At 44.0% G+C, this 234405-nt stretch overlaps 3 protein-coding genes and 3 non-coding genes across 14 annotated transcripts; 4 read left to right on the forward strand and 2 right to left on the reverse strand.

Moving 5' to 3' along the window:
- Positions 1-90280: 90280 nt before the first annotated feature.
- On the reverse strand, positions 90281-146521 carry POLR1A (RNA polymerase I subunit A). 4 transcript variants are annotated; one of them, XM_073342850.2, is made up of 34 exons: positions 146269-146518; positions 145171-145375; positions 142991-143140; positions 142807-142914; positions 141201-141286; positions 140969-141078; positions 137269-137355; positions 136397-136499; positions 135797-135959; positions 133810-133983; positions 133440-133562; positions 130669-130896; positions 124109-124363; positions 123139-123330; positions 121722-121871; positions 121001-121184; positions 117006-117088; positions 116735-116893; positions 116171-116269; positions 113424-113576; positions 113096-113178; positions 112077-112242; positions 111289-111510; positions 109267-109481; positions 107799-107966; positions 107095-107230; positions 104511-104668; positions 103314-103443; positions 102391-102507; positions 101176-101433; positions 100044-100244; positions 99132-99249; positions 97738-97902; positions 90281-91970 (listed from the first exon to the last, which is right to left on the reverse strand). In XM_073342850.2, exons 1-34 carry the CDS (start codon positions 146343-146345, stop codon positions 91870-91872), a joined length of 5127 nt encoding a protein of 1708 aa, XP_073198951.1. In that variant the 5' UTR covers positions 146346-146518; the 3' UTR covers positions 90281-91869. The 4 variants fall into 4 exon arrangements, with proteins under 4 accessions (XP_073198951.1, XP_073198952.1, XP_073198953.1 ...); XM_073342851.2 differs by lacking the exon at positions 146269-146518 and adding an exon at positions 145685-145850; XM_073342852.2 differs by lacking the exons at positions 90281-91970; positions 97738-97902; positions 99132-99249; positions 100044-100244; positions 103314-103443 and having other exon boundaries at positions 101263-101433; positions 146269-146519.
- Positions 146517-190009, forward strand: PTCD3 (pentatricopeptide repeat domain 3). 2 transcript variants are annotated; one of them, XM_073342858.1, is made up of 24 exons: positions 146517-146656; positions 148535-148584; positions 148836-148875; positions 150054-150099; positions 151063-151131; positions 152213-152317; positions 153958-154081; positions 155031-155149; positions 156667-156740; positions 165346-165433; positions 165525-165585; positions 165961-166043; positions 166660-166804; positions 168503-168553; positions 169542-169616; positions 173341-173369; positions 174008-174114; positions 179775-179853; positions 179958-180048; positions 180617-180702; positions 181809-181957; positions 182828-182869; positions 185008-185166; positions 186263-190009. In XM_073342858.1, exons 1-24 carry the CDS (start codon positions 146553-146555, stop codon positions 186312-186314), a joined length of 2028 nt encoding a protein of 675 aa, XP_073198959.1. In that variant the 5' UTR covers positions 146517-146552; the 3' UTR covers positions 186315-190009. The 2 variants fall into 2 exon arrangements, with proteins under 2 accessions (XP_073198959.1, XP_073198961.1); XM_073342860.2 differs by lacking the exons at positions 146517-146656; positions 148836-148875 and adding an exon at positions 146725-147134.
- On the forward strand, positions 165722-165868 carry LOC140911020 (small nucleolar RNA SNORD94). Its single transcript, XR_012158813.1, has one exon. It is a non-coding gene; the product is annotated as a small nucleolar RNA SNORD94 (small nucleolar RNA).
- LOC140911021 (small nucleolar RNA SNORD94) lies at positions 171062-171194 on the forward strand. Its single transcript, XR_012158814.1, has one exon. It is a non-coding gene; the product is annotated as a small nucleolar RNA SNORD94 (small nucleolar RNA).
- On the reverse strand, positions 175381-227908 carry IMMT (inner membrane mitochondrial protein). Of its 5 annotated transcripts, none has more exons than XM_073342857.2 (15): positions 227743-227907; positions 219063-219136; positions 218038-218227; positions 215100-215223; positions 214324-214461; positions 213142-213249; positions 210154-210290; positions 206662-206765; positions 204732-204867; positions 201884-202013; positions 198020-198034; positions 192259-192482; positions 190899-191030; positions 190315-190444; positions 175381-175521 (listed from the first exon to the last, which is right to left on the reverse strand). In XM_073342857.2, exons 1-15 carry the CDS (start codon positions 227785-227787, stop codon positions 175460-175462), a joined length of 1749 nt encoding a protein of 582 aa, XP_073198958.1. In that variant the 5' UTR covers positions 227788-227907; the 3' UTR covers positions 175381-175459. The 5 variants fall into 5 exon arrangements, 4 of the variants coding, with proteins under 4 accessions (XP_073198958.1, XP_073198957.1, XP_073198955.1 ...); XM_073342856.2 differs by lacking the exon at positions 175381-175521 and adding an exon at positions 188747-189717 and having other exon boundaries at positions 214381-214461; XM_073342854.2 differs by lacking the exon at positions 175381-175521 and adding an exon at positions 188747-189717.
- Positions 180378-180509, forward strand: LOC140911019 (small nucleolar RNA SNORD94). Its single transcript, XR_012158812.1, has one exon. It is a non-coding gene; the product is annotated as a small nucleolar RNA SNORD94 (small nucleolar RNA).
- Positions 227909-234405: the final 6497 nt, after the last annotated feature.

Consider the following 234405-nt stretch of genomic DNA (forward strand, 5'->3'; position numbering starts at 1 on the left):
CCACAAGCGCGAGCTCTGTGCTCCTATTAGCCGGAAAAAGCACCAATGGGAGCTGCCAGAGCCGCGGAGTGGGGCTTGCAGGTGCCAGCAGCGCATAGAGAGCCCTCTGCCCCCACCCGACCCTAAGAGCCAGAGGAACCTGCCGGGGGCGAGGTGGGGAGTCCCGGCAGTGCTTACCTGGGCAGCTCCCAGGAAGCATCCGGCAGGTCCCTCTGGCTCCTCCTAGGGTCAGGTCGAAGGGCTCTCTGCCCGCTGCCGGCGCCTGCAAGCCCCGCCCCTTCAGTTCTGATTGGGCAAGAGGGAGCCGGTGCAGCACTCGGAGACCCCCCTCCGCCTCTGTGCCTAGGGGCCGCCCACACTGCAGGCTCCTGCCAGCAGGTGGGCGCCAGGAGCTGCCCCAGGAAGTGCCACCAGCCCCGGGACTTTGGTGCGCGCGGTGAGGTGAGCAGTCCCCAATATCAGGACAAAGGGCGTCCCAACCAATGTGGCAAAATCCCAGGGGTTTTAGATATTTTAAAATTCCTCCCAGACGGCAATTTAAGAACTAAAAAGCTGGACATGTCCAGGAAAATACGGACGTATGGTAACCCTAGGGTTATGGATTTAGGACCATATTTTCAAAGGTATTTAGGCGCTTAAAGATGCAAATAGAGGCCTGGTGGGATTTTCAAAAGTGGCTAGACATCTAACTCCACAGCGATCTCAATCTTTAGGTGTCTAAATAGCTTTAAAAATCTGGCCCGTAAAGTCAGTGTTCTCTGCTGTGAGGAGCCAAATGCTAGAAGGGCTTTTGCAATGAATTATAAATTATGTATTATTTATTTGGATCTCTTTTTAGATACATGCATTATTGCTTCTTTCCTCAAGGGAATTGTTCCAGAATTGCTCTCTCGCCACTTCATCATTGTTGTTTGGAGAACAACACTATTTATTAAGAATTGAAGTCTTGTAACCTCAGTAAAGTAGTTCATTTTTGTGTAACTTAATTAGGCCTTTACAGAGGTCTCCAGCTTTTATTGACTTGAAGGAACTATTAGTGAATAGTAACACGGTACTACTACATATCTTTACAGGGAACTCTGGTCTGTGGCATAATTAACATTGCAGGAGAAAAAGCTTCTCAGATATGCTAGATTTTGCATGCTAGAAAAGGAAAACGGTCTGAACCACAGACATAGCTATTTTTCCCATACTGACTGTCTTACTTCAATGGTTGGGGTAAAGCAAGTCATCCTACCGCAGTAGGTCTGCACTTAAATAATGGCTGTTTCTGGTTACTGATCTTTTTAATTATTTCTGCAGCACCGCTCTTACCATTTTATTGAGCTGTGTTGTGCTTTAATGGTTATTTTGACTGACTACTGAAATATAGAACTGTGCATCAAGATTGCTTCAGCACCAGTGAAGAAATGCTTAGAAAGTTACAATGTATTCTCTAGAAAGCACATTTACTCAACAGAGAGCTGCTATAATTAAGAATAGTGTGGGACACTACTAACAGGCGTCGGACTATATTTTACATGGTACAGTAATTTAAAACAATAACATTTTTACTGTGATGAGTTACAAACTGCATACAGAGAGCACTGTACATAACATTGGTCATTTGTATAATTTTTTTGAAATATGCTGCAGAATCCACTCTGTGCTGCACCATTGTTCTCCAGAATCGAAACTCTAATTTTAAAAAACAAATACATTTCTGGTCCCTATAGTTGCCAAGATAAATTTCTAGATGAGAACAGAGGATAAACTCGTGGACTGTTTGTCTTCCCACAGCCTCAAACAAAACTTCAGTAAATGTCATTAAACTCAGTGGGATATTAACTTTGAAACCGAATGGGGAATGAAAACTATCAACATTGCTAGGCAAGGCTGAGAGCTTCTTAACCAGGCTGTAATCCCTAAGCCTTTTAGCACCCATCAACCCTTAACCTGGCGGCGGGGCTACTCAGGGAGACCAGGGGTTTAAAAAGCCCACTCCTAAGCGACCAGAGGAGCTAGTGAACAGGAGTGGCTAACAGGGGAGTTTGGCGAGGGAGTTTAGAGGGAGAGTGTAAGCAGGGGTTAGAATTCAACATTCATTAAACTTAAAAGCCAAAAACACCCCTCTTGATATAAACAAAACAACAGCAAAGGAACCAGCTGCAGGAGTAAAAAGAAAATGCAGGCAAAAGTCCAGCAACAAAGTGGGGGCTACCCAGTTTATTGCACCCAGTGCAGCATGTATGATTACCTGCCCTATGGGCAGGTGGAGTATGTGTGCATTTGGTGCAAGGAGCTCCTGGCCCTCAGAGACCGTGTTCGGGCTTTGGAGACTAGAGTGGCTGAACTGGAGGAGCTGAGGGAGACAGAGAGGTACATAAATGAGACTTTCCGGGACACAGTAGAACAGTCTGACAGCCACTGTGCTGTTGAGAAGAATGAAAGTCGTAGAGAAGGAGAGTATCTAACTGCAGCAGAGGGAAACAATCCCATAGTTGGGACCTTCCTTCCAGATGATGATGTGGTATCCTCTCGCACTGATTAGGAAGAGGCATTAGGAAGAGACAGGTATTAGTAATGGGCGATTCGATCATTAGAAACATAGATAGCTGGGTTTGCGATGACCAGGAGAACCGCATGGTGACTTGCCTCCCTGGTGCAAAGGTTGCGGATCTCTTGAGACATCTATATAGACTTATGTGTAGTGCTGGGGGAGAGCCGGTGGTCGTGGTACATGTAGGTACCATTGACATAGGGAATCACAGGAGAGAGGTCCTGGAGGCCAAATTTAGGGTGTTAGGTAAGAGATTGAAGTCCAGGACCTCCATGGTAGCATTCTCTGAGATGATCCCAGTTTCACGCGCAGGGCCAATTAGACAGGCAGAACTGCAGAGTCTCAATGTGTGGATGAGACAATGGTGTAGGCAGGAGGAGTTTACATTTATTAGGAACTGGGGAAACTTTTGGGAAAGGGGGAGCCTATACAGGAAGGATGGGCTCTACCTAAACTAAAATGGAATCAGATTGCTGGCACTTAACATTAAAAGGGTCGTAGAGCAGTTTTTAAACTAAGGGCTGGGGGAAAGCCGATGGGTGTGGAGGAGCACATGGTTCGGACATCCCTTAGGTGATGATCTATTAATAGAGAATCTCTATGGTACAGGCAGGGTCTGATCAGAAACAATCAAATAAAAAAGAGTCCCATTCAATTACATTGTGTAATGGCAGACAGCTAAAAGGAGACACGTTTTTAAAGTGCTTATATATCATAGAATCATAGAATCATAGAATATCAGCATTGGAAGGGACCTCAGGAGGTCATCTAGTCCAACCCCCTGCTCAAAAGCAGGACCAATCCCCAATTAAATCATCCCAGCCAGGGCTTTGTCAAGCCTCACCTTAAAAACTTCTAAGGAAGGAGATTCCACCACCTCCCTAGCTAACGCATTCCAGTGTTTCACCACCCTCCTAGTGAAAAAGTTTTTCCTAATATCCAACCTAAACCTCCCCCACTGCAACTTGACACCACTACTCCTTGTCCTGTCCTCTTCCACCACTGAGAATAGTCTAGAACCATCCTCTCTGGAACTACCTCTGAGGTAGTTGAAAGCAGCTATCAAATCCCCCCTCATTCTTCTCTTCTGCAGACTAAACAATCCCAGTTCCCTCAGCCTCTCCTCATAACTCATGTGTTCCAGACCCCTAATCATTTTTGTTGCCCTTCGCTGGACTCTCTCCAATTTATCCACATCCTTCTTGTAGTGTGGGGCCCAAAACTGGACACAGTACTCCAGATGAGGCCTCACCAATGTCGAATAGAGGGGGACGATCACGTCCCTCGATCTGCTCGCTATGCCCCTACTTATACATCCCAAAATGCCATTGGCCTTCTTGGCAACAAGGGCACACTGCTGACTCATATCCAGCTTCTCGTCCACTGTCACCCCTAGGTCCTTTTCCGCAGAACTGCTGCCTAGCCATTCGGTCCCTAGTCTGTAGCTGTGCATTGGGTTCTTCCGTCCTAAGTGCAGGACCCTGCACTTATCCTTATTGAACCTCATCAGATTTCTTTTGGCCCAATCCTCCAATTTGTCTAGGTCCCTCTGTATCCTATCCCTGCCCTCCAGCGTATCTACCACTCCTCCCAGTTTAGTATCATCCGCAAATTTGCTGAGAGTGCAATCCACACCATCCTCCAGATCATTTATGAAGATATTGAACAAAACCGGCCCCAGGACCAACCCCTGGGGCACTCCACTTGACACCGGCTGCCAACTAGACATGGAGCCATTGATCACTACCCGTTGAGCCCGACAATCTAGCCAACTTTCTACCCACCTTATAGTGCATTCATCCAGCCCATACTTCTTTAACTTGCTGACAAGAATACTGTGGGAGACCGTGTCAAAAGCTTTGCTAAAGTCAAGATACAATACATCCACTGCTTTCCCTTCATCCACAGAACCAGTAATCTCATCATAAAAGGCGATTAGATTAGTCAGGCATGACCTTCCCTTGGTGAATCCATGCTGACTGTTCCTGATCACTTTCCTCTCATGTAAGTGCTTCAGGATTGATTCTTTGAGGACCTGCTCCATGATATTTCCGGGGACTGAGGTGAAGCTGACTGGCCTGTAGTTTCCAGGATCCTCCTTCTTCCCTTTTTTAAAGATTGGCACTACATTAGCCTTTTTCCAGTCATCTGGGACTTCCCCCGTTCGCCACGAGTTTTCAAAGATAATGGCCAATGGCTCTGCAATCACAGCCGCCAATTCCTTTAGCACTCTAGGATGCAACTCGTCCGGCCCCATGGACTTGTGCACATCCAGCTTTTCTAAATAGTCCCTAACCACCTCTTTCTCCACAGAGGGCTGGCCTTCTATTCCCCATGTTGTGATGCCCAGCGCAGCAGTCTGGGAGCAGACCTTGTTAGTGAAGACAGAGGCAAAAAAAGCATTGAGTACATTAGCTTTTTCCACATCCTCTGTCACTAGGTTGCCTCCCTCATTCACTAAGGGGCCCACACTTTCCTTGGCTTTCTTCTTGTTGCCAACATACCTGAAGAAACCCTTCTTGTTACTCTTAACATCTCTCGCTAGATGAGATCAATGCTAGAAGTCTAAATAATAAAATGGGTGAACTAGAGTGCCTCGTATTAAATGAGGATATTGATATAATAGACTTACAGAAACTTGGTGGAATGAGGATAATCAATGGGATACAGTAATACCAGGGTACAAAATATATCAGAAGGACAGAACAGGTCCTGCTGGTGGGGGAGTGGCACCATATGTGAAAGAAAGCATAGAATCAAATTAAGTAAAAATTGTAAATGAATCAAACTGTACCATAGAATCTCTATGGATAGAAATCCCATGCTCTAATAATAAGAATATAGCGGTAGGGACATCTTACTGACCACTTGACCAGGATGGTGATAGTGACTGTGAAATGCTCAGGGAGATTAGAGAGGCTACTAAAATAAAAAACTCAATAATAATAATGGGGGATTTCAATTATCCCCATATTGACTGGGTACATGTCACCTCAGGATGGGATGCAGAGATAAAGTTTCTTGACACCTTAAATGACTGCTTCTTGGAGCAGCTGGTCCTGGAACCCACCAGAGGAGAGGCAACTCTTGATTTAGTCCTAAGTGGAGCACAGGATCTGGTCCCAGAGGTGAATATAGCTGGACCGCTTAATAATAGTGACCATAATATAATTAAATTTAATATCCCTGTGGCAGGAAAACACCACAGCGGCCCAACACTGTAGCATTTATTTTCAGAAAGGAGAACTACACAAAAATGAGGGGGTTAGTTAAACAGAAATTAAAGGGTACAGTGCCAAAAGTGAAATCTCTGCAAGCTGCGTGGAAACTTTTTAAAGACACCATAATAGAGGCTCAACTTAAATGTATACCCCAAATTAAAAAACATAGTAAGAGAACCAAAAAAGAGCCACTGTGGCTAAACAACAAAGTAAAAGAAGCAGTGAGAGGCAAAAAGGCATCCTTTAAAAAGTGGAAGTTAAATCCTAGTGAGGAAAATAGAAAGGAGCATAAACACTGGCAAATGAAGTGTAAAATTACAATTAGGAAGGCCAAAAAAGAATTTGAGGAACAGTTAGCCAAAGACCCAAAAAGAAATAGCAATTTTTTTTTTTAAGTACATCAGAAGCAGGAAGCCTGCTAAACAGCAGTGGGACTACTGGAGATCAAGGTGCTAAAGGAGCACTCAAGGATGATAAGGCCATTGCGGAGAAACTAAATGAATTCTTTGCAACAGTCTTCATGACTGAGGATGAGAGGGAGATTCCCAAACCCGAGCCATTCTTTTTAGGTGACGGATCTGAGGAACTGTCCCAAATTGAGGTATCATTAGAGGAGGTTTTGGAACAAATTTGTAAATTAAACAGTAATAAGTCACCAGGACCAGATGGCATTCACCCATGAGTTCTGAAGGAACTCAAATGTGAAATTGCAGAACTACTAACTGTAGTTTCTATTCTGCAGTTCCCAATGTCTCAGAAACCAGGGAGCTTTGCTGCAGAATTTAGGTCCACGCAGAACACAGGGCCTTTCAATTCTCATTATGGACAGATGCTAGTCTCTCCAGAGTTAATGTTGTAACCACATGACGATTTGAAGCTTGATTTTGGCTTGTATTCTAAATTCCTCATGAAGGAGGTCTTTTGCCCATGAAATTTGGCAGGTAAAGTTTTGGCAAGAGGACTCTCTTTTGACCAAATTTGAGATGGCTCTGAGAAGACATTTCAGAGGTATGGTACTAACAAAAAAGTGGTGGCAGAATCCATGATGAGATCTTAAGCACACAAGTTGCTGGCAGAGCACAGGGTATTTCATTTTGGAATTAACATAGGAACAACAAGAGGGAGTAAATATGCTTATTAGCCATCCAGGTAGTCAGATGGGTCCTGTGTGACAGGGCACTGTTAGTAGCACATGCAGCAAAGAAGACCTCTTCTGGAGGCAAGAGACGGCCCCAGGTGAAATAAGCAGGGGGAGGTGTGTGACAGGGCACTATTAGTAGGACCCCAGTCACTGATGTTGCTAGAGCATGAAGAAGGCCACAAGCTCAGTTATGAGCAATTACACGCTTTCTGTTGGGGGATTACGAGCATCCGGGTGGTACTCACTGGGTTAACGATCTAATTGGGAGGATATAAGTGTAAGGAACAGGAAGCAAGGGGAGGCTGAGAAGGAAAGCTCAGAGGGTGAGACTGGGCTGAGGAGTGGAGGCTGGGGGGGGAATCTCCTTTTGCTGTAAGCCTGCAGTGCGTTGTGATACTTTGCAAGGAAGGAGTAAATAAATACACATGTGGTGAAAAGGTAACAACCTGGTGTGTGTTTGTGACCTTGAGACCACAGTGCAGGTAACGACCAAGGCGCCATCTGACAGTCCCCAACAGCATGGTATCTAGGCACCTCACAAACATTAATGACTTTTATCCCCACAACAGCTCTGGGAAGTCAGGAAGTGTCATTAGCCCCATTTTATAAACAGAGCTCTGAGGCACGGAGAGATGAGGGCCCTGCTTCAGGAAGGTACTTAATCACATGCCTAACTTTAATCGTATGAGTAGGTCAATTGTCTCCAATTAGACTACTCACATGCTTAAAGTTAGGCATGTGATTAAGTAACTCCTGGAATTGGGGCCTAAGTGAGTTGCCCAAGATCCTACAGGAACCTAGATTTCTTGAGTCCCATTCCAGGGTCTTCACCGAACCATTCCATTTGGGGGTTGGACTAGATGACCTTCTGGGGTCCCTTCCAACCCTGATATTCTATGATTCTATGATTCCTCTCCTGGCTGCATCTTAATGTTTTAAATATATCCTCCTAGAAGATAAGAGACATAAATATTACTACTGATGATAAGCCAGTTATTAAGAGATAAGCCAATGCCTCCCTGTTTACAGACCTAGATTTCTTGAGTCCCATTCCAGGGTCTTCACCGAACCAACCATTTGGGGGTTGGACTAGATGACCTTCTGGGGTCCCTTCCAACCCTGATATTCTATGATTCTATGATTCCTCTCCTGGCTGCATCTTAATGTTTTAAATATATCCTCCTAGAAGATAAGAGACATAAATATTACTACTGATGATAAGCCAGTTATTAAGAGATAAGCCAATGCCTCCCTGTTTACAGAACTTTCTATTGTTCGTTGTTAGACATGAATTACTAAAGTAACACACAAGTATGAGCCTGCCTAGAACTCTCTACAAGAAGCCTGAGAAGAAAAGTATTTTCCTTAATATTAATTGATTATTCCTTTTCCTAACACTGGCTTAGATTAAGCCCACATCTATGCTAGAAAGTTTTACCAGTTGCATTTCTGCCGGCGTGCTGTTGCTGACATTGCTAGTTTGCCAGACTCCATTCACACTTGGCTGCTTTTGCTGGTGTAGTGTGTCCTCACTGCACCAGGTTGTACTGGCAAAAGATGTGTGGCACTGGGGGCAGGCATCCCGATGTCCCTGGCACTGCTGTTGAGTGCACTAACTTGTGGGAAATATTTGTAGAGAATTGTGAGGAACTAGTGCTCCTGAGAGGGAAATGTGGGAGTTCGGGGTCAAGTTCCCTCTGTTCCATCCCATAGTCTGATCTTCCTTGTACTGTACCTGTTTTCAACATCTCTCTCGGTGACAGAAGCAAGGAGGAACAGGTCATCAGAGTTCTCGTGTCTGTTTAGACAATGGCATAGCTGTACTGATGCAGCTGCTCCACTGTAAGATCTCCCATGTTTTAGAGATTGAGCAGGAGGACCCAGAGGTGGATTGAGTAAATGGGCTTCTTTATTGCAGTACTTGTTCCCCACGACCCAATTGTCAAGTAAGCACTGAGGTAATCACATCACACTCTTTTATTTAAGTTAATATGTAAATACCTACATTTACTACAGCACTCCCCAAACCCTTATTTAGTAATATGAATGCCCATATACTGAATATAATTATTCCCGCCCTGTTACTGTTTACAGCATTAAGCATATTCTACAGACATTTTTACCTTGAAGATAAATTTCTTTGCAGTAATTGCAGCCACAAGTTCCCTTAATCAGCAGTTTACAGGGGAGGGGGGAAGGGGCCATGTCCCCGAGCTCATTTATGTAGCTGGGAAAAGAAGGGAGGGGGGGATAACGCTTCTTTACACAAAGGGTATCCTTTAGACAACAACATTCCTTACGCGCCCACAGTGCTTTTCTATCCTTAACAAGCAGAAGGGAAGGGAGAGGGATGGCACTTTATCCACCAAGTGCAGAACCAGTGCCTGCCTGTGCTTCTACTCCCTGATACCATGCCAGCACACCAGTGGTTTCCCAGCTCTTTACTTAACCCTTCCACATCCCAACACTGTGTAGCCGCTGTGTAGCACTGTTCACACCAGTGCTTCTGTCAGTGAAACTTATGTCACTCCAGGGTGTGAAAAAAAGAAACCCCTGAGCAACGTAAGTTATGCTGAAAAAGTGCTAGTTTAGACACAGCCTTAGTTATCTCAGTGGGATAAGAAGCAACCTGTCTCTCGCCACCCCCTGGAGGAATAGGCTGGGCCTGATTCCCTGCCTGTGGGAAGGGATGGAACACTGGTAACTCCAGGGGACTTCCTTCCCCCGATCTACCTAGCAAGGGTACATCAGTAGGCCTTGCTTACTGGATCTCCAGAACACTGTAGGATTGGATTTAAGGCTGCAACCCAATTACTCTCCTTATTGAGGGACATCACAGCTCCGCGTGAGACCCCAGGACTGAGCCTGAACACTGGGGGCTATAGTGAAGTAGCTTTCAAATCACATCGCCTTCTAATTACGGTACCTCCTCCTCAGTTGCACCTCTTACCAGCATTAGCTCCACCTGTGAGGTGAACTGCTCCCACCCAGTTACTAGCTAGATTCCCCATAAGTAACATACCCCTAACTGGGGTAGTAGCTTTTACCTTCCACTAAACTGTTTTTAAAAAAGGCACAAACACAAAACACAAAATCAAGTAAAACTGATTTCTTTCTCAGGAACAGCCTAAAACTAAGACAAAGCTTGTTAGCAGGTTTCAAAATATACTAAACAATTGAGAAGTTTTACATTACACTAAAGCAATCCTTACACTACTTCCTACAGACAGCTAAAAAGACATACTAAACCATTTACGCTATATAGACACACACAAAAAAACTCCACTTTAAACAATGGCTCTGCTGTGGGGTGGTGGAACTTGGCTCTTCAGTTTGATAATTCCAGAAGGGGTGTCATGAGGATAATGCCATGTCCACTAGGTTATGGGTCACTTGGAGTTCCATATGTCAGACAAGAGTTAAAATTTAGCTAACAGCTAAGACAGAAACCGCAGATCAAGCAGGAATGCTTCAGTAGCTCAAAGACACTGACAACTGTAAACATTGATAGACTTATATGATCAAATGTCCGCCCAGTAACTCAGCTCTTAGAACAGAACAAACCCTCCCTTCACAGCCCACCGGATATCTGTAAGCACTCATCCCTACCACCCCCATTCCCCGCCACTTCCCCCTGCAAGGTAGCCACAGATGCTTGATGCAATCAGGATGGCCGCTATACGTACATACTATTCCTATTTTTATCTTTGTTTAGGGTTCTCTCTTGACTTGTAACAATGTCTGTCTCTGTATGTACAGATAAATGCAAATGAATTGATAAGAGAATGTATATAACTGGCCATGGTGGCACCATATTTTTGAAGCTGTTTATCAGTCTTCCCAGTACCGCGAATAAACCCCCTTCAGTATTGTCCGTGCTTGCCTGATTCTTGGGGAAAATAATCTTTTTGCCTAACACACTCAAACTATCACAGCAGTGTCCCGACCCTGCTTTTATGTTTCTTTGTTTGTTTGGTGCAAGCCCCAAATCTTCCCCAACAACAGAGACCCTGTTTTGAAAGGTCACTAAGTGGTCAAAGGCCGGCCTTAGGGAACATGGCACCCTGGGCAAACTTGTATCTTGGCCCCCCTGGTCCCCGTGGGCTCCTCAGGCTCCCCACCCCCTCTTCGTCCCTAACCCCTGCACTCCCCTCCTGCACCCCTAAATCCTGCACCCGCCTCCTGTGCCCATGTGGGGAAACTGACCTGGATGCAGGGAGCACTGCGCATTGCTGCTCACTCCCCCTGAAATGCTGTTCCTCCATGCACCATTAGGGGGCTGTGAGTGGGAAAAGAGGAGTTCGGGGTGCATGGAGGAACAGCATCAGGGCTCCCTGCATCCAGGGCGCTTTGCCCACCTGGGCTACGTAAGCAGAGGGCAGGAGAGCAGCAACTCCTGATGCTCGACTCACAGCACAGCCCAGGTGGAGAAAGTGACCTAGAGGCACAGAGAGCTTGGTGTTGCTCCTTACTCCCCCTCACAGCCCCTTAGGGTGACACAGAGGAATACTGGGAGGGAGGGGTGAGCAGTAACTGTACATCATCACTACTCCCCCTTCCTCTGCTAGGAGGAAGCAGGGAGAAATCTGGGCACCCCACCTGGGGTTGCCAACCCTCCCAAATTGCCTGGGAGTCTCCCAGAATTGGCCTCAGTCTCCTGGTTGCTATTGAAAGCAATCTGGGAGATTTTAACAGACCAAAAGTCCGGTCGGTGGCGCAGCGTGACTACGGCAGGCTCCCTACCTACCCTGGCTCTGCATGGCTCCTGGAAGCAGCGAACATGTTCGGCTCCTAGGTGCAGTGGCGGCCAGGGGTTCCCTGCGCGCTGCCCCCACCCCAAGTGTCGAGTCCGCGGTTCCCACTGGCCAGAAACCACAGCCAGTGAGCTGCGGGCAAGGTGCCTACAGGCAAGGGCAGCTCACAGAGCTTAGGAGCTGCAGGAACATGCTGCTGCTTCCGGGCACCGCCCAAGGTAAGCACCGCCCAGCTGGAGCCTGCACCCCACACCCCCCTCCTACACCCCAACCGCCAGCCCTGAGCCCCTCCCACAACCAAACTCCTTCCCAGAGCCTGCACCCCAAACACCCTCCTATACCCCAATCCCTTTCCCCAGGCTCAGCCCAGAGCCCCCTCCCACACTCCAAACAACTCAGCTCCAACCTAGACCCAGCACCCCATCCCGCATCCCAACCCCCTGCCCCAGCCTGATGAAAGTGAGAGAGGGTGGGGAGAGTGAGTGATGGAGGGAGGGGGAATGGAGTGAGCGAGGGTGGGGCCTCAGAAAAGGGGCAGGGGCATGGCCTTGGGGAAGGGTGTTTGGGTTTGTGCAATTAGTTGGCAACCCTAACCCCACCACGTGGTGCTCCCTTGCCAGCTAGGAGCAGTTTCTGACTCTACACCAGCAGTGCACACCTCTTCACTGCCACACAGCGCCCCCTTGACCATGGCACCCCTGTGCGGTCACCCATATGGCCCACCCCTAAGCCCGGCCCTGCCCAGTAGGCTTTGGGGAATGAAGAAGACCCACCTCCCAAGCGGGTAAACGCACTACCTGAGTACTCCCCAACCCCAACCCCCACCCCCAATCAAGGCTCAACTGAAATGGAGAGTAAAAGAGAAAAATAAAAAATGTCATCCTCTGAGGTTGGGACTGCCCTGTCTGCTGTGAGGTGGGGCAGCCTCTGCCTGGGGCTATGCATAGTTCATGGAGGTCTTGCCTCAGGCCTGGACTGAAAAAGCTTCTGCAGTTTGAAGAACCAGCTGCAGTTTGCCTACAGGACTTGCCATCTTCTCCCTGGATGCAGGGGCTGCTAGAACTCCCCAGGCTGGTGCTAGTGATGGCTCCTTTCCTGGCTGGTCTCAGGGCAGTACAGTGTAGGGGAAGGGATTACTGGGCTTCCACAGTTTGTCCCCTTTCCGGCTGCTCCACTTACTCTTCCTAACAGGGTTCTCTGTGACTGTCTCTTGTTTTCTTAAAGTGCATCTCTGATTCCCCGGTTCTATCTCCAGTGTTGTTCATGCCCCTCCTTGTGGTCCTGCCATGCTGGTTCCTTCACCTTGTTCACGGTGGGTTTTCCACTTTCTGTACTGACCCTCCCCTTCACCCCGCTCATTGGCTCTCTTACACTTGTCACCATGGCTTTATGCAGCTCCCATCCGGCCTCTCACACTGTTTTTCTTCTCCTGGCTTCCAGCCTCAGCTCCCTCAGCCTGCCTTGGATGTGACTGCTCAATTCAAATGAAACAAAGATTTATATATTTGATGGATAATTGGTTCCTCTAGTGACTTTATTCACGTGCTTATATCTGACCATTTATACTATGCTTGAATCGTTTGTGAAGAGCTTCTTTGCTTCTAGTGAAGGTTATGCAGAGTTATGTAGATGGTTATCTTGGAATATATTGTCTTGGACTGGCTTTTTAACCACTGAATGCTACAACTGAATTGCTAGGATTCAGACAGAACTTTGTTTACTTACCACATACTTCTTTAAAGGATACCAGTAAAATCTAGGCTTGGAATGTACCAAGGCATCCTCCTGAAAAGTTTCTTTAAGATGGTATCTAGTTATAATTTAAGTGATCTTTAGCTTCTACTGTACTTTGGAACATCAAGTTCTGACATTTTTTATGTGGAACTGGAAAGGGAAAGTTAAAATATTTTTGCCCAGAAACTTCACATTTGTTCTAGAATCCACAAATAGATCTCTGGATGGATTCTTCAAAATATTTTTGTGTCTGTTTATGTCCCTATAGTTATTCCTAAAAATAAAGTGACCTTCCCCCCATCTGAATTACAGTTTGCCCTTCTCTTTCTGGGCCAAACCTGCAACGTACTGAACACCTTTGTCTTCCAATTGCGGATAGTTTTATGCTGCATATGACTATTAAGAAAGGATGTTAGTTTTTATGGCCACACTTCTCTGTTTTAGTACCCCACAGACTTTGGTCTGAAGAATAACAACACCCCTTAAAAATAATCTGACACACATACGGCCAGATGGTTCCAACCATTATTTTAGTAAACAAACATAATCTCATTTAAACAAATCAGACACTTGTAAAACACTTGTCAAGGTTCCTTCCCCACTCTGAACTCTAGGGTACAGATGTGGGGACCTGCATGAAAACCTCCTAAGCTTTCTTTTACCAGCTTAGGTTAAAACTTCCCCAAGGTACAAACTATTTTACCTTTTGCCCTTGGACTTTATCACTGCCACCACCAAACGTCTAACCGGTATATTACTGGGAGAGAGTCCGTTTGGAAACGTCTTTCCCCCCACAATCCTCCTAACCCTTACACCCCCTTTCCTGGGGAAGGCTTGATAAAATCCTCACCAATTTGCACAGGTGAACACAGACCCAAACCCTTGGATTTTAAGAACAATGAAAAAGCATTCAGATTCTTAAAAGAAGAATTTTAATAGAAGTAAAAAGAATCACCTCTGTAAAATCAGGATGGTAAATACCTTACAGGGTAATCAGATTCAAAACCTAGAGAATCCCTCTAGGCAAAACCTTAAGTTACAAAAAGACACAAAAACAGGAATCTACATTCCATTCAGCACAGCTTATTTTCTCAGCCATTTAAAGGAATCAGAATCTAACACATATCTAGCTAGATTACTTACTAAGTTCTAAGACTCCATTCCTGTTCTGTTCCCAGCAAATGTGTCACACAGACAGAGAGAGAGAGGCTTTGTTTCTCCCTCCCCCCAGCTTTTGAAAGTATCTTGTCTCCTCATTGGTCATTTTGGTCAGGTGCCAGCGAGGTTATCCTAGCTTCTTAACCCTTTACAGGTGAAAGGGTTTTTCCTCTGGCCAGGAGGGATTTTAAAGGTGTTTACCCTTCCCTTTATATTTATGACACCACAAAAGGCTGAGTTTTTTCCCTGGTCTACACTACGAGTTTAGGTCGAATTTAACAGCGTTAGATTGATTTAACCCTGCACCCATCCACACAATGAAGCCATTTGTGTCGACTTAAAGGCCTCTTAAAATCGATTTCTGTACTCCTGCCCGATGAGGGGATTAGCGCTGAAATAGACATCGCCTGGTCGAATTTGGGGTAGTGTGGATGCAATTTGACAGTATTGGCCTCCGGGACCTATCCCAGAGTGCTCCATTGTGACCGCTCTGGACAGCACTTTCAACTCAGATGCACTAGCCAGGTACACAAGGAAAAGCCCCGGGAACTTTTGAATTTCATTTCCTGTTTGGCCAGCATGGCAAGCTTATCAGCAGAGGTGACCATGCAGTTCCAGAATCGCAAAAGAGCTCCAGCATGGACCGAACGGGAGGTACTGGATCTGATCGCTGTATGGGGAGAAGAATCCGTGCTATCAGAATTCCATTCCAAAAGACGAAATGCCAATATATTTGAAAAAAATCTCCAAGGGCACAATGGACAGAGGCTACAACAGGGACCCGCAGCAGTGCCGTGTGAAACTTAAGGAGCTCAAGCAAGCCTACCAAAAAACCAACAGACAAACAGCCGCTCCGGGTCAGAGCCCCAGACATGCCGTGTCTATGATGAGCTGCATGCAATTCTAGGGTGTGCCCCTACCATCTCACCCCTGTCTGTGGACTCCTGCAAGGGGAGAGTCTCACGCAACAGGGATGAGGATTTTGGGGATGAGGAAGATGAGGAGGAGGAGGAAGATAGCGCACAACAGGCAAGCAGAGAAACCGTTCTCCCCGACAGCCAGGAACTGTTTATCACCCTGGAGCCAATACCTTGCCAACCCTCCCAAGGCGGGCTCCTGGACCATGAAGCCGGAGAAGGCACCTCTGGTGAGTGTAATTATAATTTGTTTTTGTAATTAATTAATCTTTGTAATTATAATACTTGTTTAATGATTAATTTGCCCTCAAGACTTGGGATGCATTCGCGGCTAGCACAGCGTCTGGAAAAGTCTGTTAACGTGTCTGGGGATGGAGCGGAAATCCTCCAGGGACATTATTAAGGGGACATTCAGAGGTGGCCGTTCCTGCTGGGCTGTTATGAAGGTTGAAGAAGCCGAAAGACTGTGGCTTACTATGGCTGCCTGCAAGCCAAATTCTGTTGCCCGGCCCTGCGTGTGTGATCTCTCACACCAAACCAGCAGGCCCTCAATATAAGAGGCAAACTGCAACCTTGGACCAAAAGCACATGTGCTATGTAATGTTAACAGCTTGGTTCACCGTGAAAGAGTCTACCCATTGTTCTCTAAAATGTGTCTTTTTAAATACTACTCTCCCTTTTTTTCCTCCTGCAGCTGCAAATGTTTCAACGCTCCCCCTATCATCTCCGTCCCAGAGGCTAACGCAAATAAGATGGCGAAAAAAATGGCACTCACGATTAAATGTTCTCTGAGCTCATGCAGTCCTCCCGCACTGAAAGAGCTCAGCAGAATGCGTGGAGGCAGAGTCCGGGAAAGCAGAAAATGAATGCGAGGATAGGAGGGACGAGCAAGAGGAGAGGTGGCGGGAGCAAGAGGAGAGGAGGCAGGGTGCAATGCTGAGACTAATGGGGGATCAAACTGATATGCAAACAATAGGCATTTCAACATCCCCAACAGTTATTTTCTGGTCTGGGAAGTAAATCCCTTCCTGCAGCTGTTCAAACAGACCAGAATTCCTGAAGATGTCAGCGTCATGCACCTTTCCCAGCCATCACACATTGATGTCGGTGAAACATCCCTTGTGATCCACCAGTGCTTGCAGCACCATTGAAAAGTACCCCTTGTGGTTTACATACTGGCTGCCAAGGTGGTCTGGTCCCAAGATAGGAATATGGGTTCTGTCTATCATCCCACCACACATAGGGAATCCCATTGCAGCAAAGCCATCCACTATGACCTGCACATTTCCCAGAGTCATTACCCTTGATAGCAGCAGCTCAGTGATTGCATTGGCTACTTGGATCACAGAAGCCCCCACAGTAGATTTGCCCACTCCAAATTGATTCCCGACTGACCGGTAGCTGTCTGGCGTTGCAAGCTTCCAGAGGGCTATCGCCACTCACTTGTGAACTGTGAGGGCTGCTCTCATCTTGGTATTCTTGTGCTTCAGGGCAGGGGAAAGCAAGTCACAAAGTTCCATGAAAGAGCCCTTTTGCATGCGAAAGTTTCACAGCCACTGAGAATCATCCCAGACTCTCAACACTATGCGGTCCCACCAGTCTGTGCTTGTTTCCAGGGCCCAGAATCGGCATTCCGTGGCATGAGCCTGCCCCATTGCCACCAGGATGTCCAAATTTCCGGGGCCCGTACTTTGGGAGAAGTCTATGTCCATGTCCTCATCACTCTCATCACTGCACTGCCATCGCCTCCTCGCCTGCTTTTGCAGTTTCTGGTTCTGCACATACTGCAGGATAATGCGTGAGGTGTTTACAATGCTCATAACTGCCGTGGAGATCTGAGCGGGCTCCATGCTTGCCATGGTATGGTGTCTGCAGGAGAGCAGAGTTGCAGCGGAAGTAGTGGCTGACGACAGATGCCACGAGAATAGATATTTATAGAGAACGATGAGAGGACCTGCAAGGCGGATTCAGGAGAGCAGGAGAGCAGAGTTGCAGCATAAGCGGTGGAGGACGACGGCTAGCACCGCACACATCTCCCGAGGAAGAATACATGTACCCAGGAGCCCATGACAGACAACATGGAGAAATTCGCTATTGAGACAGTAGCAACAGAGCAGAGTTGCCGCGGAAGCGGTGGAGGATGACGGCTAGCACCGCACACATTTCCCGAGGAAGAACACACGTACCCGGGAGCCCGTGACAAACAATATGGAGAAATTCGCTATTGAGACAACAGCAGCAGAGCAGAGTTGCAGGGGTCCTACTGCAGCGTCTGCTGAAAGCAGTATGGCGTCCACACGGAAAAAAGGCGAAAAACAATTGTCTGCCGTTGCTTTCACGGAGGGAGGGGCAACTGATGACATGTACCCAAAACCACCTGCGACGATGTTTTTGCCCCATCAGGCATTGGGAGCTTAACCCAGAATTCCAATGGGCAGTGGAGACTGCGGGAACTGTGGGATAGCTACCCACAGTGCACCGCTCTGTAAGTTGATGCTAGCCACGGTAATGAGGATGCACTCTGTCGACTTAATGCACTTAGTGTGGACATACACAACTGACTGTATAAAATCGATTTCTAAAAATCGACTTCTATAATATCAACCTAATTTCGTAGTGTAGACGTACCCTTCATCTGTCTTGGCAGGTTAAGTTGCCACACCATCCTTCCATAAAGCATGACAGGAAACATTGTGCTCTGTGATTTACAAATCATAAGAATGCTGCTGAAAACATCAGGAGCAGAACAGTCATGATTTTCTTATGCTTCTTGCTACCACAAACTCCCAGCACAGCTGTACTAGAGATTCCACCACCCCTAGTGTTGTTAGTACAAAAATAAAACCCTAATTTTGGTCTTGGGCAGTACTCATACGACAAAAACAATCACTTATGTAGCACTGTAAATTTATACAAAGATCAGACCTGCCAAGTTGTACTCATGCGGAGATCCGGCCTACTTATTTACTTTTGGCTTGGTTTTGAGGCCATATTTAAGCATCTCACTATGGCAGCGATGAAGGAATGTGCAAATTGTTCTCAGAGTGCAATTTAAATGAGAAATCTCGCCTTGCCCATTTTATTTATGTAATTGTCACAGCTTGGCTATGCTGCTATGGTACTGTTGCTAGGTTTGTGTCTTCTGCATTAAGCATATAGCTTCCAGCATGAACCCTACAGCTGGTGTTTACGGACCACCAAGGGAGTCTGGCCTCTGTTTCATTAGTTTTCTGGACATGCTTCCTGTCAGCCTGCATACTGTTTTATTTGTCCTGCCTTGGAACAGAAGCGGAGCATAGGTCAGACAGAAAGCATTTACTTTCCCCTCCACTTGATTCTGCTGTAAGTCTAGTGCTTTCAGCAGCTGCTTTGGTACTAATATATCAGGCCAGTTTGCTTCTCAAGTGTCTTGTCCTACCTCCCAACCCTTATATCAAGCAATAACTAGCTAATTACTGTCCACTTCTGTCTTCCATTATGTTCTCAGTTATGCCACTGGCAATATCCCCTTCTTCAAACACCGTTCCTTAGATCTACTTCCCCTCACCAGCTGCCACCCCATCTCCAGTCTTCCTTCTCCCTAGCACAGGGCTGGATTTACACCTTATGCGTCCCTACGCACAGCATCTTCAGCGCCCCCCCACCTACACCTGACCTTCATATTTTCCGTAAAAAATTAAACTTTTAACCCACTGTGATAAATGAAAGGGGGACGGAGGGGTAACTCCCTTTTATAGACAGCCAGCTAGCTATAAAGTCCCTCTTGGTGGCTGTTCTCTGCTTGCTTTACCTGTAAAGCGTTAAAAAAAGTCCCCAGGTAAAGGAAAGGGAGTGGGCACCTGACCAAAAGAGCCAATCGGAAGGCTAGAACTTTTTAAAACGGGGGGGAAACTTCCCCTTTGTGTCTGTTGTTCTCCAGAGAGCGGAGACACAGAGCAGCAATGCTGTAAGCAGTTTTAAAACCAGGTATGAAAAAGCATCAATTCATACCTTGAACCTACTTATCTGAAACCCAGATATGTAAGTAGATCAGAAATGTCTAGAAAGATGCGATTAGGTTTATTTCTTTTATTTTGTAAGGCATGTGGACTCCTCTGTGCTAACCCCAGGTGCTTTTATTTTGCTTGTAACCTTTAAGCTGAACCTCAAGAGTGCTATCTTGATGCTTAATTTTTGTAATATTTTTAAGATCTAGCAAATAGCCTAAGTTCCAGATGTATTTTCTTTCTTTTTGTTTTTAATAACATTTACCTTTTTAAAGAACAGGATTGGGTTTTTTGTGTCCTAAGAGGTTTGTGCATATGTTGTTTAATTAGCTGGGGGCAACAACTAATTTTCTTTTGTTTTCTTTCTCAGCTCTTCCCCGGGGGGGTGGAAGGGCTTCAGGGTACCCCACAGGAAGGAATTCCCAAGTTCGCCTTCCTGGGTTCCAAAAAGGGTGGGGGGGTTGCATTTGGGTGGTGGCAGCAGCTACCCATCCAAGGTCAGAGAGAAGCTTTAATCTTGGGACTTTAATACAAGAGTGGAGTGGCCAGAATTAATGTTTAGAATCTTTGCGGGCCCCCACCTTCTGCACTCAAAGTGCCAGAGTGGGGAATCAGCCTTGATACCCACTTTTAACTTTTAGGTGCCCCTAGAATGCCAGCGCCCCTAGGCATGTACCTACTGTGCCTAAATGGAAATCCGGCTCTGCCCTAGCACCATCTTTCCCAAAACAACCACCTTGGGTGGCTCATGAGTAAGAATACCAACCTCAGGGAAGATTGTTAAGAAGCAGGGCACACTCTATACTTAGATTTCACCAACACATAACAAGTGTAAACACCTCAGGCACTATACACCCTTAACATGGATCCACAGGCAGTCCCCTGGGGCATTGTGATCTATCTTGCCACCCAGGCAAGCTTGACCTGTAATAGATGATCACTTTACACCAAAGAGCACAACAATATTCAAGTGACTCCCAATTCCAAAGGACCAGTCACTTACCCCAAGTCAATCTGCATCTTCAATCTCATTCCAAAGACAATGTTGTAGCCAGTCCTATAGTAAACTAACTGAGGCCTTGTCTACATTACAAAATTAGGTTAAATTTATAAAAGTCGGTTTTGTAGAAAGCGTTTTTATACAATCGATTGTGTGTCCCCCCACACAAATGCTCTAAGTGCATGTAGTAGGCAGAGTGCATCCACAGTACCAAGGCAACCGTCGACTTCCGGAGCAGTGCACTGTGGGTAGTTATCCCACAGTTCCCGCAGTCTCTGCCACCCATTGGAATTCTGGGTAGAAATCCCAATGCCTGATGGGGCTAAAACATTGTCGCGGGTGGTTCTGGGTACATATCGTCAGGCCTCCCCTTCCCTCCCTCCCTCCGTGAAAGCAACGGCAGACAATTGTTTCGTGCCTTTTTTCCTGAGTTACTCGTGCAGACGTCATACCACGGCAAGCATGGAGCACGCTCAGCTAACCATCACCCTATGTCTCCTGGGTGCTGGCAGACGCGGTACTGCATTGCTACACAGCAGCAGCTTATTGCCTTTTAGCCTCAGAAAGTGCAGTATGACTGGTAGCCGTCATCGACGTAGTCCAGGGTGCTCTTTTAACCAACCTCGATGAGGGCAAACATGGGAGTGACTCAGCCAGGTCATTACCCTTTTAAGTTTCGTCTCATGGTGATTCAGTCCTACCAGCAGTCCTACTGCACTGTCTTTCAATGAGCAGCTAGGAGACGATGATGGCCAGCAGTCATACTGCACTGTCTTCTGCCGAGCACCCAGGAGATGACGATGGCTAGCATTCGTACTACACAGTCTGCTGCCACCACGATGTAAAAGACAGGTGAAGTGGATCAAAACAAGAAATAGACCAGATTTGTTTTGTATTCATTTTCTCCTCCCTTCCTCCCTCCCTCCGTGAAATCCATGGTCTGCTAAACCCAGTTTTGAGTTCTATCCTTGAGGTTTTGAGTTCTATCCTTGAGGGGGCCATTCCGTTTCTCACAAAGCCACCCCCTTTGTTGATTTTAATTCCCTGTAAGCCAACCTTGTAAGCCGTGTTGTCGGTCGCCCCTCCCTCCATCAGAGCAATGGAAAACAATAGTTTCGCGCCCTTTTCCCTGGATTGCCCAAGCAGGAGCAGATGCCATAGCACAGCAAGCATGGAGCCCATTCAGCTCACAGCAGCAGTTATCACCATTGTAAACACCTCTCGCATTATCGTGCAGTTTATGCAGAACCAGCACCTGAAAAACGAGTTGAGGAGGTGACAGAAGCGCGGTAATTAGGACATGAACACACTTTTCTCTAAAACCACGTTCCCCCGATATTTGGAGATCATGGTATTACTGGGGCAGGCTCCTGCCATGGAATGCCAATTCTGGGCTCGGGAAACAAGCACAGACTGGTGGGACCGCATAGTGTTGTAGGTTTGGGATGATTGGGAAAATCTACTGTGGGGGTTGCTGTGATGCAAGTAGCCAACGCAATCATTGAGCTGCTGCTATCAAAGTTAGTGACTCTGGGAAATGTGCGGGTCATACTAGATGGCTTTGCTGCAATGGGATTCCCTAGCTGTGGTGGGGCTATAGATGGAATGCATATTCCTACCTTGGGACCGGAGCACCAAGCCGGCGAGTACATAAACCACAAGGGATACTTTTCAATGGTGCTGCAAGCACTGGTGGATCACAAGGGACGTTTCACCAACATCAACGTGGGATGGCAGGGAAAGGAACATGAAGCTCGCATCTTCAGGAACTCTGGTCTGTTTCAAAAGCTGCAGGAAAAGACTTTATTCCCAGACCAGAAAATAACTGTTGGGGATGTTGAAATGCCTATAGTTATCCTTGGGGACCCAGCCTACCCCTTAATGCCATGGCTCAAGAAGCCATACACAGGCAGCCTGGACAGTAGTCAGGAGCTGTTCAACTACAGGGTAAGCAAGTGCAGAATGGTGGTAGAATGTCCATTTGGACGTTTAAAAGCATGCTGGTGCAGTTTACTGACTCAGTTAGACCTCAGCGAAACCAATATTCCCACTGTTATTACTGCTTGCTGTGCACTCCACAATATCTGTGAGAGTAAGGGGGAGACGTTTATGGCAGGGTGGGAGGTTGAGGCAAATTGCCTGGCCACTGGTTACGCGCAGCCAGACACCAGGGAGGTTAGAAGAGCACAGGAGGGCACGGTGCACATCAGAGAAGCTTTGACAACCAGTTTCATGACTGGCCAGGCTATGGTGTGAAAGTTCTGTTTGTTTCTCCTTGATGAAATCCCCCGCCCCTTGGTTCACTCTACTTCCCTGTAAGCTAACCACCCTCCCCTCCTCCCTTCGATCACCGCTTGCAGAGGCAATAAAGTCATTGTTGCTTCACATTCATGCATTCTTTATTAATTCATCACACAAATAGGGGGATAACTGCCAAGGTAGCCTCGGAGGGGTGGTGGAGGAGAGAAGCACAGGGAGGGATGGTGGAGGAGGAAGGACAAGGCCACACAGCACTTTAAAAGTTTAAAACTTTAAAACTTATTAAATGCCAGCCTTCTGTTGCTCGGGCAATCCTCTGGGGTGGAGTGGCTGGGTGGCCGGAGGCCCCCCCACCGCATTCTTGGGTGTCTGGGTGAGGAGGCTATGGAACTTCAGGAGGAGCGTGTTTGTTTACACGGTGGCTGTGGCGGGGGTCTGTGCTCCTGCTGCCTTTCCTGCAGCTCAACCATACGCTGGAGCATATTAGTTTGATCCTCCAGCAGCCTCAGCATTGAATCCTGCCTCCTCTCATCACGCTAGCACCGCCTTTCAGCTTCAGCCCTCTCTTCAGCCCACCACTTACTCTCTTCAGCCCACCACCTATCCTCCTGGTCATTTAGTGCTTTCTTGCACTCTGAGATTGTCTGCCGCCACACGTACGTCTGTGCTCTGTTAGTGTGGGAGGACAGCATGAGCTCAGAGAACATTTCATCGCAAGTGCGTTTTTTTCACCTTCTAATCTTCGCTAGCCTCTGGGAAGGAGAATCATAGAATCATAGAATATCAGGGTTGGAAGGGACCTCAGGAGGTCATCTAGTCCAACCCCCTGCTCAAAAGCAGGACCCATCCCCAATTAAATCATCCCAGCCAGGGCTTTGTCAAGCCTCACCTTAAAAACTTCTAAGGAAGGAGATTCCACCACCTCCCTAGGCAACACATTCCAGTGTTTCACCACCCTCCTAGTGAAAAAGTTTTTCCTAATATCCAACCTAAACCTCCCCCACTGCAACTTGAGACCATTACTCCTTGTCCTGTCCTCTTCCACCACTGAGAATAGTCTAGAACCATCCTCTCTGGAACCACCTCTCAGGTAGTTGAAAGCAGCTATCAAATCCCCCCTCATTCTTCTCTTCTGCAGACTAAACAATCCCAGTTCCCTCAGCCTCTCCTCATAAGTCATGTGTTCCAGACCCCTAATCATTTTTGTTGCCCTTCGCTGGACTCTTTCCAATTTATCCACATCCTTCTTGTAGTGTGGGGCCCAAAACTGGACACAGTACTCCAGATGAGGCCTCACCAATGTCGAATAGAGGGGGACGATCACGTCCCTCGATCTGCTCGCTATGCTCCTACTTATACATCCCAAAATGCCATTGGCCTTCTTGGCAACAAGGGCACACTGCTGACTCATATCCAGCTTCTCGTCCACTGTCACCCCTAGGTCCTTTTCCGCAGAACTGCTGCCTAGCCATTCGGTCCCTAGTCTGTAGCTGTGCATTGGGTTCTTCCGTCCTAAGTGCAGGACCCTGCACTTATCCTTATTGAACCTCATCAGATTTCTTTTGGCCCAATCCTCCAATTTGTCTAGGTCCCTCTGTATCCTATCCCTGCCCTCCAGCGTATCTACCACTCCTCCCAGTTTAGTATCATCCGCAAATTTGCTGAGAGTGCAATCCACACCATCCTCCAGATCATTTATGAAGATATTGAACAAAACCAGCTCCAGGACCGACCCCTGGGGCACTCCACTTGACACCGGCTGCCAAGTAGACATGGAGCCATTGATCAGTAACCGATGAGCCCGACAATCTAGCCAACTTTCTACCCACATTATAGTGCATTCATCCAGCCCATACTTCCTTAACTTGCTGACAAGAATACTGTGGGAGACCGTGTCAAAAGCTTTGCTAAAGTCAAGATACAATACATCCACTGCTTTTCCTTCATCCTCAGAACCAGTAATCTCATCATAGAAGGCGATTAGATTAGTCAGGCATGACCTTCCCTTGGTGAATCCATGCTGACTGTTCCTGATCACTTTCCTCTCATGTAAGTGCTTCAGGATTGATTCTTTGAGGACCTGCTCCATGATTTTTCCGGGGACTGAAGTGAGAAGATCCTGTGATCCTTGAAACACATGCAGGTGGTGGAGAAAAATAAAGGGACAGTGGTATTTAAAAAGACACATTTTATAGAACAATGGGTACACTCTTTCATGGTAAACCTTGCTGTTAAAATTACATACATAGCACATGTGCTTTTGTTCCAAGGTCTCATTTTGCCTCCCCACACCACGTGGCTAGCTTCTCCTCCCTGCCCCATCCCCATGGCTAACAGTGGGAAACATTTCTGTTCAGCCACAGGCAAACATCCCAGCAGGAATGGGCTCCTCTGAATGTCCCCTTAAGAAAATCACCCTATTTCAACGAGGTGACTATGAATGATATCACTCTCCTGAGGATAACACAGAGAGATAAAGAACGGATGTTGTTTGAACACCAGCAAACATACACTGCAATGCTTTGTTCTACAACAATTCCCGAGTACGTGCTACTGGCCTGGACTGGTAAAGAGTCCTACCATGGTGGATGGAATAAGGCTGCCCTCCCCATAAACCTTTTGCAAAGGCTTTGGGAGTACATCCAGAAGAGCTGCAAATGCCAGGGCAAATTAATCATTAAACATGCTTGCTTTTAAACCATGTATACTATTTTAAAAAGTATACTCACCAGAGGTCCCTTCTCGGCTTGGCGGGTCTGGGAGGCAGCCTTGGGTGGGTTTGGGGGATACTGGCTCCAGGTCCAGGGTGAGAAACTGTTCCTGGCTGTTGGGAAAACCAGTTTCTCCGCTTGCTTGCTGTGAGCTATCTACAACTTCATCATCATCTTCCTTGTCCCCAAAACCTGCTTCCATGTTGCCTCCATCTCCATTGAAGGAGTCAAACAACACGGCTGGGGTAGTGGTGGCTGAACCCCCTAAAATGGCATGCAGCTCATCATAGAAGCAGCATGTTTGAGGCTCTGACCCAGAGCGGCCGTTTGCCTCTCTGGTTTTCTGGTAGGCTTGCCTCAGCTCCTTAAGTTTCACGTGGCTCTGCTTGGGGTCCCTGTTATGGCTTCTGTCCTTTATGCCCTGGGAGATTTTGACAAATGTTTTGGCATTTCAAAAGCTGGAACAGAGTTCTGATAGCACAAATTCCTCTCCCAATACAGCGATCAGATCCCGTACTTCCTGTTCGGTCCATGGTGGAGCTCTTTGGCGATTCTGGGACTCCATCATGGTCACCTCTGCTGATGAGCTTGCTGATCAGCTTGCCACGCTGGCCAAACAGGAAATTAAATTCAAAAGTTCACGGGCCTTTTCCTGTCTACCTGGCCAGTGCATCTGAGTTGAGAGTGCTGTCCAGAGCGGTCACAATGGAGCATTCTGGGATAGCTTCCGGAGGCCAATACTGTCTAATTGCATCCACAGTACCCCAAATTCGACCCAGCAAGGCCGATTTCAGCACTAATCCCCTTGTCGGGGGTGGAGTAAGGAAATCGATTTTAAGAGCCCTTTAAGTCGAAAAAAAGGGCTTAGTCGTGTGGATTGGTGCAGGGTTAAATAGATTTAACAGTTCTAAATTCGACCTCAACTCCTAGTGTAGACCAGGGCTTAGAGTCCCAACAGCATAAAAAGACCTTACTTTCTTCTGGTTAGGGATTTTTATCCCCACATCCCTAGAGTCCAGGCTGCACAGTTCCTTCTTCATGGGTGTGCCGAAAGCAATCAACAAAGTACCTTGTTTGATGGTTTACAATGGCCCGTTTAGGGTCACTAGGCCTTCCTGATGAGCTGGAGCTAACCTGTTCTCATGGGTACAAAGCAGTATTTCACATTTGATGATATCTCTTTCATGACTGGATTTACAGTTTCAAAGCAAATATTTTATAGTTACAGAACAAACATAAGGATATCTTTATAGCATGGGTTACAGATATTATAAGTGAAATAATGCATGCAGCAATGTACAAGCATTTCTTAAAGTCTAAAAATATTGTTACAAGTTTTAACCGTGCTTCAGAGGGTCACAACTGAGGATACCAAATTCAGGACGAACTGCTGAGAAATAGGTCAGATATACCCCAAGACTGGTGGCTAATCCCCCATAGGATATATCAAATCAGCAACAAAAGTAAACTTCTGTTTCACCACACTGGCTAACAAGAAGTCACAAAAGCAGTTTCCTTGGACATTTCAGTTCTTATGTCACCACCAAAAACACTGGATTTAAAGATGAGTGGTTCTTTACAACCAGTCTCATCAAATAATAGGTTCTTCTGATCCCAAAGGACCAGCCACACCCACCCACCCAGGTCAATATATAACTTAGATCTTATCCAAAAATCACACTGATGCCAATCCTTTAGTATCTAAAATCTAAAGGTTTATTCATAGAAAGAAAGAAAGAAAGAAAGAAAGAAAGAAAGAAAGAAAGAAAGAAAGAAAGAAAGAAAGAAAGAAAGAAAGAAAGAAAGAAAGAAAGAAAGAAAGAAAGAAAGAAAGAAAGAAAGAAAGAAAGTTAAAATTGGTTAAAAGCTTTTGGTTCAGGCTCATAGCAGTAATGGAATAAACTTCTGTCTTGATAAGTCTCTGGCTGCGTCCAAATCACTGGAAGGTCCTCAGTCCTTTGGTTAGAATGCTCCCATTAATATAAGTTTATAGTCCAGAGGCTTGGGCAGGAAAGAGGCTTGAGCAGGATAGAGGCAAAATGGAGGGGTTTTCAGGGCCATCTATATCCTCTGCCATGTGAGGGAAGCCCATTGTTTCAAACAAAGACCTCAACACAGGTAGTGGAGAATCACAGGTGACCAGATAATGTTTGGAGTCACATGGGCAAGTCACATGTTCATGCCCAATTTCACTCAGTCATTGCAGGAAGCCATTACATGTATTCCAGACAGCACGTTGCAGGACAGTCCACTCAATGTAGATGGGCATCTCTCATGGTCTGTTGCCAGTTAAGTGTCCTTTTGGTGGGCCACTCAATTTGAATAATCCCTCCAAAATGTGCTGGCTAACTACTTCACGGGCGTTACCCCCAGAGCAAACATTTGAAATCGAGGTATAGAGCCAATATTCATAACTTTAAATACAAAAATTATACATGCATACAGAGAGCAGAATCATAACCAGCAAATCATAACCTTTTCATAGACACCTCACTTGACAACCTTTGTGCAAGATTGGCTGCAAATATATACCAGTGGTTGCAACAATGATCTATAATAGTCATATTTTAATCAGATAACGTAACACAAGTCTAACACCTCTTTGAGCAATACTAACAGAGCTGAGTCAGACTGGATTCCAGTATGCCTTTGACAGTGTTCACTTACGGACTAGGGACTTTGACCTGAGCTGGCACCTGATCTGCCAGCATCACAGTGGTTTTGCAGGCTAGTTCAAGGAGGATATTCAGTGCATACTGGACAGCATGGGGGAAAGTGCAAATGTACTGGGAGAAGGAGGAGACTGCTTGATGAAGACTTTTCATTGCTGGTGATTGGAAGTGTTGGTGGCAGGGGAGGTGACATGATAAGACTTCTGTTTTCCTCTGCCTTGAATTGCATCCACTGCGTCCATCAAATTAAACAGATTCTCTGTAACAAATTGGCCACCTGACTCTTCTCAACTTCCATCTCAAGTCTTCTCTCTTCCACCTGGCCTATTACAATTAAGAGTCTCGGTAAAGTAATCAAATCCCTACTCCTCCCAGCTTTCCCACTTTTGAGGCTGCCTATTTTACCAGTCACCCAGTATACTACCTAGATAGTTTATCTATGGCTACCATTGTCCTAACAATTACTAAATGGAGATGCTAAAATTGTTAATAATGATGCAGAAAAGTATAATAAGTACCTTCACAGGCATGGATGGTGGGTATCGCAGGCCGTGGAAGGCTAAACCTCCCCAAACAGCCCTGCGTGGCCCCGCACCCAAGCTCCCTCCTGCTTCTCACCAGCACTCTTCCCCCATGGCCAGGCCTGGGGGACTTGGAGGGGCTGGTTTGCAGCCTGGGACTCCAAGCGGCTGGGGCCGTGCTGCCTGCCCCACCGGTACTCTGGGGCTGGGGGCGCTGGAGGCTGGGCTCCCTGCCCGACCAGCACTTCAGGGCTGGGAGTGCTGGGGGGGCCACACCACCCACCCAGCTGGTGCTCCTGCACTGGGGACCATGCCCCCCAGCCACCCAGCGCTCCAAGGCTGGGGGTGTTTGGGCGGCCGGCAACTGTGGGGGGTCTCTGGGCTCCAGCAGAGGTTTGGGGGAGGGGCCTTGGGCAGAAGGGCCAGGGGCTAGCCTCCCGGAGCCAGCAGTTCACGCGCTGCCCACGTTCACAGGGAGAAAATACCGGTACTAAAAAGTTCTCCATTCTAAGGGAGAAAGGCATAACAAGAACCAATGTCTGGAAGCTGAAATCAGACACATTCAAATTAGAAATAATGCGCACAATTTTAGCAGTGACTGTGACTAACCATTGGAACAAACTACTAAGAGAAGTGGTAGATTCCCCATCTCTTAGTGTCTTCAAAGACTGGATGGCTGGTTGGAAGATATGCTATAGCCAGACACAAAAGTGACTGTGGTCAGTACGGGGGTAACTGGTCATTAAATTTCACCCTTGAAAAACATGGGGTCTGACTAGATGATCTAATGAGCCCTTCTGACCTTAAAATCGATGAGTTTATGAATATATTAATTGTGTTACTGTGTGATCTTGGCTAGGTACTGGTCTACATTAAAAAACTTGCACTAGTTTAATTAAAATCCATCTAGCTACTGTGACGCTGACAGACTAAGTGTCTGCTAATGCCAAGACCGTTAGGCCTCATTGAACACTGACAAATGCATCGTTGGAAACCACTCTGACTCACCTGTGTGTTAGTATTGGTAAGATAGGTATTAGATTTATAAAAATGTGTAGAGACTTTATGACGTGCTTGTGAGTTGCTGCATGCATTGATCTCACAGATGAAATCTGTATCCCATGTTATAAGGTAATATTTAAGTGTTTGCATGGTAACTGTAAACGTATTTACTCTGAAACTGTAAATCCAGTCCTGAGAGAAGCATTACCAGTATGAAATACAAGTTTACCACAAGAGGTGTCATCTCCTCTCCAACACAAGAAGGCCCATAGACACCAGACAAGCCCTTGGGGAACATCCATGGACAAAAGATTGTTGATTGCTCCCACAACACCCATGAAGAGGAGCTGTGCACAAGCACTCGTCCCATCAGCTTGAACTCTGGGGGAAGGGAATAAAAATTCTTGTCAAGAAGAAATTATCTCTATGCGGCTTGAATTCTGATTTCTGAACATAAGCAAGAGATCCCCAGCTGTTTGGCCGCATTAGCCCTAGAGGATTTATACAGCTTACATATTACAGCAGCTCCTATTACCTTTTGGAACCTGACTGTAACTCATGTGTGTGTAAGTTTACCTGCCTTAACCTCTCATTTCTTTTTCTTAGTTAATAAATCTTGAGTTAATTTATCACAGGATTGGCTACAAGTGTTGTCTTTGGTATAGAATCCGAGGTGCAAATGATCTAGTGTACATATTAATTTAGTCAATTTAGTTAAACCAGTGCATGTTTTCTACTGTACACCATTATCTGACCTAAGCCCCATAACCTCCCAGGACTAAATTCATAGGTGAAGTAAGTGGGAGCAGCTCCACTGGAGTCACTGAAATTGCGGTCACTTATTGTGCTGAACTGGGCCTAGTGCGTCAATGGCATACACGGGATTTGAGTTCAGGAGTTCCTAGCGTCCACTCCTACGCTGGCAATTCCAATTCACTGCCCCACATGCTTTTGCATTTTGAGTGTTGTTGTTTAGCACAGGATTTAGGCAGAACAACCTTGCGGCAAGGCTGCCACATGGTTGTAATATTGCTCACAAAGTGTACAGTGCTTCTTTTCTCCAGGCTCCTTTGTGTTCAGCCACATTTTGCAGTCATGAGACATTCTGTCAGAGACGTTTACTTCCTCTGCTCCCTCTTAAACAAGAAAACTCTTGATGAAAGAATAAAGTCTGAATTGTGCTTTGAAAATCTGACCAAAACAGCTGGGAGCCAGGAACTGCTAGACTTTTTACTCTGATTTATTGCTGCAAATGTATAGCAGGGATGGCAAACTCTTGGCCCATTTCCCAAAGTGTTCACAATGCCTCCACTCCTGGCTCCAGAACTAAACACCTAGGGAGTCATGGTGGCCAGTTGCACCTCCAGACCCTTCCTCACCTGTGAAGTTCCTCTAGCCTCTCCCTCTCTTATTCAGCAGCTACCTGAAGCCATGGCAAGTGGAATGAGAGCTATGAGATAGTACATACTGAAAACATGACACTCAGTTCTCCAATTCCTATGACACACCAAAGCTAGGCAGCAGCATCTCCCAGCTTTCCCATTACCATGCTGAAATCAGCACCAGGATGAAGAACCTCTAGCTTAAAGCTGAACTCAGGCAAGATGGACATGATGCTTGTGGGAAAAGGGAAGCACCTAGAGGAAGTTGCCTTCTCTGTAACATCACCCTCAGACTGTTAAATCAATCCACAGCTTTGTGGTCCTTCTGGACTCCTCACTGCCCAAAGAGCTACAGCTGTGAAAAATTCCTTTTTCCATCTGCAGCTGGCCAGCAGTCTGGTCTCCATTCTATTGGGCACAGACCTGGCTATAGTGACTCACATATATGTGGCCTCTGGACTTGATTATTACAACTTATTACACTGAGGAATAAAACCATTTACCTTGGCAGGCTCCAGCTTGCAGAGAATGCAGCAGTAGGGCTCCATTCCAGCACTCCACTCTCTGCACTAGCTCTCCCCCACCGCCCACACATACCTTGATTAGCATAATTTTCAAGGGCTTATTCATGATATCCAATTGGAGGGAGGTTGCCAGGCTACTAAAGAGATCACACCTCCCTCCAGCACCATGACAGCAGCAACAGAGCACTGGAAACATGAAGTTGTTGCCCTCCAGAGGGTAACACATGACAGCAGAAAAAGACAGAACTTCCTTAAAAGCTAGACCAAGACAACAGAATTCTGTGGCTGCTGAGATAAATTGACTGTGGACCACAGGATTTTACACTTCCTCTTGGCATTCCATCAATATAAAAAGAAATGTCTTCTAAGTGAAACAGATCGTTCCTCCCAAGAGGCAGAAGAAGGAATGGAAATTCTGCTGCTTTGTTTCCACCAGTAATTTTAAGACATTCAAATACTGTGATGAGGGTTGCAAGGAGAATGCAGATCAGACCAGAGTGTTCTCAGCTGCAAGGCACTGCTTACGGAACTTTCTTTGCTAGCGTTCAGACTGAACTCAAGCCTTATTTTGTTCCCCTTTTTGAGAGCATTTTTCCTTCGCAGTGAAGCAGAAACAAATAAAAGAAAACCTTATCACTATATTGTGACAGATATTGCAACCACGTGCAGTGTCTTTGGGAGGCTACTGTATTACATTTATGAAGGGTATATGGATGGTTTAAGATAAGGACTATGTTCTACTCAATGGGGGAGGGTTACTGCAGCTCCTCCAGAAACTAAAAACTGTGGGAGTGATTCCTGGAGGCCTTGGGACTGAAAACAGCTCCAGAGAGGTACCATCTCCTGGGGTGATTTGCACGTATTGATGCAGACTGGAGTCAAGAGACCAAGGAAGCAAAGAAAGGGCTTTGGGTATACAAGACTAAGACCTGCTCTACACTACAAAATTAATTTGTTTCAACCTAGCTGTGCATGTGTCTAATGCTAGATTTAACACCCACCAATGTAAGCACCTCGTTAGGGTGACTCAACAACACCACCTCCCTGAACAGCGCAGAGGCATGGTTGACATACTTATGCTGATGCAGTGCATGTGTAGACAGTGCATTATGTGTGTTGACCCTCACAGTCCTCCAGCAGCTGTCCCACAATGCCCCTGCCACCGCGGCAGTGTCCACTCTGGTCACAAGTTTGAATTCCAGTACCCAGGAGTCACAGAGACTGGAAGCGTGCTCCCACACTACCCCCAGCGTGTTTTGGAAATACCTTTTCCTGATTGCCCACCTTGGTGAGCATCCAACCATGACAGCTCCGTTCAGACAGAAAGTGCCTAGGCATACTAGCAGGAAAGGAGACTTGGATCTCCTTGGTCTGTGGGGAGAAACGTCTGTGCAAGCCCAGCTCAGGAGCAGCAAAGAAATAGACACCTATGCTCAAGGTACATAAAAGATGCTGAAACTGGGGCATGCCAGGTAGAGCCCTGCGTGGATACAGATTTATCCCCGTGGATGTGGATGTTTGTGGATATAAATCGGTATCCACTGAACCACAGCGCTCTCCTGGGAACTGCAGCGGCAAAAGGAGCCGAACATGGGGCCGCTGCTCCCAGGAGCCAGCGCCCCGTGCCGGCAGCTCCTCACGTGCGGCTGTACCACCCCTTGCCCCGCCCCCATCCCTTCCATGCAGCTGCCTGCGTGACTGCATCCCCTGTCTGGGGTCTGTACAGCCACGCCGGAGGACAGGGCTGCGGGCAATACAGCCATGCTGGAGGAGCTGCCAGCACAGGGCCCTGGCTCCTGGGAGCAGCGGCCCCATGCTCGGCTCCTTTTGCCGCTGCAGTTCCCGGGAAAGCCCTGCCGTTCAGTGGATGCCGATTTATATCCACAGATATCCGCATCTGCGGGTATACATTTGTATCAGCGCGGGGCTCTAGGGACAGGGATGAGCAGCAGGGCTGCATGAGAGCAAAGGACCGTTGGCAGGTGAAGGAGACCAGCAACAAACCTGGTGCCACACTGCAGGCCCATTGCAGTGCACCATTGCACTGCACCATTGCAGTGAACAGGCTAACGGCATATGGACCCGACGGGTTACGGGAGGTCAGTGGCAGTTGGATCTCTAGGCCTTTGTCACCCTTAGGTGTGAACTGTCTGCCAACATCACTTGCCTGTGAAATTATTGTCCATGCAAGCGTTGGGTCTGGGCTGAGTGGGAAAATGACCGAACCCTCTCAGGCAAAGGTCGGGTCAGCTTCCTCTGCCTACCCGTGGGATCATCACGGCGGAGGCTGCATGCCCTGCTCCCGCCGGCCGCCCTCACCAACTAGGGTTGCCAAATTTGGTTGGACGTATCCCTGGAGGTGTCCTCACATGACATAATCTTTAATTAAATATTAAACTTTAATGCCTGGAGACTCCAGGACAATCCTGGAGGGTGGCAACCCTCCCGCCACCTTGCTGCCGTGTGCGCGCTGTGGGGAGCAAGCGTGCTGAGGAGGGGCAGTGCCTCTTGCTCCACAGTGCACGCCGCAGAGCGGCAGCAGGCATGGGTCACGCAGCTGCCGGCACGCGGAAGCCTGCCCACCCCACCGGCAGGAGGAGGGAAGCTGACTGCACAGGTGGCAGGTGGCCGCAGCACTGACTCAGGTTCGGGAGCAAGGGGGAGAGTCAGGTCTGACAACAGTTTGGGCGGGCGTGGATCCGCTTTGGGCCTAAAACTTAGAGCTGCCGCTACTAAAACTGTGCGCTGTCCTTGGCATTGACCCCACCAGCACCCCGCAGCCGGCTGGGGACACTTCACAGGAGTATGACAGAAAGACCCCTGCGGCCCACGGTGGGGGCGGGAGGGGGTACAAGAGGGAGAGGACACGAAGGGGGATGGTGAGCCGAGAACTGGTTCAAAGTCTGCAGGAGTCAAGCCCGTCCCACCAGCCGAGCACTGACGAGCCCTCTGATGAAGCGGAAGGGAGCGCAGGTAAGTGTGCACATGCATTACTCCTCATAAACATTTTTTACCTTTTTGTTGCCTGAAACCTTTTCTCCCTTCCTCCGTCCCTCCCCGTTCTTTTCTCTCTGAAAAATGGCACCCATCCCATCTGTATGTGTACGGAACAAAGGCAGTGACTTCTGACTGCTTACTTCACTTGTAAGTGTTAGACAATGAAAATAAATTCAAGGAAAGTAGGCTGGCAGTCTGAGTCACATAACCCACCTCAGATCAGTGTCCTGTGCTGCTGAGATCCAATCTAGTCAGTAAACATCAGGCAGCAGTGTCCCTGCAATCTACCAAAAGCACATTCAGCCATCATCCTGCACCTGCTGAGCCAGTAGCTGAATTTCTTTGGTGCTGTCGAGGTGACCAAAGTACGGCTTCATAAGCCAGGTGAGCAAGGGGAAGGCTGGGTCCCCAGAATCACTACTGGCATTTCAACATTGCCAGTGGGAATGTACCAGACGGGGAAGAATGTCCCAGTTTGCAGCTTTTGAAAAAGTCCTGTGTTCCTAAAGATGCAAGTGTCATGCACGTTCCCTGACCGGCCCACACTGATATCAGTGAAGTGTCCCCGGTGATCCATGCAATACCATGGAAAAGTGGCCTTCATGCAAATAACCAGTTACAAGTTTACTTGGTCATTTGCATGTACAGCTGCTATGATTCTGTATGTAAATTAGACGTGTAAATATACATGCACTTTGTCTGAACAACCGCATGTGCACAATTCTGAAAAGTCTGGGAATTGACGTACATGCACACACACACACAACACACACAGAGCAATATGTGCACACACACGCTTTATTTATTATTTACATCCAACTTTACAAACGCATATTTAGACAAGGTCCCTGTTCCGAGGCACTTATACCCTAATTTGGCTGGGTCTAATACCGAGAATGAACGAATGAGTCATAGAGTGTAAGGCCAGAAGGGATCACCAGATCATCCCGTCACTAAGGAGCCATGAGCTGGAGCAGAGAGAGTCAGATGAAGGAGGGCTGGGTGAAAGCCATGGGTTTTAAGGAGAGATTTAAAGGAGGAAAGCCAGGATGTTTGGCACATAGGAAAGGGGAGGCTGACCCAAGGCTAAAGGGAAATGAGACGCTTAGAGGAAGCTGTTTCGTTGCTCCAGCATCACTGGCCTAGTGACCAAAGCTGTACAGCATGTCTTTCTTCCATGGTTTTTCCACAGATAGTAAGTCTTCATTTTAGACTGTCCTAAATGTGCATATATTGTTTCCAGCTCTTTGTGGGTGAGTTGTGCACCTCTTTATGCTCAACTGAGTGTAAAGGGAGGAGGGAAGAACAAAAGTAGGGAGTTCAATCCTTGAGGGGGCCATTTAGGGATCTGGAGCAAAAAAAATTGGGGATTAGTCCTGCTTTGAGCAGGGGGTTGGACTAGATGATCTCCTGAGGTCCCTTCCAACCCTGATATTCTATGATTGGAAAAAGGCACTTTCTCCTAATTGTTCCTTTGACTGACAAACACAGAGTAAATCAAACTGGTCTGCCAAAAAACTGCTCTTTGAGTTAAAATCATGAGAATGGACATAGCTGTATATTTACCCAGATGGAATATTTTGGAGTATGGAAAGGCTGCTGCTGCATCTGTGGTGGGTAAGAGATGAACTAAAACAATGCAATGTGATGTAATGCAGGTTTAGTGTTTGTTCATGCAACAATAGCCTGAATACTGAGTGACTGGTGTGTAGTAGCTCGTGCATGGGTATTTGCTACACTTCACTCAACTACAGTGCTGAGGGGAGCTTTCTAAATACTGTCACAGCGGGGTGTCTGAATGAATGAGGCAAGACCACGTTGTCTGATTTTAAGACAATCCATTTAATGTCTCCCGAGCCCACACACAGTGGCGCTTGTCTCCCCTAGGACTGGCAAAAGGCACTGCCACACCCCAAATGCTTCTTTTCATTTTCTGTTGCCCACAGCCTGTCCCACCACACCTACGTACAACCCAGAAAATGAGCGAACAAAATTCAGTACGTGTTTTTCTCTGTCAATAAGCCAGTGTGTATGTGTAATTATTATGTGTGTCACACTTTGGGGGTAACTGCACCTTTAACCCCTCTCTGTGATCTGCTCCAAAAATGCCCTCTCAGGCCTCTAGCTCTCACCTTTTGCCAGAAGCTGGGAATGGGCAACAGGAGATGGATCACTTGATGATTACCTGTTCTGTTCATTGCCTCTGGGGCACCTGGCATTGGCCACTATCAGAAGACAGGATACTGGGCTAGATGGACCTTTGGTCTGACCCAGTATGGTCGTTCTTATGTTCACCTCTCTATAGACAGTCCTTAGCATCCCGCTCCTTCTGATCAGGAGTTTAGGCAGCAGTTACCTGCAGTTGCGCTGCGATTATCCCCAGCAGGTCTGACTAACATCCAGCCCCTGCACTTAGGTTTCTCTCCAAAGGCTCTGACCAGTGTCTGACCAATAGCCAAGCAGCTCTTTTAAAGCAGAGTGCATTTATTTAAAGACAAAAGGATACAGAGAAAACATGAAACAATACAAGAGCTAAAGGCACTTGAAACATACTAGATGTTGCCTATCTTCCTCATGGGGAAGTCTGGCACGTCGAAGGTCTTCCAGCCCTTCAACAGAGTTGGATCCCCCCTTGAACAAAAGGATCGTGTCTATATGTTGAATCAAAATGAAGGCCCTTCTGCCAGGTTGAACTCAGGCCATGTCTCCGCTACAAAAGTTGGGTTGGCTCAAATTATGTCTGCGTGCAGCCACTAACGTTTGGATATTGCTCGGGCACACGCACTTTTGGATGCTTGTATTGGTGCTGCACGTACTCACCCCAAGCGTCAATGGCGGGCAGCCAATGAAGTGAGCTGTCGCTCACGAAAGCTCATGCTCAAATACATTGGTTAATCTCTAAGGTGCCACAAGTCCTCCTTTTCTTTTTGCGGATACAGACGAACACGGCTGCTACTCTGAAACCTGTCAAATGGAAAATTTGTAAGCACTCTGGAGGATAATAGGGTTATAAGGAATAGACAGTGTGGATTTGTCAAGAACAACTTATGTAAACCAACCTAAATTCCTTCTTGAACCGGGTTACTGGCCTAAGGGATAGGGGGGAGGCAGTGAATGTGATACACCCTGATTTTTAGTAAGGCTTTTGTTACAGTCCTAGATGACATTCTTATAAGCAAACTAAGGAAATGTGGTCTAGATGGAATTGCTATCAGGTGGGTGTATAACTGGTTGAAAGACCAGTAATAGTTATCTATGGCTTGCTGTCAAACTAGGAGGGCATATCTAGTGGGGTGTTGCAGGTGTCAGTCCTGGGTCCAGTACTATTCAATATTTTCATTAAATGATGTGGATAATGTAGTGGAGAGTAAGCTTATAAAATCTGTGGATTACTAAACTGGGAGGGGTTGCAAGCACTTTGGAGGACAGGATTAGAATTCAAAATGACCTTGACCAATTGGAGAATTGGTCTGAAATCAACAAGATGAAATTCAGTAAAGACAAGTGCAAAGTACTTCACTTAGGAAGGAAAACATAAAAGCACTACTACAAATTGGGATATAATTGGCTAGGCAGTAGTACTGCTGAAAAGGAGCTGGGGTTTATAGTAGATCACAAATTGAATATGAGTCAACAATGTGATGCAGCTGTTCAAAAGGCTAATAGCATTCTGGGGTTTATTAACAGGAGTGTCATATGTAAAACACAGGAGGTAATTGTCCCTCTCTACTCGGCTCTGGTGAGGCCCCAGGTGGAGTACTGTGTCCAATTCTGAGCACCGCTCTTTAGGAAAGATGTGGACAAATTGGAGAGTTCAGAGGAGAGCAACAAAATGAGAAAAGGTTTAGAAAACCTGACCTCTGAGGAAAGATTTAAAAAACTGGGCATGTTTAGTCGAGAAAAAAGAAGACGGAGCAGGGAACCTCAAAACAGTCTTCACAGTTATAAAGAGGACAGTGATCAATTGTTCTCCATGTCCACAGAAGGTAGCAGAAGAAGTAATGGGCTTAATCTGCAGCAAGGGAGATTTTGGTTAGATATTAGGAAAAACTTTCTAACTATATGGGCAGTTAAGCTCAGCTTCCAAAGAAGGCTGTGGAATCCCAGTTACTGGAGGTTGTTAAAGACAAGTTAGACAAACATTTGTCAGGGATGGTCTAGGTTTACTTGGTCCTGTCACAGCACATGAGGTTGGAGTTGACAACTTTTTGAGGCATAGGCACCAACTCCATGGGTGCTGCGGGGCTGGAGTACCCACAGGGAAAAATTAGCAGGTGCTCTGCACCCACCAGCAGCCAAGCTCCCCTCACCCCCATCCCCACTCCCTCCTTGCCTCCTCCTCCTCCTGAGCATGCTGCGTCCCCACTCCTCCCCATCCCAGCACTTCCTGCCTGCTGCCTAACAGCTGTTTGGCAGCGCTTAGGACTTTCCTGGAGGGATGGGGATGCAGCGCACTTGGGGGAGGAGGCAGTAAAGAGGTGGGGCAGGGGTGGAGACTTGGGGGAAGGGGGTGGAATTGGGGTGGGGTTAGGGTGGTGCAGGGGCAGGCAGGGGCGGGGCCAGGGGTGGGGGAGGTCGAGAACCGATGGGGCAGAGGGGAAGTTGGCGCCTGTGTTTTGAGGTCCCTTCCAGTTGTACACTTCTATGATTCTGTGAAAATGTGGTGCACCATGGGTAGGTATCCCAGTGTGCCCCATGCTGCTGTCCAGCGCAATGCCTTGTGGGACATTTTCACAGTTTTTTATGGGATACCAGCAATTCACTCAGTGCTTTCTGGGAGCTAGGTGTCAAGTTCCCACAATGCCACTTCCTCCATCCCATAATGCTTGTTCCATTCCATAATTTGTGCATGGTTTTCTAAAATTCCTGCATTCCCATTTACTACTTTTTGGTCTCCTCTCTGGCAGAGGCATAGATCCTGCAGAGCTCAATGTAATTCTAATGACCATTGCTAAGGCAGGATGTGTTATTCTCCGGTATTTGCAGAGCTTCAGTGAGTATAACCACAACCAGGAATGTGATGAGGAAGAAGAGAAGATGTTCAACCATGATGACAGGATATGATCAACATAGTGAATAAAAATACCAATGCGGCGGAAGCTTGCATTGCCAGGTTCCTATCAGCCAGTGGGCAATCAGTTTGGAGTTGGCAAATCCACAGTGGGGGCCCTGTCATCCAAGTCTACAAGGACAATAAGTGTATCCTGCTGCAAAGGACCGTGACTCTCAGCAATCTGCAGGAAATAATGGATGGATTTGCAGCAATGGGGTTTCCTAACTGTGGTGGGGGTGTTAGGCAGTGTGCATATTCCAATTCTGGCACCAACCCACCTGGCCAGTGAGTACATCAACAGAAAACAATTATTGTGGCTGTATGATGACTGCAATAACTGCTTTGCTAAATTAGGCATACAATTGTATATGCAATTTTACACACACACTCAAAGTTAATGAAAATCTGGGCCCTGTTGTCTAAAGTCTGTGTTCTGATTTGCCAGTTAGCTATGACATCTTTGTGTTTGAGTCCTCCATAAATTACTGGTATGACACATCACTCCTTTGCCTTACTTACATAATAGTTATTAAACTGATGGGGGGGGGGAAGAAAACTAATTTAGTAATACTTCCAACCTTATCTGAACATTTGAGAGATTAGCCCTGTTAGATTTTCAGTTACAAAAACCAGCCATGTTGTTTCTAAAATGAATTTAAATTAAGGAAAACAACATCAAAACAAGAACAGAAGTAAGGTCTCCATGAGAAAGTACAGTGTGCGCATCTCTTCTCTAACAGGTGATTGTAGCAGCTCTGAGAACAAATTGGCTCCTGTCTTTGCGGATTTCTTAGGGATTCAAAGGTGCAGTGCAAATAAAACAAATACATAACACACCACAGTCTTCAGCCACAAAACCCTAAGCCATATGTGGATGTGAACTAGCTCCATGATCAGGGATGAATTCAATGTCAGATGGAGGTGCTTAGCATCTTAGATGGTATCATAAGGTATCATCCTCATAATTGTTCCCAATATATATTTGCTATCAGCAAGCCGTGGGCCCCAGTCTGAAAGTGAAGTGAAGTGGAAAAAACGAGGTATGGGAAAAGAAAGAGCAAAATGTAACCTCTGCTGACAATGCAACTGGTGTGGTGTTTCTCTTCAAGGTCACATACGACTGATTAGTCCCACCAAATGATAGCTGCTAATTTTTTATTTCTTTGGGCTTTCTCCAAGCATCTCTATTTATTCTGGCCATGGAGCATTAGGTTAAGTGTCCTATTCCTGGCTTGTGCTGAAGCAGTAAGGTTTTATTTAGAATCACTATTACTTCAAACATGACTGCACAATTTGAGTCAGACAAAGGCTCCATGACGGAGAGTCCAAATTATAGCTGCAGTGCGAGCATGCATAGTCATTACACTGGGTGCACACATGCATGGGCAAAAGCACATCCACTGAACTCTCAAGTTACTCTCTCCATTATTTCTCTCTCCTTTGACTACGTGCCAATTTGCCGAACACGGTCACAATTCTGCTCTGACACGGTCCCCAGGCAACCTCATTGGCAGGAGTTGGTTTAAATGGACTGGAATGTGGTCAGAATTTGGGCCCATCTAATGTGTCATTAACTGAGATTATGATTCAGTTTTCTGTGTACTGCACCTTTAAATGTATGGCATTTCCTGTCTGCCAGCTGGTAAGCAGAGCTGTGAGTCAATTCAAAGTGTCTGTTACAGAATCAGTAACTCATTGCTCTCTCTCCCACCCCCACTCTCATCCCAACCACAGTGTCTGGTGTAGTGGGCATGGCCAGGAGAAAGGGGATGTGACCAGAGCATCTCTACAATTCTACTATTCCCAGGTGCCAGAACAGTACCTTATAGTAACTTAGAGAAGCTCTAGGGCTTCTCTGACTCATGGCAGGGGCTAAATTAATGTTGGCAAAAAACAAACTTTTTACTACGTAACTCTCTTACAAACCTGCACTAAAGCACAGCTAAACCAATCCCAAGAATTGGGACTATTTTTATTTTATTTTTTTATCTCCAGGCAGTTGTGGAACAGCTCATAGTTGAGTGGTGGGATTGTGATAGTTTAGAGATGAATGAACCAATCAGCACACTCTCTAAGCTAATACAGTTGCATACCGTCGCCCTATTAGCCAAGATGCCTTTGAAATTGTTTCGAGTTCTGGTTAAAAAGTGATGATGGTTTTCCATGGCAGAAGGATGAGCTAGTGATTTAAAGTCAGAAAACCTGGTTTCTCATCCCAGCACTAACAAAGATTCACTGCCTCATTTTCAGATCTATAAATTAGAATAATACCTACTTTTCAGGGATGCTGGGAGGGAACATTAATCAGGTTGGAAGGCGATACAGATTTGCAATATATAGTTCTGCTGTTTTAGAAAAAATGCTATTTCTCATGGCAGTTTAGTCACATGGTCCTAATAATCCTTCACTCGCTCTCATGCATCCTCCCATTCCCCTGAGGGATTTTCTTTGCTTTAATCAGTTTCCAGTTCTTAAATGATATTGCACCTCCATCCCATCCCCCCGCCCTCCACCTGACCTATCCACTGGCTTTCTGTCAAACCCTAAATGTTGCAAAGGAATCTGAATCCATGCACAGGGCAGAATTCTGTTAACCAGCAGCATTCTTCTCTGGCGTTCTTTCTGAAGGAACTGCCAGCTATTGATTCCCTGCAAAAGTTAAAACCTTTCCTGGTTATTAATTATTAACTGTTCCATTCCACAGTGGAGTCATCTAGAGCTGTGTTCTCCTCTCCACTTCTATGACCTGAGCAAAACAAAACCTGAAAGAACCTTCTAGGATAGGTGCAGAATGGGGGACTGACAGCCCCGTGGCATGTCCCCCTCTCTACTTAATCCTTCAGTAACCCCCCTGTGAATGACTTCTAGGGTCAGATCTCTGTGTGGTGTTGCTGGAAGAACCAGATGGTGGGAAGAGGGGAAGAAATACGTCAACCCTACAGATTTCCTACAGGAAATCCAACTGGGGGTTAACGCACAGTTCACTGCTGCTACATCCTTCCTCCTGCTGATCTCCTTTCACCTACCCTGTGAAAACCTAACCACTAATTTATCTTTCTTCTGTTCATCTTAAAACACAACTGTGTTGTTTCCTTCCCTTCCCCCCAGCACACTCCCACCACTAAAAAAAAATATAACGGAGGGGGAATAGGTTTTATTGTTGTCAGTATTGCCAATCCCAGGCATTCAATAATCATGAGTCAGTCCCTTCCCCCAACCCCCTGAATCATGAGATTGGCTTAAACACTAAGGCATCTGTGGTGCTTTTATTTGCCTTTGGATCTCTGAGCCTTTAAGACCCATGTTTTCAAGCTCTTCTGGTCAACCACAAGGGCTAGAAACTTCCTCTTTATCAAATGAAAGCTGAGATTTTCACACAACCACTCAACTCCAGGAATTGAGTCTTTAAAAAAAAAAGAAACACCAGCTACCCGGAGACTGCCAATAAGATCATGAGAGTTGGCAACAGTGCAATGTGCCAAAAAAGCCAAGCTCTGTGAAAACAACACCGCAGTTGGGAATTTAGGCCATGTCTCCGCTACAAAATTATGTTGACCTAACTGACATCAGCATAAAGACAGTGCAATAATTAAATCGCTTGTGTGTGTGCACACTTGGCTCCTTGCGTCGGTGATGTGTGTCCTCGTGAGGAGCATTTGTATCAATTGTGTTGTCAGTGTGGGGCACTGTGGGATGGCTCCTCAGAGCCAGTAACAGTCGACATAGGCAACTTTTTCAACACTGTCACTGAGTCGACCAAATTTACATTGAGCATAACTCCACATCGCTCGGGGAGGCGGTGTTACTAAATCAGCAGAGAGAGGCACTTATGTCAGTGGTAGCCAAATTTAAATGAAGACGTTTCCACATCTAGATTGATGCAAGGCAGCTTATGTTTACCAGACATTGTTTTTTAAAACCTTAAGCAACCCAGCTTCAGTCCCCAAATCATCCAAATACATTGAGACATGTCTGAATCTGCATTGTTATTTCATTGCGTTCACATTGAAACTGACCTTTAGCCCTGGTCTACACTAGAAGTTGAGGTCGAACTGAGCAGCATTAAATCGATTTAACCCTGCACCAGTCCACACGACGAAGCCCTTTTTTTCTACTTAAAGGGCTCTTAAAATCGATTTCCTTATTCCACCCCCGACAAGGGGATTAGCGCTGAAATCGGCCTTGCCAGGTTGAATTTGGGGTACTGTGGATGCAATTAGACGGTATTGGCCTCCAGGAGCTATCCCAGAGTGCTCCATTGTGACCACTCTGGACAGCACTCTCAACTCAGATGCACTGGCCAGGTAGACAGGAAAAGGCCCGCGAACTTTTGAATTTAATTTCCTGTTTGGCCAGCGTGGCAAGCTGCAGGTGAGTGCAGAGCTCATCAGCAGAGGTGACCATGCAGAGCTCATCAGCAGAGGTGACCATGATGAAGTCCCAGAATCGCAAAAGAGCTCCAGCATGGACCGAACGGGAGGTACGGGATCTGATCGCTGTATGGGGAGAGGAATCCGTGCTATCAGAACTACATTCCAGATTTCGAAATGCCAAAACATTTGTCAAAATCTTCCAGGGCATGAAGGACAGAGGCCATAACAGGGGCCCGAAGCAGTGCCACGTGAAACTTAAGAAGCTGAGGCAAGCCTACCAGAGAACCAGAGAGGCAAACGGCCGCTCTGGGTCAGAGCCCCAAACATGCCGCTTCTATGATGAGCTGCATGCCATTTTAAGGGGTTCAGCCACCTCTACCCCAACCGTGTTGTTTGACTCCTTCAATGGAGATGGAGGCAACACGGAAGCAGGTTTTGGGGACGAGGAAGATGAGGAGGAGGAGGTTGTAGATAGCTCACAGCAAGCAAGCGGAGAAACCGGTTTTCCCGACAGCCAGGAATTGTTTCTCACCCTGGACCTGGAGCCAGTACCCCCTGAACCCACCCAAGGCTGCCTCCTGGACCCACCAGGCAGAGAAGGGACCTCTGGTGAGTGTACATTTTTAAATAGTATACATGGTTTAAAAGCAAGCGTGTTTAATGATTAATTTGCCCTGGCATTCACGGCCACTACAGCTACTGGAAAAGTCTGTTAATGTGTCTGGGGATGGAGCGGAAATCCTCCAGGGACATCTCCATAAAGCTCTCCTGGATGTACTCCCAAAGCCTTTGCAAAAGGTTTCTGGGGAGGGCAGCCTTATTCCATCCACCATGGTAGGACACTTTACCACGCCATGCTAGTGGCAAGTAATCTGGTGTCATTGCATGACAAAGCCTGGCAGCGTATGGTCCCAGTGTTTGCTGGCATTCAAGCAACATCCATTCTTTATCTCTCTGTGTTATCCTTAGTAGAGTGATATCGTTCATGGTAACCTGGTTGAAATAGGGGAATTTAATTAAGGGGACATTCAGGGTAGCCATTCCTACTGGGTTGTTTGCCTGTGGCTGAAAAGAAATCCTCCCTGCAGTTAGCCATGCGTTGGGAGGGGGAGGGCATTGGTGCTGAGCTGTTCGCATTTGGCTAGCAGGGATCTTCCCTGATACCAGCCACGCGGTGGGGGGAGGGGTAAAGAATTGGATGGGATGGGGGGTTAGTTTGGTTTCTGCTGCTGCACGTTAACAGGAAAACCACAGCACTAAATGGCCAATTCAACGGGCTTTGCTTGGTATGGGAGAGGAGGGCACTGCTGTTATGAAGGTTGCAGAAGCCGAAGGACTATGGCTTACCATGGCCGCCTGCAAGCTGAATTCTGTTGCCCGGCCCTGCGTGTGTGATCTCTAACACCAAAGCCGCAAGCACTCAATAGAAGATGCAAAATGCGACCTTGTACCAAAATCACATGTGCTCTGTAATGTGAATAGTGTTGTTCACCGTGAAAGAGTATAGCCATTGTTCTGTAAAACGTATCTTTTAAAATACTTCACTCCCTTTTTTTCCTCCAGCAGATGTTTCAAGCCTCCCACCTCCATCCCAAAGGCTAATCTCAGATAAGGCTGCGAAAAAACGCATGCACGATGGCATGTTTTCTGAGCTCATGCAGTCATCCGGCACTGACAGAGTTCAGCAGATTGTGTGCTTCTGTCGCCTCCTCGCCCAGTTTTTCAGGTGCTGGTTCTGCATAAACTGCATGATAATGTGCGAGGTGTTTACAATGGTCATAACTGTTGTGGTGAGCTGAACGGTGCTATGGAGTCTGCTCGGGCAGTCCAGGGAAAAGGGCGCAAAATGATTGTCTGCTGTTGCTTTCACAGAGGGAGGGAGGATTGACTGATGACATTTACCCATAACCACCCGTGACATATTTTTGGCCCCATCAGGCATTGGGAGCTCAGCCCAGAATTCCAATGGGCAGCAGAGACTGCGGGAACTGGGATAGCTACCCACAGTGCACCACTTGGAATGTCGACACTTGCCACAGTATTGTGGACGCACGCCGCCGAATTAATGTCCTTAGTGTGGATGCATGCACTCGACTTTATACAATCTGTTCCCAAAAATTGACTTCTGTAAAATTGGAGTACTTTTGTAGTGTAAACATGGCAATAGGATAAAAAGAGGGGGTTAGTGGGTTAAAGGCTGATGTAATGATCGGTCGACGCTACGCACAGTTCATGTGGTGCCTCGTGGTCTCGGACACCATCTGATGGTCCAGGGACATCACATTGAACACATCACTGGCCACCGGCAGTACCAGGAGGCGTGACCCGGTACGACATCGTGCATCAACTGTGAGAAAGGGACCAAGAGACTTTTTCCATTGGAACATATGAACTGGAACCATAAAATCACAGAACATTAAATCTCACCAAATGAAGGTAAATCCATCCTCATCATCGCATCCGCTCATTATACTCCACACCTGAACATAGCCATTATATGAACAACATACCCTCATATCTCAATGTCTGAACTTTGACCCGTTAACCTTTTATCCCCAATTGGGAATATTGCAGATTATGTATTCCTTACGCCATTGGATCCTAAACCAAACTTCATGCCCCTTGATAATCTGTACGTTATTCCTTGATAAGCAGAAACTTCTATGCTTAAACTCTGTACTGTTTTCTTTTTATTTTAACATCATCTTAATTACATTTTTAAGCCATAAATCCAGTGTCTCTGTTCAGTACCTGTCCCAGACCTGAAGAAGAGCTCTGTGTGGCTCGAAAGCTTCTCTCTTTCACCAACAGAAGTTGGTCCCATAAAAGATATTACCTCCCCCACCTTGTCTCTGTAATCTGGCCCTTGGGCAGATGTTACCACAAAAATCAGCATTCTGATGTGGTGAGTCAACCCAGAGGAGTGACTGATTAATTACTCAAGGCTGAAGAAAACACATTGTACAAACACATACCAGTTCTATAAGAGGCATATTCAGTGCCTTTCACAGTCATGGAAGCAGGGAATAATTCACCAATTATTATAACCTTGCAGAACTGCTGCAATACAGAAAGCCTCTCTCTTTCCTGGAAATCAGATCTCTCATCACTTGCTGATGCTGACATGGAAAGACAATCTTTCCAACATCTTTTTGTATTTGTGGGAAAGGAAGGGTGTTATCTGGATGGAAACACACTTTCTAATGTCACTGATCTGTAATGTAGGCATTTTCTTAGTTGTGCGCTGCCCATCCACCTGGGATTTCCTTGTAAACCTTCAAACATAAGGCACAAAATAGGGCCAGTGCCATACAGTTGCCAGTGCCCTGCTATGCTTCTACATCCAGTCGCTGGGCCAGATTCTCAGTCCACTTTATGGCTGCCTGATCCTGTTACGCGGGGCAGTTTAAAGCAGCCTCAAGATTGCTCTAAATTAAACTTGATCTCAAGGCCTTCAATGGCTGTCCCAGCACTGAGCTCTCCAGCCACATCCCTTTCTATCAGCCACATCCCCGACATGGGGCACGGGTCCAGGCAAGGGGATGGTACTGGAGCTATTACAGTGGATCTATGCTTGGGATTTCCCCCAAGGTGGTGCTGGTGCCCTGCCAGCCTGGATGCGCACATACATGATGTTGGTGCAAGATTTTGTCTAACAGGAATTTTACCTAATAGCAGAAGAGCTGCAGGGGTGAAGTCTTCTGAACAAGCCTTGAAAGTGGAAACAAAATATAGGCTGTAGGAGAAAGATGGTCTTAAAATGGCGACTGTACAGGAAAGGTGAAAGTGATTGATTGGGGGAAAGAGGAGTCAGGTGCTCCTCATTTAGAGCTCAGTCCTACAAGAGGCTAATCCTTGTGGCACTGATCTAGCAAAGCACTTAAACACATACCTACTATTAAGCATATGAGTAGTCCCACTGAAGCCCAAATCACTAAAGACAGCCTGAGCAGTCCAGCTCTTACATTATTTGGGCCTGTCAAGGTTCCTTCCCCGCTCTGAACTCTAGGATACAGATGTGGGGACCTGCATGAAAACCTCCTAAGCTTTCTTTTACCAGCTTAGGTTAAAACTTCCCCAAGGTACAAACTATTTTACCTTTTGCCCTTGGACTTTATCGCTGCCACCACCAAACATCTAACCGGTATATTACTGGGAAAGAGTTCGTTTGGAAACATCTTTCCCCCTACAATCCTCCCAAACCTTACATCCCCTTTCCTGGGGAAGGTTTGATAAAAATCCTCACCGATTTGCATAGGTGAACACAGACCCAAACCCTTGGATCTTAAGAACAATGAAAAAGCATTCAGATTCTTAAAAGAAGAATTTTAATAGAAGAAAAAGTAAAAAAAAAAAATCACCTCTGTAAAATCAGGATGGTAAATACCTTACAAGGTAATCAGATTTAAAGCATAGAGAATCCCTCTAGGCAAAACCTTAAGTTACAAAAAGACAGAAAAACAGAAATCTACATTCCATTCAGCACAGCTTATTTTCTCAGCCATTTAAAGGAATCAGAATCTAATGCATATCTAGCTAGATTACTTACTAAGTTCTAAGACTCCATTCCTGTTCTGTCCCCGGCAAAAGCATCACACAGACAGAGAGAGAGAGGCTTTGTTTCTCTCTCCCCACAGCTTTTGAAAGTATCTTGTCTCCTCATTGGTCATTTTGGTCAGGTGCCAGCGAGGTTATCCTAGCTTCTTAACCCTTTACAGGTGAAAGGGTTTTTCCTCTGGCCAGGAGGGATTTTAAAGGTGTTTACCATTCCCTTTATATTTATGACAGGGCCCCTTAAGGCGATGCCTGTGGATAATACACACAAACACTGGGATATTTGGGTTTACTCAAACACCTCTACCTGAGGCTTCGTTCATATTCCTGCAGAACTCCAATGCATTGATCTAACGGCCTGACCCAAAGCCTATTGAAGCTCATTTCTCTTGACTTCAGTGAGCATTGGATGAAGAAGCCCTGATAGAATGGGAAGATGGGGCAGAAAAGAAATGGGGTGGAGGATTTAAGACCCCATCCAACAAGGAATGGAGCACCCTCACTGCCCACTGACTTCAATGAGCAGTGAGGGCTCACTGCACATTGTAGGATCTGGCCCTTTGACAGTGACTGTATAGAACATGAGGAAACAAGGGGCTCCTGTATCTAAACTACATAGGGGAAAATATTAGATAGCTGAATTAACAGCTAGAAGCTTCTGATTTCTCCCTGCTGACTGGAGTCTAAGAAGATAATAGCACTGGGCTCTGTCTTGAGGACCATAAATAGAGCCCATGGAAGTTGTTGGACACATGACATGATTACATTAGACATAAACTATTAATAAATAGCCATGCAGCCAGTGTTTTGTGCAGCGGTAAGCAGATTGCCTGTCTGTCTCTGAGACAGAAATAAATGAGCTTTTCTTTCAGTTAATAAACAGAAGTGAGCTCCTCATTCCAAGGACCACTAAATCCTTCACAAAAGGATAAGTGAAACACCAGTAATGCTCCAACTGTGGAAGCCATTCTGTCTTCACTGCCAATAACTCACACCCATCTTGGGAAATACAAACCTGTTTCAGTGAGAAAGGTATTTGCATTGGCTAGGGCAATCCATAGCTGGATGCAACTCATCTGGTTTTGGCTGCCAGGGGCTGGTGCAAACCTTTCATTAAGTTTCATGTTTCTTGAGTCTTGGTTGGCATTTCAGGCAGAAATGAGCACAAAAACGCGAAGTGTGATTCCTGATAAAGACAGAGTTTCACTCGCTTTCCTGTCCACACAGTGCCACGCTGGGAGTTTCAAATGGGGTATTGAGCATAAGCCCAGGATGACTCAAGAAAGTTGTCACTCTGTCTACAAACATGGTTTGCATTTGTAACTAAATGTGAAAGCAGACAAGTCTATCCTGGGCTTGGGTTTTGTTGTGAGCATTTTACACCATTCTAATTAACCCCTACTCTTTCCTACTCGGCCAACTATAACAGAAGGTCAGAAGAAACCTGGCATCGCCATCTCATCTGAAGGAAGGCTACGCTGCATTCACCTTAGTGGATCGGAAAAGGCTATTGTGAGATGGGAAGTCAGTTGCAGAAGAGGTGAAATTTTCTGTCACGTTTATTGGTGTATGGCTTAGAACTATCTGAGATAGAGCTGTCAAGGGTCGGGGTGGGCATGGGAAATGGCTGAGATAGATCTCCCCAGGCTGCAATTTACAAGTTGGGCAACCTTTGGTATGTAGAAGGTGTTAGGGAAGACATTGGCAGCGCAGCAAAATGCCTAGGCCACTGCCAGCACTGAAATATCGCAAATGTTGCTCATTGCCCAAAGCAGCTAAGCTAGTAGGCCTTTGTAGCAGCCCTTAGGAAAACTAAGGCAAAGCTAGAAGGGGGCAGTGATCACAAGGAGTGAGCCTGACTCTGCGCCCTCCCTAACATGCTGGGATAAGCATCTGTAAACTACAGGAAGTTGGGTTTAAGGAAACCCAGGCAACAGAGGCTGAGAAAGGAGCTTGACTGTCAGGGTCAGCAGTTCCGAGTGATCATCGTACCAAGAAGCAGCAGTGGCTGACACTGTTGCTAGCATTTTTTTGGCTCTTGAGATCGTGGGTTCATTCAAGTCTCACACCAAGACCTGAACTTCTTTGCAAGGCTGACGCTTTAAAGCTTGGGAGAAGTGTTCCTCTATTGGGAGAAGAGGTGTCTTCTTTATTCAAACCCCCCAACCCTGCCCAAACACACACACACAAACACAACCTGGACTCCGGAAATTCAGATAAAAGCCCAGGAAGGAAGATTCTGAATGTTGGAGACAGAAACGAGATGGCAGGACCAGCCTCACAACATGTGGCATCTGGAGCCATTGAATCAGAAGTGCTAGACAGCAATGCAAAAGGTACACTTTGGTGGGAATTCTCCCTTGTGCATAGACACAAAGGAAGGGTAAGGCCGCCTCAAGAATGACCAAGGTCAATGCGCTCTCTACATCATGAGCCCACCTAGGAGTCCAGGCATTTCCTATGTATTTTCAGATGTCACCAGCCTCTACTAGGAGAAACCAGTTTTCAGAGATTGTTGTTGTTTTTGACATATTTAATTTTAGGTGAAAGTCATCATGTCACTCTTAAGCTTTCTTGCTCTGTCGGAAAACTACAGCAGTAATTGCCCTTCATATTCAAAAGAATCAGTAATGAAAATGACACATTAAATATTCATCTTGCAGCATTACAAATTTGCCAGCCAGCTAATGTTTACCTAGACATGGCCTTGTAAATTATGATAAACAACTAAATGTGTGGTATATGAGAGAGCTGCTCTGGACATATAAACAATCTCTGAAATTACAGTGCCATGCAGAATCCTCAGAATAAAGGACCCTGCTTTTAAGCATCTCTGTCATATTTGTGCTACATCACCATTTTCTGCCCTAGTAAATGAAATGTTACTGCGAGCTAAATCCCATTGTCCCCAATCCTGAAATCAATAGGAGTTTTGCCAGTCTTTAATGGGAGCTTCTGGTTGACTGTGAAGACCTGGAATCAGATCTTCAACTGATGTAAATTGGCAAATCAGTGTCAAGGATCTGACCTCTTGTTTTCATTTGGGTTGCACTGGGTTTGTAATTGGGTATGAGGATGGAACATGACTAGCCTAAGGACACATCAGAGTCATTAGCTTCCATTAGGAAAGGAAGGATGGCCATGTGGTTAAGCACACATTACTGGGAGTCATGAGATCTGGGCTCTGTTCCCAGCTCAACTATAGACTTCCCATGTGACCTTGCACAAGTCATCTAAGCTCTCTGTCTCAGATTTCTCATCTGTGAAACAGAGTTAATGCTTTTATAGTACAATAACTTTGTAACATGTTTTGAAATATTCAGCTTGAAGTCACTACTACTATACAAAGCTAGTACTATTATTTATTACTCCTGGGGGAATTCTGTGCCAAAAAATTAAAAATTCTGCATACAATATTTTAAAATTCTGCAAAATTCTGCATATTTTATTTGTCAAAATAACACAATATAATCACACCAGTTTCAATTATTTTTGATAATTTAATAATTTGATAATTTAATAATTTGATAAGGAAATGTTTTTTGTCAAATAGATTCCTTAGTAGGTATATTAATGCAGAACTCTGAGTAATAATTCATTTAAACGACAATATAGAACCGTATTTCCTGCACCCCCTCAGAAGCAGTGCAAAGGTTTGGGGGAGTCAGGGGTAATGGAGGAGCTGAGGGAGAGGGAAATAAATTGATGGGAAGGATCCTGGGTATGAACTTAGAGGGTTGCTGGGTATGGGTGGGAAAAGTATGGAACAGGGTTTTTGCGGGGGCGGGGAGGGATTGTTATTTAACTTCCTCCTATACAAATCCTGGCTGACCCCTAGTCTCTCCCATTCAGTCAGGCACATCTGCCCCTCTCCCCATGTGTCCTTGCACCCCCTGTCCACATGTCCCTCCACCCCCACTCAGACCCTCTTTCCCCCATCCCCATGTGGCCCTGCACCCTCTCCCCTGTCTCCATGTGTTTCTGTGCCCCCATCCAGCCACTCCCCTGTCCCTATGTGGCTCTGTACCCCCTGTCCCTGTCCCCATGTGTCTCTGTGCTCCCACTCAGCAACCCTCTGTCCATATTTAGCTCTGCACTCCCTCCCCCATCACCATGTGGCCCTGTACCTCCCCCCGCCCATGGCCCTGTGCCTCCACTCCCATTCAACTCCTGCCCCAGTCTGTCCTCCCCCACTAGCCCTTATGAGCCCCTGTCTGACCCCTCCAAGTACCCACGCTGTCTGTCTCCCCATAGTCCCTGTCTCCTGACCTGGCCTTACAGGTGCTGCGAAGAAGGCAGGATCTGTCTCTTCCCTAGCTGGCTGGGAGCTGCTGCTGTGTTCTATTGCCACAGTGCCCTCTGGTGCACAAGAGGTGGAACTGCAGCAACATTTTGGCAGCTTTTTTTTGTACAAAAAAATTAAAAGTATGCATGGCTCTTTAATTATGTGCATGAGCAGTAGCACACAATTCCCCCAGGAGTAATTTATTAATACTCTATTATTCCAGTAGGCATGGGAGGACCCAGAAGAGTTCAAATTCTCATTTCGGTCCTCTGTTGAATGCAAACAATAGTACTTGCACAACCTGAACTGCCTGCTGCTGGCACTATGGCTAATGTGCTGGAGACGTATTCAGGGTTCTTACAAAGTCCTAGAACTTGCACATTCCTGACCATAGTAAATGTTTATGTTCAGATTGTTATATGAGATAAGAGATTGATGGATGACTTAACAATGATGATGTCACCAGAAATCCTGCCTTAACCAAAAGTCCCAGCTCTTGCTATCACTGGAAGTTTTACTTTAACCAGAAATGGCAGTGCAGGATAGAATGATGTAACAAGAAATGATATTACGACCTAAACCCATGCCCTTCAGGACTCTGATCTAAACTCTTGTGAACCTTCACCCCAACCAGAAGGCCTGCTTATCTAGAAAGGTAAACCAGTAGGCGCTGATGTTGGCCCAGACTCCTTAAACCAGAGCCTGATAAGTAGCACCACCACTAGACATGATAAAGAAACAGTTTAAAGCATTAAAAATGGTAAAAAAAATGTACACAGAAGGAGTTTTTAAAATGTGCAGAGTTTTCTTAAGAGAAAATAGATACTTACAAAACTAAATTTACTTGTTTTCACTTGTCATTGACAATGTCATGGGGAAAGTAACTGCAGAAGGCAACAGAGGAATTTTATGTACAAATGATAAAGCAGTTGGATGACCTCATTTTTGCTGATGACATTGTCCTGTTCAATTCAACACACCGCTCAATGAAAGAAAAGACCCAGATTTTGGCAGATGCAGCAAACAAGTTGATTTGTTCAGCAAGGGAAAGACAAAATATGTGGTTGTCAATATCCCAAAAGTAACTATTAGACTGGATGAAGAAGCAATAGAAGAGGTAAGTCATTTACCTATCTAGGAAGCAATGATGCTGACACCATGCTAGATGTCAAGCAATGAATATCAAAAGCAGCAAACAACTTTCATAAATGTGAAAGGTTTGGAAAAGTAGCATGATTGTTACTGATGCAAAAATGTGTTTTTTTAATACTGGCATCATGTCTGTCTTCCTTATGGATGGGGGAAAGGAGCACAGCATTAAGTTGGGAAAACAAGAGTAATTCAACCATAAACTATATGAATAGTAATATCCACCTCTCCACTGTATCCTAAGGAGTAATCCTTTGTCTTAGTTTCCCCACCTTCTGCTGTGCACATTCAATGGACAAATGCCGCCCCCCTTGTCCCCTCTGGTGCACCCCACTCACAAATTGTCAGTGGTTGATGAAGTCTCAGAGCCCAGGAATGATTCAGACAGGCCCACCTCCAGCGCCTAAAGGGAGGTACTGTCCAGGTTCTGTGAAGGATGCCTTGCTGCTGCCTCTACCTTCTCTCTCCATGCTATTTCTCACACTGGTGCCTCTAACTATGGTGCCAGACCCAGGTCTTTAGGTTCCTAACCTGGCTAGAGTGATTTCAGCTCTGTTGGTGCTGGGGAGGGGTACCTCACCACCTCTACACTGTCTTTCACCAAAATGCCGGACCCAGGTTCGGAGGCTCCACCACCTTGTCAATATCTTTATCATTTTTATGGATGATGCTACTTATCAGGTGGTGGGTTAGGGAGTCTGAGCCAACATCAGATCATAGTGGTTTACCTCTCTAGGTCAGGTAGGCCTTCATGTTTGGCCTGCTAAACCCAGGGTTGTGAGTTCAATCCTTGAGGGGACCATTTAGGGATCTGGGCCAAAAATGGGGATTGGTCCTGCTTTGAACAGGGGGTTGGACTAGATGTCCTCCTGAGGTCCCTTCCAACCCTGATATTCTATGATTCTAGGTTCAGAGGTTAGAAAAGGTTAGACCAGATCCCCAAAGGGCATGAATTTATGCCCCAACTTCATTTCGGGTGACATCATCAGTTCTTGTAATATCACTTTTGTGTAAGGCAGGACTTCCATTGATGTCAAGGCAGGTGGGACTTCTGGTGACATCATCATCCGTATCTCATCCATCAATCTAAATTAGACATTTACCATGACCAAGTACTACTTTGCAAGACTGTTAGGCATTTTCGTGCCAGATCTCTGTGTAGTTTCAAAACTCTGCAGATTTCAATCATTCAATGCTCTGCCCAGCTTGATGAGAAAAGTATGAAATAGGTTCATTTATCAGAAGACAAACAGTCCATCAAAATGCAGTTTCCATCTGACATATAAGCTCTCCTCTGTGACAGGAGGGCCATCACAGAGATTTAACTTAATTACCGGACCTCAATTACACTTTACTTCATTAGTTTTATAGCTAACTGTCCTTTACACTACTCAGTCCAAAGCATTCCAAAGGGAGAATACTCAGAAGGAAGTAATAGAGGCCATGAGGTTTATAGGACTGGAAGGGACCTCGAGTGGTCATCTAGTCCAATCCCCTGCACTGATGGCAGGACTAAGTATTATCTAGACCATCCCTGACAGGTGTTTGTCTAACCTGCTCTTAAAAATCTCCAGTGACGGAGATTCTGCAACCTCCCTAGGCAATTTATTCCAGTGCTTAACCACGCTGACAGTTAGGAAGTTTTTCCTAATGTCCAACCTAAACCTCCCTTGCTGCAATTTAAGCCCATTGCTTCTTGTCCTATCCTCAGAGGTTGAGAACAGAGGGCCTAATCAAACACCCATTAAAGTCGAGTCCACAATTGAGTGGGATCAGTCCCTATAAAAGAGAAGTAATATTAAAAAAAAAGGATAAAAGAAATAAAAGATTGCAGTATTGTCATGTCCACTTCTTGCCACTATTCACTAAATCATGTCACACATATTTATTTACTTTCTTAATATCACTTAGCTCTTATAGGGTTTCTTCCATTCACCTCTGACAGCCCAGCAAGAGTTTCATATGTCTCAGAGGAAAGAGCTGCTCCTGGATGCAGCGTATGTGGAAACAAGACAGAAGGGAATTACAGAGTGTCTGATCCTTTGGGATCTTTTGCATCCCTCATTGAAAAAAATAAACACATTACATGCAGCTAGAAGCCTGCCTCATTCTGTCCAGGAACTGTTACCTCTGAAAGAAAGATTCTTTAAATAACTCCCATTATAAAACACAAGGCTATGCAAGAAAATCTGCTGTGGTAGCCCAGAGGCACAGTGTGGTAAAATGAGACTCAGAAACATAAACCCTTGTATCAGAGGCCTGGTATAAGGCCTAAGGCCTGAACTAAAGTAATGGTCAAGACTTTGCTAACATAAAGCAAAGTTACACCGTGAGCAAGAGGCAGGCCTTGCTCACAGAAGTTGGCAAGAAGAAGGCTGCTAATTGCACGTATCCACATATCTCAAAGGTATCAAGGATGAACTAACTAATAGGATGAACATGTGCCAGGATGGTACCAGGACATTCTGGTACGAACACTTTCTAAAGAGATAACAAGGAACACGCTGACCCGTCCTAAAGACAGGGTCAAAAGGATAATATGATGAATAGAGTTGTTAGTTTGAACCAACACGTACCAGGAGAGAGGCCATACCCTAACACATAGAGGGGTTGTACCTCAATACATCAGGAGTGATGTGTAACTTGTTTGTACCTGTGTATAAGAATGCATCCCTGGGGCGGTGTCTCTGTCCAGCCTAGGGGCCAGTGGACAGTCCCACCACTGACTGAGCTGTGTCCATTGTCAAGGGGCATATATTGGTAGTATGTCCGGTAGAGTCTGCGGGAAACTATTACTGTGTTTCATTTGACAATAAACCTGGCCGGGTGCCTTCGTAACTTATCGGAGTCTGTGGTCATTGGGGGTTCTCTTGGGGTCTGCTGTGTCAGTGATCTGCAGAGCCAGGGCAGCACACAGAGGGAACACATACGCACGCAGCCGACTGTTATCAACATTGGACAGAGCAGAGCTCCACATTGGTGACCCCGACTGCTGATCTGGTGAGTAAGAGAGCTGTCTGCTGTAGGAATCACAATCTAACATGACAGAAAACCACAAGCTAGGGAAGCCCCTTATCCCCTCCCTTCAAATCCTCACAGAGTTTGACAACTCGTGGACCCGCTGTATTGCCAGTAAAGGGGGTCCATATGAATTTTAAAAAGAATGTGGGGAACCATGGACTGGCATATTTAAAGCAATGGTAGAAACAGAAGCTCTAAAAAATAATAACAAAAGTAAAAAAGCTGGAATTTTGAAATTAAATGTCCATGGCAGTAAGATGGCTTAAACAACACGCCAACATACTGGCCAGGCAAGTAATGGAGAAAACCAGAGAAGTGGAAGAGATAACTAAAGCCTTGGAGGAGGCAACCCAGGCAGTCAAGCACTGGAAAGCCCAAGCTCTTTTAACAGGGCAGCAGACGGTCCAGACTCATGATATGCTCAAACAGATAAAGTAGGAAAACAAAGAATTGGAGACAGCTGTGGAAAACCTGCAAAAGAAAAATGTGCTATCCCTTGTTATAAATATTTGTGGTCAACAGCAGGCTTCAGGTAGCTACCCTGTGCCTGAAGAATGAGGACAGAAATGGAAAAATGTGGCCCTAGCAAAATTAAAAGACGAAACGGTGTCCACTGCATTGCAACCACCACTGCATGATAAAAGCTAGGTTCTGGTAAAACCTAAACCTAGATTGGTGCCTGTCAGAATGGGACAAGTAACTGCACAGGAGGGGAAAGTAGCAAACAATACTGCCACTGAATTAGTAAATCAGATGAAGTTAAAAATGGAATGGTTCACAGAGCACATTAGGAGACAGGAGCTGCGACTCAATGGCAGGGAAGTAAATAAAAAAGAATTTCGAAGTGAAAAACCAAGATTAAGCAGGTTAACACCTACACTTAGTACTTTAACCCATGGAGCTGCCCCAAAACAGTTAGCTGCAGCAAAAAAGGGCACTCCTGCAATCCATTTGGCATGCAGACAAAAGCAACAGACACAAATTCAGGTTTTACAAAAGCAGGTAACTACCCCCACTCTCCTCTCAAAGCCAGGATAAAAACCAGCGGCGCGGTTCCCAACTGCTTTGACCCACAGAACCACACTCATATCTAAAAATATAACCTTCTTTCTCAAATATTTTTACATACCGGTTCAGTTTTTTCCTTTATATGCTTTCTCAGTTTGCTGAACTCGCTGCTAAACTCGCTGCTGCACACAGCAGCAGCAAGTTTAGCAAACTGAGAAAGCATATAAAGGAAAAAACTGAACCGATATGTAAAAATATTTGAGAAAGGTTATATTTTTAGATATGAGCTTACCTTATACTTTCACATTCCTTAATAGAGTTATTCTCTCTTGGCTCAGATCTCGCTACCTTCCTAGCTTGCTCTTCACCCCCTCTTTCCCTCGCCCCTCCTCACTTCAGCTCTCTCTCTTTGTTTTAAAAGTTAAAAGTTATAGTTTTTACAGAAACGTCGAAAAGACAAAGCCATTGAAAACAGAACAAAAACAACAAACAAAGAGAAAACAAGGTAAACACTTTTACTTCAAATAAATCCAGTAGATTATTTTAACCCTTCAGGAATGCAACAGCTGACATTACTCCTAACTTTCTTGAAAATATGGTTGCCAAGCAACAGAAATGGAGACTCTGCTTCTAATCCTAACCACTGACTAAGATTTGAAACATGGGCTTTCCTTATTTCCAGAAAGTAGAGTTATACAATAAAGTTTGATATAAAGTAATAAAAATGCCTTAAATTACTAAATCAATGCAAGAAATTTGGCAAATAACTTAATATCATTTTTTATGAAAAGTTTTAAATAAAAAGGTAATAACTCGCTTATTTATGTTTAATCCTTTCGTTTATTTTTTTATTTTTTATTTTTGTGTGCCTTATTTTGTATAGTTGTAAATAGAATTCTGGTGCCATTTGTTTTTAATTGTCAGTTAGTCCTGTATGTCATGTATGTTTTCCCGTGTTGTGTGTGTCACTTGACTACTTCTTATTTTTATTTTGTTGCAACAAAAGTCAATTTTATACCCTTTTAAAAATATATGTATATGTGGTACCACACTACTATAAGATCATGGTTGGGGTATAATCATAGTATTATTAACACCAATTTTTTTGTACAAAGTTCAAAAAGGTTTCAGTTACAAATACATGTACATATATTTCTGCCTCAACAAATAATGCAATTGCAAACAAAAAGAATTCTCTTTTATTAATCACAGTTTTGTTTTATTTTTCAAAGTTTTTTTATTTGTTATTCAGAGAAAAAAATGTAAGGGGAAACCTCAACATTAAGGTAAAGATAATATTAACAAAATGTCAATTTCTTGTTTGGGTTTTTGTAAACTTGTTTGCACTTTTAAATATAAATATAGTTATAAGAATGTGATAGCAAAAATGGTCATTGAGCTGTGTCCATTGTCAAGGGGCACATATTCGTAGTATGTCTGGTAGTCTGCGGGAAACTATTACTGTGTTTCGTTAGACAATAAACCTGGCCGGGCGCCCTCGTACCTTATCGGAGTCTGTGGTCATTGGGGGTTCTCTCAGGGTCTGCTGTGTCAGCGATCTGCAGAGCCGGGACAGCACACAGAGCGAACACACACACATGCAGCTGACTGTTATCAACATTGGACAGAGCAGAGCACCACACACCGAACTGTACTTTTCCAGTTAGAGAATCACAGGCGCTGACTTTTCAAAGTGCCAGGGGGGTGCTTGACCCCGCAGCTCCACCCCAGGCCCTGCCCCACTCCACCCCTTTCCCCAAGGCCCCACCCACTCCCCGCCTCTTCCCACCTCCACCCGGCCTCTTCCCGGCCAGTTCCACACCCCCTCTCCCCCCGAACCCACCACATCCTCACTCCTTCCCCTCCTTCCCAGCCTCCTGCACACCACGAAACAGCTGATTGTGGCGGATGGGAGCCGCTGATCTGTGGGGCCCACCGGCAGGTGGAAGGCACTGGGCGGGAGCTGGGGGGTCGAGCACCCCCTGTGGCACTTTTGAAGTTTAATTCCATTGGTGTTTGAGATTTTGTTATGGAAAGTGCTGTAGATATCCAAATACTATTATTCATTAATTTCATCCAGAGGACAAAGGTTTCCATTTTCGCTGTGAAACCAGCTTCTAATGATTAAAATGGCAAAATTCTATCCTCTGGACACAATTCAGAGTTTCCAGGTGGGAATTCACCAGTTTTTTGGCAAAGGTTCAATCTGCAAGAAACATCCCCTAAAAATAACGTAGGTGGACTTTTTAAGCAGTAGTCATCTGAGTTTTCCACACAGATCTATTGTGCAAGAATGACTGGATGTAGATTCACAGATTTTTAAGGTCAAAAGAGACCATTATGATCATCTAGTCTGACCTCCAGCATGACAAAGGCCAGAGAACCTCACCCAGTAATTTCTGCATCAGGCCCCTAATGCAGTTCATATGCCCTTTTGAATGACCTCTGTTCCTCTGGACTTGGATCAGTGTTTGATTTCATACTCCAGAGAGAAAGATGTAATATACTAAACAATGGCCAGACACATTCCTGACTCATTTTTTGCTGTTCTGCAGCCAGCTGTGCTGCAGCTGCTCCTTGAACTGTGTCCAATCGATATTTAAAGGTGTTCCGGTGCTGTAACTGTTTCCCAGTCTGAGGGATCCAGCAAGGTTTCCCAGCCAGGCATAGGTCTCCCAAAGAGTATTTCATAGGGACTAAATCCTGTCATGTGGTTTGGACGGCTCCTGATCCTCATCCGAACCCATGGAAGTACTATGTCCCAAATTGTTCCCAGCGCATTACACACTTTAGACAGTTCAATGTTAAGAGATTTATTCGTCCTTTCCACCTGTCCCCCAGCTTGAGGGTGGTCGTAACAGTAGGGGAATACCGGCCCAGGTACCCAGACTTCGCTATACCTGCCCGATAAAGGCAGGACCATTGTCAGAATCAATGCAGTGTGGCAGTCCCCATTTTGGAAAAATTTCAGTTAACATTTTTGCAGCGGCCCCGCTGATTTCTTTCCTAGTAGGGAATGCTTCTACCCATTTGCTAAAACTACTCACAATTACAAACAGAAATCTATTTCCCCTAGGAGTAGTAGGCAAGGGTCCTACAAAATCAACCTGTAAACGTTGGAGGGGTCCTTTTAACGCTTGGTGCATTAACTCTCCACATCTTTTTCTTCTAGCAGGGTCTTCCCTAGCACATGTTAAACAGCTATGAATATGCAGATTTAAATCATTTTTCATTCCAGGCCACCATCCCAGGTTTTTAAGTTTTTCCAATGCCTCTTCCTGTTTTGGGTGACCTCCCACAATTGAACCATGTATCCATCCTAAAAGGAGGTACTGTATCTGCTGAGGTATTACCAAAACCCATTCAGTTTCTGGTTTTGCCAGAATTAGATTTCCCTCCTTTCTCAATGGGACACCCTGCCACTATGAGGGGCATTCTACTATCCATTGCTGTATTAAGTCATCTTTTGCTTTTGCTATAGAGACTGAAGCACTTTCTGGTTGTTTCCCTCACTTTGTTGTTTTTGCTTTGCCTGTGCCCAGGTGGTTACTGCCACAGGTATAGGCTCCCACAGTGTTCCAGTAAGGGCTGCTTCCTTAGCCAATTTATCTGCTAGTTCATTTCCATTTTTCAACGGGCCTGTCCTCTTATGGGCTTTTATTTTAACCATCCGGATCCTCTGATACTGCCCTGCCAATTGCTCTATTTGCTGCCATAAGGTCTTGTGTTTAATTTTGGATCCGTCAGTTCCTATAAAACCTACACTATTCCACCATGGTAGATAGATGGTGGTTCCCTTGTAAACATAATCTGAATCTGTTCCTATTAGCAGTTCTGTTTGCTTGTTCCTCATTCTAGCTAAAACTTCCAAGATCGCTGACACTTCTGCTGACTGTGTTTCCTCTTTGCTTAATTTGTACCGGAAAAAGTCAACTCTTTGCAGGTTTTCAGTTAAACAAATCCCTGCAAAACCAGTGACTCATTTTCCTTCAGTGTAATATAAGCTACCATCCACAAATGAAATGGTTTTTCCAATCACCTGTTCAGTACATGCATCTGACGAAGTGGGTATGCACCCACAAAAGCTTATGCTCCAATACGTCTGTTTGTCTATAAGGTGCCACAGAACTCTTTGCCGCTTTTACAGATCCAGACTAATACAGCTACCCCTCTGATGCCTGTTCAGCTGGGGTTGCTTTAAATATAGGATGTGCTTTGGATTCCCCTAGGGGTTCACAAACATGTTCTCCACTATTTATAGTCAACCCCCATACAGATATTTCAGGTTCTTTTAGTGGGACTAATTTAACATTCTTGGACATGAGAGCAAAGACCCATTGAATGGGCCTTATCTACTTTCACATGTCCTTTAGATAGGTTTTCCTGACTGAGGAATTTTCCCAGTGCATGGTGGCTCTTTACAATCACCTTGCTTGCTACGATAATTGCCTGAGCTTTTTGTAGTGTCCAGTAGGCATCAAGAGTAGTTTGCTCACAAATTCCCCAGTTTACTTTCTGGACCTGTTAACGCTTTGCTATAATAATTTCCCCAGCACCAGGATGCTGTGTAAGCATAGTAACAATACAGAAATTCTTAACACTAGGGTACAACACAAAGGGGAATTAGTTGTTAGGGGTGGCCAAGGTAGGTGCGTCCATTAACCCTTTTTTCAGGCTTTCCCATGCATTAGTTGCTTCCTCCCTGCAGGTCCACTGTGGTCTTTTGGGGACCTGCCTTCTCTTCGTACCCAACTGCCAGGCCGAGTTGATAGCAGCAAGGGCCGGGTTCAGTACACAGGGGTTCCCTCTCATCAAAGCAAATGCAAAACTGGCTCGAGCCCCCACCCAGTGACCTGGGAAAATCTTACAAACATCCCTGGGAGCCTCAAAGAGGCAATACTTCCCCTCTCGCAAGCACAGAGTCTTGGTGTAGCAGAGAATCTTTAATAACATGAGGTAAACGATATCAGCATTAAATTAAGAAAACACCACAACTAGGGTTCATCAACCAAACCATGAGCAAAGACCCACCCCAGCAAATTGGGCTATGTCCTTTCCCTCGGGTTCTTGAGTCCCACAACCCAAACGTCTTCTGAGTCCAGCAATCCAAAAAATCACCCAAAGTCCAAAAAGTCCAGCCCCAGAGTTCAAAAGTTCATCTGCAGAGTGTTACTCCCCAGTCTGGGTGAAAAATGTGGGGGGGGGCGCGGAGAGGTAAGGGGGCACCTTACATGATCTGAAGCTGACTGCCCCGCAGCTCCATAGGGCTTCACTCCGATCCGCTCCACAAGCCGCTCCACCAGCAGGTCCACGAACTGCTCCAATCTAGATCTTCAGGCTCCCTACTACTTAACACAGTGCTCAATTATTTCAGCTCTTAGTAATTTTAGCTCTTTAGTGATTTCAGCTTGTAGTAGTGGGAGCCTTAGTGCTGGTGCACCATAAGGCCAAAGTGAATTCAGCTCAGCATCTGGAGCTAGACTCCTAATAGACCCAAAATTAGCTCTGATATTCCACAGTAGAGAGAGACAGAGGTGCAATTGATGGCCTCATTCTAGGCGGGGTGGGTGTGCCTATGCAAATGAGATCGGCCCCTGAAGTTCTTTTCCACAACTTGCCACACCTCACCACCAGATGTCAGGGTGGAGCTCATCCTGACTCTGCTTACACAACCATGAATTCTCTGCAGAAGTATAGCCCCAAAAAAGATTGCAAAGATTTAGTATCTACTGGCATAGGAAGGTTAACAATACACTTCACCCTTTCCTTATCCCCAGACCTTCCCCCTGTACTGTGTCGAATTCCAAGACATTGCACTTCTCTCTGTTTAATCTGGGACTTAGAGGCATTAAGTTTCAAGCCGTACACTTGGCAGCTAGTCAGCAACTGCCACATTCGTGTTCCTGCTCTGTTTTACTGACTATTAAAATATCATCTACATATTGGACTATTCTTCCCGCTTGTAACAGTCCCTCCAGTATTGCCAACCCCAAATGTTCAAAAATCATGAGATTGTCATAAAAATCATGAATTTATGTAAAAATAATAGATTTGTTGTTCTTTTTATTTGCCTTCTGCTTTTTGAGGGTGCACAGGAGGTCAAATTTTGAACCTTCCCCCACAGCCATGAGGGCTAGAAACTTCATTTTTCTTTAAGAACGAAGGCTGAAATCGTCACACATCCACTTGACTCCAGGAGCTGGGGCTCTGAGGAAAATAATAACTATCATGAGACTCATGACAAAATCATGAGAGTTGGCAACACTGCTTTCTGTTTAAAGGCTAGTGACTTTCCACAAGGTTGTTAAACACAACACTACGGCAACTGAGTTGCAGTTCTCATAGGAGCATATTTAAAATCAAATACCAAAAAAACTCCACATTTGAAAGTTGAGAAAAAAATCGAGTCTTCTGATGTATATCAGGGCCACTGCAGGCAGGAAAGGAAAATAAACAGGCACAGGAGCTCTGGGCAGCTCTTCCCCTTGAAAGAAAGTTGGGGGGTCAAATCTTCCAGTGCTCAGTCAGGTAAAACTTCTACAGCTATCACCACCTCCACTCATAGATATTAACGTATTCAATAACTATACACTTCATACTTAAATGTCTGAGCCATCTTATCCAGGGCTACACATTTTATACACATTGGCCCAGGGACTACATTTTCTGGCATATTCTGAACAGTGCTGAAAACACAGATGGTGCCCAGTGAATAATACAAATCATGACAATAATCGTCGACTTTATGGATTCTGTGGAGACAATTTCTGTTCTTTGTTCTGGAATTGGCCTGACTACAGCAGAAACCCTAAGAATTTGAGGCATAAGGCACATTTGATACTCATGAAACACTTTCTCATTCCTTCCTTTCCTCGAAATCAGAATAAAAAAAATACAAAACAAAATAGTTTTCAGTTAAAAGGTAAAATTGCACAGCAGCCATTGCTCTACAGCCCAGCTGGGGCAACACCTGCCACTCCTTGGGGGTTTAGTGATCTCCTTTCTCTCTTTCTCTCTCTCTGTCCTTCCTGACCTCTGTGCTGCTTTTTATGCTGTCAATCATGATCTCCTTCCCAGCCTCCTCTGACCATTTGCTGGAGCCTCAGAGAACTGGCCTTCTTGGATTTGGTCCCAACTAGCAGAGTCCCCTTTTTGGGAGCATGCAGCAGAGAGAGAGAGGCTGCTGCAGTGGATAGGGAGCTAGCTCTCAGGGCATGGCTACACTTGAGAGTTAGAGTGCATTAAAGCAGCCCTGGGTGCACTAGCTCACTACCCGTCCACACTGGCAAGGTACATAGAGTGCTCCTGTTACTCCACCTCGGCGAGTGGAATAACCTTTTGTGCGCCCCCACTGGAGCACCGCGCTGCCAGTGTGGACGCCCTGGCCTGTCAATGCGCTCTGATCAGCCTCCAGAAGTGTCCCACAATGCCTGTTCTAGCCACTCTGGTCATCACTTTGAACTCTACTGCCCTGTCCTCAGGTGACCAAACATCAGACCCGCCCTTTAAATTCTCTGGGAATTTTGAAAATCCCCTTCCTGTTTGCAAAAGTGCTGTGCTCTCAGCGAATCTTTCCAAGTGACCATGCCTCCACGCGCCAGGTGATCCCCAGTATGGCGCAATGGCGAGGTGCTGGACCTCATCAGTGTTTGGGGGAAGGAAGCTGTCCAGTCCCAGCTGCGCTCCAGCCATCGGAATTACGATACCTTCAGGCAGATATCAAGGGCCATGCTGGAAAGGGGCCATGACCAGGATGCACTGCAGTGTAGGTTTAAAGGGAAGGAGCTGCGGAATGCCTACTGCAAAGCCCACGAGGCAAACAGCCGCTCCGGTACTGCCCCCACGACCTGCTGTTTCTACAAAGAGCTGAACGCGATACTTGGAGCCGACCCCACCTCCACACCGAGGACCACCACAGACACTTCAGAGCACAATCCAACAAGGAGGGAGGAGGAGGAAGAGCAGCAGCAAAGCAGGAGCGAGGGTGCCTAGGCAGAGGAAGACACCCCAGCATCCCTAGATGCATGCAGCCAGGAGCTGTTCTCAAACCAGGAGAAAGATAGCCTGTTGCGGCGGCCAGTGCCTGGGGAAGGACACAAACCAGAGGAGGTTCCCGGTAACCGGCTTTTATTTTGGGAAGGAAGTTATTCGGTGCGGGCTCTTGGGGCGAGGAGGGTTAGGGCTGCATGCATGGCTAGATGCGGAATAGGGCATTGATGTGCTCTCTCACATCGCGGTAATCGGCCTCAGTGATCTCTTCAAAGGTCTCATCCAGAACCTGGGCAATGCGCTTGAGCAGGTTTCTCGAGAGAGCCACTGTGGTCCTTGTCCCAGGCAGACTAACTTGTCCGCGCCACCGTGCCATGAGGGGCGAGGGGACCATTACTGCAAACAGGCAAGCTGCATATGGGCCAGGTCGGAATCCGCATTGCAGTAGAAGACCCTCCCTTGCTTCCCAGGTCACCCTCAGCAGCGAGATATCTTCCAGGACAAACTCCTGTGGAAAATGTGGGGACAGTGTTCAGTTTAGGTGCCCCTTACTCTCCCCAAGGCACAGAAACCCAGAGGACAGTACAGCTGTGAAACAACCAGTCACACTTGACCCTGTGCTTACTCACCATTTTGGGGCTCCAGTGGGTTAAGTGTGCTCGCTTTGGGACAGGCAAATTATGCTGTTGTGTAGACTGTGCTTGCCCTTAAGTACAGGGGAATCATTGCTCTGTCTGGTGTGAACAATGCTGCCTTTGTTAAGTGTTACATTTTGCCTTTACAGATGCAACCTTGAGATCTCAGCCGTCCATGTTATCATCGGCCGAAAGACTCCAAAGAATAAGAAAGAGGCCACGTAGAAGCAAGGAAGACATGTTGCATGAAGTAATGCAGCATTCAAGTAATGAGAATCGAAAAGTGCAGGAATGGTGGGACAGTGAAAGGAGGATCTGCCAGCAGAATGCGGATCGCTGGCACAAAAGTGCGGTGCTCCGGCAGCAAAGCACGGATCCGCTGATAAGCATAATGGAGCGCCAAGCGGACTCGATCCAGGTGCTCGTAGCCATGCAGGTGCCCGACCCCCCCTGCAGCTCTTGTCCCAAAACTCTTTCCCTTGTGCCCTCATATCACCTCCAACCCACTTTCCCCATCCAGGTTCTTGCCTCCAACACGTGTAGCTTCACCACCCAGCCCTGAAAACTACGACCCTGACCCACTGCACTCAACCCCCATCACCATGCAGTACGGCCATCCTGAAGTGCAGCACTCATTGCACAGCACTCCAGACAGGAAGGCTGAGTATGATAACAGGACATACGCAAATCTGTGATTGTACCATTCCGTTCCCCACCCGACCCCCTTGTCCTTTCTGTTTCCCAAGTAATTCTGTTTCTTTTCAATAAATTGATTTTTTGGCTTTGAAAACATTCTTTATTATTGCATAAAGTAAAAGATACCTTAGCCCAGGAAAGAAACAGGCACTGCAAGTCAGCATAGCAAACACAGATTCCTACTAACATTGGAACCACTGCACTTCACTCCTGTGCAGGGCACCAGACATTACTGGTAGTTTTCAGCCTCAAATTGCTCCCTCGAGCCATCCCTAATCCTTGCAGCGCCCCGCTGGGTCCCTCTAATAGCCCTGCTCTCTGGCTCAGATTCAGCCTCCAGGTATTGAACCTCCGAGTTCCATGCCCGAGTGAATCGTACACCCTTCCCTTCACAAATGTTATGGAGGGTACAGCATGCGGATATAACCGCGGGGATGCTGTCATTGGCCAGGTCCGGCTTCCCATACAGAGATTGCCAGCGGCCCTTTAAACGGCCAAAAGCACACTCCACCGTCATTCTGCACCAGCTCAGCCTGTTGTTGAACTGCTCCTTGCTGCTGTCAAGGCTCCCTGTGTAGGGTTTCATGAGCCACGGCATCAAAGGGTAAGCAGGGTCTTCAAGGATCACAATGGGCATTTCGACTTCCCCTATGGTAATCTTCTGGTCTGGGAAAAAAGTCCTGGCTTGCAGCTTCCTGAACAGGCCAGTGTTCCAAAAGATGCGTGTGTCATGCACCTTTCGAGGCTAGCCTGCTTTAGTGTCAATGAAACGCCCGTGGTGATCCACAAGAGCCTGGAGAACCATAGAGAAATACCCCTTCTGATTAACGTACTCGGAGGCTAGGTGGGCTGATGCCAGAATTGGAATATGCGTCCCATCTATCGCCCCTCTGCAGTTAGGGAAAGCCATTTGTGCAAAGCCAGGCACAATGTCATGCACGTTACCCAGAGTCACAGTTCTTCTGAGCAGGATGCGATTAATGGCCCTGCAAACTTGCATCAACACAATTCCAACGGTCGACTTCCCCACTCCAAACTGGTTAGCGACCAATCGGGAGCTGTCTGGAGTTGCCAGCTTCCAGACTGCAATAGCCACCCGCTTCTCCACTGGCAAGGCAACTCTCAATCTCATGTCCTTGTGCCGCAGGGTGGGGACGAGTTCCTCACAGAGTCCGGTGAAAGTGGCTTTTCTCATTCGAAAGTTCTGCAGCCACTGTTCGTCATCCCAGACTTGCATGACAATGTGACCCCCCACTCAGTGCTTGTTTCCCGAGCCCAAAAGCAGCGTTCCACAGTGGTGAGCATGTCCGTGAATGCCACAGGCAAACTTGTGTCATATGCATTACTCGAGTCGATATCATCGTCAGAGCCCTCACTGTCACTTTGGATCATAAGGAATAAAGCGACTGCCAAACATGACGTGCTGGCGAGACTCGTCAGCATACTCCTTAGCAGTTTGGGCTCCATTCCCACAGACCGAAAGGGAAGATAGAGTGCGCAGTACGAAAAACATTGTAAGATGGCGCCAAATGTGGACGGAAGCAGAGGGATTGCTGGGATGCGAAGCGATGCATCACGGGGCATTGGGAGAGGACCCAGAATGCCCCGCCCCGCCCACCCCCTTCCCACAGATTCCCAGAATGGGAAGAGGTGCTCTGTGGGATAGCTGTCCATAATGCACCGCTCCCAATGACGCTACAAGTGCCGCAAATGTGGCCACGCCAGTGCGCTTGTTCCTGTCAGCGTGGACAGACTGCAGTGCTTTCCCTACTGCGCTCTCCGAAGGCTGGTTTAACTCAAAGCGCTCTGCATCTGCAAGTGTAGCCATGCCCTCAGAGACCTGAGTCCTACTCCCTCCACGGACTTCCTGTATGACCTCAGGCCAGTGCCTTAGGGACAGAGTTTCGAAGGTTTTTAGGCACCCAAAGATGCAGCTAGGCATCTAATGGGGTTTACAAAGCACCTAACCTTCTAAGAGCTTTTGAAAAATCTCACTAGGTGCTGAAATACCGTTGAAAATCAAGCCTTTAGTCTGTGTGTGCTTTAGTGCCCCCCATCTGTGCAATGGGGACACAGCACTGCTCTACCTCCCCGAGGGGCTGCGAGGAAAAATAGGTTAGACATTGTAAGGCACTCAGATACCATGGTGATGTGGGGCCACATAAGCAGGGCTTAATTTGTGCCAGGGCTGAGCCCCAGCATCTGTAGGCTTGGCACTTCATAGCCCCAACACCTCTGGGCTTGTCACATCAGTTATGAAAATTTAAAAATTGTTTGAGCCTCGGCACCTAATTGCTTGAGCCCTGGCACCTCTTCTATTACAAATTTAGCACTGCACATAAAGTACCACAGGTAGAGTGGGAATTTCTCTATACCACTGCTATCTCTTCCCTGGGTTTTGGCCCCTTTTTTTCACCTACCCGCCTCACATCTCCCTCTTTTCTGAATGTAAACTTGGCCGAGTCCCCTGCCCCTCTCTTCAAACTCTCCCACACACACACCCCCACACTAGCAGGGGGATTCCTCATTTTCAGGGGATTCCTCGTTTCCAGATCCTTAATTTAATTACCACCCCTTTCTTATCTTAATCACCCTGCCTCTGTTTATCAACAAAATACTGTCTTACTGACAAAAGCTGGGAGCAGCACCTCTCCTCTGCAGAACTCACATTCCACATTTAGGCTGTACTGCAGATAGGATTCCCCTGGGGCTAGGGCATGAAAACACACTGAATGGCCACGGAGACAGAGCTACCTTTTCTCCTCTACTGGTGGTTCCTGAACTTATATCTGATCTGTAACCAGAGTGGAATTATCTGGGTCAAATCCCCATTGCAATAATGCCTCTTTACACTCCTCACCCCCACATCCCTGTAACTCAGGGCTTGTCTACACCACCCGCCAGATCGGCAGGCAGCGATCAATCCAGCGGGGGTCGATCGACCGCTGAGCGCTCTCCCGTTGACTCCGGTCGTCCACCAGAATGAGGAGCACAAGCAGAGTTGACAGGAGAGCATCAGCTGCCAACTTACCACAGTGAAGACACCGTGGTAAGGATACCTAAGTACGTCGACTTCACCTACGCTATTCATGTAGCTGAAGTTGCGTATCTTAGATCGACCCCACGTGGTAGTGTAGACAAGCCCCCAGGGTCAGTCTAACTAAGGCTGTATCCATACTGGCACCTTTCAGTGCTAAAATTTTAGTCGTTCATTTGGGGTGGTTATATTTTTTGATCGCTGGGAGAGCTCTCCCCCGGACATAAAGCATGACTACACTGCTCACATCATAGTGCTGCCGAGGCCGTGTTGTAACAAGGGCAGCGTAGACATACCCTACGAATCTAGCCCTTTGGTCTCTGGGCTTTTCCAGTCAGTACCTCCCACAAGCACCAAATTCCATTCAAAAAACGTGTTTGTTTTGTGTATATGACGTTCACCAAAAGCCTGATCCAAAGATTACTGATAGGAGTGGGAATCTTCCAAGGGACTTCAATAGGCTTTAGGTCAGGTCAATTCCATCATCCGCAGGGATGGACTTGTATCAGATGCCTCTGATAATGCTTCTACTCATTGGGTCAGAGCAAGACCAAAGCATAATATCCTGGGAAGTTTTGCTCGAGTAAGGAGTTCTGATTGAATAGTGGCAGTTTTGTGCATGTTTCTTGCCACACCAACATTGCCGCAGGCATCTCTCCGGTGACTGGATGATACAATACATGTGAAACTATGTAGCTCAGTTTTGTTGGCTTCCTTCCGTTGGTTTTGGGAACTTTCACAGTAAATATCAGCGAGTGCTGATGACAGGATAGAGGGTTTTGAGAGAAGTGAAGGAAGATATACACATATATCAAAATATTCTGAGTATTTGGTGAGCAAGTTATTTCAAACTATGTGCATATATGATTTATAGACTATTAAAACCTATAATATTCATTATATTTGCTTGAATAGGCTAGCTTTTCTTACTTTCTCCATGCCTGTCTAGAGATTACCAGTCTTTTTACTGGTAAATACTTTCTTTCTCTTTCACACATATAGATTATTGTCACATTGTATGTCCGAGTGTTTACTCGAGATTAGTTAGTGGTCCTGGGGAAGACAGAGGATGGCGAACAGAGATGTCTGCCTAGAAAATGCTGCAAGAAAAGCATTCTGTGCATCGAAAGTGACAAACTCCATAGCTTATCATTTGAGGACATCATCAATGGCTTTGCTCTCCAAAAATCACAAAAGAAAATGCTTTAAATGTCAGTGTTAAAATTAATGTGATGTGCATACAGACATATTGCAGGTTGTACTGCTGCCATTAAGTAAGCTGGTCTGTGTAACTGTAACTGATTTTGTGTTGCTGTAGATTTAAAGTTTTCATATCTACTAATTAAGAAATCATAATGAAAATATGTTAATTTGAAACTATTTTATAATGCAAACAGGCATATTGCAAGATGTGTTTCAGTTAGATTATCCTTCTATTTTTACAACTTCGCCTTTGTATATATACAAATATAAAGCTTTCGTGTTTATATATTCAATGTCCTTTCTGTGAAAATAATAAATTATTATTTTTTTAATGGTATGGGCCTCTTACACTTGACATATCTCAGGGCCTCAGAATGTCATAATCTGGCCCTCATTAAAGGCTAGCAAAGAGACAAAGCTTTAACTTGAACACATGCTTAACTGGTCAAGTACACGCTGCATTGTCTGTAACTTGAATCTTAGAATGTGCTAGTTGGCATGTATTGGCGATCACATGCTGGCAACACACGTAGTCTAGTCAAGGTCTGACCTGTCATAGAATCATAGAATATCAGGGTTGGAAGGGACCTCAGGAGGTCATCTAGTCCAACCCCCTGCTCAAAGCAGGACCAATCCCCAACTAAATCATCCCAGCCAGGGCTTTGTCAAGCCTGACCTTAAAAAATCTCTAAGGAAGGAGATTCCACCACCTCCCTAGGTAACACATTCCAGTGTTTCACCACTCTCCTAGTGAAAAAGTTTTTCCTAATATCCAACCTAAACCTCCCCCACTGCAACTTGACACCATTACTCCTCGTTCTGTCATCTGCTACCACTGAGAACAGTCTAGATCCATCCTCTTTGGAACCCCCTTTCAGGTAGTTGAAAGCAGCTATCAAATCCCCCCTCACTCTTCTCTTCCGCAGACTAAACAATCCCAGTTCCCTCAGCCTCTCCTCATAAGTCATGTGTTCCAGTCCCCTAATAATTTTTGTGGCCCTCCGCTGGGTGTTTTCCAATTTTTCCTACATCCTCTTGTAGTGTGGGGCCCAAAACTGGACACAATACTCCAGATGAGGCCTCACCAATGTCGAATAGAGGGGAATGATCACGTCCCTCAATCTGCTGGCAATGCCCCTATTTATACATCCCAAAATGCCATTGGCCTTCTTGGCAACAAGGGCACACTCTTGACTCATATCCAGCTTCTCGTTCACTGTAACCCCTAGGTCCTTTTCTGCAGAACTGCTGCCGAGCCATTCGGTCCCCAGTCTGTAGAGGTGCATGGGATTCTTCTGCCCTAAGTGCAGGACTCTGCACTTGTCCTTGTTGAACCTCATCAGATTTCTTTTGGCCCAATCCTTTAATTTGTCTAGGGCCCTCTGTATCCCATCCCTACCCTCCAGCGTATCTACCTCTCCTCCCAGTTTAGTGTCATCTGCAAACTTGCTGAGGGTGCAATCCACACCATCCTCCAGATAATTTATGAAGATATGGAACAAAACCGGCCCGAGGACCAACCCTTGGGGCACTCCACTTGATACCGGCTGCCAACTAGACATGGAGCCATTGATCACTACCCATTGAGCCCGACAATCTAGCCAACTTTCTATCCACCTTACAGTCCATTCATCCAGCCCATACTTCTTTAACTTACTGGCAAGAATACTGTGGGAGACCGTGTCAAAAGCTTTGCTAAAGTCAAGGAATAACACGTCCACTGCTTTCCCCTCATCCACAGAGCCAGTTATCTCATCATAGAAGGCAATTAGATTAGTCAGGCATGACTTGCCCTTGGTGAATCCATGCTGACTGTTCCTGATCACTTTCCTCTCCTCTAAGTGCTTCAGAATTGATTTTTTCAGGAACTGCTCCATGATTTTTCCAGGGACTGAGGTGAGGCTGACTGACCTGTAGTTCCCCAGATCCTCCTTCTTCCCTTTTTTAAAGATGGGCGCTACATTAGCCTTTTTCCAGTCATCCAGGACCTCCCCCGATCGCCATGAGTTTTCAAAGATAATGGCCAATGGCTCTGCAATCACATCCGCTAACTCCTTTAGCACTCTCGGATGCAACGCATCCAGCCCCATGGACTTGTGCTCGTCTAGTTTTTCTAAATAGTCCCGAACCACTTCTTTCTTCACAGAGGGCTGGTCACCTCCTCCCCATGCTGTGCTGCCCAGTGCAGCAGTCTGGGAGCTGACCTTGTTCATGAAGACAGAGACAAAAAAAGCATTGAGCACATTAGCTTTTTCCACATCCTCTGTCACTAGGTTGCTTCCCTCATTCAGTAAGGGGCCCACACTTTCCTTGACTTCCTTCTTGTTGCTAACAGACCTGAAGAAACCCTTCTTGGTACTCTTAACATCTCTTGCTAGCTGCACCTCCAGGTGTGATTTGGCCTTCCTGATTTCACTCCTGCATACCCGAGCAATATTTTTATACTCTTCCCTGGTCATTTGTCCAATCTTCCACTTCTTGTAAGCTTCTTTTTTGTGTTTAAAATCAGCAAGCAACTGTCACTGTCAGCAGTTCTGACTCTGAATACGAAGGAGAAGCAGCTCTGTAGGATAAGAATGTGCTTTTTTCTGTAGTCAGTTTTCATAGTGGAACTGTATTTTAAGGTTTACTTTAACTTTTTATACTTAGATTTTAAACTCTTTGGGGAAAGGACTCTCGTTTTGTTCCGGGCTTGTACACCATCTCGCACAATGGGGTCCTGGTCCATGACTAGTGCCCCTAGCTGCGGCTGCAATACAAACACCAATAAATAATAAGAAGAATGGCGGATTGCAAGGCTATAGTCAAAAATGCACGTAGCCTGAAGGTTTGGGTTGAATGCCCCTAGAACTGTTTATGACTACATTTTCACTAACTTCTTTAATGTTTATGGGTCACCTACATGAAAATCCACAGGTTCTTTCAGGTTCTCTTGAGACTCTAGGCTAAGTTTTCAGAAGTGGCTAGTGATTTTGGGTGCCCAACTTAGACTCATAGACATTAAGGTCAGAAGGGACCATTATGATCATCTAGTCTGACCTCCTGCACAATGCAGGCCACAGAATCTCACCCACCCACTCCTGCAATAAACCTTTCACCTATGTCTAAGCTATAGAAGTCCTCAAATCATGGTTTTAAGACTTCAAGGTGCAGAGAATCCTCCAGCAAGTGACCCGTGCCCCATGCTACAGAGGAAGGTGAAAAACTCCCAGAGCCTCTTCCAATCTGCCCTGGAGGAAAATTCCTTCCCGACCCCATATATGGCGATCAGCTGAACCCTGAGAATGTGGGCAAAATTCACCAGCCAGATACCCAGGAAAGAATTCTCTACCACCACCAAACAATATGGTTACTGGGGAAGAGCTGTTTGGAAACGTCTTTCCCCCCAAAATACTTCCCAAAACCTTGCACCCCACATCCTGGACAAGGTTTGGTAAAAAGCCTCACCAATTTGCCTAGGTGACTACAGACCCAGACCCTTGGATCTTAAGAACAATGAACAATCCTCCCAACACTTGCAACCCCCCTTTCCTGGGACATGTTGGATAAAAAGCCTTACCAATTTGCATAGGTGACCACAGACCCAAACCCTTGGATCTGAGAACAATGAAAAAGCATTCAGTTTTCTTACAAGAAGACTTTTAATAAAAATAGAAGTAAATAGAAATAAAGAAATCCCCCCTGTAAAATCAGGATGGTAGATAGCTTACAGGGTAATTAGATTCAAAACATAGAGAACCCCTCTAGGCAAAACCTTAAGTTACAAAAAAGATACACAGACAGAAATAGTTATTCTATTCAGCACAGTTCTTTTCTCAGCCATTTAAAGAAATCATAATCTAACACGTACCTAGCTAGATTACTTACTAAAAATTCTAAGACTCCATTCCTGGTCTATCCCCGGCAAAGACAGAATATAGACAGACACACAGACCCTTTGTTTCTCTCCCTCCTCCCAGCTTTTGAAAGTATCTTGTCTCCTCATTGGTCATTTTGGTCAGGTGCCAGCGAGGTTACCTTTAGCTTCTTAACCCTTTACAGGTGAGAGGAGCTTTCCCCTGGCCAGGAGGGATTTCAAAGGGGTTTACCCTTCCCTTTATATTTATGACATGCCCCCACTGCTTCCCTTGGAAGGCTGTTCCAGAACTTCACTCCTCTGATGGTAAGAAACCTTCATCTAATTTCAAGTCTAAACTTCCGGGTGGCCAGTTTATATCCATTTGTTCTTGTGTCCACATTGGTACTGAGCTTAAATAATTCCTCTCCTTCCCTGGTATTTATCCCTCTGATATATTTATAGAGGGCAATCATATCTCCCCTCAGCCTTCTTTTGGTTAGGCTAAACAAGTCAAGCTCCTTGAGTCTCCTTTCATAAGACAGATTTTCCATTCCTCGGATCATCCTAGTAGCCCTTCTCTGTATCTGTTCCAGTTTGAATTCATCCTTCTTAAACATGGGAGACCAGAAAAGCACACAGTATTCAAGATGAGGTCTCACCAGTGCCTTGTATAACGGTACTAACACCTCCTTATCTACTGGAAATAACTCACCTGATGCATCCCAACACTGCATTAGCTTTTTTCACGGCCATGTCACATTGGCAGCTCATAGTCATCCTGTGGTCAACCAATACTCCGAGGTTCTTCTCCTCCTCCGTTACTTCCAACTGATGAGTCCCCAGTTTATAACAAAAATTCTTGTTATTAATCCCTAAATGCATGATCTTGCCCTTTTCACTTAAATGTCATCCTGTTACTATTACTCCAGTTTACAAGGTCATCCAGATCTTCCTGTATGATATCCCGGTCCTTCCTTGAATTGGCAATACCTCCCAGCTTTGTGTCATCCACAAACTTTATTAGCACACTCCCACTTTTTGTACCTAGGTCAATAATAAAAAGATTAAATAAGATTGGTCCCAAAACTGATCCCTGAGGAACTCTACTGGTAACCTCCCTTCAGCCTGACAGTTCACCTTTCAGTATGATGCGCTGTAGTCTCCCCTTTAACTAATTTCTTATTCACCTTTCAATTTTCATATTGATCCTCATCTTTTCCAATTTAACTAATAATTCCCCATGTGGCACTGTATCAAATGCCTTACTGAAATCTAGGTAAATTAGATCCACTGCATTTCCTTTGTTTCAAAACTCTTCAAAACTTTTACTTTCTCAAAGAAGGATATCAGGTTGGTTTGGCACGATCTACCTTTTGTAAAACCATGTTGTGTTTTGTCTCATTTACCATTGACCTCAATGTCCTTAACTACTTTCTCCTTGACACACTGAATGGACCTAATTTTCAAGAATAGGTCCTGAGCACTTTCTGAAAACTAAACTCCTTTCAACATGTGCCAGAGGAAATGTCACCTACAATCTCTGGTCACTTCTGAAAATGAAGGTTTCCATTCACAGAATGCATCATTTTGAGGGCATCACAGATCCTGGAAGAGTCAATAGTTGTACGGAGACCTCTGCTACCTGTGACATCCCAAAGCGACGCATTCTGGAGAGTCTAGCGGAGTCCATAGAAGCAATAGAACTTCACCTGAGGGCCCTGAATTGAGCAGAAGAACATATTTTGTTTTTGTTAACGATAAGAATGTTAGAATTACTAAGGTCCCAGTGGCACTTGTATATGATGCTGACGGGCCAGATAAACTCCTTAGTGGATAGTTTTGTGATCGTATTAAAAGGATAATGTTAAATTATTGTTATCGCAGCATCAGTGACACCATGGGCAACGGGTGGAGCCCCCCTTTAGAGAGGCTAGCCTCCAGCTCCGCCCTTCCATCCACACCCTCCCACTGCTGGAGGCCGAGACCCCCTGCCCACCCAGGTCAGAGCCACAAGCCCCCCACCCCCACCCAGAGAAGCCCTGAGCACCCCCCCTCAGCTGGAGGAGCCCCGGGCTGGCCGCAGCCCCAAGCCTGCCCACCGGAGCACTGAGCTTCCCCCCAGCCGGGGAGCCCCAGGCTGGCTGAAATCCCGAGCACCCCCACATCCACCCGGAGGACCCCCGGGCTGGCTGAAGCCAGGCCCCACCTCCCCTACCCAGACCTAACCAGCCCAGGAGCAAAGCGTCAGTTAGAAGATGCTTTTGATATGTCCCATGCAGGTTCTGGGGCGCTGAGGCGGTGGTGTGTGCCTCCTCAGCCGCCCCGAAACCTGCATGGGGCATAATAAAGCAAAAACTTGGCTGCCAAACTCTGCAACCGGGGGTCTGGTGGCCACAGCAGAGCCAGGGGAGGCAGAGCCGCCCCTGGCCTATTATACCCACTGCCCATGAGTGAGGCCAACCTTGCTTTTACCCAATTCCAAGATAAGTCAAATGATTCACTGACCACCACAAAGCTGCTCGGTTTAAATATAAAAACTCTTGTTCCCATTTCCAGGGCTTTGCTGTAACCACTATGTGACCACACTTATTCAAATGATATACACCCCCAACCCCCACTATTTTTACAGAAACCAAATTTGCTTTAGAGGACTCATTTTTGTGCTTTTGGGTTGTAATGGCGATGGATACGATTTTGTCAAGGTAAAATTAAGCAAAATTCATGGAACAATCATAGGGAAAAAGGACAAAATCAGGGTCTGGTCACAGCGGGGCTGAAGCCGAAGCTGGAGTCCCACCGCCCAGGGCTGACAGCCCAAACCTCACTGCCCGGGGTTGAAACTGAAACCGAAGAAGTGATGGAGATCCGTTAAAGTCACAGAATCCATAATCTCCATGACCAAATTGTATCCTTAGTAATGGCAGATGCTTTCACTGGGATAGGATAGATGGTACAGTCTAAACAGCCTACCAGCACAGGCCACCAACACAGTGTCTTCCTCTTATTTCAATCAAGCACAGTCCAGTAGCTTGGACACCAGACTCAAGGTGTGAATCTCAACTGCCTTGAGCCTAGCAGTCATTTATACTTGGGCAGAATGAGCACAAGTGGGGGTAAAACACCACCATTCTGATTGGGTAGCATTTACATGCACTTTGCATTCATCTTGCAGAGGGGTAAATGACTAGACAAGGTACAAGGCAGTGGAGAACAAAGACCTGGGAGTCTGGATAGCTGGAATCTATTCCCAGCTCTACCACAGATTTTCTGTGAGACCTCCAGCAAATTATTTCACTGTGCCTCCAGATCAGACTGTACGCTTAGGCTTGGTAGAATTTAATCATTTTGACAGATAATATCGTGTTTTTATAAGTATTTTTTCTCAATTTAAATTTTCACAGAAGAGAGAAATTATGGCCAGTCAGACAATTATTTAGTGACAGTAGATGTTGAGATTCAAAAAGTTAAAGCTTGATAACTGTTGAAACACAAATTGTCAACATCACATCAAAATATACAGTAAATACCCTTAAACTCTAATAAGTTCTGAAGCAGCATTTTTCTTACCTTGTCGCTCTGTAAATATCAATTATCATCGATGGAAATATTTTTGCCTTGGTTTGCGTGTATTTGGTGAAATTAACATAAAATATATCCTTTACAAGCATACATATGCTAGTGCTAATGGGCCTGATCTAATCTCCACTGAGGTCAATGGGAGTCTTTCCATTAAAATCTGTCAGTGCTAGATCACATCCTCTGTTAGAAACAATCAATGAGTAAAAAGAAAAGGAGAACTTGTGGCACCTTAGAGATTAACAGATTTATTTGAGCATAAACTTTCGTGAGCTACAGCTCACTTCATCGGATGCAACAGACTCCAACGAAAGCTTATGCTCAAATACATTTGTTAGTCTCTAAGGTGCCACAAGTACACCTTTTCTTTTTGTGAATACAGACTAACACGGCTGCTACTCTGAAACCAGTCAATGAGTAATGACTTTTAAATGGTACTTATCTTGTACTGTCTCATAGACCATCCTTGGACAACTGTATCATCATCCAGAATTTTGGCCTCATCAACAGAAAGGCAATATTGTATTAACCAGTGACTGGATTATCCAATAATGATTTATCAGAATTAACTGATAGGAAGGGTGGTAGGTGTATTTATATTTAATTAGCAGTGGGTCTGAACCACACAGCACAGATCTAGATATTCCCAGTATTCAGACATGAGATGTTGGTTTGACATATTATAGAGATTAAGGGGGAGCATGAGGTCTGGATCTAGCTTCAAACTTCCCCCAAAGTCTGGGAAGTTTGGATCCAGGATTCTGATTCAGTCCCATTTCTGTTTTTGTTAAGAATGAACTGGCTCCAGAGGTTTAACTCTAAGAAAAAGGAAGCAGTTAACTTGTAACTGATTTCCCTGAAAGGCTAAGGCACTGCCTTGTTTTCTAGACCTGGCCAACTAAATAACTCTATCAACACACTAACAGTTTGGTCAGATCAGCCTCGCTGTAAAACTTGATCTTGCAGAATATTTAGGTCACTTCTCAGTGGGAATACAGCCTAATGGAAAGAGCATGTTTTTACAGAGCATTGATTTTCCAAGCTGCTGTACTGGGGAAGTTATGAAGAGCTGTTGTACTGTGTAATTCGTGCTACTTGCCCTTTCAACGTTAATGCTCCATTAATAATACAATAATGTGTATTATTGTGGATTGCATTAATGTTCCACTGTTATTTCTTGATTACTCGCTATTCTCTCTGCACTGCCAGGTGAGGATCCAAAAGCAAACAGCTGCTGCAGTATTAGAACAAGTTGGAGCCCCACCAGAGTCAGCATAGCCCTGCACATGTAGGGAAGGAGAATCTCATCTGCATGCCATGGGCTGGCTTAATGGTCCACTCACGATGTGAGACTGTAGAAGTTTTACATGCTGACTGGGTCAGTAATCCTAGACTCCATCCCACAGAACAATCTGAAGTTCAACTCTTTTGCTGGATCTAAACCACATGCTGGAAACATTATTACTAAAAGCTTGCTAATCACTAAGGGCTCAATCCTGATCCCGAGAGTTGTGACATTTCCTTCAATGGGGGCAGGAACAGGCCTCAGCATTGACCAATCTGTTCAGCTCACCTGGTGTTTGCAATATTGGGAGATGATTCCTGATGTGCTGGTGGAATATGCACTTTATACCTGCACAGGACAACTTACTACTTAAAACCTCCATCTCCTGGTGCTGCCTATACCAGGGATTGGCAACCTTTGGCACGCGGCCCATCAGGGTAATCCGCTGGTGGACCGTGAGACGCTTTGTTTACGTTGACCGTCTGCAACGGTCAACTCCCAGTTGACTCCCAGTGGCTGCGGTTCACCATTCCCAGCCAGTGGGAGCTGCAGGAAGCGGCGGGCTGCGGAGGGGAAGAGAAATTCCTGACCACAGGTTCCTTTCTGAGTAAAGTTCACAGAAGGGATATCTGCAGTCATACCATTTAAGGGAACTTGCAGTTCCACTCAGTTCCCAACCAGGGCACCAAGATTTGACAGTGAAGTAGATTGCTATAACCTTTAATCGGTCACATCTATGCTACACAAAGCATTGATCCAACTGCTCAAGCGTGCTCAGGGCTCAGTGTAAAACCTGGTGTGGATTCAATGGAGCAGGCTCCTCTTTGATTGTTCCAAGGTCCCTAGCCAGGACTCTGAGAGGGTTCCCAGGATATTATGCAGTATGCACCCACTACATGGGATTTTTTGTCTACATAAGGACAGATAGATTCCATTTAGATTATGGGCTTGTGGCCTAGTCAGGATTAAATAATTAATTATGGTGATTCTGACTCACAGGTGGCAGGATTAACTGACAGCCAGCGATCCACTGGGCAGCATGACTAATTCTGAGTTGGGAAAAGAATGTGCCCCCAGCGCATATTGGTACTGGCCCATTCCTTACTGGTGCATTCTCACCCAGAACTTGTTTCCAGGTGGGGGATAAAATGGGCTTCATGACTGATGTTCAAGATTTCTCTTGCTTGATCCAGTCCATTAAAGAGAAAGGATTCCCCTAGGCTTGGTCCACCTGCAGCCAAACAGACCTGGGAGCCTTTTCATGGCAAACTGGCTTATTGTAGAATGCCTCCTGATAGTTACAGCGTCTCATGCTAGCCAAGCTCTTTAGCCGCTACAGTAGCTTCCAGAATTCAGTATTTACTGGTAGCTTGGTAGTTTTGTGCAGACTTTTGAATGATTTTTAAGGCAGGAGACATTAATGTTCCTGGAGCTTGTTTAGTGATTAATTCCTCATGTTGGTTACATTTGTCTGAAAGGTTTGCCAAAACAAACTCATCGTGCTCCCTGTATCTTAATGTTTAGTGTGCTCCACTAAATCTTGAAGACATTCATTTTGATTTGAATCCATTCGCTCTGTCTGCTTTACAGTTTTGAAAGTTCAGTGACATGATTAATCACTTAATCAAGATTTACTAAGCAATTATGTCTCTTATCACTTTAAAAGTGCTGGGCAAACATAAGCTAATTGATCCTCTTACATCACCACTGAAAGCTAAGGGCTTATCTATACAGTACTTAAAATGCTGCAACAGTGCTTCTGTAGCACTTCAGTGAAGACCCTCCATATGCCGAAGGGATGCATTCTGCCGGCGCGGTCAGTAATCCACCTCCCTGAACTCTCCTGTTGACCTAGCACTGTCTACATCACGAATTAGGTCAGTTTAACTGCGTCCCACAGGGAAGTAGATTTTTTCACACCTCCGTGCAACGCCATTATACCGGCCTAATTTCCTAGTGTAGGCCAGGCCTGAGTCATAGGTGTTAAGTTTCTTACCCAAGGTCACAGAGTGAGCTAATGTCAGAAGCAGGACAAAATTCGGGAGTTCTTGGCCCCCCCAGGCTGCTCTCTCAACACTAGACCACATCTGACTTAGCCAGCATACCAAGGAGGTATTCAGAATCCAGAAGACTTTTGACAGTCGATGATAATGATGTTAACTTTAAAAAATGGATAGTTCTATTAAAAATTGAACACCAGCCAGGACTTGACCTCGGTGCATTTCTCCAGATCAACAAAACCAACGAGCAGGTACTGAATCTGCTACCACGTATGCACATCACCCATACAACTGGGTAGCCAGGATTAGAACTCTGATTCTTTACCTCACAGAACCTAGGCCTTTATCACTTCAGCTAAAGAAGAACTTCATTAACTGGTGACAAAAGGAAGGCTCCTTATCCTTGATGTTGGCATACACACATCTAAAACGTAGCTGAAAGGAAAGAGATGGGATCATAGCCAAAATAAGGGGTCGGAGATGAGGACGATCCAGGCATGGGAAATTAATAAGTAAGGACCCCTTTTGCCGACTTGGGGGATACACCAAAAATCCTTTACCACGGATACCAACAAAGCTATATCCCAAGGCACTTTATCACCATGCTAATATCAGTGAAGATTACAAAAAAATCTTTGTTACATTAATTCAACTTTTAAGAATTCCAAAGCAAAGAACATCCATCCAAGGCTGTGGGCAACTCTGTTGGCAGAGGACAAGAAAACAGAAAACAAAATGAGTGAGGCTCCCTCAGGGAAGAAGCAAAGTTGCATCCCAAAGCAACAATGTCATCTGATTTCAAAATACCAAGAAAAAACATGAGTGGTTCAGTGACCATGGCCATTAAACTAAGGTAAGCTCCAGGAAACCATTATAAAATGTTTTATCTGACATTTCCATAAACGGGCATGAGAAACTATAAACATACAACCATCTATATTTAATGATAATGAACAGGATTGCTGTACTAAACACTTTACCGTTTATTCATAATGGGGTCTTCCCTGTGCATACTTCACAGAGAACACAGACCACAGAGAATGCGGCTGCTAACATAGCTGAGGACAGAGAAGGGTTTGGATTCTTTGACCATGGGATGTTGTTCCAAGAAGGAGGAGTGCTAGGCAGAGACGGGCTCCACCTAACAAAGAGAGGGAAGAACATATTCGCAAGCAGGCTGGCTAACCTAGTGAGGAGGGCTTTTAACTAGGTTCACTGGGGGTAGGAGACCAAAGCCCTGAAGTAAGTGGGATACCAGGAGGAAGAACAAGCAGGAGAGCACAAGAGGGGAGGGCTCCTGCCTCATACTGAGAAAGCAGGACATCATCGAGTTATCTTAAGTGCCTATACACAAATGCAAGAAGCCTGGAAAACAAGCAGGGAGACCTGGCACAGTCAAGGAATTATGATGTGATTGGAATAACAGAGACTTGGTGGGATACCTCACATGACTGGAGTACTGTCATGGATGGATATAAACTGTTCAGGAAGGACAGGGAGGCCAGAAAAGGTGGGGGAGTTGCATTGTATGTAAGAGCAGTATGACTACTCAGAGCTCCAGTATGAAGCTGCAGAAAAACCTGAGAGTCTCTAGATTAAGTTTAGAAGCGTGAGCAACATGGGTGATGTCATGGTGGGAGTCTGCTATAGACCACCAGACCAGGGGGATGAGGTGGACGAGGTTTTCTTCAGGCAAATAACAGAAGTTACTAGATCACAGGCCCTAGTTCTCATGGGGGACTTCAATCACCCTGATATCCGCTGGAAGAGCAATACAGCGGTGCCCAGACAATCCAGGAAGTTTTTGGAAAGTGCAGGGGACAATTTCCTGGTGCAAGTGCTGGAGGAACCAACTAGGGGCAGAGCTCTTCTTGACCTGCTGCTCACAGACAGGAAAGAATTAGTAGGGGAAGCAAACGTGGATGGGAACCTGGGAGGCAGTGACCATGAAATGGTTGAGTTCAGGATCCTGACAAAAGGAAGAAAGGAGAGCAGCAGAATATGGATCCTGAACTTCAGAAAAGCAGACTTTGACTCCCTCATGGAGCTGATGGGCAGGATCCCTGGGAGAATAACATGACGGGGAAAGGAGTCCAGGACAGCTGGCTGCATTTTAAAGAAACCTTTTTGAGGTTGCAGGAACAAACCATCCCAATGTGTAGAAAGAATAGTAAATATGGCAGGCAACCAGGTTGGCTTAACAGTGAAATTCTTGCTGATCTTAAACACAAAAAAGAAGCTTACAAGAAGTGGAAGCTTGGAAAAATGACCAGGGAGGAGTATAAAAATATTGCTCAGGCATGCAGGAGTGAAATCAGGAAGGCCAAATCACAATTGGACTTGCAACTAGCAAGGGATGTTAAGAGTTAACAAGAACAGTTTCTATAGGTGTTAGCAACAGGAAGGGGGTCAGGGAAAGTGTTGGCCCATTACTGAATGAGGGAGGCAACCTAGTGACAGAGGATGTGGAAAAAGCTAATATACTCAATGCTTTTTTTGCCTCTGTCTTCACGAACAAGGTCAGCTCCCAGACTACTGCACTGGGCAGCACAGTTTGGGGAGGAGATGACTAGCCCTCTGTGGAGAAAGAAGTGGTTCAGAACTATTTAGAAAAGCTGGACGAGCACAAGTCCATGGGGCTGGATGCGCTGCATCCGAGGATGCTAAAGGAGTTAGCGGTTGTGATTGCAGAGCCATTGGCCATTATCTTTGAAAACTCATGGTGATCGGGGGAGGTCCCGGATGACTGGAAAAAGGCTAATGTAGTGCCCATCTTTAAAAAAGGGAAGGAGGAGGATCCAGGGAACTACAGTCAGCCTCACCTCAGTCCCTGAAAAAATCATGGAGCCGGTCCTCTCTTTTTTGAAGCACTTAGAGGAGAGGAAAGTGATCAGGAACAGTCAGCATGGATTCACCAAGGGCAAGTCATGCCTGACTAACCTAATTGCCTTCTGTGATGAGATAACTGGCTCTGTGGATGAGGAGAAAGCAGTGGATGTGTTATTCCTTGACTTTAGCAAAGCTTTTGATACGGTCTCCCACAGTATTCTTGCCAGCAAGTTAAAGAAGTATGGGCTGGACGAATGGACTATAAGAGGGATAGAAAGCTGGCTAGACCATTGGGCTCAACAGGTAGTGATTAATGGCTCCATGTCTAGTTGGCAGCTGGTATCAAGCGGAGTGCCCCATGGGTCGGTCCGGTTTTGTTCAATATCTTCATTAATGATCTGGAGGATAGCGTGGATTGCACCCTCAGCAAGTTTGCAGATGACACTAAACTGGGAGGGGTGGTAGATACGCTGGAGGGTAGGGATAGGATACAGAGCCAAGGGCCCTAGACAAATTAAAGGATTGGGCCAAAAGAAATCTGATGAGGTTCAACAAGGACAAGGGCAGAGTCCTGCACTTAGGACAGAAGAATCCCATGCACTGCTACCGACTCGGGATTGAGTGGCTAGGCAGCAGTTCTGCAGAAAAGGACCTAGGGGTTTGTCACGGAGTCCCTGGGCGGTGCTCTGGAACTGCTCCCCATGAAACCAGTCAGGACTCTGGGGAAGTCTCCTTTCTGTGAGCAACCTGTTTTCAGGACACAAAGCTCACACAGCTTCCACCTTCCTGGGTCTGACCTCGGAGCATTCAGCATCCTCTGCCCCTCCGTGAGCTTCCCACAGCGAGTCCGCTCAGGCGGGGCTCCTGGGGAAGCCAGAAGGTCCTGCACCCCAACTTCACAGTCAGACGCAACTCTCAGCCAGCCAGTAAAACAGAGGTTTATTAGACGACAGGAACATGGTCTAAAACAGAGCTTGCAGGTGCAGAGAACAGGACCCCTCAGCTGGGTCCATTTTGGGGGTCAGTGAGCCAGACAACCACGTCTGCACTTCACTCCATGTCTCAGCCAGCCCCAAACTGAAACTCCCTCCAGCCCCTCCTCCTCTGGGCTTCCCCCTTTCCCGGGCCAGGAGGTCACCTGATTCCTTTGTTCTCCAACCCTTTAGCTCTCACCTCGCAGGGGGGAAGGGCCCAGGCCATCAGTTGCCAGGAAACAGGGTGTCAGCCATTCTCTGTGTCCAGTCCTCTGCACACACCTGCCCTCTAGGGCTCTGCAATGATCATACACCCTTACCCCACCACCTAGATACTTAAGAACTGCATAGGGGAAACTGAGGCACCCCCACACTATTCAGAGGAAACATTAAGAACAGTCCCACTTCGTCACAGGGTTACAGAGGACGAGAAGCTGGATATGAGTCAACACTGTGCCCTTGTTGCCAAGGCGGCTAATGGCATTTTGGGCTGTGTAAGTAGGAGCATTGCCAGCAGATTGAGGGACGTGATCATTCCCCTCTATTCGGCGTTGGTGAGGCCTAATCTGGAGTACAGTTTTGGGCCCCAAACATACAAGAAGGATGTGGAAAAATTGGAAAGAGTCCAGTGGAGGGCAACAAAAATGATTAGAGGGCTGGAGCACATGACTTATGAGGAGAGGCTGAGGGAACTGGGCTTATTTAGTCTGCAGAAGAGAAGAGTGAGGGGGGATTTGATAGCAGCCTTCAACTATCTGAAGAGGGGGTCCAAAGAGGATGGAGCTAGACTGTTCTCAGTGACAGAACAAGGAGCAATGGTCTCAAGTTTCAGTGGAGGAGGTTAGGGTTAGGTTGGATATTAGGAAAAACTATTTCACTAGGAGGGTGGTGAAGCACTGGAATGGGTTACCTACGGAGGTGGTGGAATCTCCATCCTTAGAGGTTTTTAAGGCCCAGCTTGACAAAGCCCTGGCTGGGACGATTTAGTTGGGGATTGGTCCTGCTTTGAGCAGGGGGTTGGACTAGATGACCTCCTGAGGTCTCTTCCAACTCTAATCTTCTGTGATTCTATAATTTGTTTTACTGCTGGTTTAATTCCCTGATTTTATTTCTGTATTTCAGTTGTCTGAGACCATAGTACACTTATGGTTACACTTAATTTTTTACTGACAGGCAGTTTCCGCTGCTGTTGTGTATATATATAGAGAGAGATTTATTTTTAACTTAGCACACCAATTTATTATTACCTTCTTTTTTGTGCCCAGGTTACATTTTTACTAATACATTTGGAAGCAGTTAATGCCGTATAGAAATCCCTATCTTTTTCCCCCACCAGCTAACTCTCAAATACCACCTTTTTTCAATCAACATTTATCCGTCTAGGTTATTGTAACACTTCCTGAACTTTCAGTCACTTTTCACAGTTGAACTCACTGTTAGGGTAGGTTTGTAGGGCCAAGGATCATGACGGAAGCCTTATGAAAGGAGCATGTCAGGCAAAAGGACTTGGTTTATCTGTTCTAGTTCTGAACAATGCATCAATCCAGGAAGGGACTGATTTTGCTGCTGGTGGGAGCTTTATTTGATGCACTGACAAGTGTGTCAGCCCTAGTGACTTAGGGTCTATCTGCCATCTTATTTGCTTCTCTTGCATCTAGAGGAGCACAAAGGATCACAGTGTAGCTGACCCCACTTAGATTGTCAAGAACCAGATCCAGATGAGAGGATGTCAGGGCACTTGACATATTCCATCCATAGACACCACACTGCTCAGATATAAAAGGGCCTGAGCACCAGTTCATTCATTTTCATCACTGAATCATTAAACAGATGTTAGACTGTGATTCAGAAAGTACCCTTATTACTGCAGAAGGTTATTTTCTAACCAGCGTCAGGCTTTAAAAAGTTACAGATAAGGAGTCTCCTGAATACTGGCCCACGCCCATGAATACAATGGATGACTTACGAATTGCAAAAATGGGAAGCTGACTCACCCCGCCCCAGTAATATCTGAATTTAAAGGGTTCATTTAAAGAAACATCATTAAAGTTATTTCCACCTTCTGAATCACCATCCTTCTGTGCTCAGCTGATCTTCCACAACTGTAGGAAAAACAGCTTCTGCTTGAAAACTGAGCTGATATGAAGTCACAAAGAAAATAAGCATCCATGCTATGCCATTTTTAGACTCAGCTTTCACAAAAGAGCTGCTCTTTGTCAGTGCGGATCAGACCAAACCTTAGACCCCATATTAATGTTTATAGGGATCCTTGTCCAGTATCTACCCTGCATACCTGTTGTGCAGTATGCTAGCTGGCTGCTGCTCTGCTGGGTGTATGGATGTGCCTCTCACCATGAAAAGAGCTATAGAAGTATAATGTATTTACCTACCAAGATGGTGAAAAAAGAGTCTTGGTATCTTTGGACAAAACTGCCAAATTAGTGAGTGAACTAGCACATGGAAGGGTATCCTTGCAATTGCTCTACAGTCTGGACTTTACACATAGCTTCATAGTCCAAACTGATGCGTCAGCAGTCGGACTAGGGGCTATCCTCCTGCAGGACACAGAAGGCGAAGAACACCCTGTACTGTACATGAGCTGAAAGTTGTTCCTGTGGGAATGTAATTATTCGGTGATGTAAAAAGAAGGCCCTGGCCATCAAATGGGCACTAGAAGCCATCTGGTACTCTCTCTCTTGGGAACCCCTTTATCATCATGACCGACCATGCTCCCCTGGAATGGTTGCAGCAAATAAAAGAAACCAAAACCCAGCTGATATGCTGATTCCTCTCTCTCCAACCCTTTGCCTTTACGATTCCAACACCAGCTGGGGGAATAGGACCAGACCAGCTCTGAAGATCGGGAGTTGGGATGAAGGGTGGGGGGGGAGGGGGCGGCACAAGGAGGTGTGGCCTCCCTCAGAGGCAGACACAGAGGGGACACCGCCGCAAGCTGCCAGGCAGATGGAACCAGGAGGGCCACGCCCCGCATGCTGGCAGCAGAGGGGCGGGACAGCAAGCAGAAGTATAGAAGTCTGGCCCAGAAGCTGAGTTTAGAGGGACCTGCTGAAGGAGACCGAAGTTCCTTCCCCGCTGCTGGAGTGGAACACCAGGAACTGCCGCTACTCTGAGGCCCAGCCTGAGCTCCCAGAGAGCCCTGCCGCTCCCAACGCTGAGAAGCTGCTACCGCTGTCCCTGGCAGAGTATCCTGGGGAGACTGAGAATGATCCCTGGATACAGGTACACCCAAGGGGGAGAGGAGGAAGCAGCCCAAGGGAGCCAGACTACCGTTTGGTTGTGGTGCCACCAGAAAGACGGTCAGCATATTGCAGGTGGACTCCACCGCTGACCCAGGGGCAGACCATTCTGCCACTGTTAGGGCTCTAAGCTGGGATGCGACCCCCAGCCACCTCACCCCTGTGGGGTCAGTACTCCCCCTCCTTAAGCCGCGGGGCCTGCGCTCCTCAGTCAGCCCTAGCTGAGCCCCACAGACGGTGATTGGCGCTCACCCCTGCCAGAGCCCTCAGACGGGCTGGAGTTACAGCTCTGCCTCACTAGAAGCCAGAGCCCTGACTGTTTGCTGTCCGGCCTTGCTTAACAGTTGGGCTAAAACTGTTACAGCTCGGCCTGACTACAAGCCAGCTGGAGCCCTTCTGTTTGCTTCCATGCCTCGTTTAACAGCTGGGCTAAAACTGTAGGCCAGAGTCCAGACTGTTTATGGCCCTGCCCCTCTTGAAGACCGGGGCCCACTAAGAACCGCTAATTCCCCCCTTTTTGTTTTTACTTCCTTTGGCAGACCAAACTGCCAGGAGGCATGGCCTCCCTCAGCCGCAGACCCAGAGGGATGGCCACGCCGGCTTACACTGCCGTAGCTGGGATCCCACTGGGGAGCTAGGTGGTCGCAGCCCAGCTCGGAGCCCAGGCAGCAGCCAGACTCGGGGAGCCAGAACCCAAAGGGCAGGCACAGCCCAGCTAGGAGCACGGCTCTAGCTGGAGCCCCCCACCTGCATCGGGGTGACAGCCTGGCTTTCTTGTCAATTTCACAGCTCCATGCTATGACAACAATGACAGCCAACAGCCGATATAAGTGTAACAGCATCTACACGGACACTGCATCACCCTAACTATTCCTGATAAGTGGCTAACATGGCTCTCAGCATCACAGTCTGGCACTCCTGCATTAGCTTGTTGTTAGGAAGTAAAAGATCCTGCATGCTGATGCTCGAGCTTTAAAAGCAAAGAGAAACTACACAAAGGTGTTTTTCCAGCATCTGACGATGTCCTTTATTACAGATCCTCCCTTACACAGAATAATTTTAAACCAAAATACAGTAAAAAGCTGTGTTATCCGGCCTTGTACCAACCAGAAAGCTCTATAAACCGGCATTTCCAATCTTCATAGAAGATCTGGCCGCGCGTGGCTCCCCGGAAGCAGCAACATGTTCCTGCTGTTCCTAGGCGGAGGAACGGCCACGAAGGGTTTGGGGTACCAGAGGTGGCTCAAGGTGCTGGATCCAAGGGGCGCTCACTTCAGGCGGCTCCCTGCAAGCAGTTACCTGTCCCTGCTGTTCCTAGGCAAATGCGCAGCTAGGCAGTTCTGTGCGTTGCCTCTGCCCCTGCAGCTCCCCTTGGCTGCGGTCCCCGGCCAGTGGAAGCTGCGGAGCCGGCGCTTGGGGCAGGGGCACTTCTGCCTAGGAACAGCAGGGACAGGTTGCTGCTTGCAGGGAACTACCCAAGTAGAGTGGCCCCTGGATCTGGCACCCCAAGCCCCCTCCTGTAGCCAAACTCCCTCCCAGAGCCCACGCCCCAACCCAATACCCAAATTCCCTCCCTCTTAGTTAAATGGAATTTTTCCACTTACCGGCACCCTTCATTCCCCCAACATGCTGGATAAAAAAGCTTTTACTGTAGAAGTTTAAACTCTGCTTTACAATAAAGTTACATGTTTGCTTTGTGCAGTCACATTCACAGCAGTTCATTTTGCTCCAGATGCTCTAGAGAGAAATCTTAACAAAGGAGGAGAAACATTTCACTGAGGACAGTTCTGCCTGGGGCAAGCACAGGTATTGGAATGGTCTAAAAGAACTAGCGAATACATGGCATTCAAATCATGGTCTTCCCCAGAGAGCCCATTAATTGTCACAGACACACTCTTTTTAATGACTGGAGCGAAGAGGAAAAGGTGCCCTGTATCTCTTTAAAAATCGTAACAGTATAGTACAAATAAATACAATAAAAGAACAGGACTTGTCTCCAGCACACAAGTTTCATTCCTGTCAACACACTGCTCCTCAAGGCCACTTGTGAGTTTGTCCCAAAAATATTTCAAATAAGATTAGGTACAGTTATCATGTGACTGAGCAATGTGGTACCCAAGGCCTATCCAGATAAACTGGAAATACCACAGACACCTCAGATAAGCGAGCAGACTCTCCCCTTTGAATTGTACATGTTAAAAGCTACACCTGGCTCCTAATCAGACACACACAGCTCTGTTCATCTCTCTCTAGTGTATAACAATAATTTCATTTTGATCAGTACTGCAGGGGGTGGAGGGAGAGAAGGAAGGGTTCTAGACCAGAGGAGAGTTTTTAGGCATGAACATTCCCATCAAATACTTTACAAAGTACATCATTTAGTTAGGTTAACAAACCCAAGAGATCAAGAGAAAAACTGGATACACATTATATAGAATCCCTCCACACCCTGAAGATATCATTAATGGTCTTGTACAAAAACATTCATTGGTTTGGAAATTTCAGCAGAGGCTTTGCAAACAACTGCAGTGTGCGTACATCTCTTGTGATAGCCACACTTAATTTTTTTTTTTAAATAGAGGCAAAACACTACGTAAGGGGTTGCTTGAGGTCAAACAAACCAGTCCCTCCTCGGACAACTTTTCCCACCACCAGGCATGCAGAAGGAGATCTCAGCTCATCATGGGCACCTAAATCAAAGAGTTCAACAAAAATCAGATTAGGGCCATTCCCAAAGGTCTTTTACAGGTTACAAAAATGCTAATGATTCAAGTATTTATTTTGTTGACAAAGAAGTCAGACCTGCCATCTCAGACAGATGCTGCCATCTGCTGTTTGGATTGAATTCACCTCTTTGGAAAATGTGGACCTGATTTTTTTCTCACAGTAGTTCTACACTAGAGTACCTCCTCTGACTTCAATAGGGTCATGGGCTGTGGGTGAACCACAGGCTCAGGGAGGCTAGCCCCTGGCCTGGCCCACCCCTTCCGCCCGAGGCCCTGCCCCTCCACCTCCCTTCCCCCAACCCCAGGTTGCCCAAGCACCTTCAGGCCCAAAGCACCTGGGGGAGTGGCATGCAGCCACCCCACCCACCTCTTCCCCACAGTCCTGAAGAGCTGCATGGCATGGCCCCAACCGGCTAGTAGCAGCAGGAAGGGGCCTCGCTGGGCTGTTTGGGGAGGCACAGCCTTCCCCAGCCAATTATACGCGCCACTCATGAAAAGGATTATTCTATACTGGTGTAAAAGAGAACCAGGTCCTGTTTTCTTAACCAATTTAAGATAGTCCTTTTTATCAACAGACATGAAAATAGAATGCATGCAGAGTTCTAAAGGAGAACACAGCACTTCAGGCCACCTGATAAAACATTTCGTTGATGTGTGTGTTTATTTAAGGAAGTACACCGGATCCTTGCTAGAACGCGCGTCTACATAGTGTGAATTCGCATATAACGTGGTCGCAGCCATGGATCCCAAATTGAATTACTTTAATTGTAATTCATTTTAACATGGTCCCCATGCATGGATCCCAAATCCCGCATTCTAGCGAGGGTCCGATGTATATAGCAAACAAAAATAAAGAACACCCCTTTTTATTACTAGCTTCTTCCTATGAAGACTAGTTTTAGATCCTTTTTGGCTAGATTTGAAGAGAACTAAAATCACTTTCACTGTAGACACATTCTATGAATTCCTTTAATTCTGTGGCTATTTACGGTAGTAATTAATAGTGTTAGATACATTGAAATGTCCCATATACACAAGATTGGATTATTTTTGGCCAGCAACATCCTTGGTGGCATACCTACACTCTAGATGCCCTGCCCACATATGCGCCCCCAGGCTCTCAGCCATACATGGCAAAGTGGGCCCAACCATCCCTCATTTTCTTCTCCAGAAAATCCAGGTGGAGCAGGACTCCACAGAAGAGAAGAAAGGAGACCATGCATCTTGAAGAGCCACAGTTACTGTAAAGCACGTAACAATTTTTTCTCTGAGTGACTGTCCACATGGATTCCACTTCCGGTGATCACAAAGGAGAGACCTCAGTCAGGAGGTGGGTGCTTGGAGGCCTATTTAAACAAGGATTACAGTACAGCTCTTCCAAAGCAGGCATCAGATCTTGGAGCCTGAACTAGGGAATAGTGCTGTGTAAAAGTGTAGATGGATCCCCATGCACCCGCTCTGCACATTTCTGAAATAGTCAGATTTCCTAGAGAAGCCACAGAGGTTGCTTGAGCCCTGGTGAAATGAGCTTCTACCCAGCACAGATGGATCTAATCTAGCTATACCTCATAACAGGATTTAGTACAGTTAGAAATCCCTTGGATAGATATAACCTGACCTGCAATACTGTCTGCAAATGCTACAGCCTGGGGGAGCATCTCCCGGGTCTCATCCTGCCCAGGAAGTATACAAGAGCCCTGACCACATCAAGGTTACGCAGTTAGACTTCCCTGGGGGCTTGAGGAAGAAAGTCAGGAGGTGAATCAACTGATTTAAATGAAAATCGGAAACCTAGGGGGAGGTCCCATCTTTATGGAACATGGAGTAAAGTGGACAGCCACAAGGGCTGGAATTTCCCGTTCTTGGAGCGGATATTGCAGCTGCTAGAAAGGTGGTTTTCATAAGTAGGTGGTATAAAGAGGAGGTTAGAACCCCCTATGGAACAGAACACCTGGCATTTCTTGTTCCAGGTGGTCTATTCTTGGACATCCCCACCTGCGAAGAACGCTTCTTCAGGATCAAGTTTTGACAGCCCATTTGCGGATGTCTGAAAATAGGCATCTGCTAGGCTATTCTGTGAACCTGCTACGTGCAGACCCACTATTGTGAATTGACAACAAATATACTAGTCCTAGATACTAACTGCTTCTTGGGAGAGAGGCGATGACCATGCTCCTCCATCTATAGACATTCAACATTGCTATTGTGTTGTCTATTATTACTTGGATCATGGATCTGCATAGCAGCCATAGAAGTGCTGTGCATGCTAGATGTATGGCTCTAAGCTCCAGGCCATTTATGGCAGCGATGAGTTTCCTAGAGGCATCAGAGGCCTGGAGATAGAAAGGGGTCCAGATTAACTTCCCAGCTGAGCGTGGAGGAATCTGTCACAAATGTCTTGATGGATAGAGGTGACAAGAAAAGGACATCTTGGGGGACAGGATGATGCCAGTCCGTGTGGAGTTTGTTGGGTAGATATAGACACCATTCCATGAAACACACGTGAAGGCTTACATGCTGTGTGACTTCAGTGCACTAGGCCATGTGTCCAAGAAATCTGAGGCATGCTCTTACAGACATCCCTGGGTGAGGGCTACCAGAACATGGACCCTATTTTGTGGTAGATAAACTCTTGATGGTCTCAAATCTAACTCAGCTCCTGTAAGCATACTATCCTTTCATCAGCAACACTTTGGACTTCTCAGTTGATGGTGAGTCCCAGATTGGTCCAGGGTGATCAGGGTCCGAGCCTTCCAGAATAAAAAAAGGTGAGGTGAGGAGGGTAATGGTTTGATCAAGTCTCGATGGTGTCAAAGTTGCTGTTGTGAGCTAGATGTGGAATGTTCAGCAGAGGAGGAGAGGCAGAAGGCCTCCTGCGCTGGAAACTACTTCTCCCCTGGTGGCTCTTCCATTTTCTGCAGGTATTTCTCCTCACCGTCATGTTCTCGCTGGTGCAGGTGGTGGGGCTGTACCGACTGACTGAGTGGACCTACCATGTTTTGCAGTGGAAGGAAATAGAGGAAGGTATTCCAAGGCCAAGACTGTATATTGTAGGGGTAAGGAGCTGCAGGTCTTGTGAGGTGGGGTGGTTGAACGTCCCCCACACAATCCATAGTGTCTGTATTTGTAAGGGTGATTCCTGGATTCCCCAGCAGGCCAGGAAGGCTCATAAGTGAGACTGAGGTGAATGGAGACATCTCTATTATATTCAGAAGAATAGTTCTCCTCTAAAGGAGAAACTACCCTATCTTGTATCCTTTGGTGATCTTGAACCCCAAGCCCACAACATAAGCTGGAGCACTCATCTATACCACTGTAGTGTTAATGATCAGTATTGAAGCAGAAGGACCTCTAATGGCAGAAGAAGAGGGCAAGGATGATTCTGGTTGCACAATCCTCACAAGATGTCTTGAGAAACATCTGCACTGTAGAGATAGGTACTGGAGTCACGGGCACCAGAGTACTCAGCACCAAGTGTGTCAATATTGGTATTGAGAGAGTTTGGTCCTGGGAGAAGCGTGGATGACAGATTCAGGCATTACAATGGGTTTAGCATCGGAGGACCCAATTTGGGCTGTGACTGGCTTTTGGCTGAGTGGCATGAAGCAACACAATAACCTGGTGTGGTTTTTGCCTCATTGGTATCCGAGAGGGTGACCTATGCCTGTGCTCATTCTTCCTTCCTACCCCTTTCTGAAGGTTAGGTGGAAGAGGTTTTGGCTCTATCTGGTCAAAGGATTTGATCTCTTCAATGAAAAGTGAGCCCAGGAGCTTGGAGTACAGCCACAGCACACAGGAGCACTAGCTGAGAAGGCCTGGTTCAGGCTTAGTGCGCCCTTCTGTCTCAAGTTTTGAAGAGGCTCTTATTGAGTGAGGGAAAGGGCAACAGACTCAGAATCTAACAACAGCGTGCTCCTCTCAGAGGCAAAAATGGCACAAGAAAGCCTGTCACTGAGCAGAACAGCTATGTCACAAGAGGGGCAGCTTTAAAGCCCTGGGACGTTGTCTCAGACATAGTAGCTAGATCCTGTGGGGGTGAGGGGGTGTCCCTTAATCTATTAGGAAAAAAGTGGTTTTTTAAATGCCAACAGGAGTATAACAACAAGAGAAACCACCATTACTAGCCTAAGAAAGATCACAAAAGTTCACAGATGTCAGAGGCAGCAAGAAGGAACCGAGGGACAGCTGGACCCTTGGATAGGGGCCCAAAAGGAGACTTAGGGCACTGCAGGACAAAAGAATCTGATTTTGCATGCTTGGGGCACATATACACCAGAAATGAAATCCACGTAGACAAATGTTCAAAGAACAACTATTTGCTTTGTTAACATCACATGGGGAAATAGAACAGTTATGACTGTCTTATGTAATAAGCTAACAAAGAGGCTTTATTTCTGACTGACATCAGAGGCAGCTATTCGCTTGCACAGCTGTAGCAGAGACGGGAACATCAAGCACCACCCACTATGCTATGTACTTTCAGTACTCCTCACTGCAAGGACAAAAGGTTACATGTATTTAATCCCACAGAAATGACAGAAGACCATCCAGTTGACTGCATCTAATTTGTTGTAAATTCAATTGACACCACCATAATCCAGTCCATGACTTCAATTTCCATCTGAATGCTGCCAACAACTTCCAGATCTACCGCTCCACTCCTAAACACCCTACAGCACTTTCCACTGACCCCTTATGCCCTTTTGTTACTTCCATTATTTCATGTGTTTATTTGTGATGTTACCTGTTTAAATAAGATTGATGTTCACTTGGCAGGGATCATATGTTATTTCTAAATCCACCTAGGATGCTAAATATATAAATACAGGAAGAAACAATGTGGCATACCCCTTCTTTATTCAATTTAATCCTGTATTTACACTTTTGCCTTTGCAGATTGCCATGTGCACAGTGCAGTTTAATATTAATCATCTTTCTAAACTTTAAAAAATGATCTTCTGTCTCTTACCAGTATATTCAGTGTTAAGGAGTGATCCTACACCCTTAACTTGTGTCTGTCCACAGACAAAAGGAGGTGAAGGTAATGGTGGAACAGATTTTGTTGGGGAGCTTTTCCCATTTATATAGGTAGCAAGGAAGAAAGCATTAAAGAGTCTGAAAAAGAAGCTGATTGATAGGTGGTGAAAGCTGGGGATGTTGACAAAATGAAGGTCTGGCTAATATGTGACAAGTTAGAGCAGCTAGGTAGAACGGGGATAACCTATTAAAGGAATACAGACAAGCGGCTTATGTTTGAAACAGTGAACAAGGAGAAGCCACTGGTGAAAAGAGGGGAACAAATGCTTTCAGAGCAACAAACTAGGAAGATGATTTTGGCAGAATGTTGAATTGATTTGAATGGAAAAAGTTATAGCAGGCCAGACAGAGGATACAATATAGCCATGAGAGAAGGACTTGGAAGAGAGTTTTAACGGTGTAGACAGAGAAGAAAGGCCAGATCTTCAAGGTATTATAGACAAGCATTATCTGGTTCTTGAAAGAACGTTAGACTCCACAAACCACCCCATGGGAGAGGCTTCTTATTTCAGCTGTCATCACTATATTAAAAAGAGCATCCCAATTTATCTCAAACTTTTTGACATGCAAGGAGCTCTCTGTAGAGAGTTTTAAAATGTAGTTAAATATCTCAATAGAGTGGAGAGTTATAAAGGGAAACCAAGCAGATGTGAAATGCAGCAGCAGTCTTATAATTCCAACTAAAACTATTTACCCATCATTGTTGCTTCCTTCAAAAATTTGTAGCTGGTTTCAAACGTCATCTGTTGCAGAGGGGAGGAGTTGGACTGCATTCCAAAACGATTCAGCGGTTTGTAAACACCTTCAAAACACATGTAATCTGCCACAAGAGAAAGGTGCCGAGGATCTACCACAATACCTGACAATGCAGGAAAAGGGAACATGAGAACATTCAAGAACTAACCAGCACTAAGTTAAATCCCTATAGTCTAATCAATGGAGCTGTGGGAGGGGAAGGGGAGAAAATCTCTTTATTTCCTTCACCACGACACAAGTTAAGTTACTAATGATGCAGTGGTGCTTCTCCTTTCAGTAACTGGCATCAACCATTCGCTGCAACACTATCAGACCTCCTCTTTATTGCATGAAATAATGGATTTGCAGAGGGCCTATAATGATAATTGTGCCTTAGCTACCCGAATGTATCATCATGTATGATAACAGTATGCTGGTCTTTTGGGGCAGTACATTTTTTTTTTTTAAAAAAAAGATAGCAATAACACACACATCATCTTTGTTCAGCCAAAGTTGGATAAGTCATTTCTGGTCCAGCCGCTACAGTACAGACCTCTGCCCCCTGCCTCCCCACATGGTTACCCCTAAATCCTGTGCAGCGGATCATCAGAGCTTTGTTATTGGGGAATTACTACACATGTGCAGGAGGTCGGAGGCTTTACCCCAGCAGGTGTACACCACATAATTACGATGGAGCTTCGGACATTTATACAGTGTGATGGTGAAGTCTGTTAACAGCCTCTACCAACATATATCCCAGGGCTCTTAAATAGCACAAAAAGCTAGGCATTAATAAAAATGGGGATATTAGTGAACAGCTACTACAGAGGCAATTGCGGACCAGCAGTCGTCCAAAACAGCCTTCCCTCTTTTCACGGGCTGTAATTCATAGTAAGACATGGGCCAGTTAGTGCTGAAAGACAAATCTATGCAGGCACTTCAGTTGGCATTAGCCATTTCACCTTAACAGTTTCAATGGACAATGCCATCATAATATTTTACATTAAAATCAATGGAGGATATTGATGAGATATATATATATATATATAAAAAGAGAAAATATAGCGTCAATATCCTCCAGTGATTTTACTGAGGAATAAATGGAAACCAATCAGTTAAACAAGAGAATTATCTCAGAGAAGATGCTCACATATCATGAGGACGAATTCAATATGAGAAATTAGATACATCAATTATAGATTCAAAGAAGAGACTGAAAATACACAAGTGAAGGAGTAGCTAATGCGAAGAGGTCACTTTCCAAACCTATTTCCAGAGGTGAAGTTTTCCCATCTTAATGAAAATCAGATGAATCACAAGACTAACTCAGCTGATCTAACAACAATATCTTACCGTACACAGCAAACACATCTTTAATTTCCCTTTCAATCACCCTCAGGGCAGCCTCGATTCCATAGGTCTTAGCCATTGCATGAATGTCATTGGAATAAAGCCGACTTAGGTCCAAAAGCTGGAGGCAAGGAAGATAGGTGAAAGTTATTACAGCAGTTACTGTACCTCCCCCAGATAAACTGGGATAATTTTTCTCCAATTCTCCACTTGCTCAAATTACCTCAAGGAGGGCCAGTATAGTCAATTACAAAGTGATCAGATGCAGGCACAGCATTAGCCATGGAGAAAACGTACATATAGTTTTATACCCAGGTCAACATCATCATCATTTACATCATCAGATGTAAGGGATGGAAATTCAGCAAAGAAAAAAACATAATTTCAGATGAAATTCCCAACAATGAGATCTATTAGACTATGGAAATGTCTCTTACATAGTGGAGAGCACGATGCTTGGGGCATTTGAAACTCTCAGACAAAGCACTGGAGCTTACACTGCATGCAACAATCCTGAACTTGTAAGGAGATGGGGTAGGCAGCATAACAGATCTATTCATCTCCAACTACTGTGATTCACTTAGATGGGAGAGCTTCCTCAAGTAACACTTTCAGAGACAGCTGCAAGGAGAGTGGAGCCTCTCTGGTCATTATCTTGGCAATAAGATACTCTGTGGCTCTGCACAAAAGTCCATCCGAAGAGATCAAAAAGTGACTTAAGGGTTCGCTTGAGGGAGACATGGCACATACATTTTGAACCTGCTGGGAGGAGATTTCCAGAGGGTCAAAAAGCAATTAGGTGCCCAGCACCCACTGAAAGTCAATGGAGGAGGTAGGTGCCCGCCTCCCAGGTTTTTCCCTAGAACATTACACAACAATTACAGACATCTCAGGGGTTATAAACACATTACATACATCAGCATATCTGAACAGCTCTGGGAGGTTTATTCCCTCGGTGTTTAAAACAAATTCTTTCTCTCCTTTCTTATTGGTGCTTTCATTTAAGAAGCACCGCGTGATCCCTCTTGTCTCATGGACAATTGTGTTCTGCATGAGGGACGTTAGGATGGAGGAGAGGTCAAAGTATGCCTTCATCAGAGGAAGCTTCAGTGAAACCTAGAAGAAGAAGAACAATGCAGCGTTGGGCTGAGTCAGAGGGCAGGGAGGTATAGGCTCAAACACTGGGTTATTTCTTTTTAGGGGAAAAAGATTTACAAAAACACATTTATCCTAGTACTCATTTATTTACAAATGGATAGATCACAGAATCACAGAATATCAGGGTTGGAAGGGACCGCAGGAGATCATCTAGTCCAACCCCCTGCTCAAAGCAGGACCAATCCCATTTTTTGCCCCAGATCCTGATAGGTTTTCCAACAGATGGGTATTAACAGGAAACAATACACTCCAGGCCTATTCACTCTCACACAGCAGCCAAGGCCTTACTGACATGATCTCTAAACAATTTCGCTCTTGTTTCAGCCACACAGAGGATCCCTTTACCTGCTGCTCAGTCCAATTAAGCCCAATCTTCTTACAGCCGCAAAGCTGCATGCTCGCTTCACATACCCCAATTAACATGCGTCTCCTTTGCTGGCCATGCACTTGGAAGATTATGCAGGTTTCCCTGCTCTGAACACACACACAAAGCCTATTGTTGCCTTGCTTTTACACCTTTACAGCACACCCAAATAGTCTCCCATGGTAATGTCAACCATCATCCCTCATATGGAAAGACCTAGGTGTGTATTAAATAAAAAGCCTGAGGCAGAATGAAAACTTGTTAATTGCCACTAGACAAAACACTTCCAGTTCCTGTAATTTAAAATCTACAGCCAGGAAATACCTGCTTACATGCATGAGCTGGATAGACCTAGCCGCAAGTTAATAACAGTAGTGCTGAGAAAGAGCAGCAGCATTCTACTAGAGAGATTTATTTATTCTTTGAATTATAGTAACTGTGCACTGTAGCTTTGAAGACATCAATACACGCACGCGCGCACGCACACACACAGATGCAGAAGTTTTCCAGTCACCACCATCTTACCTCACACCAGAGCTCACTTTCTGTATCGTATGCATAGTTGACTATAGATGGATGACTGCTCAGCACAGCACTAACTCTTAGCTGTGTTGAATGCTCTAGTTTGGCTCCTTTTTCTTTTTTAGTCTGAAAATTAGATTCATTCTGAACCCCTTCTTCAGCATCCTCAGCCCTTTTATCATCATTCAACATGCCTTCGTCCTCTTCTGGATTTTCATCACCATTTTCCTCACTGTTCTCTTCCTCGCTCTCATAATCAACCTGCACAGAGATTATATGCTTAAAATCCAATCTAGACCCCATATATGTGGAGAGCACTGCAGGAAGCAGTTTTGTTCACACAAACCCCTCACTGTGGAAGTGATCTTCCTGATAGACAGGTTGACATGAAGTTCACTTTTAACCCTTCAAAAGGCAGGTTTTGCCTATAAAGACAGTGGTACGTATTCATTTTAGTCTCAATTTCTTTGCAATAGTGACATGATTTCTCAGCATGATAAGTTTTACTAAGCCTTATTAACTTCAGACTGCATCTCATATACACACACACATATATAAATGTACACCACCATCGTGCAAAATATGGCTGTTTCCTCAAGGATTCTGGGAAGAGAGCAATGCTTCTATGAGTGACTCTAAAGGAACTCCACATATTTCAACTGGTTCACCCTTATGCTGAAATGATAGCTATCTGTCTTAAATAATAACTATACAATATAAACACACAAAGAGGGGTTTGTAGAATTCTGTAGAAGGGTTATAAATTGAAGTAATGGGATGAAATTAAGTAAATTTAGATTGAATTACAGCAAGGACAACTTGACTACCAGATGCATCAATCCTGCATCAGCAGGGGATGGACTAGAAAATCCACCAAGTCTTTGTCATCTCTAATTTCTATTTTTTGGTCTATCAGACTAAGGAATACTGGACAGATGGTGTCCAGATTGACAAGGTGGTTTATACCTAATCTCTGATGCTAGGTGAGGTTCCAGGCCAACGATTTCACAGAATAGGCCAAATCCCCAGGGATGCTAAGTACTTTCTACTCCCACCAAAGCACAGAGCTGATCAAAAAACAGGAAAAAGTTTTCACAATTTCTTTCCCATTTTTGTTTGACATTTTGCTTTGATGGAAATTCTCTGAACCAGCTCTAATGAAGTCAATGGCAGTTGCGGTCTTCAGCACCTCCCTAGAATTGGTCCCAAAGTCATTACCTCTTCTTCCTGCTTCTCTCTTCGTTTTGTATCTGTAGCATCAGCATCCCCTTCATCTGCTTCACCATCAATGAGCCTCCCTGCTTCCTCCTCATCAGCTTCATGATCATCCTGTGCCTGGAGAACAGTTACAAGTGAGAAGCACAAGCAGATTCTGTATTTTGATTCTGGTCCCAACGTTGGACAAGAAAAAGCCTGACCACTTGGAAGCTTCCCCTGAAATAAAAGCACTCTGCTAAACCTATGGAATGCAACATTATCCTATCCTTCCACCTGAGACTGTTTTCAATGTAAGTGGACGAATATTCAGTTCATCAAGTCACACTCAGAATCCTCTTATACAGGAGCAACAATGTCCAGTTGGTGATACTTTCAGGCATTAAACAAGAGACAAGTCTGTCGAGGATACATCCACTATCACCCTGTTTAGCGAACACCCAAAGCCTTCAGATGAAACAGAGCTGGCCAGCAGGCTTTGAAAAATGCTGCTCCCTTAGGTCCTCAACCCAAGAGCGAAGTGAGGGCAGCAATCACTGGGGCTAAAGTCAACTGGGCACTTTCATCCAGTAAATCCTAAGGGACATGGGAGTTTAGTAGACCTTAGTTTGCCAAACTATAGTAAGCTATTCATTTCCATGCCACTCTCTGGGAATGTTATTCTGAGCAGCGTGTGTCACCAAATTGGCTTTTCAGATCCTTGTCAATAAGACTGGTTTTTATAAAAATACAGAGGTGGTATATACATAAAGGGCACCGTTAGAGAATTATTAGTGCTTCAAAAATGGAGACAGTATTTGTATAGTCATATAAAGCACTATACGTGACAAGCATTAGCATTCTATGGATAATAGCATTTTAATGATGTGCTGAGCTCACAAAGAAAAATGTGAAGGGATTTTCTAAGAAACTAATTTTCCCCCCACCTGGTTTTCTTGGGATTCTCCACCACTGCCATCTAGATCCCTCTGAGTTGCTTTACGAGTATTGACCACGTTGAAAGACGCCAGCTTTGCACTCTTCCTTTTAATTGTTTCCAGCAAGATTTTAAAGAATCTAAAAGAAAATGCAGTGCAAAATCTCCAAGCTCAGAAGTACCATAATCATCTTCCAGGCATTGCAAGATGCATATGTGCTATTCAGGAAGCTAGTCAATTCAGAAGCAGAGGACAAACTCGTTGATGCATTTAAAAGGACTTTTAAGGTGAGACAAATTATTTTGCTTTTCCTCCCCCACCTTTTTTTTCTTTCCAAGAATGATGATGTGTGTCTTTCAGTTACACATGAAATTACCTATCCAAAGCTTAAACAAACAATTAGCTCACCCATCAAGATCAGTGGGCTATCAAACCGAAAGAGGGGTAGGAGAGCAGTTTTCAGTGCTGCTGGTTTATCATCACATTTTTTTTTTAGCAGTGAGAGCAGTCAAGACTTTTTTTTTTTTTCCAAAGATCTCAGTCTGAGCTAACACTGCCTGAGGGAAGAACAAAGAATGCTGGAATGGTGAAGCCTCCTTTGTCACACAAAACCCAAACAGTTTTCAAAACAACTGCAGCATGGTTCCTCTTGGGTTTTCTTTTACTGTATATGTAAAGTTTGGATTAAGATCTGATGGAAGGGATCAGTCTCCCCAGATAAACCATCTGCTCTCAGCCACACCACATTTGGTAATAAACACTGAAAATCAGCCTCTCCTGAAATGTTATTGATGTAAGAAAGTTCCTATTTGGTCAGAGAGTCGTGGAATCCTTTATAATTCAACAATCCTGCCTGCAATAGATACTACACAAGCGGAAGAGGGGGTTGATTATACAGATTATTCTTTAGGCGTGACAGTAGAGAACAGTTGAAAATTCGCTACCCACCCATACAGACTAGCTATGTAATGCATGTGCAGATCTCTACCGTTTATTATTTTGAAACCTTTGCCATTCTTAATTTAAATCCCTTTGTTAACCGAGCAAACAGCTGTATAGACAGTACTGCACAGATCCCTTCATAAGTGTCCAAAATTGGAAGCCTCAAGCAGCCCTGGCGAGATCCTGCAGCCTAGAATGAATTTAGGACTATGCAGACGGAATGAGTGAAGAGTGAACAGCGGAAGGATTTGAAAGTGAACTGACCGTGTTTCCATGAAGTATAAGATGTCCCTCGGCTTCAGACACTTCTCCTCCCGATAGTATTCATATGGCAGGAAATAAAATTTGATTTGGTAGAGACGGTGTTTGCTTAGCTTCCCTTCTATGCACAGAGACTCCTCAACTTCAACTTTTTGCAAGACCTGAAACAGCAGCGAGTAAAATTCTGCCTCCTCCAAGCAAGGCATTTCATCCACTCCCCAGAACTTCATCCCTTTTTAAAGGAGACGAGTTGCATGTAGCAAGCTGTCAAATGCTCCCTGCATGCTGGTTTTGGGGACATGGGGAAGGAGACTACACCCTGTACTCCTGGGGGCATTCTGCACCAAAAAATTAAAAATTCTGTGCCAAAAAATCTGCATATTTTATTTGTCAAATAAATGTGGAGGCTCCAGCATGGCACTGGGGAGCACAGGCCACTGGCTGCACAGAGGGGGGAGATCACTCTACAGCTCCCCCACCCAAGGACACGGACTCTGTGGTGAGGCTGCACCCAACCCTGACACAGTGCAAGGACCGGGCCTGCCCCAGAAACACCCCAGGGCCCTGCCCCTCCATGCCAGGTGCACCAGGTGTGAGCAGGCAGGCTCAGCAACACAGGATCCAAGTGTGAAGGAGCTTAGTGTGGGGGGATCCCTGAGTGGGTTGAAAGGGTTCTATGTAGGGCAATCTGGGTGCGGGTGGCTCGGATCTGGATGCAGGGGGGTTCTGGGTGCCACAGTAATGGGACTTTGCAGGGGGTCCTTTGCGGGGGGGGAGAAGAGGTTGTGGGGGGGGATTCAGTGGAGGGTCCAGGTGCAGATGGTTGGGGCTCAACAGGGTGGGCATCTGCGTACGGGTGGGTTGTTGGGATGGTCCAGGTGCAGAGGGAGTGGGGCTAGGGGGGCAGAGGAGGGGGGGTTTCTGGATATGAGGGGGTCTGAATGCACAGGGGTTGCGTGGATGAGGGAGAAGCTCCCCATACAGTGATCTCTTCCTCCGCAGCTGAGGAGTGATGGATGCAGAAAGCAGGGGAGAGGTGGATTGTTTGCAGAGCTTCCTGCAGTTTGGGGAGAAATCTGGGGGTGAGTCTGACCCAGCCCCAGATGCTGTACAGGGGAAGAGGAGGTCCCATTCTCCCCAGCCCAGCCAGGACTAGCAGCTGAGACCGGTGCAGGGCAGGAGCCACCAGTCTTCTCCAGTCCTGCCCCCTACCCCACAGCAATTTACCTCTCTGCCGGCTGCCTTAGGCACCCGAAACATAATGCTGGGGAGAGTCGCATGACCTCTCTTGTGGCTTCCCTTTGCTTCCCCGTCAAAGTCATTTTTCTGCGGGGAAGCAAAGAAATCTGCAGGGACATGAATTCTGTGCATGTGCAGTGGCGCAGAATTCCCCCAGGAGTAAGCCTGATTTGGCACTTTCAGCTCAAACTTAACTCGGCAGATTTGTATACACATTGCCTTTTCTCTGACAGAACTGCTTCACCTCCTTTCCCTGTTCCCTCCAAGAAGCCAGAAGAGCTCACACACACCTCAGTGGGTCAGACTCAAGCTAGTGACTCACATTCACTTGCTCATTGAATGTGTCAGGTCCTCAAGCACATAGCAGCAGCTTGTGTTTGCTCCTGCTGTTTTCCAGTTTTAGGAAGGGACAAGATGCCACAGCAGGAGCAGGAAAAGGTAGGGTATTAGAGGAGTGTGGGAAGCAGTCAAAAAGGGGAAATACAGAATAGATTGGACTCTGAGCTCTCCATTTTCCCAAGTGCTTTCCTCCTCCCCAGCACAGCACCCCCAGGTAGCTTAGGGAAAAACCTAGAAAAATAGTTGGTTCCTCTAGTGCAGTGGTGGGCAACCTGCGGCCTATCAGGGTAATCTGCTGGCAGGCTACGAGACAGTTTGTTTATATTGATCGTCTGCAGGCACGGCCACCCGCAGCTCCCAGTGGCTGCGGTTCACCGTTCCTGGCCTATGGGAGCTGGGAGTGGCCATGCCTGCAGACGGTCAATGTAAACAAACTGTCTTGTGGCCCACCCGTGGATTACCTCAACAGGCTGTGTGCAGGCCACAGGTTTCCCACCATTGCTCTAGTGCAAGTCTCTTTAGGATTACCGCATTTCCTAAAGGCTAAAGACAATGAAAATCTCCAATTCGAGAGCTTAACAAAATGAGCGGGTGGCAAGACCAAGACAGGCTGCCTCAGAGATAATGCGTGGACCTTCCCCTCAACATACTGTTATGCACCATTACCCTTTCTTTATTGTCCTTTGGTCAGTTTCTAACCTGTGACAGTGCTCTTATTCAAGTGAATTTGAATTCAAGTACTTCTTACTTTATATAGTCATACTTATCAAAGCCTCTTTCCAACGGATCTAATTATTCAATGAATTCCGTAGGCAAGAATAGTCATAAAAGGACCTCCAAATCCCAAAATCAATTTCTAGGCCTTCCTCCCTCTCACCCTATTCAAACTTGCACCCTCTGGAAAAATCTGGGACAAGCAATGGTTTATTAAGTTGCTGACTGATAGTGTACCCACTTTTGGCTGCAAGGAGTCACAAAACATACACAAAAACATAAAGGAGAGGCTCACCTCGGCTAAGCACACTCTTGTAAACTGTTTCTTAAGCCTTTTCACCTTCTTGTGAGCTTTCTTGGTACTAAACACAGGAACGCTCATCATTGGAGTTTTAATGTTAGCACTAGCTACCATGAGGATCTCCCGCAACCTTTAATAGAAAATACTCTCATAAATTAAGCTATAAGGGCATAATACAATCAAATAAGAATATAGTTCATTTAATGAGGTAGCATGCAATACGCTCTGCAACCTCCCTCAAATCAGTGTGCATCTAAAAGCTATGGCCAGTGCAACACTTGTTCCATTTCAATTTGGTATTCATTTCCCCCATCAAATATATACTAAATAAACAGAATATAGCTCTCAATTGGAATATCATCTGGATTCTAAGAAGCCTGAAATGATGTGAAATAAAATGACGTACTGACTAAAAATACAAAACAAAAAGGATATTCAACCGCACTTCGTCTTAGACTAGATGGCTATTAATAGGTCTGTTCCATCTCCAATTTCTGTGATTTATCTTTATTTGTTTTTCTTTCAATCTACAACATTTTTAAACACCCTTGTTTTCCATACACAGTCACCAGTGATCAGTAACCTCGACGGATTGTTCTGCTCTCAGTTCACACCCACAGTTTCCAGGAAGTATTAATGTGTACTATCTACAAGCTTCAAGAGGGATAACAGACCCAGAGGGAATAAAAATTTCTTACCTTGGAATACCCAATGTGACATTCATTTCACCTCTGCCAGCAAAATGAAAGGTGTTCAGAGTCATCTGCGTGGAAGGCTCCCCAATGCTTTGAGCCGCAAGGAGACCCACAGCCTCTCCTGGGTCACACAGGGACCTTTGCCACTTCAAATGCAACAAGCTGTTTAATCTGAAGACAGACAAGAGATGATCGCACACTGAGGCTTAACTCAACACTGTATAAAGTAGAAACCAGGTGCAGACTGCAGCATTACTCTGGTTATCAGGAGTGTTTTCTGTTTTACACCCAGGGTTGCTTTTGGAAAAGTCAGTGATAGGGATAGGTCTGCAAACACTTAGTCCTCCACAAACAGCACGCCAATTCATCTAACTGTAAGGGTATGTCTACGTGCAGCGGGGAAGTGTGATTTCCAGACTCACGCTAGCTCAGCTCAAGCTAATGTACTAAAAACAGTAGCGTGGGCACTGCAGCACTGGCAGCGGCTTGGGCTAGCTACCCAAGCTCAGACCCAGGGTTCAGGCTTGAACTCTGGCAGCTAGCCTGAGCCACTGTCACAATGTCCCGGTTGCTATTTTTAGCACACTATCTCGAGCTGAGCTAGCATGAGTCTGTCTAGCCCCACTGGGGATCACCCCTCCCCCAGGCAGTGTAGGCATAATCTAAACCTGAGAGGCACAGTCTACTGATCTGAGCATAGAACTAGGAGCCTTCAAACGAATCATAACCTCTTTGTCTTGGTTTCCCCATTTCTAAAATGTGAATACATTTACTACTACTTGCTATTCCTATCTATCTCACTGAGGTATAGTGAGAATTAGTGCGAGTTTTTATATAGTATTACTATAATACTTTACCATTGCATAAATAGAGCAGGAAATGTATAGTGCAACTGACAGAGAGTGCCTTCCAGCAACCCTTATTCACACTAGTAGTCCACTTGAGATCAAGGATGAGTTGTACAAGTAATGGTTGATGTCAAAACACATATTTGTTAATTTAGTGCTTGTGAAAGTTGTTGGATTGTCAGCCCTCTATCCACAGAGCAGATACCCTCTCTCCAGAATAGGCTTGAGGTGCATCTCTAAGGATAATAATATAACACCTAGCTCTTGTATAGTGCTTTTTATCCGATCTCAAAATGCTTTACAAAAAGGAGGTCAGTACCATTATCCACATTTTACACAGAGACAAGTATCCGTGTCTATGGGAAATTCAGTCCTTGGGAGTTCTGTTGAGCATGACCATAAAGGTACCAATTGTGGCCATGGTTTTGTGCTGGACACATTTGTCTTCTAGGAACCAGACTGAGACCCACTAACCCATTTCACAAAGGTCAAGACAGAACCACCAGATAGTAAAGACTTTATCACTACCATCCTGGATCCAAATCAGTGTTCCTTGTGCGGGGGGGAGGAGGAGAGAAAGGGGAGAGAGGAAAGAGGCATTGTCAATATATTAAGGTTATTACCTATCACAAGAAAGCTCTGATTTTACATAGTTGCTATTGTTCTGAGCATTCCATTCATTGATGTAATTCTCTACTTCACTTTCAAATGCTTCTGAAACAGATGCAAAATAAATATCTGGACGCCAGACGGCCAGGCTGGGGTCTGGACACTTAGAGGTCCTCTTTAGATATTTTCTCCGGCTCTTCTCATCCAGTTCATACCACATCTTCAGTAACTGAAAACAGAGGATTGCAAAATGAGCCACAGTTTACCCATGCAGCATTACATCAAGCCACAGAGAAGGGAAAAAGATCACCAGTGTGATAGTGAGATAATATCAGATGTCACATGAGATGTTTATATTCATGATCACAGCTTTGATCCAAAAACACATAACCAACTTAAAGTAGATATACCTGCAATACACAATGGTCATTTCATCCACCACTGAAATGCAGCCACTTCGGAGAGTCAATTGCCCCAATATAGTTTAACAGTATGCAATAACACTATGCACCTGTTTAGGATAAAGTGAAGAATACCTTTTCCAATTATAATTGAAGATGTTTCATAGACAGAAAGGAATGAAATATCTAGGGCACTGAAGTTAACACACCTACTTTAATCAATAGTGACATACACTCTTGAATGATCTCTGTCAGTTGCAAGTGTCATCTGAAAAATGGCACTTTTAGCAGAAAAAGGACTCCTATTATATGGGGCACTGTTCCAATACCACCTCAGAGAAAAGGGTGACACCGCCTGAAATACAAACACCACTTTCCTCAGATCATCAGCTGATGTAAACCTAGCAAATCAGTGGAGCTATTCCTGTTTACACCAGCCAAGGCTCTAGCCCAATAGGTATTAAATGGAGATTTTCCATTTAGCTTGAACCTTATCAGTGCTGACAGGACAAAAAGACGAGATTATATTGTCTCAGGCCATATTTCTGTTCTTCAGTTTAAGGGGGGGGGGGGGGCGGAAATCAACCTTTCATCTTTTGCATTGAATAAAACACAAGCCAACACTAAACAAAAGCATCTGATATATACAATGGGTCAAATTCATTTCTCATGTAACTCCCTTCTCTTCCAGGGCTCAGCTCAGGGATGAATGGGGCCCATGGTAAAAAGAAGTTTCACATTCCATGTAGCTGCATTGCCCTGAAAATTAGTGGAAATGTAATTACATCACAAAATGTGCAAATCAGATCAATGAAAATTTATAATCATTTCAGCTGAGTTACCAGCATTAGAAGCTTCAATTTTTACAGTGAGGATAATTAACCATAGAAACAATTTACCAAGTGCTGAGGTGGATTCTTGATCACTGGTAATTTTTAAATTAAGATTTAATGCTTTTCTAGGAGATGTGTTCTAGTTCAAACAGGAATTATTCTGGGGAAATTCTCTGGCCCGTGTTATACAGCAGGTTAGGCCACATGATCACAGTGGTCTCTTCCGGCTTTAGAATTTATGAAGCTTTAGGAGAATAAAGTACAACTGAGCTTCTGTGCAAAAAAGAAACCACATACAATTAATGGGGAAAATTCAGACTTGTTATAGGAAAAGGAACCCCACTGAAGTCAGTGGAGTTGCACCTGTTTACACCATTTGCCTGCACATTTGCTTTATTAATTAGAGGCTACAGAAGACAGGTTAGTGCTCTGAAGTATAAGATTTGGAACAGTTATACTGCTTGAAATACCAGGCAGAGCTGACTCAGCCTTTCATCCTTCCCAGTTAAATGGACTTTCATCTAGTTTGCTGTGCATCAGTCTGTCAGAGGAGACCTACTCATTGTGGATGTTCAAGATCAGAGGGCCTGCCCCAGAGTTCTTAGCCTCTGCCCACCATTAAGCATTTACCAGGATGGCACATTCCATCTCAAAAGATGGGTCCATTTTAGTAGCTCAGATAGCACTGTGGGATAAAAAGACACAATATACAAGTAAAGTGGCACTGGAGCTGTTTTCCGCCCCCCACTCCAGAATCCTGTACTCAAGCTTTTAAAATCAGTTCATTTGCTCTTTGCATTACCTGTTGGGTTGCAGGGTCTCTGCCATTTATGATCTCTCCTCCTAGGGTCTGTTCCCTCACTCTCGCCATTTTTTTCTGAGAATACAGCAGAAAAGCGCCTTCTCTTGGCAAAGAAGCTTGATGCTTGGTTTGCCACTTTTTGATAGCTCTGAAGTGTTGATTTGCTTGCCGAGGATCTAACTTGGATAAAACTTCATCTATGTGTTTAGACTTCTGTATCACCTAGAAAAAGAGACCCAAAGCATGTGTCTTCTAGTTCTCCTTATGATATAATAAATGTAGGGTGAAAAACTAACTGAAAATACAAAGGCAGAGTTGAAATGGACATATACTGGTCCTCAAAATCTTCAGTTCTCATAACATGTTCTATTATTTTCCAGCAAAGCTGACTTTTAAAACTATTTTTGCTTCATGTGACTATTACCACTCCATAATAATTAAGGCTGACGTGACAGTATAGAAGGGAAAATATTGGCCATGGTGAAGCTGCATAATCTAGGTTGGATTCATATCAATTGCCAAGGTTCGAATAGAGGGGAGAGTACAGGTATGATCATGCCTGAGGCTCCACTGAGAATCAAGCTCAACTCAGTTATTCCTTATTCTGATAAGACACTTTTATAGTCTGAAAGAGTTGGGGAAATAAAATACTATATTAAATAAGAGAGGCACACTCAGACAATGCCATGAAAGCAATTATGCCATTGTATTCAAAACAGATCTACAAGATGCTAAGTGTGTGCACGCCTTTCCCCTCACCATGTGAGTTTAAGATCAGTGTGTTCTACCTCATAGTTATCTGCAATGAAAGGAAACTGCCTGGGTTGCAGGAACTGGGTCCTGGGGATATCTAGTCCGTCTTCACCATACAGGAACTGCACGACGCTGCCATCGCTGTCCCTCACACTCAGGTCATACTGAACTACCAGCCCTTCCAAGTGCTTTATGATACACCTGCAAGAAAACAAGTGTTGTCAGAGGCTATGGAACAACTAGGTTATGACAGATTTTTAAACTGGACTATTACTCTAGTGAGTATTTTTCAAAGAAGTTTTAGGGATGATCAGGAATCCTGGAGGCTGAAATCTTGTGTAACCACAGCGCAGTTATGGCACCCCCCCCACCCCGTCCCTCCCATTTTCCTTGAACATGAATTGAAGGGACCACCTCAGTGAGCAAGAGGGTAGTTCACTTTATGCCCCTTTTGACCTTTGGCCTCTCTGCTAGTGGTGAGTTGAGAGATATGGGGGTTGGACTAGATGACCTTCTGGGGTCCCTTCCAACCCTGATATTCTATGATTCTATGATATGGACACGCATTCAACAGGAGTGGGATTGAGACCAACACATTCGAGATAGGCCACTGAACATGTAAGAGGGTATTTTGCATCATGTCACTTACTGCTGAAAATTCACTACACTGGAAATGGGGGGCCTATTCTGAAGGCCTTAGGAGTTTTGTCTGAGTATGGACTACTAAAACTATTTGGCCAAGAAAACTGACACTGCATGCTAATCTATTTATTTTCATTCCCAGGACTTGCTTTTCCTGGTACAGATAAGAAGCCAGTATCAATACAAGTCAGAGAAGGTAGAGATGAAAAAGACCCATTGGATCTAAGCCCTCAGAAAGGGAATGTTTCTTTTTCTTAGCCCAAAAGCCTACATGGTGAAATCATGCTTTAGGGACCCACCATCCAGCTTCTGGTACAATTGGACTAAATGATGCACATCTATTGCCTAAGTTAAAATATTTCATGAAAAAATACTTTTAAGATGTCGAAAGTTTCCAAGGAGCAACTCCTACCTTTGAAGGTATCCAGATCGGCTGGTTTTGACAGCTGTATCCACCAGACCTTCCCTGCCAGCCATGCAGTGAAAGAAGAATTCCTAAGATACAAGCACAATCTTCATGAGAAAATATAAAACAGCTTCATGTTGCCAGGGAGTATGTTAAGGTAGAGTATGAACTACTGTTCCCAAGAGCAGCACTTAAAAATAGGGTTGGATAAGGCCTACTTGTCTAGATATTTACAAGGACATGTTCCACTTTAGTATCTGAATGTAAATAAGTTATGGTACAAGTAAGGCATGAAAGAGGGAAATAGAAACAGGAGCCTCAGCAGAATACTTACAGCAGGTTTGATGCCTGTGAGAAATCTGCCAGTCACAAATCCCCCTGATCTAGGGGAAAAATCATAAGGCTGGAAACAAGGCAACGATTTACCAGATGCCATCAGAGGGGGCCTTCTACCTTCCAACTCAATCTGACCCAGCAAGCACGAAATCTACATTGGAAAGATGCATGCAGAACAGAAACAGAATGACATGCAAAACCTCTAATGGTAAAAAGCTCATTTTTCTATTTTACTCTCTTGGTTCACATAAGTGTAACACCTTTTCCCTCCTGAAGAAATGTATTTATATATAAAGGAAATAAGCACTGTTAAGAGATAGAGAAGTCCAGTTAGGTCATCTTGTCCAGCCTTTTCCTTATAAAGATTTCCTTTGCTCAGTTTCATCACATTACTACTTATGTCCCCTAAGATCATTCTGAACAATTCACAGAATCACAGAATCATCTAAATGTAGGGCTAGAAAGGACCTTGAGAAGTCATCAAGTCCATGACCCTGTGCTGAGGCAGGACCAAGTAAACCTAGATCATCCCTGAGAAAGCGTTTGTCCAAATTGTTCTTAAAGACCTCTAGTGACAGGGATTCTACAACCTCCCTTGGAAGCTGATTCCAGAGCTTAAATAGCCTTACGGTTAGAAAGTTTATATTACCATCTAACCTAAATCTCCCAGATTAAGCCCATTACTTCTTGTCCTACTTTCAGGAGACACGGAGAACAAGTGATCAGTTTTCTTTATCAGGGCTTTGGAGCAGAGCCACTCCGGAGCAGTGGAGCTGCAGGTTTTTGCCTGGAGCTGGAGCAGAGCCGGAGCACAGCTCCAAAGCCCTGTATATAACAGCCTTTCACATATATGAAGACTTATCAAATCCTCCCTCACTATTTTTCCCCCCAAGACCTATTTTTTCCTAAACTTTCCTCATAGAAGGTTTAGAAACCCTGACCTACCATTTTTGTTACTCTCTTCTGGACACACTCCCATTTGTCCACATTTTCCTAAAGTGTGCTGCCCAGAATTGGACAAGGTACTCCAGCCAAGGCCTCACCAGTGCCAAGCACAGCAAGACAAATACCTCCTGTGTCTTACATGACACTCCTGTTTATACACCCCAGAGTATTAGCCTTTTTCACAACTGCAACACGTTGCTGACTCGTATTCAATTTGTGATCCATTGTAATCTTTAGATCCTTTTCAGCAATACAACACTTAGCCCGTTATTCCTCATTTCACAGCGTGTATTTGAGTTTTCCTTCCTAAATCGAGTATTTTGCATTTATCTTTATTGAATTTCAGACCAAATTCTCCAATTTGTCAAGGTCATTTTGAATTATAATCCTGTCATCCAAAACTGTTGATGTCAATCTGCAAATTTTATGAACTTACTCTCCATTCCATTATCCAAGTCATTTAATGAAAATATTGAATAGTACTGGACCCAGGAATGGCCCAGTAGGACCCCACTAGATACACCCTTTCGGTGTGACAGCAAACTACTAACTACTCCGAGTAGTTTTTCGACCAGTATCTAGACATCATTTCCCACATTTACTTATGGGAATGTCATGTGGGACTGTGTCAAAAGCCCTACTAAAATCAAGATATACCATGTCTACTGTTTCCCCATCTACTAGGCCAGTACACCTGTTCAAGAAGGAAATTAAGTTGATTTGGCATCATTTGTTCCTTATAATTCTATTATCCAGGTGCTTATAAACTGATTGTTCAATAAATTTGTTCTAGTATCTTTCCAGGTATCAAAGTTAGGCAGACTGGTCTATAATTCCCGGGGTACTCTTTGTTCCCCTTTTTAAAGATAGGTACTACATTTGCCCTTCTCCAGACCTATGGGACCTCACTCATCCTCCATGAGATCTTGAAGATAATTGCAAACAGTTCCAAATTTGCTTCAGCTGGTTCCTTAAGTACTCTAGGATGAATTTCATCAGGCTTGAATACATCTAACTTATCACTCTTTTGGCTTGTGTACCATCCCCCTAGTTATTAATATTAATTGTGTTGAGCATGTGGTCACAAATTAATATTTTTAGTAAAGACTACAGCAAAGTAGGCATTCCTCTCTTCTGCTCAGTGTCTATCTTTAAATACATGTAGAAATTTTATTCTATTCGATATAGGTTTTTATACTGTTCTCATAATAGTATCTGAGCGCCTTTCAGTAGTGCATTAAGCAACATGACTGTCATTTGTCACTGTGGTTCATTCTCTTTGCCATCCTCCTCCCAGATGGAGAATGGTTGGAGTGGAAAGTTACTATGGCCCTTAGTTCCTGTGGAAGTTCATTCCCCTGAGAAAGCTCCGTCTCCTACATAGACAAGCTTTACGTTGATGGTACAAAGTTCCATTGTGAAATACAACAAAACAATTACAAGTTAGAACTGGGGTTTGTTTTGGTATTCTTCATTATGTCATCACCTACTAAGGAGTTATTGTTTTTGCTACGAATCTTGCTGTTCTAAGAACTGATGCAAAAGTGAAACGTGGTCAAACTGAAAATACTTGTCCCTCACCGTCCTATGTGCCAATGAGGTCTCTGACTCATTTATAATATATTTCCCTAAAAGTTACTCAAGTCAAAATTGTGCCCTCCCAGCTCCCAAAGCTAAGAATAAATACCCTACTTTGTTACAGAATACACAAGCCATTCCTGAAATAGCCCCTTGATAAGCTATATTTGTAGAACCATGGAAACAAACCAGTGAGTCTTATAAAAGTAATTACTTTAATACCTGCATTGTATTTACAGTGGATCCTTTGGCTCCTGACTGCACCATTAACTGCAAGTTGTTCTCTGGGAAGCTCCTGTAGAGCCCAAGGGGCATGCATGCCTAAAAAAAAAAGTTTTGAAAGAAAGATACCAAAGAGTTAAAGTTCACATTTCTAATTAAATCACAATAATTTCTGTTGGCAGTAAGAAAAAACGTGAAATCCAAGACAAACAGATGTTATTGATAGTTCAGAAAACAAAATTGTTGGTAAGATTTTATGGAAACTCTCCTCTAGAAGTTCCACTGCAGCTGGCAACCTTGTTACTAGACTCTGATGACAAGCCAAAAATTCAAAGGGCCTTAAACAGCACGCCAGCTTCTTATTCTACAGAGGTCATCTCCCTCTAAAAAAAAAAAAAACAAGATGACTGAGGAACACTAGCAGGGCAGTGTGGAAAGGCCCATATTGTGGACAGAGGGATGACTTCAGTCTGCAGGACTGTCAGGTGCTTTTCATCAGCATTAAATTAACATAATAAGAAAAATCTCCAAACATAGTATATATGGATGCTTCTCAATACCAACCTTGTTAACCTCATTGCTGTAATTGTTTACTTCCTCCTTGAATTTCAGATCAACCATATTAAAATCCCTCTGGTCTTTGTGGAGATGGGCATCCTGCCATTTCCCTTGGACCTCTTCACACGATGCAGTTTCTGGCAAGTTAAATGCAGCTCTAACAGCCTGAAAGTAAAAAAAAAGCCTCTTAGGTGCCAAAACAGATGCAACTACACAGAGCAAGGGCTTGAAATGAAAAAGTTACAAGGACTAAAACCCTGCTGCAAGATGTATTTACCCTGGTACCACAATGGGTGGACACTTCAATGATTCGGTGTCTTCTGTGGTCTGCTTGCGGTTTGACCAAAATATCTTCAACTCCTGCAGCAGTGAAATAGAAAAAGATAAACTGTATCGTGGTCTGAATCTGAATCCTAACTCACCAGGGATTTATGTACTGGACTGCTGCTGGCACATATAATAGCTACAACAAGAAAAAATATTGGGGACTTTTTTTGGGTGGGCAGGATGGTCTCAGGAACACATTTTATATATAATATTATATAAACAAAAATCACTCACACAAAAGCTATGTTAAAAGAACAGTAAGATTGCAAAGTCAAGCACTTAAAGTTTGGAAATGCCGGAATGAAGGTTGCCTATGCAACCTTAATTCAGTCCCCTTGTGTGCATGCATTATTAGCATCTTTAAACTACATGATCACATGCTGTTCTTACAGGACCCCTGCCTCACTCAGTGAACAAGATGGATGATGTTTTCTCATAGAGAACATCTACTCAATATTTTGTTGTCTCCTGGCTCAATGCATGCCCCCCATAGTTCGTATACTGCATATTATTCAAACCCTGCTCTGAAGGGATAATTATTCATTTCCTCATAGGCTTTTCTAGGGCACTCGACAGTAAAATATCTCAGCACTTCACGAACAATAGTGAATTTATTTACACAACACTCTGAGAGATGAGGGGCTATTATTATCCCCATTTTACAGATACAGAGGCACAGAGAAATTAAGGTCAGAAGTACCCATACATTTTCTGTGCCTAATTTGAGACAAAGAGGACCTGCTTTTTTAGGGTACTTAGCATTATATAGCACTTCAGTTGCAGTTGTGATCTGCATTTCTGCAAATGAGACCAAGGGTCTCAAGTCAGGAACCCAGGAATCCAGGAGAACAAGATTAGTGACTACCTGTGAAAAATCTGACCTAAGTGACTTCCCCAGCATCACACAGGAACTCTGTGGCAGAGGCAGGGTTAGAGTACAGTTCTCCCGGAAAGCGTAAAACTGCTTGGCCACGAGACCACCCTTTCCCTTCCTGAAATCCCCCTACACACATCCTAACTTCTGCAACAAGGATTCTAGAGACAGTCTCCTTTGCAATACAACCCTGATTCAGGCTCAGGGCAGGTCCAGCCTGTGCACTGTATTAGACAAGGATCTTGTGGGGGAAAAAAGGCAGTTGATTATGTAATAAAAGACTGTCATAATACATATGCACAAGGCGGCCAAATTAAGGTTGCACAGGGAATCTTAGTGTAATTTCCTAGGATCTGATAAGGAGTCTGAAAGAACAAATTCCATCATGTGTCCTCATATTCACACCTACAACAGCCATCAGCAGGTTTGAAAACGTAAGATCCACCACAGAGATCTCTGCCACTTGATCTAATGGAGTAAGTGATTGCAACAGTAAGTTATCCATTATGTGGGTCAGCTGTCGAGGGGGAATGAGACATTTTGCCAGTGGGTTTTACAGACACTTGCTAACAGTAGAGGAAGGAGGAGACTCAGGAATTCTGGTTTCCATTCCAGGCTCTGAAAGGCATTGTAGTCTAGCACAGCAGTTCTCAACCGAGGCTCCGTGGCCCACTGGGGGTGGGGGGCGGCACTCACGGGATCCACCAAGCAGGGGCTGCTCAGAGCCCTGACTATGAGGCAGAAGGCTGGAGCCCCCAAGCATCATGGGGCAGAAAACCCTCCCAAGCCCCGGACCATGGAGATTTTAATAGCATGCTGGCGGGGGGGTGTGGAGAGGGGAAGGGAAGAGCTCCAAAAGAAAAAGTGTTGAGAACCCTGCTCTCGTGGTCATAGGCAGACTCACTGCCCATTTTCCCCAAGCTTGACACCTTCTGCCCCATCCCTGCCAACCTGTTCCTGCTCTAATTTCGTCTCTCTCCTTGTTCCAGGCCCATTCTTCTTACCTACTAGTCAATCCCAGTCCCACTCCTCAGGCATCTCATCCTAGTCCTAATTCCCTTTCCCAAAAAGTCCTAGACTCACCCTTCAGGACTCTCAATATTCTTCTCACCCATTCCAAGTTCTCCCCACAGTCTCCTTGCCCAGCTGGTCCCAGTCTCTACTGCCACAATAACCCCCGGTTTCCCTGCCACAACAAGCATCCTCCAGTCCCAGTCTACTCCCCCTTTCTCTCCCTAGGCCCAGCTCTTGAATCAGGCAGCTTCCTCCTCCATGCTGCCTGGGTCCAGCAGGAAGTCAGTAAGAGCACAGGAGAGAAAGGCTGACCACTCTCAGTTCTGGTGCACAGCTATAACCTGAAGCAGCCCAGAGCTGCAACTGCAGGCAAAGTCCTGCCCAGTCCTGAGCTGAAGCATGCCCAGTACGGACAGAATCTTTGTGAAATTTAGAGACTTACTAGAACTTCACAGCTATTGAGCATGTGCAAACTATGATTTTTTTCCAAAGGCTTATAATTTGGCCAAACTGGAGGATTTTCACAGGAATGGCAAAAAGCACCCTGCTGATACAAAGGTCACTCCTCCGCCTAATTTCAAGTCCTTGCTCCAAAGCAGGCGAGGCTAGAATTTTTCAAAAGAAGAGGTCCCCAGGGTGTTGTTTATTTTAACATGAGCAAAACAACAACTATTTTCCCCTAACCTCATTCTTGGAAACAACTGAAATGCTTTGGTTGTCACTTTCCAAAAAAATTCAGACTGAGGCAGTAACTCAATATGGGAAATTTCAGCACAAACAGTTAAAGTTTGGCAAAAATATAAATGACTGAAAACAGGATCTTCTCATGGGAAGCTTTGGCCAACCTTAATAATAGGTGGTGTTACCTAGACTTGCCTGTAATAAAAGGGAGGTTGGAGTCAGAGCGGTGCACACTCCTGCCCTCTACTGAAAGTAAATATAATTGATCATATGTAGCTACAGCCTACAGAGTATTTAGACCAGGGGTGAGCAAACTACATTGTAAGCTGGCCCGCAAGCCGCACCACGCAGCTCGGCTCTGCTCTGGCACAGGCTCTGGGTTGGGGACTGGACCATGCGGCTCAGCCCTGCTCCAGCTGGGGCACTGGGTCGGCGCCGCACCACTCCGGCATTCCCAAGCCTCTCATCCCCAGCCCCACCACAAAGCCTGCACCCCCAGTCGGAAACTGCATCCCTTTCTACACCTCACCCCCAGCCCTGATCCCGCTCCCCGAACCCCTCATTCCCAGCCCAGAGCACCCTCCTACAATCCAAACTCCTCATCCCCAACCCCACCCCAGAGCCTGCACCCCCACCCCAATTTTGTGAGCATTCATGGCCCGCCATACAATTTCTATTCCCCGTTGTGGCCCTCGGGCCAAAAAGTTTGCCCACCCCTGATTTAGACCATTATAAAGTTACACAAGTATGCATGTTTTATACCAATGAAAGTCCTGTAAAAGTCTACTCAGCCATTTGCCCTGGTGAGGGACATATTTTAATGGGAGAGAGGGAGAGAGAGAGAGCGCACACAGGGGGTAGATTTTATGCCTGGCTGAGTAATTCACATTGTTATTTTGCAAAGTTGATGCAAAATAAGAGTCATATCTACAGGGAGATTAACAGCACAAAGTAAATGCAAGACCTAATTAATAACACCTCTGAATCCTTTAACCTGAACATGTGGGTAAGCTTTGGTTACTATGCTGCTTGTTGTGATTTTTTTTTACTTATGTGAAAAAGAAACGTAAAACTTTATAATGTAATTTTGATCTGAACAAAGATTCATTAAAAGACATTATGACCATGTACATGTAAAACATGAAGGACAGGAGATAACTCAGTGATGGATGTACTTGAGATTGCATCATTTCACTGTAGTGATTGGAAGGAACTGAAATGCATGCTGAATAGAAAGAAAGCCATGTTAGGTGAACTATCAGATTCAGCAATGTGTCATGCACAGAACTGTTTCCATTTCTTACGCACAACTATAGTTTTGTACCTCAGGAGGTACTGCAGTAGTCCAACGGCTAATTTACATTTCCCATACTCACCCATTGTAAATCCCCTGTACAGCTGCAAATAGGCAGTAAAGAGGCGAGCTAGACATGTAAGCACCTTGCCGCCGGTTTCACCACCATAGACTTCGTGGCAACAGTGAACTAGGCCATAGGCAGAGCTGCCATAGTGAGCTTTGTCCAAGACCCCGCAAAGTAACTCCCCCTCTCTAATGATAACCTGGTTGATAGGATGAGATGACAGATTTAAACAGTTAGGAAAGCAGTCATTTTGATCTTTGTGTGGACAAGATCCAACTCTGACCACAGACTATTCTTAGTGACTAGTACATTGAATAAACTATGAGGAATAAAAACATAACATACAAAATGTTTATGGATCAATATCTTCTGGTGAACTATAAACAAGAACAAGTAAATTAAAATAGTATAATTACAAACAGATTTTGCACTTCTATAATACATTGCATCCTGAAAGCACTTTACAAAACAAGTTAAGTGGGTGCATACGAGTTGCCCCCACCTGCAAAATGGGAGAAGGCAGAGAAGATACTCTAAAAAAAGAAAGATGGAGTTTATGTCAGAGCCAGGAACAGAACTCCAGTGATCCTAGCTCCCAGTCCCAAGCTCAGACCACCCCATTCTAGCAATTATAAAAACTTTACAATACATTTTATCCTCTTCAGGATTTTTTTTTTTTTTTTTTTTTAAACAAGTAAGTCCTTGCCTCTGTGGCCAGTTATTTCCACAAACATACCTGGGATTCACACATTGAATCAAGGTTAGATCCAGGAATTCTGTTTTGGGGCCCTTTCACCCAGGCTTTTCCACCAATCTTAGCTTTCCCAGACAAATTCAGTGGGATTTGATTTTCAGGGATTACGTTTATTAGCAACGTAGAAACCACCTGAAAAGAAAAACAAAGGGCAGGATTAACGAACTGTCAGAAGCAGTCAGTTTTTCATATCCCCCACCCCACTACGGCAAACAGGGGGAGAGGATAAACATCCACACACATGCAATAGAAAGCCCTGCCACTCAGCCGTGTTCTGGCAGCTCACCTATCCAACAGCAGAAAACTGCCAGGAGTTTTGGAAGACTGCACTCAAGGAAGGACTACCCTTTGGTTAACTACAGACACTGAAAGTCCCAAAGCTATTCCCCTTAATTATCCAGAACCAGCCGGTGTTCCTTTTTGTTTAAAATTTCCGATATTCAAATGATATAATGTATTATTCTACGAAAAGGAGTTCTAGACGCTTCAGTGCAGTAACCCTATTGTAAACTCTGGGGCAGGTACTGTAGAGTGTAGTATTTTTTTTTAAATATTGTAATCAGATTTATACAGGGCATTAAAAAGTGGTTTCTACCCTCCTTTGCCATATATTAAAATTCAATTTCATTACCACACAAGACATACAGGTAATAAGAGACTAGTGTGTGACATCTGGAGGCATATCTAAGGAAGGTCAGAATGATACAGCATAAAGAGCACTAGAGCATTCCCTTATTGTGCCAAGGATCATACTAACTGGATGTAGAGTACATCCCTCTGAAAAAGCAAGAAATACTCTCTAGTAGGGCCTATCAGATATTTCATGACTAAAATCAACATTGTAGCAAACACACCAAAAACAGATAAGACTTTGCCTGTCAAGATTAAATTTAGGAGATTTAAACTGTGATCCAATTTAAAACACACACACACACACCCCTGACCCAGTGAAAAATTATATTTTCTACAGAAAATGATAGAATCGTTTTGATATCAGCAATGCATGAATGAGAAAAATCTCAGGGACTAGAAAAAAGAACACCTATAAAAAGTGTCTCAAAGATTTTATCTAGATCCCATCCCAAAAAGGAAACTAAATCACTAAGCAGCAATCGCATCATTTCTCTGCTTCTGTTCTGCATGTGCATCTCCTCCTTCAGCTCATACACTGTAAATCATGCCACAATTCTGTTGAAACACTGCCCAGAGTAAGTGATAAAGTGCTATTCCTATAATATTATTTTAAAGGACACAAAACTGTACAACCCCATGAAGATGTGCAGTGTTGCTGACCTACTGGGACTATGCTTCTCAGTCACTATAGCTTATCCTGGTTTTAATTATAACACTTTGCTTAATTCTGAACAGTCTGTTTTAACAGTCTTAACTTTTCAGCTACCTGTTTTCCTGTCCATAACCGCTGTGGTTTCATAATGGCAGGTGCAAGGATTTTCACTCTTCCCTTTTTGTCTGTCAGTCCTCGATAGATCAGCTCCATGTACTGTTCTCTTGTGAAAAAGCAGCCCCGGATCGTCATGCTGGCACCAGAGATCATATGATCCTGGATCAAACCTGCCAGTGGCTTGCCATCCTAAGAGACATATACAAAGAGTACGTGAGGTGGGAATCACATATTAATATCTTCCAAAATTAGCTCCATTATGGCTGTATAAAAGCACAATAGTCCTGGTGTGAGTAGTTCTTTATGGTGACAGCTCCTCTCCCTATACTAACTATCTCCTAAACATTGAGATTTAAGAGACATAGCAGGCCCCAAACTCATTTAAAAAGGACAACCACTTCCCCCAACCACTTCAATTCTGTTCGGAATAATGAGATATTCTACCACCCTCACACCGACTTCTAAGTTCACCTTCTCCCAGTCCCCTTGGGATCAGGAAGAGCAGGTGGCTGAGTGAGAAACATGTTATGGAGGATGAGTGGAGAGTCAGAACTGGAAGGTATGAATGGTATTTCAGGGGCTCAGAAACAGGGGACAATACCAGCAATGAGGCACTAGAAGAGTTAAAAGTAGGAGGAGGATCAATCAAGAGTATTTTAAGCACCCTGTCACCACAGTATGTAGGTGTCAACCCCCAGGATTAGGTGTCCAGGTTTCCCCACAAAATCCCCCTCACATGCACAATTTGAGCCTGTGTTCGTAATTTTCATTCTTAAGGCTATGACCACCAAGATCTAACACAATGGAATATAGTTACTAGCCACCTTTGCCATCCCAGGAACACATTATGAAGCAAAGTTACCACTGAACAAAACAAACAACCCAAAGGAGTACTCTGAGGAAGGAAGAGGTTTATAGAGATGTAAACTATTTATTTATTGTCTTTCACAGAGATGGTTTTATTTACCTTAGGAACAAGATACTGTTCATCGGTGCAGGCTAACATGTAGGCTTCTGCCCGGCCCAGCTCGCTCTGAGGAAAATGTGCGTTCATTTCATCACCATCAAAATCAGCATTGTAGGCTTTGCAGTTGGCATAGTGAAGCCTCAGCACCTTTTCTCCTGGCAGGATTCTGGCCCGGTGGGCTTGGATGGAGGGTCTGTGAAGGGTGGGCTGACGGTTCAGTAAGAGGACATCTCCATTTTTAACATGGCGGCATACCTATGAGAGAGATTTAATACAGTTCATCTGTTTATAAAGCATACCAGTCTCTCATCAGAAAGACAATTTTAAACCCACGTGCACAGTCTAAAGCAGTTTTTCCCTCTAGAATTTTCATTCTGTGGAACCTCCTTTGTAAGGGTATCAGGTCCAGTACACTTACCTCCTCAACCACTCTGTTCCCCACTAGACCACATTCCAAGACTCTACAGAAACCAGAATTAGTTCCCCATGTTATCAAACCAGTTCAGCATTCCAGGTAAGATGCAATCCCTCCTCTCCCTTCACAGTATGGTTTATCGAAGACTTTAGCAGAATACTAAAAAGGAAACCTTTAAAATTCTGCCATGTGAGGGGAGGAAAAAAAAAATCATTTACCTGGTTCCCTCTGAATTGGTTCAATAAGAGGGAGTAGTGTAATTCCAATATCAGACATCCTAGAATAAGACAGCATGGTCAAGTGGATGGAGCACAGGACCAGAGCCCAGGGACTCCTAAATTCTAATTTCAGTTTTGAGACCAGCTTGCCATTTGATCTGGACCACAACACCTCACCTCACTGTACCTCAGTTTCCCTTTCAATAGAACAGGTGCTAGAATACTTAACTACTTTGCAGTGCTATTGTGATTACTTAAATTATTTGTACAAATGCTTTAAGCACATAAAACATTTAGCATTTGTTTAGTATTTTATTCTAAGGCATCCACAGTCTGAGCAGTTGCAGCAAACTTTCCAGGCATCAAACAAATCTCTTTAAGAGGCTGAGCTTGGCATCTTTCTATGCTGAGTGCTCTCCACAGTCTGGTTAGCGGATGCATTCAGCACATATTTTACTAGTGAACTCAATTTTAATGTTTGCTTTGCAGGTCACAATCTAAAAACAAAAAGAATAGGAAATGTTAAGTAACATGACTCCAACAGTCCTTAGAGAGAGGGAATCTATGATTGCTGGAATTCCCCAGCCCTCAGAGATGATTCAATGGCCAGAATAACCAAAAGTTTCCAAGAAGATACTTCAACTCTGACTCAGTGGATCCATGTGAATATTTGGCAAGTGCTCTAAGTACCACTTTATGTCACAGGCCCATTAAGCGTGCTGGGTTGTTTTCTTTATACCCTTCTCTGTGGAACATTAGACTGGATGTTCCGACAGTCACTGATGTTATATAATTTCAGGTTTATAAAAGTGCAGATGTTGCTGTAATGTAAAGTATATTCATTATTGTCCTCCCCTGGAGCACACCGTGGAAATGCCTCAAATGTTCACAACTGTTACCAAACCGCAAACGATTGAGCACTGCCCTTTCTAGCCCAAAATAGGCAGCTCTCCTGCTTCTGTTCACTCAATAAATACCACAGTGAAGGCTTTTTTGTAAGGCTTCTGTAGGATTTGTTTTGGATGAGACAAGAAGTTCACATCAAGGTTAGCCCTCACCTACCTCCAAAAGTGTATGTAACAGGAGAGAAAGTTTATTTATAGATCTGGGGGGAGATGTAAGGGAGCTGTAATTGTCTGCCAGTCTTCCAAGTGGTTCACTATTTAAAGACACTTCTAGAGCATTTTAATTCTCAGAACTGACCATATTCTATGCAATCTATGGTATTTATATGGCCCCCTTTACTGTCATATCTGAGCACCTCACAGTCTTAAAACACATTTTTCCTCACAACACCCCTGTGAGGTAGGGCAGTGCTATTCTCCCCCTTTTACAGGGGGAAGCTTAAGTACAGAAACACTATGTCTAAGGCTACGATTTAGTGATGGGTGTTTTTAGTAAAAGTCACAGACAGGTCACGGGCAATAAACAAAATGTCAGGGCCAGTGACCTGTCTGTGACTTTTACTAAAAATATCCCTAACTAAATCTTAGGTGCTGGGGGAGAGGGGGGGCTCTGAGGAGGGGGGCGTCCCAGCAACCCGCTGCCGCTCCTCTCGGGACCTGCCGCCACTGCTACTGTTGGGGTCGGGGGCGGAGGGGGGCCAGGTATGCTGCTGTTGCTGCTCCTGGACCGCTGCTCCAGGGCAGCACCTGGGACCAGCTGCCTGGGGCCGCCAGAGCAGCAGCTGGCCCCGGTGCCACCCCAGCTGCTCGGGCAGCCCTGGGGTCAGCCGCACCAGCTGCTGCAGCTGTCACGGAGGTCCTGGCAAGTCATGGAATCCGTGAAAGACTTGCAGCCTTAACTATGTCACTTGCCCCAGGTCTCACAGGGAGTCTGCGGCAGCCCAGGAAATTGAACTCGGCTCCCCTGGTACAAGAGCCACCACCCAAGCCTAATGCTATGCACCAGGTTATACTACCATGACACCAGAAGAGAATGTAAGCATCCATCATGAAGGAGGAGATACACGGACAGGTGTACATCTGACCTGAGTGTATTCCCATCTGCTTTTAGGTCAGCCAGACTAGCCAGTGGTAGTAGCAGCATCACTTTGCATCACTGCTTAGGATTCAGCTTGAGATTTCTTGAAGATCTACAACTTGGCCCAAAGGCTGCTTTCTGGAGGTGGATATTACTGTCTATGTGGCAAAGGTACTGCTCTTCGTATTTGCAACAATCTACCTTGCTTCTGTTTTAAAAATACCTCTACGTTCAAGAACATTATACGAACTCTTAGAATCTTAAGGACTTTCATGAATTAAGAGAGCCATTCTATAATACAAGTTCCCAAACAATGGTATTCTGAGATTCCCCAACTCTATTTAGGATAGAAGACTTTCTAATATAAATGTGGTGATCCTGGTTTCAGTCTTTCATAGCTTCAGTCGAATAAGCTATTCAGCTAACGTTGAGAAAAAGCTTAAGTTTCAGGCCCGAATTCACAGGTGTTCTTTTGCCACTTCCAACACAGCAGAAAAGAGCCAATTTCAAAGCATGCCCAAGGTAAAATCTGAGGGAATCAAAGAAAATGCTGGTTTAGATACTCAGGCATGAAAGCCATTTCCTAGAAATATTGGCAGATATGATGTATCCTGTTCAAATATTTGTCTCCCATTTCAATATAGGTGCTAACAGCTGCTCCTTTTGCAAGTTTTCTTCTGAAAAGGGCAGGAACATCAGTTACAGGATTGCATATCAGAGGTGAGATGGACATCAGAGGCAACAGCTCAAACATCACATTTATGTAACAGTAACCTGAAATGTAGAAAGCAGCGCTTTGGGTTGGGAGCTAAGAATTCCTGAGCACTAATTCCTGCTCTGAAAGTGACCCTCCTCTGACGAGGCTTATTATCTCTTTGCACCCCAGCTTTCCTACCTCGAAAACGGGGATAATACTAAGACTTCACAGTAGGGTGGAAAGATTTAAATCAAAAGGTGATTTAAAAATGGTGATTTAATCCAGCAAACAGGATATCCTATTTTGAATTTGTACCTTTCAGTTATTTTCTGAAAGAAAGGTTCATTCTCATGTAACGGTTATACCAACCAAACATGTTGCAACCAAATGTAGCCTCTACACTGAATTTAGTGCTTCTTTGTATCCTCCTAGTTAGCACATTATACCCCCACAAAATGTATTTAAGCAATTATATAGTTTAGCATACATTTATTCAGATTCTTAATTTTAAATTCATTCAAAATTATTTTTATTTAAATAAGCTAACTTAAATGTGCTGGATACATAAGAAAAAAGTTTATCAAAACATATTTAGCATTTAAAACCGATTTAACAAACAATAGTAGTATTAACTGCAGCTAGGAAATTGATGGATTTGTTCCCGGTCACCATGGGCCAGATTTTTCAAATGTACTCAGCTGCCTAATGTTGTAGATGGCGTTATAACAGGTTGGTCTGTCCCCTGAGAACGGTAGTAGGGATCACGGCCAGTCACACTCTGTTCATGACATAGCCCCTGTAAAGAAAAAGGTGATCAAGGAAAAAGAGTAGCAGCTTGGGAATGGGAGCCAGGTGCTAAGGCAGCTACCTCCTGAACATGATAAAACCAGGTTCTCAACTCCCAAGCCGTTTCTCAAATTTGAATGAACTAGAATGAAGGAAATATTCTTTCTGCACTTGGCTCGCTACGCTGAAATCAAAAGTACTGAATATGAAGTCAGCATTTGCTCCACTGTAAAGATTGAAAATAATGCAATATAAGACATTATGATATATTTATAAAGCTTGAGTTGAAGATAAAGATGTTTTCTCTATGGTTTTATATATATTTTAAAAAGCAGTACCGTTTAACCCATTCAAATTTGAGAACTCATGTATGCATCATTTTTAATTTATTTAAATGAAGCAGCATTTAAAAAAATATTTAAATTGATTTTCATAGCTTATAGTAAGCTTAGATTTTTAGGCTGCCAGTTTCAAATTTAATTTTAAACAGGTTTATTTTTAAAAAGAAAAACTATTTGATTTAAATTAAAGAAATCTGATATCTGATTTTTTTTTAAATCAGGTTTTTATTCACCCTACTTCGTAACATGGTGAAGGTTTATTTTAGGTCTATGAAGGTCTTTGAGCTAACTGGACACACTGAAATGCTAAGTATTAAATACTATCTTATCAGCACAGCAACCTCTGTCAAAAACATGTCGGTAGAAGTAAAAGGTATCAAAATAAAAACACTCACCACTTGTATAACATTTTTCATCCAAGTAGGTAACTATCCTTTGTTAACATTAAGCCTCAGCAGTTGTGAGGTAGGGAAATATTATATGAATTTTACACATGGGTTGAACTGTGGCATAGTGAAGCTAAGTGACTTAGATAAGATCGGACAGTGAGCAGCAGAGCTGAGATTCGAAGACAAGAGGCCCAGTTTTGGACTCTAACAGCTAGACAACACTGTCTATATCATACCACTACTGCCTGGCCTGAGCTAGCTCTGCTAAAAATTGCAGTGTAGCAAGGGTAGTGGGTTGAGCTAGCTACCTGAGTGCATACCCAGTGGTCTGGGCGGGTATTTACTTGGGTGCCTAGCCTGAGCCGCCACCTGTGCTACCCTGGTTACACTGCAGGAGCTGGGAATCCCATCTCTCAGCTGAAATGGAGATCTAACCATAGAATAGTCTGTTCTCTGTATGTGTGTGTATATATCTTCTTACTATATGTTCCATTCTACGCATCCAATGAAGTGAGCTGTAGCCCACAAAAGCTTATGCTCAAATAAATTTGTTAGTCTAAGGTGCCACAAGTACTCCTGTTCTTCCAACCATAGAAGCAACTCATTTTCCTGACAAAACAAGATATCCAATCACAGAATATCAGAGTTGGAAGGGACCTCAGGAGATCAACTAGTCCAACCCTCTGCTCAAAGCGGGATAAATCCCCAATTTTTTTTGCTCCAGATCCCTAAATGGCCCCCTCAAGGATTGAACTCCCTACTTTTGTTCTTCCCTCCTCCCTTTACACTCAGCTGAGCATAAAGAGGTGCACAACTCACCCACAAAGAGTTGGAAACAATATATGCACATTTAGGACAGTCTAAAATGAAGACTTACTATCTGTGGAAAAAACCATGGAAAAAAGACATGCTGTACAGCTTTGGTCACTAGGCCAGTGACACTGGAGCAACGAAACAGCTTCCTCTAAACATCTCTCAAACATTAAGTTAATGTATCCTTTCAAACAACCTTGTTAAGTGTTATCCCCATTTTACAGATGGGAAACTAAGGGACAAAGGGGACATGATTCACCCTACCTCAAAGTCTGAAGGAGCTTGCCACTGAAATCAGACTTTCAAATTTGTGTCTTAACAAGGCCATGCTTCCTCTCACTTGCTACTCTGATAGCAGTCTCAGCACAGGACATGGTTTGAATGTGCCAGGAGGCTGAATTCCCCTCTTGCCACTAGAGGTGGTCTTTCGAGGTCACAAGCTGAGTCATATCATCAGAACAAGAGAAGACTACTGCACTATTGCTGCTTGTGCTATATCTATTTTATGGGTATGCAGAACTACAGTTGTCAGGACTGTCAGCATGGTACCTTGACATTTAATATTAAAGTATAACAAAGAAAAGGATGAAAAAAACACAAAGTTTCAGGACTAAAAGAAAATGTATCTCGCTAGCTAAATCCACCCAGACCTCCAAGAGAAGCAGCATTCGTTACCTTTACAGGATTGGGAAGTCATATGCAAACACCAAGAATTCAAGTGAAATGCAGGAAGGAAAAATTCCCTGAACCTAGAAGTTGTTCATTTCTCCTCAGACATCCACATGAGCTTCTCTAGCCACCAGATGAAAAGGTGAGGTACCTGGAACATTGTCCCAGCTTCACTTTGTAACTGGCTTCAACAGCCCCCACCTCCAAAAAACTCTTTACCCTACTGGGTTGGGTTTGCACAGTACTCACAATTTTCATTCCTGGTTTTGGGACTCCAGTGGAAGGAGTGAGGAGCTGCTTAGCTATGGCTTCCCTCTGGGTCTGGCTGGTTGCACTCAACACCGTACGTGACCTGTCTTCATTAACGACCATGGAGGCACCAGGGTGAACATTTGGACCATTTATGACAGCCTGCCTCAGTTCTTTGACATTCCACGGAGTTACTGGCTGAGGGTAAGTCAATTTGGTAGCAAATACCTAACCGGGAAGAAAACCAGACACAATGATCAATGAACAAGGTACTGCTGAACAGCAGCCAGTCGACACACGAGTTTTTATTTCCAAAAGGTGCTGAGCACTTGGAAGAAAGATGAGGAGTGTCCCAGCCATTTCTCCTATCTGCATCCTAACCCACATTATAATCTGCACACCCTCTTCAGGCCCCACAATACTGTTACCATCTCTTTGCAATCTAAGATATACAACCTTTGATTTACCAAAAGGCATGAGGACAGATCCAACATATGACTTTTTATTTAAGTTTTGTTTGAATCTCCTTATACCAGGAAATATTTTTACAAGTATCAGTAGCCTTCTAAATAAACCATTTATTTATAATCTTCTTTTAGCTCTAGTAAATAATCAAACTAAGTCATTTTTTCCTAGCCACATATCAGTCAGTGCAAAACAAAATAATTGGATGCTGGATTTAGGTTTAAAAATGGTACTAGCAACTCAGAATGACAACTCTAGAACCACACATGAATGCAAACTAAGACGAAAAATGAAATCCAGAAATATCACAGTGACAAACTACAACCCATGCAGCATCTTTGGGGACCATTGTATTTAATTTATAAATAGTTTATATAGTGTTGTGTTCTTCTCCATGGGGAAGAGTTATTATAACTCTGTGCTGGAATTAAAACCAGGGGAGACTGATTAATCCTGTGATAGTAAACAAGTTCGGAGAAGCACCACCTCTTGGTTGGTTTGCTTATACTAGTTCAAGCTGGGTTTCCCAGAGACTAGGAAAATAAATACAGGGCTTCTAGTATAAAAGGATGAGCCTGAACTGACTTATGGTCTTCCTTTCAGCAAATGGACAGGACCTTCTGTCCAAGGAAAGGCTCTGCCTCTTGCTGCAGTGCTGGAAGGGACGTGGGCCTACCAGGCCCCGCACGTGAAATATGGGCGATTTCTGGTGAATGTGTGTAGGAAACATTGTAGGCTTTTTTAAATATATATTTATTGTTACACATCTATGTGCTTTCCTCTGTTAAGAATAAATGTACTCTGCTGAGTCACAGTTGTGTGGTAACTTGTATGTGCTGGCAATACACTGTTCATAGCCCAGAGAGAGAAAGCAACATATAGGAGTTGGCCTCTAGGCAGACTGACTTGCTGGGGATATCAGTGTACAGCAGGGCACTGTGCAGCCTTAAAAACACTGTTCAGAAGGCAGTGGGCACACAGTTCCCTGCCCCCAATCAGGTGACAGCTGAAGGTCTGAAGTCCTGACTGGGTGCCCCTAGAGAGGGCCCCAAAAGGTGGTATGCAGGTGCAATTACCCCAAAACTGTGATAATTGCCATATTAAAGAATTTTCACTTCTAACAAATATATTTCTGTTCCTTCTTTGTGGTTTCACTATGATAAATGGGAAAATTTGTTCCTTCTCTGTTTTCCCCCTGAAGACAAGTAGAAAAATCCATTAACTATATATACACATACACACGAACAGAAATCATGATTTTATTTTCCAAAAGCTAACAGCTGATGACAAAAGAAAAAAAATACATCAGTCACAGATCCATGAGTCTTAGACAGCGAAATGGAAAAGATGTTATGAGAACAGCTCAAGTCTCTAAGCTAATTAAACTCCACAAGCCGGAGCAAGGGAAATGTGATTGAAGTAAAAAAAAAATTTTTTTTAACAAATCACAGTAACATCCTTCCCTATAGACCTTGTTGCACAGGCTGAGAATTCCAGCCACAGTAATTAGCAGAACATTCAGGTCTTCAGAAGTGCCAGCAAGAGCTTCCCTTCAGTGTAGTTCTCTCTTTTGGGAGGAAACTGCAAGTCACTAGGGAAGGAATTAAGGCAGCTTTGCACCAGTGACTCATCACACTACCTTTACCCAAAGCTTGGCACAGGCTGCTGCGATGTTACAAAATGCAACATGCAAAGACCAGGGATAGGAAAATGGGAGCCGAGCTCTACTTAAAACGTTCAGTGGTTGTCAAGCTCTGATGACCCAATTCAGACCCTCCTCCTTCCAATCTCTTTCCCAGAGGCAATATTTAGTATAACAACTGGCAAATTTTCTGGTCTTCAACTATCTTTTTATTTTCCAAGGGGTAGCCCTGTTTGCCGCTTTTACAGATCCAGACTAAGAGTCCTGTGGCACCTTATAGACTAACAGACGTACTGAAGCATGAGCTTTCATGGGTGAATACCCACTTTGTCGGATGCATGTCAGTAATTAGCAGACATGCGTCTGACAAAGTGGGTATTCACCCACAAAAACTCATGCGCCAATACGTCTGTTAGTCTATAAAGTGCCACAGGACTCTTTGTATCTTTTTATTAACACAGATGTAACAATCAGATTACATGTAAGGGGAATCTGCTTTGCAGGATAATGGAGATACTGTGAGAATCAGGGGCTGTGGGGTAAGAGACTGGATCAGTAGGTGAATATACAAATTTAAAATTGGTAACTTCATTGTCAAATATGCTACACTGCAATCCCACCTACAGGCTTGTCCTAACATACCTCATACTTTATTTTTCCTTACCATAGGAATACCAATCTCATTGGTAGCAATGTACATGTCAGGGCAGATGACTGACCGAGCAGCGTAATCCACACGTTTTCCCATCATGTGCTTGCGGAACAGTCCTTCCTTTTTCTCCAGTATCTTTGAAAGTGGAAATTAAAAGAATGATGAAACAAAAAAGTGCAGATGTTACAAATATACTGTATCAAAGTATCCAATGAGTCATTCAAACTCACTAGATACTATAGTGATGAGTGCCATGGAAATGCGTACAAATTAAACACAACTACTTCACTTTTCATACTTATTCCCTTCGTGCTTCTCTCTACAGCCGTCTCTTACCACACAAAGTCTAGTGAAGTCTGTTTGAGACTCCCTTGACTCTCACCTGACGGATACCAGGATATTTTTCTGTCATTAGTTTGTCCATGTCACTGTCGAACACAATATTGACATGGCTCTGAAGACGAATCCAAATGTTGTACAGTTTATCTGCAGTGCTCTGCCCTGAGATCATAGCCAGGACTGAACGATCCAGTGATTCTAATGGCTCATCTGTCACCTGTGGAAACGTACGAGAACCAGGATTTAAAAAATTCAATTCCTGTTTTACCAGCCTTGTGTTTATAGCATTAAGCTCTCAAAAGAAATCACAGCTGAAACGTGGCTCATTTTTGTCCATCTGATTAAATCTAAGAAACATAATGAATCATTAACAAGATACATGTTACTTTTAGATTATCTCAACATACTGTGTTAGGCTATTCTGTTATGAAACCTCAAAAATTAAACAGGGTCAGGCCTTGTTAGCCCCTGGACAGGAGACTTCCAAAGAAAACAATATGTAACACACAGCGATAGGGATTAAATAGTTGGTAACTAAATAGGTGACAGTCTCCCATCCGAGTCAGCATTGAGTGAGTGACCCAGCAAGATGCTAGGAGCCACTGTACTGCTGGGAGACACCATCTTTTGGATAAAAATAATCCAAAATCCTAATTTCTCACAACCATTAAAAACTCTACGCCATTTTTTCATAAGAGGTATTACAGTCTGTGCCATGGCCAATTTCCAAACATAGTTAATTGCATGCCTATCTCAAGCAGTTTCAAATAGCTGAAGATAAAGCTCCACCTAGTGGTGAAACTCCAAGTGATTAAAATAATTTACAATGCCTTCCGTGAGGTTATTGTAATGAATGTAAATCAAAAGGAGTATTTAGTTTAGCTGATGCCAAGCATCTGTGTCAAAGAGACACCATAACATACAGCAACCCTGGACTATATACCTGGAGAGAGGCACTCAATTGGATTACAGTTTATTTCTAGTCCTACTTTTTTTTAGGTTTAGCATGTTTTGAACTGGAATTGGGGAATTCCTCTGCTAGCTAAAAGGTGCAAATGTTTCTTATCTGAGGATGAGAAACACAGAACATGTTTGACAGAGACCCAGGACTGTAATTTACCATATGTTTGTACAGCACCTAGCGTAACAGGGACTGACCTAGTTAAGGCCTGTAAGTGCTACCTCAATCTAAACATTAAAAAATATAAATCATAATAATAGAAGTAAAATATTTGGATGCCACTCCACAGTCAGGAGTGCAACCATAAAGGAGAGTACTTAAATCTGGGGGAGAAAGGCCCCTATGCAAGTGTTGGGCATACCCTGATTGCAGCTAAAGTGGCTCATATGTTAAATTCAGAAATCATTGGTACAGGGCTTCCCCAGCATTCCCCTGGCAGCTCTCAATATGATCCAACTGGGAAATGACGTGGGTCTGGATGTTTCAGAGGATTGGTGACTGGATATGGAGTTTTCCACTTCTAGTTCACTCATGTGAAAACAGCTTAGGTCAGCGGTGACTGAACATTGTTACCAACTAACTGCTATTTTGTGGCCCGAGTGAATTAGTTGATGCCAGCCTAGCTACTAATGGGCAGTACTCACCTTAGCCTCAGAAGCTGAATTGCCCCTTACCCACAGTGGTAATCCCACTTCCTGCATCTCAGCAAGGACATATGTTCAGAGTAGAATGGCAGAAACTTCCACTTTGGTGGTCTGTGCCGTACCAACCCAGTGAACAGAGGACTTCACTCTCCAGTGCTAGTTGCCCATTCTCTCTTACACACCAAACATTCACTTTATTAATAAATGCAGAAAAATCAGCAATAGAAGTCTGTGAGCAAACTGCTTTCCCCTTGCAGCAGGTGTCCTTGGGACAATAGCATACAAGCCCGGACAGGTAGAGACCCTCTCCAGTCATAAATGGCCTGCCGACGCACTCTACGATCTTTATTAGAGCAGTTTTAGAATCTTCTTGAATTTTACATTATTTTTTCACTTTGGATACTCAGGTATGCGGCTGCTCTTACCTTCTGGATTTCATTCTCTACAAGCTGTATTGGTTGACTTTGTTCTTGAGCCATGAAAGCCAGAAGCTTCCTTATTAATTGGACATCTTTCATGACAGCCTGCAAGTTCACAGTTTGACCATTTGTAAACATCTGGTCTCCAAGACGATTCACAGGACGATACCTAAGGCAGGCCGTACTCATTATACAGGGATAAAGCCAACAGAAACAAACTCCTGCCCATCCCCCCGCCATCTTCATTACATTAGAAATAGCAATGTGAACTATTAGTTCACATGCAACCTTTACAAGCAACATTGTCATGCTGAAAGATCACTCCTCTTACAAGAAATTCCACTGGTACAAACAAGTACATATTATCACACAGTTACTATAGTAATTTGGAACATTACTTGTAAATAGCATTTCAGTCCTTCAATAGTTTTCCCAGGGAACCTGGTGAAAGACATCTTTGATTATTATTATTGGGATTTTTCCTGAATTACATTACTCTAACATTATAACAGAGCAGAACCTATACCCTAGGAGTCTGTATTTCTGACTTTTGCAAACAGTATGTACCAATAACTAAATTCTACAAAGTTTCACAAGTTTTGTTACCTTGAAGGTGGAACCACAAGGAGATCTAGAAAGAACATATCAGGGCTGAATTCTGAATTCTCACCCACCTCCAGACCAGAGAAAAGGTGATTTAGAAAGAAACCTAAGTAGTACAGAGAAGAGATAAAACTTGAATTAGGTCTGCTGTACTCTAGGCATCCAAACTCACAAATGCATTTGGTGATGGACTAATGGCATTTAACTGGTTTAAAGATCTAGACCAAATGCTAAATACCAATGGCATCCACCACACAGACAAATTAAATTATTTACTAGTCAGTAGTTATTTCTTGTCCTTATGCTATTGTAACCTTCAGGGTTTTGTTTTATATATGCATGTCCTTGGGTTCCTATTACTTGCTATAAAAGGGAAGGAGGTTCTGTATTACCAAACGGCCAACTGAAAACACTTCTAATTAGCCTTTGACTTAGCAATATCCTATCTGGTTTGCCACATCTCTCCAAAGAGCCATATGAGCAAATGTCAGTGCTGTTTCACAGGATATTATGTTCCACTCCCCCACGTCACTTGGTCTCATTGTGTATACAATATATACTAGACCTGTATTCCATACAAAAAAAAAAAAAAACACACACCACAAAACCCTGTAATAAGAGCACATTTAGGTTGTAAAGTAAAGAAATACCAGATTTTAGGTGGTCTATATAAACTTATTTCTGCATACACATTATGATACAGATTTTAATTTAATCCCCAATTTAGATCATTATGCTGGGCACTGTACAAACAAAGAAAAAAAAATCAATATCTGCCCTGATAAGCTAAAGAAACAAAGATGAAAGGTAGGGGATAGGAATACAACATATAAGCATTGAGAAATCTGAAGTAGCTTTGGTCTAACAACAGTTACCTTCATTTTTCCACAGAGCCACAATGTGGTCTTTGGCAGTGATGGGTGTCAAGTAACCTCTTTTCCCCAACTGAGTCTCATCTATAACTGAGGGGTGAAAAAAAGTTATTTTGATATATTTCCTTTTGATAGTAATTGTGAAAAAGTCAAATTCTGTTTCCACTTAGAGAAAGGAATGGAAAGGAGCAAATCAACAGAAAACACAACTGACTGAGCACCATTCGCTGGCATCTGCAAGGGCGCTTTATTGATGCAACCTGTGTTATGGGGAAATCAAGTCAAGTAAACCCACTGCTTTTCAAGTAAAATTAAAATAAAATATGCATGATATGACAGTCATGAAGCTGGTCACAGTCAACAGAATTGAAACAATTAAAGCCAAGTCTGACATATACATTTTAGGAGGTGTGTACAAGTCCAGATTAGTTCAACAGGAAAAATTTACCCTGTGGATTACCATAGGGAAAACATATCCAACTTCACATGAAAAATTTCCCTTTCTTCAAGTAATAAATACACAGATCTGATACAACAGAGCTACAGATTGCTTGCCTACTTTGGGGCAGAACCAGGATCTGTCAGTCACTGGCAAGGGAATGAATGTCCTGGCTCCAAAAGGTCCCTTCAATTGTGACAGCTTCTACAGCCAGAATTCCATCTTACTTCCTAGAGACTGTAAAAACGAGTCTGGTGGCATCTTAAAGGCCAACAGATTTATTTGGGCATAAGCTTTTGGGGGTAAAAAAACCCACTTCTTCAGACGCATAGAGTGAAAATTACAGATGCAGGCATTATTATACTGACACATGAAGAAAAGGGAATCATAGAATATCAGGGTTGGAAGGGACCCCAGAAGGTCATCTAGTCCAACCCCCTGCTCAAAGTGGAGAACCAGTGCTGACAGGGCCAATTCAATCAGGGTGGATTTAGTCCACTCCCAATAACTGATGAGGAGGTGTCAATTCCAGGAGAGGGAAAGTTGCTTTTGTAGTGAGCCAGCCACCCCCAGTCCCTATTCAAGCCCAAATTAATGGTGTTAAATTTGCAAATGAATTTTAGTTCTGCAGTTTTTCTTTGAAGTCTGTTTCTGAAGTTTTTTTTCAAGTATAGTTATTTTTAAATCTGTTATAGAATGTCCAGGAAGATTGAAGTGTTCTCCTACTGGCTTTTGTATGTTACCATTCCTCATGACAGATTTGTGTCCATTTATTCTTTTACGGAGGGAGTGTCTGGTTTGGCCAATGTACATGGCAGAAGAGCACTGCTGGCACATGATGGCATATATCACATTAATAGATGTGCAGGTGAAGGAGTCCCTGATGGTGTGGCTGATGTGGTTGGGTCCTCTGATGGTGTTACTAGAGTAGATATGGGGACAGAGTAGGCAACGAGGTTTGTTACAGGGATTGGTTCCTGTGTTAGTGTTTCTGTGTTGTGGAGTGTAGTTGCTGGTGAGTATTTGCTTCAGGTTGGGGGGTTGTCTGTAAGCGAGGACTGGCCTGCTTCCCAAGGTCTGAGAGAGTGAGGGATCGTTTTCCAGGATAGGTCGTAGATCGCTGATGATGTGCTGGAGAGGTTTTAGCTGGGGGCTGTATGTGATGGCCAGTGGTGTTCTGTTATTTTCCTTGTTGGGCCTGTCCTGTAGTAGGTGACTTCTGGGTACCCTTCTCGCTCTGTCAATCTGTTTCCTCATTTCCCCAGGTGGGTATTGTAGTTTTAAGAATGCTAGAGACTGTTATCTATACAGTGGGGGAAAGAAATCAAACAATATTTTCTCCTACTGTTGAGCATGGGAATAATTTCCCCCAAACAAATTAAACCTGAATCTTAGGATGTCCATTTCTCTATTATGGATGATTGATTCCTTTGTCTCCAGGGTGGGCCAGAGGCATGGACCTTATTACTCAAAAAGAGGAAATTTTCACTAAGCTCACATATTCTTCTTCATACTGGGGCCCACAGATCAGTTTTAATGAGATCCTCACAGTAGTGTGCCTCCTGAGAAGGAAGGTAAGATAAGATTGTTCTTTAAACAATGATATCCAGAAGTAAGACAAGTTAGATGTCCTCTGTCTTCCCCCTACAAAGGCACTAAAGCCTGCAGACGACTTCTGCCAAAAATATCATTGGCTTACGACTGGATGACCAATAGGTAGAATTTGGTGAATTTATGTGGCCACCTAGCCCATCTCATTACAGGACATATAAGACTTCTCTGCCATGGGATTGTCTGGGCTCTTAAAGACTGGCCTTTGACGGCTGATAGAAGGAAACATATTTCTTGAATATGCTTTGAGAACGAATGCTATGAAGAAGGTGAGGACTACTTGTCTGGCCTAGAAGTACAATACTGCATCTCATCAGAGAAAGCGCTCAAATTTGGAAACTCACCTGATTAAAGATAGCAGCTACTTTAATGGTTAGAAAGTACAACAATATCATCCACAGGGTATATTGACCAGAATGAGGTCTCAAAGTGATGCTCTACGACCTTGTAGGAATGAAATCTGAGTAGTCACCCAAAGAAAATGTTTAATGTTGGGAATTGCAAAAAACATCCCACAATAACACACACTCTTGAACATGCAGAGAATAACAATGCAGAGCTTTGACACTCGTCCACCCACATTACCGCCCCTTGGAAGGAAGTCATGCTAGTTTCACTTATTTTATCATGGTAGTTAAACCAGGGTCTTTGCACCAGTCAGTAGAATAAGCTGTCTGTTGACATCCTTTTAGTGGCTAAGAAAGGATTAATCACCATATGCATTTTAAACCTGTCTGGTTCTGGACAGAGGATCAGTCTTTCAAGAATAGACCTGCTCTGTGAGAAAAGTATCAGGACGTCCAGTGCTCGGCAAATCAGGGCTGAGAACCAGTCTCTTCAGCCAAAACAGTACAAAAACAGGATCACTGATATTCTTGTCTTTAGTCCTAAAGAGTAGAGGAAAGACATACAGCAGAGGCCATTGCTAACTCTAGAACACTGTGTCACTTCACATCCCTAGTCCTCACAAGTGGAGACACAAACAAGATGCTTTATTGCAGATGCAAAGAGGTCAATCAGCAGCCCACCAAACTAACTAAAAATGAGTGAAGATACCTCCAGGTGCAGGCTCCACTCTGTTTAATACAGCTTCTGTCTTGTAAACCATTCTGCCTTGATGTTCATCTCTGATGTGCAGTGCATACAGAAATAGGAAACTGCTCTTCCTATGAGAGAAGTTTATTTTGTCTGTGGGATTATCATTTTCTTCCTAGTTTGTTTATGAAAAATCCCAGAGACATGTTGCTTGTTATGACCAGAAAAGACTGTTGTCTATGGAAGGAAGAGAGTTCCAAGACATTGATGAATCACTGAGTTACAGCTGCTAGATGTTTGTGCTTTCTCAGCCTCTCTCTCTCTCCCTGAAATCAGCAGGGGTGCCAGCTGCTACAGCAACTCAAAAAGCAAAGCCAAATTATTGAGCTGACTTATAAATCAGATATTTGAAATAAAAAGCTGGAATTTTCCTCAGAAAAATCTCTGCAGCATGGAGGGCTGGTTAAGTACAGAAAACTGGAGGGAACTTTAGATCTGGCTGTGCCCCCGAGTTGCAAGCATGCTGAAGTGCCCATTGTAGTTGATCTGTGACCCTTAAGTAAGATGACAAATACAAATATTATACTACTATTTGCACAGAACAAAAATGTGTTTTACTTGCTGGCTCCTCCAAGATGGCCTCTTTGCCAGACTTCTGCTGTACCACAGTGGGGTAGGTTACTGTCAGCTTGCTATTGTGCTCTTTCCGTACCTGTGATCTTCTAGATCTTGAAGAAAAGCAGGAAAAACAAAAGTTAGTGTAATGGTTTGCAATGTTCAAATGACTATTTATATTACAAGAAACAAATCCACAAGGCTACTTGCTTTCTCTGCACATAGTCATACTTACTTGCAGTTTGGGCATCTCTTTGAAGTCATATGCAGTTTCCAAAACTGTGCAATCAGTTTACTCCTACACTCACACACGTTTTTTACCTAAAATGGAGAAAAATAAAACAAAACCCAAAGCCTTAAAAATGATAAAAGTGACAATAAAAGCTACAATTTAAGAAGTACACACACAAAATAGATTTTATTTCTAATGCTGAATAATAGCAGTTAATTAAATTTGCCTTTATTGATTAAATACATGCCTTAATCACCTAATGTCCCCTTCAACTGAGATTCTCCCAAATTCTCCAGAGACCCAAAGATTCCCCAGACTTTTTTAAATCCACCCTATATGTGGCTAACAATCTTTCAGACAAGAATAAATTGATGGGATACATTTTGGCCAGAGGGATCACTGACTGATGGAAGACACTGCCTGACACCTAACTGGGACTGTATGTGTCTTGTCTTCACAGTGCTCCTGGTACCTGGTGGCTTAGAGAATGGGACAAGAAATTAAATCTCGGACTTTAGGCAGTGTTGACATTAGACTTTTGAAATGTCTTCCCCTTACTGCCTTAGCCCCAGCATGGTTATGCTGATGGTAGCAACAGCAGAAACACTAGTGTAGGGAGAGTACTGGTGTTTTTACCATGTTATGTAACCTGATCATATAAAGTCCTCTGTGAGAACTCACACTGCTGTCAACGGGAGTCCGACATGCAGCAGGATTGCAGGATAAGGCACCTGTAAGCATCCTGTACTTAGGACTGGTAGGAGAATACATCTCAGTCCTCAGAAATAGACAATGTGTTAGCATTTTAACTGTCACAATAAGGCTTTGCAGGTATCCCCCACCCCCAACTGAGGCCGACAGGCAGTGGGGTGTCAACATTTCCATTACTGCTAGTTTCACTGTCTAATTCTAAACCCAAGACTATGCTAGTGGGTCTTTGAAATCAGAAAGGCTACAAATTTTGAGTCAAAGCTTAAATTGTGTACAAAACAGAAAAAATTTGTGGAGTGGCAGTAAATCTTCAGAATCTGCAGATTTTTCATGCCAAAGGATTTCTGTTGTCCTAAGAATGCATAAGAGCTTCATTATAGCAACATTCCTCTCACAAGGAACAAGTGACAAACTCAAGAAAGATAAACATTGTAGGAAAATTACTTTACCTGATTATAGCTATTCTGTGGCTTGTTCACATAAGATATCCTAAGATATTTAGATACATACAAAATATTCTTGACTTCTTAAAAGGACCTGCTACAGCCTCAAGCACATAATATTTGCAAGACAGCTTTAATGACTGTTAGTTTTATCTCATTTACATAATTATTCTCAAAGCACTATCAAATTATTTCCCTTCACACATGCACACAAAATGACACACACACCACAAACAACACTCTTTTGGGATGGTACTAAGTTCTTATTCTGTTATGGATCCAATGGCAGCTCCACTATAAACACTTGGCCACAAGTCACCTTTTTTCCCCCTCTAAAGCAGCAACATTCACAACTCTGGGATAAAATCTGGAAGATACCTGACTAAACTACTTATTTAAAGAGGTACACACATGGCAAGCCTGAGATTCCAAGAAAGATCACTTATTCTACTCACATGTGAGCACTGATCTCCTAGTTGATGATTTTGTAGTATTTCATTCACATGACGATTTAACTCTTCTTCGATGTCTAAACCAGATGCATCTGTGTTTTCATCCAAAAACTGAAAGACAGAGGAAGAGGAAATTAGCATCATCACACCATTACAATGCTGCAAACTCAAACAAGGGGATACCTACCCTATTCAGGATGGCCTCAAGATCACAGACCACATCAAGCAATCCCCTCTCCAAGACTTTCAGCTGGCTAAGCAATAGGTGAACCACAGCTCGAGTACAGGTCAGCAAGTGACAGTTTAAACAAGAACCTCGGATCAGAAGGTATAATTTCTGAAAAGAAAACAAAAATTAGTCTGGTAGATTTAATGGTGTGGAAAATAGAAGAATTGGAGGGAAGTTGGCATTTTCCTTAAAACGAATCAGTTATCTGGAAGACAGAAGTTACCAGTCTGCAATACAGAAAGTCTCTAGCTTCCAATGCTCTCAAACAGGGAAGGGTTTCCTTGAAGCCCTGAGCCCACCCATAAGAGTCAGCTTCTCCCTCCACATCCCGGACAGCAGCAGAACCGCTTCACTTTATTTCTATTCAGGTTCATATACCATACCCCTCGCCATGGTATCTGAGACTCTATGCCCTGATCAAGGAGAAAGAGGCATCCAGAGGTAGCATCCTGCTTCAAAACAGCTGATGAGGCTCAGAGTGAAGGACCTTTTCATATTTATAAAAGTTAGTTTGGGGATAGTAGTTACCCACTGATTTTGAATTAGCTGCAGCATGTTACAGAGATGTGAGACTTTGCGTATGGACAGCACCTTCCAGGATCAAGTATGCATGGAGTGCCCTTGAGCTCTACTGAAATCAACAGGAGTTCAGCATCTCTCCTCAGCCACTCAGCATACTGCAGGATGTAGCTCTTTGGGCTTTCCTTCACTTGGATATTTACCTAAACAGCTCTTCCAGAATTCTGGACTAGTGAGTTGGTATCAGCTCCTGTGTGACTGCTCTTACTCCACAATACCTATTTAAATAAATTTCCAAGTGTAGACAAGCCCTTAATGTCTGTAAAGCCCTTTGAGATTTTGGATAATAAGCAATATAAATTAAATGCTAAACTAAAGTATTATTACTAATTTGTAATATTACTAATAATTATTTTATTATCAATTTGTGTTTAACCAAGGCACATCTTACAGTAAATGGTACCATTCAAGTATTACATCCTCAATACCTCATAAATAAGGCTGTGACTTTCCAGGACCTCCATGGCTTCTGCAGCCAGCAGGTGCGACTGACCTCAGGGCTGCCCAACCCCCACCCCCAACTGGAGCACCAGTGGGTGCTCCAGAGTCCCATCCTCCCCGCATACTGCCTGGAGCACCAGCATGCACCCCGGAGTCCATCCCCCACCCCCTCCAGTGCACCAACGGATGCCCCCGGAGCCCTCCAGATTTTGTCAGGGGTATATAGTTCAAGTCATGGACATGTCATGGGGCTGTGAATTTTTGTTTATTGACCGTGACTGGTCCATGACTTTTACTAAAAATAACCATGACTAAATCTTAGCCTTACTCAAATAAAATGGCATCTGCTTGCAGTGAATGTTACAGTGAACTGGAGTGAAAGTCTGAAAGGTTTAAGTACATTTCAATGGACTTTCACTCCTCTTATAAAAAGAAAAGAAGTACTTGTGGCACCTTAGAGACTAACCAATTTATTTGAGCATAAGCTTTCGTGAGCTACAGCTCACTTCATCGAATGCATCCAATGAAGCGAGCTGTAGCTCACGAAAGCTTATGCTCAAATAAATTGGTTAGTCTCTAAGGTGCCGCAAGTACTCCGTTTCTTTTTGCAAATACAGACTAACACGGCTGCTACTTTGAAATCTGACTCCTCTTATAGTGAAACTTCACTGTGCTTATGCTGAAATTTCATTCCACCATAAATTAGTTCTGCTATATTAATCTTCTCTATATGTCCTCTGGCTAAGCAAGGAGGAGTGGTGCATACATCACTACTACAAGGTAGGATGTGACCCTTCGCTCCTCATTTTACTACAGTTTCTTCTATTAGGTGAAAATAAGTTTGGCTAGTCTTACTACAGAGGCTTCTCACTGTAAGTGAAGGCATGGCAATAGCAAGTGGGAAAGGGAGGGAGGAATCATTTGACTATTACAGTGAATATATGTTTAAAATTAAGTCCTTTTGATGGAAGACATTTCACCAGAGGAGGATTTCTCTGTACCACTACCTACTGAATCCTTAATAATCTTCAAAGATCACTAGCTCTGAAAAACATTAGACTACTAGCTAGTGAAGACTAGTCTACAACATTAACACATTCTCAGCAGCATATACATACATCAAAAAATAGAGGATTGTAGACAGTCAGTGGCAGATCTATGTGGCCTAGGTGTCCGGGACAGTTGTTGAAGTCCTGCATGCAAGTGGTACACACTTCTTTGGCATCAGGAGGTCCCAAAGACAAGTCATACAGTCCATTTACTGATGGGTTGCCCACGTTATCTAGGTAACGAGGGTTGCTTATAGCTTTTACACTTAGTTTCCTAAAAATGAAAGAAAAACAAGAAGTTACATCTATGACGGCAGATATTGTTAACTTTGTATATGCTTGGGTGTTACGAGTAACAGCAAAAAAGTTAGGGAAAACGATCACGTCTTCCTCCTCCCTTTTTTTTGTGCATTTGCCAGCACTTTGTGTATAGTCAGTTTCACTTGCTTCCTCTGTATACCCAGTCATAGGGCCACATATATAGAAAACTTTTCCTTAAAGGCTCTAACCACCGCACCACCAACAGTGGCAGGAATGCCAGGCAAGCTAGTCACGACACCCAAGGGAATACTCCTATTCTTACCAGAAGTACCATTTTTAATAACCACAGGGTCTGCTCCCCGGCAGCACACAACAGCAGCTCTCCCTCCGCAGTTGGCTAAAGTACCCTCCCTCCTGGGAGCACGCACCAGGTCCTCTTCTCCCTTCCGCAACAGAAGAGGGCCACCTCCTCTGCCCCGCTCCCACCCAGGCTGGGGCTTCTCCTCTCCACTTTAGCTCCCATTCTACAGCATAAGACACCCCTTCCCCTGTCTCCAGCGGCCCCCCCCCCCCCCCCCCGCCTCATAGGCTGCATTTCACCACAGCCCCCCTCCAGCCTGGGCTGCCCCGGACCCTTCTCCAGTCTGCACGCTCCCGGCCCCCCCATGCTGCGCTGGGCTCCAGGAGCGGGGCAGGCACAAGGGCGCCGACCTAGCCCCCTCCAGCCCAAAGGGTGGGGGGGGGCTCTTGGGAAGAGAGCCCAGCACAACGGGCGATCTCCCACCCAGGGACTACACGTCCCAGCCTAGCATGCGCCAAGGGTCCATGGGGTTCTGGCCGCTCGGCGGCGCAAGGCATGCTGGGAGCAGTAGTTCCCGCGGGGGCCCTCCAGGCTCCGGTCCTCACCTGATCTCCTCGGCCGTGTACATCCCGAAGGAAATACCGGCCAGCCGCCGCCACGGCACCTCTCTGGGCGGCCTCATGGCGGGCGCTCAAGCCGCTCCCTCCTCCCGTTCCGGCACCAGAGACTCCCACAACGGGTAGCCACGAGCACCACGCGGCCCCCAACTGCGTGCCCGCACTCAGGGGGAGGGACCGTCTCTGGACGATACCAACTCCGCTTCCCTCCTCCTCACAGCGGCAAATGGTACCGCCCCTGCTTCCCAGCATCCCCCGGGCGGGCCGCTAAGATGGCGGGAAGGTGGGTACAGCCCAGCTCCTGGTGGCGAGCGATGCTGTTGAGCGGACGCTGCAGCTCACGGCTGCCCAGCACGGGGAAGGGAGCGAGCAGCAGGTAGGAGCAGGGGCCGGGCTGGAGAGCGGCTCCGCGTGCCCTGGGCTGAAAGAGCCGGTAACGCGGGCGGGCGGGCGAGGCGATGAGGCCAGCGCCTGCGCCGCGAGAGCGAGTGAGCGCTGCGCCTGCGCAGTGTAGTCACCCTTCCCGGCGCGGCCTCGCCGGGCGCTGGAATTCATGCTGGTGCTCCGGGAACGGCTAAGGAAACCGCGCGTGCGCAGTGGCGGATGGGGTGCCTGGGGTTGACTTTAAGACTCTACCGAAGTTAAATTGTCTGTTGGGGTCTGGCCGGAGGCTGTCAGCGCAGACGATTGTCCACCCTTCCCTGGACTGCAGGGGATCTGCCTCCGTTTGCGTGGGGGTTTCAGCCGCCCGGGGAGGGGTCTGCCCTGGCTGCATTCGCGCTTACGCGATTTTCAGGACCGGCTCTGGGGGAGCTAGCCCGTCGCTGATTTATTTTTAAACGGCCCCTTTTCCGGTGTGTACTGTTGTTAATTACGTTCATGGCAGTAGTGTCTGGGCAGAACTCCGGAGGACCCCATTGAACAAACAGAGTAGTAAACACTCCCTACGCTAGAGACCTTAGTTACAATCTAACAGACGAGAGAGATGAGGAAAGGAAAAAAACTATATCGTGGCGGGGTTTTTTTAATAGCAGTGTTGAGAGACCTGGTTACAAAACGAACACACGTCCCTGATCCTGCAGGGAGATACATGTAGGTTCACTCTTTGCACAGGCTCAGGGCCAGTGTTTAGTCTTGTAGTGTATACCAGCCCCAGAGCGGTAACAAAGTTTGGGGGCACAGTCTAATACAAAGTTTAAGCCTGTTTATTTGATAGGAGCAAATAGATTTCAGTACAAATTACTCTTAAGTTAGATTGACATGAAAACCAAAGCGAACAAAAGAGAGGATTACGTTAAAGGGCATTCTGTGTGCTCTAGAGAACAAATCACATCCAAATTCAGTGCAAAATGGCTTGCTATCTGTCGGCTGCACAGTACATAGAGGTGTGGTACGCTCATTTCTGAATCAATCTACATCCTGTGAGCTCTTTGAAACAGATCTAATCTGTATTGATCTATAGTTGGTGTTGGCCCTGCCTTGAGCAGGGGGTTGTACTAGATGACCTCCTGAGGTCTCTTCCAACCCTAATCTTCTATGATTCTGTATAAGCATTCAGCCTAGTTCCAGCTTCTAGCACAAAGCTTTGTGTTTGTGCAGGTAGTGCAAGTATTCAAAAACATGGAGAAGAGGGACAAAATCCTGAGAATTTATTTTTTAAATTGCCTTCCATTTTTGGAACCTTTAGAGTTCACATTTTCAAGCTTTTCTCTAGAACAGTGGTTCCCAAACTTGTTCCACCGCTTGTGCAGGGAAAGCCCCTGACCGGCCGGCCGGTTTGTTTACCTGCCGCGTCCGCAGGTTCGGCCGATCGCGGCTCCCACTGACTGCAGTTCGCTGCTCCAGGCTAATGGGAGCTGCTGGAAGCGGCAGCCAGTACGTATGTCGGCCCGCACCACTTCCAGCAGCTCCCATTGGTCTGGAGCAGCGAACCCTGGCCAGTGGGAGCCGCGATCGGCTGAACCTGTGGACGCAGCAGGTAAACAAACCAGCTGGCCCGTCAGGGGCTTTCCCTGCACAAGCGGCGGAACAAGTTTGGGAACCACTGCTCTAGAAACTTGGCTAGAGATTCTTGATTCCTGGAGCTGGGGCTTTAAGAAAAACCCAAGGTTGGCAATACTGTGTAGGATTACTGCCTGCATTTGTTAATGGTCTAGTTGCTTGCAGTCCAGAATTCTGCAAATCCATTTTTGCAATACACATTAATATATATGCTGATACTCAAAACCCTCATGGCCATGTTTGGTGTCTGTAGGCATTGTTCAGGAACTGCATCACTTCAGAAGACTGAAGCTGACCCAGGAGGTACAGTATCTTAATTATATAGTTCATTTTTACAGCTCTGCAAAATGTACTCTGTTATGTAGTTAAAATAAACAAGGCACCTAAAGAGGAATTTAAAACTTATTAGGTTCAGAATTGCCCATCTTAAAAATCAGGACTGCTATTTTTGACTTTTAACAGCTTAGAATAATCAACAGTTTGGTTGTAGTTGCAGAAATGCCAGTCTCATGTTTGTGTTCTAACAGTATTATGATCAATATTTCTTATTGAAGTTACTGAAGAAGAAATTGTTGTTCCAAGAAAGAAAACTTGGTGAGTGTTAATATCCCATCTCTTGCTCTTCTCCCTCCGAGTTGGGGCCCCCGGAGTTTTTCTGACATCTGTCCCTCTATACTTTTGTGTATGCGAACAGTAAAGAAATCTCAGTTTTGTGTATTTGTGGTATGAGGGAGAAAGTCAATGGGGAAACTGAATGAAGGGCTCTGTCTCCAGTAAGCCACTTTAAAAAAAACCTCTGTTTCAGTACTTTTGGTTTTTTCTTACATAAAGACCATGTTTACTAGCCAACCAAATCTTACTGATCTTTTGGGAGGTTGAGGCACATTTCAATATAGCTAAAATAAACTTTTGCCTAATTGGAGTAGATAAAATAAAAGCAGGAGGAAGCTTGTATTTCTAAAATCTTGGAGAATGGATTATTGTGGAGGCGATGCTGAAGATACGGTATTGGGTGTACCCCACTCCATTCTTATCATTGCTAGTTGATCCATGGAAGGGAGCTGACTCGAGTGCAGAGTGAATCTTACTAGTTATACTGCAGATCTAGAAGTGAGCTATTAGAGGCAAACCAATATGGATGGGTGTGCTTAGCAATTGAATGTCAGTACAGCATGCTACCTGTGAAGGATTTGAGTTTGGATCCTTGAATTTGCAAGGCCTGGGAGTATTATAGAAAGGAGTAGCTCTTGGCACCGTCAACTACATATCTTTCAATCAGCCCAAGAGTCACGCATAGGTTACTATATCCAGTCCTCAGTCAGTGCAAGAATTGGTTTCTGTGATTTGAGGCTTTCAGAGATAACATTCTCTCCCTTACCCCTCTCCCCCCAGTTCTCTCTCAACTAGTGCACCTGGCATGGAAGGGATGAAAATACATATATAGACACCATTTTTATAAAGTCTTAAGTGTGTTGGCTGCAATGATTTCATAGTAATTAAATAAATATATAATAGGGTATTAAATTAAATGGTTCAACACCACTTCATCAGTCAAGCTTTCATTCCCCTTCTTCTCTCCATGTCCCAAGAGAAAACAATGCATTTTAAATAGGATTAGAATATTTAGAGCATCATTGTACTTGACAGTGCAATTTTTCTTAAAATCCTGATCCCTTGAGACTCTCAATTCATCAGGACAAAAAGTTAATACATGGGATGAATTGATGTTGAAAGCCTGTTGCACGCTATTAATGCAAGTTTCTTAAATTTAGGGATAAACTAGCAGTTCTTCAAACACTTGCATCTACAGTAAACAGGGTAAGTACTTTCTTAGGTTATAATCAATCCTGTGGAACTGTGTAGTGCTGCTTTTTAATACACTAGACTTGCATTTTGATGACCTTTTATATACCTGCCACAATCATAAGTGAAAAATGGGATCCTAGTTGCCATCTGAGCACAAACTTGCTGCATCATTCAGCACCTTGAGTCTTCTATGAATAACCTGTCTGAAGCTGTTGCTCTGTAGTAATATGTTAAGATAATGTGTCAGACCAGTGTTGAACTGTTAAAGAATGGAGGAGAGATTGCACATGTACTGTGGACCATAAGAGCCTAATTCTCGGTTGCCATGCACATTGTGCAGCCATTCTCATCAGTGCAGCATGAGTGCGAAGCATATTTTAAAATGTCAGCGTCTGATTTGGTAGAGTTTTACATTCATTATGCAAGGTGCTTGGTAGCAGAGAATCAGGCCCTTGGTTTTCACTCTGACTGTACCAAATGAGCCTGCTTAAAAAGCATTATAGACTAAAGACCAGAAATCTTCTAAATCAAGATTCTGTTAGTCATGGGAACAGAGAGTCCCAGAGAAGTTAGTGTTTGTTGCTGATTCCTGGAATTAATAGCCCAATCATGCAAGGTGTTAAGAGCCCTTGGGTCCCGTTCATTTCTGTGGCAGTTAAGGCACTTGTTGCTTTGCAGGATGCTCTTCGTACCTTAGTTATTTAGCTTCCCATCTAATGTGATCACTGTATTAATAATGTATGTATACCTATTACGTACTTCTGAAAAACTGGTTAATCATTTATTCCCAAACCAACACATGGCTACATTTCAAACTGGTGAATATTTTGCTAGATAAATATATTCCTCTTTAAAATGGGGTAGAGAGGTGATTGCACTAGATCTGCTGACAGTCCCTTAATTTTAGAGATGAAGTAAGATATATCTACAATACACCTGTCTAAAACTTTAAATTCTGCCTTTTCCTTTCTATAGGATCCTACAGCTGCTCATTATATGTTTCAAGATGACCCCTACCTTATACCTAGAAACTATTTTGAGTCTGTAAGTATTCCATTTTGAAACTGTGATGAACTCTACCCCCAGGTATTAAGTCGGCACCTAGGGTTTTTTTTTTAATTGAAAAAGAAAATAGTTTCTGATCAGTCGTTAAACATGTTCAGAATATTTTTTTCCTTCAGTACTTCTGGTTTCCTATTGATTATAAGGTTCTTCTGGGCAGGCTTGGGGCAACACCACCAAGCAGGCTCAGACCCCTGCTCTAGACACTTAGCTGCCTGCTCCCTTTCCACTTTAAGAACTGCTACTGTTTCTTCAGTTTAATACCTTATCCACTGGCCTGCACTGCCAGACTCTTTGCTGGTATGCAGTTTTCGTTGAAGAATACAAACCTTTGCACAGATGGTGTTTATGTGCAATGATTACTCAGTTTAAATACTGTCTCTAGAGCTGATGCTTGCAACACAGTATACACTTGCAATTTAGTAAAATTTTGAAATAAAAATGTGAGCTAAAACATCTGTATAGAATTGTAAATGTATGTGTTGCTCTATGTACCGTAAGAAACAAATTGTCCCAACTTGTAAGAGCTTACAGTCTTAAACAGAATAGCCATATTATAGTGGAGTGTGTGGAAAGAATAGTGTTGAGAGGAAGAAAGCTTTGAAAGAGAGAGAGGGTACTTGCAGAGCAGCAGCTGGTTTATCTCAAGCATGGAGGGCAGCAGATAGAAGGCATAAAGTCATGAGTGGGGCGGGGGACAGAATTGGAAGGAGTGCAATATAAGAGAAGGCAAGTAGAAGGAACGTAGGTGGGAGCAAGATTAAATGAGACCTTGAAAGTGAAGCGCAGGAACTTGAATTTTATGTGACTGGAATCCCATAAAAATTAGGATAGAGACTGATGTGATTTGAGAATGAAGATTGGAGAGGTGAAGTCAGAGAGGACAAGGCTGCTGTAGTCAATGTGAGATGGGGGTTGGGGGGAGCTTAGCAGCTGAGATAGCGAAGGAGTGTCCTCCTGTCCCTAAGAAGTGTTCATGCTCTGGGGGAGGCATGACATACTTGACCCCCAGAGGACTAGGTATTGTAAAGAAACAAACTTGTCCCCTTTCCTTCCTATACAGCGTTTATTTTCGTTGTCCAGGGAGTCTGGGAAAAATGCTGCAAAGTACATTGTTAACGAATTCCCTCGATTCTTTGAGAAGGACATTGCGGAGCCTCATATACCGGTAAACTCTCTGCTCTTGTGGTCATGGTATCTCTACTTTTGCTGTGTAGCAATATGGGCAGTAGGACTGTTTGCATAAGGATTATAGGACTGGGCCCAAAAATTAGCCTAAAAATGGCAAAACCTTATGACTTACCACTAAATAACTGAGTGTTCTCTTGTTTACATAAGCTACATATCAGTTTAGGTTTACCAAGGGGAACAACTCTTAAGACCTCAGATAACATTTGTGATTAAAGTCAGTCAAGGCTTTTCAGGCAGAAGTAAGGAGTGAATGGATCTAGGTGATTTTTTTTTTTTTTTTGGTCTCGAGTTTGGTTTTAATTCTAACGATTTTAGTAAAAAGAAAAGGAGTACTTGTGGCACCTTAGAGACTAACCAGTTTATTTGAGCATGAGCTTTCGTGAGCTACAGCTCACTTCATCGCATCCGATAGTCTCTAAGGTGCCACAAGTACTCCTTTTCTTTTTGCGAATACAGACTAACACGGCTGTTACTCTGAAACCAATGATTTTAGTGTTGATGGTCCAGTTTGTAAGTGACTGTCCAGTTAGGAAATGCAGTCCCTAATCCCCAGAAAATGATTCGTGCTACAGTCACTTCTATTATTACATTTTGGGGAGGCAGGGAAGATAGGAGCCATAATGGCTTTTAAGATGGGTAGTACATTTCAGTTGGTGTCCTGGCTATTAGATGGTTCGAGCATTATTCTTGGGGGAATTCTGCACCAAAAAATTAAATTCTGCACACAGTATTTTAAAATTATGAATATTTTATTTGTCAAAATAACAATATAATCATCCCAGTTTCAAATATTTTCATAATTTCTTTCAAAATACCTGTCAGCAAGTATATTGGTAACAATACAGATACCAAAAAAGATTCAGGAAATGTTTTTTGACAAAGAGATTCCTTACTAGGCATATTAATACAGAACTTTGAGTAATAATTCATTTAAACTACAATACAGAATCTAATTTCCCGCACCCCTCAGATGAAGTGCAAAGGCGTGAGGAAGCCAGAGGAAATGGAGTAGCTGAGGGAGAAGGGAAGTAATTGCTGGGAAGGAGCCAGAGAGTGAACCTGGAAGTTGTTGGGTGTGGGTGGGGGAGATGTGGAATTAATTTGGTGGTTTTGAGTGGGGAGAGTTGAGGATTCTTCTCCATGCAAACCCTGGCTAACCCCTAGCCTCTCTGTCAAGCACATCTATCCCCATCCCCATGTGGTCCTGCACCCTCACTCAGCGCCCCCCCCTTTCCTCCATCCCCATGTGTCCTTGCACCTCCCTACCCCTGTCCCCATGTGTATTTGTGCCCCCCCATGTGCCCCTCACTGTCCATCCTTCCCCCATATCCCACACCTCCTCATCTGATTCCATGGGACGGGCACTGTGAGGAACGCAGCCTCTTCTCCCCCCACATCCTCCGTTGACTGCTCGTGCCTGGGAGTGGCTGCCCTCTGTTCTGGTGCCACAGCAGCCCCTAGTGGGCAAGAGGCATAACTGCAGCTCCTCTTTGGCAGAATGTATTTTCTGCAGGAAAAAAAAATTCTGTGGGGGGCGTGAATTCTGCACGTACACAGTGGTACAGAATTCCCCCAGGAGCAGAGCATCCATTCAGCCTATGTGCTCTTTAATTTTAGTGCCTGATGCCAGAGAACCTTACACCTCAGATTGAAGAAGTGAGTGAGGCAGCTCTTAAGGAACGTATCCAGCTTAGAAGAGTAAAAGCTTCTGTGGACATGTTTGATCAGCTCCTGCAAGCAGGTACCACCTTGAGCTACAGAACTGAATTTGGCAGCCAGCTTATGTGTATGGAGACCTAGGCGTAGGGTAAAGCTGGTTTAATGTTAATGTACAGAGTTGCAGAACTGATTTGTATTCTTGAGAACTGGTTCTTAAATCTTGGGCTCCCATCTGCTATCACTTGTTCACTGAGACATTCTTAGTAGTCTTACGAATGATACACTTTGCTAGCTCAGCAGCGGGAGATAAGGGTGTCAAGAGGGAGGAGGTTCCAAGATAGGCTCTTCCTTTTACCGCTCTAGTTAATCTGGGCCATATGTCTGTCAAGAAGCAGGAAAGACCCTGGAATGCAAGGCCTTTTGAATAAAGAGCTAAAAAGAAATATGAGGTAATGGGAGCTGAGAAGGCCTTGCCCTAACAAATGGAGAGGAGAGGATTCCATTACATGAATTTAAAGCTTGTTGAGACTAAATGTTTTTGATGGGGAAGGTGGTTTGCTGTCCTAGAACACGTTGTCCCTCACTAGCTTTTTTTGACAGGGCAGAGCACAGGAACCCTTACCGAAAGCTTATGGTGTTTTAGTTGGGTTATACTGGTATTGCAGCACTTTCACTGTTGGCCACTATCTGTCACCCCCACACCAGCCAATACTTGGTCAGCAAAGCTCTACCTCTTGTCCATGCTCTGGATAGCCAGCAGTGGCATCAGTGTTACAGCCAAGAAGACAGACATTTTTTTTATGGGTACTAAAATGCTATTCTGTGGTCACCCCATTCTGAAGTGACTGTAATCTGGATGTGTAATTCTGGGAGTGTTGCTTTTGAACCCATCTTTGTTCATATAAAGTTGCTTTCTGGAAATTCTACATGCTGTGACATGTTTTGGTGTCAATGAAGAGCCCCATTTCATGAGTGTTGAATAAACAATGTATCCTTTATGCTTCATAATTCTGCTTTCTCATTGCTTGCAGGAACCCCTTTATCTCTGGAGACATCAAACCGTCTTCTGGATCTATTATGTTTCTATGGAGACAGAGAGCCTAATGGGGAAGACCAGTCCAAACAAAAGGAGGAGCTGGAAGAATCAGAGGTACAAAAAACTGTAAAGAGGCTGTTTAGTTAACTTTCTGCTCAAATAGTAGGAGAGCACATGTGATAGCAAGAACATCCTCACACCTTGTGTGCCTGGAGAGGCATGAGTGTGCTGAGCAGTTACAAATCTTGTGAACTGACCAAAGTGGCCTACTTTTAAAAGCTGTCCAGACTTAGCTGAAACCTTGCTGGCAAGAACCATGCTTAAACAGTTGTTGTTGATCTGTATGGTGGTGAAGGTGGATAACATTTTTTTTTTTCTGCCCGCCATGTTTTTATATTTAAAAAAAAAAGTGATATCCTTCAAAGAGGGCCTAGCCTGTGGCAAGGGTTGACTTAGTGTACTTCTCAGGTTGGGATCTCTGCCTTCACAGATCAGAGAATTGGGTACCAAGAACCATGATAAAGCACTGACATACTGGTCAGGCTTCAGCTATGGCTGGCATCTAAGGTCCTAATGTGCAGCCAGCATATTGATGGGACTGATGCCAAGGCCTGTTGACCAGGAACAAGCAATTGTTTATCCCACATGAGTGCTGCTGCTCTCTCCTTGGCCCTGTGGTAAAGAAAGGAGAGTGTGTCTTGATACTGTTCCCTCTCACTCCCTACCTTCCTACTTCCCTACTCTCCAATTCCACCACTCTGGTTCCAGTTCACTGCCTGTTTCGCTCGCCCACGTACTCAAAGATTTCTGACTGGCTGAATTCCTGTCCTGTACCCTGGTTAGCATACAGAGCATGGAGACAGGTGTCTTTTGCTTTTAGATGAAGTGGGCAATGGGGACAACATTTCTAATCTATGCCCAGGGTGGGCAACAGGGTGCATGTGGTTCTGCAGGGTGAACAGGAATAATTGAAATACATTCTGATTTAATATGTACTTTTTTGTATTTTGAGGTAGCGATTAATGACAGGAGCAAACACTTTCAGACAGAAATGTCATTTCTGACCTGACTGTCCCATTAATAAATGAAACCCATCTTGATGCATTTAATTTGGGAGACCAGCACACATACTTCTCTTGTAAACACACACACACACGTGTGTGTGTGTGTGTGTGTGTGTGAGAGAGAGAGAGAGAGAGAAAATCTATATTAAAATCCATTTTTTTAAAAAAAATTTTAAGCACCAAACAAGGTGATGCAAACTGGCTTCCTTGTCATCTCAAGGCAGACAAACCAATTGTGATTTATACATGGTGAGAGGAGTCTAATGTTCCTCTTCTTTCTGTGCTCCATACATGAGTTCACTTATAGTTCATATTCACTTGTCTGTTGTAGATTGGGAGGCAGGGTGAAGGAATATGGTTTCACCTGCAAGCAATGTCTACACTGTATGTGACCCCACTGGTGACTAGGGGGAAGACACGGAATCACTAGACTTCTTTTGCAGTGTATAAATCTTGTTTAGTTGGAGCTGTCTTTAGCCTATTTAATTCTAGGTATCACTTACTAGAATTGTAATAAAAGGTTGATATTTTACTCATTGTAAATATTTGTGGCAAAAATCTTTTCAGGAGGAAGTTCCGGATCAGAGGAGACGGAAGGGGCGTTCACGGAAGACCTCAGACTTCATTGGCCCTAAGTGGAGGTATGTATAGAAGGTGTTCCTGCAGTCTCTTGGGGTTTTATTAAATGTAATTTGGATGTGAATCTTGCGGTGTTCTAAGATTTCAGTTTCTTTTTGTTGTGTTTGTAAAGACCTATTAACATATCTGCAGCTGACTCCTCTTTATACCATATGTTGATGTATTTAAAATATACAGTAGAACCTCAGAGTTATGAACACCAGAGTTACGAACTGACTAGTCAACTACACACCTCGTTTGGAACCGGAAGTATGCAATCAGACAGCAGCAGAGACGAAAATAAAAAAGGAAATACAGTACAATACTATGTTAAATGTTAAGTACTAAAAAGTAAAGGTAAAGCCGCATTTTTCTTCTCCATAGTAAAGTTTCAAAACTGTATTAAGTCAATGTTCAGTTGTAAACTTTTGAAAGAACAACCATAAAGTTTTGTTCAGAATTATGAATATTTCATAGTTAGGAACAACCTCCATTCCTGTGGTGTTCGTAACTCTGAGGTTTTATTGTACTTTTTCTAGAGTGGTAATCAAGATCCAGTAAGAGGTTTAAGAATGGCTTGACCTTTTACCTCTGGCTTAACATGGTTGGAGAAGTTTGTAAATCTTATACACAGTCTATATTCTGCAACATTTGAGAGAGGGTGGGCTGACAAGCATACGTGTGACTAGCAAATAGTAACCAACAGAGTGCAACTATGTTACATCTGTCATCCTGAAGACTTCTGAAGCACCAGGAGAAAATTAAAAACAAAAAAACAAAAAAACAGTAAGGGGACAATAAAAATGCCATCATGGCTAAATAGCACATTAAAAAGGCATTTAGAGGCAGAAAGGCATCCTTGAAAAACTGGAAGTCAGATCCTAGTGAGAAAAATAGAAAGGAGCATAAACTCTGGCAAGTCGTGTAAAAGTAGAATAAGGCAAGCTAAGAAAGAACTTGAAGAACAATTAACTAAGGACACAAAATCTGACAGCAAAAAAATTAAGTACATCAGAAGCAGGAAGCCTGCCAAACAATCAGTGTGGTCACTGGATGATCAAGATGCTAAAGGAGTACTCAAGGAAGACCAGGCCATTGCAGAGAAGCTAAATGAGCCATTCTTTTTTAGATGACAAATCTGAGGAACTCTCCCAGAATGAAGAGTCAATAGAGAAGGTTTTGGAACAAATTGATAAATGGTAAGAAGTCACCAGGACCAGATGGTATTCAACCAAAAGTTGTGAAGGAACTTGAGAACTACTAACTGTAGTATGTAATCTATCACTTAAATCAGCCTCTGTACCAGATGACTTGAAGATAGCTCGTGTAATGTCTATTTTTAAAAAAATGTTCCAGAGGCAATCCTGGCAATTGCAGGCCAATACGCCTAACTTCAATACCAGGCAAATTGTTTGAAACTATAGTAAAGAACAGAATTATCAGACACATAGATGAACATGATATGTTGGGAAGAGTCAACATGGCTTTTGTAAAGAGAAATCATGCCTTGCCAATCTATGGGTATGTCTACACTACGAAATTAGGTTGAATTTATAGAAGTCGGTTTTTTAGAAATCATTTTTATATAGTCCATTGTGTGTGTCCCCACACAAAATGCTCTAAGTGCATTAATTCAGCGGAGTGTTTCCACAGTACCGAGGCTAGCGTCGACTTCTGGAGTGTTGCACTGTGGGTAGCTTTCCCACAGTTCCCGCAGTCTCCACTGCCCATTGGAATTCTGGGTTGAGATCTCAATGCCTAATGGGGCAAAAACATTGTCGCAGGTGGTTCTGGGTACATGTCGTCAGGCCCTCCCCCCATCCCTCCTTGAAAGCAATGGCAGACAATTGTTTTGCGCCTTTTTTCCTGAGTTACCTGTGCAGACGCCATACCACGGCAAGCAGGGAGCCCGCTTAGCTCACTGTCACCGTACGTCTCCTGGGTGGTGGCAGACGTGGTACTGCAAGCAGCCCATTGCCTTTCGGCAGCAGACGGTGCAATAGGCCTGATAACCATCGTCGTCATGTCCGAGGTGCTCCTGGCCGCCTCGGTAAGGTCGGTCAGGAACACCTGGGCAGACACGGGCGCAGGGACTAAAATAGGAGTGACTCAACCAGGTCATTCTTTTTAGTCCTGCCGGCAGTCCTACTGCACCATCTTCTGATGAGCAGCCAGGAGATGAGGATGGCTAGCACTCCTGCTGCACCGTCTGCTGCCAGCCAAAGATCTAAAAGACAGATGGAGTGGATCAAAACAAGAAATGCACCAGATTTTTGTATTCATTTGCTTCCCCCTCCCTCCCTCTGTGAAATCAACAGCCGACAATCGTCAGGAGCACTGTGAAAAGTTTAATGGAGATTCAGTCCTGCCTGAAATACCGGGGGGAGGGATAGCTCAGTGGGTTGAGCATTGGCCTGCTAAACCCAGGGTTTTGAGTTCAATCCTTGAGGGGCCCACTCTGTGTGACATTTGTTTTTGTTTCTCCTTGATGTAAAGCCACCCCCTTTGTTGATTTTAATTCCCTGTAAGCCAAGTCGTCAGTCGCCCCTCCCTCCGTCAGAGCAACAGTAGACAATCGTTCCGCACCTTTTTTCTGTGCAGACGCCATACCACGGGAAGCATGGAGCCCGCTCAGATCACTTTGGCAATTAGGAGCACATTAAACACCACGTGCATTATCCAGCAGTATATGCAGCACCAGAATGTGGCAAAACGAAACCGGGCGAGTAGGCGACATCAGCGCGGTGACGAGAGTGATGAAGACATGGACACAGACTTCTCTCAAAGCACAGGCCCTGGCAATGTAGGCATCATGGTGCTAAAGGGGCAGGTTCGTGCAGTAGAACGCCGATTCTGAGCCCAAGAAACAAGCACAGACTGGTGGGACCGCATAGTATCGCAGGTCTGGGATGATTCCCACTGGCTGCAAAACTTTCGCATGCGTAAAGGCACTTTCATGGAATTTTGTGACTTGCTTTCCCCTGCCCTGAGGCACAAGACCAAGATGAGAGCAGCCCTCACAGTTGAGAAGCGACTGGCAATAGCCCAGTGGAAGCTTGCAATGCCAGACAGCTACCGGTCAGTCAGGAATCAATTTGGAGTGCGCAAATCTACTGTGGGGGCTGCTGTGCTGCAAGTAGCCAATGCAGTCAAAGATCTGCTGATATCAAGGGTAGTGACCCTGGGAAATGTGCAGGTCATAGTGGATGGCTTTGCTGCAATGGGATTCCCTAACTGTGGTGGGGCCATAGACAGAACTCATATGCCTATCTTGGCACCAGAGCACCAAGCCGGCGAGAACATAAACCGCAAGGGGTACTTTTCAATAGTGCTGCAAGCACTTGTGGATCACAAGGGACGTTTCACCAACATCAGCGTGGGATAGCCGGGAAAGGTACATGACGCTCGCATCTTCAGGAACTCTGGTCTGTTTCAAAAGCTGCAGGAAAGGAGTTTATTCCCAGACCAGAAAATAACTGTTGGGGATGTTGAAATGCCTATAGATATCCTTGGGGACCCAGCCTACCCCTTAATGCCATGGCTCAAGAAGCCATACATAGGCACCCTGGACAGTAGTCAGGAGCTGTTCAACTACAGGCTGAGCAAGTGCAGAATGGTGGTAGAATGTGCATTTGGATGTTTAAAAGCACGCTGGTGCAGTTTACTGACTCGGTTAGACCTCAGTGAAACCAATATTGCCACTGTTATTACTGCTTGCTGTGCACTCCACAATATCTGTGAGAGTAAGGGGGAGATATTTATGGCGGGGTGGGAGGTTGAGGCAAATCGCCTGGCCCCTGGTTACGCGCAGCCAGACACCAGGGAGGTTAGAAGAGCACAGGAGGGCATGGTGCGCATCAGAGAAGCTTTGAAAACCAGTTTCATGACTGGCCAAGCTATGATGTGAAAGTTCTGTTTGTTTCTCCTTGATGAAACCCCCTACCCCTTGGTTCACTCTACTTCCCGGTAAGCTAACCACCCTCCCCTTCTCCCTTCGATCACCGCTTGCAGAGGCAATAAAGTCATTGTTGCTTCACATTCATGCATTCTTTATTAATTCATCACACAAACAAGGGGATAACTACCAAGGTAGCCGGGGAGGGGTGGTGGAGGAGGGAAGGACAAGGCCACACAGCACTCTAAAAGTTTAAAACTTATTGAATGCCAGCCTTCTGTTGCTTGGGCAATCCTCTGGGGTGGAGTGGCTGGGTGGCCGGAGGGGGGCCCCCCCCACCGCGTACTTGGGCATCTGGGTGAGGAGGCTATGGAACTTGGGGAGGAGGGCGGTTGGTTACACAGGGGCTGTCACGGTGGCGGTCTGTGCTCCTGCTGCCTTTCCTGCAGCTCAACCATACGCTGTAGCATATGAGTTTGGTCCTCCAGCAGCCTCGGCATTGAATCCTGCTATCTCTCTTTACGCTGCTACCCCCTATCGACTTCAGCCCTCTCTTCAGCCCACCATCTCTCTTCCCGGTCATTTTGTGCTTTTTTGCACTCTGACATTGTCTGTCTCCATGCATTCGTCTGTGCTCTGTCAGTGTGGGAGGACAGCATGAGCTCAGAGAACATTTCATTGCGAGTGCGTTTTTTTCGCCTTCTGATCTTCGCTAGCCTCTGAGAAGAAGAAGATCCTGTGATTCTTGAAACACATGCAGCTGGTGGAGAAAAAAAAAGGGACAGTGGTATTTAAAAAGACACATTTTATAGAACAATGGGTACGCTCTTTCTCGGTAAACCTTGCTGGTAACATTACATACATAGCACATGTGCTTTTGTTACAAGGTCGCATTTTGCCTCCCCCGACCACATGGTTAACCCCTTCCCGTGGCTAACAGCGGGGAACATTTATGTTCAGCCACAGGCAAACAGCCCAGCAGGAACTGGCACCTCTGAATGTCCCCTTAAGAAAAGCACCCTATTTCAACGAGGTGACCATGAATGATGTCACTCTCCTGAGGATAACACAGAGAGATAAAGAACGGATGTTGTTTGAACACCAGCAAACATACGCTGCAGTGCTTTGTTCTGCAGTGATTCTCGACTACATACTACTGGTCTGGTGTGGTAAAGTGTCCTACCATGGTGGATGGAATAAGGCTGCCCTCCCCAGAAACCTTTTGGAATATATCCAGGAGAGCTTTATGGAGATGTCCCTGGAGGATTTCTGCTCCATCCCCAGACACGTTAACGGACTTTTCCAGTAATTGTACTGGCTGTGAATGCCAAGGCAAATTAATCATTTAACATGCCTGCTTTTAAACCATGTAAACTATTTAAAAAGGTACACTCACCAGAGGTCCCTTCTCTGCCTGGCGGGTCCGGGAGGCAGCCTTGGGTGGGTTCAGAGGGTACTGGCTCCAGGTCCAGGGTGAGAAACAGTTCCTGGCTGTTGGGAAAATCGGTTTCTCCGCTTGCTTGCTGTGAGCTATCTACAACCTCCTCATCATCATCTTCCTCGTCCCCAAAACCTGCTTCCATGTTGCCTCATCTCCACTGAAGGAGTCAAACAACACAGCTGGGGTAGTGGTGGCTGAACTCCCTAAAATGGCATGCAGCTCATCATAGAAGCAGCATGTTTGGGGCTCTGACCCGGAGCGGCTGTTCGCCTCTCTGGTTTTCTGGTAGGCTTGCCTCAGCTCCTTAAGTTTCACACGGCACTGCTTCGGGTCCCTGTTATGGCCTCTGTCCTTCATGACCTGGGAGATTTTGACAAATGTTTTGGCATTTCAAAAACTGGAATGGAGTTCTGATAGTTCAGATTCCTCTCCCCATACAGCAATCAGATTCCGTACCTCCCGTTCAGTCCATACTGGAGCTCTTTTGCAATTCTGGGACTCCATCATGGTCACCTCTGCTGATGACCTCTGCACTCACGTGCAGCTTGCCACGCTGACCAAAGAGGAAATGAAATTCAAAAGTTTGCGGGCCTTTTCCTGTGTACCTGGCCAGTGCATCTGAGTTGAGAGTGCTGTCCAGAGAGGTCACAATGGAGCACTCTGGGATAGCTCCCGGAGGCCAGTGCTGTCTAATTGCATCCACAGTACCCCAAATTCGACCCAGCCAGGTTGATTTCAGAGCTAATCCCCTTGTCAGGGGTGGAGTAAGGAAATCGATTTTAAGAGCCCTTTAAGTCAAAAAAAAAAAAAAAAGGGGCTTCGTCGTGTGCACGGGTGCAGGGTTAAATCAATTTAATGCTGCTAAATTTGACCTCAACTCCTAGTGTAGACTAGGGCTATTAGAATTCTTTGAGGAGTCAGCAAGCATGGGGACAAGGATGATCCAGTGGATATAGTGTACTTGGACTTTCAGGAAGCTTTTGAAAAGGTCCCACACCAAAGGCTCTTAAGCTAAATAAACATTCATGGGATATGAGGGGAAGTCCTCTCATGGATCAGTATCTGATTCAAGGACAGGAAGCAAAGGTAGGAATAAATAGTCAGTTTTCACAATGGGAAGGGGTAAATAGTGGGATCCACCAAGGATCTGCATTGGGCCCTATGTGGTTCAACATTACCCCTTTTCCAGATCATTTATGAAACAGTGAGATAGCAAAGTTTGCAGATGAGACAAAATTACTCAAGATGGTTACGTCCAAAGCAGACTGCGAAGAGTTACAAATGAATCTCACTAAACTGGGTGACTGGGCAAGAAAATGGCAGATGAAATTCAATACTGATAAATGCAAAGTGATGCTAATTGGAAAACTTAATCCCAACAATACATACAAAATGATGGGGTCTAAACTAGCTGTTACCACTCAAGAAAGATATCTTGGTGTCATTGTGGATAATTCTCTTAAAAACATCTGCTTAATGTGCAGCAGCAGTCAAAGAAACTTATAGAATGTTAGGAACTATTAGGAAAGGGATAGATAATAAGATAGAAAATATATCATAATGCCACTGCATAATGCCATGGTATGCCCTCATCTTGAATACAGCATGCATCTCTGATTGCGTCATCTCAAAAAAAGATATATTAGAATTGGAAAAGGGGCAGAGAAGGGCAACACAAATGCTTGGGGTATGGAACAGCTTCCATACAGGGAGAGATTAAAAAGACTGGGTCTGTTCAACTTAGAAAAGAGATGACTCGTGGCAGGGGGGTATGATAGAGGTCTATACAATTCTGAGTGGTATGGAGAAAGTGAATAGGGAAGTATTATTTACCTTTTCACATAACACAAGAACTTGGGGTCACCCAATTAAATTAATAGGCCGTGGTTTAAAACAGACAAAAGGAAGTAGTTCTTCACACAATCAACCAACAGTATAACTGGGTTCAGAAAAGAATTAGATAAGTTCATGGAGGATAGGTCCATCAATGGCTGTAAGCTAAGATAGTTAGAGTTGCAACTTTGTGCCCTGGGGTGTCCCTAAGCCTCCAACAGCCAGAAGCTGGGACTGGATAACAGAGGATGGATCACTCCAAATTTCCCTGTTCTGTTCATTTCTTTTGAAGTACCTGGAACTGACCACTGTCAGACTGGATATTGGGCTAGAAGGACCCATTGGTCTGACCTAGTATGGCAGGGTGGGCAAACTCTTTGGCCCAAGCGCCACATCTGGGTATGGAAATTGTATGGCAGGCTCTGTATGCTCACAAAATTGAAGGTGCAGGAGGGTGTGAGGGCTCCGGCTGGGGGTGTGGGCTCTGGGGTGGGGCTGGGAATGAGGAGTTGGGGAAGCAGGAGGGTGCTCCGGGCTGGGACTGTGGGGTTCAGAGGGCAGGAGGGGGATCAGGGCTGAGGTAGGGGGTTGGGGCTCTGAAGGGGGTCGGGGGGGGGCAGGCTCCGGGTAGCACTTATCTCAAGCAGCTCCCAGAAACAGCGGCATGCCCGCCCCCCTCCTGCCCCCCGGCTCCTATGCAGAGGCGTGGCCAGGTGGGTCTGCGCACTTCCCTGTGTGCAGACGCTGCTCCTGCAGCTCCCACTGGCTGCAGTTCCCAGCCAATGGGAGCTGCGGGGGTAGCGCTTGAGTTGGGGGCAGTGTGCAGAGCCCTCTGGCTGCCCCTACATGTAGGAGCCGGAGGGGAGACATGCCACCGCTTCTGGGAGCCGTGCGGAGTGGGGTAAGACCCCAACCCCACTCCCTGGCTGGAGCACCAGAGCGGGACAAGCCCCAGACCCCACTTCCTGGAGGGAGCTCGAGGGCCAGATTAAAATGTCTGGAGGGCTGGATGCGGCCCCTGGCCATAGTTTGCTCACCTCTGCAGTATGGCCATTCTTATGTTCTTATGCTCAGTAGCCATGGCATTGGTCACCCTAAAAATATCCCTAGACAAAGTGATTTTAAAGCTTTAGAAGTTGAATTATAAATAGAAATCATGTTTGTCACCTCTGTATGGGACACAATGGATGACAAGAAGTGAAGAATAATACCATCTCCAGTTGATGCTGCCAGAAAAGTTTTGTTAGGTAAAATAGAATTATCCAAATTTAGAATTTTTCCTGGATCCCAGAAGTAACACCCCTACTCTTCTGTAGAATACAGCAAACTATAGATGTAATATGTTCGATTCTTTTCCTGAGGATATTCTTCGTGGAACTCTCTAACTCAAAAATTTCATAAACTACTTATTCTTCCTCCTAGACTTTCTGTCTAATGTTGTACTCTTTATTGAGTTTAGGGAGAACAACAATGCCGAAAGGATATTTAACCTAATGCCAGAGAGAAATGCACACTCCTATTGCACAATCATCAGAGGAATGGTGAAGGTACAGTTATCTCCAGAGGATATCAGTTTTTGTTTTGCTCGTTTCCGATTTACTATGTCAGTATCTCTAAAACATTTTTATCTTCTCTCAGCATGGGGCTTGCGTGAGGGCTCATGATATGTACACAGACTTGCTGAATGACAGGCACACCGGTGAGTGTCTTTCTGTCTCCTGTTTTTCTGTAATAGTTGACAGATTGGTATGTAATGCACCGTCTTCTGTTACTTAAAATCCATTCTTCTGGAAAGTTGTAAAATATTCTAATTTTGTTTGGCTATCTCTTCTTCCATGGCAATGATGATTGGCGCAGGGGTACAGACCTCAGCTAGATCATGGGAGCTGAATGTGAACTCTGCTTTTTTTCCAGTGTGACCAACATGTGGTTGGCTGCCTGGAAACAAGTTCACATGAAAACTTTGCCTAACACTGAGCCATGTTAGCAATAAGCAATAAACTCCCATATAAAGATGTACTTGTTAGTAAAATACAACTCCTCATTGTGAAATTAATTTTCTTAAATCTTCCAGCTGATGTGTACACCTTCAATGCCCTAATTTTAGCAGTCCCAGAAGTGAAAGAAAACTACATTGAAAGATGGGAACTTGTTGAAGTAAGGAGAAAGGGATGAGGGACGGAAGAGGCTGGAGGCTGGTTTTGTTTGGAATAAATGAAAGTGTGTTTTGAATAATACTAGAAATAAAAGCTTTCTAATAAGGTGCTAATATAATTAGTGCTTGCAAAGAAAGTACTCAAGTTTAATACTAATTTTTGTAGAACAGTGGCGCCAAAAAAAAAATCCTTCTATTGTTTTGAGAGGGATTCATGTGTCCTTTAGGAAATAGCCTAAAGAACACATGAATCAGTGGAATGGATGTGGAATTATGATGGAACGTGAGCAAGCATTCTAAACAAAGTTCTGCACTGAATTTTGTCTACAAATATATGAAAGGAATAAAAACCATGGAGGGAGATTAAATTATTTGGGATAACATAAGAGTGGAATAGTCACCCAAGAAAAGTTATTGCAGCCCTATAATTTGGGAAATCTAAACCAAGACTAGATAATGCATTAGTAAATGTACAGTTTTGGGAGCAATCATCCACTGGCAATATAAAGACAGAAGAAACACCTGAAATTCTATAGAAGTGTTGAATTGTCATGAGTAAAATGCAAAGCAGTGTGGTTTTATTTCTTTTCTTTTTTTTTTTTTTTTTTCTTGGTATAGGATTTGCTGAATCACATGGTTCAACAGAAGGTGCAACCAAATCTGTTAACTTTTAATGCTGTTTTGAAGACCGTGAGGAAATGTGGTGGTATGGGAAAGGGTATCTCCCTAAAGATACTGAGGGAAATGAAAGCACTTAACATAGGTAAGAGAGAGCCCTAGACTTTATTGGATATTCCTAATGGTACTTCCAAAATAGCAAACTTTAGGGTGATGGCCAGAGGAGTTTTGAGACAGGGCATAATTTAGTTATACCTGTCTCTTACATAAAGCTTTTCCTCCAGACGTCTCAAAGTGCTTTACAAAGGTGGTCAGTGTAATTATCTTCATTTTACAGATGGGGGGGAAACTGAGGCACAGAGGTGAAGTAACCTGGCAAATCAGTGCCAGAGCCTGGAATTGAACCTGACTCTCATGAGTCCCATTCCAGTCTTAATTCTAAATTGTAAAGTACTATACAAATGATTAATACATCATAGGCTTGACCAAAGAAAGACAAGGTTCTGAGAGTTTAAAACTTTGTGACGTGTGCCAGGAATACTGCTTTGCATGTTTAAAACCATGGGCCCCAATTCTGCAATCTTTGAAGCCCATGAGAGTTTGGGGCTTGTAAAGACTACAGGATCAAGCCTCATGCTGGTTCAGGTAAATGTCATTTGTAAACAAACAAATTAGGGGAAATTTGCATTACATCTATATAATGCAGTTATCCATAATTATTAGTTAGATTCTAAGCTTTTCAAGGCAAGAATTTTCTCTTACTATGTGTTTGTACAGTGCCTGGGCTCTGATCTAAACTGGGGCCGTAAGATGTTACTATAAGTAATATGAAATAAAGCATACAGTTTTCAAATCTTTGGAATAGAAGTTCCTGCAGTTCAGGTTTTAATGCCTCTTGGTTTGCTTATAAACTAACTTGTAAAATAATGCAGGCAAACAAGAACTAATGCTGTAGCAATGTGGTTTGATAGAAAAGTAGGTCTTGTTAAACGAATCTGCTGCTTTTTCTTTTTTTTTAAATGAGATTCCATTAGCACTTCAAAAAGGATGCTGGGAAAAAGCTACAGGACTGATTTGAGGACTGGAAAATCCTGTTTCACAGTGAGACTTAAGCTGAATCTATTTAGTTTATCTAAGAAAAGGTTCAGAGGTGACATGCTCATGGTCTTAAGTGCCTATGTGGAAGAAGATTTTGATAACTGGCATGTGAATCTAGCAGAAAAATGCACAATGATATAGACTTGCTCAAAGCCGAAGCTAGATGCACCTTACTTCTAGTTTGAATGTATGTTCAACAGTGAGGGTAAATAGTCATTAACAGTTTTTCCAGGGATGTGGAGTCTGTATCCCATGAAGTCTTTAAAACAAGACTGGTGTCTTTCTAAAAGAGACACTCTATTTTAACCAGAATTTATGGGCTTGATGCAGGAATTACTGACTGAAAGAGATCAGACTAGATGAGCAGTGGTCCCTTCAGGTCTTAATCTATGGACAATTGTACATCTGTAATGTGTCACATAGGATTCCATGTGTGATAGGAATAGTCAAATAGACTATTAACTACACAAGTTCTAAATGTGGCTTCTTTTACTCCACTGATTTAAGAGGTAAAATAATATAGTTAATGTCATCTCTGGGGCCATGTTAGTATTATTTATTAATTTATTTTTCAGTCTCTGAGAAACCTTTGCTATTAATAAATCTTTTGCAGATACAGAGGTATTAACAGACAAAATATATATAACTTCTTTGTGCGTCTCTTTGCTGTTACTTTAGAGTTCAGTTGTAAAGCTTTGCCTGCCTCCGTTTACCAGGCTGACTTCAGTATCTTTGTACTTTGCAGAACCCAGCCTTGCAACGTTTGAACATCTCCTTGGTATATTTTATAAATCCGGTACGTACAATGTAAACTTGCTCTGTGTCTTAGTTGCAAACTGTTCTGAGTGCCTAAAAGTGGCTTGGATGAAAGCAGCACTCTGATGGTTTGAAAATACTGTCATGCCATGCAACTATCTTGTAAGGATCATGCGCATTGCCTCTCTGATTGCTGCACTGCCCAAATAGCTCATTAGAAAAAGCTAAGGGGGCTCCTATCATGTGTTAAGGAGAGGAGGCTGCTTCTCTCTGGCGAACTTTCTGTGGGGACAGAAGAGATACCCTTTCCACATGGAGATCAGCAAATAGAAGACTGTGTTATGACCATGCATTAGTTGGAAAATCCTACACTCTTGCAAGCCATAAACACAGCACTACACTGGACATGGGAGAGGCCATGCAGAGGGACTCTGCATCCCCTGCTGCTTGGGAACAGTGCTGTATATGGTACTCTGTGTAGCATGGGTGGGAGAAAGGCAGGGGTCTGACCTGTGGAATCCATCACCCCATGGTCCACTAGCCAAAATCCCTGAGGGTGGGGAAGAAAAGAATGCAGTGGTCACTACTATAGTTCATAGGCTGTAATAATGTTTGTGGGACAGCTGCACTGGTATCTGTGGTTGAGTGGGTTGGATTTTGTCTGCTCATCCCATCAACCGCTGTGGCAAATCCCCTGCCTGTTAAGGCCTGTTTGCTTGGCCTTTGGGGAGGGATCTTGAATTGGTCTTTTAGGAAATGTCTACATTTCTGAAGCCATCCTGTTGTGTTATGTAAATCCAATGTCAGGCAATTTTTAATTTAAATAAAACTGTAGTTGATTTGGAGCAGCAAAACCATAGTGAGAGGGAGAAAAAAGAACTGTTACTTGAGCTGCCTTCAGAATCCCACCAACACCTGGTTCCATTTCCATGGTGCTTTTGCTAGACATATCTTGTCAATGAACTGTGTAACACAGTGGAGCTCTGATAGTTGCATATATGTTTGTCATACTATCATATCTGCCCCAGGCTCAATGGAAATGATCTATGAAGTGATGGATGAAATTGAAGGAAAGACTTTTGTTGCTCGGGATCCAGATGATGGTAAGTAATTTGGTATATCTAACAACTTGCTCTCTCTTCTGATATAATAAACACGGGTAAGCTGTCCAGCCAACTGCAGATAAGTCCAGCAGGCATAGGTAAACCAAGTGTATTCTGAGCTAGTAGCTTACTAATTTGTTTACCTCTGACTAAATATAGTACAGTATTTGTTGATGGGGTGGAGCACAAAACACCAGCTGTCTTAAAGGTGCTCCACAGTATTGACACAGCATTTCCTTTCTCGTGGGACAGTATCGAGCAGAGCAAGTGGAGCAGCGCTGCACCGTTCTGGAGAAGAATGTCTGCTAGCATTTCCAGAAAGTCGCTGCATTTCTTGATATTAGTTGGGTTTTGATTGCAGAACTGTGGGATTAGTTCTAGACTCCTAGTCCTGGTCTGAAAATTGTATAAAATGAAGCCTAATGGAAAACAGTACTTCAAACAAATCTACTCTGTGGTAGGTGAGGAGAGGCAAAGATTCAGAATGTCCCACGTGTCTTGTTGCTATTGCTGTACTGGGCAAATTTGATCAGTGAATGGAAATGTCAGATGGGTTGAACAAATTAGTTCTAAAATTAGATTTTGAAGCATGTGCTGTAGAAAAGAAACTAGTACTTTACTGTATTTGCCTCAACAAGTGTATTTCTGACAAATGTGTATTGCTAGATGTTTAGTAGTCCACTAGGCTACTCTGCTAGAAACTTTCTTCACCCTGGAAAACTAATCTTCAGATGATCTGTCTGCCACATAATCTAGTCTTAGGGCTGATCTACCCTAGAAAATTAGATCAGCTCAGCTATGTCACTCAGGGATGTGAAAAATCCACACCCCTGAGCAGCATAGCTAAACTGACCTTAGTCCCCATGTAGACTGTGCTAGGTTGATGGAAGAATTCTCAGGGTGGTGGATTACCTGCACCAGTGGGAGAACACCTCACATCACCATAGGTAGTGTCTACACTGAAGCACGACAGCAATGCAGCTGCAGTGTGTTAAGTGTAGACAAGCCCTTAATGTTTTACATTAAAGTTTTGGCCCTTCTACACTGGCTTTTCACCCCACACTGCTTCTGCTGTCTTTCAGCACCGCTCCTTATGTTAGTTGGAGGGGACTCACAGAGTGACCCAGACAGGTGCTTTTCCTGTGGGGATTGAGACCCTTCCATTCACGGTGTCCCAGGAACTAAGGACCCAGAGTCTCATCTCAAACTGACTACTGTGTGGCAGCCTAATGCGCTGTGGCTTGACCCTAAGGATGGTCTTACTTCGCATTTAGAACTACTCAGTACACTCGTTCATATCAGACATGGTACAGACTGAGTGAAATGCTAGTAATGATCACTGAAGGAAAAGACCATGTAAATGAACAAAAACTAGCCCTTTGCTGACTCTTCCACACTGCTCTTAATGTTCCTTTGGAATCACGAAAGAAATATCACTTTTGAATAAGGCAATGATGATTGGCGCAGGGGTACAGACCTCAGCTGAATCATGGGAGCTGAATGTAAATGTTTCTCTGTCCTGCGTGTAGTGGGGCATCTGAGAATATTTACATGAGACTTGTGCCTAGTCTGAGCTGCTTTAATTAAACTCTTAAAAAAACAACAACAAATCATTCTTACACTTCTCCAGTGCATGATATTTCTCAACTTATTTTTGGAGACTTCCAGTCGTTCCTCTAAACTTAGCACTTTCACTAAAATGGAGTCTTGCCCCTTTGGAGTGCATTGCAGTGTATATATTCACTCTTGCCCTTGTAAACCACACACCAATTTAAAATGTCCTCTGCAAGATCTTGACCTTGTATCCCAAAGGATTTGTAGGTTATAATGCAGATAGCTGATGGATATTCTAAACATTTTAATAGCAGGATGGTACTTCTGTCCTAAAAAGGCATCTTAACTCTTCAATGCCTTGCCACCATGAGCCTAATACAGGAGTGGGCAACCTTTTTGGCCCAAGGGCCACGTGGGGGTGCAAAACTGTATGGAGGGCCAGGTAGGGAAGCCTGGCCCCTGCCCCCTATTTGCCCCCTCCCATTCTCACCCTCTGTCCCCCTGAGAGCCCCCGACCCATCCAACCCCCTTGCTCCTTGTCCCCTGACTGCCCCCTCCTGGGACCCTCCCCCCACTCCAAACTACCCCCCCCCCGCTCCCTGTCCTTTGACTGCCCCGACCCCCTATCCACACCCCCGACCGCTAACCGGCCCCCCAGGAGGGGCTGGGGACTAGCCTCCCAGGCCAGGAGCTCAGGGGCCAGGAAGGACAGTCCTGCGGGCCATAGTTTGCCCACTTCTGGCCTAATACATCTCCCAAAGGCAATTCAGTTAGATTCTTTCATCCATATTGCTGTCCACAAACAGCCATGATTTCAGTCACTGCCTGAATTTAGAGCACAAGTTGCACACTCTTACATTAAACTTGTTTTTAAAAACTGCCGGGAAGACTTCTCTAGCCCATGCACAGATGGTCTGCACAGCTGTTGCTCTTCTCCATATTCCCGGACCGAATGGTTTTCCCCTCTTTAGTGGTTTCTGCGTTTATCAGAGGTGGAAGGGAAGTGGTTTTCTTGCTGCTGGAGGAGTCTGTTCGTGATGAAGTGTGAATAAGTGTGTAGGCAAAGGGGGAGGAGGCAACTGTTGTACATGCTTTGGTGCAGGGGCTCTCAGGATAAATGTTTTGGTGGCCGCTATCTCACTTTTTCCTAAAATACTTTGGTTATCCTAAAGCTAATCAATAAATATGCACATTTACACATCCAAAGCATTGTAACTTATTTATTGCGTCTGTTGTGAAAAGTGATATTAACAGACGTACAAGTATCACTTTTCACAACAGACTTAATCAGCCCTGGCAAGCCTGGAGACAAATTAAGCCATGGATGGAGGGTTGGGGGAGGCAATGCGGGGCTGAAGCCCTGTGGCCAGAGCCCAAAGCCACGTGGCCAGAGGATGGGGTCCAGGCACAGCCTGAAGCCATGTGGCCGGAGCCTGGGGCCTGCTACTGCACAGCCAGAGCCCAGGGCTGGAGACTGAAGCCCGTGGACAGAGCTTGCTACCCCAGGGCTGAAGCCCAAAGCCTGAGCCCTGCCACCCAGGGGAAAATGGGGAACTCAGCCCGCTCCTACAGCATTGTGCCCCAGATGACTCCAGAAGGGGGCAGGGCCCAACCCCTGCTGCTCGCCCCAGCATCCAGGAGCAGCAGGGTGGGGGCGGGGGCTCTACTTTTCCCTCCCCCCCATCACAGCCCGGGAGGCTGTGGCCACAAGAAAAGCCCCTGGTGGCAGCATTTGGGAAACAATGCTCTAGTATGTACCCCAGCAAAGGGGAAGAAAGGAGTTTGGGAAGTGTCTGCCTTTATGTATGTGTTCCTACAGCCTCTACTGGAGGCTGTGGAGGTGGGAAGCAGGTGGCTCTTCTTACTGGCATGACTCTGAAAATACTGTCCTGAAGCAAACAGATGAATGTAGTTTTCACAAAGCTGCCCTACTCCTGAATATGAGTCCTCTGTAGATGTCTTTCTCCCAGAAGCTGGCTAGCCAAACAGATCTCTTGCCTGAGTCTAAAAGTGTAATACAGGAGTCCCAGCTACTTTATCAAACTTAACTACAAAGTCTTCTGTATAACTGGAAAAGCCTCTCCTGTTTCGTGTGAGACCACATTAGAGATGTGGTTAGTATTTCTCAAAACTAGATGTTAATGGACTCGATGTTTTTTTTTCCTTTCAGACAATTTCTTTGTCAGTGCAATGCGAATAGTAAGTATTCGTTGCTTGTATTTTAATACTTTGAATGAGTTCCTCTATTTCATTGCCTTCCTGCAGGCTTATAAATCTAGTTTAGAATTGCCTCTGGGTATTCCAAATCTACTGCACAGACTAGCTTCAACTATTTGCTTTCCTTGCTCATTTAGTTCCACCAGCCTTGGCTGCCTCCAGTAGTCTTTCATTTCCCCATTGTTTCATTTGTACCTCCCAGTCTGAAATTCTCTTCTGCCCCTGTCAGCCACTGAATCAGTAACCCATCTGCCTGTGGGCCACAATCCAGGCAACTTCCAGCATGCAATACAGATAAAGGGATACTTTTTCTCTTTTTTTGGACTGTATTTCTCTGTCCCACTATATGTTTTCTGATCACTTCAACACTGTTCAAAAGATCCACACACCCACACTTGTTTAACTTGCCCTTAAATGAAGCCAGCCAAAGTGATTCTTCGTCTTAGCTCAAGGAAACAGTTAATCCATCACTGCACTGAAGTGCTTCTTCACATCTTGTCTTTAAACTTTCCTTTCACGATCAGCTGATTGACTCTGTAAATAGCTCTGATGGCATGCATAGAAGGATGTGATGTAAGTGTTGTATCTGAGCAACTTAAATGTGCATTTGTTTATTGCAGTGCTTCAGTCTTAAGGATGTTGATCTTGCATATAGATTACATAAGGTACTGGAGACAGGAGACAACTGGAAACTTATAGGAGATGCACAGCGACAGTCTCTCTATTGGTAAGTTTGGTGCAGCTACGTTTAGTACCATTAATATATTAAGAACACTGTCCTCATTTTACTTAAACATAAACCAGTATTTAATAAATTAGGATTTGAAAATTGAACTATTCTTTATGCAGAAAGAGACTTTCGTGAGCATCAGCTAGAATACAGATAACTTTTTAAGTCTGTCCTTTGGAGTAGGAGTGGGGATAGCTTGCTTGTGGTTCTCATCTAACAGTAAAATGAAAGCTTTTTAAAATATACAAGAAGCTGATTAAGATTCATAACTGCTAGCAGACTAAATGTGTAGAATAAATAATTTTGAAAGGACACCAGATTCAGTGTTTCAAAATCACTTCCCCTAAACAGCCCCACTTACATTATAGGAAAATCAGTTCTGTCTTTTCACCCAGCACATTTTCTTGCCCAGAATAGAGGAAGCATAAAAACTCTTGGTGAGGCAGGGGCTCACCCAATCTTCTGTCTCGCCTATCCACTGTCTCAGTTTACTTTTGGTCTCTGATCAAACCAGCACAAGAAATGAAGAGTTCTTCACAGTACTACTCCCCTTCTAGGTATAGTTTGTTACCATAAAATAACATGCATCAAACCTTCTAGCCTAGCCATGTTCTCTGGGATCCATTCGTCCTTTCAGTTTATAATAGGATTTAGTGTCCATGTAGCCCTCCCTCTAGGCTCAGAAGGCTTTCCAGTCGTTTACTAGGGCTTGGTTCAGTTTCTTGCAGCTCTCTCAGCTGAGGCTCCTGCTCCTTGCGGTCTCCAACCTGGGATTTGGACTCTGGAGAGTGTTTCTACTCTACTCTCCCGCCATCCTCACAGGCTAAGTGAAAGTTCAGGCTTTCCTTTTATACTGTGGCTGGTCATGTGACTGTCACCGGGCCCCTCTGACCCCCACAAAGGACTGTAGTTCTCCATGTCCTTCAAGGAACCAGGTATCCCAGCATGCCTTCTCTTTAAAAAGGCTTAGCCCTGGAATAGGGTTGGCTGATCCCAGGTCCCCTGCTTCTACCCCTAAAGGGGTAAAGATTTCATCCTGTTACACTTAGTGTTGTGCAGGTCTAACAGTAGCATCTGAAACATGCATATCCATAGGTTCTCAGACGTCATGCTAATTGAGCATAATAGGAAATATCAAGAGAGATGCTGAGGTGACCTGAAGAAAAGCCCATTGGAAGGATAGGGTTAAAGAAGCACCAAGAAAGGAGTTCGGTATTGGAATCAGTATCCATGAAGACACTGTTAGTGTAATAGGATTGATAGGATCTTTATTAGTCTATAGTTTAAAGTCTATAATTTAAGTCAAAGGAGACAACTGGATTTAGATGATAAGCAGTCTCATTCATTGCATCAGGTCAGGGACTTGATTTGATGAGTTGCTTCTCTTTGTGGCTCTAGGACAGTCTGTTGAGTAAAGCAAAAGTGAAGTAGTTTCTTGGCCAATCACCAGCTCACAAAAATATTCTGTTACTAGTCTTAGAAATTGTTTCTTATCTATAGGGCAAAAATGTTTTCTCTGTGTTCACCTATTCTGGATACTGTACCAATGAAACGGTTCTAACAAGTTTAAAAGGGCAGGGTTTTGGCTATTTTAACAAAGTGCATGCATCTTCCTGTCAATGAATTGGGGGAACACTTGGGGAGTGGGGGTTGTTACACCATGGTAGGAGGAGTAGGATGATTGTGTTTCGCTGCTCTTTGACCTACATTCTAATCTGGCTGTTGGCACAAGTTCACTTTCCATCCATTTCTATGTGAACATTAATCTGCAGTTACATGGAAGAGATCCCTAAACTTTGGATATTGGAACTAGTATATTGCAAGTCAAGATGGATATTTGCATTCTAATTCTAACCAGTCCTACCACTTACATCAACCCTAGAAGTTCTTTCCCACCGTGACACTCTCTCTGGATGCCCAGGACTGGGGGTCACCTTGCTGCCCCCTGCCTTGTGGGAGTCCCTTTTGTGGTAGCTGGGTGCCAGATCCTGCACACCACCAGCTTTTCACCCACTCAAGCATTCTCCTCAGGACTCCGTCGGCTCTAACTTTGCTTTGTTCCCCAGTGCCTGAGCTCCCCTGCAGAACATTCCTCTCTGCTGTCCGGCCCCTGTCACGGGACAGTCACAGAAATTAACCTGTTTGCTGCACCCCAGGGAATAATATAAACGCTCCAGCTTGTTTGATTCAGCTGCAATATAACAATATAGCACTGTAATCGATTTATAGTGAAAACAAATATAAATTGATTAATAAAAGTTAAGTTTTAAGAGACAGTGATCAAGGATACTAAGAACAACAGGTTACAAATAAAGCAAAAGTTGTAACATTCTTTCTAGAGACTGGTTTCAGAGTAACAGCCGTGTTAGTCTGTATTCGCAAAAAGAAAAGGAGGACTTGTGGCACCTTAGAGACTAACCAATTTATTAGAGCATAAGCTTTCGTGAGCTACAGCTCACTTCTTCAGATGCATATCGTGGAAACTGCAGCAGGCTTTATATATACACAGAGAATATGAAACAATACCTATTCCCACCCCACTGTCCTGCTGGTAATAGCTTATCTAAAGTGATTTCCAGCACAAATCCAGGTTTTCTCACCCTCCACCCCCCCACACAAATTCACTCTCCTGCTGGTGATAGCCCATCCAAAGTGATAACTCTTTACACAATGTGCATGACAATTAAGCTGGGCTATTTCCTGCATAAATCCAGGTTCTCACATCCCCCCCACCCCCATACACACACAAACTCACTCTCCTGCTGGTAATAGCTCATCCAAACTGACCACTCTTCAAGTTAAAATCCAAGTTAAACCAGAACATCTGGGGGGGGGGGGTAGGAAAAAACAAGAGGAAACAGGCTACCTTGCATAATGACTTAGCCACTCCAAGTCTCTATTTAAGCCTAAATTAATAGTATCCAATTTGCAAATGAATTCCAATTCAGCAGTTTCTCGCTGGAGTCTGGATTTGAAGTTTTTTTGTTTTAAGATAGCGACCTTCATGTCTGTGATCGCGTGACCAGAGAGATTGAAGTGTTCTCCGACTGGTTTATGAATGTTATAATTCTTGACATCTGATTTGTGTCCATTTATTCTTTTACGTAGAGACTGTCCAGTTTGACCAATGTACATGGCAGAGGGGCATTGCTGGCACATGATGGCATATATCACATTGGTGGATGTGCAGGTGAACGAGCCTCTGATAGTGTGGCTGATGTTATTAGGCCCTGTGATGGTGTCCCCTGAATAGATATGTGGGCACAGTTGGCAACGGGCTTTGTTGCAAGGATAAGTTCCTGGGTTAGTGGTTCTGTTGTGTGGTATGTGGTTGTTGGTGAGTATTTGCTTCAGGTTGCGGGGCTGTCTGTAGGCAAGGACTGGCCTGTCTCCCAAGATTTGTGAGAGTGTTGGGTCATCCTTTAGGATAGGTTGTAGATCCTTAATAATGCGTTGGAGGGGTTTTAGTTGGGGGCTGAAGGTGACGGCTAGTGGCGTTCTGTTATTTTCTTTGTTAGGCCTGTCAGGACAGGCCTAACAAAGAAAATAACAGAACGCCACTAGCCGTCACCTTCAGCCCCCAACTAAAACCCCTCCAACGCATTATTAAGGATCTACAACCTATCCTAAAGGATGACCCAACACTCTCACAAATCTTGGGAGACAGGCCAGTCCTTGCCTACAGACAGCCCCGCAACCTGAAGCAAATACTCACCAACAACCACATACCACACAACAGAACCACTAACCCAGGAACTTATCCTTGCAACAAAGCCCGTTGCCAACTGTGCCCACATATCTATTCAGGGGACACCATCACAGGGCCTAATAACATCAGCCACACTATCAGAGGCTCGTTCACCTGCACATCCACCAATGTGATATATGCCATCATGTGCCAGCAATGCCCCTCTGCCATGTACATTGGTCAAACTGGACAGTCTCTACGTAAAAGAATAAATGGACACAAATCAGATGTCAAGAATTATAACATTCATAAACCAGTCGGAGAACACTTCAATCTCTCTGGTCACGCGATCACAGACATGAAGGTCGCTATCTTAAAACAAAAAAACTTCAAATCCAGACTCCAGCGAGAAACTGCTGAATTGGAATTCATTTGCAAATTGGATACTATTAATTTAGGCTTAAATAGAGACTTGGAGTGGCTAAGTCATTATGCAAGGTAGCCTGTTTCCTCTTGTTTTTTCCTACCCCCCCCCCCCAGATGTTCTGGTTTAACTTGGATTTTAACTTGAAGAGTGGTCAGTTTGGATGAGCTATTACCAGCAGGAGAGTGAGTTTGTGTGTGTATGGGGGTGGGGGGGATGTGAGAACCTGGATTTATGCAGGAAATAGCCCAGCTTAATTGTCATGCACATTGTGTAAAGAGTTATCACTTTGGATGGGCTATCACCAGCAGGAGAGTGAATTTGTGTGGGGGGGTGGAGGGTGAGAAAACCTGGATTTGTGCTGGAAATCACTTTAGATAAGCTATTACCAGCAGGACAGTGGGGTGGGAATAGGTATTGTTTCATATTCTCTGTGTATATATAAAGCCTGCTGCAGTTTCCACGATATGCATCTGAAGAAGTGAGCTGTAGCTCACGAAAGCTTATGCTCTAATAAATTGGTTAGTCTCTAAGGTGCCACAAGTCCTCCTTTTCTTTTTTCTAGAGACTGACACTTAACAGGCTGAAGTCCTTGTGTAAAGACCTGAAGAAGAGCTCTTGGAGCCTGAAAGCTTGTCTTTCACCAACGGAAGTTGGTACAATAAAAGATATTACCTCACCAACCTTGTCTCTCTTGTCCTGGGACAAGCACAGCTACAAAAACACTGCAAACAATCCTTGTCTAAGGTAGTCTTGTCTCAGCTAAGCCTTTTCTGCTGTATTTCAGCCTAGGTTGGTTGAGATCCTGTTTTCATGAATGCAACCACACTGTCTGGTTACCCCTTCAAGGGCAGGAGGGGTTCTGGTGCCACCTTATACCCCCAAATGCATTGTTTTTGTCCACAGAGTCAGACAACTCCCTGAGGCTCAGACTCTGGGGTGCTCTCCCCTGCTGAGTTCACTTTTCCTTCTCTCCCCTCAACAATCTGTTATTCCTATTGACTTTTCATGCAAATGGGGCTTGCTTTGTGTTGGCTTAATTTCCATCAGAGACAGAGTGGATAGGTAATTCCACATCCCTTTGTCTGGCAAAACCAGCTTGTCAGCTCTGCCTAGGACACAGATTCTAAACATATTTTAAGTATGTACATACAGCTTCTTAAATATCACCCGTACTTACATCACACAATGATTAGGAGGATCAGTATGACATAAGCTTCCATTAGACACCTAACTACCCTTTTTGGGTAAATACTATGAGAGCAGTGTGTTAGGTGTAGTGAGTTTGTCAGGCCTGTTAGGAGTTGCTGTTACAGAACAGTGAACCCTTTGCTAGATGGCATTGAGAGTTCTTAGGGTCACACCAACCAAAAACATTACTTTTTCAAAGATGACTGTGTTTAATGTCCAATTTCATGCTAGTCATGGAAATGTTACTTCATTCAGATCTGAGCATTGCTATTTACAGGTCCTGCTTCTGTCCATTTCAGCCAATCTAATTACTACCAAGTTCTGATAGCCTGCATTTTTTTCCCTTTTCTGCAGTGCAAGGTTCTTTAGTCTGTTGTGTATGATGGAACAACTCGATGTCATATTGAAGTGGTATAAAGAACTGGTCCCTTCGGTAAGATGGTATTTCAATGTATCTGGGTAGCATTCATGTTTACAATATAAATCTGGAAGAGCAAGGCAATCCTACCAGGCTAAACTGCTGTCTCTGTTCATCAGCTCTTCTACCCAAATGCTCAAGTAATGTGGGATCTCCTTCAAGCACTGGACACAGCCAACCATTTGGAAATGGTCCCTCAGATTTGGAAAGGTTAGTGATAGCTTGGTTTCTTGCTTCCTTATGGTAACCTTAGGCTTGCCCATACAGCTCACCTGCTAAAAGGGTTAAGGCAGCATACTAGTCATTGAAGAGCCACTTAAATGCCTCCATGGTGAGAGCCACAAACTATTGCAGTACAATGTCATGCTGCTGTGATGTTTGTCCTGCTTGCATCTTCCGAACACAAGCTCACAGCCATGATAGTCTCACAATGCAACGTCAGGACATCTTAGTATGGTGATTAAAGGGAGGGTGGACAGAGGTTGTACAACTAGTGGAACTATTCGTTGAAGGGAAAAATACATGGCTCTTCCTTTAAAACGGCAATGATGATTGGCGCAGGGGTACGGACCTCAGCTGCATTATGGGAGCTGAATGTAAATGTTTTTGTCCTGCATGTGGTGGGAAAAGTCAGAACATTTACATGAGAGTGGTGCCTACATCTGAGCTGCTCTTTAAATGTACTATTAAAAATTGTCCTGCTTGCTCCTTGGGAGGGAATGTTGGGTGTCCGATGCAGTAATGGCACCATTGCTAACCACTCTCTTCCTTCAATCAGAGATCAAACAGCTTGGTCTTAGCAACAGACCTGAACTGTTGGAGGAGGTGTTGGCTCTGATGGCCAGGGAGATACACCCTCAGGAGGTGAGGCTCATGAAGTGACCAGTGAGGGTGAAAGTGTCACCCTGACTTTACTGTCCATTGGGGGCGTTATTTTGTTTTTTTAACACTAAGTGCAAAGTATTAGAGTAACTAGAACCATCATGTAGAGAATCCTGGATTTCCATTCACTGCATGGAGATCACAAATAATACAAGCCTATATATTTAGATTAATTTAAAGTTCCTATTAAGGGTTCTAGGCACCTTTATTAGTTTGAGGTTTCAATATATGGCAAATAAGCTCAGCATCTTCCCAAAAACCTGCATCAGCTTTCAACATGCGCCTCCATCCTCAAAAAAGGTGGGCTTTGCAGCATGCCCTGACAGTCAGTACATTAGGGACCAGGGTGGTGAATTCCAGTACTTGGGTGGGTCCCTCATGAGAACGCCCTGCCAGCAACTAATTTTCTTGTAAATGGAGAGGGGTTCAGGCTCCAAATCTGACTGTGCACAATGAATAGATCTCTCCCTCCTAGAATGAAATTGGTCTCTCTCTGGGGCATGTTGGGTTTGTCATCTCTGACTTTGTAGAGATGAGCAGCCAAATTCCACCGTCTTGATATAACTCCATTGACTTCAGTGGCGTTAAACCAGAAATGAACTTGACTCAAGATGACTCAAAAATTGTAAGATCAAGAAATCTACAGACTATATACATCTGACTTACTCTGAGAAAAGCTGTTTTTCACTGCGGAAGACCGATGACATTTAGCTCCATAACTCTCACTGACGTTCAAGGAGAGTGAGATGCATAGCTGCCATTTGTGCCTTTTGAAAATCTCCTCCATTGAGATTACTTTTAAAAAATGTGCAAATGTAGATGCTCATAACATGTCCGGCCCCAATGGTTTATTGTGAAGCAGCTTGCTGCAGCTTTCCGAACGTCACCTGGTAGTATTCCCCTTTCTTGCCTTAGTATACAGTGACTTACAGTTGCAGTGGTGCTTAAAAATCGTCCAGTTAAGAGCTTTCTGGTGGAGCTGTCTTCCTACAAAAGAGGTGTGTTTTTGATGCTGAAAGCATGGTAGACAATTCACTGGTAAACCAGATGTTAGCTGTTTGGGTGCTAATAGAGTAATCTCTTCACAGACTCAGATGTCATTTGCCAACTGTGCTGCAGATATCAAATCTATTTTTGAAACTCGAGAGAGGAACCAGGTCCCTTTAGGTTGGACAGCAAGTGCTCTGGGTAACATTGCCATTCTGTTCTCAAGGGTGGGGAGAATCCAAGAAGCCTGGTAAGTGTGTGGCTGCTATGAATTCTTGTCCTGCTTGCATCCTTGATATCTCCAATTCAGTCTGTGATGTGCAGATGCTTTTAAACTCTATCGTAAATGGGAAGAAACCTGCTAAATTCTGGTATTTTTACTTGACGTTTGTCCCCTCTTTGGTGCTAACTAGTTCAAGGTTACAGTCTTCCACTCAATAAGATGACCTAGAAGTAAATATGATAGCTGGCACAGGGAATATTCTACTCACTTGCATGCAAAATGCTTTATGCTGCCAGATGTCTTGTAAATGCACCAAGGAAAATAGTATCTGTGAGCATTTTATTTAATGGAGACTTCTAACTTTGCCATAATACAGAGGTTCAATTCAAAATAATTTTGTTGCTTCAAATGTCCAATCTGCAATTTTGGGATCTGATCCAACTCCCATTAAAGTAAAATCTCCCATTGATTCACTTAGATCAATACGTTTGGGAACAGACCAAGAGGTGGGTGCCTTTATATAAAGTTGTACATTTGCATCTGTTTTAATATTTTTAAAAGCGAATGGGTTTTTTTAAGTGCACACTCCGCATATATGCCTGCAGTGACATTTTTCTTAGTATATTGAAGACTAAGGCAGACATAAATTAATCAGTCATTTTAGTCTGAAGATAAAATCAGTGAATATTTCAAAATGTGTATACCATAGACACTCCTTCCTTAATGAGTGTTTTCCACATATTGGTGAGAGAGCAGACCATATTGAAGGGTCTATTCCAAATTGTGGTGAAAGTGGTTCTCATTAAGGACCTTTTACTGGTGTTCCAAGCAGACATTTATCTTAGAATGAGACTGACATTATAACTTCAGTTGTTTTTTTCCTTCATCTTCAAACAGGAACATGCTGGAGCTTTTCAAAAAAAACAATAGAGTCCCCAGGTGAGTTCATTTAGTGGTCCGACTTCAGGTGGCAAATCTCACACACTACTTTGGTTGAGGTCTTGCACTGTGTTTCTAGGTGACGGTAGCAGTTGTAGTGTGATTTTCACACCTTCACTTCCTAAGTGAATTCCTAAATTCAATACTTTTCATTTGGGTGTTAGCCTCCCTGGTGAGTGTGGGAGGGTTTCTTTGTTTACCCAGTATAAAGCCTATGCTGAGAGTTCTTTCTGCCCCAGGACATGGTCAAGGGGCAGAGGTTGGTTTGAGTGAGATCCTTGAAACGTTAAAATTCTGGATGCTGTGACTTTTTCCCCCCCTTGTGTCAGACTCTTGAGATATGGGTAATAAAATAATTGAATGGGCCCAACAGCTCAAAGTGTGTTGCCAAACAAGCCAACAGCTCAGTGTGGGGCCAGATTAATTCTCCACTAGAAACGGAGAGCAGCTTATCTGAGACTCTCCCAGCCAACATCACCCCGAAGTGTCCCTAGCCTCTGTTTGCCAGAAGCTGGGAATGGGCAACCGGGGATGGATCACTTGATAAATTGGCCTGTTCTGTTCATTCCCTCTGAAGCACCTGGCATTGGCCACTGTCAGAAAACAGGATACTGGGCTAGGTGGACCATTGGTCTGACCCAGTGTGGCCATTCTTATATTAAGATTGATGGTGTTTGATTTTAGCATACTTAGCATTCGACGCTCTAGCTGAAAGCAATAGGTGCTCCTACTGGCTTCTGGAGTTCTTCAGATCACACCAGCTCCTGAACAGATCACTTTACAGTTTGTAAATGTTTGGTAGAGCATTCAAAATGAAACTGACCAGAGTGGGGGGGTTTTAAGTACCTTTTGAGAAGCTCTAGAAAGAAGCTTCAATTAAAAATAGAAATTTTTAAACTCCTAAGAGAAGTTAACAGGTTTAAACCAGTGTGATCTTTACCTCAGAAAATTATTTGAGGGGGGGGGGGGGTTGCTGATTCTTACAACGGGAGTCTGTGTTGGCCCTGGTGTCCTGACCAAGCATCAATTAGTTCTAGTAATTACAGCCAGTCTGCCTAGATACGCTTGCAGTGGGAATTAGGTATTGTACAGGAAGGAGCTGTTGCGTGTTTAATTCCACGCATACACCTGCATATGTATGTCTCAAAGCACTTGCACTAGTGGAATCCCCTGAGCTGATGTGCGAAGTCAGAGCCCCAGCAGGAATCTGTGCTGAGGGGAGGGAGGAGAATTCTGAAGTTTTCAGCATGGCTGCTAGTCCTCAGTGGCCACCAGCTCTGAATGTGTTGGGAGGGAAGCTGCTCCTTGAGAGCTGCCAATAGAACAGGAAAAAGCTCCTTTAGTTTAAGTGGCCTAGCTGCACCCCCTTGTCCTACTCATCTCTCTGGTAGCTGCTGAAGATGCTCCTCTTCCCCATCAGCAACATATGGAACCTCCAGCAGGAGAGGAGGGAGCCTGGCCAACCACCTTAAGAGCTCTGCCAGACTGGCAGCTTTCCAGAAGTAACTGTTCTTTGTGGTCCCCCCACCCCCATGCTGAGCTTGTTGGGGAAGGTAGAGAAGGCAAATTTCCCCCATACCCACTCTTACAGGCAGCTCCCTACAACAGACTAGGGCTCTGCCTATCATTTAGAGGGCTCAGCTCTGAGCACTGCCTCTGGTATTGTTCAAGCAAGATGCTCTAATTCCTTGTCAGCCAGTAATGGGAGAGGGGCTGGCTGTGAGAACGATCTGTAAACTGGGCTCAAAAATAACACCACTTAACCCTAAGCTCCTGTAACTCTGTCTCCACCACTGAGAGGCGCTGCCCAGCATGGGACGGGTGTGGGTGAGGAGGTTCCGCACATGATCACATGTATAGTAACGTGTTCCTCAGTTAGGGAGGGCATTTTCAGAAGTGTTGGCCTAACTACTTGCGTTAAAGGCAAAGCTAAAACTCCCACTGATTTCCAGGAGAGCACTTAGGCCCGAGCTGAACGGTTCTGAAAATCTCCTAAGCATTGAAACTCAGCAAGTGAAGTTAATTCTTGAGGGCTTGTGTGTGCTGTAGACACCCCCACACTGGAGTTCAGCCTATTCCTTCCCAACCCAGGCATCTCTGGCTCTGCAGAGCATTCACTCTTTGCTTCTCACTTGCAGCGACAAGGTGATGAACGAGATCTTGACCTGCACTAAACAAAGCAACACTCCAGATCAGGCAGTTGAACTAGTGCAGTTGGCTGCTGCCTTTGGTCTACCTACAACTGCAAAGCTTGCAAGGAGGGTGATAGAGGAGTTTGAACTGTCTGAAGAACAGAAGTAAGATGGATTGTTTTATGTATTTGTTGTTGTTCCATATCCACTGTCGGCAGTAACTAGGAAAGTCTGTGTCCCTCTCTGCGAATGGCTTACGGGAGAGTTGGCTTTCAGAAGGCTACACACAGCTTTGCTGTAAGCATCATGCCAGTCCTCCTCGGTTGCAGAAAACCTCAATGTTAATCCCAGGCTTTACTCCTACCACTTGTAATTTAGCACCTTTCTTCACTAAGGTGATTAGATTCAAGTGATTAGTGAGTCTCCTGCCTGGGTGTAGTTTTACTACATAACTTCTTTTAAAAACAACAAAAACCCTCCTGTTTCTGAGGGACGGATCCTCAAAACCAGGGAAAACTGAACAGAGATACAGCGAAGCTGCATTTGATGGCACTTTGGGCACCTATAGCTGCAGATATACACCTTTGTGAGACTTTGTCTACATCTTTAGTTGCCTAAATGACTATAAAAATCTGGCCCTTCTGTGTCTAGTCAGAGTAACACCCCCAGACCCCCCCAAAAATGGGCTGAAGTGACTACGGATTTTTGGGTGCCCAGTGTGAGACCATCTTTAAAAGGAACTCATTTATGGGGTAGTGCTGAGCACCCAACCTTGGAAAATCAAAGCCTGGATGGTGTCTAGTTGGGCACTCAAGCCACATCTGAAAATACATGCGGTCTTCTCTCAGCTCAGTGACGTTACCAGTAGATAATGCTTCCAGTGGGCTTCGTCAGATTAGTTTCTTAGAATGTTGCTTTTTAAATGTCTCACTTTTATCTAAGACTTCTATCTGAAAAAACTACTGGAGCAGCTAAAAATCAGGGTAACCCTTAACACTCTAAAGGAAAGGAAACCCTTACTCTGAAAGTTGCGTTGCAGAACTGAAATTATTCCTCTTGAGGCCCAATCTGGCCTGGCTCCTATTCCAGCCTGCTTCTCCTGCTACAAAATGAGCCTTACGAGTGGGTGGTCTCCTTCATTTCCCTCTGGAAGCAAGCTATCTACCAGGGAGGAGTATGGATAGGTGGAAGCAGCTTAGTGGGCATTGAACTGTCCTTTGTGTAACAGTGTCACAAGTTAAATTGCACCTTTTCTCCCCAGGAATGTGCTGGAAGATGCTGATTCCCAAAGCAGTGATAGCGACAGCGACTAGGACCCGTTTCTCTAGCTTTCCCTGTGTAACAAAGAATGGGAGTAGTTTCTCACTACGAGGGCCTGTGGGGGCTGCTTTGGAAAGCTGCATACATGATTTCACATCTCTCCTTCCATTGGACGTGACAGATCAAAGGACGCTAGGAATAAGAGGCTTGTACTCTTCTGCTTGCAGTGATACCTCTCCTTCCACTACTACCCTCAAGCCAGCTAGGAAAGACAATGGAAGTTCTTCCCTGGTAAATGCTCCTCTAGTGACTTGTCCAGGGGGTAGAGAGGAGACACATGAGCCTTACTGGGACAATTACCTGTTTTCTATTGACTTAGTCTGTGAATTTAAACAGCCTTTAGTTACTGTTTCACCATGTTACATGAAACATTCTTACCAGCCCTGTGTAATCAGTCAAAGTGTTTAAGTTACTCTGCAGCATAATGGAGCTGATCTATGAAGACTCCTTCAGGGGCTTGCTTATGGTACCTCTCCCCTCTTGGGTTCAGGAATGGGCTATGACAGCTGCTCTACTGTGAGCCTCTAAGGCTCCAGCTACCCTGCAAGCTGGGGGTGTGATTCTCACCTTAAAATGTACATGGCTGGTGTACTCAAAGATGCTGCTTCTACCCTCCAGCAGAGGCCTACTGCGACCTTGTCTTCTAGCATGCATAGGCAGTGCTGCCTTGAGCTTAATGGTTCTGTTGAACTGATATCACGAGGATTATGTTGTTGTAACACACCCACTCCAAAGGATAGAGTTTACCCTCGCAGGCTCCACTGTGGGAAGAGGGAGTTTGTCAGTCTTTTAATCTGCCTTCTGAGATGAATCATCTTTTCATGGAAGAGGATCAGTTGAGTAGTATGAAGACCCTCAAGGCACAAATCAATCATTTTCATAGGTAACATCCTTTTGATCACTTCTATAGCTACCAGCATAGTAATACAGGAGTGTCTGCCATATTACACTTAATTAGCCTAAGCAAAATGAGGGAAACTTTTCTTTCTTCCTGTCTTCCCATTGCCATATTTACAGCTAGACTAAAAAAATAGTGCAAGGAACTAACCAGTTGTTTCCAACTTTCTCAGCCAGTGGAGGGAATGGCTGGCCTTCATGTCACCCAGACTTGCTTGGCTCTGTCAACCATGAGGCTAGAGCTAGAGTGTTACAGTAGTAGCTTAGATTCCTACTGTATTATTCAGCCACTGGTCTTAGGTTCATATAAAACTGAAACAGAGCCATCAGTGTAACTGGGATTTTCCTCTAGGAGTACTGCTAAGCCCACAAAAGCCTTTCCAAATGTTTGAAGCTGACAGTAAATAGCAATTTTTGCTGGTGAGAATTGGAATGCTAACATTATAGGGATGTGAATTAATTGTGATAGGGTTGTAGATATCTGTTCTAAGTAAATATCCCACTTCTATGCTCTTTGATTCTAAAACACAAGGCAAAGTTAACCATGCAGAAATATATAATAAAACATGCCAGAAATGACAGGAAAAATTGATATTTTAACTAGTTCATATGGAATAAGGGTAAATAAAGGCTTGAACAGGTCTACTTCACTATCTTCCATGTTGGAATTGAAATACAGTAAGCAAATGTATATCTGTTGTATGTTTTGTAAATAAATTAGTCATTTGTTTGGCAGGACACCTTGCATGAGATACTGATGAATGTGGTTGGTTCTAGGCAAGTTAAAGAGAGCTGATACATTCTACCCAGATTAACATTACACTTCAAAGTGAAACAGGGAGGAAAGTTCCTTACCACTAATGAGCCCGAAACATGCAGAACAGGGAGGCATTCAGGAAACCTAGCAGAAGTTTCTTGCAAGTCTGAATGTGTTTTTTGTGTGATCAATACTTAATATATCTATCATGATAGAGGCACAGAATGAGTTTTAAATATTTTTCAAGATGTTTTCTGGTTAAACCAATTCATTGTCAATGATGATACTATGCACACATCTGAAAACTTCCTGTCCTAACTACAGACCATGCTGTTTAACAGACTACTAAATTAAAGTATTTCCTTATACAGTGAGAGGATGTGTATTTGTAATTGCCCAAGCACGAAGATATTTTAATTCTAGATTATGCACTTAACCTGGCACTACAAGGATTTAAAATACAACTGCAAGAAATAGCACCAGCAATTATACTATGTAGGGTAAAAGGCAAGGGCTAGTGATGGTATAAATTGAAATTCCTACACCCTGAAAACAAGAATATATACTAACAGTTACCAAGAGATGTGGCAGCTATTTGCCACCATCAGCTTCAGGCCACCACTACCAACCCTTGCATGATCTTCTCTGGATGCTGCAATCTCATCTTCCTCCTATGTGCATATGAGATACAAACAAGGAGCAAATGCAGAAAGTTTCTATCAGCTATTTGGTAACCGATTTAAGCAAGAGAATTGAATAATAGAAGAGACATGGGTTTTACATCTTGTTTTATTCAATGGCACCAACTGGCAAATCAATAATGGTGGGTTACAAACATTTTGGCTGGATCACAAGCCAAATCAATACAACTTGGAAAATGGCTACACAAGTTGCAGAGAAAGCATCCTGGTGTTTGTCATGATAACGACTGAAACCAAGACAAATATAACAGGTGGTGAGAGTCAGCTCAGTGCACGGAAACAGGACGGTACCTGTGGTTTGTGACAACTCATTTCTACCCCTTCCAAGGTCCTTGTTTGCAAACCCTTTACAGATCATTTGATTTTTTCCCAGCACTTAATGCAGAATTGTTTAGGCTGCTTCCACAAGTATAGTATAGATCCCTAGCTTAGATCAATCCATTTGAGTTGTTCCTAATCCCACTGCACTGGCATATGCAGTCAGGATATCTACTACTTGTTTCGTTTCCAGGGTCATTCGAGCTTCAGTCAGCCAATCCTGTGCCACTCTCCTAGACTCCCCTTTCAGCTGGTTGACAAATTTAGCTGCCAGCTCCAGATCTCCATGTTCAATGCAATATGAAGCATAGGATAGTAATTTAAATGTGTCCAGATCTTCAGGGCTGAGCTCAGCAGGTGGTTTCAGTTGCGGAGGATGAAACAGGAGAAGCGACTGTAGGTAAGAGAGCAAGTACTGATACAAGCTGTTTCTGGTTTCATCGATCATGGCCACCCTTTTTGCCAGTTTTTGGACTGTGCAGAAACGTGCCCTGAGTGCTTCTTCACTATAGACTCCCCGGGTCAAAGATTCTTGGGGGAGAGCTGCCACTAAGGCTTCGGTAAATGCATTGTCAGAACAATTGGCTTTGATGGCCTCAACTGCGCACTCCAGTGGCTCAGTGGGACTGTCCCCAGATGCCGTCTTCAGACTGTATTTTAAAGCCTCAACTGAAAGCCACAACTGATGTGCCTTTCTGGCTTCTTCTTCAGCAACTGCGTGGCCTGCAGAATAAACCCAGAGAGGAGGTTTTTGTAGACTGACATTGACGTGTGTGTGAGAGAGAGACTGCCACATCAAGGTAAAGTAACTATAAAGATCTGCACCCTCATAGGCCAATAAATATTGGGGTCACCCTGCACTAGAATCAAGCCTGGTGAAAACCAGTGTATAGCTGGCAGTCTGCAGTTACACGAACACAGGGTATGGCCAGCATGCTAGAAGGCTGTTTATGAGCAGCCTAGGCAGGAACTACGACAGCAAGGTATTCAGAGTAGCAGCCGTGTTAGTCTATATTCGCAAAAAGAAAAGGAGTACTTGTGGCACCTTAGAGACTAACCAGTTTATTTGAGCATAAGCTTTCGTGAGCTACAGCTTCATCACTTCATTGATGAAGTGAGCTGTAGCTCACGAAAGCTTATGCTCAAAAAAACTGGTTAGTCTCTAAGGTGCCACAAGTACTCCTTTTCTTTTTACAGCAAGGTATTGTAAGACTCTGCAATCTTGGGTGCATGGTTGATACAGTACCCCACTAGTCTGGATTGTGCTCTGATACATCACAGTCATTACAAAACATTTCTGCCCCATTTTCCAGTACTCACTCTCTACTGCCTGCTCAATTCCTTTCAGCCGGGCATAGGCTGTGTTGATATCCAAAGTGAAGTTGTCAAGTTGTTCCTGAGTAAGGCGTTTGAATTGCATTTCCTGTTCATTGAGCTTCTCAGACAAGCTCTGAAACAAGAAACCTAACATAAATCTAGTACCAGTGTAAATAAATACATAAATACTTCATGGAGAGAGATCAAAATTATACCCTTTAGAACACAATATCACAGATCAGTTTATTGTATGCCTTCCAAAGACAAACGCATATTATAGTAAATACAACATCGCCCCGGCAATCAGGCACCCTAACCTGAGAGTAGGGCCAAATACTATTGCACTTGCTGTTTAGTATCAGCAAATCCTCTCTTCCATCAAAAAGATTAAAAGGAATAGAACCTGAAGTGACCAAAGAGTTTGTGTATTCTATCCCCTTTCAGTATAATTGGCCTGAATTAAAGTTTGTAAGACTGCTGTCCAGTGGGACCCTTACATGATATGCATCTCGCAAGGCTATCACAGTAAACTAGATACCATGCCATGTAGTCCCTGGCCATTTCATTATAGATCTCCCCTCTCTTACCTGCTGAAACTCCAGCTTGAGTTCCTGTTCTTGGATCTTAAGAACCTCTCTCAGGTGATCGGTGTGAGCAGCTGCCTGCCTGCGGAGCTGGGTCCTCATTTCACTCTCCATTACTTCTCGGACTTCTTCTATCTGTACATAAACAGGCACTAGCTATAAGCCTTCATCTCCCAACTGCTTGCTGATAGCCAGAGTGATGTTACTTAAAATTAACCCAACAATAATTTTCTTGAGGACATATTCCTGACATCACTGAGCTTTTTATAAAGAGACTATACAACTTTATATTTTTTAAATTAACAGTGTTTTAGAGACACCTTGAAAGTTCTCTTGCTCTGTTGGTTTGTCTTTCTAATGGCTAAAAGCCCATAATGCTAGTAACCAGTGATTACACTTGCTAGACAGTTAACAGTGCATGCTTTTAATTTTAGACATGCATGAAAAATAAAAATTGCTCAGATAAAAGTATACATAAAAAAAATTCTAAAATTTCCCCCATCAGGTCTCAAATTAAAATGCTTCTAACTTTTTTTCCCCTCCTCTATCCCCAGTATTTTATTTCAAGCTATACACATAGTGTCAGATTAGCTGCTTGTAAACTTGACACATTTATTTCAGGCGTGGCTGTATGTTTTCCCAATCCCTGAATGTTTTTTGCAATAATGAGTCACATGAGAAGTCAGTAGGCTTCTAGTTCTTTCTTGTACTGAGCTTCCTGTCAGTGAACTGTTCACTCAAGCTAGCCCTGGTCACTAGTTATTTTTAGTTCATTGAACAATTGGGATTTCCACGGTTTTCCCTTTTCTTCAAATGTCACAACAACCTGGATGCAAACAGCAAAATTAAAACAAATTGGGGGGGATCCAAAGATCTCAATCAGAATGCAGCTTTGGACAACCAGAACCGGGAGTGAAATCTTGGCCCTACTGAAGCTAATGGGAGTTTTGCTGTTTACCTCAGTACAGCCAAGATTACACCCTGCTTTTCAGAAGTGCACACATGCAAGATTTCAAGTCCTGTTTGCAAGCACTCTCTACAGCTTGCTGACCATATACGAATACAAATACCCAATACTTGTGTGTAATAGCTGTGGCTGACTATGCAACTGCATGGAACATTTTCAAAAGTACTTAAGTGACTCACGGGCTGTTGAAAGTTTTACCCTACAAGCCTAATTTGCACACACATTTGAGAATCAAGCCTCAATGTCCAAAGCTATATTCTTGTTTTCTAGCCAGCTGCCACACTATTAGTTTGCGGCTTGGAAGATATCAGACTTCACTGGTGAATTCCACTGCAGGCAGAGAACATACTGGAAAGCAGCAGCATGGGAGGACCAATTCCCCTACGCTTACTGTACCTTTTTGTCCTGGTCGATCTGGATCTCGCTTTTGCGGTGCTCTAGTGCTTTTGCCACTGCTGTCTCAAGTGCTCTCTTATCTTCCAGTTTTTGCTTTTCCAGGGCTGCCTCAATGTGCTGCTGTTCTCTCACTCTCTGATCGGCCAGTTCACTGTTGAGCTGGTCAATACGACGATGAGCATGGGCAATGAGAGAATTTAAATCATCTGTAGACAGCTGACCAGCTAGAGAGAACAAGTTTTATTAGAAATAGATCACTGCAGAAACAGTCAGACACACCACTTGCGCTACCCAGCGCGCACACGCACGAAATAAGATCATCCTCAGGTCACAAACTGGGCATATTTAATACTCAACTAGTACCTTACTAACTCTCCCCCTCTCCCTGCCCAGACACCCATCCAAGCCTTTCTGGACAGCATCTACAAACTAACTAAATACAAGAAGGAGCTACCAAAATGCTCATCTCACAATATTTCACTCTTAATTGCCACCCTGCCAGCCCCTTGACTTTTTCCCACCATTCTTCTCCACCCCACCATTAAATCTAATTTAGAACTGTAAGTTCCTCGTAGCTCAAGAACTGCCCTTTTATTGGTTTTTAAAGCACCATGCAGCTATTACTGTGCTAATAAGCCATACAGCACCTCAAGGGATGTAGAGTAAAGCAGGTGAAAAGTCTGGGTGAGACTAGATATGGATGACAGTGAGCTTGCTGAAGCTCAGTCCTGAGAAGACGAGCAGGGACAGCGAGTGAGAGGAGAGCAAGTCAAAGTACTGGCAGCTATTATACAAGTTTCTCTGATTGAGGTTTTTATCCAGCATCTGTTACCAGAGTCCACAAGCTGGGGGTCTGGTTGATCAAACAGTGGCAGAGATCAAAACTATATCTGCATATGGTCAAAGGTTGCAGCCTTTTCTTTGGGATGTAGACCTGGCCACCTTTGGCACTCAGGACCAGATTTCTACAATGTGTGCTATACAGGGCTCTCTCTCAAACCCATTCCCAAGCTACAGCCAGTGCAGAAGGCAGCAACCTGCTTGATAAGCAGAGTATCTTACCATGAGAAGATTTTACTTGTGCTCCAAGATCTACGTCTGCAATTGGCTTCTGGGTGGAGCTTAAAGGTGTTGGTTCTTACCTAGGAAGCCCTACATGGCCCAGGAAATGAGATCTCAACCTGTTAAATGGGGGAAAGAGGGATGCTCCCCAGCACGTAAAAGGATGAACCCCTGGCCTCAGGCTATCCTACACAAAAAGTCACCCCAACACAGGCTGCCCCAGTAAAGATTAGCAGGCATACTTGAGCTGCACCACCTTGCTGTCAGTAGGGAAGAGATGGGGCTACCAGCAGAGCATTCTCTGCGATGACCCCTTTTCCTCTGGAATGTTCTCTCCCAGTCCTGGTTCAAAATAGCCCAAGCTTGTTGACAGGGCTGGCCTTACCATGAGGCAAACTGAGGTGGGCGCCTCAGATGCCAGACTGTGGGGGAGGAGCCACTAGGACCCAGAGTGTAGAAAATTGTGCCTGTTGCTGGTGCACATGGATTCTCTCTGCTCTAGATGCACGGAGATGGGGGAGTGCTCTGCTGGAGGAAGGAGGGCACAAGAGACATAACAGGCAGGCAGGAGAAAAAGGGAAGAGGGAATAACAGAAAGCAGCAGGAGCTGCAGGGAGAGAGAGGAGGAGGAGCCTCTTATGTACCTCTCTAGCACCCCCAAGAGCCTGGACTGATTAACCCCAGCTTCTCAGAGACCTTCCTGTTTCTTGCTGCTTCCCTGAACCCACCTGAGGAGAACAGGCAGTCAACTGAAGTAGTAGAAGACAGTTAGGCCCTTAAGACGCTGATATCTTCCCTCACCCAGGCCCTGCTACCAGCCTGCTTATTGTCCCCTTCAACTGAGTGTTGAGAGCCACTATAGCTGGCACAGAACAGCAGTCATGAGTGAAAGAAGAAAACGCCCCTCTGGGGCAGCATTTAGAAAAAGAGAACAAGCAAAGGAAGCTTTTCTAGCTAAGCAGGAAGGAGCTCTCCTGAGATACATAGACACAAATGTTCACAGTGAGCCTTCCGGCCCCAGTGAGGACGTGAGTGGCGAGGAGATGCCTGATCTTCCAGTTAGTCAGTGTGCAGGTGACCTGGCAGCTACTGCAGCATCCATATCTCCATCTCAAATGGATGTAACCATGCACATTCCTGAAGAAAAGTGTAGATCAGAGAAGAGTATGGTGGAGACACAAGGAATAGCTGCTGCTGAGTTTAGTTCCTTAAGTCTAGATGATCCAGGACTGGGGACCCACTTGAGCAGTAGCCTGAGGGACTTCCTCTTACTGCATGGGCCACAGCAAGTGAAAAATTTCATGTTCCCCAAAGACAATGAAAATAGAAGTTTCCATCCAACACATTATTGGCGTGAAATCCCTAGTGGTGACAAAGTGGAGAGGCCATGGCTTATGTACTCAAAAACCCAGAATGCTGCATACTGTTTTTGTTGCAAACTCTTCCAGTCTAATGTTCCAGCAACATTAGGTTCCACAGGAACAAAGGACTGTAAAATTTTGGCTAGAAATCTGGCATGCCATGAGAAGGCAGCAAGTCACCAGACAGCATTCCATAGGTGGAAAGAGCTTGAGATGAGACTAAGGTTAAAGGCCACCACAGATGATCAGCATCAAGAGAAGATTGCATCAGAGGCTCTTTACTGGCAAAATGTTCTGAAGAGGCTCATTGCCATTGTGAGAATGCTTGCGACCCAAAACCTAGCACTGTGTGGCACTTCAGATCAGCTGTATGTGCCAAACAATGGAAACTTCCTTAAAATTGTGGAACTGATGGCCGAGTTTGATGCTGTACTCCAGGAGCATCTAAGAAGAGTCACCACCCAAGGTATGTACACACACCACTACCTTGGAAAAACAATTCAAAATGAGATCACACAGTTACTGGCAACAAAAGTCAAACGAAAGATTGTGGCAGATCTGAAGTCAGCAAGATATTACTCTGTTATTCTGGACTGCACACCTGACATCAGCCATACAGAACAAATTACTTTAATGATGCGTTTTTGTAACAGAACCTAGTGAAAATGTCCCTGCAATGGTGTCTGTCAGAGAGCATTTTCGAGCATTTATTGACATTGATGATACTACAGGAGCTGGTATGACAAATGTGCTTCTCAAAAAGCTGGAAGATACAGGCATTGCGATAGCTGACATGAGAGGTCAGGGTACGATAATGGTGCCAACATGAGAGGAAAGAACAGAGGAGTGCAGACACAGATCCGAGAGTTAAACCCTCGAGCTTTTTTTGTCCCCTGCAGTTCTCATTCATTGAACTTGGTGGTCAGTGATGCAGCATCAGCTTCTAGTGAGGCTCCTGAATTTTTTAATGTAATTCAAAGCATCTATGTATTTTTTCTCTGCATCAACTCATGGATGGAAAATTTTGAAGCAACATCTGGGAACAGCCTCTCTGACACTGAAACCACTGAGTGCCACCCGGTGGGAAAGTCAAGTGGAGGCGATAAAGCCTATCAAACTCCATATTGGGAAGATAGATAATGCCATGGTTGCCATTATGGAGGATAATGCTCTGACGGGAACTGTTCATGGGAGAACAGTAGCAGAGGGAAATGGAATCACCAGAAACATACATAACTTCAAATTTCTGTGTGACTTACTGTTGTGGCATGACATACTGTTTGAAATAAATGTTGTAAGCAAGAGACTCCAAGATGTTCACCTTGATATATCTGGAGCAATGGAACAACTGGACAAAGCAAAGTCATACCTACAGTCTTACCGGTCAGATGAGGGATTCCAAAACTTTCTGAAGAGTGCACAGAAGTTGGCAGAGGAACTTCACACTGAAGCTATTTTCCCACCCGTTCAAGAATACAAGAGTCACCGAAGAAGACAACATTTTGATTACAAGGCACAGGATAATCCCATAAGAGACCCCAAACAACAATTCAAAGTTGAATTCTTTAACCAGGTGCTAGATTGTGCATACAGTCAGTTGAAGAACATTTCTTGCAGCTCAAGGAACACAGCAGTATATTTGGTATATCTGATATTCCAAAACTCCTCACTATACCTGAAGACCACCTACACCAGCAATGCAGGGCACTGGAGACAGTGTTGACACATGATGACTTTCGCAATATTGATGCAAGTGATTTAGGTGATGAACTGAAAGCCCTTTCAAGATACATATCAGCAGGATCAACTCCAAAGGCTGTTCTGGAATATATGTGCACAACTAGGATGACCACCCTCTTTCCAAATGCTTTTGTTGCTCTGCGCACACTCCTAACACTTCCTGTAACAGTTGCCAGTGGAGGACGCAGCTTCTCCAAGCTGAAGTTAATAAAAACACATCTACGCTCCACAGTGACACAGGAGAGGCTGGTCAGCCTAACCATCTCAGTAGAGCATGAACTGGACCAGACTGCGGATCTTCAGCAGGAAGCAGTTCAAATCTTTGCAACCACGAAGGCATGGAAAGCACCACTTTGATTATTCAAACAGATAAAAATGCCAGTGTTTACTATGCAGACAAGAAAAGTTACCTTTGCTGTTCAGGCGTTTGAAAGTTAAGTGTTACTTAAAATTTTTGAACAAAGCATTTTAAGTTGTTCGTTCTCCTTTATTGGGATAGGCAGCAGAGCAGTACCATGAGAGGAGAAGAACAGGAAGAAGGCAGAATTGAGACCTTTCAAAGTTTTGGCCCAAGCGAGGGGGCATGGGGGCGTCATTTGAGCTCCCCGCCTCAGGTGCCAAAATGTTGTGGGCCAGCCCTGCTTGTTGACCTGCCAAGCATGCGCTGCTAAGCCCATCCATTCCGGTGGGCACTGGAGGAGGAATTGATACTGCTGGGCATGGGATTTTATTTGGGGGAATGTGCTGCGAAGGGGAGTTTTTAGTCCAGTTTAGGACTGCTGATCAATGATTAGTATGACGTGGACAGGTGGCAGGAAGAAGCGCTGCTCCTGTGATGAAGCGTTGTTTGTAACTCCTTGTACTGTGTGTAAGTTAGATGTCAAGGGAACCAGCTCCTTGTACAAACTGCTTTGGTTCAGAGTTTTTAAAATCAAACTAAGCAAGTTGATAAATTTACCATTTTCCTAATGTGAAGAATCTACAGTGCATTTAGGCCAAAATTTTTCAAGCATCCACTCATTTTGCAGGCCCTACTTGATCTCAAGGGCCTGGTTTTCAGAGGTGCTGAGTATCTACAAGTTTTAAACGGTGCTGGTGGTGCTCAGAACCTCTACAAAATGAGGCTCAAGGTGGGCATAGGAAAATTGAGGAACTAAAAATTAGTGGGCACTGGAAAATTTAGGCCCAAATGGCTTACCCAAGGTTATCCAGCAAATCAATGGCAGGACACAAAACTTTCTGGTTCACAGTTCTGTGCTCCCAATCATCTGGGATCAGCATAAGGGCATACCTAGTGACATGCCAATATTCATGTAAGGAATTTAACCATGCAGTTGTTAGTATTTACAGTAACTGTTACCTGAGCAGCAAAACTATTTCAAGTGTATGATTTACAAGCACAACAGACAAGAACCAGACTACACACAGAACCTAAATGGGAAGTATTCCAAAGTAAACCTCAGCGCTAATAAATTTTATAAATGCAGCAACTAAACACTAGTTGATATTGCCTAGTTGTAAAGCAATGCACAACACAAACACAGAAAGAGACTTGAGAAATAACATTCATAAGAGCAGAAAAAGTTACAGTAACTCACCTAAATCAGTTATCTCTGCAACAGAAAGAGGAAGGTTTGGAAAAATTAATGAACAGTTAACACAGCAAATCAATTAGTTGGTAAAAGCATGCAGAAATGTACATGAAAACATACCACTCATAGCTTTGTATTTAGAGTGCCTAGCATATTATAGGGAGTCTTTTAGTTAGACTGGCAGCTTTTTCTTTTTGTTAAAGCTCTTTAAAGTCCCTTTACATACTACCAACATTAAACCCACAACATCAAAGCCTCTAAAAATCACATTCCGAAATCCATAAATGCAGATTTTAGAGCTTTAACAGTCATAGCAAAGGAGCAGTGCAGATTAAGCTAAAATATGTTTAAGACTAAGGACTACAAATTTTAATTGGGAAGCACAGCATTACACTTTGAAGTTAGTCTTTCAGTTTTCGTTATTCCAGAGCAGAGGTTTCCACAACATACCTATTGCTCGACACACAAACACTTCAGAATACAACTCTGAAACATTTAATTATGAGCAGCAATATGGTTCATTAAACTTGTTATTTGCTCAAATGAAGCTCTCTCAAGACTGGAATTTAAGACAGACCAGCACAGGGAAGATTTCCCCCAGAAAACGCAAACTGAATGTGGCCTCTTTGTGCCCTTGCCCTGCAATTAACAGCTTGCAGGTGGGACATCTACACTTGCAAGGAGCCCAACTGAAGTGCATTGTCACTTGCAGGATCAGGGCCCGAGCATGAAAGCTAAGAAATAATTTCAAGAATTAACACAGAGTGCAGAACTAAACACCTGAAAAATGAACCTGCTACAATTCATAGCCATGAGTTCCAATATGTTCATTTTTCTAGACACAGCCTTTTACATCTAAAAAGGCTGCTCACATTTCACAGATTTATTCTTATCACTGTCTTTATTAATGAAATAAGGAAAATTTTATTAAACTTATTTTCAAAATAGCTTTTCTTGTTTGTTTGAAGAGAATTTGGCAAAAACAGTTTACCATCTGCAAAGACCTAGAATGCTATTTTTGGGCCTGAGGTGAAGTTTTTTTTTAATGGCTGTTACAAATTCCTTAAAAATAAAAGCAGTAATCACAGAAAATCACAGAAAAGGTGAACTACTGCAGCATGATTCAGCACAGCTATATCCTACTAAGTTAATATTAATTCACAACCTGTAACATACACAAATATGTTATGTCCACAAATACGTAGACCAATTCAGAAGCTAACTCATTAAAAGCTATGAAATTTTTTTTTTTATATTGGATATAAAACAAAATCTTAGATTGTTTGATAAACCATCATCAGAACAGCATAACCGAGGTTTCCTGAATAACGCTTGCTGGCTGTTTTTTTCCCCCCTTGTTTCGTGCTAGGATACAAATCCTGACTGCATTAATTGCATGAGGTACACAGGTACAAGATTTATTCTGACAAAATTCTCTATAGCGCATCAAGCTCTGCAAGTCCTTTAGGTAAGGTAATTGAAATTTTAAATTACTGTTTAAAGAATTTGTGACTCTCTACTTAGATATGTTTCAAATGGTTCCTAATATGGGCTAGCATATCTTTAAGCCAGGAGAAAAAAAACCCAAGCACCTAGCAGAGAAATTCCCCAAAGAATAAAAAACTCCAATTTCACTGACAGAAGAGCTGTAATGTTATCAGGCCAGGCTTATTTGCTGCTCTAACACAATACTCCACTCTCTGTAGAACCATATTTAGTAAGTCACCTGACAAGTAAAAAGAACAGTAACTTAGAAAAATGTGTATTTACTTTTCAAAGTTCAGTGCTGAAGTTACTGCTGCCAATTTCTCTGACCACATAAATATGAACAAGTATCTGGTAAATACACTATTTCCAACACAGGTTTTGCTTTCCACTGCATGCACATAAAGCTATGGGCCTCAACAGTGAGACGGGCATTCTCTCACTAATGAACGGTATGAGCACACTAAAAAACCAGCAGCATTCTCTCAGAATCATATCAGTATCCACTACTACAACAACACAAGACAACAATTTAAACAAACATCATTAAAAAAACGGCAAGAGTCCGGTGGCCAAAAGCTTATGCTCCAATACGTCTGTTAGTCTATAAGGTGCCCCATGTTAAGGAAAAGTTAGCACATGTGACTCCATTTTGGTTTGGGGCCCACCAGTGTCTAAACGCAAGCACATCATGCACCAGGAGGAGTGTTCCTTAGATACTGCATCCTTGTAAAAATCCTCCTCCTTGTCTCCAGCCTGCCTTGACTCCCAGTATCTGTTTTTTGTCAGTCTCTAACTCCCTGTCTCCTGGCCTTTGATGTGAGGCCTCCCATCCTGATAATAAAAGTTACTGATGCATGGCTTTAGGACCATGTTGTGTAATTAACATACTGGTTTAGCACGAGGAATGCACCAAGCAGGGATAGGTGGTAGATAAGAAAAGGGTTTGTTTATTGGCTAAGGTTTCCGATGCACGAGGGCAACATGCTTTGCTAAAAAGTATATAACCTTTGTATAATCTGTATTCGGGGTGCCCTCCTGGCTAGCAGAGGGGCACCACGCTTGAGCGTAATAAACTTGGTGTTTTTTGGGAACTCTGCAGTTGTGGACTTTATGTGCCTCAGCCTAGATTCGAACTGTGCGTGTCCTACCAGGTGTAATTCGCAGCATTTGTGTGCACGTCCTACCAGGTGTAATTCGTAACACCCAGGACTCTTTGCCGCTTTTAAAGACCCAGACTAACACGGCTATCCCTCTGATCATTTAAAAAAAAAAAATCACTTCTTAAATTATAAACATGCCTTTGCATATCCATAAGATGAATCATTAAAACATCCCTGAAAGCTATTAAGTGATAGCCTCAACTATGTCAAGGAAGCTAAACATTGTCAGAAAGTTATAGACTCCCAGGGCCAGATAAATGCCAAACCATTCTTCAGAAGGAAGGCCTGGATTTTGCAAAGCATTTAAGCATATGCTTGAAGTTCTTTGTTCTGAAAAGGGAAGAGTTATGCATATGCTTAGGGGCTTTACTCAAAGGTACTCAGCAACAGGGCAAAACCATGGTATTTAATAATATATACTTTCCAAATGAAAGAAACATCCTTATGCTTTATCTCTGTTGTTGAACATATCTGTCATGTTATCTGATGATCACTGATGCAGTAGAGCAGTAGCTGTTCAGTACTATCTCAAGAGAGCTTCTGTGTGACATTAAATGGACTTGCTCCATTTCAGTTCAAGATAATTTAATCTAGCTAACTGTACACTGGTTACTCCACCCATATTCTATAAAAACTCAGCTACAGATCTCTTTAAACAGTTTACTGCTTTATACAGTTTATATTCCATTAAGAATCTCAGAAAGGAAATATTACAGATTTGATTTTTTAATGGAAACAAGTAGAAAAACAAAACTAAGTTACTCTAACTGTTACATAAATAACAGTTGCTTCTGCTTTATTGAAAGGACCCTTTTCAGTTTCACCTGGCCTTCTCTTTCCATCATATGGGTTTATCTACATCACTACTCTTGGAACACCTGGAAATTTAAAAGACTACAACAGAGGACAGCATAAGTACCTTTCTAATGTTAAGTTTCAGTGCGGGTGCTTTCTTCAAGCTACCCAAAAACCATCTCTTGTGATTTCATCACCAAGAGCATAATTGCTCCATAAATTACCTACTGAAAATGAGGGCCTTCTGTACCAGTTGGTTCAGATTACTTGGGATTTTAGAGTTAATTCACAATAGTTTACAATTAATGTATAGAAACAGAAAATTAAAACAACTGTATGTCAGTATACACAGCTGTAGCGCTCTTGGAAAACAAAGTGCTTTGTGCATCATTAAATATTAAAGGTAACATAACAGTCCAAGACTTACTGAGCCCCTTCCAGCCAGTTTGTATTTCTGGAGTGATACTATCCAGTTCTCGCTGAAATTCATCCTTAGCTTTCGCCACAAGTTCATGGTACTGAGCTACTATCTTAGCCTCAGATTGTGCTGCCTGAACCTACAAGATATAATAAAAATTGGGTTAGATATGATTTAATACTTGCCTTCAAAGGTATATCTATTAGGGCTGTCAAGTGATGAAAAAAATTAATCACGATTAATCGTGCGATGAAAAAAATTAATCGCAATTAATCACGCTGTTAAATAATGGAATACCATTTATTTAAATATTTTTGGATGTTTTCCACATTTTAAAATATATTGATTTCAATTACAACACAGAATACAAAGTGTACAGTGCTCACTTTATATTTATTACAAATATTTGCACTGTAAAAAATAGTATTTTTCAATTCAGCTTATACAAGTACTGTAGTGCAATCTCTTTAGCATGAAAGTTGAACTTACAAATGTGGAATTATGTACAAAAAGATAACTGCATTTAGAAATAAAATAAATAATGTAAAACTTTAGAGCCTACAAGTTCAATCAGTCCTACTTCAGCCAATCACTGAGACAAACAAGTTTGGTTGTAATTTGCTTCCTGCTTCTTGTTTACAATGTCACCTGAAGGGAGAACAGGTGTTCGCATGGCACTGTTGTAACTGGCGTGGCACGGTATTTATGTACCAGATGCGCTAAAGTTTCATATGTCCCTTGATGTTTCATCCACCATTCCAAAGGACACGTGTCCATGCCGATGGTGGGTTCTGCTCGATAACAATCCAAAGCAGAGCAGACCAACGCATGTTCATTTTCACCATCTGAGTCAGATGCCACCAGCAGAAAGCTGATTTTCTTTTTTGGTGGTTTCAATTCTGTAGTTTCCGCATCGGAGTGTTGCTCTTTTAAGACTTCTAAAAGCAGCTCCACACCTCGTCCCTCTCAGATTTTGGACTGCACTTCAGATTCTAAAATCTTGGGTTGAGTTCTATAGCTATTTTTAGAAATCTCACATTGGTACCTTCTTTGTGTTTTATTAAATCTGCTGCAAAAGTGTTCTTAAAATGAACGTGTGCTGGGTCATCATCCGAGACGGCTATAACATGAAATATACGGCAGAATACAGGTAAAACAGAACAAGAGACATACAATTCTCCCCCAAGGAGTTCAGTCACAAATTTAATTACAGCATTATTTTTTTTAAATGAATATCATCCTCCTGGAAGCATGTCCTCTGGAACGGTGGCCCAGGCATGAAGGGACATAAGAATGTTGAGCATATCTGACACCAATACCTTGCAACACTGGCTACAAAAGTGCCACGCGAACGCCTGTTCTCACTTTCAAGTGACATTGTAAATAAGAAGCACGCAGCAGTATCTCCCGTAAATGTAAACAAACTTGTTTGTCTTAGCGATTAGCTGAACAAGAGGTAGGACTGAGTGGACTTCTAGGCTCTAAAGTTTTACACTGTTTTGTTTTTGAGTACAGTTATGTAACAAAAAAAAAAATCTACATTTGTAAATTACACTTTCATGGTAAAGAAATTGAACTACAGTACTTGTATGAGGTGAACTGAAAAATACTATTTCTTTTGTTTATCTTTTTTACAGTGTAAATATTTAATCAAAAAATAATATAAAGTGAGCACTGTATACTTCATAATTGAAAATGTAAAAAAACACCCAAAAATATTTTATAAATTTCAATTGGTACTCTATTGTTTAACAGTGTGACCCATGGCACAGCCATGACTGGCACAGGTCAGTTGACTCAGGCTCAGGGCTATATGATTACAGTGTAAACATTTGGATTCAGGCTGGAGCTTCAGCTCTAAGATTCCACTCTCCAGCCCAAGCATCTACACTGCTATTTTTAGCCTCACAGCCCGGGCCAGCTGACCCAGGCTCTGAGACTCGGTGCTGCAGATTTTTAATTGGCAGTGTGGACATACCCTAAGAGTATTCTACATCAAAGCTAAGTCCCTGAACACATCCAAGGGTTTAGCACTGATGGAACACAGTTAAGGTCATATCTATGCTCTAAGTTAGCCAGTTCTGAGACAATCGTATTGTTTATAGCCAAGATTGACCCTATAGCTGTTGTTCTAGTTTAGATCTGTGTGCTGATGTTCCTATCAATACATAAAGGCAAAAGAAAAGGCACATTTCAATAAAAGCAGCTTTATAAGTCATAAGAACCCTGCAAGGCAGGTAAGTTTTATCGTCACTTTACAAATAAGAAAGCTGAAAAAGAGAAGTAAAGTGATTTGCCTGAGACTACACAGAAAATCATTGGCAAAACAGATGGTTGCTGCTAGTTCTGTGTTCTAATCACTGGACCATGGTGTCTCTCCTTTCCTATCTTTCAAAGAAATATGAATTTCTCATGAAGGTTAAAGAACATCACAACCCTCTAATTCACCTATAATATTATTTACATTTTTTTCCTGAAGAGGGAAAACAAAAAAAGCAACTCCAGAGTATCGTGAAAAACAGCAGTACCTGAATACGTCAAGTGTCTATTTATCCATTTTGATTGATTTACAACTAGCACCGTGATCAAAAGCTACAAGTTACCCAACTTCCATCAAACTAAAGAAAGCATTCACCCACTAAAACAGATCAAGTAATTGAGCCACCTTTTCCCCACCCACCAGGATCTTGTGAAAAATTGTTCATTGTGACAGGTCAGCTCAAAAGCTCAAAATTATAGCTGAATGGTTCTGAATTTATACTCAGTATTTTTAAGCTATTGCAGGAGTTTCTGCACATGCTGGCAATTACCCATTATGCAAATGATGATTTGTTAGAACAGACTTGGAAATCGTTACCTTTTTTACTTCATTGTCCAGGTCAATTATCATATGATGAAGATTCTCTTCTGCTGCAAGTATGTGAGATTTGGTTCCAGCGATCTGAGACTTCTTGGCATCATCAATCACACCCTTCATTTTCTCTAATTTTTCTCTGAAAAAGGCCGAAACTACTAATTAGCATATACAGAAGTTCCCTTCTTATCTGCACTGGCAGGGAGATTGATCAGATGACCTAACAAACTAACTAAAGGAGAACTTTAAACTCTAAACAGAGCTGCTAGAGGGTTCAATGTTTTAAACAGATTTGAAATTATGATTGTATTTAGTGTGAAATTTTCCTTCATAAAACTTTTTGCCCAACAGGTTGGGTTGTGAGGACACAGATTTATTTTGGAAGCTCATTTAGTTTTATATTCTTAAATTGTATATGCAATTGTACATTTGTACATTGTTACATGCAGGGAACTGGGTTGGATGTACTCTGCCAAATCAAACACACCTGATATTTGAAAACTGAGCCACTTCTAGCTAATGCAAAGTTTAGTACTAAAGAAACGCTTACATTTTTAGAAGTGAATTGGCTGTATAACTTTTGGCCCAAGTTTTTTGGAGGGTGTGATGAAAAGGAAATGGAGAGACCTTTATAAACTCAAACATTAATAGACATGTTTTTGTGACTTTTTTTTTTAATTTAAGTTCTCCCCTTGCATAATTGGAAACTCAAGACAACAGCACTATGTTCCTGATCCAAAGCCCATTGAAACGAATAGGAAAGACTCCCATTGCTTCAAGGGACTATGAAGCAGGCCCTAAATGAATACAAGCAATAGAGCAAAAAGTAAACGAACAGCAGCCAGTCAGATTTTTATTATAGCTAAATTATCTTAAGTGTTCTTTAAAAATACTGGCTCTAGTGATACCTGTTTGACTATTCCTAACAGTAAGGGGAGGGGAAGAGCAGCATTCAACACTCCAATCATTTTGAATTTAAAAAGGATTTTTTTTGTTGAAAAAAGTTTACACACAGTCAGTGGCTATTAGGAGCATTTTTATCGTTTACTAGCTTTCTGGGGGGGTTTTACTGATGGGCTTTCCTGAGTTCTTCCCACATGCTTTCAGGTTTTATTTTTCGCATCTCCCCAGAAAGAGTCTTTCCAAGATAACCAAATTTTAGGTGTGTCCTACTTCCACATACACAGGCCCTTTAATACCATTGAAACTCATTAACGAAGAGTTAGAAGTAGTTATACAAAACTTTAGGATTATGTGCTGAAAAAGGATTATGATCTAAAAAGCAAGGATATGCATCTTATTTTTAAGTTTCTAATGTAATTACTGCACAATCCTAAGGCGTCTAACTTTATATAACCAGGTTTTAAAGTTTTGGCCATTACAACTGATGATACCTAATGGTATTATTGATCCCTGTACATACAGAGGCCAGCTGTGAAATATCTGCAATACGTTTGCTAATACTGTTTAAGTTTATCCAAGATTTTATCTGCACAAGATATTACAGATATAATTTTTTTTTTGGTCCACTGTCTCTTCTAATTAATAGTTCAGACCAGATTTGGGTTGTTTGGTCTCACTGCCACAGTATCTAAGCTCCAAGAGTGATCAGATTCATTCATTGTTTTATTAGAAAAAGGAAAGGAAACAATGAAAATATCTAAGATTTTACTGTTTCAGATTCTCTATTATATCAATATTCTGCAAAATACCAAATCCAGAGACACCTGAGAGCACATGCTAAGCACTCTTATATCAAGAGTATGCTTGGGTTAAATTCTTTGGTGCTGGCCCAGGTATAATCTAGTTATGAACAAGAACAAACAATCTAATTTACACAAATACAGTTTACTGTGTGTCGTTTCTAGAATTTCTGCCAAATTGGACACTGGCGATATGTAATCAACCCTATGAAATGCTCAGAACAACTTACTTGGCTTTCAGAAGGGCATCAGCAGCTTCATCCACAGCCTTCCTGCGATCTTTCAATGCTTCCTCCAAGGTCCGCCACTGAGCAGATTTTCTCTCTCCTGAAGTCTAGGAAGCACAAGCTTTCTAATTAGGCAAGTTATAACCACTAACAAAATTATCAGCAGGAATGGAAATTCAAAATAGCTGCACAAACTTGAAGGTTCCTAACTAATTTGCAATTAACTTGAAATATGCCCTTTTAAAAATTAACTTAAGTCATTTAAAAACAATTACCTTTGTTACTAATACTAACAACTGAAAGTTTTTAAAATCTAATTTTATCAGAATTTATGCTGTTTACTTTATGCACTTTGTTCTGACTAAACAGTGAAAATAAACTAGTCAATTTCACATTGATCCTCCTGAAATAGAGAAATGTAGGAGTCTTTGGGTTGGACACTACTGGGAAATATTTGCTGATCTTTAAAAATGTAATACAAGTAAATAGAATACTAGTTCTTGTGTTTTAAAAATAATCTTTTAAAATTCAAGCTCTAGATTCAGTTTAATCTATATAATCATGTTCCTTTCATTTTAAAACATATGAATATATTTTTCATACAGTTCCTATCAATCCAGTAGCATTGACTGCCAAATTCCCCAATGTGAAAAGTAGTATCACCATTTCAGACTTTCCACATAGGAGACCTCTCAAGCCCAGTCCTGATTAGCTATGGATATGCCTCTGTAAAGCTAATTAGCCACTTGAACACCTTCTGGCCTAGAACATGGCTGAAAGTAACAGAACTCTACTGAAAATAAAATCTAGAAATGCTAAATTAAAACACACTGGGACTGTATGTTGGCATAGCTAATGTACATTCCTTAGCCACAGACATCTTCATGGATGTAGACACAGCCTGGAAACATTTTTGAGATACCGTACAACATATAATATGGCTGCTGAAGTTTTCAGCTTGGTTAAGAGGAACCAGGACTGGTTTGAGGAGAATGACCCCAAAACACTCACTGCATACTACACATCGAGTCTACATTAAGGATAAGGATTCAGCAGCTAGGAAGGTGGCTCATACCAGACTTTGGCAAATAAAAAACCAGTGGTCAGAAAAATAAAGCCATGGAGTTACCATGGACAGCAGACCACAAAGACACCCCAAAGCTGTTTTGCTGGCCTTTGTGCTGCGTATGGCCTCAGATGCAACATGATAATGCATGCTGGACAGCAATCCGTTCAACTGACAAAAAAAAAGAAATACTTGCTCGATGAACAAACAGTTCAGTTTCAAATAGTTGATACTCAACTGCCCTTCCAACATTTCTGAGAAAGCAATTAATACTATTCAACAGCGCTCTTTAAAATAAGATCTTGTACTAGCCCCAACCTGATATGAGACCCTAATAGCAGTCAAGCAGAGGTCACAAGGGAAAGCACCCAGACCAGGTGCCATTCCAGCACAGATCTACAAGCAGGCTGGCTATCCTATTGCAAGGTGTCTTTCAAGATTCTTCCCCACTATCTGAGAGCAAGAGTCAGTGCTACAGGATTTCAAGTATGCCAATATCATTCACCCTTACGAAGGTGATAAGGCAAACTGATAGTCACCATGTCATTTTTCTACCTTCTGTTGCTGAGAAAAGCCTTCCATGGGTTATACTGAACAGATTTAACCCCTATCTTATGGAAATCTCCTCCCCGACTCTCAATGTGGATTTTGGGCTGGACAGGGCACTGCAGACATCTTCACAGCCCATCAACTTCAGGAAAAGTGACGGGAGAAAAACCATGACCTTTATATGGTGTCCATCAACTTAGCCACGGCTTTTAATTCTGTAAATCATGAAAGACTTTGGAAACTTTTATTCATCTCTGGATGCTATTCAAAGTTTGTTTTTGTCATTTTGTGCACAATGGGATGATGGCCAGAGTGGGGGAAAATGGCAAGATATCAGACTCCTTTCCAGTGGCACCAAACCAGGTTCATGATGGCTCCCACACTCTTTTCCATCCTTTTTTCAACTATGCTTATGGATGCATTTCATAACACTGACAGAGGATTATTTATTCATTTCCACACCGATGGAAAGTTGTTTAATGCTTCCATGCTTGCATAAAAGTGGCAGATTTACTTAAAGAGCTCGTGTGCGCCTATGACTGCACTAGTTGCTCACTTGATTAGTAATAGTCGATTTATAAATGATCACTTCGCTCATGTAGTTAACTGCTCTGGTTTCACAGTTAGCTGAAAGAAAACTGCAGTACTATACCAACTTGTGCCAGGGGATGTGTACAATGCTTAAGTCCATGGAGAAGTTTTGTTACCTAGGAAGCATGCTGTCAAACAGTGCCACAATTAACTATGAGATTACCCATCAAATAGCTAAGGCAAGCTTTGCATTGGCAATGTTGTCACACTGCCTATGGAACACTACAGGCATACAAATAAGCGCTAAGATATGTTTATGAGGCAGTGGTGATAACACTTCTATATGGGATCACCACCATACCAGGAAACTTGATCAGTTCCATATGCGCTGTCTTCAGTCTCTTTGCTGGGTCACATAATGGCACAAGATTCCTAAACCAAACTCCTTAATCATTGTTGGATGTCATAACAACTCAACTGCATTGGCCTGGGCCCCTCGTTTGTATGGCCAACCCAAGAACACCCAAGGCCATATATTATGGTCGGTCAATGTAAGGCACCCACTCTCATGTTGATCAGTACAAATGGTATAAAGATACACTGAAGTCAAGCTTGAAAACATGTCCGGGTGATCCCAGTAACTGGGAAGCAACATCCCATGACAGAGCAAGGTGGCAGCACATTTGTCATGCTGCTGTTAACCACTTTGAAGCAAGAGGTATCAGCAACTTATGAGAAAAATATGAACAGCACAAAGCAAGGATACAATAGCTTGCAGTGGTCACGGACAATTTTTTCTGTCCCACATGCAATTGTGTCTGCACTTTTCACTTCAGACTGATCTGCCATATACTTGTTCATTTATAGTGTTTGCTGAATCCTCATACATTGACACTGATGTGAGACTCCATGATGACACATTCCATATTCACTACCAGACACTAACAAATGAACTTCTGTAGCAAGAGAGAGAAATCCACTGTAACTGAGTGTCCAGGGAGGCTGAAGTGTTCTCCGACTGGAACTATTTTAGCAATAGTAATGGTTTTAACAAAGTGATCTAAAATGGAGTTATAGGGCAGTTTGATGCCCTTACCACAATATTTAGTATATTCATTTCCTACACACTTCATGTATATTAAATGTTAACTCTCTGAATACCCAAATTGAGCAGGCAAATAAGAACTATCCCTATTTCACAGACAGAGAAACTGAGGAACAAAAGTGCCATTACATGTTCAAACCCCCAGGAGAAAAATCAACTATCTGATATTATCTTCGATTGTATGATAAACATTTCTAGATATTTCAGTAGACAAAGAGCTGCATCAGCATTTTATTCAGTTTACCTCAGAATTATCCATAGCCTCCTTCAATATCTGAGCATGAGTATTAACAGCTTGCACTGCAGCTTCCTGGGCAGTAATTGCCTGAAGGGTTACTCGAGCAGTACTGCTTAGGGCTCCTTCCAAAGCTGCTGCAAGAGCTGGAGAAATAAACAGTTAAAACACAGATAATTTCCTCCATCACCCTTACCTTAAAAAAAACAAAACATTTGCATACATATGGGTAACACTCATGTCCCCCACAACACTTCCTCAATTGGCCCCATGATATTACTTTTCACCACCCAAAAGGATTACTGAGAATTCCTTAAAATTATCAAAAAAAAGAACTTGTGGCACCTTAGAGACTAACAAATTTATTTGGGCGTAAGCTTTCATGGGCTAAAACCCACTTCATCAGATGTATTTTCCACTCCATGCAGTAGGAAGATACACACACACAAACATGAAAAGATGGGGGTTGCCATACCAACTCTAACGAGACAAATCAATTAAGGTGGACTATTATCAGCAGGAGAAAAAAAACTTTTGTAGTGATAATCAGGATGGCCCACTGGATCGTGTGGTGTGTCCTGGATGGAAGCTGGAGGCATGTAGGGAAGTATAGCAGTCAGTAGGTTTCCAGTACAGGGTGGTGTTTATGTGACCATCGCTTATTAGCACTGTAGTGTCCAGGAAGTGGATCTCTTGTGTGGACTGGTCCAGGCTGAGGTTGATAGTGGGATGGAAATTGTTGACATCCTGGTGGAATTCCTCAAGGGCTTCTTTTCCATGGGTCCAGATGATGATGTCATCAACGTAGCACAAGTAGAGTAGGGGTGTTAGAACAACGCTTCCTCAGCTCTCGTCCTCTAAGTCAGCCATAAAAATGCTGGGGCCATGCGGGTACCCATAGCAGTGCCATTGACTTGAAGGTATATATTGTCCTCAAATGTGAAATAGTTGTGAGTGAGAACAAAGTCACAAAGTTCAACCACCAAGTTTGCCGTGACATTATTAGGGATACTGTTCCTGACGGCTTGTAGTCAATCTTTGTGAAGATTATGGATGTAGAAGCCCTCTACACCAACGTGGCTACGATGGTGTTTTCTGGAAGATCAAGGGATTGTAGTTTCCTCAGGAAGTCAGTGGTGTCTCAAAGACAGCTGGGAGTGCTGGTAGCGTAGGGCCTGAGGAGAGAGTCTACATAGCCAGACAATCCTGCTGTCAGGGTGCCAGTGCCTGAGATGATGGAGCATCCAGGATTTCCAGGTTTATGGATCTTGGGTAGCAGATAGAATATCCCATATCAGGCTTCTAGGGGTGTGTCTGTGTAGATTTGTTCCTGTGCTTTGTCAGGGAGTTTCTTGTGCAGATGGTGTAGTTTCTTTTGGTAACCCTCAGTGGAATCAGAGGGTAATGGCCTGTAGAATGTGGTGTTACAGAGCTGCCTAGCATTCTCTTGTTCATATTCTGACCTATTCATGACGACGATGGCAACTCCTGTGTCAGCCTTTTTTATTATGATGTCAGATTTCAGAGTAACAGTCGTGTTAGTCTGTATTAGCAAAAAGAAAAGGAGGACTTGTGGCACCTTAGAGACTAACCAATTTATTTGAGCATAAGCTTTCGTGAGCTACAGCTCACTTCATCGGATGCATGATGAAGTGATTTCATCACTAAAACCCTTTTAGGACCTGCCTCAAGTACTCAGCAGCCAGTTCACAGTATGCATCCGATGAAGTGAGCTGTAGCTCACGAAAGCTCATGCTCAAATAAATTGGTTAGTCTCTAAGGTGCCACAAGTACTCCTTTTTTTTTTTATGATGTCAGAGTAATTCCTGAGGCTGTAGATAGCACTGTGTTCTGCACAGCTGAGGTTATGGGTCAAATGATGATGCTTTTCCACAATTTCAGTCCATGCACGTTGGCAGAAGCACTCTATGTAGAAGTCCAATCTGTTGTTTCGACCTTCAGGAGGAGTCCACGCAGAATCCTTCTTTTTGTAGTGTTGGTAGGAAGGTTTCTGTGGGTTAGTGTGCTGTTCAGAGGTGTGTTGGAAATATTCTTTGAGTCAGAGACATCAAAAGTAGGATTCTAGGTCACCACAGAACTGTATCATGTTTGCGTGGGTGGAGAGGCAGAAGGAGAGGCCTCAAGATAGGACAGATTCTTCTGCCGGGCTAAGAGTATAGCTGGATAGATTAATAATATTGTTGGGTGGGTTAAGGGAACCACTGTTGTGGCCCCTTGTGGCATGTAGTAGTTTAGACAGTTTAGTGTTCTTTTTCCTTTGTAGAGAAGCAAAGTGTGTGTTGTAAATGGCTTGTCTAGTTTTTGTAAAGTCCAGAGATGAGTAAGTTTGTGTGGAAGGTTGATTTTTTATGAGAGTATCCAGTTTTGAGAGCTCATTCTTAATCTTTCCCTGTTTGCTGTATAGGAGGTTGATCAGGTGGTTCCACAGTTTCTTTGAGAGTGTGTGGCACAATCTCTCAGCATAGTCTATGTGGTATGTAGATTGTAATGGATTTTTTTACCTTCAGTCCTTTTGGTATGATGTCCGTTTGCATTTGGAAAGGAAGATGATGTATGTGGACTATGCTGCATCAAGGGCAAGCACAAAGGTTCTCACAAGCCCTAACACAAATTAAGCACTGAGTAAGATCCATTGTAATGGACTTTTTCCCTCTGAAGCAGTCTGCTCTCCAACACAGATCTCTAGTCATTCTTTCCCAGTGACCCAACACAAATCCCAGCATGGTTGATGCTGCCCTGCACTGCTAAGTCTGCTACAATAAGAATGCCACTTATTCTTACTAACATAAGACAGGTAGAGGAACCAGACAAAAAGGGAACGGAAAGACTATGGAAGCAGTCTTGTATAAAGAAACACTGTAGCTGCTTCATAAATTATCATTTGTACACTACCATATATACATATGGCTATATTGTATATTTACAACAGCATGAATTCCTATCTATGACAACCAAATTATATCTTAATTTACATACATGAAATCTTCTCTTGTTCCTCTTTGTCTTGCTGTGCAAGACGGGCTGCAACTTCCTCTGGTGGCCGTTCTTTTATGGCAGGGGAGTCTCCACCCACACATTCTTCACCTAGGCACAGAGATGAAGAGGGAAAAACAAGGCTAATGAAAAACCAAAATTAGTACCAGGGTTACTTATCGTGGGGGGACCATTTCCTTTTGAGTCTAATTTGTATTGGCAGCATCACTACCATCATCCAACAACCTCCTCAAACCTTGTATTTCCAGAGTTGCGAAGTTTAGCCTGAGCTCTCCTTGCAGTCAAAGATAACTGCACAGACACACATACTCAGACTTATCCCTACATTTCTGCCAGTTGAAAAGGATAAACTGAACAAAAAATTGAGATGGAAAGCAATGCTAAAACACAGCTGGGAAACTAAACATAGACTGTCATATGGTGAATAACCATTGCTTTCCATTTCCATTGCTTTGTTAGCATGGCTGGGAAGTTTGGCCAAAGCAGTGAAAGGTTAGGAGGGAGGCTATAGAAAGATGGGATGATATAATTTCAATCAGCAGAGTTTAATTCTCCCACTGTTTAGGACCGTTCACTCTGCACTATTTTTCCCTGTCCCTAAAACACACAGTAAATGGACAATTGAAAAGTTATGGCCTAAATGGTTTTTGTACAGGAAGTCTGTGGAAGAGCGGAGATGAGAATCCAGATCTCCTGACTCCCAGCCCTATGCTGTAACCACAAGACCAAGTTGCCTCTTAATGCTCATGCTAACTCTGAAGTGTTTGTTTACCGTTGGCATATTGACTCTGAGACCTGTTAAATACAATACCAATAAAAATCTAAAAAAAACGCTATTATTGCAAAGAAGCTATAGTTCTTCTGATCGGTTTGATACAGTGTGTTTTAAAGTTTCGTGATTGATGCTTCTTCGCTAAGGCCCTGGATACATAGCTTTCCTGAACTCTGGCCAAGAAATCACCAGATCGGAGGTTGAGTGGGATGTATACAGTTCTGATTTTCCGCACTAACCAAGCAGAAATCTTTTCACATTATCTAGGGTCTAATATGGCCCAATCCTGCAGTCCCTTTGCATGCAGGACATTCACAAGTTGGTAAGAGATCTGCATCCAGAAGGCATAAAGGATTGAGTCATTAGATCTGATTAATAAGTCATTTAAGCACCTGATACAGCAGGTTTGTGTTGCCCTTCATGGTGTCCTTGTACGTGATCTTTCTCACCTTTGTCATCCTGCATGCCTGGAGCTGGTATTGACAAAGCTTCACCTGTTGCAGAAATTATTTGAGCTACTTCTGAGCTTGCTGTAAACAAATTAAAAAACAACAACATATACAGTACTATTTGTATAATTTCTGTGTATAACATAGTATAGACATCTGAATGTTGTTTATGTTGGCGAGAAAGAACATGCCACGTATAGAGTGTGAATAAGCCACCTTCTCCCACAAGGCAAAGATCATAAGTGGCCAACAACCAGACACTGCTTCCCACCCAGAATTTAACAGAAGGTAGGGCTGAAGGACAGGACACTCCCAACTTCTACAAACTATGACTTGGCAGTTTGCCCACATTAAGCCCCTTGCAGTTATCAGAAACTCAGAAGACCTACGAGACAAGTATCCAAGATATTCTTATTGAATCCTGTGTACAAGTCTCACAGTCCAGTTAATTCAAGTCTTCAGCTGCATTAAAAAAAAAAAAAAATCTAGTCACTGCAGTTTACATTAGCCTGCTGAAAAGTAACCAGAATGCAATCAGAAAGCACCCCACCACTGAAATAGAAAAGACCATTATCTCCTAGAGCAAATATCTTACCAATGATTACATAACACCAGTCTTCAAATAGTTTTATAATGTAATAAGACAATGAAAAGTGTACCAAAAATAACCCTTTTGTTCCTCTCCCCACACTAAATTTTACACCATTCTGGAAAGTTACCTCCTTTTTCTTCCACTAACGTTGAAGGAGCTTCTGTCTTACTCTTCTGTGGTCTGGTACTGGGATGTTTGGAGTCTTTCATTAACTCTTCTACAGAGGAGATTTTTAGTGGACCAGGTTGTATCTTGAAAATCATATATATATATATTTTTAAATCACCACATACTATCAGTCATACAATGAATATTCAAAGAGTCACAGTTCTATTAGATTATAAACATTTCAGCATAGGACCTCTGTTTTTATATACTGTACAACACCATGCACATTGCTAGCACCTCAAAATAATAATTCCACCTACCAGGCAGTAGCAGATCAGATTACCTGAATAACCCCAAAATGCTATTAGAATGTAAAATGGCATTTGCATTAGCAATTTTCAAGATCAGAGACTTGACCATACAAGACCCTTTGCTATCAGTTTCAAATTTTCCATGGTAAATTTAGAATTTCACACCCAATTTTTAATTTGAAAACAGCCTTCACAATTTTCAGTTCTTTCAAAATGAATTCATTAATTTGTGTAATTTAAATATGAATAAAGTTTGACAAATGTAAGAATTTGAACAGATTGTCTTTATCAAGTACCAACCCATAACATTCAAGGTACCCCAAAGAGCTCTACAAAGCAATTAACTGTATTAATACAGATTGTGTACAGACTCCAGATACACTATTCACACACTCACCAAATGGCTCACATGCAGCTTTGGAGACTGGGTTTCCACTACTTCCCAACGGAGACAACTACATAGTCTATAAGACCTCACGGACAATGTTTCTTTCCGATATTCATTAGCCACTACCAACACATCCTCATACCATATTGAACAAGTCCTCTCCCTTATTGGCACTTATAGTCTTTATATGCTTGTAGACTGTCTCCTCCCTTAGCTGTCACTCTGCCAAGCTATAAATAGGGAGTTCTTTTACATTTTTCTTCCGGGTTAATCCAGACTATGTCCACTTGGAAACAGAGTCAAAAGGTCCTCGCTTGGAGGAATTTTCAATTTACTTTTATCACCCTGATTCAGAGCAAACTATCTTCAGGGAAACATATCTCCTGGCAGAAGAGGGGTGACAGAGAAACAGGACACGCTCTCTGATTTTTGGTCAGCATCATTCATTGATGTTCTGGATGTATTTAGGGAACTTTTGGCTATTACTACCAAACTTGACTCCTGTCCTTGTTGCACAATAAAAATCTAGAAAGGAGACACTGGGTCTGTACTGGTAGAAACTGTCACTCTCTTAGTGAGGGCAGGCATCAACAAAGTTTACATCAAACCCTTGCTCAAGAAACCATCATCTGACATTAAGATCTCACTAATCATCACCCAGTCCCTTTTCTGGGTAGGCTACAAAAGTGGTGGTGATGGTGAAAAAACTATGGAAACTCCTGGAGTCTCAGATTTCCTAGATCCTAGGCAATCCACTTTCAGACCTTCAGAATATAGTGGGAAAAAACACACTTGGTTCATTGGTAGATGACCTTGTGACAATGGATAACAGATGTAAAAGTCAAGCAGTCATGATTATTCTATCAGATGCTTTTGATGCCATTGACCACAATATGTAATTGACATGGCTACAGACTGACAGGAATAGATGAATCAAATTTGAATGGTTCTACTGATTTCTCTCTGACAGGACCCAGAAGTTAATATTGACTGAATGTGCATCTAGCCCAAAGGTTCACTCTGGTAGGGGGCTGCCTATTCTTTCACCCCCAAGCCTCTCCTGTCCAGTGGGTAAGACAGATCACTAGAGCAGATAAGGCAATTTAGGCTACAATGCCTTTATTAGGCAGATGACACCAGCTTTGTTGTCTCCATTTCATCAAATGTGCACAAAGCAGTTAATAGGTTTAGTTAGCGTCTGGCTGGGATAGAGGGCTTGAATAAGGACAAATCGGCTGAGACTCAACTCCGATAAGAAACAACATTAGCTAAGATGGGGAACCAACTAAAACAACTGGGGTAAGTTATATTGTCCTGTTCCATTCAGAGAATAGGCTAGTTTAACACCCCCACACACAACTTAGGTCTGCAACCCTGGGGTCTTTCTGGATCCTCACCTGCTTCTGAAAGCTCAGATAGCAGCAGTGGCCAGGAACGCTTTTCATCATCTATGCCTGGCCAGGAGGCCTTTTCTTTCTGATAAAGTAAACGTGAAATTTCTAAAGTTAATTTCTTTAAAGTCAATAGGAACTAAGGGCACTCAGCACCTTCCCAGATCAGGATCGCAGAAAGGGTCTCTCCTGCCGTCTGCAACATGATGCCAATGATCTTTTCCAATATGACCTTTATTGCAATACAACATCCAACATGGTGTTGTCTATCACTCTTAACTTTAAAGATTTCAAAGTTTATCTGTTCCCCAGGATGTATGACCTTAAAGTGATTCAGCCTGGACAAATGTATTTCCTGCTCATATTTCTTAACCTCACTACATCCCTATACAGTACTATTCCTTCCAATATTATGAGATGCAAATTTCAACAGTGTGCCGTTTCCCCCTTTTCCAGGTCATTAATGACCAAACATAATACCTATCCATTTTAGACCTCTCCACTCAAATAAGTAAAAATGGCAAGATTTTACAATCCATGAATCACAATCCATTTGAGACTGTGAAACCATATTAAAAGCAAAAGGAAGCAGTGCACAAGGACAACAGAACACAGCAGGTGAAGTCAGTCAAAAGGTAATTGGTAAGTCAGCATCACACAATGTCTGAAATATGAAAGGATTTTTATTGTGCATCTATTAAATCTCTCTCTTTCTTTAAAAAAAGCAGAAATACATACTGACTTTCTAATTACAGTCATGCTGAATTCACAGTTCTGGCCTCTTATGTATATTGAATCAAAAGTATTTAGAATTTGAGAAACAGAGCAAAAGTTTCCTTTATAAAAAAAATTTACGTGAAAACTTACCGGTTTTTTTGGCATTGGCACATTATAAGGGGCAGGACCAAGTGCCATTTCAAAGAGTTTATCCGAGTATGGGAGGGTCTTCTCTACGTTCTCTCGGAAACGTGGATCATAATTAGCATACAGAACAGTTCCACCAACTCCTCCGCCAACAAACAAGACACTTGCCCCAATAATTTTGCCTGCAGAAACACTAGAAAAAAGAAATAAGGCTGAGAAAGCTTTTACATACGTCAAACCAGTAGGATAGCAAACTAACAATCTCGGGGAGGAACACCAAATTGTTGTTATAGATCTGAAAGCCATCCTTTTTAAAATGAAGGCCCACAAGTATTCATCACAACCATTCCAATATATCTAGGCAAACCTAAATACATATATCAACTAGTTGAATAACTTCAACTTAAACTTTTCTAGTTACTGCAACTTTCTGAGCCACACAAAGCCTGATATATTGATATTAAGCACAAGGGATGGACAAGCGTTACAAGCGTTTGTGAGAAACTAATGAAGAACAACACAACCAATTAATTTGGTTTAACATGTCATAGGGCAACCAGAGACCTTTGGGGCAGGAACTTTCTATGGAGTCTAACTCCACTGACTGCGAATATACTTTAAGGGCCAGCTTTTCAAGAAACCTCTGTACCTGCAAATGGGGCCAATTTTCTGAAGAGTTCAGTCTGTTTTCAATCGCATCTGCATGACTCCTCCTTCAGCACTACCAAGTCCCTCAGTACCACACTGGGGCATTGGTTCCAGACTAACACAGAAGCAAGAATGCCACCAACTAACATTGTCTGCAACAACCCACTTTCTCTATGGTGGTTTCCCATCCAAGTGATGACCATTTGGCAGCTTGAAATCTGATGCAATCACACAAGAAACCATTGCTGCACACCATAAACATATACTGGCAACAAATGTGTAATTGCAAATCCCACGTAAATGAAAATGACAACCAAACTCACTCTTGATGAATCAGATAGGTTAAAGTACCAATACCACTTACAAAACTCAATACATACCCAGACTGTCCTGATGTAGCATATCTGCGGCACAGTTGTAATGGACGGAGTGAATATTTACCACATAGGCAGTTCTAAGAAGAAAACACAAGAATAAAGTGATGCATATAATTTAAAACATTTTTTAAATTTTCTGCATTTCAACTAATTCCATTTATTCACAAAATAGTCAATCACTACCTCTTACATATATTCTGATAAATAGATAGAAGAGAACAGCTGATATCAAAACAGTGATACTAGATTCTGTTTCTCCATAATTAATTATTGGGCAGTTTCCCCAAACAATAGATTCCACTCAGAAATGGTAAAGAACAACAACAACAAAAAGTCATTTTGAAGCATCTTCCCTGCATTACTAACATAATTTTACATTATTAAAACCAAAGCAATTTTCAACAAAACAAAAAAAATCTAAATTTACTTTCCCATTTACGCTGCCTGTTTAGGTTTTGCATTTAATTCAGCTTAGACCATGCAACTGGACTACACTTTGGGGTGCTCATACACTGTAATTCATCAGTGACTGAGAGACAAACACTGACGGAATATTTAACGGTTTTCTTTTTCCTGTCTTAACAGACACTTGGTTCAGATTTCAAAAAGACTATTGTGAACATCATGAATTAGCTATGCTAAAATGTCCAGCTTCCATTTCTGTTGAATATTAAGATTGACAGAAAAGACTGGCTAACCCACTCCAATCCAGTAGCAGGGGAAGTCTCTCCCTACTAATGATTCTAGCAAAAGACAGGGGTATGAATTTCTGATGGAATAGTACAGGACTCCTGGAAAACAAATACACAAACCACAAAGAGAACTTTTCCCACAGTTAAGCATTTTAGGCGGCAGATAAATTTTGTAATCGAAAGGAGCTGGTTAAAAAGACAAAGGAAGATAAATTGCTATTTTGGACATTATGCTTTGAAATAAATAAAAGGTAGAGCAGATCCTATAGCCCTGTTTCCATATTTATTCAAACAGTATACAGAATTAAAGCAGTAACACAATACACTGAATTCTTATTTCTTATTCTTTCCAGAACTGTAGCCAAAAAACTTTTAACTGCCAACAGAAACAGGAGTGCTCAGTGACAGGAAATGCGTGTTTCTTACCCTTGCAAAGCTGGTTTACAAAACTATCCAGTTGTGGGCAGCAGTAAGGTTTTTTTTTGGTTCACAATGGGGCAATGAGAAAGCAAAATACAGAAATCAGATAAAACCTATTAGAGTCAATCCCTGCAAATGCAAACTAAGATTTTTTGTTATTTCTTTTAAATTAAAATCTTTTAAAGTATAACTTTTATTGCTTCTGACTCAAAGTTAGCGGCTCTTTACCACACCCTTTACTAAGTATGAATAAATGTGTTTATTCACATAAGATTTGTACTCTGCTATTTGCATTCCTTAATCTTAGGAACATGGTTCTTGTCATAGCACTACTACAAGAGAGAATTGGGACTGCTTTTTACTCCTTCTAAAAAAATTGTTTCTACTATGAGTCGCTATTATGAATCTACCATTCAGTTTCCATTCAAACCCTATTTCCGATCTTCTTCTAGGTTTCCCAACGTAAACTTCTTTCAGCCTGAAATTTCTCATGCTTAATTTCAAATCAGAGCAGAATTTGTTGAAAACAAAATTGGTGTTAATGAGATATACTATTCTTAAATTACTGGACTTTGGAAAATTAACTTTCTAGAATTCCAGATTCTTTTGTCCATTCATAACTTCATGGCAAGTGCACAAATTTCATACTAGTTTTATGCAGTAAGCCTCACTGATATCTTATATATCAACGGTCAAATTCTTTAATGCTGGAAACTCAGTCAGATAACCCAACAGGGATTATAAAATCTATCAGATGCCCATCAGGAATTATTACCCCTCTAAACACCATGCTGACAGAGTTTAACTGCTTTGAGTGCCACTGGCTATGCTGGGGGAGCCTTAAACCCCTAGAGTGCAGAAACATGGGTCCCAGAGCAGTTACTGGCTCAGTGGTCTATGGATCTTAACTTCTGTTCTCCTGTCTAGCACAATTGATTTAATGCAAGTCACACGAGAACAGCAGCACACATGTTTGAGTTGTACAAGCATGAAAAAAATTCTCTTACCACTGCTACTTGAAAAAGTAAAAGAAAGGTAATGATTTTTTAAAAGTAAGAATATACTGCCTTTAACATTAGTAGGATAGTACAATAAAGACAGAAATCTGTAGAATAGATATTTACAGTTAATTTCCCAGACCAACTTTAGTTTTGTCCCCACATTCTCACCTACCTGACTTACAAGCCACAGATCCTATCACTTTCTGTGCTTTCTTTTTCTGAAGTGAGCTGAAACCCCCATGCAACTTCCCCAACCACAGGCCAGTAACCTGACATTCTTCCAATCCACCTATCAAATACCAGTGGCTTGATTTATAATATTTATAATGCTAGAAGTCTGCATGGTACTTTACAGAAATAAAAATTCAATACAGGCCTCAAGAGCGCACAACCTAAATCAAACACACCAAATTAAGATAAATGACAAAGAAAGGGAGGGACAAACATTAAGAGAACGTGAGCTGTATTACATTTCAAATGAAGCTGTTAAGTTCTCTTTTTGGAGTCTTACCCCAGTCTCACTACAGGGACGGAATAACACAGGAATGGAGGTCATCAGTGGGCACTCAGGCTACAGAGGTGGGATGACAAAGGATTGGAAGAAGGAGACTGAGGATGGTACCTTAAGAGAGAGTTTTTGCCAGGTGTAGGGGGCACAATGAAAAAAGGCACAACGCAGAGAGTGGAAGGAGGAAAAAAAGGACCAGTTAGGTATGAACAGTTGGTACAGCACAGCGGAGCCAAAGATTCCAACTTTCACAATGTGCTCGTCTGATATGAGTGCAGATACCATTGTTCCCACTTCACCTTTCAATATGGATCAAATACCCCGTCCTCTAGACAGGCCAGACACTAGTGACAAGATTTGATTATATATATATATATATATATATATATATATATATATATACACACACATACACACACACATATATACACACACCACTTCTTATATTTACGTAGGAAACAGCTTTTAGGAATCGTGTGAGAGGGAACGACTTGTTTCTCTTTTTGTGCACCAATGGAAGCACTAGCTTAGACCAGTCATCACTGCTCAAAGCAGTTCTAGATGACAGAGTGGTAAAAATGCTGGCAGCCACAGTATGCTACCACTTCCACAGTAGCAAAATGGAGGGAGAATTTGATAAAATCTCAGGGAATACAAGGCCTTTGTAACCATCCTTTTAAAATGCAGCAGTGCACAGAGGGTTGCTAGCAGTTTGGCACATCTGCGGACCTTAAGAAGTTTTGTAAGCACAGGGTGGCCTGTGTGTCGTTTTCCATTTCCTATCCACTTTTTCTTCTACAGATAAGAACGGTAGGAGTTACCCAGAGGTGTTAATACTCTTTTGTTCATTTCAATTATTTTACCTACATTTATTTCAAGCCTAGTTTACAGAGTAACAGCCGTGTTAGTCTGTATTCGCAAAAAGAAAAGGAGTACTTGTGGCATTTTAGAGACTAACCAATTTATTTGAGCATGAGCTTTCGTGAGCTACAGCTCACTTCATCGGATGCATGCCGTGCAAACTGCAGCAGACTTTATATATACACAGAGAATATGAAAAAATACCTCCTCCCACCCCACTGTCCTGCTGGTAATAGCTTATCTAAAGTGATCATCAGGTGGGCCATTTCCAGCACAAATCCAGGTTCTCACCCTCCACCCCCCCACACAAATTCACTCTCCTGCTGGTGATAGCCCATCCAAAGTGACAACTCTTTACACAATGTGCATGATAATAAAGTTGGGCCATTTCCTGCACAAATCCAGGTTCTCTCACCCCCTCACCCCCCTCCCAAAATCCACACACACAAACTCACTATCCTGCTGGTAATAGCTCATCCAAAGTGACCATTCTCCCTACAATGTGCATAATTAAGGTGGGCCATTTCCAGCACAAATCCAGGTTTTCTCACATCCCCCCCACCCCCATACACACACAAACTCACTCTCCTGCTGGTAATAGCTCATCCAAACTGACCACTCTCCAAGTTTAAATCCAAGTTAAACCAGAACATCTGGGGGGGGGGGGGTTAGGAAAAAACAAGAGGAAATAGGCTACCTTGCATAATGACTTAGCCACTCCCAGTCTCTATTTAAGCCTAAATTAATAGTATCCAATTTGCAAATGAATTCCAATTCAGCAGTTTCTTGCTGGAGTCTGGATTTGAAGGTTTTTTGTTTTAAGATAGCGACCTTCATGTCTGTGATTGCGTGACCAGAGAGATTGAAGTGTTCTCCGACTGGTTTATGAATGTTATAATTCTTGACATCTGATTTGTATCCATTTATTCTTTTACGTAGAGACTGTCCAGTTTGACCAATGTACATGGCAGAGGGGCATTGCTGGCACATGATGGCATATATCACATTGGTGGATGTGCAGGTATACGAGCCTCTGATAGAGTGGCTGATGTTATTAGGCCCTGTGATGGTGTCCCCTGAATAGATATGTGGGCACAATTGGCAACGGGCTTTGTTGCAAGGATAAGTTCCTGGGTTAGTGGTTCTGTTGTGTGGTATGTGGTTGTTGGTGAGTATTTGCTTCGAAATATAACTACTTACAAGGAACACGGACCTAACTACTGATAGTGGAAAGTATCAGAGGATTTAATTACTTCATATGTCCTGCATAAAGAACAACAAGTAATTATTTCTGAGTTTAGAAGCCAAGGTAGCAGAAATCCCTTTTGATGAAGAGTCAAGCTGACAGCACAGATCCCTAGTGGCAAGGACACTGTAGAAGCATTCTACTTCCTTCTCCTACTGAAGCGCCATCTGTGTGCTACTTATTCCATCTGACATTTTAATTTCCACTTACCCGTTTCTTGGTTTTTTTAATCTTGGCATTCCACCTTCTAAAAGAGCCATTTTGCAATAGAAGTACTATTTGCCATACATTTCATAAAGAGGAGCTGAGTGAATTTTGAGCTTGAGAAAAGTGCCAGAAAATCAGCTTTATAGGCAACAACAGTGCTCAGGTCTCAACAGACTGCCAACAATAAGGAAGTGTCTGCACGAGCATAGTACTGCATTTTAATTCCTTTTGCATGTGCATCTATAAAACAAGGATGTGCTCCTAGAATGTAAAATAGATGCATTTAATAAATAGGAATGAACAAAAATCAGACAAGGCAGAACTTAATCCTTATGGTAGAGTTGTGTGTACTAAGGACACCTGCCCACAAGTTTGAAATCCATCCTCCCATTATTAATGGAAACAGGTGTATCACTTTACACCATCAAGACCATATATTGTATAAACATGTCTTGTTTTAAAAGTCTTTAAAAAGAACACAAGACAGACAGACAAACTGGACAAAAATTTCCCCACCCTGTGATAGACAACACTAACTACCATACTCCTCTCAAAGACACAAGTTTAATTTACATAGAAACGCTGGCCCAGATCCACAAAGGTACTTCAGTGCCCAAGTCTCCACTGCAATCCAAAAACTCTGACTGAACCTTGTAGGTGCCTAAACTCACTTATTCTCTAAGTTTTCATGGTTTAAGTTCTGTTGGTGTCTAAGTGTCTACCTCTAGGCATGCACACTACTGCCACAGGTGTCCTGACACCTATCTCCCACCTAAGCCCCAGAGCAATTCACAAACTGGGGGAAGATAGGCAGACAAACACCTAAAGTTGTGTGAACTGCCTGATCTGGCAGGTGTGCTCAGAGGCTGCCTACTGGACTGGGTCCTATTCAAAATCTGGCAGCAGCAGAAACCCAGCTTATAACGTTTGGCCCAGTGCTTAGAGTTCTCACCTGCGATGTAGGAACCCAATTAAATTCCGTCCTCTGCCAGATGGAGAGAAAGGATTTAAAAAGGAGTCTCCCACCTCTCAAGAGTGCTCTAACCACTAAGCTATTGGATATCCTGATGCGAGGCTCCAACAATCTCTCCTACTGAAGCTGTTCCACTGTGGATAAATAATGAAAGAGTGATTAAAGCAGGGGGACTGGACAGTTGGTCTCCCACCTTCCAGGTGGGTGCCCTAACCACGCTATCAAAATAGACCCTAGAATTAAAACCATTTATTTCTAATTTTCAGCTTCTAGCTCCTTTGAGGCCCCAAGTCTTCCAGAAACGTAGGCCCCAGAAACATAAATAGGGAAATAAAAATAAATGACTCAGTAAAAGATGGAACATTTTAAAGCTTGGTATGCTGCCTTATTCTACATCTAGCTCCTGCCATCTGAGATAGTCCTCTCTCTCTCCACCTCCTTGACGTCATCTCATTAGAAAGATATTTACTTACAAACTGAGAAAAGAGATTCAAAGGCCACTGATATACACCACACACAACTCAGATGTTTTTATATAAAAATTGTTCAGATCATAGCCACATTTTAGAACTATACTATAACCCTGATTCTCTACCAGCTTTGGATGTTTCCAAAGTCTCCAAAGATGTTTAAAACAGGAAGGATACACATGTAAAACTCCCAAGAGATGGCTGACAGTTTCTGGAAGTCTACATTCTAGGATCCCACCCCACAGCTCAAACCTTCCACAAACCTTGATTTAGAGGATGTCAGATGACTTGGCATACTGAGTTCTTCAACCTTACAGGGCAACAAGAATGCCACCTGCTGTTGTGGGGCTGGCTAGCTAGCTTTAAAGAGATTACACTCCAACTACAAAGCCATCAGGCCTTTTATATATTGGCTCTTTGTCGCTCTCTGTGGTTGGAAAACCTAAAGTACACTGACGTACAGAGTACAATCCTAAAAGTATATATTTATTAAGTCAGTTGTTTTATATGCTTCTGTAACGAAAAACACAATATTCCAACAAGGTACTTGAAAACCAGTCCAATCTATAAATACTTATGGTCTTCAGAAGAAAATGTGAAAAATTGCTTTAAAAAGTCTTCAAGCTCATAATCTCAAAAAAGTGGAACCTTAACTTTATATCATGTTTATTTTCCCTTCAATTGGCTGCTTCTTGGAATGACACCATACACTTCTGTCCTATTCCTTTTTTCTCCATAACTACCAAAATTAATAAGTCCCACTCACTGAAGGGTGGCAGACTCCCTCGTTTGGGGATTGACTTTAAAACTGCTTTTAAAAACAGAGATGATAAAGCTAGCTGTGTGGATTTCAGCAACATTTAAACTTACTCAAAGTCTGAAGTATCCCCTCAGCCTCAACCAAAAACAACTCCTTCCCATTATCATGTTCCCTGTTATTTATGAAACACCAATGTGCTCTGGGCTGTACAGGACAACATAAAAACAGTCCCAGTCCAGCAGAAGTTACAATATAGAAGAATGACAGGTTTCAGAGTAGCAGCCATGTTAGTCTGTATCCACAAAAAGAAAAGGAGTACTTGTGGCACCTTAGAGACTAACCAATTTATTTGAGCATAAGCTTTCGTGAGCTACAGCTCACTTCATCAGATGCATGCCACTGCTGATGAAGTGAGCTGTAGCTCACGAAAGCTTATGCTCAAATAAATTTGTTAGTCTCTAAGGTGCCACAAGTCCTCCTTTTCAATACAGGAGAAAAATGTTAGAGTGCACTTGGAAACCAAAACAAGGGATTGCCTTAGGGCAGTTTTAGCATATTGGTTTGTTTGTTGTGGTCATTATAGAATATTCAGAAGGAAACAAGAGAGGGTGTGAGTCATGTAATCAGGAGAAATTAGAGGAAAACAAGGTCATGTCCTTCTCTACTGATGCAGGCATCTGGGCGCTTTAGACACAACATGTCCATTTTGTTCCTGTAGCAAGAGACAGCTGTAAGAATTTTTCAACCACCTCTCAGTGCTTATTGCACCTCCTGCTCCCAGACACTGCAACAGCAGCCAGGGAACAACCAAGGCCAGGCTCACGGACTTCTACAATCTGTGCAGCTGGCAGAGGCACGCCTCTAAGGTAGAGGTGATGCCCAAAGAGACTACAGTCCCCAGCATGCTGCGGGCCAAGCCTAGAGCCTTTTAGGGGGGCGGAGCTGCGACTACAACTCCCAGCATACACCGTGGAACTGGGCTCCTCCGGGCTCGAAGAAGTTAGTCGTCCGTGTCGACGATTAATCCCACAATGCACTGCTCCACCTTAAGACCGTAGACCTCTCCTAAGGAGTAGACGTCAGCAGGCGACAAACGTCCCACCTTACGGCGCGCGAGAGCAGCACCGGCCCATGAAGACTACAAGGACCAGCATGCAAGGCGACGCCCCCTTGTCACAGACAAAGCTTGCGCCTTGCATGCTGGGGCCCGTAGTCTCCTTAGCCGGACCGTGAGAACCGACTGCACCACTCTATTGGCCGCTTCACCCGTCACTCAATAGACGGGCAGCCAATCAGCGTCCACGTGCGCCCCGTCATTCGGTGAGAGCTGAGCAGCGATTAGAGGACACGACTTCTCCCCGTGTCTCCTCTCGTGCTCGTGACCCCGATTCATTCTCCTCGCCGGAAAGCGGCGTTATCGCGATTTGCCGAGACAGCCCCCCCCCCCCCCATTAGCGCGACGAGAGCGCAGCGCGCGACCGGCACAGGAGCAGCGATGGCTCCTGCCCTCCCTGCCAGCTGCTGGCGCCCCCCTTCCCCGCTCACCTGGGCGGCTGCCGCGGCCCCCGCTCGCTGACAGACTCGCAGCATCTTCGTCCTCAAAGGCCGGGCACTGTGCGCGGTGGCGTGCGGGAAAGCGCCGTGTGCGGTAACTCCCAGCAGCGCCGCTGCCTCCGCCCCCACAGCCCTCGCACGCACTGCGCAGACGCAGCAACCGGCGGTGCCGCGCCGTTGTGGGGCGGAGCCGCACTGGGAGGAGATGGTGACTGACGCGAGCGGGCGCCCAATCAGGACTCGGAGAATATGCAAATAAATGGCCCGCGAGCCAACATGAGTCACGCTGGCCGTGTATCGCGCCCAGGCCTCAGGGTGGGGCGGTGGGCCGGGGTGGGAGCCAATCAGAAGTGGGGGAGCTGGCCGCTGGCAGTAGGCTGGCTAAGGGGGGAATGTAACTAAAGGGCAGTGGGTGAGGTGGGGCCACACCCCAGCCAGCCCCCTTCCCCCCCACTTGCTCAGAACATGCTGTGCCCCATGCCTGGCCGAGCTCTCAGTGCCGCGCCTTAGGGGCCCGCTACGGCTCCCACCTCAGAGGTCACCCTCAGGGCAGGCAGGAGAGTCTTGGGGCTCAAAACGAAAAGGGTCCAGTCATAGAATCATAGAATATCAGGATTGGAAGGGACCCCAGAAGGTCATCTAGTCCAACCCCCTGCTCGAAGCAGGACCAATTCCCAGTTAAATCATCCCAGCCAGGGCTTTGTCAAGCCTGACCTTAAAAACCTCTAAGGAAGGAGATTCTACCACCTCCCTAGGTAACGCATTCCAGTGTTTCACCACCCTCTTAGTGAAAAAGTTTTTCCTAATATCCAACCTAAACCTCCCCCACTGCAACTTGAGACCATTACTCCTCGTTCTGTCATCTGCTACCATTGAGAACAGTCTAGATCCATCCTCTTTGGAACCCCCTTTCAGGTAGTTGAAAGCAGCTATCAAATCCCCCCTCATTCTTCTCTTCTGCAGGCTAAACAATCCCAGCTCCCTCAGCCTCTCCTCATAACTCATGTGTTCCAGTCCCCTAATCATTTTTGTTGCCCTTCGCTGGACTCTCTCCAATTTATCCACATCCTTCTTGAAGTGTGGGGCCCAAAACTGGACACAGTACTCCAGATGAGGCCTCACCAATGTCAAATAGAGGGGAACGATCACGTCCCTCGATCTGCTCGCTATACCCCTACTTATACATCCCAAAATGCCATTGGCCTTCTTGGCAACAAGGGCACACTCCCCCGCTGGGAGCAAGCCTGTTGAGCTGATTGCAGCCAGGGCCATGTGCTGGAACAATTTGCACAGTGGTGCTGAGAGCCATTGTACCAAACTGTACACCCTGAATAGGATGGAATCCACTTCAAGCCAGGGGGTGCGGCAGCAGCGCCCCGAGTTCCAGCACCTATAATTGCAGCGTGAGCTTAGGGCCAAGTTTGTGCCAGAGACTCCAGCTAGCAGGCGCACCTGTTCAGTTCCAGGAGGTGGGTGGGCACAAGCCCGCCAACAGCTGAAGGTCCCTCTCCCAGTCTAAGGGGAGGAGCAGCTGAACCTGGAGCTCAAATAATTTCAGGGAACAACTAATGAGGAAACAGGGCCAGGAGGAGTGAGGTCATAGGGCCATAAGCAAGGAACCGGAGCTGGACACTGAGCAGAGAGCCCTGGACAGCTCCCACTGTTCCTCAAAGGTGTTTAGGGAACCACTGGATGCTGCCCAGAGGAACTTATGCCCAGACACGTGATCGGCTGCAAGAATGGAAAGAGGCCCCACAGTAGCAGAGCTCCTCACCATCCAGCGTCCTCCTCTTGGTTTTATAAATGGCCACTTTGACCAATGCCAGGAGGAGATTGACCAGGAGATCTTGTGACTTTGTGGGGCCACAGAGAGGATGTGCATGAATCAGAAGGTGAAGGGAATAGTGCAGCCAAAACCTTAGGAGAAGGTTCTGGAGGAGCCAAAAGAGGGGCTGCAACCTGGTGCACTCGAGATAAATGTGCGCCAGGATCTTCCTTGCCACCGCAAAAAGGGCAAGTATCAGGGATGAGGGTGTACTACGCCAAGTACATGCCTGTGCTCACAGCTCCATGAAGGAGCCGTCAGTTCATATCCCCGGCAGGCAGTAGGATCAAGGTGGAATATAGGCTGGCCTACCGGGGTTCTTCCCCCTCCACAGGTGGTAGGTCCCGCCACTTAATGTCAGGGTGGGACACGAGGGTAAGGAAATGAAATGTGTGAAGTATCAGCATGTACAGATGTGCCCTTGGCACGGTTCAGAAATGAACCAGCTACAGATCACACAGCTGGCTCAGATTATGCAGGAGGGGAGCCTGGGGCCTTGCAGACAGGGGCCCAGTGAAAAGATCCAGAGAGCCAGGAGTGTGGGGCAGGGAGCACCCTCTTGCAGGACCTGCTCAAGGAAAGCCCGAGAGGCAGGAAATAAGGCTGCCCTCGCCTCCTGGAGTACACACCAGGGAGTTGAGGGGTGGAGAGCTCCATCCGCCAACCAAGTGCCAAAGGATCCACCCAGTCCCCCTGGTCATAGTCCAGGAGGTCTCCAATTCCTGTGGCATCTGCCAGGACCAGCCTCTGTCGCACAGGGGAAGACCCCACCACTTGCACACCTAGTTGGGGGTTGTGTAGCAGGGGCTCCACGAGAAGATCTGCCCTCTCGGTGACCGCTATGGACCTGGTCACCAAAACCAGCTTCCAGGTCCGGAAGAAGACCGGCAGCTCAGAGCGGTCTTAAGGAAGACCCTTTGGATTAAGCTAAAAGAACTGCAAGTCATATGGGAGGCAGGAGTCTACAAATCTGTAGTACAGTCTCAAAAGGGAAGAAGCAATTGCTCAGGCAGTTTCAGCCAACCCCATAGACACTGCTGCCATCAGCCCTGCCTGCCACGGTTTTCACTCCTTTCCATCCAGCTAATTGGCTGCTTGCTCCGGTCCCCGCCTCCTGCCCCTACCTCACAGTCTCATCAATTCAGTCTAACTCCCATTGCTGTCCCTGCTCTTTCCGATCCTGTGCTTTTCCTTTCAATTCATCCCTTCCTTCTCTCTGCACTCTGCACCCACTCCTGCCCTACAATGTAATCCATTATGTGTAATAAAGTAAAACACACACACACAAAACACAACATTGTGAAACTAACATGTTTTCAATCACAGTTCTCTTTTTAGCAGAACCCATCCTCCCCCATTGTATCTGCCTATTTAGATTATAAACTTTTAATGCAGGAATTTATTGAGCTGGAGACTGTAGGTGTGACTGTAATAAAAATAATTAAGGGGTCCTGATCTTCACTGAAGCCTCTAGGAACGAAATATTAATTAATATTCTGGGTCAGAATTAAGGAAGATGCTTCCTTGGAACAGATTTGGGAAACACAGTGTAGTCAGCTTTCACTTATCCACATAACCTCTGGGTGAGGGTCAATGAGGATTCTTACTGGAGAAAGTGTCTGACTATGGGGTAGAATCTGGGTTAAGAATTTCTGGAGGGGGGCATTTTAGTAATTACAGACCTGGGGACAATAAACTGTCTGTTCTTTGTAAATACTGTAATTTTTTGCAGATCCACTGTGTGTCTGGAACTTCTCAGTGTTTCTAGCATGTGTTCTGCTTTATTTATGTCAGGATTAATTTGCCCTCTTCCTGCCTGAACCTATTAGTGGGAGGCTCTGATCACCCAACTGAAGGGAACAAACATAAAGGATCCCATTCTGCACCGAAAGAATCACATTTAAGTTACAGAATTACAGACTCATTTGTTAGATTTAAAAACACTGTTGATAACTTCACTGTATAGTCATATCTGATAGTATTTTGGAAGTTATAAATAGAGATATTTGAGGAAAAAATAGCTGTACACCTTTAACTTCATGGAAACACTCACAATGGACTGGGAAAACTGCCTCCAGATTTCCAGCTAGCAGTAGTTACCAGGTGTAATTCATATCATCTACACTTAGCAGGAATGCTGCATCCTTTCGTTTGGGGTATGGTTATCCATTCCTTTGTCACCTGGAGGTTCGAGTACAGCAATATGTTTTGTGTAGGGCTACACGTCAAACAGTTCAGAAATTGCAACTAGGATAGATTGTAGCTGCCTGCATAGGAAGGTCTTGATCCTGCGATAAGAACTGTAGGGCAATGCACACTATATGGGTGCAAAGGTCAGCTCATGTGGCTTTTATTACTATGGCTATTACATGTGGCTATTACATATTACATTTTATTACATGTGGCTATTATTTTATCCACCAGGACCTTAGTGGTGTTTTCTGCTAGGAATGCATCTTGCCTATAGAGAACAGGGCTTTTAGGAAGACCATGAAAGACAAAAATATTAAATGATCAGGAAGAGAAGATGTAACTGAGGGAAGGGTGGGATATTCTGCAGGGTACTTTCTACCAGCCCTTCTCACATTTTCAGATTTCCCTGGGTCCTGATGCTGCACTTTTAATGCAAGAACAGCTGCATTACTACAAATGGCTGGGTACGGAGCCTAATGTTGCAGTGGATGAGGGAAGTAAGGATTTATTCCGCTTTCACTTTTGTCAGAATGCTACTGAATGTAACCAGCCCACCCAGACATCCAAACGCATCTAATCAGGCACTAAGGTACCGGGCGCCTCTGAAACCCCCCAGAAGCGATTTAACGCTTTCCTGGCCAGCAAGACACTCATTGCGATGAGAGGACTCGGAATGTGTAACCAAGTTGGAGCTGCTGCACCGCCACCCTGCCCACAGTGCAGGGCCGGGACTAGGGAGCACGTGCACTGGTTGGCACCCGCTGCACCAGGGCGAGTAAACCTGGTAACGCCCAGCGCAAGGCGGAATGGGGCTGCATGCCCAGCTTCTCCCGCCCCTGGGGCACGCGCACTTTGGTGGGGAGGGGGCAGCCCGGGGGCGGGTAAGGAAGGAAGAGCCTTGAGCCACCGCCCTGTTTAGTAAAGGATACTGCTCCGCGTAGGAATGTGCTACCGGTAGCACTTATCAATACGTACTGATTGTAAGAAACTGCTATTGTATTAAATTGCTACCTGATGGACCAGAACTGATTCCTAGAGAACCCCACTCATTATGCCCATCTTATTTACCGTTATGTCCATCTAGGTTTTATTTCCATAGTTTGTTTATGAGATGGTCATGGGAGACAGTATCAAAAGCCTTGCTAAAGGCAAGATATACCACATCTACTGCTTGTAGGCTTTTTACACTGTTAAAGCTATCAGGTTGGTTTTACATGTGAGACTGCTTGAAATACCGTTTTTAGCAAAGTTGGACCTGTCGCTGCTGCAAACTATAGGGATGTGCTACCTGTGACACTGCAATGTGATGAAGCTAATTCCTACAGACAGCACTTTCTCACACCTTGGGTATGTGAGACTGCTATCTGTAGGAATCAGCTACATCAGATGGCTTTAGTGAATTCTTACCATTAGCAGTTCCTGATAGCTGCGAAGGGCCGTACCTGTTAGCCTTGTGGTGTTCTGAACAACATTAGCTATTATGCTAACAGAAATTGAGATGGATTGGGTATGAGCCAAAGATATGACAGTCTTAACTCCTCTGCTGACAAAACATGAAAATAACCTTTTCCTTACATATGTTTCTGGATGGTACACAGCTGTGGCCAGCTCAATTAGGGCCCAGCTGGCCCTGATGAGAGGGCTGTGGGCCAGAAGCTGGAGAAGTTTCACTCTAGCCCTGGAGTGAGTCGAAAGGGGAGTAAGGTACCTGAAGTGGAGCAGTGCTGGGGAAGGGCAAGGGGAGCTGGGAAGCGCCAGCCTGTAAAACTCCCAGGCTGCAGGCCTTGATGAAGGCCTTTGAAAAGGTACTGGGGCTGTAGGGGGCAGCCCAGGGATAGGCAAAGGCAGCAAGTCCTAACCCCTTGCCAATGATGAGTGGCCATTACAGACTGCAGTCTGCCCCAGTGAGTGGTGGCTAGATGATGACTGGCAGTAATACTGAGGCAAGGTGGGTTTAGAGGGTTGGGGGTTCCCCTGGGAGGGGAAACCCAGAATAAGGGGTTACTGTGGGGGTAGCACCCCAAGGTAAAGGGCACCAGGAACCGACAGGCGAGACACTGGCCAGTAGAAGACGCTCTGTACACTGGAGAGCTAATTCCCTAGACAATCAGCAGGAGGCGCTGCGCTGGTGAGTCTTGACCTCACTACTGTGCCATTGAATTACAGGAGCTTTTGTGGCTAAAACCACCAGTAGAGCAATGTATGTGTAATATAACTATGTTAAAAACTCCCACCTTAACCTATTACTTCCCAGCTCGTGAGGATAAAAGAACTAACACACTGGATACCAGCAAAATTATAAACTTCAACTTTTCTTTGTGGATCAATTGGACAGGTCTGTACAAACTAATGAAGAAAAATAACCAAATTATCCAACTGACTGAAATCACACAGGCCCAGGTTCAGACACACAGTTTGGCTATTTTACGTCAGGGATCTGAAATATAAATAGTCTCTGCACAAGCAGAACAAATTATAACACACCATTGGTATGATATTCTTGAAGGATGGGCCCCCTCTTGGTCTTCAACTTTAAAAATTGTTACACTCAATTATTCTTTTCTTTATTCTGATAAATTTAATGTTAATTGTAATGTGTGGTATGTTCTGTTGGATGCTGAAACCACCCGCTCAGC

The sequence above is a fragment of the Lepidochelys kempii genome, chromosome 4, assembly GCF_965140285.1.
Source record: "Lepidochelys kempii isolate rLepKem1 chromosome 4, rLepKem1.hap1, whole genome shotgun sequence".
Lineage (NCBI taxonomy): Eukaryota > Metazoa > Chordata > Testudines > Cheloniidae > Lepidochelys > Lepidochelys kempii.

What these genes read in the sequence shown, in the direction of transcription:
- IMMT (XM_073342854.2), bottom strand. Translation starts at nt 227,787, where the DNA reads ATGCTGCGAGTCTGTCAGCGAGCGGGGGCCGCGGCAGCCGCCCAG. An exon ending in ACACAAACCTGCTGTATCAG is followed by an intron (nt 213,250 to 214,323) that starts GTGCTTAAATGA and finishes CTCTGTGCCTAG; the next exon opens with GTGAAGAATGTGTGGGTGGA. An exon ending in AGATCGACCAGGACAAAAAG is followed by an intron (nt 191,031 to 192,258) that starts GTACAGTAAGCG and finishes GTTTATGTACAG; the next exon opens with ATAGAAGAAGTCCGAGAAGT.
- PTCD3 (XM_073342858.1), top strand. Translation starts at nt 146,553, where the DNA reads ATGGCGGGAAGGTGGGTACAGCCCAGCTCCTGGTGGCGAGCGATGCTG. An exon ending in TCATCAGAGGAATGGTGAAG is followed by an intron (nt 165,434 to 165,524) that starts GTACAGTTATCT and finishes ATCTTCTCTCAG; the next exon opens with CATGGGGCTTGCGTGAGGGC. An exon ending in TGGTATATTTTATAAATCCG is followed by an intron (nt 168,554 to 169,541) that starts GTACGTACAATG and finishes TATCTGCCCCAG; the next exon opens with GCTCAATGGAAATGATCTAT.
- POLR1A (XM_073342850.2), bottom strand. Translation starts at nt 146,345, where the DNA reads ATGAGGCCGCCCAGAGAGGTGCCGTGGCGGCGGCTGGCCGGTATTTCC. An exon ending in CATCTTGGAGGAGCCAGCAA is followed by an intron (nt 137,356 to 140,968) that starts GTAAAACACATT and finishes TTCACCCCTCAG; the next exon opens with TTATAGATGAGACTCAGTTG. An exon ending in AGCTGTTCAGATATGCTGAT is followed by an intron (nt 99,250 to 100,043) that starts GTATGTAATGTG and finishes CCTTGCCTCCAG; the next exon opens with CTTTTGGACCTAAGTCGGCT.